We start from the raw sequence: 288,358 nt of genomic DNA on the forward strand, positions 1-288,358 counted from the left end.
TTGGAGTAGCCGGGATAATCTCATAAAGGACATTATCATCATCAATCAAGGAATTTTCTTTCACAGGAACAAGGGTCGGGGAAGTAATGAGGATAGAATGAGGGGAGCAACCCTCATTCCCTAGAGGATCCAACGAATTGTTCTGCACTAATGTCAGGTCAAATGGATTATCCCAACCTTGGGATTGACTAGTTGTAACAACATGTTGAGGATCGTGGGGGGGGGGGGGGGGTTGCGGCCTTACTCCTATTAACATCACCCCCACAATCAATTCCTTCAAAAGTCCTAACTATTGACTTGACATGAGAGTCCTTGCCAGAGTCTCCAGAGGGGTTCTAGACCCTTCTACCTCGAATCCTAGTTTGGCAGAATGAGAATTCTGGTGTCCTCTGGCCCTAATTTTTTCCAGGGCCAGTTGTTAGGCATTCTTCTTTTTAGACCTCTTATTTTTCCTTGAGACCACCTGAAAGCCAGAGTCTTCGATTCCATCCATCTTGGAGACGACTACAGAAACCGCCAAGTGGGGGGGGGGGTTCTGCATTAAAGGGGCTGAAGTCAGTATTATTTTCAAAGTTAGGGGGATCAACAGATTGAACCTTTGGGAAAATAGCCACTGCATTATTGATGGCCTTGTTGAGAAAGTCCAATTTATCTCTAATAGACGGTTCTTCTGAAGGTTTAGATGATGGATTAGGTGGAGCAGGGCCACCTTTATTCGTGTCGGTCCCATGCAGGTTAACATTGGGCTTAGACCTATACGAGAGAATAGGGCAAGATCGCCTGACGCGTCCTTCCCTTCTACATAGGAAGCACAAGTTCAAACCACCCAGGGTTTTCAAAATGCAGGTGAAGGATTCTTCCTGTAGTTTGATATCGAGAAATATGGGTATGTCAACTCTCAGATTGATAGAAATCAAGACTCTGGCATCCAGGTTGGGGAGAAGATTTGTAGAGTGATCAACTCCAACCACTTTTCCTATCGGATCAAGAACTTGCGGAATGAAATTCCAAAAAATGGGAGGTAAATTTTTAATTAGAAGCCACCGAGGGCAAGATATAGCCAAAATTTCTTCATTAATCACATCAAAGGACCATTTGAGGGCCCTGAAGGTGGTTTGGCCAACGACCCAGAATTTCTTATGCAGAACCTCTAAGTGAGATTTATTATCTAAAAAAAACAAACAAATAAACCTTTCTGAATCATTCTACAGAAAGAGAAATTGAACCCTAGCCTTCTAACCCATACATTTTTCATCCAATCATCAGTAAATTTCCCATCCGAACACTTATCCATATTAGTTACTACAAAGGAGTCTTTTATTTTCAAGCTCAAGGGCTTCGGTCATGGTATCGTTAGGAGAGATAGAGACAGTACAAGGAGCCAAGGCAGGGTCCTTACCTCGTCTTCCATGTCCACCATTGAGGCCTGCAAATGAAGCACTTACCAGACAAAATTTGGCCTCTCGCGAGACCTGCACGACGTCACCAACAATGGCGTCTCAGAATGATTTACCAAGAATTTCTTCCTCCACGACTTTAGAGAAGGGCACATGGGTCGCGTCTGACCCATTAACCTCCGCCTCCATTGAGCATTAAGTGCTCCTGCCTCCACTCGTGCCTGCAATAACTACAACCGCAAGGCACCGAGAGCCTCCAAATAATATTATTTTGGTTATCCTCATGCAATTTAACAATATAAAAGTTTGATAATGAAATAATGTTATTGATAATATAGTACCAATATTTATAATAATAAATTAATAAATAACAACATAATAATAATAAATATATAAAAAATTATACAATAATATTATACTATAATTAGAATATAGTAATAATAATATGATAATTAAAATACAATAATTTAAGAATCATAATATTTATCTATATGACTCTAACACTTAATCTTAAATCTAATCACATCTCTAATTGAATCTTAATAGATTTAACCTAAGTCTAACCTAACACCAACAACTTAATTTGGATTGTATTTATTATATCATATATTTATTAGTATATAATTATAAGCATTCTATGTGAAATTAACCCCAATTTAATCTTAAATCCAATCATATCTCTAATTGAACCTTAACATATATAACCTAAGCCTAACCTAACATGAACTTTAAACATAACCTTAACTTAACCATAATCATAACCTATTACAAGGAGAATACCACTCTCCTCACTTGTACCCTAATCTTGCGCTCATATTTTATTGGGAATTTTATTTGCAGTCCTAAGGTTAAAATTGTTAAATATGCAATAATAAATTAGAACAATTCAACAATTATATTTATTAATTTAAAAAGAATGATCAATTTTTTTTGGAAAAAGGGGTAAAAAATTATTAATTTAGACAAAGCTATACAAAGGATAGGGCACCAGGCCCAGAGAAGAGAGTAAGAATAGAGAGATCAACAGGAAGCCCCCAAAAGAGCCATAACTAATCCACCATTTCTTCCTTGATCAAACCCTCAAGATCATGAACATACTCAAGGGGTAGATAAGCCCAATCATCAACTATCCACCCCCTCCAAGTGACTCGAAGCCCACTTTTCCAGACAAACCATAGTTCTATTCCACTCACGGGGAACATAACAGAAAGAGACTGCCTCCAAAGAGGCACTCAAAGAAAGAATCTGTCTACCCACCACCACCAAATTCTAATCCATATCCTCCATCTTCTGTCGGTTCAAAATATCCACCTCAACTTGGGAGTCAACCTCACAGATAACCTTACTCCACCCTAGAGCACAACCTCTTTCAAGGGCCACGAGGATAACCAGAGCTTCCATATAGTTATTAGTATGTAAACCCTTATATTTAGAAAAGAAAAACACAACCTTACCATAACTATCCTTACCAACCCCTCCAACCCCTACATGCCCGAGATTTCCCCAAGAGGACCCATCAGTGTTGCAGAGGAGGGGGGGACCACTTACCATCCCGACATGCCTTCCTTTTAGCATTTCTGTTCCTGACCTGACGTCTCTTACATAATGCATCACTAAAGCCCATTAAAAAAATGTTCAAGCTTTGAACCACTTGCATGTCACTAGGATAAATATCCACAACAAGGTCACATTTTACTACCAATGTCTCTTGAATTATATTTAAAACCCTCAGCCACACTTGTTGCACCGTCTTCTTCTTATCCTAAAAAATCTCGTAGTTTCTTTCTAACCACACCTACCAAATAATAAAACCCGGACCAATATTCTAGGCCGTATCTAGGAAGGCCGTCTTGGTAGGAGGTCTACCGAGACTATTCCAAAACTCCACCAAAGTACTAGCGTGGACACAAGCATGCTTCCAAACTCCCCACCACCAATGCCAAATATGTTTGGTAAAGAAATAATGGAAAAAAAAGGTGTGAGCTATTCCCCTCACTATTGTTACATAAAACACAGATAGAAAGCCCATGAAAGCCTCGCTTTTGAAGATTATCCTAGGTTAGATGTTTGTTCTGCACCACAAGCCACAAGAAAAAATGCACTTGGGCCAATCTGACTTGTTCCAAACTTGCTTACACCAGGAGCAGTCCACCTTGTCAAAAGTCATCTTTCAAGCTCTTGATAACCAGAAGCCACTGTAAACTTGCCATTTGGATTGGGGCCCTAAGCAAGAATATTTGCTCCTCTAAGAGAATTACACAATCTACCATTTGAAATCCTAGCAATAGCTTCCCTCTCTCCCAAAGAACCCCCAGGAGGCCATTCCTGAGGTTCATTCCATCTAGCTACCTCACCACTACCCACCCTTAAAATCACCTTAAAGTCTTCAACTTTACTCTAGCCAGCTGCAAGAAAACTATCACAAAAGGGTTGGAGGTAAGGAAACCGAGATAAAATAAGAGGGAATCCATCCAAACAAAGCTTCAGAGCCCCTATTACAAATCCAAAAAAGACCCTTCTTTACTAAATGTGCTCCTCTCTTCAAGGTATTCCATATCACAGAGCCCCTACTTGTCAGGTTGTATCGAGGAACATCTTTACCTTCCACTTCTTCGAGATACTTAACCTTGAGGATTTTAACCCATCCTTGATCCTAATTAATGCACCATCTCCAGAAGAGCTTAGCAACAAGAGCACTACCAATCAAGATTGTTTTCCGCAGACCAAGGCCACCCTCCTGTTTTGATCTGCAAACACAATCCCATTTGACCAAACTCCACTTAGAAGAGAGCAAATTACCCGTCCATAAGAATTGCCTGGAAAGAGCATCAAATTCCTTAATAAAGCTTGCAGAGGCTGTCAGCATACAACATCTATAAATAGGAAGCTCCTAGATCACCAACTTCAAAAGGGTAACTCTACCAACAATTGAGAGCCATCTATTAGTCCAATGAATCACCTTGCTTTGAAACTTGTCCAAGATCTCTTGCCAGAGGCCTCCAAGTAGTCTATGATTTGAGAGAGGAATTCCAAGGTAGACAAAATGAAGGATTCCAATTTGGAACCTCAAAATTTGTGCAATCCTTGCTTGAATGGGAGTAGAGTGTTAAAGTAGAAGATATGAGATTTTTCTTCATTAATCTTTTGTCAAGATCCTTTCGCATAAACATCCAATGCTCTTATGAAATTAGCCACCTCATTGATTCTAGTAGCACTCAGTAACATAGTGTCATCCACAAATTGAAGATGAGAAGTAGGAGGAATGACATGGCCCCACTTCCAGCCCTGAATCAAGCCTTGCTTGAATTGAGACTTGAGAAATCTCCCCAAACCTTCTGCCATCAAAATAAATAAATAGGGAGAAAGAGGGTCTCCTTGCCTAAGGCCTCTAGATTCACCAAATAAGTCTGTGGGCTCACCATTAATAAGAAGAACAAAAGAGGGTGAGGTAATACAACTCATAACCCAACTAATCCATTCACTTCCAAAGCCAAAAGCCAAGAGAACTTTTTGCAAGAAACTCCATCTAACCCTATCATAGGCTTTGGCCATGTCAAGCTTTATGAATATAGCCTTCTCCTTAGAGATAGCCATGGAATCCATTGCTTCAGTTGCTATAATGACCCCATCCAAAATCTGTCTTCGAGAAAAAAATTGCCCTTGCTCGTTGGAGATTAATCTATTGAGCCAAGGCTTTAACCTTTCAACAATCAATTTTGTGATAATTTTATAGATTACACTGCACAAAGCAATAGGTCTAAAGGAAGTAAGAATGAACAAAAAATTATATTATATTAAATTAAACAATTATTATGTTAAAACTTTGTTGAAGATTATTTGAATTTTAAGTCTAATTTTTTACATTAAATATATTTAAATTTTTATTTATTTTTATGTTTATTAAATATCATTTCTCAAAACGAAATTTTGTCAAACATATTTCTCAAAACTTTGCAAAATTTTAATTCGTTTATATTATTTTACATCAACATAAATTATTACTAAATGGATAATAAATTTCCTTATTTCGATTCTAATACACTTGACATATTTTAATTAATCTCTTACATAGATATTTGTTTGCAATATAATATTACTTTCATTTATTATGTTATACAACTATTTACAATGTATTATTAATTTATAATACTTGATAATTGTTTACAAAAAGACACAATATTTAATTTTTTCTACTTGATAATTGTTTGCAAAATACAATATTCAATTACTATTACAAAATTATTTACAAAATACAATATTCAATTATTATTACAAATCTTAAACCACAAATACATACTTAAGGAGCACATGTTTTCTATACAAAACATTTTTTATCTTCCCCAAAACATGGTCCTTCGCCGGTAAAGGCCTTATATATGCAAGTTCTTCGTAGTGTCAAAAAGATTATACATAATTCCGTGATAGGTAGTGTTTCTAATTTGGCCAGTATTTATTGAATTATTTGATACTTTCTTTTTCGTAAGATTTTGTAGGGGCGGCAACCATGGGCAATGTTGAGGTAATGATTCAAAATTTTCATTTTTCATATTTCATATTTCATCATGTTCTATTAGTATTGATATACGAATTTATGAGTCAGGCTGCTCAATTACGACAAAGATTAAAAAAAGATTTGGTTGTAAGATGATTCTGGAGTTTTGCAATTCAAAACTGGGGTTTTGTGAATGCAATAATGTAGAATGAAATGTGGATAGCTTTGTGCGTACCTTTTTGTGACGTTTCAGTGAGATTATGCCTTTCGAAGCCGTGACCAATCTGCTTTTGAATGAAAACAGTCGGGTTTGTGCCTAAGATAATTCGGTATCAATAATATCCAGCTTTTATAACGGTATAAATCATTTGAAACTTAGGGAAGGGACGGAAAAACTGCTCTTAAATTCCCATCTTTAGAATAGTGGATGTACAGTTCCAATAAGGTATCATGTACGCGAAGATTTGTTACAGTGAGATTTTGAATTGACTATTGTTTTCTCGCAGTAATTGTTTCCATTGGTATAAGCAATGCATTAGATTCAAAGGAGTAACCTTTGACTGTTCGGAGCTGATGGATTCAGGGTAATATTAGTTTAAATTATCCGAGGCTCAGTGAAGACATTTTCGTTTTGGCTTGAAACATTTCATCAATTGGAATAATTATTGTCAGATTTGTATAATCCATTCATTGGATTCAAAGTTTTGATCCACCTATTTGGGGTTTTAATTACATAGCTTGTGATTTTGGGTGTTCTGTGCCAATGAATCCAGGTTCTGTAATAGTATAAATAAACTGAGGTTCATGGAAGGCAAATGGCTAAATTTGGACCCAAAATTCAGAACAATATAGAAGGCAAAGTCTACAAACAGTTCCCATTCAGGTTTTCCGGTTGTAAACGGCACATTCTATCCTTGTATTTCCTTTTCACCTTCCATGAATTGCTGTTATAACTGGGAGTCAAGTGTACATCCTTCAGTAATCTTATACATGACACGGGAACTGTGTGGAGAGAGGATTTGTATTATTAATTCGTATATGTGATCCAAGATTCATAAAATTTGAATCTTTCTTCTTCTAATAGGTTCTCGATCCCCTCACAATAAACTCCAAAGCTACCATATGTTAGTCTAAGCAGCTTTTGATCAAGCCCAACAAAATTGTAGTTGTATGATGTATTTAATTTAAAAAATAAAATATAGACGACATGAAGTAGTTTAATTTTTCATAAACTGTAAAATCTGCATGAGTGTAGCATGCAGTACACGTAAGGAATAAATTCTTTAGGATGTTTGTGTGATATTGTTTTTGGAGCTCTTCAAATGAAAGTCAAAGTAGGAAAAATTAAGAGCAGTTGTTGTGGTCCTTTTCTCTAAGTTGGCCCTCGAGAGAAACGTTTAATACATGTCTATTCGCATGTAATTGATTGTGATTGCTTGACATGTTGTTAATGAAGTAATGTGGTTGTCTTGGTACTTACAATGACATTGCTCTTTCAATTGTTTGTGAAATCGTAATTGTGTAGAAGACTGTAAATATTTGTGCCTATGGACCATTCTTGTTTGCTTCTATTATAAATAATCATAACCACTGTTTTTAAACTATGACAATCTTTGCAAAAGTCAGAGTCATCTGCTGAACCAGCAGTGGCAAGCTTTGCGATTCCAACTCATTTAAATGCTCTTAGAGAAACTATAAGAAAGTTTTATATATGTGTTAGTAAACAGAAACTTAACTTTGTTAGCGTTTTAATTTGCATCTTTCAGTGTGACACAACACAAAATAGATTTGCAATAAGACTGCTATTCACATTAGAAGGGGAAACGTCTTGCAAATTAAAAACTAACCTAGAATAGGACATTGTGTACTTGAGGGGTGATTTCATGTTCATGTTGAATTTTAATGTATGTATTTTTGGATTTACCTAATGCAAAAAGGCTAATATGCCCTTTCACTTAAGGCAAACAATTTTTTATATTTATTGATTGGAAAGAAATCCTACAACTAGATGCTCGCCTTGTTCAGTTGAGATTGGACAATTCAAGAACACAAGGATTTAATAGGTTTTAAACTTTTACATGACAACATAAATGCTTTGGTACGTTTAATTGAAGGAATTGGTTCAAAGGCATGATTTCCAACTTCAAATAGGTCTGCAGTACAAAGCTTGCAAATTTGGTAGAAGTAATTTAATCTACTTTAGCACATATGAGAAAATCATTTAATAGTAATTAAGAGCAAGATAGGCTTAATGAATTCTTTTGAATGAATAACAAATTCTAGATTGATAATAATGCTAAATAGCAATTTCAGCAATATATAGGCATGAGGATCACTATTCCCTTGATTTATTTCTCTGAGTGCAAGAAGACACTTATTTATATTGTTTACAAACAATTGCATGTGCAAGTTTTACTACGACTGCTTGCATCATGTGCAAGTTTTACTACAAATTATCTCATCCGCTAATTCTAAAATTAGAATCATGTGATTTTTAGTTGAACTGGCAATTAGAATATTATAGTTATCCCTTTAAAGCTATTCTCTCTTGCACGATGAGGTAGATGATCTAAAACTAGCCGGTTTTGAGCTATAATAGCATGGGTACTTGTGCTAAAAATGGAGACTGCTAAACCAAAAATAGCATATCCTGAATTTGTTCATCTCTTTGAAAATGGTGGTGGCTATAAATAGTGTGAGCTAAAAATAGATGTCATGCCCCCGAGTTGATACCCAAAATCAACAACCTACATTCCTTGATCAGCAGTCCCAATCGAAGAAATTGTCTTACTACAGTAAGACTTCACAACTTCTTGTTCCTAACTTTGACCTGAGCAAGAGCGGCAGATTGTGATTATCATGGGTGAGCAGATTGTATGGAATGAAGACTTCTGTTTATCAAATCACAAATGCTTATACGGGTCATTCCTCTACCTTTTTGGACAGCAGTCACATACTTAGTAAGAACGATTTGTTAATGCCCAATTAATATTAATAAGGAATTGTTGGTTGGCATAAGACAAAAACAATGGGTCATGAAGGTTAAGGCAACCGATAGATGAACGATTAGCTATGAAGGGCAGCAGTTAATCAAGGAAGGGTCGTGTCTCCTACAAAAAGATTGGAACACAAGGAAGAGGCATGATTTCTCATCACCAAGGGAGATATACAAATAACCTTTCCAGCATCCAAGAAGATTATCGAATAGATTCAGACTGATATTTTATAAGATATCAATATTCAGCAAGTTTGATTGGCTATAACAGTTTGGTGTGAGTTCTCTATGTATAACAGGATAAGTGCTGTGACAATATACTTATATTTTTGCATATTTACTAATAATAATAATGTACTGCTGTTATGATTGCTCATACATACCACAGTAAATATTAAACTGATTAATGATTATCTGCAGTAAATTGATTATGTGTAGAATGTATTCCCTGAATGTTTCCAGCCATGACAAAGGGAGTGAGGATTGCAAGAGGGGTACGGTGATGGGGCACTCTCCTAGGTACGCCACCTCAAGGTGGGGATTAGATAGTCCCATGAGGCCAAGGAGGTACAAAGGGTACTCCCTTTGGGCTTTAGGAGAGATGGGCTTCCGGGGCACCCTGTTGTAATCTCACCCCTCTATCATGGCGAACCAGCACAAGAAGTCCAATCATAGGGAGGGAAATGGTTGGCAAGATGATGGGGAATAGAAAGTGGACACCTCATTGGGTATATGGATGGCATGGGCCACATGAGGCCAAGAGGGATGGTATATCTGCTCTTGAGCCTAGGGTAGAGGATCCGAGACACCCCATTGAAATCACTTTCTTCCATGCTCCCCTATGGTTGAGCCTTCCAAATATATTTAGATGCTTAATAATTGAAATAATGATTCAGCCATGGGTTTAATAATGTTTAATTATGATGATCTGCTTACTGATATTATTGTTGTAAACGATTTCTAATCTGTTTGCATTATTTCAATTAGGTGAAAGGTATTTTCTAACCCCACTTGTTTATTTGGAAATTGAGAATTAAGGCAAATTTAGGGCATTTCCAATTAGGGGACATTACGATTGGTATTAGAGCATGATTCGGCTAGCCTGAGGGATAAAACAGTTAATGCTTAGCCAAAGAGCTTTGAGAGCCCTAGAGAGAGAGAAAAAGAAGATTGTCATAAACAATAACAACAACAAAGATCACCCAAGGAGTGAGCAAATGGAACAAGAATTCAGAGCCTTCATGGAACAAGCATCCCAAGCCTTACAAAATCTGAGTGCCACCATGAATTCTCTTAGATCACACCAAGGAAATGGGAGGGAAACTACCCCAAGCCAATCTGAAAATGACAGCACATCAAGATCTACCCCTAGGATAACTCGACCTCCCTTCTTAACAAGGCAAAGGGTCGACAAGAGGAAGAGGAAATGGATGCACAAAATCCTGATCGAGTTCATCTTGCTGAAGCATATGCAAGATTTGATTCAGAAGTTAAGAGAAGTATCCCTTTTACAGCATATTGTGAGGCTAGAACTAGGAATACACAAAGAAGACAAAGAAACCAAACCAATAGGGTCTTGCAGCACAAGGTAGGCAAATCAACTCCCCAATTTTGATGGATCAAGCAAGATCATAGCCGAAGCATGGATCCAAAAGCTTGATACATACCTATCTCTTAACCCAATGGTAGAAGAGAATGCCATTAAGTTTGCCATACTACACTTAGAGGGAGTTGCCCATGAATGGTGGTACTATGGATTAGTCACCCAAAACCACCAAAACATAAAAACCTATGATGCCTTTACTGAAAAACTAATTGAGAGATTCGATCATAAGCACCCTGAGGAATACTTCAAAGAGTTAACAAAGATTAAGCAAGAAGGGTCCATTGAAGATTACGTGGCTGAGTTTCAAAGACTATCTGTCATGGTAATCGAAATAACGGAAAGAAGGCTCATTCTTAAAGCCACTAGACTTGACTCCATCCAAGCAAAGGAAAAGGATCACTCCAAGACTATCTGTCATGGTAATCGAAATAACGGAAAGAAGGCTCATTCTTAAAGCCACTAGACTTGACTCCATCCAAGCGAAGGAAAAGGATCACCCCAAGAGGATGAAATAAAAAGATAAGCACTTCTATGGGAAGGAGGGATGCAAGAGACCATACCTTTCTTACAATGATGAAGATGATCTAACGAAGAAGGGTCTTTGCTTTGATTGCAAGAAAAAATGGGAAATGACACTTGTAGACAAGATGAAAGCCAAGAAGAAAAGTTGTGTTTTAAATGCAAAAATGAATGGAAAACGGGACATTTGTGTAGCCGAAATGACCTTATGAGAAAAAACTTGTGTTTTAACTGTGTTATCCCTAATTTTAAACTTTCATTTTGCCCTCATTGAAAGGCTGACTCTCGATTTCCCCCTTTGTTAGCTGAGTTGCATGTTTTTGAGCCTGGCCACCATGGTTCTAAAGTTCTAACAACCGTCGACTTCCCAAGCGTCTAAGATAGACAAGTGTCGTCGGTCGTAAACAACATTGATATCTGCATAGTCGGACGGTCAAAGCATTTCCGAACCTTGGCACAAGTTCTTTTAGTTCTAAGTATTTCCGATCGCCCGACCATCCTTGAATGCCCGCCTCTTTATGTTAGTTGCCTTGAGATGTTTTCGAAATTTGCTTCTCACTTGACTGCATTAAATGCGTCTCGCCACCCAAGTTGATGTCGTCTGGCTTGGTAATTCTTTGGGTCTCGTGCAAAGGTTTAAGAGCTTTTGCAGCCTTTCGACTACATGAAAATTTTCCATTTTCCAAGATGTAATCTGCTCGAAGATATGGGAGGTACATCTCCTTAATGACAAATTAGGTGGCTAAAGCATGCAAAGCTATTGACGTGATTTTTGAAGGAAGGTGGTATTATTTTTCGTAGCCGGAAATTAATGAGCTGATGGTCTTGTACATAAGTGAAAGATGGCAAATTTCCAAATTCATTCTTTCTTTAGGGATTAGCCAGAAAGACGACAAGTTGGCACGCTAGCGTATTTATTGGGGAAGTGGAAATTTTAGAATTTCAATCATTTCCATCTCAGAATCTCTCAAGCCGACATTCAATATGGATTATTCCCCTGTCTTAAAACAATATGGTACTTCCTCATGAAGATCAACTTCCCATAGCCCAACCTGATTTGAATTGGATCCAAAGAGAGCAGGAAGACATTGTTGCTCAATTGAACAGAGGGCCAATTATGCTAAATACAGAAAAATAACTTCCTTTTTGGATTGAGAAGAAAGATGAGCCGAAGTCCAAAATCAGCTTTTCAGAGAGAAATTGTTGCAGCTAGAGTTTTTGCACCCGAGGCAAATTAAACCAGTGCTTAGCCAAGTCGATGTGGTCCATAATGGTCCTTCCAGGTGAAGGTTTTGCTCCCGTACTTCATCCCGACCCGATATTGATTGAAGACCCCACAGGAAGATATCCTTTTTGGATTGACTTTCCTAGCTTGGAAATGCAAAGGGAGCTATGCAAAATACATGAGGATTATCTTTGTGTTCAAGGAAGAGAAGGCAAAGGCCAAAATGCATGAGGCCCAGCTCCAATTGTCAATCTTGGTAGATTGGAAACCTACACCTCCCATTAATTGATGAGTCTCAACCTTTAGACTTATAATTAGGTGGCATAGGTTGGGCTCTTAGGGGCCGCTTTTTTTTTTAATGTTTGGGTAACTTTTTAGCTCTCTTATTGGAACGGTCGTTTTCAAAGACCATTATTTTTAAAGAAACAATTATGAACTGTGGTTTATTTATGTCCGTTAGTATGCCGAGAAAAAGGAGGAGAATTTTGTTTTGTTTTGCTAAAAAAAAGACTCCTTGACAGTTTTTCTTTTGAATGGATGCAAAGTTGGAATGTGAATGCAATTTCATGAATGATAAACGCTGAGTTACGATTGGTGAAGTGTGTTATTCTTCTTATGTTGAAACACTATGCATCTGGATTTCCTTTCATGTAATCTGTTGGATAAAAGCTAGAATTTGTATGAACACATTACTGTGAAATGTAGCTTTGAATGAATCGAATGGTAATGTTTTGGTTCTATAAATCTTAATAGGGTAGAATCTTTGTATTCTATTCGATTATGTACTTGCTAAAAAAAATCTTTTCCCTTTTCCTTTTAAGAGTTTTCTGGTTAAAAAGCTTTGCCTTTCCCACTTTCCGGTAAAAAGCATACCCAATTTAGAGAAAATCAAATTACATCTTATGAGGGAGCTGTACCTCCAAAATTTAGAGGAAAATTGCTAATTTTAATACTAATTTCTCCAACTTTTAGTTTTCGATTTGTCTTTCCTTTGGGCACAGTGAGTCATTTCCAGAATTATTTTCTAAGGACAAACCCGTTAACCAATAAAGTGTAAGGAAGATTAGGAACTGGACATATATGTAGAAGAAAGAGGAGCCAAACCCTCAACATTGAAGCAACATCTAATCAAGTGACAAGAAATGATGATGAAGGCAGGCCAAAAAAATAATAAAATAGGAGGGGGGGACTTTGGCTCCCATCTCAAGGGAATAATAAAATCACACCTTTAGGATCCAAGGTGTGATTAAGGGCAAAAAAGTAACAGCCCTTGTAGATAGTGGGGCTACCCAAAATTTTATAGATGAGCACTTAGCTGCAAGATTGAAGTTAGTAACGGAAGGCTTTAAGGAATTTAAGGTGGCTTTAGTGGATGGATTCACTACAATGCACAAAGAATATCTCCCAACTTAACATCACTTTGGGAAAACATCTAGTCAAGGACAAGTTCTACATTTTAATAGCCATCCTTGCTGCCCCCTAATAAATTGCATATAACAAATTTGCACTAGAAACACATTCCCTGTCTCATATTGTTCTTGTAGATGTGTTTTTTGTGACATTTCAAACACATAATAGAATAAAGGTGGTTGAACAACCCACCCAGATTTAGTGTAAGATGTTAGTGGAGTTGTTATAAGAGTTATATAACTCATATATTTGTAATAAGTATCATTGAAAAAGGTATGGAATAAAATATAATATCATTATGTGTGCAGAATTTTTTATGTAGATTCAATAATTTTTGCTCATTTTTCTCACATGGTATCAGGGTTGGGCGTCCAAAAATTTATTTCACTATTTGTTTAGTAAAATTGCAATATCTTGCTCAATATTGAATGAAAATTATAAATTCTAAATTTTCTGGAAAGCTAATGAACAATAGAACAAAACCCATAATTTTTTTGATTATATATGTAGTATTTAGTGAGCAGTTTGCTGTAGAAGAAGAGCAACAAAATGATGGACTTGATTTTCTTCTCAGTGGATAATTCGTTTGAAAACTCTGTAAGTTTTATGTGTTTTCTTTGGCAGTGAAAGATTATTACTTTGCTATGAGTAAAAAAAAAATCATTTTAGAGTTGAGGAATAAGGGGAAATAAGAAATATTTGAGAACATTTGAATTTTAAATCTTTTATTTTTGGTTGACTTTTTGAAAATTTTATTGTAAAGGATGCATTCTCGGTTGAATTTGACATCCTATTATCTCATGAGTTTTACAAGTATGTTTGAAAGTCTTGTTTTTTTGAGCCCATCCATTTGGACTTTCAAAAGATTGGGTGAATAAAGTGTAGCATATCATAATGGAGGACGGAGGCATTGGAAGTTGGTGGTCAATCAATGACCTCTTGTCAGTCATCAACGACTGTGCCACACACATGATATGGTGACAAATGTACAATATGCAGTGTTTTTTTTTTCAGCTTTTTAGTATGGTGTGTGAATACTGAAAAATGATTGTATTGGACAGTAGATGACTGTAGAGGTCATCTGACTGCGGTGATCCTCTAACTGTCGTACTTCCTTGGAAGATGATCATTCAATGGATACATTCATTGGCAATGGTGATCATGTGCAACAAGATCTAGACATCAAGATCGAGACTGTAGTATGCAGCCTGATATGATTTGCTTTTCAGTGTTCTTGGTTGTGTGAATAAGTGGAAATTTCACATTGTGGGGGGAAATAATAACGAATGTTCCATTCCCATTTCGTGCCAAAATGACTAAAGTCAAGGGCAACTTCCAGTGGCAATGGCGGTTGTCTATGCTGTTTGAGATCAAGTGGCAGTGATCGAGAACAGTGACTACAATTAAGAACATTGTGTTCTTATGGAATGTAATGTGAAACCTTTTTTAGTATAGGTTTCTCAGATTTGTGATATGTATGTTGATTTCTATATAACTTCCCTGATGTACAAGCATAGTGGCGAACAAAAGCACTAGAGTAAGTTAGTTCATGGATCTTGAGAGGGTTTGTGGGAGGATCTATAAAACCACACGAGGTGAACAGCTGATGGGTTCTTGTTCACGTCATGGTTTGCGATAAGCCTGTTTAAAATCATTGAAGGAGAGAGACTTTCTTTTGTATCAAGGTCATGAGCCACGAGAATGGGCATGCCACAGGGGGTGAGCATACTATAGAGGAGTGTGTGAATATTTTTCTACCTTGTTCGCACTAAGGGGGGGAATATTAGGAAATATGAGTTAGTGCTCCATGTATGTGGGTGAATAATAATTATGTGAGTAATTATTATCATGTAAATGTTAGTATTTAGTAATATTATTGTTATATTAACAATAATATATATTACGGTTTGGAGTTGTTTTAACAACTCATATGATTTGAGTTGTGTATTATTACGTGAGTAACAATCACAACTAAATAGGCATTTGTGGAGATAATCTCCTTGAATATAGGAGTAGACTCTTCTATATATGTAAATAAATCATATTATATGGAGTGTGAATAACATATTATATTATTGCAAGCATAATAATGTAAGTGAGTTGGTTATACAACTCATGTAGAGATTTAGGAGTGAGAATAGGAGGGAGAGAATAAAGGTGGTTGAACAACCCACCTAGATTTAGTGTGAGATATTAGTGTTGTTATAGGAGTTATATAACTCATATTATATATTTGTAATTTGTAACATTGAAAAAGGCATGGAATAAAAGATAATATTATTATGTGTGTAGAAATTTTTATTTAGCTTCAATAATTTTTGCCCATTTTTATCACAATAATAAAGTATTGAATACTTTATCCTCTCTCGAACAAAATCTTCCCAAATGCTAAGCTAAGTGATCACTTGAGATGACTCCAAGGCTTATACTGTTGGGTCTTGACGTGTGGATAGTGTCAATGGTTGATGTGATTGCTGGTAATCCAAGGGGACTTACGTAGTTGTTCTTAGGAGATGATCACAAAAGCAAGAAAGTGCCCTATGAGTCTAATTCCGAATGATTTTCAATTATGTGCTTTGCTTACTACTACTAATGACTTATGGAAATTTTTTGAAAAGGGATAGGGTTTGAGTGGAATCCTAATTTAATCTTAAAATGTAAAAGACAATGGATGATTTTAGTGAAACTCAACCATACTTTGTTTCGCAATGCAAATGAACAACTAGGCAAAGCTGGTGCGATCTTCCAAGGAAAGCGAATAATGTTCAAATCACCACCAACAATCATTAATACCATCAAAGGAATGCGTATCAATGAGTGAGTAGCAATTGAAGTTAAGCTTATTTTTAGAGTTTAGACTAACCATACACTACAACTTATAATCAACACATTGTAAATGGTATGAACATAAGAGTTTCACAACAAATCATATACAATGACTTCCATTTAGCTAAAATACTTAAGCAAATTTATGAGATTTGATAAGATAGAAAACCATGCAAATACTCCAAGATAGTATATAAAATCACCAAGCTTCAATGTCTTATATTAATCTGGCAGCACTAAAGCAACAATTCTCCAAAATCTCTCATGAGGTACAAATGAAATGAGATAGCTTATATAGAGCTCTTATTACAAATGAAGGGCCAACATTGATCCAAAATCAATGGCCAAGATCAAACCACCTATTGACGTGTTTTTTTGACAGCGTTGAACACAGAAGAAAGTCACCAACGGTCACCTTACCCTCTCTTGATCAAAATTAGTCGGTATGCTAAGATTGCACAATGTTCAAATGGCTAATTCCAAGGTTCGTCCAGTGCGTGGATGTGACTCGGTTGGCTGATGTGATTGCTGGTAATCCAAGGGGCCTTACGTTTGCATCATTTTTTCACTTCTTAGTTGTGGCTGGAACTCCTCCATCGGATATGGCAATTCTGCGATGTTGTTGCTTCGAACAGACTAAAATGAACTGAAAGTAAAGGGGACAGGGTTAGAAGGATCTAAATCTACTCCAAAGGGCAGTGATACCAACAGCTAATGCTTCGGTGGACAAATTCCAAATAAACCAAGCTCTGCTCGCCAAATTTAACTACAACTCTGCAAGAACCGGTGCAATCTTCTGGGGATGCTAGAGGATTTTCAAATTGAGAAAGTGCATTTGAATACCCAAAAACGGCGCAATCCAAATAACCATCCACAATCGAACTTAGCACAAATTTAGGGGGTTCAGGCTAACTTTACACTGCAACTTACAATCAGCAAGATGCAAAAAGTATGAATCATCGAAATTCATCAAACACCATTACATTCTCCATTGAAATCAAAGCACTATACTACTTCTACCTCTAAGTGAGGAAGGTGAAACCATGCAAGCTTTGATAAAATAACTTAAGTGGACACCATCAAAGAACAATTAATTCAAAAGTACCCAAAATAGCATCCATTGGACATTAAATGAACCACTTCTTTCAAATTTGCCCAACATGCGTTGAATATTTATCCATGCAAAAATCACCCCATTATGTCATAAATGCTCCATCATTTCCACATGCGGCGGTTGCATGCAAAAAGAATCTGCCATAAATTCAACATGTAATGACCGGGTCGCCATTTGGTCAAATATTCTGGCAATGAGTGCGCCACCATACTGCCATGCGTTCAATAGATCCTCGCCCTGCAAGTGGACCCTGTCGTCGTATATCCGCTCCTGCACATCTCGAATTGTTGGAGAGAGAAAATTTGATTTAGGAAGAATTTTCTTGAAGTCTCTTCAACTTTCCTTGCTTGAAGAAGGTTTTTCATCAATTCTGCACATTTCCTATTTTTTAGGAAAATTTCCAAATTAGGGTTCCACGGTCCAGGAGAGAGAAAATTCTCCTACGAATCCAAATCTGTAAATTTTTTGAAATTTGGATGTGATTTGATGCCCGAGAATGGATTTTTAAAAACTTTTCCTGGGGGGAATTTCTTGTTTAGTTCATCCCTGACTCCTTCCTTGTCAAGAAATTGTTTTTCCACCTTCAATTCATCCCGGCGTGGAATTCATGTTGTGAAGGAATTCTCCTTTGAAAAGAAATTTGTTCCTTACCCTTGAGGAAGGAAATTCTTCATGCCTTAGACAAATTTTCAATTTTCAAGCTTAAGCATGGAATTCACCATGTTTTGGAATTTGATCATTTTCCATGCCTCCAAGCACCCCTCCATTTGGCGCTTTCCATTAGTCTAGGGCGCTATTTCCATGTGCAGAGGAATTCACACTTTGTTTGGAATCTTCCATCACTTCCTTGTTTTGGCACCTTCACCATGCCTTGGGTGGAATTTCACCGTGGAGGAGGAATTTCATCAAATGCTGAATCCTCCATGACCCCTCTATTTTGGTGCCCTCCATAGGATTTGGGCAGAATTTTGCACTGCAGGAGGAATTTCATCAAATGCTGAATCCTCCATGACCCCTCCATTTTGGCGCCCTGCTGAGTGTTTGGGCGGAATTTCATTGTGGAGGAGGAATTTCATCAAATGCTGAATCCTCCATGACCCCTCCATAGGATTTGGGCGGAATTTTGCACTACAGGAGGAATTTCATGCTTTCTACCAATTCAGGACATGTATATATATGAAATATAACATTTAAGTTATATTTCATATATATTGTCAGGATGTTTGAGAGTGGTTTCAGATCCCCAGGAATTATAATGCAAATTCTGGATTTTGGAATATCTTTCAAATTTTCAGACAGTGAAATTTCAGGCCATTTTTCGGATCAGGATGACATTGGTGGATTGATGTGAATTTCCGAACTCGGATGATTTTGCATGCTTTCTTCTTCTGGAATAGGAGTTCCAAACTTAACCATTTTTTTGATCCAACTTGTCTGCCTTCTGACTCTTCCGGATTTAGAAATGATCTTCAGGAACGTTTAGTCTTCATCGTCTTCAGGGATGAATCTGCCAAAATAGATTTTCCCAAATAGTAAGTGTTTCAAAATGTTAGGGTTTGGACAAAATAGGTCAAGAAAGCACTTACTAAAAATAGTAAGTTTTATTTTTGGCAAAATTAGACCAATTCGGGAGGCAGTGAAACTTACTAAAAATAGTAAGTGCTCAATATTCGCTCAAATTTTACTGGGAGGTTCCTTGAAGGGTCCTGATTCCAGTTCTAAGTTCAGTTTTTTTCAAAACCCTAAAAGAAACCCCTAAAATCTAGGACTAAAGGCAGAAACCCTAAAATTGACAAAACGAGCCCTAGACTTGTCCAAAATCACTCAAACGAAAGGCAGACTTGATCAATTTGACCCCTGAACACTTGCAAAGCAAAAAGACTAGAGATATCGTTGCGAAAAGACCCAAAAAAAACAAAGCCAAAAGACTGAAGGGGCCTAAAAAGAAGGGGGTCCCCATTTGCAATGGGGCGATTTGTGAAAAGGTCACAACACCACCTAAGCTCTAATTAGGGTTTACAGAAAAACCATTTAATATTATGCAATGAAATAGAATATTCCCTTCATCACAAATCACAAAGAGCGAGAGCCAATAAGAAAATTAGATGACACCTAATCATCTAACAAACTATCTTCTAGAATCTGGTTTCCCTTATCTCTTTTGTTGGTTCGATATGCAATGAACTTAGTCATGATGAATTTGAGCTCTTCTGTGGCGACACTTGGCAAGGCATCAAGCTACAAGTCTATCACATCCAACTCATTGGTGCATGCTTCGAAAGTCTTCTCCCACTTCACCTGCCTCCTTTGAAGATGATTCATGAAGATCATGAACAAAAGGATCTTATTCAACTAGCTTTCCTGGATACTCCAACCTCTGAAAATAGATGGCTTTCACTTTATATTTCAATTCTTCCAAATTCAAACCATCATCTTCACTTTTTTCTTGATCCATTAGTTCCTCTAAAGATGCAAGGATCTTGGATTGTATCCCCTTGATGGATCCTTCTATCTTTTCGCATTCTCCTTTCACTTTGTCAAGTGTTGCCTTTGCCATCATTAAGGAACTATACCAACGGTGGAAATCATAGATATTTCCTTCCTCAATTACACCTTCTTGTATCAATGTTTGCGCAAGAATCCCTTTCAATATCCTGAGACGAGGAATTGTCATGTCTTGTGCCATCAAAAAATCTTCCCATTGGTTTTCCATACTTTGGATTCTTTGTTTGAACAATGCTATCTCATCATACATCCGTACCAACCCTTGTAGAAACTCTTCTGCTTGCCTTGAGATGTTTTCTATCCACTTTGTCATTTATTGATTTGAATTTCTCATGGCCTCAAGGCTTTCAAATGACTCCTATGGAATGGAAGGAGGTGGGACAAATGTTTCATCCTCTTGTCTCACCGGTTTTGTTAACCCTTGTATGGACTCTTTCAATCTCATATTTTTTGCTTCCAAATTATCTTTCTTTTCTTTTGTCCTATTAAGTCTTTTTTGAATTGTCGTGATGGTGTCATTCAACTCTTGGAATTCTTGCTCCTTCGTTTTTGGTCCAAGATCAAGTGTTCTAATCTCATAATCCATTGGAGTGATTTCCTCTCGTGGTTTATCAACCTTGGGAACTGCCACTTGTAAAGTGTGTGATCCTGAGTTGTCTCTTGAGAGAATTTCTTTGCCTTCTTTTGTTCTTTAGCTTTATCAGTTCTTGCAAATAAATCGTCTATGTCTTCGATGGGTTGAACTTCCTAAACTACCTTCTTACTCATTCTCTCCTTTAACCAATCAGGAACTGTATACAACTCCATTCCATCTTCTAATCGGCTATCCTCATCGATTCCTTTCAAGGTCGAAATGATGACTTCACCTTGTTCTTCATTTGTATTTAGGCTAGTATTTCCCAAATCTTGTATCATAACTGTTTCGTCTACCTCAGGATGATTCCCAATTGGTGATGTCCGTGTAGAACACTTACTACTAAGAGGGGGGGGGGGAGGTGAATCAGTAGTAGACTTAGAGCTTTAATACCTTTAATTCAAAACTTGTATAAATTTTAAACTGAAAGATATAGCAAACTGAAACTGAAAGAGATGCAATCATAGAAACACTCAACACAAGGTTTTTACGGGGAAACCCAGTGTGGGAAAACCACGGTGAGAAATGCTGCTAGGATCTACCGTCCTAACCCAGCCTCACAATTTAAATGCTTTACAATATTTAAGGGCTCCAACCCTAAGGAGTCACCAAACCCATCTTTCTTTGAGCACCAACTCAATCCAACTAAGGGCACCAACTCTCAGTTCTTATCTGAGCACCAACTCTACAATCTGAATGACAACTCAAATATGATCTCAGGTCAATTACAAATTGAACAATAACTAAAGTTCTTATACTGTATTCAAAATATTCCTAGTGTTATTGTTTCAATCTGAACATTAAGCATTAAAACCTCTCTGCATTGAACTACACAGAAAATAAATGTTGATCAAGAATATCTCTGTATTTTAAATAAATCTGCACAAAGAGTATATTGACTCTGGATATAATCTGTACTGAATGATATTCTGTGTTCAATCTGTCACAAATCTGAATGCTGTAAACAAAAATCTTCAACGCACCAACACTTTGTTAAACCAAACAACTATATCAGTTTCACATTGAGAAATATCAGAATGATACAATAATTTCAGATGCCTGAAAAAAAATGAACCTGTTATACCATTGGTTTTAACAGAACTCTCCTCAATCTGCCGTCATGTTTTGCTCTTTAATCTGAGTGCCAAGTTCCAATACTCATTGCTGTTGTCAGAGTGTTTTCACTGTATTTTTCTTGTCATAGAAGTGTCAAACTGTATCTATCTTGTGATCAGAATGTCTTTGCTTTTTCTCTTTGGCTCACACAAAAATAATACCCTTCATCGAACCCAAAAGTCACTTATTTATGTTTCCACACAACACATATAAGTATCGGTTCAAGCTGTTATCTGTTCTGGTATAGTTATAACTGATTTGTAATTAGTTGACAACTGTCAACTAACTGGTATAGTTATAACTAATTTGTGATTAGTTGACAACTGTCAACTGACAATTAAGAATTGATTTCTTCCAAAACAATTTCCTTTTTAACTTCTATTGAACAAAAGAGAAGGCTTATAATAAAACAATTAAGTTACTGTGATAACCACCATCAAATTGTTTGTTCACAAACATAATCGGGTTAATCAACCTTTAACTAAAACCTGATAGGAACAATATGGTTATAAAGCCTCTCTTTATAATCTCTGTCAATGACGGCTTGAGAGAATTTTAACATAAAAATAATATCACTGCAAACTGGAAATATAACTGGGAACATCAAAACCAAATAGCAGATCGAACGTGCTGTGCAGATCCAATCACGATACAATGCCCAGGTATGAAAGCGTATACTATGCATATCCAAAAACAAGACAACCATTATGAATACCTGTATTTCAATCTTCATTCTGTTTCAGAATTATGACAGTATATCAGAATATACTTACTAATCTGGTTTTTTGTGTATTTGTGACATTGATGACAACAAACTGTAACAGTCCGATCTTGAGTGGGTGTTTGTTGCCCTATTCCATGTTCTCCTCGCAAGTTGTTCTCTTCTACGGAGGATTGATTCATTTTCACTCCCTAACCGAGGAAGTACTTGTAACTGGTTGGGTAGTGCTTGTTCTTGATTTCTTTTGTCAAGATGCCACACTAGCAACTTCTTTTCCCTCATTTCTCCCATCTTGAGGACTCTAGGTTATATACTTTCTTTTCCTGGAGACTTGAACCTCTCCCTTGCTATTTATTTCTTCATTGCTTTTCATTGCCTCATCTTCTTCATCCATCTTGCTATAAGTAAGCGATACCCCTTGATTTCTTAACTTGTTGATATGCTGATCAATCCACCACCTTGAATTATCTAGCACATCCTTCATCAATGTGTTTATATCCATAAGCTCAGGTTGTGACCAGCTTGGTGCTAAGATAGGTTTGTCCTTTTCTCGCTCATATTGGGGCAATACATGTTCTCCATTATCCTTTACTTGAGCAGGAACTGGAAAAATATTGCATCTTTTGATGAAGTCAACTGATATCTTGGACCACATCTTCCTCCTAACTGTGAATTCATCTGTGAGGGTTGCCCAATATTTCTCTATGTCAATTCTATGTTTGTCTCTCTTCCCTTCAATGGTATGCAACATATGATGAGGATCAAAGCACGATCCTTGCTTGTATATGGCAGGTTGATAGAATTCCAATTCCATATTAGCTGTCTCGGCTACTTGAGCTGAATAATATGTTTCCACCATCTTGCCTATTGAAATAGGAAATGATACCCTAGGCCTATGCTCCTTTCTTTGAATGAAATCAAACTCAAATAGTTGCCTTACCACCTCAAGTAGCACCATCTTATCGGTTGGGTATCGTGGAAGCGTGTATGAATGGTATGAACACCCTTGGATTCTTATGTATGAGAAAGTGGGAAACTAGATGAACCATGAACCATACTTCTCCACTAATGCCATAGCTCCTTTTGACAATCTTTTGTGTGTTCCTCCTTGTAGTAGATGGGTGAGATGCATTTAAAATGCATTGTTGACTGTTCTATAGTGCTGTTTCTCATGCAATTGTAATTGGGGATAGCAATCATATACTTTGAGTTGACCTTTCTTAATTCCTACTTCACCCTTGCATATCAATCCCTTATACCTTGTGTGCCTGGCCAATGCGTATACACATAAGAACTCATGTAGAATGTTCTTGTTCTTTCCGATTCTCTCAACTGCATGTCTAGGTTGTTGCTAATCAGCTTAGCCCAATTTATCATCTTCAAACCTAGAGAAATCTCTTCTACATAGCAAAACATCCATGTTTCAAACATTGCTCCTTGTGGACTCCCCATGATTCTGTTTAGCATGACACTATATCACTGTACTCCTCCTTGAAATCAGTGCACACGAGTTTCATTGGTAGCTTGGATTGTGGCCTCTTCGGTCCTCTCATCCAATCCGAAGTAATGAGGCCATAACATCTTCTAGATGCCTTCTCAAAAAATGCTGATGATTCTTGCTTAGTCATGTTCACCATCCCATCATAACGAGGAATACCAAATGTCTCTCTAATTGTTTCTTCCAAGAGGAATGCAAGAACCATTCTGTTAGGTGCCACTATTGTCCTTGCTTGGGGATTATCATGCCTTGCGCATTCTACCATTAACTCACTGCAGTGAACTGCTGGTGGGAAATTGGCAGCTTGGTAAATTCCGTTCTTGACCATATTGTTTGCTAAGGTGGAGGGCATTTGATCTCGGGTACCAAACATCCTTCTTTTGAGTTTGACTAGATCCAATTGCTCCAAGTTGGTATCTCCAACTTTCCTCCATCTTGATGAAATTTGAGACTCCGAGAAGAAACCTCTAAGCGTGGTCTTCATTTAATCATTCCTTGCACCTCCTTTTGACATGTTCCTGTACGAAACTTGAAGTCAAAATATTGATTTGGAAATGAATAATGCTTAAGAAAATATTTCTAAGTTATCTATTCCAAAATTGTTTAAGTTCTGATTTGTTTTTTGCTCACAAATTTTAGATTTAACTCTTAAAATTCAGAATGAACATTTTGAATGACAATCCTAGGAATAAAATATGCATTATAATCTTGTAAAATTTGCAAAAAACTCCTCACGAATTAAGCATCCCATACTCAACAAAGTTCTGATCCTGAATTAGAATTCTGGAATTATGCCTCCTATACTTAGATTGTTCTTTTTCAACAAAAAAAGACGATTAGGCTTTTGATCTATGATCAACCTTCTTTAATTCCTTCCTTCCACTTATTTCTTTCCAACTTTGCCTATCAATTTGATCTTCAAATGCTTGAAAGTCTGATTAAATTTTCGATTTTGGTTGCTGGCTGAGTGCGATTTTGTTGTGTTCTTCCTTGGTGCAATTCTGATTGAGAGTTTGAATTTGTTTTGCAATGAGTAGCACACTTCCTTTGTCTTATAGGTATCGAATCGAGGAGTCGCACCCTTTGACTTCCAACAAGGCAGACTTTTGCCTTACAAAAAATGTTTTTTTGTTCGTAATTAAATTCGTGTTCCTTCACTCTTCAAGTTGACATTGTCAAAATTGTTTTTCTTTTGTTCTTTCAATAAAAATCGCCTTCCTTGTTATGCTTGCTAAGCCGGCCACTTCTACATTTGTGAAGGCATTTGATTCCTTATTCAAAGGGAGCGCTTAACTAAGAATTTCATTTTCTTTTACCTCTTGCGTTGTGTTTCCATGCTTGTGAAGGTTAACTTGCACCCTCTTCCTTGTTTGTGAAGGTAAATTCACACCCCCCTTTGACATTCGTCGAGGTTTAATTTAGCACAAGGCGATCTCCCACTTTAAAATTTGAAATTCGCTTCCTTGTTTAGGGAGCTTGATCCGCACCCTCTTTTTGCCTTGCTAAGTCAACTTATGTGATTAGGCATTAAGTGAGTGATCAACAGGTAAAGCTTGAATATGTTTCTCTTAAGGATCAGCTTGCAAATGTTTCTACTAAGCCCTTGCCCAAAGATACTTTTAAAAGGTTAAGACAACAGTTAGGAGTGGTTTCACTCTATCATTGAAGGGTTGTATTATTTAGGGGGATTATTCATTGTATTATTTTATGCCCCTGTTTAGTGTTTATAGATATGATTATGAATTTGTTTCAGTCTTTGGTTGATTGTAGATTGATATCAGTCATTGATGTCAAAGGGGGAGAAGTTATGGTTTTAGGAGGTTGCAGTTGGAGATAGTGTTGCCATCAATGACAAAGGGGGAGTTTGCTGGATTATTTGTCATTGATGTCAAAGGCTGTTTTTTTTTTGATGTTGGTTGAGCAGCTTGAGCTGTTTGAGTGCTTGGTTGAGCTAGCTGGTTGTGTGCTTGGTTGAGCTAGCTGGTTGTGTGCTAGCTTGTTTCAGCTACCTAGTTGCCTATTTGCTTGAGGTGTATGGGTGTCTATTAGCTTGAGCTAAGTGTTCCTACTTCAGCCACCTGTATGCTTACTTGTCACTTTTGTCTGCTTCCAAATTAGATTTTATGCCATGTCAACTTTGAATAGTCAAGTCAAATTTTTTAGTGGAATCAAATTTCTTTTTGGCATATTGTGGGCAAGCTCATTTATTTTAAGGCTGCCGTTTTATTTGGGAATACTATGTGGTGGTCTTAAGTCGTGGTTTCCAAATTTTTTTAAAAAGAAGGCCTTGCATTTTTATTCGTTGTGAGTGTTGTGGTGCCACTTTGGAGGTATTGACTTTATGAAGTCCAAGGTATGGTTCAAATTTATTATCACAACTGCAATCTTTGAATTGTGTAGTGGTTTGAATATTTTTCATCGACAACAAACTGGACGTGGTTGGGGTGCCATCGTGGACTCTTATTGTGTAGAGTCGTGTTTAGAGTTAGAGTGATGCAGGAGCATCCGGTGGTGTAAGGGCAATCCTGCATCACCTACTTTTTTTTTTTCCTTTTGTTTTCTTTAATGCTTTTTCTTTTCTGGATACCCATTTAGGCGAATAAGAATTTCCAATTGTCAAAATTGTCTAGCTGCTTTTTCTAGCCAACTTGCTATTTTTAGAAAGTTTCAATTTGAAGGCAGATGGAGACAAAAATTTGCAGGAAGCTTCAGAATGAAAAAATAAGCACTTTGGCGAAAGAATCAGGTCAAAATTATTCACTAAAAATTTGCTAAAAATCCTTCCGAGTCAGATTTGAGGCACTAAATGGCCCCAAACGGCCCCCAAAACGGCAGGAATCAACAAAGTAGATTTTTAGCATATTCTTCACTCAAAGAGATTTTTGACGGTTCAAACGGTGCGTCAATCCGATTGCCGGATCAAAACTTATGGTTGTCGGAAGTTGGACAAAAAGTTTCCAGTTTTCGAATTTGTCTCAATTTCAGAATTTCCAATTTCATGTTTTGGTGCTAGACTGCCAAATTTTAAATTTCAAATTGTAATTTTGGCTCCAAATCGTAGGGAGGCTATTTAGGACCCATTTAGGGCCCTCTAGAGACAAATTGACGTGTTGCAAGAGGAGTTGAGAAGAGGGTTTAATCTGAGAAGAGGAGAGAGTGAAGATGAAGAAGAGATTGAAGATACATCTGAGGAAGAAGTAGAAGAAGCAGTAATCAAAATCAAGCTTCACTATTAACGGCCATTTCCTAGATCGGGAAGAGACCTAGAATTGAAGTTTCCAATTATTCTGGAAATCTGAACCTGGAAGAGCTGATTGATTGGATTAATGAGATGGAGGAATATTTTGAGTACGAGGACATAGAGGACCTAGAACGGGTCGAGTTTTCAAAAACAAAATTGAAGGGTCATGCCAATATTTGGTGGAAGGAGGTCTAGCTTGAAAGAAACAGGAGAGGAAAGGGAAAGATCACCAGATGGGATCGAATGGTTGAGAAGCTGAAGAAGCAAATTCATTCCAATGGACTACGAGTTGGACCTGTTGAAGAAATTGCAAGGGTTAAAGCAAGGTAGCAAGTTTGTTAAGGAGTATATAGAAGAATTTTACAAAATGATTATCATAAGTTCATAACAGACCATGCAAAGGCCAACAAGGAGAAAGTCGCCCGTTACCTTAATGGGTTGAGGCCAAGTATTCAAGAAGAGCTGAGCTTGGTCAGAATGGCCAATATTGAGGATACATATCAATTTGCATTGAAAGTGGAAGAGAAGTTGAATAAGAGATTTGAAGGCAAGCAAAAAGGGAAAGGTCAAGGTGGAAGGGGTGGTGGAAGATCCTTTGGGTTTCGAAATGAGGATCAGAAGAAAAATGAAGATGTGGGTACCGGCCAAAATCAAAGGAGTGATAATTTCTATCGCCCCCATGATCAAAACAATGGTGAACAAAGAGGAGGAAGAGGAAGATTTGGACAAGGATTCAGGAGAGGTGGTTTAAGAGGAACCTATTTTTAGTGTGGTGAAGAAGAGCATCAAGCTTATGAATGTCCACAACACCAAGGAAGGACAAACAAAAGGAATGAAGGTCATGCACGAGTTGCACATGTAGACGAAGAAGCTCAGTCTAAGCAATCCGGTGACGTTGAAAGGGGAGAGGCCCTAGTTGTTAGGAGAACCCTGTTAAATGAGGAGAAAGAACCAGATTAGACGAAGATTCTATTTTGCACCAGATGCAAATGTGAGGATAAGTGTTGTGATGTGATTATAGACAATGGGCGCACTGATAATCTGGTGTCCGAAGAGATGGTCACAAAGTTGAAGCTGAAGAGGGAAAGACATCCACATCCATATTGGATAGCGTGGTTGTAGAATGACCACAAAGTTTTGGTCAATGAGCAGTGCTTGGTAAAATTGAAGATTGGCAGTTATCTTGATGAAGTACTATGCGACATCATACACATGGATGCATGTCATATGCTGTTAGAGAGGCCAAGGTAGTTTGATAGGCGTACTGTACATGATGGTTGTGCTAATACCTATACCCTAACAAAGGATGGAGTTCGCCATAAGCTGAAGCCCCTGAAGGAAGTGGAAGAAAAGGTATGTATTAGTGCTAGAATGTGTTTTGTTGATGGGAGAATTTTTTTTGAAGACGTGAAACACGAATGTATAATTCCTAGATTGGATAGAGAAGAGAGGAAAGAGTTGCCTGTAGAAGTTTCAGGACATTGTGTTTGATAATGTGCCTGAGGGTTTACTAAGCGGAAGGTCTAATGGAGTTGCAGATGCCTTAAGTAGGAGGCAGATTTTGTTGGCAGAGATGCAGTTTGAAGTGTTTGGGTCCAATGAACTCAAGACCTTATATCTTGAGGACCCTGATTTTGCAAAGGCTTGGAAAGCTTGCAAGGAGCCTGCTACTTTGGATAGGACAAGATGGCTGGATTTTATAATCCAAGATGGCATGTTGTTTAAGGGAAGCTAGTTGTGTATTCCGAGGAGCTCCATGAGAGAGAATTTGATCAAGGAGAAGCACAGTGGAGGAATGGCAGGACATTTTGGTGGAGATAAGACCGTTTCCATTATTAGTGAGCATTATTATTGGCCTCAGTTGTCATGGGATGTGAAGGAATTTGTGCAAAGTTGCAGAGTATGTCAGATGGCTAAAGGAGTAAGCCAGAATATAGGGCTATATCACCCATTACTTGTACTAGAGAGGCCATGGGAGGACATAAGTATGGACTTTGTTCTTGGTTTACCAAGGACACAGAGAGGAAATGATTTAGTATTTGTGGTGGTTGACAGGTTTTCAAAGATGGCACATTAAATCTTATGCCAGAAGACCCATGACGCTGTCCACATTGCTGACTTGTTCTTCAAAGAGGTGGTAAGACTACATGGTCTACCAAAAAGTATAGTTTCAGATCGTGACAAGAAGTTCGTTGGATACTTTTGGAGGACCTTGTGGAAGAAATTGAAAATGGAGTTGAAGTTTAGTTCTCCACACCATCTGTAGACCGTTGGGCAGACTGAAGTAGTAAACAGGAGTCTGGGTAATTGTTGATGTGTCTTTTATATACGATCAAACATAGAATAAAATACCCATAGGCATCTTATCCTCTCTTGAACAAAGTTTCCTTGAATGCTGAAGATTTCGCCTAAGGATCAATCGAGGTAACTCCAAGGTTCTGGTATGTAGGTTCTCTACGTGTGGATAAGCACTAGTGTTCGTTGTGTTTGCTGTTTCATCAAGGGGCCTTACGTACTTTGTATGAAAGCTGGTTCTTGCAACTACTTGACCAATGAGGAACAAGATTTTCCCAATACTAACCGATGTTTCAAAAAAAGGACAAAAGATAAGGGATTAGGGAGGACTATGCTAAACTAGGCCTATGAATAACTAAATGGAGGGCAATCTTAGTGAAACTCTACCAATTTCAGTATTGCCATAGAACAACAAGTCTACTGGAATTGGTGCGATCTTCTAAGGGAATTCAAAGATTTTTCAAATCATTCATGAACATAGATACCATCAATAGGATGCATATCAACACTCAAGTAATGATTGAACTTTAAACAATTTCAATATCTCCAATTGACCACACAAGGCGCAATTAATATCAGTAAGAGGCTAGTGGTTTGTGTTGGTTGAAAATTTTGTACACTTGGGGAAATATACAAAATTGTGGTTTCAACCACGACGTGTGAGTAAAACTCTCCTAATTAAGGGAAGGCTCCCCCTATCTAATTACAACTTTGAAAATAAAATAGGATGGGACAGCAATCTTTCTTCTTCTTTCAAGAAAGACAATATCCTTTTCTCTTCACAGAAAAGGATAGCGATTGAATATAAACAACAGTAACCACTTTCAAATGAACTGAGAGAAAGGAAATGAAGTTTCCTGAAAGCGCAAAGACTTCCGTCACTTCTTTCGGGACAAGACAACAATATCAAGCTCAAAGACTTGATTATATGAAGTCCTATCTACCCTTTTCTATACTAATGCTATAAAGGACAATTTATGACAGCTCAAAGGCTGGAATATCTTATTCTTTTCTACTTAAAACAATGGGAGGTAGTATAAGCTCAAAGACTCACAACTATTTCTCACAAAATATGCTCCTAAATTCTCTTAAGAACAAGTGAAAGCACAAAGACTTACAACTTCTCTCAACTGAATATTTATTTTAATCTATATTAACCTCAAATACTTGCAGCACAAAGACTGGAAATCAAATGTGATTAAGCTCTTTAAGAAACACTTGCAAGAAAGATAATATATAACACAAACTCAAGTATGTAGCACAAAGACTCAAAGCTTGAGCAATTTCCTTCTATTCCTTTCAATTCTTGAATTTACACATGAAAGCTCAAAGACTTCTTTGTTGTAAATTTGGCAGAGTTTTTGCTTGCTTTCCAAAAGATAAAAATTACAATAGACCCCCTCAAGTATTTATAGGAGAGGAGTCATGAGAAAAAGGTGGGAGGATCCCAACTAACTTGAGAAATTCTCTCAACCACCAAGACTTATTCAATAACTAACTAAGACTTCAATAACTAACAAAGACTTATTCCAACTACAGTCCTAACTGAAAACAACTTGTAGTTGCCTTACATGTAATTACAAAAGTGCAAGTAATGAGTTAACTTGCATTTTACAAAAAAATACTTTTACATGTAACTTGTCAAAACAAAATTACAACTAAAGATTACAAAAGTGGAAAAATACAACTAAGTGTTGAAAAACACTTAAGTTGTAGCACGTGAAGACACGAATCCTTTAAACTTCTGGATGCTCATTTGTAGTTCCTCGGGATTCGGTTCATGGGTGTTCTTGGCAACAACCATGGTCTTCACAATAGTGTCATGACACCGGAGGAGTGCAGAGTTGTTTTTATCCAGGATGGACTGGATTTCATGCAAATAGACTTGGTGTTTCATCAACATTTGAATTGAAGCGGCCGAGAATTGTTCGCTCCTCCATTCATTATGAATCCTCATCTGTAAATCAGCAAGAACTTCTTCTGGAATCAGCTCTCCATCCTGACTTAATATGTTGCAAGAGGCCCTTTCACAATGTGAGACGATATCTCGAAAAACTTCACCCCGGAATCTCTTTGCATCACCGATCTCCTCAATGAGGGATTTAAGAACAAGGGCCTTGTTTTCCAGAAGCTCTTCAAATTTCAAGTACATGACCCTGGAAGAGATGATGGCATGCTTCTGTAAAACACTCAGCTATTGTTGGAGCATGGTACGCCAGATCGTCAAACTTTCTTCAACACTTTCTAGATTCTTTTTGAAAGTATCAGAAGTCTGATCCAGTTTATCCTCAATGGTTTCCAACTTAGACACCATCTGAAAAATGTCTTTCATTACCTGTGTACATAGATCATGAAGTTGATCAACCCAGAAATCCAGTGCTTGTACCTTCTGAACAACCCTTTCCACTCCATGAATTGATTCTTGGGAACCAAAAGAACCTATGGAGTTACTCCCTTCAGCAGCAGGTTTTGTGATTTTATGAATGGCTGCCATAAGTCGTCGGTTTTCCTCTTCTAGCTTGTCTTTCTTTGCTAGAAGTTCATCACACCTTTGTACCAGCGAAGCTACAGAAAAGTGAGCATCATGTTTAATGACCTCACATGTTTGTTTGCCCAACTCTATCCTTGTAACCTTATAATCAGCAGCTGACATTTCTTCAAGTGGCTTGTCTGCAATGGGTTCTACAATTTCAGCTACCTTCATCTTGTTGCTGTCGACAGTTACTCTAGAGATAGTCTTGGCCTTCTTAGCAACCTTGGATCTAGACTGTTTTAGTTGCTGATAATCAAAGGCATCAGGTGAGATTAATTGCTTCTTCCTTTTTGGAGTAAAAGAGCTGAGCCATGGAGGTAAAGTCATTAACCCCCCTTTAGTAACGGCTGTAGGCAAAGGAGAAGTAGTTTCTATTTGAATCACCGTGGTCATCCTGGGAGGAATATCTGTTTGGATAGCGACCGTAGTTTGCTCAGTTACCAATGGGCAAGTAGATTGCCTCATAAACTCTTCAACATCAGAAGTGGAAGTATCAATTTCTGACAGTTGGATGCAAGTAGGAATATCCTCAGGAACTTCCAACACACTCTCTTGTTGATGATCAGGGGGTGGCTCATATGCTGAAATGGGAATGACATTCTGAGGAGATTCATCCACAAGCAAATCAGGAGGAGAAAGAGGCCTCTCAATGGAAACTGGGGGAATGATCTCATGAGGCGAGTCTGAAACTGGAGACTTAGGAGCATCATTAGATTGCTGCCCTTCTTCTAGATTATCTAGATCAACCACCTAAACATGAAATCGTGATTTTTCCTTCCCACGAACTGTTGTTTCCTCAGGAGGAAGCACTACTGCCCGACTAACTCGCAACTTGATCCTTGCGCTTGAAGACGATGCACCTTCCTTGTTGTTGACATGAATTTCAGACTTACGTCCAAGAGGCACCGTAGAATCATCTTCTTTTCCAACCTTGATTTTTATAAGTCTAACAACATTATTTTTCAGCCATGCGTTGGTGTTAGCCAAAATAGGCTGAAATCTTTCAAGGATGGATATGCACTCTTTGTGTGACCATTGGATCAAAGGAAGTGGAGCTTCCTCAACCCTCCACGAAATGTATTCAGGTTCAAGTACGTGCCCATCATCAATCATCCCTTGTGGGATATCCACCAAGTTCAAATCAACAATTTGCTCAACAGTGAGCCTGCAGTAATCCATCTTTAGAACCTCGACCTCTGTGCGGAGATCAACCCAGATGTCTTCAATGCGATGCACGTGCACAAAGGATTTCTTGATCTTCTCTTTCATACCCCTGTAATCAAAATCAGCTCTAGGTTTAAACCTTTTGAGCTTAATCTCCTGCGTTTTAGTCTCCATGGCCTTAGCTTTCACAGATGTGACAAGGGAATACCGACCAATTTTCAATGGGTTTGTGGTAGAGATCCCCATTCCAACCTTGTGTCTAGCAGACTGATGAGTGTGGACAACCATGATCTGTCTTCCCAACTCCATAAGAATGATCCTATCAGTTGGGTATCTAGGAAGCATATATGGTTGACCACTATAGCATCCGATCCTCATATAGGTGAAGGTGGGGAACTGTGGAAACAAACATCCATATTCGCATACCCTTTCCCATACCTCATCTGATACTCTTTGTTCCTCAGAGTTCTGTCAAACTGACACATGAAATATCCGAAGAATGCATCTTGGACTCCTCTGAAATGCAGTCTGCTGGGTCTCAAAGGCAACTGATCGTAATATTCCCAAACTGGTATAAGTGAGCGATCACCCTTGGTAGAAAGACCTGGAAAGTGTCTAAGTGATGCTGCCAAGCATACCAAATATGAGTTCATGTAGAAAGTCATGGTGGAAGGGACTGCTGCAAGTTGTTCACACAAGGCATTGCTGATGACTTCTCCTCATGATATATATGATGCGACTGCCTTATGAACATGATGAACTGGTACATCCAGGGATCGAAAACATTAGAATGTTCAAGACCCATCATCCTGCTGAGAAGGGTTATGGTGTCTCCTATCTCCCATTTGAAATCGCAGTAGTACAACTTAGCCCACCTTGAGAAGGAGGCTCGTGGCTCTTGGATCCACCTGTTGATATGTCGTTTACAATCTTTTTCTCTCTTCATGTAATACTCAGCTGCACTTTCTTTGGAGATTTCCATGTAAACAGGTGAAGGAGGTATTCTATAGACCTTCTCGATTGTATGTGCATCAAGACGAATTATTGCTTCACCATCATCATTTTTGATGACTCTTGTCTCTTTGTCAAAATGATGGGTGCAGGCGAGAACAAATTCAGGTTCTATGGCAGCCACCGGGAAGGAAGATGCATGATGGATATGCCTGTCCAACAACTGTTGCATGTTGGTGGATCTTCCACCCTTTTGACAAACTCTAACATATCCACGTGCCCTATTTCTGTGTCTCTGATACAATCCAAAGGGGAAGAAACTTGAGAAGGTGCAACCTCGTTCTGATACTTGTGATATTTGTACTTCATCTTTTTTGGAATTGGAGATGACGGCAAATCTGACATTGATTGGGAACCTGGAATACTGTGATGAAGACTTAAAAGCGTTAAGGCAACATCATAGTCAGTTGCAAATAACATTCTTCCTTCTTCAAATGGGAAAAACTTCGATTCTTGAACTTCACGATTTTGTGAGAGGAAGAGGGGAAATGTATGGAAATGGGAAAATTTTGACTTTGACCAATTTCGGATCTTGGGGAAATTTTTGCAAGTATACAAGTTGGAAAGAACATACATGCAATCGGATTTTTAAAACCCGAATGCAAGTACACTTGTAAATTTGCAAATGGAGAAATAGATGGAAAATGAAAATTTGACTAGCGGAAAATGACGAAAATGGAAAGTACAGATATGGGAAACATGAATGGATAGAAATGGGAAAATCTGGGAATGTCATTTTCATGAAAATAGGAAGAACTTTTCAACATTTTTAAAACCCGATTTTAAAAGGGGGGGGTATTTCACATCTTTTCAACTTGGAATTTTAACCAAAAAGGGTTAAATTCTTTAACCGTAAGGGAAGAACAAAAATTTCCAGCCAACTTGTAATCGGGGTTTAAAATCCCGAATACAAGTAAAGAGAGAAAATGGGGAAGAACAATGCAATTCAAAAATTGCATATCAAGGGGAAAATCTCTCTCACAAAAACCGATTTTTTGGGGAAGAACAACATATTTACAAAATTACAATTAGAAAGGAAAACTAAGAAAACAAGAAAATAAGGAAAAGAAAGAAAGAAAGAAAGGAAAAGATACCTTGCATAAAACTGAAATGCTTCACCAAAAATGCAATCAATCTTGGAATGAAGAAGACAAACCAATGAATAGAGAGAATCCAAAATGCCAAACCCTAGCCACGTTTTTGCAAAAACGCCTTATGTAGAAAAACGTGGCAGCAAATGCAAAGGAAATGGCATGAAAGATGTTTGAATCTCCTTCAACCTTCAACGACTTATCATTCCAAGCAAAAACGATTCATAACATTGCTGATTCGTGGCATTCCAAATGGCAAAAAAGTAGTTTTTGAAAAAACGTGGTTGCTGTTATAAAGCTAAAAACCAGCAATCACAATCTCCATGTGGTGTGAAAGGTGTCTAACAATGCATAAAAATAGGAAGGAATCCTAAACGCCTTCTTCCTCCAACAAATTCTCCACAAAAATTTGCTAAAAATCCTAAAAAAAAACGTTTTTCCTTGCAAATCTGGTTTTTTTGGAACAAATAACAGATTCGAAATGCATGAAACAATGAAAATCGGGTTTTTTGGAAGATATAACAAGTTTAAAATTTCACTTTTTCAACATGTTAGGCAAAAAATCGAGATTTTTTAACCAAATAGCAAGTTTAAAATGTCAAAAATGCACTTTATGAGCAAAATTGGGTTTTTGAAGACAAAGTGCAAGTTTAAAATGTGAAAAATGCACTTTATGAGCAAAATCGGGTTTTTGGAGACAAAGTGCAAGTTTAAAATTGTCACTTTTTCATTTACAAGGCAAAATCAGGTTTTTTGGAGAGAGCTGCAAGTTTAAAATCACTTGCAAAGGGGAAATAAAATCCCCACAACAAGTTTTAAATCACTTGCACACATGTAATAGGGGTTTAAAATCCCTATTACATGTAAAAACCATTAAAGTAGGGGTTTTTGGCGAGAATTACAAGTTTACTTGTAACTTAACAAAAAAATCCCTATTTTAACTAAAAAAGCCAAAAAACAATAAAAACAATAAAGGGGAAATTTAAAACAAATTACAAGTTTTCATTTTTTTAATAAAGTGCACATGTAATAAGCTAAAAATTTCCCTACAAAGACCAAAACAATGGAAATCATTAAAACTTGCAGTTCAAGGAAAATTCTCCTCCTGCAGTCAAGAAGAAAAAACCCGAAATTGAAGGAAAGACATAGCAAACGAACCTAGAATGCGACGAAATTCGAAACGTAGTTTGAGGATGGACTGAGGATCAAGCCAGTACAAGGATTAGTCGAAATTATGCCTCGGGAAGCATGCCATAGAGTAATTTTTTTCATTTTTTCACAAAATTTTTATGTAATGGTTCTTCATTTTTGAAAACAAAAATGAGGACAACAGTTTGGACTATGAGCTTCACAATAGTTCATACCCAACATTTCGTTATTCAATCTAACTTTAACATCTAAATACTATCTTCAATATAGTGATTCAAGAAGATGAACAACCATGCAAGAAGCCACAAAGATTGCAATAAAACACCATAACTTCAATGTTTTATTAATCTCATAGCAAAATATAACAACAATTGCTCAACTTTCTCTCTTCACCAAATTTGCACTACTACTACTCTCTTCTTTTATACTAACTTTCACCTATTTGCTCTTATTATTCTCCTTGTTAACCCCATAAATGAAATGAGTGAGAGCTTATATAGCATTCTCAAAATACAATGAATGGCCCAGATTTAAAGAAGATCAAGGGCTGAGATTTTGAGACCTAAACCCTAATTAGGGTTTGTTACAAAAATAACCCTATTTAGATAAGTATTATCATAACATAGCCAATAGAAATTGGCACGAATAATGAGGAAGCATCCTCCAATAGGGATCGAATTGCCACATCATTTCATAACAACTTTTCATCTAGAATTTTGTTCGCTTTTCCTTGTTCCTTTCTGGCATATTCAATGAATCTGGACGTAATCCCTTCAATCTCTGCAATGGGAATCTCAGGCAGGTTCTTCATTTGTTCTTCCAAGTGAAGGACCTCATCAAAGGCCGCAAGAAGAGTCATCTCCCATCCGTGCTCCATCTCTTTTGTTCAATCAATCAGGAACATAGTAGCATACATCTGATCTCACTGTTCTTCTGTGATCATGCTGTCCTCTCTACAAAAGATGACCTTGATTCTGTCCTCCAACTCTTGGATATCCACATCTGTCTCAATCTCTATCCTCCTATCAAGGATCACACATAGTACATCAAACTCCTTGTCTTGAATAGGATGGATAGTGTCCTCGACTTGGCTGCCCCTGTTATTGATGTCCTTGAATAGAACCTCCTTCATTTGGAGCAAAGTTGACCATTGTAGGAAATTATGAGTTACACCATCAACTATTCTTTCTCGTGCCAAAACCTGTCTTGATGTCCCTCTTACTACTTGTAATACTGGGATAGTGACGTCCCTAGTATGAGTGAATGCATCGATTGTTACACCAAGACCATGAACTATCTCAAGAACTCGAATGGCTTTGTGTAGTATCTTCATCATATCTCCTACAAATTCCTTGGCTATCGTGTAGGATCTATCAATCCATGTATCCATGAGTTGGGCTGAGTTCTTCATCTTTTACACCCGATTCACTGACTCAAGAGGGAGTACCTCCAGAGGTAAGACTATCGGATTCTGTCGCCTCAATGGCTCATTAAGCTGGCTAAAATAATTACTCCAAGCATTAATATCCCTTTCCAACCTTTTATTCTTTTCTATTTCTTCTTTTAGCTTATCATTGACTGTCCTCACTGAATTAGTCGCATCTTCCATGTCTTGCTCGGAGGTAAGTGGACCAAGATCAAAAGTCTCCAAATCATATTCTTCTTCCATGATCTCATCATCATACTTGTCCACCGTTGGTGTAGCTATCTGTATCTTCCTGGTGCCTGTATCATCCCTTATCACCTTAGATATCTTTGTAGCTTTCCTCTTTTCAATCTCCTCTTGAGACTGGCTTAGAAGACTTTCCAAATCAAATACTTGCTCCTCTTCATCAACTACAACTTCTCTTGTAAGTCTTTCTCTGAGCCAATCTGGAATGGAAGATTTTCCTTCTTTTACTTGCATTTCCTCGAGCAATGGCCACTCGCCACTAAAAGGAGATGTCGCTTCATCATCATTTCTTTCTTCTTGCTATTCATTATCATAAACTTGGACAAGAAGAGACTGACTTGATGATTGTTGAGGTGTCTTCCTTTTGTCCCGTCTATCATTCTGCACTGTGGACTCCATGGACTCATCTATCTCATGTACCTTCTCCCTTTGATCCTCTCCTTGACCTATCTCTTTTTCATGTCTGGAAGAAGCACTAGGAGGATGATCCAGATTTACTCTTTGCTTCTTCTTGGATGACTCTCTCTTTTCAGGTCCCTCCTTTCTCTTCGACCCCTTGGAATGAGAAGTGTTCTCACTTGCACTCGCCTCTCCTTCTTCCGTTCTTGTTTCCAAGCTGAATGTCATAGCTATGTTTTGTTTCTTCAACTTTTGATGCTGGACATCCACCCATTTGTGAGTACAACTCAAAATTGGATCCATCAATGCTCTCAAGTCCATGACCTCTTGTTCATCCCAATCGATCTTCACTTCTTTGTCTTCTTTTTCATAGGAAGATTGAATATATCTGCCACTGTCTTGTGCTTGATCTACCACTCTATAGATCTTACATTTCCTGATGAGATCGAGGGATAATTGAGAGTGCATCTTTTTCTTTACCTCTACATCATCCCAAACATTCATCCAAAAGTCTTCTACTTGAAATACATGCTTGTACTTTTTCTCGACAGTTTCCTCCACATAACCATAAGGATCAAAATTATCTCTCGAAGCAAAAGATGTGATTGAATAGAGAGATAGCTCCTTTTTTGCATCTTCAGTTGCTTGAAAGTTAGGACAAACTTCAATTGAATTTCCAAGTGAAATAGGTATAGGGATACCATTCCCATGCTTATGCCTCGATGCCTTAGCACACCCTGCCAACTGTCGAGTCACCTCAAGTAGTACTATCCTATCCATAGGATACCTTGGCAACATATAGGGAGGTGAAGGGAAGGACATCCATGAATTCTGATGTAGGTGAATTTAGGAAAGTGAATGAACCACGCACCGTGTTTCTTCACAAGCTCTTGTGCTTCTAGAGACAGTCGTTGATGAATTCCTCCTTGTAGTGCCCTGGTGATATGCATTGTGAAAGTATCGTTGACTATCTTGTAGTACTTCTTAGGTGGATGATGTAATTGGGCATAGGAATCACACACTCTTATCTCTCTGGGCCCTCTCCCAACAATGCCTTTGTGTGGTAGTCCCGCATACTCATATCATCTGGTTAAAGAATAAATAACATATGAGCTCATGTGGAATGACTTAGTAGGGACTAACCTCCTCAACTGCACATCTAGGTTGTTATTGATAATTCTGGCCCAGTTGAACATACATTTCCCTTGTATGATCACATGTATAAAGAAAAACATCCACTTTGTTGAAAAAGAAGGCTTGAGAGGCACCTACAACTCAATTAAGCATGGTTATCAAGCAAAGAAACGAGACTCGGACTCGGCTCGGACTCGGCAAGGCCGACTCGGACTCGGACTCGGGACTCGGCTCCAGACTCGGCTAGACTCGGGAAAGTGAAAAACTCAAGAAATTTAGAGATTTTTAAAGATTTAAAACTTGTTTCAGACACCCTTTATTGAATACACCTTAAAGACACAAAAACATCATTAAACTCGGCTCATTTGATTACATACACAAGTATACATCAATCACATAAGCATAAACGCAAATTGTAGCTAAAGAAAATAAGAAACATAGATATATAAATATTGTCAAATGTATACAATATTACAAAACTCATGGAATAAAAAATCCATGTCATCATATGATCATCATCAAATGTTTCATACAAATACCAAAGGTAAATAGTAAATACTAAATACAACTACAAGTGTACAAGCCTATGGCTGAGAGGGCCGTGCACCCTCTCACCCTGGTCCCCTGCGAAGGCGTTTAAAGTAGGTCCTGGATGATTCAACAGCCATAGTTGCTCCCCGTGACACCATGCCATGCTCACCAACATCAGGAACGGCTGTGTCATGCTCACCAACGTCAGGAACAGCTGTGTCACTTTGAGTCTCAGTATTTCCTGTCTCTGCTTGTGCTCTCTGCTCCTCCTCTGCCATGGCTACAGCCTCAGCCTCTATATCTACCTGGTCGATCCAATCAATGTCATCATCACTAAATACAGCTGTAGGAGTCCTAGGAGCTGTCTGATTCTCATTGGCCCACTCTGCTTCAAGATCAACCTCATCTAGAATGATAGGAGACATGTCAACTGTTGCATTCTTTCTCATTCTCAGGCGAAGGTTGTAGTGAACAAAGACGAGATCATTCATCTTCTCCACAGATAATCTATTGCGCCTCTTGGAGTGTATGTGCTCAAACATACTCCAATTGCGCTCACAACTTGATGCGCTGCATGGTTGGCTCAAGATACGAATGGCCAACTTCTGAACATTTGGTGTTTCTGGGCCAAAAAAGTTCCACCAATGATCTGAGTTTGAAATGAGAAAAATAAATAAAATCAGTCTCACTCATGAACTCATTTAACAAGTTACAATATAGTATTGAATAAAACTAAAATTAAGCCTAACAATTTATTTTTACTTGGCATCATAGTTGTCCTATCGTCTTTGGCGACAGGACGAGAGAAGGTCTCCCCTTGTGCATCTGAGAACATCTGTAGCTCTCGAAAAAGGTCTATCTGAGAAGTACCAGCAGGTCCCATCTTCTCCATGATTGCATATAGCCCATTAAGGACCTCCGCATCAGCCTTGAAAGAAGGGATAAAACGGAATGCCGGATTCAGATAATATGTTGCCGCATGGATGGGCCTATGTAGCTGATGATGCCATCTCCTATCAATGATCTCCCAAATGGGACCATACTTGCTCTCATCTGCTCCATAGTCGAATCTGATGGCCTCCTTCGCCCTATCCATGCCCTCATATATATAGCCCATTGCGGGCTTATCTCCATCCGCAACTCGCAACAAAACCACCACGGGCTTAACAAACTGCAAAATTGAAAATATTGTGTAATTTAGAAAAATGAGCAAATAAGAGAATACATATAATAAGTTATAAAAGATGAAGCTAAATTGTAGAATTTATAAAAAAATTACCTTCACTATCTCATCACAAGGGACCCAAAAGCCTTGCTCATCAAAAATGCAGTCTCCCATCTCTATCCCTGCAGGGGTGGTAGCATAGGATGAGGAAGACCACTCCTCACCAACAATCATACGTCTCAAGGCAGGCTTAGACCTAAGCATGGACTGCAATGTGAGGAAGTTTGGGGCAAATCTTGTGATTCCTAGACGATGCAACTCCTTCTGCTCTGTGTATTGTCTCATAAGAGCCAACACCCATGAATGATTATATACAAATTTGCAGACATTTCTTGCCCTTTCTACACATCTCTTGACCCATGGGATTTTTCCAATATCCTCCAACATGAGGTCAATGCAATGAGCAGCACATGGAGTCCAAACTATAGATGGGTGCCTCTCCATCAATAGTCTACCTGCAACAACATAATTTGTTGCATTGTAAATTGTAATTAATGGAGGTACAAACTACAAGATAGTAATTAATTTGCAAACAAAATTAGTTTGTAATCAAAAGTTTACCCGCAACAACATAATTTGCTGCATTGTCGGTCACCACCTGTACCACGTTCTCCTCACCCACATCTTCAATCACCTCCTCTATCTGCTCACATAGGTAGGTGGCATTCTTGCAATGGGCGGAGGCATCAATGGACTTGATGAAAACGGTGCCCCCTGAAATAAAAAAATAAAGCTAGGTCAATGATCATTCAATAAACCATTAGATAAAAAATAAAAAATTAAAGACTATATGAAACTAAAATTAATCAATCGCCTGCGGAAGAAACAAGAAAATTAAGGAGAGTTCTATTTCTCCTATCCGTCCAACCATCAGTCATGATGGTGCAACCTTTAGTGCTCCATATGTGGCGTTGTTCATCTAAATCCTTTTTCACATCATCCACCATTTGAGACAAAATGGGTCCCCTCAAATCACCCTCACTAGGGGCTTTGAACCCCGCCCCGCATATGGTAATGGCATCAACCATTTGTTGCCAATAAGGAGACCTGTCGCAAAGAAACTCAATGAGATAAGTTAAGTATAAAAATTCAATGAGATAAGTTAAGTATAAAAATTAAAACAATCAAAGTTATCAAACATAAAAGTTAGTAAAACATTCACCTGGCTACAAAGAATGGAATACAGCTGTAGCTCCAAAACCTGCCAATTGCCATTTTAGCAGCATCATGGACCTCCTTGTTCCAACCCATGCCCTCAAGCGACTGTTGGGACCCAGGAATAGTGCGAGGCACAAAGAAGGAATCCAACCTAGATTTACGAATCCTAGGTCCAATGGTAACATTCCCACTACAACTACTAGTGGTAGGAACATGAGAAGTGGCGGTGGCACTACCACTTATAGAAGCAGAAGCAGAAACGGAAGCACTAGCAGTAGCAAACTGAGTGGGACGATATGGAGGTAAGGAAGAAAGGCCTCCAACACAACCTAACTGTGTCCCTCTTCCTGAAACTGTCTCTCTCCCAATGGCCGCTCGATCCTCCTTTTGTTTCTTTTTTCTTTCAATCTCCTCAACCATTACATAACAATCACGTATGGCCTCAGAGACTGCTTTTAGGCATGGTTCGGCATCATGTCCACACACACCAGCAATATGGTATTTCAGCCTATATATACCTCCATGGAATATTGTTTTGCAAAACATACATTTTGTTTGCCCTTTTCCTTGCCCTGGAAAATCTTCATGATATTTCCAAGTAGGGTCCTTTCTCATGGGGGGTCTAGAAGCTGAAGTAGACATTTTAGGATAGTTTTGTGAAAGTTGAAGTTGAGGCAAATAATAAAGTGAAGTTTGCTGCAATAAAACATTACAAATACAAAATAAAATTAATACATACATTCAAAAAAACTAAAGTAGGGTTTGTAAATTTTTTTTTAAGAAAATTGTAGGGTTTGTCAAACCCTACAATTTAAAAAAAATAAAATTTACAAACCCTACATACAACCCTACATAGTACAACTACATACTACATGTTACATACAAATTACAAACATACAAAAGATCTTGCATACAAGAAAATGTAAAACTTTCAAAATAAATGAATAGAAAATGGAATTTTTGCATATAAGAAACAAAATAATGTTAAAAAAAACAATCTTACCTCTTACAACAAGCTTGAAATGAGCTGCAAACTCTTCCTATCCAACTCTTGATGCACCAAATCGAAACACAATGCAGCTCCAATGTGACAAATTGAAGAAAACTTGAGCTTCCTCCTTGCTGGTTTTTCTTCTATGCACCCTTGTTTTTCTTCCCAACTCACTTTACTCTTCTTTTTTTTGCAAGTGAATGAAATGAAAGTCACTTTTAGGGCTAGAAGACAATTAACATTAAAAAACGGATTTAAAAAAACTTTCCAAACTATTTTTTTTTTGACTTATTAGTTGTGCCAACGCCGGCCGAGTCCAGGGCTCGGGACTCGCCGAGTTTGGCGATTTTGGGCCAAAATTGCCAACTCGGCGAGTCTGGCGAGTTTACTCTCCAGACTCGGCCGAGTCCGAGTCCGAGTCCGAGCCCCTGGGACTTGTTTGGCTTGACTCGGACTCGGACTCGCCGAGTTTGGGCGATTTCGGGCGAGTCTCGTTTCTCTGTTATCAAGTCTTTGAATTCTTCTTGGAAATCAATTCTGTGAGGTACATTGGGTATCTTATTCAAGCGAGGCCTACTCTTGAGCAACCAATTCTTATTGATGAAATTCAGACAAGTATCAGGATCATCTTCGTAGATAGACTTGGCTCCTTCTAGGCTCTTGTAGATCATATCCCTCTGCTCAGGGAGATGAAAAGCTTCACTTATAGCTCCCTCCGAGAGATAGGCGAGGACAGTCCCATCCTTGGCCACAATTGTCCTTGAATGCAAATCATAGTGCTTGGCACATTCGATCATTAGCTCATGACACTTGACTGCGGGAGGGAAACCTGCTGCTTTGATGATTCTACTTTCAATTATCCTCTTGGCTATGGGTGATGGCTTGCCGATGTAGGGTACTTCACAAAACTTCTTCACATCGAAGTTTCCTAGCTTGGTGTCTCGAACGTTGCTCCACTTGGACGTGATCTTCGTCTCCAAGTCTTCACTCCTTTGATCTTCTTTGATTAGGGCTTGTCGAGTAGTGGATCCGCTTGCCTTGGGGGCCGCCATTTGTCACCTATGGGAGGGTTTAAGTTAGGGTTTTAGGTATAGTCACAAAGATAGGTGATTCAAGACCTTAAAGAGAACAATTAAACTCCAATTTTGAAAATAAATGAATTACAAATTTTCAAATTGAAATCACAAATGAATCAATCGAAATAAGAAGACCTATCTTTACAAAAATAATCTTTATTGAACTAAATCAGATCTTCATCAAAATTTAGACATTGCACATACCTCAAATTTGATCTTGATCTTTGAAAGAAATGAACCTGAAAAGAGGGGTAAATAATGTCTTGCTATTGAATTTACTTCCTTCCTAAATGATGTTCTAAGAAGTTCGCTCCCCTAAAAGATTCAGGTCCGCACCAAATTCACCTTTGGAGGATTGCTGTTCTGCAAGCTTGCATTTTAAATCTAAAGTTTGCCTCCTCAATCATCAGTTATATTCATTGCTCCTTAAATTCACACTTTGGAGAATCAGGTCTAGGCTTGAAGATTGTTGAATTTGTCTTGACCTGCCTTATTAAGTTTTGAAATTTGCCTTCAAATCAGCTGCTGCAGTTTAAATCTAAATTTTGCCTCCTCAATCATCAGTTATATTCATTGCTCCTTAAATTCACACTTTGGAGAATCAGGTCTAGGCTTGAAGATTGTTGAATTTGTCTTGACCTGCCTTATTAAGTTTTGAAATTCGCCTTCAAATCAGCTGCTGCAGTTTGCTCTTTCCAGTTTGTTCTTTTTTGAATTTGGCTCATGAAGATTATTAACCTTCCTTCTTAAGATCTGAAATTGGCTTCTTTAATACTTGATGAAATCTGCTGATGAAATTTGCTTCCTAAGTCTGCTTCTTAAATTCGCTCTAGAGAAGAATGTGTTTGAATGAATGATGAATGACTAAGATGTGTTCTTTCTTATATAGGCGCCTTCACCTCTCTCTTGAAAAGACGACTTTGTTTGAATAAATAAAATTAATTGTATCTTCCCCAATCTGGCTGACTTCTTCATTGGAAATTCAAATTTGCTCTTGGCGCCAAAAGTGAGATTGGTTTATTAATGCATCAAACCGCCTTGTTTGCTTCTAGGCCGATTTGCATCTAGCCTCCTCTCCATTTGGTTTTTACCACAATGCAATACACTTTCGCCCTTGTACCTTCGAGAGGTACATGCCTTTAACATCAAAATCGCTTGTGTATCCTTGGAAGGTACATACCCCTCTAGTGAAATTCGCTCCTGTACCTTTGGAAGGGTCAGGAGTGAATTTAGCATTTTTGCTCAAATTCCACTCAATTTCTCATAATCATTCACTCTTCAAGGCTTTAAACTTCATAATTATTCTTCCTCAAAGCATAAACAAGTCATTTGCCTTCAAAATTGCTTAGGAATGGGTTTGTTCAAGGGTTTAAGCAAGATACAAGGTCCTTTGAAGAAGTTCGCTCCTGTGCCTTTGGAAGGGTTAGGAGTGAATTTCTTCCTCTAGGCTCAATTCATACTTCTTTTCACTTAACTTTGTCCTCGACTTGACCTTTTAAATCTTTCCTCCACTACAATCAAGTCAATTTGCTTCCATTATTGCTCCAAATGAGATTAGTTTGATGGCTTAGGTGATGAGTGAAGTCTTTTCAAGAATCTCGCTCCTGTACCTTTGGAAGGGTCAGGAGCGAATTTGGTGCATGAAGCTTAGATGCCTACCAAATGCTCATTCCTCTCTCTTATCCACGTTGCTATGGTCTCGAGGCATGCTAAAAGGTCACCTTCAAGGCTTACTTGCTCAAAATGTTGGATCAAACATGTCTTAACTTTTTCGCTTGTGTACTTTAGAGAGGTACCGGACCCTTAGGAAAATTCGCTCCTGTACCTTTGGAAGGGTCAGGAGCGAATTTGACAATATTGCCCAAATTCTTATTATTTCTTCATTCAAATTCATTTGAATTCACTTCAAGGGCATGCATGAATCAATTCCCCTTCACTCAAGGCGTAGAATCATGAATTTGATCCAAATAAAGGGCAAGAAGGTGTTTTTAGAGAAATTTGCCCCTGTACCTTTGGAAGGGTCAGGAGCGAATTTGGGTTTTGAGTCAAATTCCTCACTTCTTGTGGTCAAAGGGTCATTCAAACGTTGTGTCTAAGCTATTTCCACCTTAATCAATCCTTTGGAGCATAGGTCTAACGCAAATTAGAGGCACAAAGGAGACTTCAAGAAAATTCGCTCCTGTACCTTTGGAAGGGTCAGGAGCGAATTTGGCTTCATGGCTCAATTTCATCATACAATCTTGTTGCAACTTCCATCAAAGGCATGGATAGATCATCTTTCTTTCAATCACGCCATGGGACCAAGGATTTTGATGCGAGTTAGGAGCAAGAGGGGAGGTCTAGGGAAATTCGCTCCTGTACCTTTGGAAGGGTCAGGAGCGAATTAGGCTCTTAAGCTCAATTTCTCAACTTTTTCAAATTTCTAAGTTCAATCTTGTTTAAATTCATCTTTAAGGGTAAGTTCAAGCTAATTTTCTTCCAATCCATGCCTTAGAGTGAGGGTTTTGTCCAAAATCAAAGCCAAGAGGGAGCCTTAGAAGAATTCGCTCCTGTACCTTTGGAAGGGTCAGGAGCGAATTTGGCTTCTCACTCAATTTCTCCATTTCCTTTTCAGTTTTCACGTCTAAACCTCATAGCCTTGGTCCTCCAAAGGGAAAATCAGTTAAGTTTGCATCAAACATGGTCTTGAAGTGCAATAATTCATTCAAATTAAGGCAATAATCTCCTTCTTGAGGAATTCGCTCCTGTACCTTTGGAAGGGTCAGGAGCGAATTTGGTGTTTGCATCCAAATTCTTATTACTCATGACCAAAATTCATTCAAATTCAATCTCTAAGTGCACGTCTAGGTCAACTTCACCTTGGATGGGGGTTCAAAACAAGAGTTTGACTTGATTTAAGAGCAATAGAGAGGCTCCTAAGGATTTCGCTCCTGTACCTTTGAAGGGATATGAGCGAACTTGGTCTTTTCAATCGAATTTCCTTCATTTGTCTTCATCCTTCGTGAATGTACTCAATCTTGGCTTTATCTTATCAACTAAAACTCTAAAGGAGGTCCTTGACAACACTTGTTCTAACAACTCATCCCTTGATACACATTCTTGACTAACTCTAAAACTTCTCAGGTTTCAAAGGCAAAGCCACACTAAGATTTACACTTAGACTCCTGGCATGGTGCAAAGACTTTCTCATTCTCAATCAAGGATTCACCCTAAAACAATCCCTAGGAGTGACTCAAAAGGAGGCTTTCCAGAGGAGACCCTAATTTACCCGACCTGGGCTATCACTGACTCACTCAAATCATCTGACAAGCACAGAGAAGCAGGACAAAGAGAAAGCAAGACCCGAAAAAAAGTGGGGGGGGGTCCCCATTTTGATGGGGCAATGTTGCGAAATGGTCACAACAGTAACCTACTGAGATGCTTGGTAGGAGATAAACCCAAGGGATGGGACTTGATCTTACCATAGGCAGAATTTGCTTACAACAATTCTGTCAACAGGAGCACTGGTAGATCACCATTCCAAATTGTTTATGGAGGGAGTCCAAGGACCACTTCAAAATTAAGGAAGATGGACTGGGAGAAGCATACAAGTGCCGAAGCCAAAGACTTTGCAGAGGACATCAAGAATCTACATGAAGAGGTGAGGAAGCACATTAACAAGATAAACTTATAGTATAAGGCAAAGGTAGATCAGAAGAGGAGGTATAAGGAGTTCCAGGTTGGTGACGAGGTGATGGTCCACTTGAGGAAAGAAAGGTTTCCTATGGGAACGTACAATAAGCTGAAGATGAAGAATTTTGGTCCCTATAATTTTGAAGAAGCATGACTCAGGGAACACATATGAGGTAGAGTTGCCAGATAAAATAAACATTTCCCTTGTCTTCAACATTGTAGATTTAATAGAATATCATGAAGGTGACACAGAGGAGGGGCAAGTAATAGAACAATATAAAATCCTTGCACCTACTTCAAAAAAGGAGGAGATTGAAGCAATCTTGGATAGCTGCGTGGGAAGGAGCACCAGAAATAGGCAATATGAGGAAAATCTGTAAAGTGGAAAGGAAGACCTGTGGAAGATTCATCATGGCTGTCTAAGGCAGAGGTTAACCGTTTGGGTTTTCCTCAACCAGCTGAGATGTGACGGGGTCACTTCTCAAACTACCTTGGGTGTCTGATGCAGGAGCATCTGGTGGTGTAAGGGCAATCTTGCATCACCCAATTTTTTTTTCCTTTTGTTGAGTTTTCTTTAATGTTTTTGCATTTCTTGATACCCATTTGGGTGAGTAGCGATTTCCAACTGTCAGAATTGTCTAGCTGCTTTTTCTAGCCAACTTGCTATTTTTAGAAAGTTTCAATTTGAAGGAAGATGGAGCCAAAAATTTGCGGGAAGCTTCATAATGGAAAATTAAGAACTTTGGCAAAAGAATCAGGTCAAAATCATTCGTGGTTTGAAAGTTATTCAAGTTTTAGTTTCCCGCTAATACCAATGTTGTATCATCCGATGTCCCACAACAATCTCCAAATTTTGTAGGCATGATGCAGATGTCGGTTGAAAACCAAGGAAGCATCACACCAGAAGAAGTCCTCATGGACGCAAACATATTCCAGGAAGAAATTCTGGCAAAGGAATTTGCACAGAGCTCACACAGTGGAGATTCTCCCTTCAAAGAACAGGAAGAGAAACCAGAAAAGAACCAAGTAGTTTTCTACCAAGGAAAAGATGAACCTGCTCCATTCCTGTTGTCGGTAAGAATATTTGGTAAAATGTTGCATAATTGCCTAGTAGACTTCGGGGCCTCCAGCAATGTAATGCCACTGGCCGTTTGTCAAAAATTAGGACTTGTTCCGGCAAGGACTAATAAGAAAGTCACACAGCTAGATAAGACTGAGGTACCTGTGATGGGAGAGCTCAACAATATTCACATGCAATTGGCAGCAGATCCGAGAGTGCAAAGTTGCATTGATATCTCTGTCGTAGACATTCCAGATGGATATGGCATGTTGCTGAGTAGGGATTCGTCCAGAACACTGAATGGATACATTTCCATTGACTTCTCTCACATGTGGTTGCCATGGAAAGGGGTTCCAAATCAAATCAAAATTGATAGTTCCCCAAGGCTCAGACTAATGATTACAGAATATGGAGAGAATAACGAGATACTGTTCCTTGAAACAGACCTAGGATCCTATACACCTAGGGCGAATGAAGTTCTGACACTACAAGCCTCCTCCTTAGGGGAAGCCAATGGAAACGGAGCCAACTTCATAGTGATTGACGATCCTGATAAAGAGAAAAGATTGTTCGAGAGTTTCAAGGAATTCATATGGACGAATGTATGTCAAAGGGCCGAGATGAGGAGTAAGATTCATGAGCTATTGCTGACCAATTGGTGTCGGGTTCACGACACATCTCATTTAGAATTCACTTGTAAATAATGCCACAAAGCGATCATAGAGGTTCGCCGGATGCTACAACAGTTTGCAGATCCCGGAAGTGACACCAAGAGTAGACAAGTCCGTCAGAGGCATGAGCCTCAACAGAATATAGAGGTAAATATGGAAGAAGATCAACTGCAAGATCGTTCGAGGCGCACCTTTGAAATACAAGCCTCACCATCCTATCGTATAATCGAACAAGAGGTTGAAGGTGAGATTAGCCAAATATTAGAAGAATTTAACGGAAATACCATGGAAATCCAAACTCCACCACCCCCACAGGAGGAAAGGGAAGAGCTAGTTTCAGTATGGTCTCAATATGAAGAGCTGGCATGGATCCTAAGATTTGACGGATCCTATTCCAAGAAAGGGGCAGGAATTGGTTTCAAGTTAACCAGTCCTGATGGAGAGATGTTTCTCATAGCTTGTCGACTCCAATTCCCCTGCACGAACAATGTAGCTGAGTATGAGTCGCTAGTTCACAGACTATTGTTCGCCATAAGGGAGCTAAAACGGTACAAGCCTACAGTGATTCAGAGATAGTAGTCAAGCAAGTGAGAAAGCAATATGTTTGCCATGATAAGAGGCTGTCCCATTACCGTAATAGGGTTTGGGACCTTCTGGAAAGCTTTGATGCCTTCAACATCCGGCCAGTGGGGCGAGCAGATAACCAGATTGCGAACACATTAGCTCAAGCAGCCAGTTCACTGGAACCTCTTACCATAGGAAACATGGATCATCTATCCATAGAACTCAATCCCAGATAACATCACAAATTTTCAAGTGTTCGAAGACGATGGTCAAATCCAAGAATTTCTAACAAGCTTAGACATATTTACAGCCCAAATGATTGATGATGAGGAAACGGAAGAAGCAGAATTGGATGATGATGACATTTTGAACTTGAAAACAAATTTTATCCCTAAAGGAATGATACAGTTGGAAAGAATGTATGATCAAGACCAAATCAATGAGATAAAAGGTCAAAAGACTAATGGTGATCAATTCGAAAAAATCAATATGGGGACTGAGGACAATGCCAAAAATGTGTACGTAGGTAAAATTTGTACACCAAAAGAAAGGGTCGGAATAATTCAAGCCTTAAAAGAATATTCCGATATCATAGCATGGAGTTATGAGGACCTAAGGACCTATGATACTTCTATCATTACCCACACGATTCCTCTCAAACAGGACAGTAAACCTTTCCGGCAACGCCAGAGACCAGTCAACCCATTATTGGAACCTCTTATACACCAAGAAGTTAAAAAGTTGCTAACAGCAGGGATCATATTTCCAGTACGCCATTCAACGTGGGTCGCCAACTTGGTCCTAGTCACGAAAAAGAGTGGAGAAATTAGACTGTGCATTGATTTCCGAAATTTGAACAAAGCCTCTGAAAAAGACAATTACCCCTTGCCGTCCCTCGACGAAGTGTTACAAATTGTGAACGGTTCACAGATGATGTCCTTTCTAGATGGATACTCAAGTTATAATCAGGTACTTGTGGAATATGAAGATAGATTGAAAACTGCATTCACCACAAAATGGGGAACATTTGCTTACAAAAGAATGCCTTGCTGATCAACGCTGGAGCTACATTCCAAAGAGCTATGGACATCGCCTTCAGAGAGCTGATTGGGAGGAGTATAATCATCTACATGGATGATCTTACTGTATTCTCAAAGGAAAGAGAGAGTCACGTTAAAGACCTAAGGAAGATATTCCAGAGATGCCGAAGGTATGGGATTTCCCTAAACCCGAAGAAATGCATATTTGGGGTCACCGAAGGCAAGCTGTTAGGACACCTGATCACAGAGAAGGGTATATTGATTGACCCTGAGCGTATTGATGCTATTTCAAGGATCAATTTGCCATCCAGCCAAAAGGAGCTGAGGTCTTTCTTCGGAAAGATTAATTTCGTTAGAAAATTTATCACCGGTTTTGCCGAGATAGTAAAACCTTTAAATGAGATGTTGAAAAAGGGTGCAAAGATGGAATGGACACTGTCATCAAAGAAAGCATTTGAAGAAATCAAGTTGGCTATAGTCGACACGCCAGTTTTGGTGAGTCTAGACTACACTAAGCCATTCTACCTGTACTCCTTCGCATCTGAACATTCGTGTGCCACGATACTCACGCAGTGGACAGAGGAAAAGGAAGAGCATCCTATAGCCTTTATGAGCTTGCCTCTCAAAGATGCAGAGTTGAGATATCCAAGTATTGAAAAGTAGGCTTATGCCTTAGTGAAGGCTGTCAAGAAATTTAGGCACTATATATTAAGGAGTAAGATCTTCGCCATTGTACCTGATGCTGCAATTAAAACACTCCTGATGCAGAACGAGCTAGGGGAAAGGCGAGGAAAGTGGGTCGCCACCATCCAAGAATATGATGTATAGTTACAACCAATGAAATTAGTCCGAGGGCAAGCTCTAACGCAGGCTATGGTAGTCGAAGGACCTGGACTAATACAACAAACATATGTCTTGACTGATGTCTCTCAGAAAGAATGGTACTATGATATCATGTCATATTTAACAGACCACAGATACCCCGCTCCCATGAATTTCGCATAGAAACGAGCCTTCAGACTCAAGCGCTAGCGATATATGCTCCAAGGATCAGTGCTCTATAGAAAGAATCATGAAGGTATATACCTTCGATGTGTTGGGTACGATGAAGCCAAGAGAATAATAGAACATTTCCACTCTAAGTTTGGAACAGGGCACGGAGGGAGCCAAGCCACTGCCTTTCAGATCTTAAGGGCAGGATATTATTGGCTTACCGTTTTTAAGGATGCCTATGAACAGGTAAAGACATGCCACATTTGTTAGGTTGCCGCTATTAGAGAAAAGAACCCTGTAATGCCATTGCAACCAATCATAGAGGTAAGACCATTCGCCATGTGGGGGTTAGATTTTATTGGAGCAATAAACCCACCGTCATCAGTGCAACACAAATACATCCTGACAGCAACCGATTACTGCACCCCGTGGTCTAAAGCCCAGGCATTAAAGAACTGTACGACAGATACAGTAATCAAGTTCCTTGAAGAGAACATTATCACCAGATTTGGATGCCCTCATGCTCTAGTGTGCGATAATGGCTCCGCCTTCACTTCTCTAAAGTTTTCCAACTGGGCATTCGATTATGGCATCACTTTGAAATTCTCTTCGAATTACTACCCCTAGGGTAATGGACTGGCAGAGTCAACCAACAAAAATTTGCTTAATGTGATCAAGAAGTTGCTTGATAAGAACCCGAAGGATTGGCATACACAATTAAGATTCGCTCTATGGGCAGACAGAACAAGAGCTAAGAAATCTTTGGGCACTTCCCCATACCATCTGGTCTACGGACAAGACCCGATTTTCCCTATCCAACTAAGAATCCCGACTCTAAAGTTCATGCAAGGATTTCTGGATCCAGAAGAGAGTCCAAATTCGTCTCTCCCAACTACTTTTTCTAGAGGAACAAAGAGATCAAGCCCTAGAGAAGTTTGCCAAGTACCAAGGGACAGTCAAAAGATGGTTTGATAGACGAGCCACTACGAAAGCTTTCAGAATCTCGGATTTGGTCCTACATTGGGATAAACCCCATGAACGAAACGGACAAGTTCGATTTGCTTATGGAAGGGACCCTACCAAATTGCCAAGATACTAGGAGAAAATGCTTTCAGGTTAAAGACTTTGACAGGTGATGACATTCCTTTGCTCGTTAATGGGCAATTCCTGAAACATTATTTCATGCCTTGAGTTCCGTGGTGGAATTCGTTGTACATAGCTAGGGTAGTTTTGCTTTGGTTGTGTGTTTAGTTTAGTCGTTTTTATTTCCTTAGTTTAGTTTGCTTTTGTTAGCTTAGTTGTTTTGCTTTCGCTTGTTTCCACATGCTTTAGTTTAGTAATAAAAGAGGATTCCCTTTGGCAAGAAGGTGATGTTGCTTAACATGCACACATTGGTTTGACCCCGCTAAGCTATGTCTAGGGTATTCCTTAAATGAATATTTGTGAAGAGCTTTTAAATTTTAGATTAATTGTTTCTAAAGTATCTCAAAGTTAGGACGAGCATTCGACTAGAAAGGGAATCATCAGTTGTATCTTGACACTGAGTCTTTTAGTCATTATATCTTGTACACTTTAAGAATCCTCTTAGTCATTTTTGGTCTCCCACAGTGAAGTTATGGCAAGAAAACATAAAGAAATTTGTCAAAAGTCTTACTTTAGTGCCACTATAATACTCAAGCCCATGGTAAGCTGCATTGCCTACACGCCAAAGTGTGGAAATATGTGAAAAGAAAAGAAAAGAATATCAAGAAAGAATAAAAGAAAGAAAAAAAATAAAAATCAAAACACTTGGCTTTTGGGGTGTGTGGAAATCTCTATGGGTGTATCCTTCAAATCAAAGTATAAATTGCCGGAAGTAGAGCAATCTCTGTGAGATTATAGAGATAACCTCGCCGGGGCTATGGACGCCTGTTGGCAGCGAGGCTCTATCCAAGGATGCTTTTGGAGTTAAGGCAAAGCACTTAAAATTATGCAACTTGCCATGATGGAACCAAAGAGTCATAATGATCTTAAGAGACGGGAATGAATGCATTTTGCACACACTTATAATTGAAGGATGAAAGATCTTGATACAACTTACAATTCCTCTTTCCCTTTTGAATGCCCTTCCAAGCCGGCAGGTAAGTTAGTTATAATTAATTTTTGATTCTAAAAGGTTCAGAATGGGTTTTATCGTACAAATATTCAGGAACATTCCTCTCGTGGAGTCGCCAGATGTTGTGACCTTTTTCACACATCGCCCCATTGCAAATGGGGACCCTCTCTTTTCCTGCTTTCTAGGATTTTGTTAGTGTCCTGTGACCTTTTGCTGCAGTTTCACCAAGCCTTGTCCAATTCAGAGCATTTCAGGCCCTGACGATTGAAAGTTGGTTTTTGCAAGTTATGTGATTTCCGAAATGCGAACACCACCAGAGTTCTTAGAGAGGCCAAAGGACGAAGATCGCAATTGATTTGGACGAATTTGGACAACTTTCTATTTTTAGAAAGTTTGCTTTTTTGCTTTTTCCTATTTTTTAGGAAGTTTCTTTTTTGGCATTTTTAGCCCAATCCCCGGTATGGCTATTTTTAGAAAGTTTTCCCTATTTTTTAGGGATGTTTGCTTTTTGCTTTTTCGGAATGGGAACCTAGGGTTTGCACTTGCACCACTGACCGACTTCGACCGGAACTCAAAAATTCCAAGTTTTGACCTAAAAAGCCAAATCCCTAGATTTTAGGGATCATACTGCTTTTTGCTTTTTCAGGATGCAAACCTAGGGTTTACACTTGCACCACTGACCAGCTTCGACCGAAACTCGAAAACTCCAAGTTTCGACCTAAAAAGCTAAATCCCTAGATTTTAGGCTTTTTGCTGCTTCAGATGATCCACCTAGGTATGGATTTCAAATTTCAAGTTAATCCGGTTAAATTTGATTAAGCTGTGAAATTTTGAAATTTCTCTGAAAATTCTTCCAAGTCTGGCTAACAAGGGTTTTGAAGTATTGCAGGTTCAAACTCCACCAATGATGTGGGAGACCATGTGTTGAAGATCATCCAAAGTCCGCCATAACTGGGGAGGCTATGTGGGAGCACTCTCCAAAGTCCGCCATAGATTGGGAGGCCATGTGGGAGCACTCTCCAAAGTCCGCCATAGCTTGAGAGGGCCATGAGGAGAGCTGTCTGAAGTCCGCCCAAGCTAGAGGACCCTCCAAAGTCCGCCCAAGGTCTCTAAAGTCCGCCTAGGCCCAGAGGAGGGATGCCTAAAGTTTGCCACTGTCTTGTAGGTCATGTGGGCAACACCTCCAAAGTCTGCCCAAGGTTAGAGAGCCATGAGGAGAGGTGCTAGAAGTCCGCCCAAGGTGGGAGCATCCACCAAAGTCCGCCCAAGAGCACCATCAAAACTCCGCCATAGGTTGGGAGGTCATGAAGAAGGAGTCTCCAAAGTCCGCCCAAGGGGTGCAGTCAAAAGTCCGCCCAAGGGGTGCAGTCAAAAGTCCGCCCAAGTATGTCAAGTGATGAGAACCTTGCTAGAAGTCCGCCCAAGATGCTAAGTCATGGAAGAAGAGCCTTGCTAGAAGTCCGCTCTAGGGGATGTTGCTTGAAGTTCGCCCTAGGAGGTGTCTCTAAACTCCGCCCATAGAGATATTTCTTGAAGTCTGCCACGATTTGGAAGAGGCCATGATAACCAACACACCAAAGTCCGCCTAGGCCATGAAGGAACCTTGCCTGAAGTCCGCCCTATGCCTTAGCCTTCAAAGTTCGCCATGATGGAGTCCTTCCTAAAGTCCGCCCAAGATGAAAACAACTCATTAAAGGTCCGCCTACACATGGAAGGTCAAACAAAGTCAACATGATGTCACAAAAATCCACTGAGATTTCAAAATTAAATCTAAAATGAAGAAAATATCCAAGGATTATTAAATATCTTCAAAATAAATCCAAAATGGAAAGTTTTTTTTTGAAGAGAATATTGAAAGAATATTGAAAGATTATTGAGATATTAAATCAAAATGGAAAGTTTTTTTTAAAGAGAATATTGGAGAATTGATAAATATCTTCAAACTCAAATCAAAATGGAAAGTTTTTTTTTGAGATATTGTCTTAAAACTGGGAAACATGAAGTTAAAATTAGAAGTATGAGTTGGATGATTTTAAGGGTTTTACTTGAAGATTTAACCTTGTCTACAAATACTTCATTATCAACTTCATTATTACACCAAGAAGTTCGAAGTTACTAAGGAGAGCTTAGTAAAGTATGTCAGTTTGAAGATCATCTGGAGAAAATTTCGGATATTGCTGGAAGTTGGATAATATTTTTGGGTAAAAGTTTTACAGATTTCTGGAGAAAGGCAACTAGTACAAGGAAGAATTATCTAAACTTTTCTGAATTTTTCTGAAAAAACTTCTAGCCTTACTTCTATCCAAGTCAAAGGTGAAATTAAAATTATGAATATTTTCTGAATATTTTTCAGAATTTAAATGATTTTTTCAAAAATTTTGGAGAAAGATTTTTTCTTTTTTTTGGCTAAGTATGTTTTTTTTTGAAAGTTTTGACACTTGGTGGTAACCACAACTAGCCTTAAGACTGAGGGTTTTAAGGTGAAAGTTCGATTTTTATGGCTAAGTATGAGAATAAGAATGGAAAATTTTCCAACACCAAGCCATTTCACAACCCCGTTATTTTCAAAACTTTGCAAATTATTTTCTAACTTTAAAAATTCATTGTTTGCCTGCAGGCCCTAGACATTATGAAATTCTAGGTAGACAAAGATGCTCCTCCAGAGTCGAGGATGATTTCAAAGTGGAAAAACATCAGCGACACCAACCTTAGACACATCAATCTGAAGGAATTTAAGAAGCGAATGTTTGGTCTGGACAACCTTGTGCCTACCACCATTGCGCGTAAAATGATGAAGAGTGGTATCGTGCGTGCCGCTGGCTTCCTCCCCACCATGCAGTGCAATGAACTAGAAGTTGAATGTGCCAAACACTACAACCCCATCAGTAAGGACATTATTGCACCTGATGGAAGGGTGTTAGTAAATGCCAGCGATGAGGCCATCAGAGAGGCCTTCAGGATCCCAGAGTACCACAACACAGTGTATATGACAAAGGACGAAGCTGACAGCCTGTACCAGGATCACCTAGAGGAATATGATGCCATAGTTAACCATTCCTAGCTAGACAAGCCGAGGAAGGGCACCTCCAAACTCTAGAGAAAGAGCCTAGTGCGAGCATACTTCAAGGACATTGGGGACATGATTGTCCTGCTCAATAGAATAATAGGAAATCCTCAGGGAGCTCCATTCGAACCCTGGATGTATTATTTCATTAATGAAATAATCAATGGAGTAAAAATGATAGACTGGGCCCGGATGATCAGCGACAACCTAGACAGCCAGCTGAGGAACCTGGAGACGAATAAGACTTTCTTCATGAGTTCTTACTTGTTTTGTTCCCTGGCCAGGACCTACAGGTACAAAGGTCTCACTTGCAGAGGAGAAGTTGGGAACAAGGAGAACCAGTTTCCAGTGTACGATTGCTATCCCCAGCTCCACATGGAGGAGAAATTCCATTTCAAAAGAGTGAATGACACCTTCCTGATGCACGTTACCCGGACACTTCAAGGTGGCTTGCACCAAAGACTCTCTCAGGAGTCTATGGACTTCATTGGTCGGTTCGGGTGTTGGTACATCCAATATCCAAAATTCACTTACCTCCGAATTCAGGGATTCTCCGGGCCTCCATACAAGCTTCCGGCTTACCCTACCAACCGAGTGGTGTTGCTCAAGGTTGTGAGACAATTGGAGGAGTATATAGTGATTCAAAGGGATAAGCAGAAGAAGGCAAAAATGTCCTCACTCACAATTGGTAATGGGCTGGAAACATGTCCATCATCACAAGCTGCTGCAACCCCGAAGAAGGAGCTGGCCTGGTATCCCTTCTATGAATACAAGGCAAGAAAAGATTTCGATCCATTCCATAGGATAAAGAAGATCGAAGGAACAACGTTCGAGCACAGATTGGATCTAGAAGACTACTGGGCTAATGCAGCCGATAGCTTCGAGATCAGGAAGAGATTCTGGTCAAGAATTCCTTTGAGTATGGTGAGAGCAACAAAAGTATTCAGAGTTGCCGATCAGGTAGAAGAAAGCCTAGAACTTCAGCAGCCGGGCTTCGAAACGATGAAAAGTGAACCCTTAGTCTTAATAGATTGGATGGAGGGAGAGAAATCAGATCTAGCAGACCTCATGAGGTCGGTGGTTGAGTATTCAAGGTGGTGGGCGTCTGAAAAGACAAAACAGTTGAAGGCCAAAAGTCTGACCTTGACTTATGAATTAATGGGAGTAGATGATACTCTATCCGTCAATCCTTGTACCTCCGTTGGTGATGTTCGAAATCCAGAAAGTGTTGGGTCTCGAAAGAGGAAGGAGTTGGTTGGAAGCTCCCCAAAGGTCATAGGAAAAAGGGTTGTAGGTGAGAGAAGAGAATCCAGCGAGAGCCACTCCATCCTAAGTGCTTCTTTCATTGCGCCCGATCAGAGTGCAACTGGGGAGCAAGAGCTGAACATCTGTGGGATTGATGATGAGGTAAGAGTGCTTTCCTAGCCAGTTGAGGAAGTAGTGGAAGAGGTCTTCCAAAGTCCAGGCAGAGAGCAAATGGAAGCACCTACAATCTTCTTGGATGGCATACCAGCAAACCCAGGAGAGGCGGATGATGAGTTTGATCGGAACACCGTAGAGCTATCAACCATTCCAGATTGGCTGAGAGCAAGAATAAAGGCCAAGGTTCCCAAGGAGGCCCACTCAACCGAGGAGGTCACCGCAGCGTTCCTAGAGAAGGTAAATGAACCCGCTATAGCTAAACCACCCAAACCCGCCAGGAAGTTTTCCCTAATTCAGAGAGACAATGCCGGATTCAGGACAGTCCAGATAGCGGTGCCCAAAGAAGGGAAGACCAGAGACAATGTCACCGCGGATGATTACAAGGTTACCACCATAGAGCTGGGTAAGCCCACCCAGGACCAAGAGGTCCAATATTTTGATGACTCCTGCAACGTTCTAAAGGCTAGGCTAGCTCATGAAAAGGAGAAGAGGAAGAAGGTTGAAGAAGAGAACCAACAGCGGAAGAAGTATGTTCTCCATCTTACCAGCCCACTCAACCGTGAAGTCCCGGCCACTCCGCCACAGCCTCTTCAGCAGGGATCAATGAAAGACTATGATGATATGAAGGGCTCGTACACTCAAGAAAAGGAATGGATTTCAGATGCTTCGGTGCGTGCTGATACCTTGGTGGAAAACTTAGTATCGGCACATGAGGCAACTTCTTTGTTGATTGATCGTATCCAGGATCTAGCCTCCAATTGGGAAGAGGTGGATGAAATTCAGAATGAAATACTCCCTCATCTGAAGGTTATCCGAGGCATGTCAAAGAGAAGCTTAGTGGATGCAGGCATCATACAGACAGGAGACAGGTACGACTTCGGCACATGGTACTTTACTCTGGTCACTCGGATTGAGGTTCTGAAGAAATCCGAGACCAAGTGTTTTGAGACAGAGGCAAGTGTTAGAGAGATCTTGGGCAAGGTATTCTGTGTGGCGTCAGAAATTTGGAAGAAGGAAAGCCTAAGGGAGAAGCATTTACAAGCAGAGAACCTGAGAGCCAGGATTCAAGCGAGCTTCTTCAGGGATTCAGGGATGATTGACAAAGGCGATCTTTCAAAGATTGCAAACTTACTCTCCATCGATGATAATTTCCTCACCCAAGCAGTTGAGTGGGAAGGCATCCTTGCCACATGTACCGATGATGTAGACCTCATCGACTTCTAGATTGGCGGTTTGCCAAGTGTCACCATGGAGGAAGTCAAGCTCATTGTGTCCAGATACGTTGAATCTCTGAAAGAAGAAAGTGGCCACTCACCTCAGCGAAATTAGCAGCTGCGCCACGTGTCTCTTTTTCATTTGTTTAAAGTGATAGTACTTCGGGAAACCCTAATTAGGGTTTAGGACTTTCAAACTTGGCCCTTTATCGCTGTTTGATCTCGACCATTCATTTATTTCTGAGAACTATATAAGGTTGCCTCCTCTCATTTGAAGAGGGTGAGGTTTTTGATGTATTGTTGCTTAAGGTCATTTCCAGATAATATATTGCATGTGCGCTGCTTTGTAATCTCTATTATTTGAATGATTTGCATGGTTTCAATTGCCTCAACACTTAGTTAGAATTAATTTAGATTTGCTTTCATTGTTGTTAATTTGAATGAAGGATTTGATAAGCATCAATTGATGGTGTATCTCCGCTCACACTTTTGGTAAACGGATGATTTCCATCTTACCGTGCAAAGTTAGTCTGAGCCCATCCCCTGTGCATCCCAACATCTCGATCATAATCACAACGCATTGAAGATTGCACCGACCTTGTGTAGTTGTCCCTAGTGTGGCGAAGCAAGGTTTGGTTTCTCGAGAACACCCAGTTGATACCATCTCCAGAGTTCGTAGGATTAGATTAGCCTTCCTAAACCCTATCTCTTTTCCCCTTTCTTTTGAAAGTCTAAATCCTAGAAAATCCCCAAAAAAGAAGAAGATCCTAAAATTGCTAAATCCATCTAAGTCCAGCAATTCAAGATACTTGTCAAACGTAAGCCCCCCTTGAAATTTCAGCATACACTACCCAAGAAGCTATTCCACTTCGCACATATAGACCTTGGAATCAGTAGTGATTTTTCAGGAGAGGATAGAATACCTTCGGGTATCCTATTCTAATGTTTGGTAGATGATAAAACAGACACCAACAGGTTCCCACAAGAAGAATCGTCCGTGTTGAGTTTCAAAACTCCCTAAGGAGGGGGAGACCAACGCCCCTCCCTATTTATCTTCCGAAGAGGATGTCGACATCAATTTCTCATGACTTGGCCTTGCTGACGAGTAGATAAAGACGATTGGAACAATCAACGTCATGAGGATCCATTGTTTTAGACAAATCACATTTTGCCAAAATAGTTTCTCCCAAAGAATGAAGAATTTTCCACCACAATCGAGGAGCCACCAACATCACATCTTGAAAATTCCGACAGTTCCTCTCCAACCAAATATTCCAGATAATAAAGGAGGGGCCAAGAGCCCAAGCAACTTGAAGAAATGTCAAATTGTAATTTTGGCTCTAAATTGTAGGGAGGCTATTTAGGACCCATTTTAGGGAAACTTGTAAGAGTTTTTGGGGTTGGAAAATTTTAGATTGTGGGAAAGGGTATTCTCCAGAAAATTCTGTAAGCTGTAATGTGTTGCAGCCTATGAGGATTTAGTCCTCTTGTTTGTAATTGCATGTAATGAAAATATATTTCAATCAGTAATAAAATAATCTTTTGTTGTCTATTGTTGTGTTTTTCTGTGTCTTGGGTTTTGCCCTCATCACAAAGTAAAATATGTTTGATAGGGTAGCTATGAGTGGTGAAAAATTCATGCAAAAGATACGTTCCTTTTTTGTGAAGGACTTGGTTTAGCGCTGAAGTTGTGGTATGCGACTTTATGGGATATGATTTGTGAAGGAAGTTGAGTTAATTTTTTTAGTAATTGCTTCTACAGATTGGGGGATAAAAATTCTTTGTTTGGCTCAACGTTGTGGAGTGAATTTAATGTCTATGTTTTTGTTTTGCTGAACGAAGATAGAAGAAATACGTTTTTCTGTATAGTGCGTAAGAGCGGTAGTTTCGTGTTGAATTTTTTTTTTCAATTTCGAATTTAATTGAGAAGTGGAAACGATTTGTTGAGGTTTTTAGAAATCTGGGTGGAAAAATGGAATTATTGAAGTGTGCTGCGTGGGCCGGAGGGCCGGAAGAATCCTTTTTAGTCGATATCCCTTGTTTTGACAACAATATAATGTAATGAGGATGTCGAATTTTTAATTCTTTTTAATAATGGTAGTCATGGTGCAAAATTCTAAAGTTTTGACTACATAATAATTTCTATGTATATGTTGATGAATTAGGAGACGTTTTTGATGTTCTTTCAAGAAGCAAGCAGGCAAAAATATTTTTGTGGAGCTGAATTTTTGAAATATTTAAAAAAAAAATGGTGTAGTAGTTACTGTGTGTGGGGTCGGCTTCTATTTTGTTATTGGGTCTCAATGCATTGATAGAGTTTTTTGAGATTTTCAAGCATATTAAAAAAATGGATTTGTGTTGAGAAGAAATGATGTAACAAATGCAGTGCAGATCGAAAATTCTTTTCTCTATATATGTGACGGGTTCTTGAGAAATCTTTGAGTGACCAGTATTATTAAATTTAGATTGTTGAGTGTTTACGGCATGCTGAGTTAATAAGGCGTTTCTGAGTGAAAAGGGTGAGTTGGCGCTCTCTCTAGAATAGGGGTTGGAGTCTTTGCTGTTCACAGCTGGTGTTGTGAGGAGAGTTGGAGCTCTCCATTGTTTATTGCCTAGTAATCTAGGTTGGTGCCCACTTTTGAAGTTTAATAAGAGCTTGATATGTCGTGTTTTTTTACCTGAAAGGGTTTTCCATGAGAAACTTTGGTGTCTAGCCTTCATTGATTTATTTTTTGTATTTTGTGTTTGTCTTTGGAGTTTCAAGTTTTAAGCTTTCTGCAATATTGATTCACCCACCCCCCCCCCCCCCCCCCCCCCCCCACCCCCTTTCGATATTGGTTGTAAGCTTCTCACTCGGAAACAAAGATAGGTGGAGATTGCTAGCACCCAACAAAAAGTTTCATGACCTTGAGGCCAGACACCAAAAACCTATGATCCCTGCATTCATCATGAAATAGTTGTTGCCACAAACAGAAAGCCTTAGCGAACATTGGCATCACAATGCTCCAAAAAATTAGCCAAATAACTAGAAAGCTATAAGGATGATATTTGCACAATAGGAACATGCATATAAAGTCATTGGTGCCAAAAATCCAGGAGCTAAACAAAGCTCAACAAACACCCTAGTTGCTAACTACAAGGGCCTTAGCTCCCCCCAATCTGTCATTTCCTTAACCAAATTGTCTGCAAGCTTAGTTGTAGGGTTTAGTGTTGAGAAGTAGACACCATGAAAGATCTTTGCTTGCCTTTGGGCCCTACGTACAAATTTGCCAGAAAATATTGGAATCGTTTGGTCATTGGTCACTTCCATTCATCACCATTAATCCCAACATGACTTTTCCCATATCTGAGTAGTATGTCTGGAGCACTTGGACCTCTTTTTGTAACTCAATACTAATCACATTAATACCTTGAGCCCGTGTTGCCTTGTTGGCCTTAACATAGTTTTTCACTCGAGTTGACATGGGGGGAGTACAGGGGTAACTTCATAGCGATATGGTAGAACATCTTTAAAATCCAAACCCTAATGGAAGCATCAGACACCCCTTACTCCAGCCTAGCAACAAATTAATACCTCACCATAGCTTTTGACCTAAGGGGACCTTGTGCTTACAATCCTAACTCTGTTAGCACAATTTCGCTAGACCTAAAGCTGATAGAGAGTGGCACTGGGAAATTGATGCCAAACTACTCTTTGAAGCAATGCTTTATGGTGGCGATCCTCTGCATTCTTCCCATTTTTGTGACGTGCCTTGACAAACCACAAACAGTGTGAAACAGGCTTTGTTAATACAACATATCTAGCCCACAAGAATAGTCAACCACATTAATGCTATCCAACTAAGCTTACCTTCTCTTCAGATAAGCAGTTGGAACATTGTAATGTCCCCTTTCTAGCACACATTGTATGATGTTGTCGTTAGCCTATTTCTCCATAGTTTTGTAGGCTAACTAGGACATTTGAGGAATCTTGATGTATTTGGCCTAGGCAGTTTCAGTTGCAAGTGTTTTTGAGGTGTTTTGGGATACTTACTATTTATAGTAAGTGAGTTGGGCTAGGGTTGGATCATCAGTGATAGTATCATGTCAATGGAAAATGTTCAATATCGACTAGGGAATTTATTATCATTGATTTGATTTATTTATGCATTGATTGTAATATCCCAGTTATTTTTTTTTGTTTTTTAGGCCAACAATAATCATTTTTCAAACAGATAACCCGTTAAGGTTAGAAAGCATAAACTGAAACTTGCTGAAAAAAACAACCCTTCCACTTTTTGATCACCAAGTGCCCAATATGGGAAGGTGAGAGCATACGGTGAAGAGGGGATAGTTAGATCTCAAATTTGTTGAAAGAAGAAGTGGAATACAATATTGGCCGGCAAGCCAGCTCCTTCCGCTTATCCAGCAGGAAAACAAGAGACTTGGCGGTGAACCAGCCAAAAGGAACACACAAAGGCACAAATCACTCGACCGCGATATTTCAGCGGGAGGACTTAAATTACAAAACAATCTCAACTCAACCGCTTATGCAGCGGGAGGACCATTACAATTAGACATCACTCGACCACTTATGCAATGGGAGGACTGAATTACAGTTTACTTGAAAATAGGTGGCAAGCTAGCCTTTTCCACTTGTTAGCGGGGTGAGAGTTACAAGCCAGAATTGGTTAGTAGTACTACTACTTAACCTTACAATAATCAAAATAATGTGAGAAGAGAGTAACGCTGAACATCCAAATAAGAAACATGAAATTTCTGCTAACATCAAAAATCTGCAGGCTGGAATTACAAAACCAGCAGCCTATGGATTCACTAAAACGCTCATAACTCTCTCATTACTCACCCAATTCACCCCAAATCTGTTCTAAACATTTTCTATACCAGCTACAATGAAAACAAACCCAAAGAAAGCCATCAAAACCCCCATATTTATTTTGCATGCTTCCCAATGCATTCACTAAACCCCACGCCTAACTTGGGAAGTTCGATTTCCATTATAAAATTCCACACACAAAATAAGATGCTAAAAACTTACAAGATGCATTGCCAGTGGTAGGAAGGAAGGATGAGCCGGTACCCAGAATGATGGAATCGCATGGCCAAGAGGTATGAGCAAAATACACTTTCAGCAGCTCTGCGACCAGCAACCCAAAAACACTCCAATCTCACACAAAATACTCCACAATCTGCAACTCACTCACCAACAACACTAGAAATACATAGACATAGCTAGGTACTATCTTGCAAGTACGAAACTGAGACTTAGCTAGGAAGCCACACTTAGAAGCTCAGATTTTTCAATCGCCAATTCGGCAGCATAACGATGCAAATTCATAAGATGTCACAAAATGGAGCCCAAGGCTCTTATTTATAACTTCTAACTCCCCAAAACCAAATGCAAATGCTCACAAATTCGCCCAAATTCAACTTTTCCATTTGCATTTCCTTTACCCAAGGATGGCGCCATACTCAGACAAAGATCACGCCAAGTCAAGGACCACGACTTGACTTAGCAAACATGTGTGGTGAATAAAATAATATATCCATTATAAATTTGGCGTCCCTTTTCTAGACATAAAATTCACCTTGCACTTAGGAGATATTATGCTCCATTTCCAAAGCCAATAAATCAGTAGTAAAAATAATCAAATTAATTAAATATTAAACCTTAGGATAAGGAAATAATATTTAATTATATCACTTATGACTCCAATACTGATTATTGTCGAAACTAGGGTGAAGCTGAGCAAGGAAGACCACTGAACTGCTGCAGGATTAGGACCCTGCCCACTGCCAAAAATAGAAATATGCCATTCTGCCACTTACTAAAATTAGTAAGTCATGAACTACTGCTCCGAAAAGCAGGATCTTTGCAGCCAGTGACAGAGCATGGACAGCTCAGTAGGACAGTATCACCAAAATAGCCAACCCTTGACTTACTAAAAATAGTAAGCTATCGCCTCATCAAAGATTGAAACCCTATGTCTGCATTCCACATAGCTTACGGGTCTCAGGAATAGGCCATTGGACCACTGAAAGTACATCAATGAGAAGGGGACATTACATTGATAAAGTTAGATATGTTTTGGGATACTTACTATTATAGTAAGCCAGTTGGGCCAAGGTTGGATCATCAGTGATAGTATCATGTCAATGAAAATGTTCAATATCAATTGGGGAATTTATTATCATATTACAAACATTGCAAATAAATAAGGATGCACTTTTTGCACACTGGACTGACTCAAATCCAAAACATAAATAAGAAAATTAATGGTGATATTTTACACGGTACTTAACTCTGTACAACCCTATAACACCCACAAGCCCATATGTGCTCTGTATGGTCTAAGGGTAATTGTTATATATTGCTGCATATACCAAATTCTAATACAATCCTACTTATCTGCCAGGAATAAGTGCATTCGACAAACTTTCCATACTTATTAACCTTCTGTCCAATTTCTGTCCACTTAGTAACTGTTCTAAGAAGCCATCGTCATTTATTTGCACCATGTTTAGTTGATTAGATTACTGATATGGTATGCATATATCGACAATATTTTCAAGTAACTGAGTTTTTAGTTAGATTTTGTTAACGCACTAGCAGTAGAAATCTTCAAACTGCAATCTCTTCTTGGTGTACTTTTTCATTCCTGCCTGCAATATTTGCAACTCTATATTGATGGATCGAGGAAAATACACCTTCACTTGTTTGCTAAATGTCAAACCTTTACTAATTTGCAAAAATCACAAGCCTTTATGTATAGGTATTCCCTCAAATTCCTGTAAAAATCTTGATGAGATATTGAGGACACTGATTCATTCTTTTATTGTTCTTTGTCCTTGTATATCGTTTTCAAGCAATAAATTTGCTTAGTAATTTCAGATGATTTAGCATGGGAACAATTTACATTCAAGATCAATTTAAACTATACAAGCTATTTCTGTGATGCAGAAGTCCTGCCCAGTGGTTAAAAACATTTTGCTTCTGGATTCAGAAGGCAAACGAGTAGCAGTGAAGTATTATACTGATGACTGGGACATCCTTGCTAGCAAACTAGCATTTGAGAAGTCAATTTTTACAAAAACTCAACGATCTAATGCTCTTGCAGAAGGTTACATTCCTTTAAATTTTAATGTGCTTGCTAGTTCTGTTTTCTGATTGATGGTGTTTTCCTACCTTGTTTAGCTTAAGAATTAGTGTCTAATTTATGTTTTTTATGGCAATTGTTCAGTTCTACAACATGCAAATTGAAGGCATCAGACTGGGTTTATAATAGTCAACTGTTACAATGAAAGTCTTGATTTTCTTATCCTGAAACTAATTGATCAACTTCTCTTCGAAACAGAAAGTATTTATAATGAAAAGTCATTGAAGTTTTTGTTTGATCCCTGAATCAAGTTAAATATTTTTGTTTTGTAGTCTTGACTCTTAAGTATGTCTCAAGAAAAAAATGTAATCAATTGTTCTCTATCAACTTAATGTGTCTCACGAAATATTTTGCTTGAGCTTATCTATATAGGAAGCAAGACAGACAGGCACTTGGTAGGTTTTTATTTTACTTCTTTCTTATGAAATATGAGTGGATGTGATTGACCTGTCTGAGGTCCCTCCTAATAAATCATTTCTATTAAATGTAATTCTCCAAGGCTCCAAGGGCAATCAGTTCCCTTTTAACAAGATTGAATGGTTGTCATTATGATCCTTAGTTAAAATTATTTGCAAAGGGTAGATTCCTTTGCCAAATGATCCTCAGGTTGACAGGGACAGTCTATGACAAGTGATGACTCATGAAGGTTAAGAATGCCCAAGGATGAAGAAACTTGGAGTGTTCTCTGGATGATTGCTTGGGATTTTTCAGAATTGGTTATGAATATTATTTATGGAAATATATTTTACTTGTGATCTTCTACACTAGCTTCCTAAAATGTTCTTGCACACATGGCAAATATCATGATTGATCAAATTTGTCATTTTATATTGGCAGTTGTCATTTTGTCTGCCTTTGTTAGTTTTTAGGACTTGATGTCTTAAACGTTTTTCCCTTATTTTTGGGGTGTTGGTTCTAAGTGATATAGCTTCTATATCTTTGATAGGTTTTTGTTCAAGGAATTTTCAAAATCTCTGATTTGTTCCTACCTCGTTATGTTCAGTTGGGCAGTTTCTTCTCATATATATTGCTCATAACTGATTCTGCAAGATTACGTACCTCACTTGTATTAAGATACTTAGAACATTTCTTTAATCGGTTAACTTCATCTTGAATACTTCTATTGTTTATAATCTTTAGATGGCTTGAGTGTTTTGTTATATTCAGTTTCTTCTTCCTTCATGGAGCTTGTGGCATCAAGTCAATGTTGTCGGGAAATATGTATATCTTATGTTTTGATAGTAATGTTATTTGTTAGTCGTTAGTTAGCCGACGGGTAGGTAGTTGGAGTCGCGACGGTTGTGTCGCACCCCTTCGGCTGTTATATATTGTACTACCTGCGGGTATTGAAGGGTGGGATGTTTACGACAGATAATACTATGAACATTGGATACACTCTGAGTTATTAATCTTGTACTTGCATTGTTTGTTTCTGCATTACTTCTGTATTCCTTCTATTTACCCAGTGAGGCAAACATTTGGCGCCGTTGCCTAGACGTACTCGAGAAAGGAAGGAGCGGATGGCGCACGGACACGATGGGCCTACCCGTTGGTGAGATAAACCCAGAGGCCGACGACGCGCAAACAAAGCTCTATAACGGGGAAGACACTGTGACGAGGGAATTTTCAATCCTGCTCTAGGTAGCCATTGAGACCTACGTTCGAAGAGAGGCCACGGACGCTGAAATCCCACCAAGTGCCATGTGGACAGCACTAGAAGTTAGCCCGACAGTAAATCGATTGATGAACCACCTCCCTCGGTTGCTTGCACAGGCATCACTGGCACAACGAACTCGCCTGGAGGAGATTGCCCGGGAAGAGCGACGCCAACAAATCCTCCAACAGTACGAAGAAAGCAGCCGTCGAGAAGCGGAGCGGGATGGCACGAGGCCAAGCAGGAATTGAACCCTGAATCCCATAGGGATAAATGAACAGTCTATATTCAAATAAAGGTGTCATAATATTGATACAAGTTGTATCTGATGAAATGAATTAATAAAGGAGTGTTCTGGTTTTATGTGTTGTTATTTATGGAAATGTACGGGAATTGATGCCCAACCTATTAAACAAAGATAGAAATAAGAAAGCAGAAACAGACGAGTGGGAGGCCACGTAGAGGGCCTTGATATCGGTACAATGAGTAGAATGTAGACGGAGGCTGAGGCAACTTGCCAAAGGATGACCTGCCGAGGGGTTGCCTGAAGGGAACCAAGGAGGTGTCACGGAGGGTGCAGAAGCCGAGGGAAATTTCTACGCGTCGCCAGAACACCGTAGGGTGAGAAGCCACGAAGAGTTTCTGGAGGAAACAAGGTTACCGAGGAATCTAGTCGAAGAGACCCGGGATCAGTTTAGAAACTTATCCCTTACGCCACGAAGTGAGGATCACCAAAGGGAGATAGGAGTGGGCTCGGGTGAGAACGAAGGGGAGGACAACCGTACGGTTGTAGGTTGGACACACCGTACCCCCAGTCACCCACGTAGGATACACCATTGGCGCCAGAGGAAGCGGCGCAGGGGCACAAACACAGCCACAGCCACCTCCGGGGAGACGACCCCCATGGATGGCGGGCAAACAGAAGTTGCCCAAATTCAAGGGAGATGGCAAAGATGACCCCGTACGGTACTGCCGTACGTGTGAGACAATATGGTCAGCCAACGGGGTAGTTGACAAAGCGGATTGGGTGGTGTAGTTCCCTGCCACCCTGAGAGGGTTAGCCATTGATTGGTACTCTGATGTGGATAAAGCAAAGGTGGGAACATGGGATGACCTATAGAAAGATTTCGAGATGGAGTTTTGACTCCTTCGAGATGATAATGAGATCGTGGCGGAGATATTAAGCACAAAGCAGGGAAAGCACGAGACAGTGCGAACATACAACCGACAGTTAAAGGAGTTACTGGGGAAGATGGAGAACCAGCCGGCTGACGGAATAAAGAGATGGTTCGTGGAAGGGTTGCGGTCATCCGTGCGGAGAAAGATGAAAATTGTACCGCCCACTTCATACGATGTCGCATACAACCGTGCTATGGATTTGGAAAGTGAAGACAAAACATCGCGGAAGAAAAAGGACAAGTCCTCTGTAGAGGAGTCGTCCTCGGGAGAAAGTAGCAATGATGAATCATCAAGTAGGAAGGTGCAAGCTCTTCAAAAGGATATGCACCGTATGATGAAGGAATTTAAGAACATGAAAGGAAGCATGAGTAAAAACGAAGACGTGTGGTGCACGGAATGTAAGGAAGAAGGCCACACAAAAGGCACCTGCCCAAAAAAGGCATTCTGCAAAATTTGCCAAATGTTGGGACACGTCGTCAAAGAGTGTCCCTACAACATGAAAACAAAAGGGAACCAAGTATTCTTCATGCAAGAGCAACCCTCACTGTCCGCAGCAGCAGGCTTCGCCCAGCCACAAGCCGACGCCACTGCATCATCCGGTGGTTATAGAGGTAACCGAAGAGGAGGGAGAGGCAACAACAACAACAACAATCGGAGCAGAGTGCAGTATGATGCTAAGGGGCGGCCAATAATCCAATTTCGGGCTTGCAACCAATGGGGGCACTTCGCTTGGGAGTGCTAGAATACTGAAACCCCTCAGAGCCTGTGTAGATGGTGCGGCCCCGGTGATCACGATGACACACACTGTCCTAAGCAGGGGGTGAATCTGCTCAATATTGAGAAGAGGGACGAAGACAAAGAAGTGTTGGCAATCACTCGCGCGCAGGCGAAGAAGGCAACGTATCCTGACCCCCGCATAGAGAAGGAGAGACTGCGGGAGGCGAAGGCCGACATTGAACGGGAGATGGCGGCAGAAGGACGAAAGAACATGGAGATGATGAGTCCCTCAACCTGCCTGAAAGCAGAAAAGAATATCATTGGGCAAATCTTGCAGATGGAGGTGCCGATAAAGGTAAAAGACCTTCTAGACTCCATGCCACATTTGAGGACTGCCATCCTCAGCAATGTGCAAAGAACCGCACACACACCTTCGAGTGCACCACAGGTGGAGGTTCCCGTCAACCCTTCGACAAGTGCACCACAGGTGGAGGTTCTCGTCAGCCCTTTGACTGACCCGATGTTACTAGCCTTGAACAGTGGTAGACACCCAGCTGTGGTAGAAATGGGTATCCTTGGGACCATTCTGAAGGACACCATTGTGGATGGGGGTTCTGGGGTGAATGTACTACCAGAGGAGACATGGAAGAGGTTGGGGAAGCCCACCCTGTGGCCACCCACATTCAATCTGGTGGGAGCCGACCAACACGGCATCAAGCCACTTGGCCTATTGATGGCCCAGCAAGTGACAATTGGTACGCAACCATTCCTGTTAGATTTTGTGGTTATTCCCTTGAAAAAGAAAGGCTATGACGCCATCCTGGGGAGAGTGTGGTTGATCACCGCGAGGGTGAACCATAACTGGAAGAAAAATACACTCTCCGTGGAGAAGGGAGGGCGGAAATATATCATTGACCTACGAACCCAAGATGTTGGTGAAGAGCTCACCTCTTCCGACTCGGACTCAGAGGACTCTAATAAATGGAAATGGGGTTCCGACGAAAGCAAAGGCAAGAACGCGATGGAGCCAAACAGTGAAGGGGTACTCGAATTGGAGGAATGTTTTGAAGACGAGGTGTGCTCACTCAACGGGCTCTTCCATTGGCAAATGGAGGATTACGAACTTTTTCAATGCAACATGTTGTAGATAGAGGAGCCCGCCGATAAGGAGGTCTTCCCTTCGGAATACAGGGAATATAAGGAGGGGGAAGCCCAAGTGGACGAGGCACCCGCACATTAGTTCGAGAAAGACAAGCCAATTCAATTTGAAGAGTCCAAGCTGAAGGCAACAAACTTGGGAAAGGAGGAGGACCCACGAAATATATTAGTCGGGGATGACTGGGATCCCGTGCTGAAGGCAGTGGCCTTCAAAATATTCTTGGAGTTTAAAGACGTCTCCGCATGGACCTATAAATCCCTGAAGGGGGTACCTCTCGAACTGTGCGTGCATTGCATCCCGTTGGTACCTGAAGCCCAGCCTATACGAAAAAGACCGTACCAGATGAACTGCAACTACGCAGTGCGGGTGAACGAAGAGATAGAAAAAATGTTGGAGGCCGGTATCATTTTCAAAGTACAAACAAGCGAATTGGTGTCGCCCATAGTTATTTCATTAAAGGAGGAGGCTAACCAAATCCCGGATTTGTGTGGACTTCCAATGTCTCAATGCAGTTACGATTAAAAACCCTTTCCCAATCCCATTTACGGACAACATATTGGAGGAGGTGGCTGGCCATGAGATGTACTCGTTTATGGATGGATTCTCCGGATATAACCAGATCTCAATTGCCGAGGAAGATAAATTGAAGACCACCTTTGTGGTCGAAGATGGTGTCTATGCATACAACCGGATGCCATTTGGCCTATGCAATGCACCTGCAACATTCCAGTGAATTATACTACACATATTCGACAAGATGTCGGTAGGGAATTTTAAAGCCTTCCTCGATGACTGGTCCATCCATAGCGGGCAAGATACGCATTTGGTAGTGTTGTGACGTTTTCACACATCGCCCCATTGCAAATGGGGACCCCCTTTTTTTTAGGCCCTCCCGATTTTTTTGGCTTGCGTTTTTGTGGTCTTTTTGCAGCAGTTTCGTCAGTCTATCTGCTTTGCAAGTGTTTGGGGGTCATATTGATTAAATCTACTTTTTGTTTGAGCGAATTCGGCTAAGTCTAGGACTCGTTTTGTGAATTTTAGGGTTTTTGCCTTCTGTCCTAGATTTTAGAGGTTTTTGTTAGGGTTTCGGGAAAACTAAGCATACGACTGGAATCAGGACCCTTCAAGGGACCTCCCAGTAAAATTTGAGCCAAAACGGAGCAACTTTCTATTTTTAGAAAGTCCCTATTTTTTAGGGATTTTTTCGAGTCCTGGGATGTCGCCATTTTGCCAAAAATCAAACTTACTATTTTTAGTAATTTCTATTTTTAGTAAGTTTCTATTTATAGTAAGTCATTCCTGCGTCCTGTTTTAGGCTCCAACTCTGACATTTTGGAAAGTTTCTATTTCGGGAAAGTCTGTTTGTGGCAAGATCAAGCTAGCAGACAGCAAAGAATCAACATGCACAATCACTTCTAAATCTGGAAAGTTGAAAGCAGACAGGCACGGGTCTAAAATGGCTAAGTATGAGAATCATCCCTGAAGTGGAAGGCACAAAATTGTTCTGAGTCTGGAAAATCCACCTTCAAAATCCCAAAGTGGCATCTCAGCACAGACAGTGGTCAAAATTTGGCTAAGTTTGGATCTCCTATTCCAGAAGAGGAAAGCAAGCATGATCATCCAAGTCCAGAAATTCACATCAATCCACCAATGTCATCCTGATCCGAAAATGGCGTGAAATTTGACTAAGTCTGGAAATTTGGAAGATCTTCCAAAATCCAGAATTTGCATTATATATATCTTGACGAAGAGCCTGAAATAGTGGAAAAATCCACCTCTCCATGGACATCTCCAAAATGCGCCCAGGTATGGGCTAGGGCGCTGAAACCAAGACGTAATTCACAAGTGCAATTTTCCGCCTCTCCATGGACATCTCCAAAATGCGCCCAGGTATGGGCTAGGGCGCTAAAACCAAGAAGTAATTCACAAGTGCAATTTTCCGCCTCTCCATGGACATCTCCAAAATGCGCCCAGGTATGGGCTAGGGCGCTAAAACCAAGAAGTAATTCACAAGTGCAATAATCCACCTCTCCATGGACAAAGCCAAAATGCGCCCAGGTCTGGGCTGGAGCACTGAATCCAAGAAGTCATTCACAGAGAGAAAATTCATGAATCCTTGGCGTGGTAAAAAACATTTCGTCCAAGCAAAGAATTCAAAATTCTGCCTAAGGCACGAAATCCAAGGAGTCAAGGAGGAATAAAAAGAAGAATTCCCCTCGGGCGAATTTTTAGTTATGCTATTTTTAGACATCAAATCCCGGCCAAATATGGAAATTTTTATAGATTCAAAATCGGGGTGAAATTCTTCATCCAATGAACCTGGCTCCTAAATTTTAGGAGGATCCCCAAAAATAGGGATGTTGAAAAGGAGACATGTGAAAATTTGGCTAAGTGATGGAAATTCCTTCCTTCAGGACATAATTCCAGGAAAGGTAAAAAATTGACTAAGTGTTGGAAATTCCTTCCTTCGGGACAAAATTCCAAGCAAGGAAGAAATACACCCAAGGATGAATTGAACGTAAAATTTCTAAGGCAAGGAAGGAATCAGGGATGAATTGAACAAGAAATTTCCCCTCCAGGGAAAAAATTGAAAAATCCATTCTCGGGCATCAAATCACATCCAAATTTCAAAAGTTTTACAGATTTGGATTCGTAGGAGAATTTTCTCGCTCCTGGATCGTGGAACCCCAATTTGGAAATTTTCCTAAAAAATAGGAAATGTGCAGAATTGATAAAAAAAACCTTCTTCAAGCAAGGAAAGTTGAGGAGACTTCAAGAAAATTCTTCCTGAATCGAATTTTCCCTCCAACAATTCCAGATGTGCAGGAGCGGATATACGACGGCAGAGTCCATTTGCATGGCGAGGATCTATTGAACGCATGGCAGTATGGTGGCACATTCATTGCCGGAATATTTGACCAAATGGCAACCTGGTCATTGCATGTTGAATTTATGGCAGATTCCTTTTGCATGCAGCCGCCGCATGTGGAAATGATGGAGCATTTATGACATAATGGGGTGATTTTTGCATGGATGAATATTCAACGCATGTTGGGCGAATTTGAAGGAGGTGGTGCATTTAATGCGCAGTGGATGCTATTTTGGGTACTTTTGAATTTATTGTATATGGGCATGATGGGTTATTAATTGGAGATTCCCACCTTGTTGCATCATGTGTGGAGAATCTTTTAGGGAAAACCCTAATTAGGGTTTGCATGTAATCATGGCCCGAGGCCTATATAGAGGGGTGACCCCCTCATTTGTAAAGGAGGGAGCTTTGTATGAAATTGTTGCGATAAGTTTTTGAGAAAATAATAGTGAAACATTGTTCTCTGATGGTGTCCACTTAAATTATTTTTTCAAAGCTTGCATGGTTTCACCTTCCTCGCTTAGATTAGAAATAGTAAAGTGCTTTGATTTCAATGGAGAATGTAATGGTGTTTGATGAATTTCCATGGTTCATACTTTTTGCATCTTGCTGATTGTAAGTTGCAGTGTAAAGTTAGTTTGAGCCCCCTAAATTCGTGCTAAGTTCGATTGTGGATAGTCATTTGGATTGCACCGTGTTGGGTATTCAAATGTACTGTCTCGATATGAAAATCCTCCAACATCCTCAGAAGATTGCACCGGTTCTTGCGGAGTTGTAGTTTATCTTGGCGAAGCAGAGCTTGGTTTATTTGGAATTTGTCCACCAGAGCACTATTCATTGTTATCACTGCCCTTAGGAATAGATTTAGATCCTTCTGAACCCTTTCCCTTTTACTTTCAATTCATTCGAAGCAGCAGTATCGCAGAATTGCCATATCCGATGATGGAGTTCCAGCCACAACAAAGAAGTGAAAGAACGATGCACACGTAAGGCCCCTTGGATTACCAGCAATCACATCAACCAACTGAGTCACGTCCACGCATCGAAGGAACCTTGGAGTCGATTGTTTGAACTTCTTGCAATCTTAGCATGCAATCGTACTTTGATCAAGAGAGAGTGAAGTGACCGTTAGGCAACTTTATTCTGTGTTCGACGCTGTCATAAAAAACACGTCAACAGGTAGCCCTCAGAGAGTCCCTGGAGAGATGCCGAAGGGCAAGGTTGGCCCTTAATCCAAAAAATGTCGATTTATGGTACCACAAGGCAAATTGCTTGGGCACATTGTATGCAAAGCAGGTCTGAAGACGGACCTAGACAAAATACGGGTGATCGTGGAGATGGAGCCTCCTACGGATGTCACCGGGGTAAAGTCCTTCCTGGGCCATATCGGCTACTGTAGAAGGTTCATAAAAAACTTTGCACAAATATCCCACCCCTTGGACAAGCTTACTCACAAGGGTGAGCCGTACACCTGGGGGACCCTGGAGAGTGAAGCATTTGAGGAATTGAAGACGAGGCTGGTAGTTGCCCCCATCCTCGTGTACCCCAACTGGGACAGGGAGTTCCATGTCCATGTGGACGCTTCAAACTTTGCGATCGGTGCCAGACTGGCCCAAGTGGGAGATCACGGGTTGGATCATCCCGTCTATTTTGCCAGTAGACTGTTATCCAAAGCAGAGAAAAATTACAGCACAACAGAACGGGAGGCATTGGGGATGATCTATGCGTTACAAAAATTCAGACACTATCTGTTGGCAACACCGTTCACATTCTACGTAGACCATCAAGCCCTCATGTACTTGGTCAACAAGCTGATAATTCAGGGAAGGATTAGTCGATGGCTACTCTTGCTGCAAGAGTTTACGTTCACCATTATCGTGCGGCTTGGGAAAAGCCATGTGATAGCGGACCAATTATCACGCATAAAGTTAGGAGAACCAGCGGAAGGAGTGGACAATGATTTTCCAGATGCCCGCTGATTCCAAATTGCTGCATTGCCACCATGGTACACCGCCATCGGGGAGTATCTTTCTACTTCAGTCTTTCCGCCAGGCATGCTACCAGGAGAACGAAGGAAACTGGTTTTACAAAGTCGAACATTCCAACTGATCAATGGGCTGTTATATAAGATGGGACCGGATCAAATACTCAGAAGATGTGTGATGGAGGAGGAGGTGCCAGGAGTTCTCCGAGAGGCGCATGAAGAACCGGCGGGGGGACACATGGGACCGGATACTACTGCACGGAAGGTGCTACTCGCGGGCTTATGGTGGCCCACGCTATATAATGATGCCCGAGAATGGGTTGTTGGTTGCGACACGTGCCAAAGGGCTGGAAAACCATTGAAGCGGGACTTTATGCCGCTCAACCCCTCGCACGCGCAGGAATTATTTGAACAATGGGGGTTGGACTTTGTCGGACCACTCAAAGTCAGTCGTGCTAGGCGGTGCAGATACATCGTGGTAGCCACGAAATATTTGACTAAGTGGGTGGAAGTACAGGCCCTATCGGATAACTCGGCGGTGAGTACAACCAGATTTATTTATGAGCAAATCATCACTCGTTATGGCATCCCCATGCAGCTGACAAGTGACCGAGGGGGCCATTTTGTCAACCATGTTATTAAGTTGCTCACAACAGAATTTAAGATCTTCCAATCTCTGTCGAGCCCTTACTACCCTCGAGCCAACTGGCAGGCAGAGGCCACAGACAAGATCCTTGTAGGAGTCATTTATAAGTCGTGCGGGGTCGAAGGGGAAGATTGGGAAGAGAATTTACCCCCCGTGTTATGGGCTTACCGCATGACGTACAAAGTGACTACGGGACAAACGCCCTTCCAACTTATGTATGGGCATGAAGCAGTGGTGCCCGCCGAATTCATGGTACCGAGTCTTCGTATTGCAATAGAAAATAGACTCGGTGATATGGAGAGCCTGAGGGAACGACTTTATGCTCTGAATAAACTTGATCAGAAGCGGATGATGGCTCAGTGGGCAACCGAGACAACGCAGTAGAGGAGGAAGTTGTGGCATGATAAGCACCTAAAGCGAATGAAGTTCACCCCAGGACAACTCGTGTTGAAATATAATGGGCGAAACGAAATTAAACCTGGAAAATTTAAAGTGAGGTGGCTAGGACCTTACAAAGTTCGCGAAGTCGCAGCAAATGGATCGGCTCGGTTGTGGACATTGGACGACTGCGAAGTGACCGAAGCTGTGAATGGGTCCAAATTGAAGGTTTACCACGAATGGAGGGAACCTGGACCCTCCAATCAGGGTGTTTGATAGTATTATCAAAATTAAAAAAAAAAAAAAAACCGTACGATCCGTACGGCAAAAAAAGAAAAAAAGAAAAAAAAAAGAACGATGGTGGACCACCGTGCGGTAGCGACACCGACGGTGGGACCACCGTGCGGTAGCAACATCGACGGTGGGACCACCGTGCGGTGGAACCACCATGCGGTGGCACCATCGTGGGGTGGGACCACCATGCGGTGGATACCACCGCCCACGCATGCAATAAAACACGTAGCAGCCCCAAACGCAAACATAAAACGCACACACAACGCCCGACAACGCAGCGCGCAAGCACAGGGAAGGCATACACAGCCATCCAGGAGGTAGTTAAGGTGGTTACGCAACCGTACGGCTGTAACCAAGAAATCAGTTACAAGGGAAATTAATAGAGTCGGCTGGGAAACGGAGTTGGAAGAAGCAGTTGCAGGCTTCCTCCAGTAGCAGCCAGATGGATAGAAATACCAGGGTCTTGTCGTCAGGCGTGCGTGTTGTAGGCAGCACAATGGATGCCAACGCAAGTTAGAAGAAAAAGCAGAAAGCACCACAACCTGTCATAAGTGGGAAAAATACATTAACATCTCAGAATATCACCTTCGAGGGCCTGAATGGGTCGGAATGCCGGAAATGGTGGCAGGACACTCCCGACGATGATTTGGTGAAGCAGAACCTTCGTAAGGCAGAAGTGGAGTGGGCTATTCGAATGCCCGTGTTTCCTATCCGCGAGTATGAGGGTGCCCTACGGTTCATGGTGGACACCTTTGACAGACACACGCACAAGTACTTTTGAGTACCTCGGGAGGGATGTCACCATATCCTTCAGAGCAGTGGACTTTACCAGAGTATTTGGCATCCCAGGTAGACAGGGCAGGAAAATTGAGTTGAAGGCTAAGAAGATGAAGCGTGAGGAGAAGGAGTATTGGATTAAATTAGTATCCAAAAACTTGACGACAGCAAAGCTGGACAGCGTGGCTAATACCACGAAGGGATGAGGAATCCGTAAGACCTTTGTTGCAGAGGGCCACTGGCGATGCATAATGGATGTCATTAAGAGCAGGTTGATGGGATCTGGTAGGGCATCGGACATCGCCCTCCCTCAGATTATGCTCATGAACGGGCTTATGAACGGCATTGTGTACGATTGGGCTGTGTTGCTAGCAGAGCGAATGTATGAGTTCTTGACGATGCAGCATCGCACCTTCTATATGCCCCACTATGCCATAGGACTGTTCTTGGAGGCCACGCGGGAGGCAGTGCCGAAGGCAGAGTTGGAGGTACGGCCGCAGGGATCGTTGGCAGCAGGTGAGCCTCCTATCATGTATTGGAGACACCTTAACATTGGGCACTCTTCTGCGAAGCGGAAACGGATCGTAGATACGGCCTCCGGGGAACCTGATAGTGGGAGGAAGACTTCCAGTAGTACAGAGGATTCAGAAGCGAAGGATGAGGAGGATGATAGCAGCAGGGCGACGAAGGAGAGGATCCTTTTTGCCCCACCTTTGCTACCAATGGGCACACCTGTGATGTCATCTGGAGTGGGAGGCACCTTTATTCTGGCATTTGGGCAGCGCCGCACGCCATTTGCACTTGGCCTTATCTAGCAGCAGGTAGCATCACCCCCGCAGGATCAAGCACCACCTTCGGGACCGGCCCCGACCATCGAAGACATGGCGGAGTCATGTACAGATGGGTCGCCGCATCGAGTAGTAGTAGATGAGGAGCAGGGACTTTGAGATGTGGTTGATACAGAGCCTCAGGTGCGGTTGGATGTTGTTGGAGCTGAGGCAGTGGTGACCGTTTTTGCCTCCTTGTTGGAGCCCATGGCTATGGCAACACACACTCCGGTCGTAGAGATGCAGAGAGTCCAGTGGATCCCTAGTACAGACCCGTCGGTAGTGGCTATGGAGAGCTGGCTAACTCAGCGATTTCAGATGACAGTGGTACCACCCGTGGGAGCTGCTGTATTCTCACCTTGTCGAGAGACTCCAGCCGAGGTAGTAGACTTGGACGATTCATCAGGCGAGGCACATGTACTAGCAGTTGGGAACGAGGCAGGAGAGGTCGTCTTTGCAGTACAGGAATAGGGGGATGCTACACCTCTAGTGGTGGAGGAGGTACCTTCATACTAGTAGGATGCGACAGTATCGGTTCCGCCAGAGCCTTCTGAGTTACCCCTTGGTGCTCTTACACAGATGCCACTTCCATCACGGTCACAACCTTCGGAGCAGGAGGGGGAGGACATTAAGACCTATTTAGTTGACATGGTGACAAGGGGTAGACGAGTGGTGGCCACGGCCCAGATGCAAGCATTACATCAGGTCGTGGTGGAGTTAGAGCAAGTCCTACAGTTTATGCGGGTGGGCTGCCCGACAGCCTTTGCTACATGCTTTGAGTCTCAGGGATGGCCGACTACTCATACGGATGAGATGCTACAGGCTTGGAGTGTACGTGAGCCCATTGTGGAGAGTCGAGTGATGGCAGTCGTCCGAGAGATTGAGCAGGTCTACCGAGACGCCTACTATGCATTGAGGCGTACGCAGCATGAGTCTGCGGTTCGCGAGGTTGCTCGGGTCGAGTTGGAGAGGGATGTGGCCAGTCAGCAGGCCTCGTGGGCAGCAGAGAGGGCACAGTTGTTGGCGCAGCTTGAGATGGCCCGAACAGAGAAGGCTAAGGTGGAGACCCGCCTTTCGGCGAAGTAGAGTGTGAGGAGCCTCGTGTAGCAGGAGTTGGATGCAGTCACTACTGAGAGGAGCCTGTTGCAGATTCGATTGGTCTGTATGATGGAGACAATGGATACCAAAGAGGAGTTGCTGGAAGCCGCACATATGGTGAAGACGGCTTTGGAGAAAATGTTGGTGGCGGAGCGTGATGTGACTGCACGTACTCAGCAGGTTTATGAGCTCCGCGCTCGCTTGGCGGCCCAGACACCGGCATCTCAGCCTTCTACTTCAGGGACGCTTCCTCAACTCCCTCCTTAGTTTTGTCTTGGATGTATATTATGTATGGGTTGCATTGTCTCCATTTTTGTTGTTAGTCGACGGAGACGACTTCTTTTTGGGGGGGGAGGATGTTGTTGGGAAATATGTATATCTTATGTTTTGATAGTAATGCTATTTGTTAGTCGTTAGTTAGCCAACGGGTAGGTAGTTGGAGTTGCGACGGTTGTGTCGCACCCCTCCGGCTGTTATATATTGTAATACCTGCGGGTATTGAAGGGTGGGATGTTTACGACAGATAATACTATGAACATTGGATACACTCTGAGTTATTAATGGAAATCCTATTCTCGTATTTATCTTGTACTTGCATTGTTTATTTCTGCATTACTTTTGTATTCCTTCTGTTTACCCAGTGAGGCAAACAGTCAGCAAGGTGACATTTTTTTTAGTTCAAAGCCATATACTTATGAACTCCTCTTTTAGATATTGGGGGTGTGGGTGGCAAGGGATCTGGGATCAAGGTCAGAGAGTTCAAGACAGCCTAGATTTATCTGTAAGATCTCTTACTAAAACCATGCACTGTAAAAAGCTAGTCTTTAAATACAAAAAAAAATAAAAATTATAAGTACTGCAGAAAATTATACATGATGAGCATGGCCAATTACAAGTATGTGCAATATCTGCATGCATCAAAGTACATTATTTGAGATGCAAAAAGATAACATTGTCAATTCATTGTTTTCTATGATATTGAACTGAAATGAAAATACAACGATACAACTGTGATTCACAATGGATTAAAATTTGGGAAGTATGACTCTGTAACAAGGAGATGGTGAAATGATGAACGAGTCAATAAAAAATCATGACACAATGACAACGACATAAATGATAAAGCAGGATCCAATGGCTTGTGATTGGTCCAAGATTTTGTACACTTCAACAAGGAGTTAGGATTAGCATATACTGAAAATTGTCTTTAAATGTAGAAAAAGGTAGAAAGCATAAAGAGCTACAGAATTTTTAACACAATAACTATGTTCAATTACATGTAAGCCAATTATGTATTGTAGTACACATTTTGAGATATAAAAATATGATATTGATGATTCATTTTTGTTGGTAAATAGATTTGTCACTGCGGTATTGACCCTGTTTGCCCGATGAGCAGTGACAAACGTTCCAACAGTTGGAGAGATCGTTCTGTGAAACACGATCTTCCTCTGCGTCTGAGAGGGGCAACTCCCTTGTATGATAGGGGTGTTCAGGATTTTCGTGTACTTTTAACCTGGAAGTACATAAAGGAGAAAACATAGAACTTAAACAAGAAATAAAGATAGAAACCCCAACAATAGACATACGACCATCAACTGAGATTTCTTAACATTGCAACAAATTACAAAGGGGAGTTTATAACGTAATATGCTTAGCCATGAGATGACGATAAAGAAGAATGACAAATCTCAACATACGCAGAGATAAGATACTTTGACACATTCAAACTGAGATACCAAAGGTTGCCTGTGCATCATCACATCAATTATACATATCACATATGCATAAAAAGACTACCAATTTGACATACGAGAAATCGGCAATGATAACACATGAATACATTTAGAACATACGAACTAAGATGTATTCTTCATTATCCTGTTGGAAATATACAAGTCCAAAATCCTTTCTATACATAGTGCAAATCAAAATGTCATTACAAGTTTCTCCTAGAATTCCAGCAGAGTTTTCCCCTCTGTAAAAAGTCTCCCTCCCACATTACAAATAGCCTTGTATTGATAGGCTTCCCAGAATAACCACCTTAGTAACTAACTTTATTCCTGGGTTAATAACTAACTCTTTTCTGCGTGAATTTCAATGTGTTAGTAACCTACACTTTTTTGCGCAGAAGAAGTCAACTTTCTAACCTTGGGTTACAATAAGCGACATAAGTCACTTTTTACAAAAATAATATCAAACCCATTACATTGAAGAAATAATTCGTTTGTTGATTTTGTCGAGGTGGCCTCCATCTTCATTCGCTTCATTTGATCTCGTAATCATCTCACCATTTGAATGCATGTCTACAAGTTCTCGAACATCCTTATCTATCATGAACATAATGTTTCTTTGAACAATAAGAAGACTTATATAATGAGGACATTATCATGTTCATGACATTATTTTCGTGGTCTCCTAGCTTTTGTGTGCCATTCCACTATGGTTGGAGAATGTTGGTTGCGGTTCGTGAAATTAGTGTTGCAACTTGCCAGACCCTCGAAGTTCTTTGACTATGGTTCCACAAGCTCTGCACTTAGATCTTCCCAACAAATATATTTGTCTATTCCTTGCGATCAATGTGATCCATGAGTCATGCCATTACATTTGTTTGAAATCACCGCAAGCCGTGAGATGAATTCAAGGCATTATGTAAAATGAATGGCACGTCTTGTCTTATGCTTCACATTCTTCATGTATGACGACCATGGCTTTATATCTGCCAATTGCATTCACTTTAAAGTTTCTATCACTTTTCCAATAAGTGCATGTGTGTATCGCTGCCATCATTTCATTATATTCATGAGATGGAATCTCTTCGAGGCACTTTAACAAACAATTTGTGTGCTTGGTCTATGTTTCCATATTTCGCCTTTCGCATCTTGTCAAATGGTTCACTTGTTGTGCATATCAACTTGATCATTTCTAACTATAATATCCGATAGAGATCTGCCTTTAATCATGCTTTGATGGATATCTCTTCACTGCTCAAAAACTCACATTTTGACACGGGCTAGAAAGATGCTGAAAAAGGTCGTGGAATTTTGATGAATGTCTTTTTAGGCTGATTGCATTTGCTTGAACATCTTTGAGGCCTTTCAGCAAACCCATTCTGTCAAGCTAAATGCACCTTCCACAAAGCTCAATTCCTTTCCTTCGTTGGTATTCTCATATGCATATAATGACATGATTGCATGCCATCCTTTGTTGGTTGGATGCCTGTTATCCCAAAAGAAGCTATTATTTGGATCTTCACACATCTCAAACAGTGCATCTCCTCTATCATTCACTTGTGCGCACCCTGATACTTTTCTGTCAATGGCAAAACATGGCTGGAACCAATCCTCAAAACCTTAATCTAGAGCATTGGAAAACATGTGTTTGTTTGCAGAAGACAAATCTGGAATTATAATACTGGAGCCTTTCAGATCAAATCTTAGTTTTGTCACACTTTCAGTCAATAACATGCTATGATGTTGAAGGAAATCCTCATATGAAGATTCACATGATATTTTGTTCTTCTGGCATGCATCCCAAAGCTGCCACATTTCTCACCACAAAATTTCTAAATCCACATTCATATAACTGCTTGACAACATCCACCATGCCGCTTATAACAGTTGACACCAAACTCACCAGTCCCATAATATTTTTTCCATTGCTATCTATATAAGAGAGGTAGTCGTTGCTTGCATTGGAGATAAGCACTACTGATCGACCCAATTCCTCTGAACCAAATACACCTGTTTCACTCATGAGCTTCTTGAACTGCTTCACCTGATCAGAAATAGTTATGCAGCCATGATCTTCCAATATTCCACTCCCTCCGAAGGCAAAGTTTACCCCTTGAACAATCTTCTTTGGGATCTCTTCACACTGGTGAGTTCTCAGCATCTCGTAAGCTATTGGAGTGGGAAGTCCTAAGATCTCACCCAACGATCAGTTTGCACTTTCCCAGATGAGTATCTCCCTGCAGGGTAACCAGGCCAGTTGAATCCATATGACCTTCTCCAAGGTTCATTATCAGTTGCGTTGTAGGGATCATGGTTCCCTGTATCAGCATAAGAGTCTTCAAACACAAATAATGCTTTCGCCTTCTTTGCATTTCCTTCGCAAGCAAAACATAGCAGAACAACTGCTAAGTACGCCACGATTATTAGGCCCATGTTTCCTATTGTGAGATTGATGTCTCCAAGCAGACGCTCTCTTGACTTGTATAACAAGTCTCTTCAGAATGGGTTGCATCGGGCTACTTGGCAAATCGTATCATTCACTGTAAACTGTTTATTGCCCTGCATTTCGCATTAAGTTGGTCATTTTGTCAAACAAGCCATATCTTTCCTTGGCCCCCACGATCTGCAACATCATTTACTGGAGCAGCTGTAACTACAACATCTAACGCAATTCCTCTATCATCTACGTTTTGCTGAGTGTTCATACCGCTATCCAAACTTTTCTGATCTGCACTGCGACATGTATACTCTTCTCTCCACGTTTGGCAAAAAGCAAAACAGTTCGCGTGTTATCTATGCTTCACGGCTTATGTGTCATGTCCCCACCTTGATATATAACCTAAATGAAACAATTACTATTATTAATTAATATATTTATCAACGAATGATTATTTGGAATTACTAATTATTTATTTATTTATTAATATTTATTTAAATAATAATAATATTTTTGAAATATTCAGATCAAATAAAATTATATTTTATTATAATTATTTCGGAATATTATAAAAGAATATTACATATTAATGATATTATTAATAAAACAATCATTAATCGCTACTTTTAAATATTAATCCACTAAATTAATTTGGTGTCTAAATATTGCATTTGATTACCCATCAAAGGGCTGTCAAGAATAGACTCACGAATACCAAGTCAGTGTTCAAACTAATTACCATGGGAAGGTGTTTACCGAATATATATTAATAAAGGAATCAATGCATGGCAGCGATTACCATTAGTTTGTTTTTATAAACAATTAAATCAAGCAGCAAACACTATACAACGATTCATCATTTCCCTAAGATAGTGACTTCATCATATATTTTTAATAATGCGATTCATTACAATACAATAGGAAGCTATGAACCAATTAGTAGAAGGTGGCGATCTGTTTGGTGATCTAAAGCAACAATTAAGTAATCATTAATAGGCTAATAGCAGCAATCTGAAAGCAGTAAATTATGTTAATTAACATTATTAATGAGCAGCAACTGCAGATATGAAAGGGAGCGATTAAGGAAAAGGTAAAAATAATTATTAAAGGCTATGACCATTCGAAAGGGATGCCTTTCAACATGAAGGCATAAAGATATAAATGATATCTAAAAATCATAGAAAGGGGACAGAAAAAAAAGAGAAAAAAAGGAGAAGGAGGATATATCAAATAGATTGGAAATGATTATATATAGTTTGTGCCATCGATCAGACCATATCAGAACTGTTATTAGATTACAAGCAGTAACATCCTTGTTCCTGGTGGTATGCATGGGGATGGCTTAATACGTATGCTTAATATATAAAGTCCGATAATGTTTTCATGCAGAATATAACACTAATATTAATATTGACTACAATACGTGTGACAATCATCCTCAATTTCATATGCAGTGGCAGACCAGATCTGACGCATGTCAGATCTGTCTGCCCTCACAGTCATTATATATAGTTAGTGCTTATATATATATATATATACACTTGACATAATATCAATAAGATTATGTTTATATATTTATAAAAACATAAATTATAAATATACATATTATTATGAATATAATGGATGGTTTTCAATAATTTAAATAATACAACTGAATATGATATAAGAAGGGAATTATACGTAGACAGTGGAATAAATCAGATAATTTAAATATAAAATTTATACATCAGACTGAAGACTAACCTATAAGATCATATGTAGCGACAACTTATAACATTGAGACATATATGTCAAGATTACAAATCAAGGGAAGTTATCAAGATAGGTTCTATCTTCCAAACTAGTCTTAGAATCTTAAATGAATAGTACTCAATTTTGATAAAATTATATTTATAACTCTCACATTAAGTTAGAATTGTTATCCCAAGACTGAATTAGGTAAATCCCAAATAGGGGACATTACATTATGCTCCACGTGTATTTTCCACACTCCACATTTTGCCTGGGTTTTCTGTAGACAAATCAGGTACGTTGCCTATGCATTCACTTTCTGGTGGTGAACATTCCATTTTATCGTTGGCAGGGAGGATGCTGGCAAAGGTTATATGCTTCACGATACATGCCTCTCTACAAAAACAAATGCAACTACAACATCTGACAAAAATACTCTCTCTCTTATGCTTAAATGGTTTTCACCTTGGTTTGTTGGCAAGAGTATAATATGTTAATGCATTTTGTCAGATAGTTTGCAGCCTATCTCTGTCTTCCACATTCTACATACATGTTTACATTTGATGACACATATATGCTTCCTTATTTGTGTTTTATCAGCATGCCAATGCGTTATTTATTCTTATTCATTCTGCAAACATAGCGGCCAAAAATGTTCCCATAACACTTTGGTGGATGTCGGTACTTATTCCAGAGCTTCCATTTCAGCACAGGCAGGGACGATGCTAGCGTGAGTTAGAGAGTTTACCAATGCAATGCGTGATGGAATCTTGATTCCACATTGGCATGTGTATTTCTTGTGCAATTGCAACTTCAACCTATGAAACCATTTCCTCTCTCCAATACATTTGATGAACATTCATAACCTGGTATTTGAAGCTTTTTTTTTTATTCTTTCCTTCTGATGAAATTTATAAGAGGTTAAGAATGCTCAAAAAGTGAGCATTTCTAACCTTCTTGACAAAGTGGGGTCCGCGAGGTTAAGAAATGAGGTTAGGAATGCTCAATTTTTGAGCATTCTTAACCTAATTTTTTTGTTTGTGTTGTGAGAGGTTAGAAGTATGGGTTAGGAATGCTCAAAAAGTGAGCATTTCTAACCTTCTTGACAAAAGGTTAAGAAATGAGGTTAAGAATGCTCAAAAAGTGAGCATTTCTAACCTTCTGCTTCACGAACTATCCTTTAGACCTTAGAAACCATTGATGACAGAGAGGAAACAAGGAAGAGTGCAACCGATGCTTTTGAACAACTTTTTAATCGCAAACGACTAGACATATTAAAATAATTTAAAATATTAAATTATTATTTGAAAAATAATTTAAATATTTTAAATTTATTGCTTTGGCTGGTGAAAAATGACATAACTTTCAAATGGTAGGGAGTTAGGTCCTGAAATTTGAAACACGCGTCAATGGTAGGGAAATAGGTCCACACAATTATTTACACCTCATGATGAATCCTAGGATGAGATATTTTAATCATTTTGGGGCAACGGACACCAAAAATTGAATGTTTAAAATATGACAAAGTATGAACTGGGTTCAGGTGAAAGTTGGACATGTGATACAAAATGATGTTTAGATCCTGACTGTCAACTGGTTTCCCTCAATTTGTGGTAATTCTCAAAATTCTTCCATTTTTCAGATTTTGACTAGTAAGGACCTGTTGTGACCGTTTTCACACATCGCCCCATTGCAAATGGGGACCCCTGCTTTTTGCTTTTTAGGGTTTGTTTTTTTAGGTTTTTTTAGGGTTTTGTCAGTTGGCCTTTGCATTTTGAGTGTCGCCAAGGGGATCACCTAGATAACAGGTCCTGCTTGAGTGAAGTCCTGATCTTGAAAATTGGCTAAGTCTGGAATGTCCCGATCCTGAAATTTGGCTAAGTCTGAAACTCCTGATCCTGAAAATTGGCTAAGTCTGAAAGTCCTAATCCTGAAATTTGACTAAGTCTGAAAACTGAAAAAACCTCCAAAAACTAGATTTTGCAATATAGCTCCTGGAGGTCTGAAACCACTCTCAGACTTCTTGAAAGTATATATGGAATATAACTTAAAGTATAAGTTCTGTCTTATACTTAAATGTTATATTCCATAAAAATTATCCTGATAGAGAGCTTAAAAGTCAAATTTCGCTCCTGTCCTTCACTGAGGACCTAGAGTGAATTTCGCTCCTGACCCTCTCAGGAGGTCCAAGGCGAATCGCTCCTGTCCCTCACCAAGGGTCCAGGGCGAAAAAGCTTATTTGAGTCATTCCTGACCTTGTTTGGTCAAATTGGAACATCAAAGGCATGGTGGAGGACGAAATGAACGTGATAGAGCATCTAGATTTGATTAAAGACAATGAAATGATGGAGTTTTGCCTAGAAGGGTAATTTCGCTCCTGTCCCTCACTGAAGGACCAGAGCGATTTTCTTTATATACACATTTTTAGACCTTTCTTGGACTTGAACTCTTATTCATGGCGTGTAACAAGATGAAATCTTCCCTAGCCAAGACATTTCATGGTGAAAAGTGAAGCATTTTGGCCTAGAAGGCAAAATTTGCTCCTGTCCCTCATTGAAGGACTGGAGCTTGAATTTTAAATTTGCACTATTTTTGCAAGATCAAAATGATTTTATGATTTGAAGAGATCAAGGAAAACATGATTTGTGCGTTGAATATAATTTGAGTGGTCCACAAGCAAGGAAATATACCAAGATGACAAAAGGCGCTCCTGTCCCTTGCTGAAGGTCCAGAGCAATTTTCCAAAAGTGCAATTTTTTTGCAAGGACAAAACAAGTTTTGTGATTGAAACGAATGAAAGAAGGCATGTTTAGCCTGTTGAAGATAGTTTGGAAGGCTAACAAGGGACGGATAAGCTTAAAAATGAAAAATCGCTCCTGTCCCTCTCCAAGGGACCAGGGCGAAAAACCTAATATCCACCCTTTCTCTTCAAGTTTGGACAAATCTAAGCCAATGCGCAAGTTTGAAAGGATGTTTAAAATGCCTTGAGGTGGAATTGAGATGCAAAGATTACAAATTTTAATGACAATTTGCAAAATCGCTCCTGTCCCTCTCCTAGGGTCCAGGGCGAAATTTCTAAGTGTGCCCATTTACCTTGCATTTCAAGATAACTTTTTTGTTTCCAAGACTCAAAAGGGAATGGGGAATGATGTTCTATGCTTTGGAGTAATTTGAAGATTGAAGTGATCAAGAATTTATGCAAAGAACTCAAGAGCGCTCCTGTCCCTCTCCAAGGGACCAGGGCGAAGTTAGTGGCATTCATTATTTTTTACCATATTTGAGCGCTAATATCCTCCAAAATAGCATTAGATGCCAAATTGCTAACTTCGAAATATTTGAAAAAATTAAATCACATTGGCATTTAATAAATTAATTTTGAGCCTCAAAAAATCGAATTTTTATTATAAAGGCATTTAAAATTAATTTTTGTGAAATTAAAATTAAAAATGGAGTGCTTGAGGGCTTATTTTTATTATTTTATCAAGTCGGCCTCTCCTTTTTGCAATTTTATTTATTTTCTTAGCCTTTTGTTGGCAAGTCGGCCTTGGAGGGAAGAGGGGTGAGCGCTCTATATATTGGAGGTGTTTTTTTTCACAATCCAAATCATTCACTCATCCTTTGAAGTGCGAATTTAGAGAGCTAATTGAAGGTGCGAAATCTAGCTGGAGTGGAGCGAATTTCTACTAAGTGTGGAGACTAAGGAGGGCGAAATTCATCTTGAAGGCTATTGGAGAGGCGTATTTCTTGCTAGATTGGAGGATAATTTCCAGATGTTTTGAAGGTATTTGAAGGCGAATTTCCAGATTTTTGAAGAGGCTAGTGGAGTTTATTCTTTTCCAAGCTAAGAGGAGGCGCAATTTGTTCAAGAGAAGGCTTTGATCTACATTTTGCCTAGCGAATTTCATCTATTTTTGCATCATTTCTTAGAGTTTAATACTCAAGGAGAGGTATGGCGAAATCATCTTGACACCATTATTGAAGATTTGAATTTTGAACTTTTATTTTGAAAATTCTAAGTTTGGCATAGTTAATTAGGAAATGATAACTCAAGATTTATCATGAGGTTTCCTAATTAAAATCTTAAATCTTCCTTTTGAATCCTAATTTCTACACTTCAAGATATATTATTAATTGTGAAATGTTGTGTAGGTATCAAGATGGCGACTCCCAAGCTCGAAGGATCTACAAGTCGGCAGGTTCCCGTCAAAGACGATCAAGCAAGGAGAAGGGCGACCTCCTCCTGTCTAGCATCGACAAGGACGACCTTCTTCAATCCAGCATCATCAGGATAAGGGCGACCTCTTCCAGTCCATTATTCCAAGGCGAGGTACATCATCATCCTGCCAATCAAGGACACAAGAAGTCAGAGCAAAGGGTTCGTTGAAGAAGCAGATAGTTCCAGAAGAATTAATTAAGGCTAACTTCTCAACGATACCAAATTGAGTATCAACCAAGTGTCAAATAAGGTGGCATCCCAGTCATCACTCCAGTCGGATTGATCCACCTCAACAATGTCCAGATTCAATGTACCTAACTCATGGGAGGTGGCACAAACTTCTATGTACCTACCCCAGCTATCTATTGGTCGAATTTTCCAGAGAAGACATGTGTCCTAAAGATATAATTTTATCATTGGTCAAGCATTAAATGTTATGTAATGGTTGTAACAAACCTTAATTAGGGTTTTCATTGTTGAATCTTGGCCATTGATCTCGAATTGATCTAAGCCATCGAATTGTATTGAGGGCACTATATAAGCCTTGGCATTTCATTTGTAAAGAGAGTTAGAAGCAGTTAATAGAAGACAGATAGAGAGTAGTTAGAAGGTGATTAGCTAGTTGATAGAATAGCAATTAGAGTAGAGTAGAGAGAGAAGGCAAAGATTGTTGCCAAGATGTTGTAAGAGACTTGTAAAACTTCATTGAAGAAATGGTGAAATTTGTGGGTTGATTCGACAATTTGCATGGTCTCTATACTTCTCATATTTGATTTCATATTATTAGACGAGTGGAAGAAATGTGCTTGATTGATGGTGAAATTCGTATATCCATACTACTAGCAGTTTGTTGATTGCAGACTTGCCTTGTGTAGTCAACTGGAATCATTCAGCTTAAGCGTAACTTCAATTGTCGCTTCTTCATTGATATGCATCAACCTGATGGTGTCTATGCCTGCAGTGATGATTTGAACATCATAAAGCTTTCCTTCGAAGATCGCACTAACCTTGTGGAGATGGTCCTGAGATGTCAAAACAAGACTTAGTTAGAATTTCATCAAAGATCATTCATTGCTCTTACATTCTTAGTATTAGGATTAGATCCTTTCCTCGCCCTCATCTTTTTTCCTTTTTTTCAAATCAAAGTTAGTAAGACTTGTGATTCCAGCAAATCAGACGTTCAGTCAGCAAGTGTAAGTCCCCTTGTGATTCCAGCAAATCAGACGTTCAGTCAGCAAGTGTAAGTCCCCTTGTGATTCCAGCAAATCACATCATACCATAGAGAGCTTATCCACACGTAGAGATCCTACAACAAAGAACCTTGAAGTCACCCTGATTGATCCTTTTCGCGATATCTTCAGCATTCAGAGGCTTTACTCAAGAGAGGATAAGGTACCCTTGGGTATTTTATTCTGTGTTTGATAGTGTACAAAATACACGTCAACAGGACCTTGGATAACGCACTCATTACCTACCTGTAAACACTCATTGTACCTTTACTCGACATTGAGATCGATTTGAAATTTAAATTTTAGGTATGCCAAATGTGGGGGCAACAATTTTTTATGTGATGGCAAACTTAAACGAAAACACAATGGTACATCTGTTATACATGATAGATTAAGGTATGAGTTTCAAACAAGGTAATGAGAAAACAATGAATGAATCAATGATGAATCACAACACAAAGATATTCACACAAATGATAAAACGTGTTCAAAGAGCTTGTTCGTAGTCTAAGATTAAGTGCGCTTAAACAAGGAATCAGTATTTCCATCACTGCCGTTGCCTGGAATAACCATGGTATTCAGCCTAAGTCTTAAAACACTTCAAACCTGTGATATAAGGCTTCTACAACTGAGTCAAGGCCTCTATTGCCAAAACTGCCTTCTCAAGTTCAATTTCTGTTATATAATCACATTGCCCTGTTTTTGTTCTCCTATTATTTGCAGGTGTCAAAAATCCACTCTTAATGAGCTGCTTTAGGTTTATAAAGTTGTTTTATCTTTGTTTGTTTTAATAAATTTAATATTTGCTATGCCAAATGTGTTATAGTGCCCACAGGTATGCTTATCTCTTGTAAATACTTGGGAAACATCCTCAAGATGGACTTTCCCACTAGGGGATGCCCTGGGAAAGTGTTCCCATGTCTCATGATATTAGATATGACTGAAAATATCCCAACCCGCTTTCCTGGTCTCCAAAATGGGCCCGGGGTCAAGGTGATATGTACATTAGCCCCAAGTTACTTTCAAATAGACATTGTGCAGTCTTCTGGAAATTTCATGGTTTGCTCCAAAAAAAGTAGAAGATTTTGAATTTTCCTTTCTTTATAAAAATATGGAGACTTTGCTAGCATAAACAAACAAATAGTCAGTCTTGCAATAACTACATGTCTCAGAAAAAAGAGAAAAACTGATATACATAGTAATAATTCATGTTTTCAATCGTAAAAGGAACCATGCAAAATGTGCTTTAGTTTTGTTGAATCTGGTATTCTGTTGATTGGCTATGCCAAATTTGTGAAATTAAAAGTATATTTATTAAAGGCAGTATTTTAACTGTATCTGCTAGGGCCTAGGGGTACTTTCAGCCCCATTGACCTTATTGATCATTCATGGCATTAATGTAATGTAACTTCAAATCATCAGTTGTTCTTTTGTTTACTGTTTACTCAAATTTCTGAAATTTATTACCCAGATATGTAAACTAGTATTAACCTACTTTTCGTAAGAGGCTTAATATATTTGAAGGCATTTGGTTCTTTGGAATTTGACACCTTTTAATATTGTCTATGGGATGGCACACAAGCATGATATGTTAATATGCATTTAGTTCTTTCTGTAAAATGTGTTCATTAGTCCATTATTATTATGCAGTGGAAATTGGAATGTTTGATGGCTACATTGTTGTATACAAGTTCATATCAGATCTGCACTTCTTTGTCACTGGGGGTGAAAATGAGAATGACCTCATTTTGGCAACTGTTTTGCAAGGTTTTTTTGATGGAGTTTCTACTTTGCTCAGGTATGTTGCAGGGAGATTTTCTTATATACTTCTTTTGGGCTAATAACAAAAAATATATAGTTTGATCCTCTTCTTTATAAGATTCAGTTTTCCATTGTTGCTTGTATAAAAATGTATTTTGTGAATAGCAAAGTAGGTTAGAACTCTATTAACTTTATCCAGAAGAATAGGGCTACTGTGTCCAAGGGTTTTTATTCTGTTTAGTGTCTCCAGGTTCAAGTTAGATATGCTTGAGGTTTATTGCATTTCCATGGTTTGTATTATCATCATTCATTACCATTGGTTTTCTGTGATCTTCCTCCTGTAGTAATGAAGAAAGTTATATGCATCTTTAATAATTTTGCTGTAGTTCTAACAAGTTTCTCTGTTTTTTCAATAATCTATATCCTAGGCTGGATGGGTTTTTGTCTTACAAGTTTATGACCATCATCCTTGTTTGTGTTTGATTGTGTGCTAGGCAAAATCATTATTTTTTCAAAATCACCATTTTAAATTGGGTAAACCATAAAACTCATTTATGATCATTAATGTCATTATTCACATGGATTCTTTCAAGGTCCTATTGCAGACACTTAACCTTAGATAAATTATAAGGATCTCATGTAATCAACAACTTGGTGAAGACCACTGTATGAATAAAACCTATAATATATATAGTGGCTGGACAAATTTTAAGTTGACATTACTAGTTCTTTTTTTTCTTAGTTGATCGGTAACAGGTTTAATATTTATATTGCTTGAAAGGAAAAACACATGCCTTTAGCTGCTCTGCAGCGTTCCACTATCTTTAGACTATATGGGGTAACGCCCCTACAGAATCAAAATGAAACCCGAGACAGAAACCACCCAGCTATGCCTACCAATAAGGTTACATTCCTTACAACAGGGAAAAACCACCCAAAAAACTGACGGCCAACTCAGGAAACCAACCTACTGGAACCAGCCAAGGGCCTCCTCCCTGGAGAAGTTGGGGATGGCATGACTGGGTCCTGCATTGGGCTGCGCCATCCCAACACTTGTCATGGTTCCCGGCCGTCCTCCTCGCAACTCACTGCGTTCCATGATCTTCGCACTCTTCCGCAGGATTTGGTGACGCACCAACGGCCGCCCATCTTCACCAATCGGAACCTGCGACTTCACCGGGGTCTGCTTGCCGGGCAATTTTGCCCGCTCCGTCGGTCCCATCTTCCGCACAAAGTCCAACAGTTCCCGCCACCCTTTCCTTGCATCCTCCAACTGGGTTTCAATCGGGCGAGAGGCCGACCACACCACCAGAGGCTGCATTGCATCATTTCGCCCGCCTAAGCGCCTCCACGGCCCTTGCTCCATTCTCAAACCCACACCAATCTCCGCATGTTCCATCACCTTCGCCAAACCACCCGACCATTTTGGTATTAGCATTAGAGACGCCACCCACGACACCTCCTCCCTTGAACTTCCCACCATCAGCGCCAGAGCCACAAACAGGGACGATACGTCCAAATTAGTTCGCGGACGATAGTCAGTGTCCAAGAATTCGTCCCCAAACATCAAACGAACAACCCTCCAAAATTCTTCCTCATCCACCCTAAAAACATTCTTCAGACGATGGCTTGAAATAGTGCCTCAAAAGGCAGGCATTTGGCCCAGTGTGAGCAGTGAGAAATTTGCTTCCATCGTTCCCTTGCCACACAGCCAAAACACAGCGCAACTATGGATTGAATTTTATCCAAGAGAGCGACAACTCTCCCATATACCTGAACCCATTCTTCCATAAATCCATTTGCTCTATCCGAAACACTTCCAATTCATTCTTTTGCTGCTTGAGTTGTTGACTTCATTCCCTCCAAGTCCTCAATTGATTCTTTTGGAAGTGCTACAGGAAGTACAAATGTTCATTCAGCTTGTTGGATTGGATTCATCAAATGTTGTATGTACTATGTAGCTTCTCAATTCCCTATTTTTTGCCTTCAATTGATTCTTTTTTTCTTCCTCTTTTCTCAATCTTTCTTTAATGGTCATTACAAAATCCTCCAATTCCTCAACTTCCCGTTCATTTGTTGTTGGCCCAAAATCAATTGTCATAACATCATATTCCTTTGGAGCGATATCTTCCTTTGCCTTATCAACCTTTGGAACCGCAACTTGGATTTAGTGAGACCCAAAACTTTCCTTCATAATCTTGGAGTATTTCTTTGCTTTCTTTTTTTTCACAGTCTTACCTATCCGGCTTAGAAAATCCTCCAATTCATCTGCTGAATCACTTTCTATTATAGATTTCTTCTTCATTCGCTCCCTCAACCATTCAAAAACTGTTGACTATTCCTCATCCTCATCTGGCTCTTCTTGTCCATGAACTCCTCGCAATGTTGAGATCATCCCTTCATTGAAATCTTCATCCAAAAATCCCATATCTGGATTTCCAATGATTTCTTCGATTGGCACTGCTTCTTGATCCTTTGGATGATTGTTAAAAGGAACCTCCACGCCTTGAGAAGAATTTCTTTCTCGACTCTTGTTGAATGGACTCCAAGGACTCATTTACACTTCGTCTATCTTGCACACTTGGAGTCAATCCAATTTCCCTTTGTAGCTCATTCTCCGCACATAGATGTTGCATTCTTGTCCATGAAAAGATCGACCTCCTACACCGAAGAAATATTGGCTGATGAATGGGTTATTCCTGACATATTTATTTTGGTTGTTCACTTGGAGCTTCTTTCCTTTTCATCTTCTTGGATTGTGAATTCTCAGCTATGTTTTTCCCTTTCTCATGACCTCTATCCTCCTATCCATTTCTATCTTCTTCAATTCTGACCTCTTGTGATTCTTTAGTCATTTCATCATCAGAGGATCATGACTTCAAGTCCTCCATCAAATCATAGGTTAAATGAACATCTTGCTCTTTCAACTTGTTAACCTGTTAACTTATCCATCTCCTTGTATTCACCATAACTGGTCCCATCAATACATCAAGATTTGTTAGTTCTTGCTCAGTCCAATTAAGTGTGGGAAGAGGCTTATCATTTTCTTCTTCCAAATAATGTTTGTAATGTCCCCATTTTCATGAGGATCAGTCCGCAGAGAAGTTTGGCCTATTACTTGATCCTCGTAGGCCAAAAGGTTGATGAGAGGGTTGACTAGGCAGTTGCTTGTGGCTTCACATTCCATTTTAATATGATTTTCAGCGAGATAGTGTGTTCTCACGTATGATGTCACGTGTGTTGCACTTTATGTTCATAAAGATAATCTTAATTATCTAAAGTGCAATTAAATAATATTATTATTATTATTTAAGGGGAATCTTCTAGAAAGAATCAATTAAATATTATTTTATGGTAAAGGGATCTTCTAGAAGGAGGCTGACCTATGTGAGGAAAAGAATAAATAGAGGAGGCAGCCTCATTGTTGGGCATTGGTTGTTTGATATTTGTATTGATTGGTTTTGGTGGAGCCAAGGGTTTCTGCAGATCTTTGTCTTTGCGAACAAAAATTCCCATTGATGGCATAAATAAAGGAGTGAAAGACCTTCGGAGGGGTTTCAGCTGAGAGTGGAGGATAAGACAGTCCTTCACATTGTGCTCATTGAGTTTTTTGTGCATCTCATGTTAGACGATTTGTGGTATCTTTCAGTTCATCCATATCTATCATACATGTGCATCGATTTTGTTGGGAAGGATAGGCGAATTTCCTAGAAGCCGTTTGAAGAAGAAATTGAAAGATTGCAGGTTGTGTAGCAGGTCTGAAACATATCAAGTTCCATCATCCATTTCCACGACTTTTCTATTATCACCTTGTGGAAGCAACAAGACCTTCATTTGAGGACAGCACAAACATTCGGGACATAAAGCGACTCATTTAGACGCTTTTGGAAAAAGGATTAAGAAGGTTGCAAGAGCCAAATCAGATCTGAGAACAAGTTCGTACCAGACCATCATTACCCATGATTTTGCTTCTGTATACCTATTTTAGCATCGAACTTGGCAATTGGTGACAGCGCTGTATTTGGAGGAGGTCAGCAAACATTTCCAGGGGTTGATGGAGGACTTAAGAGCTGATAATTGATTAATCTCAGACCTTCATGCTTGCTGCAGGGGCGATTTTGAAGATAAATTGATTTAGCATTCTAAGGGCTCCAAAGCAAAGGATATTACTTGCTTCTACAATCCCAGGCCTAGGCGATTTATACCAGGTTTGTTTGGCATCAGTATTTTCAAGTATTTCTCAGTTATATGCATTGTACCAATGGATGCCATATGTCTTCAGACATTCTAAAATTCACTGTTAATAGTCAAGTGTTTTGGTACAAGTTTGGTCAATGTAATGAGCCTATAGTTTCTAATAAAGTAGTGATAAGATTGTTTTTTCAGTTACATATGATTGTATGTTGTCTGGGGTTCCTTGCCAACTATTTGATATAATTACAGTCAGCTGTGGGTTCATGGTTTGCATCCAAATTTGGTATGATGACACTATAAACTTGTGGCACAATCATCCTAGGGAAGTATTCCATCATTAAGAAGCAATTTGCTAGTCATTCATTGGTGCGTATGTATGGTCAATGACTCCTAACAAGTCTGGAAATTTCTGAGACTTTGTGAATGATTGTTTGACAAAATTCCTTGAGCCATGAACAGCATAACACACAAGTTATCCTGCAGTCCAGAAACCGCATAACGTGCAGGTTATACAGACTGAGACTTCGAACAGCAGGTTGTCTGCCAGTTGTTTGACAATATTCCTTGCAATCTTAGTCCTATATAAGCAGGGGATATTACAATGTTGAACATGATTTCCATCATCCTCAACGTTATCCGGAACGAGAAGTACTTGGCAAGCTCTAACCATCTCCAATGATAGCCTAGAACAGGTTTTTTTCCTAATTTCAAAATCATCAACTGCATTTTCCTGTTGGGAATTAGTGTTCACATCTAGGTATTAGGAATATTAGAAAGCATAAAATAATTTGGTGTCATAATATTAAGTTGTTAAGAAACAACTTAATATTATTAATAGTCACAAGGTTTATTCAATAAGTTATTTTATTAGTGGTACGTATTGAGTTGTTCAAACAACTCAATATAATTAGGAGTTGGTTTTGGGAGTTTCGTATTATTTAGGAGATTAAACTCCTATATATATGTAGTGTATTTGAAGGAAAAATAAGGGAGAAGCACAACATTATCTTGTATTTGTTCATTTGCACTTTGACCATATTTCTATTATGGTATCAGAGCGGGTTGGGTGAAATTTATTTTTTCTTTTGTTTTTGTTATTGCTATTATTCAGGCAATCCTCATGTCCACTTCGTGATCTCTAGTATGGCATTTTGAGTGCTCATAATATCTTGTGATGAAAGTGATATTATTGTTGGCATTATGCGCCTGCGCATTAGGAGCCGGCTTTAGAACATTGCGTATTGACAGGCAGAATTTTGTGCCTGTCTAGTGGTATCGTATGCCTTGCTACTTTGATGAGATCAAGGCAAGCTTCATTCTATGATCTTCCCATGTCATGATTCTGCTTCGCCAGACTGCGTGGACAGCATTTAGCTCACATATGCTCGATTTGCATCCACTGATGCTTGGGGGCGTTTCATCTTCATCAAGAATCACTCTTTCTATCCAATGAGAACATGTCATTTCATTGGCCATAGAAGTTCCAATTTTTTATGGTCTGGCACTATGATCGGTTTGCATTTCTATTGATCAACATTGCTTGATTTGAGATCAGGCCTCTTCTGATGTCTCAATCTTTGGCATGCAAGAAAGAATGTTCTTTACAATCGAGACCTGAAAATATTTCCATGTATTTGGCTTGCCTGGGGACATATCTATCAAGGGTTTCATCATGGTGAGTATTCTTTCTCAACGAGGAAAAACTTCTACTGCCGCTGTTTGCTCATATTGGGATTTGCTGTTTTTTTTTGGTGGCTTTTTGCTTAGATGGGATAGTAATTGGTAGGGGCTGATTTTGTTTCTGGAGGTCTGACTTATATCCATTGGGCCTTGTTGTACTTCATGCTTTAGTTTCATTGCCAGACTACACAATCTTTGGCCCGACCAGTTCTCTTGCTCGACAACTTGTCTCTTTGCCAAGATTGGCCCTTATCACTGGTGAATTTTGAAATGTTTTCTGCTTCTTCAAATTCCTTTGGCGTCAGGTGATAGAGAAATCATCGTGCAGCTTCGTCGGGTCAAAGAAATCAAGCACCACCTGGAGAAGACCGAAGAAGATGAGATTTAGAGGATTCGATATATTTGGTATTGAAATCATCACGAAGGTCCTATGCTTTTGTGTTGAGTAATGCTGTGCATCATGCATAATAGAGTCGTTTAGTTTGTTGCTATATCTAAGAATTAATAATATCTAGATTTGTAAGGATTATACCTTGGGCCATAGATTTTCCATATGGTAAAGGATCCTCTATTTAGTGTCTTTAGTTAAAAACCTTGACAATTATGGCTTCCTTTAGTTGGATATATTGTCATAAAAATCAAGTTTTGACAGTTTTTAGAATCGAGTCTACCTTAATGAGTCTTCAATATAAAAGTGTCAAAAATAAAAATAAAAATTGTTTTAATTGTAACTGGATGCATTATCGCTTGTATGCGACATCCATTTTGTGGGGCGGGGGGGGGGAATATACTCTTTCCTCACCATTGACAAAATTGAGCATTAAAGTTAAATTAAGTAGCAAATATAATTGGAGGTTGGAGGCACATGTGGTTGGAGGAAATTTAGCGACCTCTCGTCAGTCACTAGTGATGGGGTCGTGAAACTGCATTAGTGACAAAACAACTTGTACCAAAATGACTAAAGCCAAGATCGGTTTCCAGGTGGCAGCGGCAATCGTCTCATATCATTTGTGATTAGAGTGGCAATTATCTTAAATGGTGGCTCCATACGCAACAACAAAGACTTGGTTCTCAAGCTTTGTAAGTCGTGGATGGATGTGTTTGTCCCCATTCACAAGATGATGTAAGTGGTTGGATGTGTTTGTCCCCATTCACAAAATGACTTGGATGTGTTTGTCCCCAGTCACAAGAGTTGGTAATTATGATTGGATGTGTTTGTCCCCAATCATAATAGTTGTGAGCAGATGTGTGTGTCCCTGTTAATGACTGATGTTGGATAGATGTGTTTGTCCCTATCCAAAATTGATGTAAGACCTTGGATAGATGTGTTAGTCCCTATCCTTGGATCCATGGATAGATGTGTTTGTCCCTATCCTTGGATGAAAGTACTAAGCATAGTGAGGCTAGTTCCACTATTGCTTCTCATGAGTAGATGTGTTTGTCCCTACTCTTATCTTATAGTGTTTGGTGAGCTACTATGTGTGGTCATCAAGTATTGTGATGTACTTTCACCTCATGTTCACACTAAGGGGGGATGTTGGGAATTAGTGTTCACATCTAGGTATTAGGAATATTAGAAGGCATAAAATAATTTGGTGTCATAATATAAACAACTTAATATTATTAATAGTCACAAGGTTTGTTCAATAAGTTATTTTATTAGTGGTACGTATTGAGTTGTTCAAACAACTCAATGTAATTAGGAGAGTTGGTTTTGGGAGTTTCCCTTTATTTAGGAGATTAAACTCCTATATATATGTAGTGTATTTGAAGGAAAAATAAGTGGGAAGCATGACATTATCTCGTATTTGTTCATTTGTACTCTGAATATATTTCTATTATTTCCCAATGATCTTCAAGATGTACCTTGTGTCTATATTTTCTTCCACTAACCATCCTGATATTATGAAAGGGATCAAAGTTTGCTCTTGATGTATGAGTCACAAGGTTGTAGAATTGTAATTTCTCTTATGATTTCTCTACTGGTTGCATTGATGGACACACTTCGATTCATTTTTCCATTAAGATTGGGAAGGTTATCCTATCCCTGCGCTTCTTGTTTTGGATCTTGTCATATGCGGACAATTGCCTTGTCACCTCTAGCAATATCATCTTATCGGTTTGATATCTTGGAAGCTGATAGGGGTAAGATGAGAATCCTTGCAATCTGATATAGGTGAATTTAGGAAATTGAATATACCATAAGCCATACTTCTTCACCAAATTCATAGCTTCTCGTGACAGTCTCTTATGAGTACCTCCTTGTAGTGTTCTAACATTATGCATTGAGAAGGCATCATTAACCCTTTTGAAATGAGAAATATTGTGCAAGTGCAAGTGAAGGTAGCATTCATTTACTTTGACTTGTAATCCTTCACCATTTCCAATTGGTCCCCTGCATGTCAATCCTTTGTATCTACAACTTCTTGCCAACATGTAGACAACATATGAACTCATATAGAATGATCAAGTTTTGCTCCAAATTCTCAATTGATCATCTAGATTGTCTCTAATCAACTTGGCCCAATTAATCATCTTAACTTCTGTTGTATTTCTTTAGTGTTATAAAACATCCATATTTTATGCCTTGATCCCATTTAAAAGTAGGGTATGTAGGTAGTCTAGGAAATGAAGTAACTTGCCAATACTTAGGTGTTCGGGGATGGGGCTTAGGGAGTGTCCATTAAAGATCAAGATAGCTATAATCAAGAAAGATGAATCCAAGAAATCTATTTGAATCATGCGAAAGAAAATGTAAATTCTCAAGTTAATACATATTCAAGCTATACTCGAAAGGATCCTGGATAGAGCGCTTGACTCCTCAAAGCTTTAGGCCAAATTTTGAGGAGGGTTTTAAGCCTTTTTATGCTAAGTTTCATACTTCTCATGATGATGACTTGAGTGCACTCCCAATGGGGAAGTCTAGTCTTCAAGGAAGCAATTCAAGGTCTGGATGGTCCCGATGAGTCTAAGATTCTAGCCAAAGCACATATCTATATCTACCTATCATATGATTGATGCTTACCCCGTTTGGGTGGATGCTTGTCTCGAATAGATAGATGGCTAACCCATATGGTTGGATGTTGTCTTGAATTGGACTAACACCTATTTCGTATGGATAGAAGTACTCGAGTATTCCTATGAATGAACACTTATTAAATTAAAGAGAAAAATTAAAAAAAAAAGGAAAACATTTAGTGACATTTACAAGAAAAATATCTAATGGGATATTACAAACCCTCTTCAATATTACTAGTTTTGATGGTGGAAAAACCACCCTAGCTGGTCTGATATTTTTCACTTAAATACAGTGTTTTCCCATGAAGATTTTAGACTAGAGGTTTATAAAAAATGAAAATCTTTAAGGTATTTTGAACGTAAGTTATTATCTTTCAGTTTTGGAGTGTTTGCAGAGCTTTTTGGAGGTTTGGGTGTGGTTTTCAAGATGGTTGCAAGATTTTCTAGACTGAGCTGTGCGCTTCACAATGCTAGGCTATACCTCACTTTTTGGATGCTGTGTTTGATGGTGGAAAGCAATGGATATGGGTACTTTTTTTGAGTGTTTCTAACACCTAGGTGACCCTTTGGCAAGTGGAATTTGATGGTTATCAGCTTGCTACATTTTTGTAGATCGAATCACCCCGATCTGGAGGCCACCCATTCTCTGGAAACCCACATGTGGCTCATCTGATGGTTATACTGTGCTTTGGAGGTGTTCTCACCCTTTCATTGAGGTTGATTAGATGCTATAGACTGTTGCAGACTTTCTTGAGGATTTTTGCCTTGCTGCCCTTGTTTTGGTTCTAGGACAGAGCTGGGATGTGTTGATGTGTTTTTCATGCACATGCGAACACAGAATAAAATACCTAAAGGTACCTTATCCTCTCCTGAATAAAGCTTCCCCGAATGCTGAAGATCTCGCAGAAGGATCAATCGGAGTAGCTCCAAGGTTCTGATATTTAGGGTCTCTACGTGTGGATAAGCTCTTGTGGTATGATGTGATTTTGCTAGGATCACAAGGGGACTTACATTCGATGACCTGAGCGTCTGATTTACTTTGGATATCACTGGAACGTGGGTCTTTACTGATCCTTGATTTTTTTAAAAAGGGAAAAGGATAAGGGTTGGATAAGGATCTAATTCTAACACTAAGAATGTAGGAGCAATGGATGACCTTTGATGAAACTTTAACTAAGTCTTGCTTTGACATGCTAGGATCATCTCCACAAGGTTAGTGCGATCTTCTAAGGAAAGCTTTATGATGTTCAGATCACCGCTGCAAGCATAGACACTGTCAGGTTGATGCATATCAATGAAGAAGCGATAATTGAAGTTAAACTTAAGCCGAATGATTCCAGTTGACTACGCAAGGCAAGTTTGCAATCAACAAATAACTAGTAGTATGGATATACAAATTTCACCATTGATCATACAAATTTCTTCCATTCATCTAATAACATGAAATTAAATTTGAGAAGTATAGAGACCATGCAAATTGTAGAATCGACACATAGAATTTACCATTCCTTCAATGAAGTTTACATGTCTTTTGCAACAATCTCTTGGCAACAATCTTTGCCTTCTCTTTCTACTCTACCCTAAAATGCTATCTACTATTGAACTACTAATTATTGACTATCTCTCTTTTGCTAACTCCTAACTATTCTTTGACTATTAACCCTTACAAATGAAGAGCTAGGGCTTTAAATAGAGAGCCCTTTACAAATTGATGGCTCTGCTTGACTTAGAATCAATGGCTAGGATTACAAGATAGAAACCCTAATTAGGGTTTGTTATAACAAACTTCCTTAGCCAATGAGAAAATTACATTCAACGAGTGTGGACTAATAGGAAGCAGGGGTAGTGTTGACGTGTTTGGAATCGCATTGCTGCAAACTCCATACGGCCAACGCAGAATAGAATAGCCAACTGATTATCCTATCCTCTCTTGAGATAAGGAAGTCTCTAATGCTGTTTTCTAAGTTTGATCAGAGGAGACAACCTCAAGGTTTCTTTCGTCAGGTCTTGACTGCGGGATCTCTCAGTGGCTTGATGTGTTTTTGCTGGAAACACAAGGGGGACTTACATTTAACAGGGAATTTATGGATAAGTTCCCTGGAACTTTCAGGATCTTTCTATCAGATGGTATCGGTTAATTTCATACTATTTTGATAGGACTGCAGATCTTCTGAAATAAAAAAAAAGGGAAAAAAGGAGGGAAGGATAGAGAGGGAGAGAAAGACATGAACTGTAAATTCTAACTAAAGCAGCAAATTCAGTCAAGCAGACAAACACCTCCAGGGAACTAGATTAAACATCACCAGCTATTTAGGCACAATGTTTGCATAAATCCAGTGCAATCTTTAGAGGAGAAACTAGATTTTCATATTATCAAGTACGATATTAGAACTTCTACATTCACAGTATGTATTTGATAATCGAACTAAGCATGAAAAGGGTCCAAATTAACCATGCAGAAAGAAAAGCAATCAGCCGTTCTCTAATGGTATGGACTGTAAGGATTCTATCAGATGCTTGATTTGAAAAACGCTATGTAAAATAAATAGACATAACTGAAAGCTTTCTAAATTAAGTGAAGAAGGAGACCATGCGCTCACAAGGAAACTTGAAAACAGTCGTAATTCATTGCATTAATTCCTGTAAATTTCTCCAGAGCTTTCGCAACAATCCAAGAACTTCTTACAAAAAAGAGGGAAAACCAATCCCTTAAATAGGCTTCAAAAAGGATGAATGGCCTAGATTTAATCTAAACAAGTGGCCCAGATTCATCCATAAAGCATGGCTGCCCATACCCATAAATGGGAGGCAAATATCAACAACTACCCCAAAATGGGCAATAACTACCCAAAAAGGGATAATTACAACAATTTGGAACAATCCAAAAAGGTGCATCAAAAAAAGTTTTACATTTGTTGACCAAAAGTCAACTGTCACCTTTTTGTGCAAAAGTGCACTTTTAAAATTTGGAGGGAAGAAAGCACTTTTGAGAAATTACTTTTTCTATTTCGGTCTCACACTCTTTCTCTAGAAACTGATCCTCGCCATGCAGGTTTTCTATTTCGGTCTCACACTCTTTCTCTAGAAACTGATCCTCGCCATGCAGGTATTCTTGCCATAAATCACGACCTGCTGCTCGTTCCTTGCGAACGTATTCCTGAAATTTGATACACAACTGGAAGAGTAGACTGAATGGAGGCATGGGAGGGTGGCGAATTTTATACTGCATGCCCTCGAGATACTGGTCCACGTGCTTTAAACCGTCCTTCCAGCTGGAGCGATTACACTCAAAGCATAATATATCTGAATGGAACTGACCAACAAAACTCAAGTCCTTAGCGGAATAGGAAATCTTATCCATCCCCAACCTTTCTTCCCAGTCCGGCTGGATTGCACTGTCGGACAGGTCATTTATCCATCCTGAAACCATCGATCGGAGGATGGTCTTACCTAGTTCTTGCATGTTCCCCAGAATTACCTCACATGCGTCACTGCTTGGGCGATGCCACTTTCCACCATCTGCCTAGGCCTGCCATATGCGTTGGGTGAGAAGACCCGATTCCTGAAGTCCTGAATATCGATATGGCCAAGGTCAGTATCACCAATGTTGTCCCAGACGCTCTGAACCTTCGTCTCCCGCAATCCTCCTCTCTGATATTGATACTTCATCTTTTCAACCTTACGCGGGATATCTGATTTGGATGCTTGTGAGGTTTCGGCTGCTGCGGGCGTTTTTGATGATTCTACCGCCGATTTAGGCATTTATCCTGCACAGCCGGATGCGGATTACGAGGTGATACAAGAAAGGTAATGCGGGTTCGATAACAAAATGCTCCAGCATGCCGGGATTAATTTAAAGTTTAGTTTGGAGATGGAGCAATATTTCTAGCTAACAGCTTGATCAATCTTGAAACCAGAATATTCATGAAGATTCCTGACTACGCATTTATATTTATCATTTCTGGATTTTGGATTAATTTTCAACAGAGACAAAGCATGAAAATTTTCCTAAGTTTGAAAAGAGATGCAATTTTTAGCGAAGCCTTAAGAGTGGATTTCTAAATTTCGAGTGCTTTGAATTACGCTTATGAGCAAAAGAGATGCAAATTTCAAGAATTTAAGCAGTGCGATCAAATTTCACGCATTCGTCCATTCGATTTAAGCATTTTTCAAATGATCATACGCAACAAAGCGTACTTACCTGATGGGAGCGGATGGCGAGAGATTTACCCCACCTTGCCGCGTGAAATAAACGGACGATCCTGCAAAGTTTGAATTCCAACGGTTATCTCTTTGTTTTAAATTTTCGCGGTTGCTGGACAAAAGAGAACTTATCATTTTAAATGGTTTTCTTCTTGCCCTGGGTGATTGGCAATCTGAGTTTAAATGATCAGGAGGAGTTAATGCAACACTTTACCTTCTTGTTTTCAGACCTCGGAGGGTTTTCAAATTTTGAACTGCGTTTTCCTCCTTGCAAGTTTTGCAAATTTCGTGTCTTCTACTTCGCGATTTGCACACCTCTGGCGAATTTCGGAGCTTGGAGCCTGAGGAAAACTTTGGACCTAACACTTCCTCTTTTGCAACTTGGAAAGTTCGCGATTTTCACCTGCTGGGGTTTCGGGCGTTTGAAGGTTTTCGGAGCACTGGCGCTGTCTGCAAGTAACTTTCGGACTTAGAAGATGATCCTGCAAATTTCGGAGCTGGGATGCTCTCGCTACTTTGGAGATATTTTCGGACTTCAATGGTTTCGCCAAAACTTCGGATCCTTAACTCACTATTGGTGGCTTCAGACTAACCTCGGACCCCAACGCGCTTCTATATTTCAGAGCTTGGAGCCTGAGGTATACTTTGTGATTTTAACCTTCTGCGGCTTCAGGCGCTTTGGAGAGTATTTTGCGATGACTTCGGAGGATTTGAATGAATTTGCAAGCTGCGCGAACCTTTTAAACTATGCCATCCTTCGCGATTTTTGCGACTTCAAGAGCCATGACACCCTTATTCGCGAATAAAACTTCGGAGCTGGAGGTGTTTTCGATCCTAAATGATTTTCGGAGCTGGGGGAAACTTTCACGATTTTAGCTTTCTACAGCTTCGGGCGTTTGGAATGCACTTCGCGATGACTTCGCGCCTTTCACGTTTCGCACCAACTTCGAACTTAAAAGGTGATTCGGCAAGTTTGATATGCTTGAAATTTCGGGGCTAGGGTTCGAAGATTGGCATCTAAATCGGATTTCGGACTTGGAGGAGGCTTTTACAACTTCCGACGTTCTTTTAAATTTTTTCAAAATCGCCCCAGGGTCCGAAAATGAGGCACTTGAAGGTTTTCGGAGCCTAAAGCACTTTAGGCATACTTTGCGATTTTGCCGTTTTATCCTAGGGTCTGAAAATAGACGCCCAAGTGATTTTTCGGGGATTGAAGCGCTTTTGGTGAATTTCGAACCTCAAACGCTTCTTTTTTTTTTTAAACTCGACGCACTTTCCACTTTTCTAATTTTTCACTCCCAGGTCCGAATTTGAGCGCTTTAAGTGATTTCGGACCTCGAGGCCCCTTTTGGAACATTTCGCGTTTTATACTTTTTAATCCCAAGGGTCCGAAAAAGAAAAAACTTAAGTGATTTCGGGGCTTTTAGCGTCTTCAGAATACTTCGCACTTTATCTTCATTTTTTTAAAAAATGCGCTCCAAGGTCCGAAAAAGGGCGAGTTAAAGGTTTTTGGACTTAGAAGATGATCCCTTGCGACATTTCGCATCTACACATTTGCCCTGGGGTTCGAAAATGTAACGCCCAAGTGCTTTTTCGGAGTTGGAAACACATCTGGCGAACTTCGGACCTGAACGCCCATATGCGTGTGCTCTTTACGTTAGCCATTTTTTAAATTTCGGAGCTGGGGTCCGAAAATAGGGGGTTTTGAGGCGTTTTCGGGGCCTGAGGAAAACTTTGTATTTTGCGCCCTCCATCCTTCGTCCCAGGGTCTGAATTTGGACATTTTTAGCGATTATCGGACCTGGAACCATCTTTTGCAATACTTAAAGGCTTTCGCATTATTTTCAGACCAAATGGAAAGCATCAGATTTTGAAATTTTCGCCCCAGGGTCCGAAATTCGATCCCCTGGGCGATTTTGGCAAGATTAACTTAGTGAAATTCTGACTCCTTTGGGCCTCTGGGTCCGAAATCTGCCCCTTAGGCAATTTTGAAAACTTGCGCGAAACGTTCGGACTTCAGACTAGCCTTTTGCCGGATTTCACAAATTTGGTTTTAGGAGGCTTCAGAATCCCAAGGCATGGCCAGGCAATTCGATCGTTCATTAGCAGGCGAAAATCATCTTTTCTTCAAATCTTATAAACATCGCGGTGACAATCCTTATGCAGTCTGCTTCACAGCTATTGCGCGAAAAATGGCGACTTGGGTCTTCGTGCGACCTTTAGGCGCACTGTCCTTGCTTGGTGGGCTCCACCAATTCCTACTACCTTACACCTACCTAAGGCGATTTTCAAAACTTCGAACAAAACTCTTGGCGTTCACGCCCGAGAGCTAGACTAGCCGGGAAGATTCATCAGCTCATTACCCTTACATCAATCACTTCACGAACCAGCCGCGAACTCGCTCGAAGATCCGCGCGAAACTCAGCAGGGCAACGACGGAAAGCTCAAAACAGGAAGGGGGACCCTGTCGGCGACAAGGAGCGTGTGCAACGCACAACAGGTAGGTACATCGAAGTTTGTGCCATCACTGTTGAGTTAGGTACACTGAATCTGGTCATGTTGAGGTGGACCAATCCGACTGGAGGAATGATGACTAGGATGCCACCCTATCTAACGCTTGTGACTTGGTTGACCCTCCTCTGTTTCTGATGTGATGAATGATGTAGTTCCTTGACTCCGTTGTGCTTTGATGAGGCTTCCTTATGGTCAGGTCTTCTTCCTCCGGTAGCATATCTCGCCTTGAAGTGCTGGCAAAGCCTTTCTTTGTCATCTTGTGGTTCATTAGTGTGGCGAAGCGAAGGTTTTGGAGATAGCTTGCAATTCCTTGAACACTTGAAATCTCCCAATGCTTTTCTCGAACACTTGAAGTATTGCAGGAGCAACCCTTCAAGTTGATCAATCAGGCTTAGAGGAGGAAGGATAAGGCATCAAACATGTCTTAGGATGTTTTACATGTGTTTCAATCATGCATTGTGTGTATGTAATAAAAGACCCCATCTTGTGAGCCAAACTCCTATTTTGGCATCTTGATAAGCCAATTAGGACTTTTGGACAAAAGGGGATCAAGTGTGTGTAGGACATAGTTATCCTAGTGGTTTTGGTGGTTCTAGGTTGTTTTAGGAGGGGTTAGTCCTAACCCAAGGCATTAGGAGGCGAGGAATGACATTTTGACAACTTTGTCAAATAAGCAACTTTTATGCAATTTTTGAATTTTGTTTGTTTGAACTCCTCCAATGGCTCTAACCTCTTGTTTTCGGTTGAGAGAAGTTGTGGAGAGGTATATACACCTTGAGGATCCAATTCCCAAGGAGAGACTGTACGGAGGAAGGTTTTGATGACTGCAAACTAATGAAATTCTGAGTTTTTCCTGCATTTTTGGAGTTTTGGCACGGGGTATGACATTGTACGGATTGGGATCAATCTCCAATGATGTGATTTTGTCAGAGTAGTGAATCAGCTTTGATTTGGATTTGGTTTGAGGTCAGACTGTGTGTTTTGCTCCTGTTATTCCAATTTTGCTGTAGGTACCCGGAAAACCAGGGTTTACCTAGGGTTTTGCTTCTCCATGGCCATAACTTGCAATTTATCTATCTGAAACTCATGGGATTGGGTGAAATGCAAGTTTGGCCTATGTATTCTAAGATTCCAAAAGCATTTTGTAGGAGGAGCAAGGGAGGTGTGTGTTTGATCCGACCCTAGGTAGACATCTCTATGTGGCTACCTAGTCCTTAAACAACAAAGCTACCCTAGAAGACAAATGGTGATGATTCCAAGCGTGTAATCCTGGAATCCATGATAGTTTATGGTTCACCACATGCTCATGGGGTTGTGCTTGTATGGTTTGTTCATTTGGATATAGTTGCTTCACAAATGGAGGCCTAATTAGCCCTTTAGGACAGTTGACCTTCACCGGGTTCAACCCTTTCTTTGTCAAACTGTAATGTCCCCTACCTGATCTATTTCAACATATTAAAATTGATTGATATTCTTCAATTTGTTATTAACAAGTGCTTATCTATTTTCCTCATTAGATGATTAATGTCATTATTAATATAGATATCAGACCCTGTTACTACTTTATTTTTAAGGGAGAAGGGTTTACGTATGTTACCAAAGCGCTTAGAGACCAACTACAATAGGTTCCCTCAAAGTTTACAGATCCAAGCCCTTACCTATCTTGGGTCTATACCCTCAAGGCTTATGGCTCGCTGACCGCCACCATATCTTGGGACTTAACCTATTGCTTGGATTTAGACTGCCCCTCTTTGGAACATCTCATCCCCATCTTCTTCAATACTGATAGTAATAACATGATTTAGACTATAAGTACACTAACTTCTCATGTATTATAAATATATATGAAATTAAGTATGACTGTCATACATATTGCAGTTTATAACAATATTATTACTAGATTCTGCATAACAACTTTATCAAGCTTCATATACTAAACATACATATTAAGCAGATCCCCATGCATACCACCAAGAACTCAAATGTTACTGCCTGTAACTTGATAACAATTCTGATCTGATCTGATCAATGGTGATGTCACTAGATGCTTTTGATTCCTTCCCTTTATATCTCTCAATTTGAGGGAGAGGTCACACCTCTTCATCATGTATGCCCTTTGGCAAGAGACATACCCTTTCACCATTAGCACCCTTTGAAAGAGTGCAACTCTTCATTATTTCTACCCTTTGAAAGGGACACAACCTTTCATAATCAGATCTGCACTTATTATTTAAATCAGATGTGCACTTCTCATTTCCAAATTATCCCCCCTCTCAAATGAGGTTTTCTTCTCCCTTTTATATCTCATTGTTGAGGGAGTCACAACTTTTCCTTTCATGTCTTTTGACTTTTCATTAACTTAATTAATATTTAATTAATCATATTTAATTATTATTTTATATTTTAATTTAATGTTTTAATTTATTATTAAATTCTATTTCAAAGTGGGGACATCACACAGACCTTGACCTTTCCTTTTGGGGAATTGTGTAAGACCTAAAAGGGTATTTGAATTTGTGAATTGTTTGCTAGGGTGTTTGGACTTAAGGTCCCTTTACCCGTTTCAAAGGGCTACTAGCAAATAGGCTTAATTGTGAAGGTGCTATAGGATATGGTGTTGAATCCTTAAAACCAGTGTTTGATCTGGTCCATATGAGTCATGTTTGACCCAAAACAGGTGTGATAATGGTCAGGAACCCTTGGAGGCTTCATGGTGCATGATGGAGCAAATTACCCAATTTGAGTAAGTATGAGTCTTGGAGATTGTGAGATGTTGAACTAATGTTGTAGAGCCTTGCCTTGATAGGATCCTATTGAAGTCTTGAGGGGTTAGTGTCATACATCTTGGAGTGTTTGGCAGGATACAAGGAGGACTCTGCATCATGAAGTCTTCCTCCATGCATTTGGAGTGTCCTTGATGATGATGGGCTTAGAATAGGTCGTCCGTGTCCTGGCTTGATTTTCTTTCACCTGCAACACAAACCAAAAGATGATCAAGTACACATGATACATTTATCCTGTCCATAGCATTTCTTACCTTAAATTATTAACAAGAAGGCATCGAGATAGAATTTGCCTTAGAATCCTTCCCAGGGACAGGCCCTATAAGAATTTCGCTCAAGACCCTTTGGAAGGGTCAGGAGCAAGTTTTGACAAAGTTGCTCAATCAGACCTCATTCTCAACATTACTTCACCAAGATCATGTCATTAACCTCCAAAATTGCCAAGGAATAGGTTTTGCTCAAGGACCTAAGCAAAATATTAGACCACTTAGGAATTTCGCTCTGGACCCTTTGGAAGGGTCAAGAGCGAAATTTGCATTCTTGGCTCAAATTCTTCTCACTTTATGACAATACTCGTTCAGATGCATGTCTAAGGATGCCCTCAATCTCAACCAATACCAATATTGATGCAAAATTGGAGCAAAATGGAGTTTTTAAGGATTTCGATCTGGACCCTTTGGAAGGGTCAGGAGCGAAATTCTTGAATTAGGCTCAAATTCTATCATTTCTTCACTCCAAAATGCCTCCAAGACAAGCATATGCTTGCCTTCTCTCCACCAAAGCCTAGGAATCCACCACTTGACCTTCATTAGGAGCAAATTAGGTGAAATTGAGAATGTCGCTATGGACCTAGGCCAAGGACAGGACGTATAGGAAATTCCCTATACGTCCTGTCCTTGGCCTAGGTCCATAGCGACATTCTCAATTTCACGTCAGGAGCGACATTCTCAATTTCACGTCAGGAGCGAAATTCTAGTTTTGGGTTGATTTCTACCACTTCATCGCCTCAAACCTCTTCTCAAAGGCAAATATGCATCAAAGCCTCCTCAACCATGCCTCAAAAATCCAAAACTTGGCCATATCAAAGAGCAAAATAGAGGAAAAGTGAATTTCGCTTTGGACCCTTTGGAAGGGTTAGGAGTGAAATTCTCATTTTAGGCTCATTTTCACCTTTTTCCTTCCTTCTTTGGCTTGGATATAACTTATTAGGCCTCTCCTGATCATCCTCCAGTCCAAGTTAGCATTCACTTCAAGGTTTTGTGAAGAAAAAAGGGTCTCATATGAATTTCGCTATGTGTAATATCCCAATTATTTTTTTTTGTTTAGGCCAATAATAATCATCCACAAACAGATAACCCGTTAAGGTTAGAAAGCATAAACTGAAAACTTGCTGGCAAATGCAACCCTTCCACTTTCTAATCACCAAGTGTGCAATGTGGGAAGGTGAGAGCATACGGTGTTGAGGGGATCGTTAGCTTCAAATAACTGGAAATAATACAATGCTTGGGCGGCAAGCCAGCCCCTTCCACTTATCCAGCGGGAATGCAAGAAACTTGGCGGTGAACCAGCCAAGAGAAACATACAAAGGCACAAATCACTCAACCACGATATTTCAGCGAGAGGACTGAAATTACAAAACAATCTCAACTCACCCACTTATGCAGCGGGAGGACCATTACAATTAGACATCACTCGACCACTTATGCAGTGGGAGGACTGAATTACAGTTTACTTGAAAATAGGTGGCAAGCCAGCCTCTTCCACTTTTCAGCGGGCTGAGAGTTACAAGCCAGAATTGGTTAGTAGTACTACTACTTAACCTTACAATAATCAAGATAATGTGAGAAGAGAGTAATGCTGAACATCCAAATAAGAAACATGAAATTTCTGCTAACATCAAAAATCTGCAGGCTGGAATTACAAAACCAACAGCCTATGGATTCACTAAAACGCTCATAACTCTCTCATTACTCACCCAATTCACCCCAAATCTGTTCTAAACAATTGCTATACCAGCTACAATGAAAAAAAACCCAAAGAAAGCCATCGAAACCCCCATATTTATTTTGCAGGCTTCCCAATGCATTCACTAAACCCAGCGCCTAACCTAGGAAGTTCGATTTACAATATAAAAATACACACTCAAAATAAGATGCTAAAAACTTAGAAGATGCATCGCCAGTGGTAGGAAGGATGGATGAGCAGGTACCCAGAATGATGGAATCGCCTGGCCAAGAGGTATGAGCAAAACACACTTTTAGCAGTCCCACGACTAGCAACCAGAAAACACTCCAATCTCAAACAAAACACTCCACAATCTGCAACTCACTCACCAATAGGACTGGGAATACATGGACACAGCTAGGTACTATCTTGCAAGTACGAAACTGAGACTTAGCTACGAAGCTGCACTTCGAAGCTCAGATTTTCAATCGCCAATTCCATAGCATAACGATGGAAATTCATTTGATAACCAAAATGGGAGCCCAAGGCTCTTATTTATTACTTATAACTCCCCAAAACCAAATGCAAATGCTTACAAATTCGCCCAAATTCAACTTCTTCATTTGCATTTGCTTTATCACGTGGACCCAAGGATGGCGCCCAAACCATAAGTCAAGGAATTACGCCAAAAAGCACAAAACCACGATTTTGACTTAGCAACATTTGAGGTGAATAAAATAATATCTCCATTATAAATTTGGCGTCCATTTCTAGACATAAAATTCGCCTAGCACTTAGGAGATATTATGCACCATTTCCAAAGCCATAAATCAGTAGTAAAAATAATCAAATTAATTAAATATTAAACCTTAGGATAAGGAAATAATATTTAATTATATCACTTATGACTCTAATACTGATTATTGTCAAAACCAGGATGAAGCTGAGCCAGGAAGACCACTGAACTACTGCAGGATCAGGACCCTGTCCACTGCCAAAAATAGAAATATGCCATGCTGCCACTTACTAAAAATAGTAAGTCATGAACTATTGCTCCGAAAAGCGTGATCTTCGCACCCAGTGACAGAGCATGGAGATCTTAGTAGTACAGTATCACCAAAACGGCCAATCCCTGACTTACTAAAAATAGTAAGTTCTCGCCTCATCAATGCTTGACCCTCATTCTTCATTCCACCTATCCTACGGGTCTCTGGAATAGGCTAATGGACCACTGGAAGGACATCAACGAGAAGGGGACATTACAGTCCGCCCTTCCCAAAATTGCTTTTCTTCAAGCAACTGTAAGGCTGGATGCAGTAAAATCTTCTCATTTACCCACGTAGCATCCTCTGCTAGTAAATTTTTCCATTTGGTCAAGTATTTCTTGATCACTCTTCTCCTCAAAGATCATTCCGTGAAATCAAGGATAGCTTCAGGAACCAAAACCAACTCTCCCTCCTCATCAAGCAGAGGTAACTCAGCTGAAGCAACAACGTTATTTCCCAGGGCCTTCTTAAGGCGAGATACGTGAAATACATTATGGATCCTGTTGCTTGCTGATAATTCCAACTCATATGTGTTGACGTGTCTGAAATCGCATTGCTGCAAACTCCCTACGGCCAACGCAGAATAGAATAAACTTGCTGATTATCCTATCCTCTCTTGAGATAAGGAAATCCCTAGTGCTATTTTCTACGTTTGATCAAAGGGGACAACCTCAAGGTTTCGTTTGTGAGGTCTTGAATGCGGGATTGCTCAGTGGTTCGATGTGTTTTTGCTAGAAACACAAAGGGACTTACGATAGGATAGGTAATTGTTGGATGAGTTCCCTGGAATTTTAATGGTCTTTCTTATCGAATGATTTCAATCAGGTCGATACTGTTTTCAATAGGACTGCAGATTTTCTTGGTAAAAAAAGGGGGAAAAGGAGGGATAGGGAGCGAGAGAGATATAGAAAATAAATTTTAACTAAGATAGCAGGTTCAGTAAATAGACGGATACCTCCAAATAACTAAATTAAGCATTACTAGCCATTTAAGCACGATACTTGCATCAATCTAGTGCGATCTTCAAGGGAAAATTAAATTTTCATGCTATCAAATACAACATCAGAACTTCTACATTCATTCAGTGAGCATTCAATAACCGAACTAAGCATATGAAAGGTTCAGATTAACCATGTAGAAGGAAATACAATCAGCCATTCCCTAATGGTGTGAACAACGAGGATTCTATCAAACATTTATCTGAAAATGCTATATAAAGGAAAGAAACATGACTGAAAAATTCTAAATTAATGAAGAAGGAAACCATGCACTCACAAGGAAACTTGGAAACAGTCTTAACTTTGCATTAAATCCTGTAAATTTCGCCAAAGCTTTTGCAACAATCCAAGAACTTCTTACAAAAATAAGGGAAAACCAGTCCCTTAAATAGGCTTCAAAAATGGATGAATGGCCAAGATCTAATCTAAACAAGTGGCCCAGATTCATCCATAAAACATGGCTGCCCATACTCATAAATGGGAGGCAAATATCAACAACCACCCCAAAGGGAGTAATAACTACCCAAAAGGTAATTAGAACATATCCAGAAATAATCCAAAAAGGTGCATACATAAAGTTTTACATTTTAGTTGACTTGGGAGTCAAACATGACCTTTTGGGCCAAGAGTGCACTTTTCAAAATTTTAAAAGGAAAAAAGCACTTTCTAGGAAAGTACTTTCTCTTTTTCAACTTCACACTCCTTTTCTAGAAATTCATCTTCACCATGCAAATATTCTTGCCAAAGATCACGACCTGCCGCACGTTCCCCACAGACATACTCCTGGAACCTGATGCATAATTGGAATAGCAGACTGAATGGAGGCATAGGAGGATGACAAATTTTATATTGCATGCCTTCGAGGTACTGGTCCACATGCTTCAAACCATCCTTCTAGCTGGAACGGTTACGTTCGAAGCACAACATGCCCGAATGGAACTGACCAGCAAAACTCAAGTCCTTAGCGGAATAGGTAATCCTATTCGTTCCCAATCTTTCCTCCCAATCTGGTCGTATTACATCATCAGACAAGTCATTTTTCCATCTTGAAACCATTGATCGGAGGATTGTCTTACCGAGTTCTTGCATGCCTCTCAGAATCATCTCGCATGCGTCGTTTTCTTTATCAATGATTTCCCTCGTGTCATTCTTCATGGTGATAGTCCAGTACCATTCCTTAAGAGTGCTGATGTTATATGGATCCAGGATGGTGGACAATGTAGGAATCTGTGCGTGGGTCTAGAAAAGAGCCCTCATGAGGGGGAGAGTTGTGGCAGCCACTTCGTGCATTCTGAGGGATTCCCTTTTTACCTCTAATAGCTTGACCAGAGTGAGCTCTCGATGGTGGGCCATCTCTTTTACTTCCTCAAGGATTTGCTCTCCCCTTTGATGCCTTGTATCCATTCCCTGATGGCCCTTGCAGTGTCCAGTACTCCTTCAAATTTTGTTGCGGTGTCCAGGACTCCTTCAAATTCTGTTGTGGTCCTTTGTGCAATGGTTTCAGGAGTTGATCAATGTATCCCTCGGCCTGCTCAGCGCGAGCTCGATACATATCCTTCTCAGCTGTTATCTCTTCAAGTTGCTTGAGTATGTTCTGCACTGAGTCCTTGAATTCATCTTTTTCTTGCTCCTTAGTGGCTCGTCCGATAGGGACAGTTGTGATGCTATAATCCGCCAGTGTAATCTGATCTGCTGGCTTGTCTACAGGCGGGGTGGCAATGTGAAGAGTGCGGTTCCTTTGCTCATCCTTGGTCATTCTAGAATATGCCCTGTGCTTTTTCTTCCCCTTAGCTTTAGCTTGGTCCATACGTGAGAAAATGTCCTCCAAATCAATAGGTGGTTTGGTGGCGGCCTTGCGCTAGGCTCTGACAATTAACCATTCTTGAGGTACAGCCTGAGCTGATGATATGGCTAAATTTGCACTTTGTTCTTTGATGTTTTCAGCCGACTCATCACAAATTCGCAACTGTTCTATTACCGGAGGGGTGGAGGAGGTGTCAAGTTCCTTGCTTGCAGCTGAATTTTCTCCCACTTCACTGAACAATTGTCTGGTGCCTTTGCGTGATGGTTGCTTTTCAGTCCTTTCGAGCTCGCGGGGTCTCCTCTGTCCTTTGCTCTCCTTCAACGGTAGAGTCATCTTTGGCTGTATTATGGAGCAGCGATTCATGGCGGCTCTGTTGGGTATGTTCACGCACTTCAATCCCTTGAATGGATGGAATTTCTCCTTCCTCAATTTGGTTACCTGGCTCAGCTAATTCAATAGCTCTTAGCTCGGCATCTAGCATGTCGGATGGGGGAGGATCATCAACTCCAAATGCATCAATGTCACTCTGGGAAGGCGGAGCGGGTATATAGTCTAGTTCTACTACATCGTCGGATGAACTGGGGTCCTTTGACAATGAAGTGACCTCTGGTCTCCTAATGGGAATCTTTTCCCTTCTTGTTCTCTTGGACATCTGAGTCCCTCTGCAAGCCTTAGCCTTCTTTCTCTTCTTGGGTTTTTCAATTTCTTCCCTGGGTGCATTGGACGTTCCCTCATCTTCGGAGGACTGAGAATCGAGGCTGCCCATTAAGTGGTAGGTGAACTGGACTCCCTCATGAATTAGTCGCTCAATCTGTTGATGCAACCATTGGTCTGTATATCTCGCTGGGGCTGCCATGATTGCCTCAAAATTAGTGATCGGGTCTTGCGACCAATCAACGCCTGGCAAAAGATGCCTTACTGCCTCAAATTCTCGGACCTGCAAGCAATTCCCCGAATCTGTGAGTTGGTCTGGGCCCCGGCGATATTCATAGAGTCGCAGCTGCTGCACACTCAGCCTAGAATATTCACGCCTTCGGACCTCATAGTCATTAGAGCAGTTTTCCAATAATCTTCAACTGATTCCTTTGCTCTGTATCGCCTGCCATGGGCTCTCTTTGCCAGATTATCGTGATCAAAGCATTTCCTCGGAAAATGCTCTTGCAGGCCATATGAGGCTAGTTCTACGAAGGATTCCTTCGCCTGGGATGGGCTTTTTAGATGGACATCTTGATTGCCTAAAATCATGGGGAATGCAAATCCAGCTAGCTTCTTGTCTCTGAGTAAGCTGCCCGCTGGACGCGATTGCCTTGCGACCTCCATAAGAACTATCTTGTCGGTTGGGTACCATGGAAGCCGGAGAGGGGCACCATCAAAGCCAACTATTCGGATGTAGGAGAACCTTGGGAACTGGATGAACCAGGCTCCGTATCTCTGTACCACAACAATAGCTTGCTCTGAGAGCCTTATATGCAATCCTCCCTGCATTAGCCTAACTAGGCGCATTGTGAAGGCATCATTGACGTGCTCATATTGACCAACCGTATAGGCCGGGCTGTTCTTTTCTCTTTGAGCTATATCTTGATAATGCAACTGTGGGTAGCAATCATACTCCTTTACCTGACCAGGCCCATTCCCAATTTGACCTTTCATTATTAAACCTGGCAGTGGCTGGTTCTTGGCGAACATGTAGACCAACTAGGAGGTCATAGTGAAGTATTTCTTTGTTTCAAGTTCTATCAGCTGAGTGTGGATGTTGTCGCTTATGATCTGGGCCCAGTCAAACTTGGATTTCCCAACGAAGACCTGCTCTATGAAGTAAAACATCCACTCTTCAAAGTAGTTGGATTGGGGAAGTCCCATAATCCTGCTGAGTAGTGTGACCATGTCCCCATGCTCATTGTGAAAGTCGCTTCTAGGGGTCTTTTTCCCAATTCTGACGCTTGGAGGTCTTCTCTCCTTGTACCACTCTTCATTCATTAGTGTTCTACACCTGGCGGGATTCATATCATACACCCCTTGTGCTTCATCCATAGTTGTTGTTGTAGGGTTGTTTGGAAAGGGAATGTCAAAATGCATCACCAATGGCCTCAGGAGTGAAGTTGGCCAGGGTCATGTTCTCGAGGAGCACCAATCTGGAACCTGGCTGGTAATGTCAGGCAGCTTCCACCACTAACTCATAGTTTTGTACTGCTAGAGTAAATCCCGCCGCTTGGGCGATGCCACTTTCCACCATTTGTCTGGGCCTGCCATAGGCGTTAGGGGAGAAGACTTGATTCCTGAAATCCTGGATATCAATATGGCCTAGGTTGGTATCACCGACACTATCCCAGACACTCTGAACTTTTGACTCCCTCAATCGCCCTCTTTGATATTGATATTTCATCCTTTCAACTTTGCGTGGGATATCTGATTTGGATGCTCGCGATGTCTCAGCTGTAGCGGGCGTCTTTGATGATTCCATCGCCGATTTAGGCATTTATCCTGCACAGTCGGACGCGGATTACGAGGCGATATAAAAGAAGTAAGGCGGGTTAGATAGAGAACATGCCAGCATTCAAGAATTAATTCAAAAATTAGATTGGAAACAACGTGATCTAGCTAAAAGCTTGATTGATTTAAACCAAAGTATTTATGAAGCTTTTGATCGTGAATTTATACTTAAGTATTTCCAGGATTAATTTTCAAAATGGACAAAGCTGGAGAAACCTACCTAAGTTTGAAAATGCATTTTCTAGCTGATCCTTAGGAGTAAGCTTTGATTTCAACTGCTTTGCGTGACGCCTTACAAGCGGAAAAAAATATGTGAATTTCGAAGATTTAAGCATTTTAATCAATTTTGCACAGACATGCATCCAATTTGTAAATATTTCAGACGATCAAGAGAGACAAAGCGTACTTACCTGGTGAAAATGGACGGCGAGTTATTGCCTGATTTGCCGTGCAAGAACGTATGGACAGTTCTGCAAATTTTAAATGGGAGGGTCTGCAATTTTGAATTCCAACAGTTAACTCTCTAATTCAAATTTTCACGGCTGCGGTTTGAAAAGAATTTGCAATTTTGAGTTTTAGACTAAGCGATTTTTCACCTTAGACGAAATGGCAATCTGAACTTGAATGTTTGGAATGGTTTATGTCAGCGTTTTTACTTTGATGCCAATCGTCCAAAATTGGCTCCACCTTTTAAACCCTTACGCGATCCCCTTTCTCACACGGTTTTACCCTAACTTCGGCGGAATGAGGGAACTTTAAAACTTCAAATTCCACGCAGCTTCATCCTCCAGATCACGAACTTCGACGATATAGGGGTTTTTGCAGACTTTTAAACTTCACACTTCGTCTCCCAAATCGCGAACTTATGATGCTTTCGTGTTATGAGGTTTACTGCACTTTCTACGCTGTGATCTTCGGAGGAATGGAGGATTTTACCAATTTCGAATTCCTTATATTTGCCCTATGCATCGCGATTTTGATATTGATGGCGAATTTCAGACCATTTGGTGATTTCGCCAAAATTCACCCTTGCTTCTTTGCGTCTTTCCTCTAGCTCGCGACTTTTGGGAATATGGAGGCCCTTTAAAACTTAAACTTTGTTTTTTTAACCCTAAGTGTGAACTTCGGATGCCTTTGTCTTTTTCGGACTTTTGAACGTTTTGGCAATTTTAAACAAACTTCAGACCATTTGGCACTTTTGCCAATTTTAAACAAACTTCGGACCATTTAGAGTTTTTGTCAACTTAAGGCATTTTCGGACCTTTTGGAGTTTTTGCCAACTTAAGTGAATTTTGGACCTTTTGGCATTTTTGCCAACTTAAGTGAATTTCGGACCTTTTGGCATTTTTGCCAACTTAAAGCATTTTCGGACCTTTTGGAGTTTTTGTCAACTTAAGGCATTTTCAGACCTTTTGGAGTTTTCGCCAACTTAAGTGAATTTCGGACCTTTTGGCATTTTTGTCAACTTAAAGCATTTTCGGACCTTTTGGAGTTTTCGCCAACTTAAGTGAATTTCGGACCTTTTGGCACTTTTGCCAACTTAAGCATTTTTCTCATTTTGGCCTGAAAGTCCGAAATTTGCCCTTCCTGGGCATTTTGGCGATTTTTAACTTTTCTCTCAAGAAGTGCGAGCCTGGGTACTTGGGTGAGTTTGTCAACCTTGGCATTTTGCAAAGAAATTCGCTCCTTCTCCAACTGGCGAAAATCGTCATTCATTCAAATCTTCTAAACTCCGTAAAAACAAAACCTCATGTAATCTATCTCATTGCTCTTACGTGAAAAATGGCAACCTTGGGTCCTCATGCGACCTTCAGACGCGCTGTCCTTTGCTTGGCGGGCTTCGGCAACCTCTATCATCTTATGCCTATTCAAGGCGATTTCACAATTTTGAACAATCTCTTGGAATTCGTGCCCGAGGGCTCGACTGACCTAATGGAATCATTGGCTTCTTTTGCTAACAATGTTGTCTCACGGATTGAACGCGGGCTCGCTCGAAAGGACGCGAGAGGCTCTGTGCGAAACTCAATAGGGCGAAGACGAAAAGGCTCAAAAACGGTAAGGGGGACCCTATCGGCGATAGGGAGCGTGTGCAACGCACAACAATTCGCCACTTCTCCAATCCTCCTGTTGACTCTGAAAGGCCCATAGAATTGTGGCTTCAATTTCTCAACCCCACTCTTCTTCAGAGTAGACTGTCTGTAGGGTTGGAGCCTCAAGTAAACCATGTCGCTCACCTCAAAGGTGCGCTCAATTCGCTGCTGGTCCGCATACAACTTCTGCTGATTTTGTGCATGTTGGAGATTGTCCCTTAGAATCCTCAAAATATCTTGACTTTGTTGCATCATATCCTTTGCCTGAGGGGTCCTGCTATCACCAAAAACCAAGTCCGCGAAGCTAGGAGCTTCATAACCATATAGTGCCATGAATGGTGACATCCAGATCGACATGTGATAGGAGGAGTTGTAGCCATACTCTCCTAGGTTAAGTCATCTCACCCATGTATTCTGGTGCTCCGAGACATAGTTTCTAAGATAACCTTCCAGCCACTTATTCACTATCTTGGTCTGCCCATCCGTTTGGGGATGATAACTGGTGCTTGTAGTGAGCACAGTACCACATAATCTGAAAATGTCCTGCCAGAAAGTACTTAGGAACTTGCTGGCCCTATCACTCACAATGTTCTTCGGTAACCCATGTAATCTGAACACCTCCCGAAAGAACACTTCAGCAACTTGAGCTGCTGTAAAAGAACTGGTGATGGCAAAGAAATGAGCAAACTTTGTGAGTTTGTCCACTACCACAGAGATACTGTCCTTCCCTTGAGCCCGAGGCAACCCAGTGATGAAGTCCATGGAAATACTTTCCCATTTTTGACCGGGAATAGGCAAGGGTTGTAACAAACTAGCTAGCAGAGTGTGCTCATCTTTGTTTCTCTGACATGTATGACACTCCTTAATGTACTTCAAAACATTATTTTTAAGTCCCTTCCAAGAAAATCTCTCTTGGATCTGCCTGTAAGTTTTGAAGTAACCTTGGTGACCAGCGAGGGGGATGTCATGGAAAGTCTTCAAAATCGTCTCTTTTAGCCTAGATTCAGCCACTATGAAGATCCTTCCTTTGTACAGTATCAACCCCTCAACCAATTTGTACCTTTCATCATGAAAAGTACCTTCTATAATGTTGGTTGCAAACTGATTTTTGGCATAATCAGCTAGCAACAACTCCCTCCAATCAGCAGTAAGCTCGCATAGTGAGCTTAAATGGGGCCTTCTGGATAAGGCAACAACTACAACATTGTTTTTTCCCTTAACATACTCAATATCAAAATCATAAGCCTGCAGCTTACTCACCCACTTCTGCTGTCTTTCATTCAAATCATTCTGATGCATGAAATGTTTAAGACTATTATGATCAGTCTTAACAATGAACTTACTCCCCACCAGATACTGCTTGAACTTTGCAAGGGCATGCATTATGGCAAGCATTTGCTTGTCATAAATCGAATACAGTCTTTCGGGTCCTCTCAACTTTCTGCTCTCAAAGACTATAGGATGCTTATCCTGCATGAGGACTGCACCAACACCTTCTCCAGATGCATCACACTGTAGCTCAAAAGGTTTGGTGAAATTAGGCAAAGCCAAAACAGGGCAGGAACTCATGATCCCCTTAAACCGCTCAAACACTGTCTGTGCCTTTTCGGACCATTCAAAAGCTCCTTTCTTCGTAAAATCTGTGAGAGGGGCAGCCAACTGAGAATATCCCTTCACAAACCTCCAATAAAACCCACACAAACCCAAAAATCCCTTCAAATGTGTTGTTGTCAGGAATAATTATTATGTTATGTTGTCATATTATGTTTATGTTTTCGTCGGTAATAATGAGTTATGGCAGTCAGTTAGTTAGTCGTCCCAAAGGGCAGTTGGACGCGACGGTTGGTCGCACCCCTTCGGGTATTATATATTGCATACCTTCCCTTCGTAGTGGCATCATCATAGTCGTATCTGGGTGTAATGTTATAAGCACTTGATGTACATGGACTGTTGAATTTATACAGAAACTGGTTCTTTAATATATTTGCATTATGTTCTGTGAATTTACTTTCTGTATTTAATCGTTTACCTGTATGTGGCAAACATTTGGTGTCGTTGCCTCGACATACTCGGGAAAGGAAGGAGCAGATGGCACACGAACACGATGGGATTAGGTCCCATCCTCCTTTCTCACCAAAACAACAGCAGAAGCAAAGGGGCTTTTTCTAGGCCGTATGTAACCAATGTCAAGCAATTCCTGGATTGCTTTCTCGATCTCATCCTTCTGCTTTTTAGGATACCGGTAAGGAGTAGTCATAACTGGCTTAGCTCCTTCTTCAAGCTCAATGATGTGTTCGACACCTCTCTCAAGGGGTCTGCCAGGAGGTGGGTTTTCAAACACCTTACTTCTCTTAGTTATCAAGGCTTGAATGTCTTCAGGATAATTCCAATTTTCTTTTTGTGGTTCTGAGGGCATGACCATGACCTTACTTCTATCCGTGATCATTGCTTGAATGTCTGTGGAATAGCTGCCCTTGTCTACCAATGGATTTGAAGGCATTATCAAACACTCTGGTGCCCACTCCACCTGATTATGGCGGATCAACCTTTCCATTCTTTTCAAATATACAACTTAAGTCCACCATGCGACATTCCTCTCAACACTACCTTCTTTCCTTCAGACATGAATTTCTGCTCCATGGTTTGCAAGATCAGTGTGATCTCACCAAGAGATCTCAGCCATTGAATTCTGAGGATTGCATCATCAGTCCCACCAATGCTAACCACAAAGAAATCATCTCTGATTTCATGATTTCCCAACTTCAGAGACATGTTGGAAATCATCCGGTTGCAGGATATAGTGGAGCCATCTGCTACCATAACTTTGAAGCCCTCAACTTCCTCTGCCACTAGTCCCCTCTTAACAACAATCCTTTCATCAATGAAGTTGTGTGTCGCTCTTGTGTCAATGAGAGCAATGAGACGATGCTCTCCAATCACACCCCTAACTCTAAAGGATTCATTTTTGTGAATGCTCAAGAGTTGAGCAACTACTCCTCTATCTTCTGACCCAAATTCAGGCCCTTCGGGAGCCTTTTCATACTCGTTGTTCTCAACTTCAATTTGCTGTTCTGAAATTTCAGAATCTGATCCATCCGCTGAATAGCACTCCATTTGATGCAAATTGCCCTTTCCATGGCACTTATGTCCTGGGGCCCAAGGTTCTTTGCAAGAATAACAAAGATTCTTCCTCCGGAGCTCTTGACGGAGCTCATCATCCATACGCGGAGGGAACCTCTTGGTTTGATTTGTGAACTTCTTCTTATCCTTTCTGAAAGGAAAAGGCTTGGACTGAATTTTATTCCTTGGGGCAGCCAACTCCATGCTTCGAGATTTCTTAATAGCTTCTGCCAAGGTGGGCGGATCAAATGCTTTAACCCAACCTTTCAAAGGTTCATCAAGTCCTTCAGTGAAAAGGACAACTAACCGCTTCTTAGAGATGCTACTTACCATAACTGACAGATTTTGGAATTCAGTTACGCAAGTGTCCAACGAACCTTGCTGCTTGAGTTGTGCAAGTTCTCTAAATTTCACCTCTGGATCCTTGGTATCGAATCTCTCAATCAGCTTGTTGGTGAAATCAGCATAGGTGGTGATCAAGTTATGACCAAGGGTGACCAACCCATGGTACCACCATTCATGGGCCCCAAGTGCAAGGTAGCAAACTTGATGGCATCTTCTTCTGGCATAGGCCTCAAGGACAAGTAATTGTCCAACTTCTGCACCCATGCTCTAGCTGTGCTCTTAGTGCTTCCATCAAAGTGTGCTAAGGTCACTCTTCCAAGAGCTTGCTGGTAATCTCTTGGGGCGGCAAACTTATAGTCATTCCTCCTTCCTCTCTTCATTTTCTGATTCATAAACTGATCCAGAGTTAGGATATCTCGGATCTCACCAGTGAGAGAAGCATACTCCATATAGCTATTTCTTGTTTCATTAGCTGTAGGTATTTTTGTTTCAGCTTGTTGTACTTCTCTTGGCAGAAATACATGTTGTAAAGGTCTTGGGGTTGAACCTCCATTGTTGCTCCCGTTGTTACTCCCATTTCCATTGCCTACAGGAGCATTATAAGTGTTGGCTTCCGGTCTATTGTTGGGTTGGTTAGGGGTCCCAACAACGTTTTGGTTAAATTTGGCCAGCAGTAGAGACATCATGTCCATCATGGCATTGAATTGTCTCTCAGCCTTCTTATCAGATGCCTCATTATGTTCTGTAGTCTTGTTTGCCATTGAATCAACTGCGTCTGAAGAATCTAAATCCTTCCCTCTGTTCCTAAGTACTTCTGAAAATGTGTCCTCTTCCAACAGTATCAAAATCTGAAACTGTTGTCTCTTCTGTTCTCAGTTGTAGTATCTGACGTCTCTGTCACTCATGGAGACTTCTGAACCCACTGAAACTGACAGGTTGGCAGGAAAACCAACTCTGATACCACTATAATATCCCAGCTATTTTTTTTTGTTTAGGCCAATAATCATCATCGACAAACAGATAACCCGTTAAGGTTAGAAAGCATAAATTGAAAACTTGCTGGAAAATGCAACCCTTCCACTTTCTGATCACCAAGTGCCCAATGTGGGAAGGTGAGAGCATACGGTGTTGAGGGGATCATTAGCTTCATATAACTGGAACTAATACAATGCTTGGGCGGCAAGCCAGCCCCTTCCGGTTATCCAGTGGGAATGCAAGAAACTTAGCGGTGAACCAACCAAGAGAAACATGCAAGGGCACAAATCACTCAACCGCGATATTTCAACGGAAGGACTGAAATTACAAAACAATCTCAACTCAACCGCTTATGCAGCGGGAGGACCATTACAACCAGACATCACTCGACCACTTATGCAGTGGGAGGACTGAATTACAATTTACTTGAAAATAGGTGGCAAGCTAGCCTCTTTCACTTTTTAGCGGGGTGAGAGTTACAAGCCAAAATTGGTTAGTAGTACTACTACTTAACCTTACAATAATCAAAATAATGTGAGAAGAGAGTAATGCTGAACATCCAAATAAGAAACATGAAATTTCTGCTAACATCAAAAATTTGCATGCTGGAATTACAAAACCAACAACCTATGGATTCACTAAAACGCTCATAACTCTCTCATTACTCACCCAATTCACCCCAAATCTGTTCCAAACATTTTCTATACCAGCTACAATGAAAACAAACCCAAAGAAAGCCATCGAAACCCCCATATTTATTTTGCATGCTTCCCAATGCATTCACTAAACCCACCGCCTAACCTGGGAAGTTCGATTTACAATATAAAAATCCACACTCAAAATAAGATGCTAAAAACTTAGAAGATGCATCGCTAGTGGTAGGAAGGATGGATGAGCCGGTACCCAGAATGATGGAATCGCCTGGCCAAGAGGTATGAGCAAAACACACTTTCAGCAGTCTCGCGACCAGCAACCAGAAAACACTCCACAATCTGCAACTCACTCACCAATAGCACTGGAAATACATGGACACAGCTAGGTACTATCTTGCAAGTACGAAACTGAGACTTAGCTAGGAAGCCACACTTTGAAGCTCAGATTTTTCAATCGCCAATTCGGGAGCATAACGATGGAAATTCATTTGATAACCAAAATGGGAGCCCAAGGCTCTTATTTATTACTTCTAACTTCTTAAAACCAAATGCAAATGCTTACAAATTCGCCCAAATTCAACTTCTTCATTCGCATTTTCTTTATCACGTGGACCTAAGGATGGTGCCCAAACCATAATTCAAGGAATTACGCTAAAAAGCACAAAACCACGATTTTGACTTAGCAACATTTGAGGTGAATAAAATAATATCTCCATCATAAATTTGGCGTCCATTTCTAGACATAAAATTCGCCTAGCACTTAGGAGATATTATGCGCCATTTCCAAAGCCAATAAATCAGTATTAAAAATAATCAAATTAATTAAATATTAAACCTTAGGATAAGGAAATAATATTTAATTATATCACTTATGACTCCAATACTGATTATTGTCAAAACCAGGATGAAGCTGAGCCAGGAAGACCACTGAACTACTGCAGGATCAGGACCCTGTCCACTGCCAAAAATAGAAATATGCCATACTGTCACTTACTAAAAATAGTAAGTCATGAATTACTGCTCGGAAAAGCATGATCTTCGCACCCAGTGACAGAGCATGGAGATCTCAGTAGGACAGTATCACTAAAACGACCAACCCTTGACTTACTAATAATAGTAAGTTCTTGCCTCATTAATGCTTGACCCTCATTCTTCATTCCACCTAGCCTATGGGTCTCAGGAATAGGCTAATGGACCACTGGAACGACATCAACAAGAAGGGGACATTACACTCTGGACCCTTTGGAAGGGTTAGGAGCGAAATTCTCATTTTATTCTCAAATCCTGACTTCATTTTCATATTTCTTCACTCAGAATAAGTGTTTTGCCCTCAATAATGCTTGGGAATGAGTTAGTTCTAAGTTTGGATCAAGGTAGAATGTCCTATAGAGGAATTCGCTCTGGACCCTTTGGAAGGGTGAGGAGCGAAATTGAAATTCGCTTTGGACCCTTTGGAAGGGTCAGGAGCAAAATTTGACATTTTGGTGGAAATGTCACTTATACTTTAAGTTATATTCCATATGTACTATCAGGATGTTTGAGAGTGGTTTCGGACCTCCAGGAGTTATAATGCAAAATCTAGTTTTTGGAGGATTCTTCAATTTTCCAGACTTAGTCAAATTTCAGGATCAGGATGACATTCCAAATTTAGCCAAATTTCAGGACATTTGAAGATCAGGATGACATTGCAGACTTCATCACTCACCAATTTGACCAAACTCAGATCTTAAAGATGATATTCACTCACCAAGCTTCATTGACCTCCTGAAACTCAAACAAGACACTATTAGCAACAAGAGCAAAACTAGGCCTAAGGGAGACTTTCAAAGAAATCCTAACCTGGAGCACCTTCTGACTCCCCCTGGCTCAAGCAGAGCTTGCCATCCTAGTGATCCCCCTAGCGACACTCAAAATGCAAAGGCTAACGGACAAAATCCTAAAAACCTAGAAAGCCAAAAAAGGAGGGGTCCCCATTTGCAATGGGGCGATGTGTGAATACGTCACAACAGGATGTTGTTGTTGGTGATTACAAACCTACATTAATCCTCATTTCAGACTTTCCTGGAAGTGTTTAGTCAGTTGGAGGCAAATTTCCTATGTTGTTGATTCATGGTGAATGCCGTGGTGGGGTTTGGAGTTTAGTAATGGAGTTTCAAGCTGTAGCTGATTGTGTTCATGCAATTTTTCAGATCGCGACTTCCATTTTGTGGTTTCAGACCTTAATGAGTTGCATAAGGTTCCATGTTTGAGGTGTTTCATATCTTTGATTATGACTCTATCAATGTTATGTAATAATTGTATGCTTGAATATGAATTCATCAAGGGATTGATGTAATCAGCTAATTTGCATGTTTAAATGACATATCAGTTTGTAACAGCAGTGATCTATCGATTGAATGTTTATTGTTGTTAAGTTGTTTGGAAAAAATATTTCAAAAGAATAAATAATATAAGGGGGTTTTCTTACAATGAGGGAGAGTATGCAACAAAACATTGGTGGGTATCCTTAGTGCCCCTCTTATAGGAGCTGAAGATTCATGATTTCCAATGTGGTTTGTGGGAGGGGAACCCAAATAGTTGTGGTTCAGTGAGGAAACTATCCATTTGATATGATTGCATGTATGGGCATAATTGTGAGTAGTCTTTTTACACATGGGACCTATCTTTGGTTCTCCCAATTAGTGACAGTGTGAAAAGCACGGAGAAAATACTGAGAGGGGGAGGTGGAGGGGGACATGGTGAATCAGTATTTTGAACTTTTAAACACATGAAACCACAAACAAAGAGATAGAATATAGAGAGCAAACATCAACAAGGAGTAAAAAACCACAGCAGATCACTAGCTTCCATTCATGAAATGAGCACCAACCCAGATTACACAAGTGAGCACCAACTCTCCTGGAAGCACCAACTTCGTTCAGCTGAAGCACCAATTCAGTTTTCTCACAAACTCGAATGTACTGAAATTTATTAACACTTTTGATTAGACACTGAGCACTTCAATCACCTTACAAAAATTACAAACATCCTCCTGAAATAGTTCTTGACTTCTTATCTGCAGGAAGTTGAAAAGACAACCAAAATACATCCTGCACCAAAAATGAAGACATCGATTAACAACAACAAAAAAAATCTTGAAAAGCTTTATATGTAGCATACATGCTTGTCTCCTTAAAACTTAAACAAGGAAGGATTGGCTGAGGTATTTAACAATTACTATAGAATTCAAAATGATTCCTTTTTTAATATTGACGTTACACAGTTGCCGTAAAAAATAAGCCACACCCACTCATAGTCAAACGAAGACTCTGTCGTCGCTCATAAAGGATAAATAAATTAATGTGCTGCCAAGAATCAAAGTTTGAAATTGTCAGCGTTTACAAACACTTGCAGCCGTCACACACCAAGAATTATACCATATCGCTTCACTAAATTACCATGTCCAACAGATGATATTTATTTCACCAACTAATAGCACAAAAAAAATAATTGCCACTAATTAAGAAAATCGTTGACTAGCTTTGACATCAATGACAAAATATTCAACAATCTCCCCCTTTGTCATTGATGACAACTCCATCTGAAACCAAATTGTAACCAAAATTGCTTTGAAAAAAATGTTGCTCCCCCTGACTCACTACATCCCGTTTGACATCAATGACTGAAACCAACTTGCATAACTAAAATGGTGTAACATGCTAAAAATTTAAAAGAGATATCAATTCAAATAATCTAACTGTTGCAAAAATAGCCGTTAACAAGTAACATAAAAGAAGGGAATATTTTTTTAAAACAGGAAACAAGAAAAACAATAACTGAAAGATTAATTACATTGAACTAAAATTAAGTATACATATAAGATAAAGAAATAAATAACTTTGCATGAAATTTAAGAGAGAAAGGGTTTAGAGAGTACTTTTCAACTGATGCTAAATTCTGAACTTCGAACTGTGTCATGATACTAGTGAGGAGGGAAAGTATCATTAGGATGCTTTTCCGCTCAACCATGGACTGTCTAGTCCCCTGTGCCATATCCTTTTGGATTGGCCCGACCTTTCGCAGGGAGATAAAGGAAAAAGAGAACTCAATGCCATCTGAGACTTGGTGTTAGGAGCTACACTCTTAGTCGGTCATACACTAAGGGTAACCCCCTACTAGTATGATGTTCTGACTAGAGGTGTATCTGGTACTAAAGATCAGACGAGTGCATTCATTACGCAGCACCACCTTGGCCAAGGTTTTACACTGTAAGCACGAATTAATGTGCTATCAATGATCTCACCCTTCTCAGCAATAAGTCTAGGTTCAACGAGTTCAACTAAACTCAAGAGGGAGCTAAGGTCCAACTTTTGTGTTAGCATTCAATAGACACAATTTTAGTACTCTAAAGTGTTATCGTTAATTTCTTCTCATTTAAGACATTTAATACTGCAATGTTTTATGATGTATCAACTGAATCCCTGGCTTGGGAAGTTAGGGGGCATAAGAGCCGCCAATTGTACGTACAATTCCTAAGTATGGAATATAACTTGTCGGACATGTCTCTGTTGTCTAGCCTCTTGAGAGTAACCTCCCAATGGCGATGCTAACTACATCATGTACAATAGTGCTCTTCCACCCACTGCCTTCCTAGGCTAGGGTATAGGTAAATCTCTTATTCTAGAGAGGTTAATCTCAATAAAATAAATTTATCTAAGAGCTGACTTGTCATCTCAGTCTAAGAAATTCTGAAATCTTGGATAAGAGGTCAAAATCTTCATTAAGTTGTCTTGGAAATGAACACGCTTCCCTGGAATGGTACAAGTTTGCACCACTATGCCGAAATATGTTTACCAGTGCATGTTAAGATACGCATACACAGACACATGAGTACAATTACCTTTGCGTGTACGTTAAGTATTACCAGTTATAATCACACTGGTACATACTTGCCGGTATATGCCCAAGTATGTGTACATATGTGCACTTGTACTCGCACCTTCACATGCACAATGAGTATTCTCGGTGTCTAAGGTTTACGACTTGATTTACTTTAGACAAACTTAACAATGGCCTTAACCTTTGTATCACAATAACTTAAATTTCATGAAGGGCAGAGATTCTGTGGATAAGATTTATTCTAGTCTGTAGTTTAACTGCGGAAAGCATGTGAATCTATCTCATAGACCTGCAATTTTTTGTTTGGTTTCAGTTATACTAACGAGGCTGCTGAAAAATTAACTTCCTTGTTTAGAAAGATAACAACAGTATTATCATAATAGACATGTCTTGCCTTTTCAAAATAAATTGCCCTCACAAGGTTATACTTCTACATATAAATATATATATATAAGTATGCACTTCATAGTTATACAGGTAAGAAGTAATGACATTCACTCATACCATCCTTAATATTCCAAACTGTGAATAAATATGTTTTAAATATAAAAATACTGTAGAATATAGATATGTATTTTCTTTTTACACAAGTTTAACCCTCATCAAACAAAGGTATAAGTTCTTAATTTCTTTTCTCTCTTCTTAAACATGTTTAAAAGGAATAAAATAGTAATCTCAGACCTGCAGGCATCTTTACATACATATTTGTGTATATATTCTCATTTATATATACAAATATATATGTATGTATACCTCCTTTCTTATTTCATTTACAAACTACCCCAAACCCTACACAAAAATTCAAGGAATAACATCAAGCTAGATATTATTTGCTAAGAACTGAAATAATAGCATTATTGTAAATGATATTCAAATTTATGTTCAAGTCTGAAGTTATATAAATTATTATTATTCTTTTACTGATATTTTTTGTTCCTTCTTATGTCACAGGTTGCTGAAGATAACATTAATTATTTCGATACATCTACAACACTTCATTGACATATACTTATAGGCCATGCCCACCGATCAAGGCATGCCTTGACCGGTCATGTCTTTTGACATGCCCGATCAAGACATGTCTTGATCGGTGCATAGCCACCGCTTCACTTAAGATTACCATATTAACATGTGTTATACCGATAACTATCGGTCACGTCATTTAACATGTTAAACCGATTAACAATCGGGGCACGTGAAGTAATATAATCATCCGATAAATGATCGGGTTATGTCAAATATAATCATCAGATAGCCGATCGGTATTAATGTGCAATTAAGATGATAACTATTATAGTTTTCATATGATAGCATCAATCGATGCTATCATATGATAGCTATGATAGTTATAAGTCTGGTCTGATCACAACATGAGTAATATGATTATAGTATGATCGATTATGCATATAAGATGATTATAACAAGTTCATTTATTTAATCATGAGGTCTACATTTAAATTGTAGTTATAGTGTTATGTCCCCTTTTTAGCGCAACATGATATGGGGTGTCGTTAGCCTATTCTGACACGGTCCCGAAGGCTAACAAGGACATTGGTGGGATCCTGAAGTGTTTTGGCCTAGGTGTTTTCAGTTTCAGGCCAATCGGTGTTGCTTTGACAGGGTTTCTAGACACTTACTATTTATAGTAAGTTAGTCTCCAAGCAGTGACTTGAAATTTTTAGTGTTTCCCTGGTTGGCATAATTATCAGTAAAAAATATTTGAAGGCGACAAAGATTTAAAGGGATTATCAACAATGTTTTAATATTTAACGATAAAGTGTAAAGTTAAATTAAATATTTAACTTTATTGTTATATTATAAGGTTGGGAATATAAAGTAATGTTTAAAATATTAAAAGTTCCCTTTAATGTGTACATTGTGGGAAATAATATTTTATTCTAAAATGTATTATCCCACATTTAGGAAATGAAGTGTTTGCATCCAGGAAGAAGATATAAATGGAGGTTGAGAGCTCTCTTTTGGGGTATGCTGGGATGAGATTAATGTTATGTTGTTGGATTTCGTAGAGATCTGATTATTGGGCTTGGAGGACGGAATCCCTCTTTGCTAGCATTCTCTTCGCTGTTGAAAGACACAGTCAGGAGGATTAATGGTGTTTTCATTCAGGAAACACATTGGGCTTCATCTGGTGCTCTCACATGAAGTTTTTACAGGGGTTTGAAAGTGCAGATTTGAAGAGAGTGATTTTGCTACAGTACCGCGTGAATAGTGTTTTGCTACAGTGCCACGTGAATAGTAAAAATGCTACAGTGCCGTGAATAGTGCAGCTACAGTGTGTGAACAGTGTTTCAGCAGGTTCTATACTTGTGGAGTTCAGGTTTGAATTTGTTTATTATCATATGGTCTGTAATGTTCTTCAGATCTGATTTTTATGCTTGAAGTTGGAATTAAATAAATACCATCAGCATTAATCTTCTTGTTTTTGGTATTTGATATGTCTGGTTGTTTTTATATTGAATAAACTTTGAAAGCTTTACAATAATATATCAGTTTATCCAATTTATCCTATTGCAAATCAAGAACCAAAAAATCCAGTAGTCAGCTTGCAAGCCAACTGTTTGACAAAATTACACTAAGTAAAAAGGACATAAATTTAGTGCCGAACAGGGGGTGTCCATTACAGTGGTATCAGAGCTAAAGTCCTGCCATCCTGTGGAGGTCTTACAGAGACTTTGGAACAACTGGATAGAGGGAAAAGTGTTTGACAAAATATCAAAACACTAAAATCAGAAATTAATGAATTAAAAAACATGCTAAGCATGTATGTTTAAGCATGCAACAGGGGCCTTATAACTTCCGCCATACCAAAGCAAGACAAAACAGAAATTTGAACTCACAGAGCGAGCAGTCTAGTTCATCCGTGCAAGTGGACATAGAATCCAGTCATACAGACATAGAGGAGATATTCCTTGATCAGGACAGCAGTATGGGTGACCGAGATGATAGGAATACCGGTCCAGATCAGGGAGAGGTAATGTTCAGACAGTTACTGGGTACATTAGAGCAAGGGCAGCATATGCAGCAGGAGCAGAATAGGCGAATGGACATGATGTTGCAGCTTATGGCTAGACAGATGGGCGTCAATATTAATCCAGGTGATGCCAACAATGGAAACAATAACAATGGGGGAAATGATAACAATAGGGGCGATGATAATAATGGAGGCCGAGGCAACAACAATGGCCCTGAGAATAACATTAATGGTAATAATGGACATGGCAACAATGGGAATGAGGCGGATAACTTTAGACACGTTGCACGCCCAGCTCAAACAGTGAGCTCGAGACCTCTTCTACCCACCTTTCCACCTAGGGATCCGGTTCAACCAGTGAACGAACCACAGATTACTGAGTTACAGGGTCAATTCAGGAGGGATTGGGAGGCCAGTGGACCCGAGTTTCAGGCAGATATTTCCCTCAGAGATTATATGGACTTGAGGATGAGACATATGCCTAGAGTAGGAGGGAGGAATCAGAATTTTGAGCTGAGAAAGAAAGATGGAAAACTTTCCTTGCCTTATTATGATGCTTCAGGGAAGATGACCGCACGAGCTTGGGTGCAAAAGGTAGATACATACTTGCAGCTAAATCCTATGCCTGAGGAAGAGGCTATCAAGTATGCGGCTATGAATTTGGACGGCGTTGCGCATGAATGGTGGCATCATGGCATGGTGACTTTGGGGCATAATCAGATTACATCCTATGAGGAATTCATAGAAAGATTGATTGAGAGATTTGACACTAGGGATCCCAAGTTACATTTCAAGGAGCTAGCACAGTTAAAACAGTCAGGTTCTGTGGATGCTTACATCGCCGAGTTTCAGCGTTTGTCTGTACTTGTTACTGATATCTCTCCTAGGAGATTGGTGGTGTTATTTTGTGATGGGCTTGCCGATCCATTACGTGGTTGGGTGAAGGGACATGATCCACTCACCTTAGCAGAAGCAACTAAAAAGGCACGAGATTTAGCCCCTTCGGTATACAAAGGAAAATACCATTCAACAGATTCTTCCTACCGCAAGGACAAAGACAAAAAACCATTTCAGAAAGAGTATAACAAACCCAAAGAAGGATCAAAAGGACTAGACAGTGAAACCTTGAATGAACTTCGAAAGAAGAAACTGTGCTTCCAATGTAGAGAGCCTTGGGACTTATCTCATAAATGCCCTCTCAAGGCTAAGGCAAATCAAATGGAGTATTTTTCAGCAGAGGAGTCAGAGTCAGAGGGGGAGGATCAGCACTCCGACTCAGATGAGGGTAACACGATAGAGGAGAGCAGCATTCCTAAGGAGGATAGATCGTTGGCACGCTTGACAGGGGCCCAAAAGGCAATCACATTTAAGGTTAGGGGGACTATTTAGGGGCAGAAAGTGATATCTCTCATTGACACTGGTGCTACACATAACTTTATAGATACACAGTTGGTAGCCAGGAGAGGCTTACAGACAGAGGAGCATGATGGTTTTAGAGTCATGGTGGCTAATGGCCAAAAGCTATTATGTACTCAGAAGGTTTCAAATCTTCACATTAGATTTGGAGATGGCTATGAGTTGGAGGATGATTTCTATGTTGTGGACATGGGAGATTACGACGTCATCCTCGGTATGACATGGATGGCATCGCTGGTTGAGTTCACTTTCAACCTAGCGAAGTTGGAAATGAGGTTTCAGCATGAGGGTAGGACTGTTGTACTCAGGGGACTTTCAGATGGGAGTTGCAGGGTAGTCTCTTTGAGGAGAATGGAGAGACTTTTTCGGCATAATGACATAGAGTGGGCAACAGAGTGCTTAGTTATGTCATCTTCACCGGAGCCTCGAGTGAAGAGTCATCCACCAGATATACAGGAGATTCTTGACAGACATGCCAAGGTATTCAGTGATATTCCTCATGGGGTTCCTCCTGACAGGGGTGCAGAGCATGTTATTGAGCTCGAGGAGGGATCCAAACTAGTGATGATCACTCTTTATCGTCATCCTAAGAAACACAAAGATGAGATAGAGAAGGCAATTAAGGAGTTGTTGGAGATGGGGCACATTAGGCCTAGCAAAAGCCCATTTGCTTCAGCAGTAGTACTGGTGAAGAAGAAGGATGGGACGATGCGCATGTGCATCGATTACAGGGCACTGAATAAGAAAACAATTAAAAACAGGTATCCCATTCCTAGGATTGATGAGCTGATTGATGAGTTGCATGGGGCATGCTTCTTCACCAAAATTGATTTGCGATCCGGATACCATTAGATCAGGATGAGAGCAGAGGACATTGAGAAAACAACCTTCCGATGTCACTATGGCCACTTTGAGTTTATGGTTATGCCATTTGGACGAACCAATGCACCCGCTACATTTCAGAGTTGTATGAACCATGTATTCAGGGAGCAGTTGAGGAGATTTGTCTTGATCTTCTTTGATGACATCTTGGTCTTCAGTAAGACCTGGGAGGAACATTCACAGCATTTGGAGGAGGTATTATCTATCCTAGAGAGAGAGTCTTTATATGCCAAGGAGTCTAAGTCTGAGTTTGGTATGACAGAATTACTATACCTTGGGCATATTATTAGTGCAGATGGAGTTCGAGTAGACCCTGAAAAGATTAGAGCTATAGTTGATTGGCCTACTCCTACGAACCTCACATAGCTTAAGGGATTCTTTGGTCTTTGCGGATTCTACAGAAGGTTTGTTAAGGGTTTTTCACAGACGGCAGCGCCTTTGACGGATCTCACCAAGAAGGGGGCCTTCGTGTGGACAGGGGCAGCACAGAGGTGTTTTGAGCATTTCAAGAAGGAGAAGCATCCCATTGCATTCGAGAGTAGGAAGCTTCGGGGAGTTGAGAGGAGTTATTCTGTCTATGACCGGGAGATGTTGGCCATAATGCATGCATTGGCCAAATTCCGATCATATTTGGTAGGTGGGCGTTTTGTGATCAAAACTGATCACAACAGTATTAAATACTTCATGAACCAGCGTGATCTTAATGACCGGCAACAGAAATGGGTTACTAAATTGCAAGCTTATGACTTTGACATAGAGTTTGTCAAAGGTAAGAAAAACGTAGTGGCTGATGCCTTATCTCGGAGACCTCACTTATGTGCTCTGGCAGAGATTTCAGGAAATTGGAGAGATCAGATTATAGCAGAGTATGTCGGAGATGCTTGGGCTTCTGGATTGATTTCAGGTACTATACAGGATGATCACTATGAGGTGATAGATGGATTGATCAGAGTTCAGGACAGGGTTTATTTGATTCCGTCATCACATTTGAGAGAGGTGATACTGAAGGCATTTCATGATGCACCCACAGCTGGGCATCCGGGGATCTTCAAGACCTACAGGCAGATCCGAGAGCGGTTCTCATGGAGAGGGCTCAAGGATGATGTTCAGAGGTATGTCAGGGAGTGTGCGGTTTGTCAACAGAATAAGGGAGAGCACACATTTCCTGCAGGTTTATTACAGCCCTTGCCCATTCTTGATAGGAAATGGGAAAGTATTTCGATGGACTTCATCACTGGTTTACCACGAATGCAAGGAAGGGATTGCATCTATGTGGTGGTGGACCGCTTGACGAAGTTCGCTCACTTCTTTGCTATTCCGTCCATTTACACAGCAGCACAGGTGGCAGATCTTTTCTTTAGAGAGATATTCAGGTTACATGGGTTGCCCAGATTCATTGTCAGTGATCGGGATAGTAAGTTTATGAGTGTTTTTTGGCAGGAGTTGTTTAGGTTGTGTGGTACGGATCTTACACCTAGCACTAGTTATCATCCGCAGACAGATGGGCAAACAAAGATTGTGAATAAATGGGTGGAAGGATATTTGAGGAACTATGTAACTGCACAACAAAAGGCTTGGGTCAGATGGTTGCATATGGGAGAGTATTGTTATAACACCACTTATCATATGTCCATCAGGATGACTCCTTTCATGGCACTCTATGGTTATGATGCACCTAGCTTCATGGATTTAGTTTTGGGGGACAGCAAAGTGCCCAAAGCCAAAAACTTATTGCAGGATAGTCAGGACATCCTGAAAGTGCTCAAGGAGAATATACAGCAGGCCCAGAATCAACAGAAATTGTACGCTGATCAGCACTGAATAGAGTGCAGTTTCGAGGTAGGGGATATGGTTTACTTGAGGCTACAACCATATAGACAGTCATCACTCAAGAAGAGTGGAGCTGAAAAGTTGAAGCCTAGATTTTATGGTCCCTACAGGGTGATTCGCAGAGTGGGCGAAGTCGCCTATGAGCTTGAGCTTCCAGAGGGCAGTCGGGTGCACAATGTGTTTCATGTGTCTAGGCTTAAGAAAGCCATTGGTCAGAGTGTAGTGCCTTCTGCAGATTTACCCCCTTTGGATGAGGAGGGGAAGCTTGTGTTAGTACCCGAAGCTATTCTGGATGTCAGGGAAAGGACACTCAGGAACAGAATCGTTAAGGAATACTTGGTGAAATGGAGAGACTTGCTAGATGAGGATGCTACATGGGAGAATGAGCAGGTATTGCAACATTCAGGACCGAATTTGCTTGAGGACAAGCAATTTCAAGGGGGGCGGACTGTAATGTCCCCTTTTTAGCGCAACATGATATGGGGTGTCGTTAGCCTATTCTGACATGGTCCCGAAGGCTAACAAGGACATTGGTGGGATCCTGAGGTGTTTTGGCCTAGGTGTTTTCAGTTTCAGGCCAATCGGTGCTGCTCTGACAGGGTTTCTAGACACTTACTATTTATAGTAAGTTAGTCTCCAAGCAGTGACTTGAAATTTTTAGTGTTTCCCTGGTTGGCATAATTATCAGTAAAAAATATTTGAAGGCGACAAAGATTTAAAGGGATTATCAACAATGTTTTAATATTTAACGATAAAGTGTAAAGTTAAATTAAATATTTAACTTTATCGTTATATTATAAGGTTGGGAATATAAAGTAATGTTTAAAATATTAAAAGTCCCTTTAATGTGTACATTGTGGGAAATAATATTTTATTCTAAAATGTATTATCCCACATTTAGGAAATGAAGTGTTTGCATCCAGGAAGAAGATATAAATGGAGGTTGAGAGCTCTCTTTTGGGGTATGCTGGGATGAGATTAATGTTATGCTGTTGGATTTCGTAGAGATCTGATTATTGGGCTTGGAGGACGGAATCCCTCTTTGCTAGCATTCTCTTTGCTGTTGAAAGACACAGTCAGGAGGATTAATGATGTTTTCATTCAGGAAACACATTGGGCTTCATCTGGTGCTCTCGCATGAAGTTTTTACAGGGGTTTGAAAGTGCAGATTTGAAGATAGTGATTTTGCTACAGTACCACGTGAATAGTGTTTTGTTACAGTACCGCGTGAATAGTGTTTTGCTACAGTGCCGCGTGAATAGTGTTTTGCTACAGTGCCGCGTGAATAGTAAAAATGCTACAGTGCCGTGAATAGTGCAGCTACAGTGTGTGAACAGTGTTTCAGCAGGTTCTATACTTGTGGAGTTCAGGTTTGAATTTGTTTATTATCATATGGTCTGTAATGTTCTTTAGATCTGATTTGTATGCTTGAAGTTGGAATTAAATAAATACCATCAGCATTAATCTTCTTGTTTTTGGTATTTGATATGTCTGGTTGTTTTTATATTGAATAAACTTTGAAAGCTTTACAATAATATATCAGTTTATCCAATTTATCCTATTGCAAATCAAGAACCAAAAAATCCAGTAGTCAGCTTGCAAGCCAACTATTTGACAAAATTACACTAAGTAAAAAGGACATAAATTTAGTGCCGAACAGGGGGTGTCCATTACATATATCGATAAGGGAGATGATTAATGAGAGATAAATGAAGTCTCTCATTCAATCATTTATCTTACCGAAGCTACTAAGTTTCAACAATTATGTTTCATAAAAATGCAGAAGGGTTTCAAACCCATAAGGAATTCCATGAAATTTTCTAGACTTTCAGTAATTTACAAACCACAAACACATTTATGCATTTCTTCCTTTTAATTTTCAAATGAGAAAATAATGGTAAGAAGAAGAGAAAATTGCAAGTCTGGGAGATAATGACCTGTAAAATGAAGTATCACGTCTGCGAATCCTTTGAAATATGAAATAGCAGAGCTGAAAATGATAGAAAATGCACAACAAAACCCTTGTTCCTCGCCATTTTCCAAAAGCCAGTCGTAAAAAATGAATCACTCTTTTCCCATTTCGTGCTTAAGTATGCCAAAAACGTTTTACTCCAAGCTAAAATGCCCTAATACCAGGCGATATTACAACCCTCCAGGAGACACGTTTATCCCGTGCCCCGTTTTCACGCCTTCAACGTTTTCATGCAGCAAAATATCATTTTCCTTCTCGTTCAAATATGCTTGCTCTTTCACATTTTAGTTTTTCTTCTTTGAAATGCCCAATAAAATCATTTATTTAGCATGGCGACATAATAGTTTTAATTTCCTTTATTTAATTTTTATAAACCTCCTTTGTGCCCAATAAAAATCATAAGGCAAGTGAAGCGATGAAATATGGTTTAATTAAAAAACTATATCCCTCTCACATAACCTTCACTTGAATATATGAGTTGCCAAATAAAGTTGGCAAAAATATTAATTTATTTAATTATAATAACCCTTGTCAAGCAAATTATTCATTAATTAAATAAACATATTTATATAATAAAAATAACATTAGTCCCAGGCTCCCAGCTAACCTGATTAATAATTAATGAAATAATTAATTAAATATTAATAATAATAAAGAATAATAATAACTTCCAGACGCGACAAACCCTAGGGTTATTGATGAGGAGGTATAGAAGAAGTTGGTCTTCTTTGAGGTTGGTGGGCTTTTGTTCTCAATGTGCTTCCCAAATCAATCCCTAGGCACAAATGGGATTCTTCTAATCCTTTCTCCTATCTCCTCCTCTCTATTCAACACTGCTTGCACCCTATTGTATTGGACATCACTCCTCCTTACCTTCCATGCTAAGGCATTCAAGTCTGAAATGAGGTCCTCTTGTGTGTCACCAAAAATGAACAAGTTTGGTTGTCCAATTGGCTGAATCTCCTCTCTTCCAGGAATGGGCAACTGTTGGAGAACCATGGTTTACCTAACCTTGTTTGTACCTTTTAGGATTTCAATCACATTAATGTGTTGACTGAGCATCTGGACAGGTCTGCAAAGTCTGATGACTGTCCTTCACCTTTCAATAGTGAAAATATCCAAATTGGATGCAAAGAACGTTGGTTTACTCAAGGCAACTTCTAGGTTCAAATGGTCATTTTGATCAAATGACTTAATGCAATGCTGTAGAGCTAGTAGTAGGGTGTCTCAGGTCTTGACTGATCAGTTTTGATGGTTTGAAACAATCATTTGCTTCTCCTTCCTTACCGATTTCATGAAATTGTCAAATTTGACCCCAAAAAGGCTACTAGAATTAGCCCTAGTTTTTAGTGAAATTTGTTCACCCTGCTCAATCTGCTAAACTTCATGGAAAACCCTTAGAGATGTGGTCTATTGATGATGAAGACTCAAGGATTTTTGCTATGGCAAGTACTGTACAGACTGTTTGAGGACTGTCCCACAAAAGAGGCATTTTTCAAGGGTTTTTGAAGGTTTTAGTGAGGGTTTGCAAATTGAAGATCTTCTCCATGATGATAGACCCAATTCAAATGTTCAAACCTTGCTATGACATCTATCAAACACTCCCAAGGATCCAAAAGCCAACTTAGAATATTGTCATTATGTCAAACAAATGCCATACTGCTGCCCTTACACAGAAATAACAGTCTGGAGGACTGGGACAGCGATGTTTTTAATGTTTTACACACATTTTCAACATTGATAAACCAAATACAATGAAAGTATATCAAATATGGATGCAACAAAGACTTGACATAAGTTGGAACACCCTGCAAAGCAAATAGGAAAGGATTTCTTATGACTCTTTGCTCATACACCCGCCATCACTGCACTTTAACAGTCTTAAAACTGTTTACACTTTCTTTCTTTGTTTTATTTCACTTCTTCACTCTGTCCCTGGCCTGCAAAAAGGTGTTAATGGCAAGGTAAAATAATACATATATCCTCTTCAAGGACCTTATAAGTTTGAACACTCAAAGATGTCACAAAACATGACAGCATTCTAAGACTGTGACAGAGGATACACTTTTCTAGGATCCTTATTTAGGTCCTTTACAACCAAATTGTGTATCTTGTCTTCTTAACATTGAAAACACTGTTAAATACATTCCATGATACATAAAAAAAGGAATCCATCATTCCATACTGTCCTTGAGGGAGGTTGGCACTGAGATTTCAACAATGAAACAGTGACACACTGTTTTACAATCTGATTACACCTTTGCTTCTTGCATCCAACCAAGTCATGAGAGAGACAAGGATGATAAAATGCAATTATGACTCTTGCCAACTTGATTCTTCTTCAACATTTCAAAGTACAGTGCTATGAACAGCAAAGTACCATTCACACAACATTAAGAATACCCAAGCCAAGTTGATCACTTCACAGACTTGCCATGGGTTTACAAACACTTGTGCATTGCTAGAAAAGGAAAATAGGTGTATGATACAGTATGTACAGAGGATCCAACAAATTTCCTCAAAGCCATGGATGAAGAGACTTTGAAGAAATCAGTTGGACCATGAGTGATCTTCCATTGGAACCACAAAACAATGCCTTTCTCAAGAGCACTTCAAACAAAACTTGTTCCAAACCACTACTCAAACATCAAATGAGATCACACCAACTAAAAATAGGAGTAGTACGGACTTATGAAGCCATGGTACGGACTGTACTCTCAAAAGTGCAGGAAACTAGTTAAAACTCACAAAAAACAAGAGCAAAACAAGTATTTTTCTTACTTTTCCAACATGAACTACACATACAATGATGGGAACATGGTTTTTATACATGTGCCAACTTATTGAAGCCTTTGTACGGACAGGTACAGGCTGAAACTAACCAAAACCACCAAAAGTCACTTTTTTGCACTTTTTGACAGCTTTTTGACAACTTTTGTTGCTCAAAAAGTTGCATTTTGACTCCCGGTGACTTGGCACTCAAACCAATGACTCAAAATCATTAGAAACACTAAATAAACATGCTCCAATGCCTTTCATGGCTTTACAACATCAAAAATTCAAAAATGCTCATTTGGACCCAAAATTGACAGTTTTTGGCCCACTGAGAAAAAAACAAAAATCTTGGAAACTCTTAAACACAAATGAGTTCCAAACCTTATTACACCACAAAACTAACCTATTAAACCTACTAGAAGCATAAAATAAACACACATGCTTAATTTGCAACAAAATGCTATACCTGCTAGGATTTGAGCATTCAGGTGCTCAGGTGCTCCTGCACCAGTTATGAACCCTAAAATTTCTACACTGACCCTCTAGGTTATCTAGTGCACTGGCTAACAAGGTCTGACAAGGTCAACATAGGTTTACCTTGCTAGGTTAGGGTTTTCAAAGGGCATTGAGTCCTTTCCTTCCTTTCACCTCCCAACCTGATGATACTTTCCCTCCTTTCGTGGAGGATGGCGGTCTCCTGCACACACTTGGCCCACGGAAATCGGTTAGATCCAAATCTTGCCTAGTTTTGACAATTAATAATTCATAACAAAAGTGAAACATGATATCGTATTGTTAATTGCAATTTCATCAATTTAATCCATCAAAGTACATCAAATCATCACAGAAAGCATAATTATCATCATTCACATATGCGTAATCATCTGAACAAATCCATCATTCAAAGCATAAAACTAGGCACATTATACATCTTACAAGTATATCAAAATGCACTAGGGTTAACATGTATCAGGGTGTAAATACCGCACATAAACAACTAGGGCACAAGTGGGATGTAACAAATGGGGTTGAAAGAATATGACAATGTGTAATATCCCTTGTTGTTTTATGACTGATATGTGTAAGGAATATTAATAAACAATTGTCTGATAACCTACTTGTTGTGCGTTGCACACGCTCCCCGTCACCGACAGGGTCCCCCTCTTCTTTTTTGGTCTTTTCGCCTTCGCCCTGTTGAGCTCTGTGTAGGGTGTCTCGCGTCCTTTTGAGCGTGCCCGTAATCAGTCCATGAGATGATGATGTCATGTGCAAAGGCCTGTGAATTCGCAGGGTCAGTTGAACCTTCGGGCATTGAAATTCCAAGAGATCGTTTAAACTTGTGAAATCGCTTGAGATAGGCTTGGAATGATAGAAACTGGCAAAATCCCCTAGTAAAAGATAGAGCACCTGAAATTCGCACCGAGGGGGAGAGATTACATGAGTTTCTGAAAATTGGCAAAATGGGTCAAAACCCCGAAAATCGCATTCTAAGGAAAAAGTGCGTGAAAAATGAAAGGTTTGCAAAGGGCACATAATAGCCAAAATTCGCCATGCAAGTTAAAATCGCGATTTTTAGAAACTTGCAAAAGCTCTCTAAATGCTGAAGTTTGAAAGGTGCACTAAAGTGCCGAACTTGGCAAAACACCTGAAAATTACATAAGGGGGGAATAGTGCGAAAAAGATGAAAATTGGCAAAATGGGTCAAAACCCCGAAAATCGCATTCTAAGGAAAAAGTGCATGAAAAATGACAAGTTTGCAAATGATTCAAAAGTGCCGAAGTTTGCAAAAACCTCCCATTTGCCGAAAATCGGGATTTGGAGGATAAGTGAAAGAAAATTAAAAAGTTTGAAAAGTGCACTAAAACTCCGAAGTTTTCAAAACATCCCAAAACGCCGAAATTCGCATATGAAGGTAAAGTGCGAAAAGTATCAACTTGCAAAAGCGGCCCCAATGCCGAAAATCGCGATTTGAGAGATAAGAGAAAGTTAAAAGTTTGAAATCTCCTCCCATTCCCCGAAAATCGCATTCTGAAGGGTAATTGCAAGAGATAACGTTAAAGTTTTCAAATCATGTCGAAATGCCAAAGTTAGGGTAAAGTGCGAAAACTTACAAGCTTGCAAAACCCTTCCTATCGCCGAAAATCTTGAATGCCGCTAAGTATTAGAAGTTTTAAAATTTCCAAAACCTCCAGAAATGCCTAAGTTCAGCAACTAGGGCGAAGTCGTGAGTCTTTCTTAGTTCGCAAAAGGCGTGGAATTGCCGAAGTTTGTGAGCTGGGCAAAGTCATTAGTTTTCCATGGTTTGCAAAAGACATAGATCTGTCGAAATTCGCGTAAGGTTCGAAAATTGCAGTATAAGGTAAAGTTGCGCCACGAGTTTTCAATCCTTGCAACGCCATAAACCCCCTTTCTCCGAAAATCGCCCAAGATAAAATCGCTTTTAACCTTGAAGAAAAGCACGCAAGAAGTAAAATCGCCATTCCAACCTAGGTAATAAATTGCTAAGTCTAAGTGTTAAAACTGCATTTCTTCTCCAATCTTAGGTGTGAAATTGGGAATAGGAGAGTTAACCGTTAAAGTTTGAAATTGCAGAACTCTCTCATCCCAAATTTGCAGGTTGTGAATTTATCTTTTCAAAGCGTAGGGCATAAGAGGCATCATTTTTCAAATCCAAGGGAAATCGTTTGTGCAAGACAAGTTGTGCGGATTCACGCCATTCATTTCGCTAGGTAAGTTTGTTTCATCTCTCTTAAAATTGCTTAAAATATATGCAAAATCGGATAGATTTGTTTGTATGAAATTGATTAAAACGATTAAATCTTAAAACCGCATCTTTTCCCGTTTATAAGGCGTCAAGCGAAGCAATTGAAATTAGGAGTCTATTACCAGAAGTTAACGAGGAAACGCATTTTTCAAACTTAGGGAAAATTTTAGACTTCGTCCATTTTAATCGATCCTGAAATGTCTAAGTGTAAATTCAGCAGTCGAAATCGCCCAAGTCCTTGAGCCACAGCCGAGTAAATAAATTTGCAATCGAAAAGCTTCATAAATGTTCATGTCTAAATCAATCAAGCTCTTTAGCTGAAGTAATTAGGCTTTTCTTTAAATCGGTTTTCAAATTGATCTTGGTGTGCTGGCATATCCCTTTTAACTAACCCGCTTTGTTTCCTTTATATCGTCTCATAATCCACGTCCGGTTGTGCAGGTAAATGCCTAAATCGGCGGTAGAATCATCAAAGACACCTGCTGCAACCGAGACATCCTGAGCATCCAAGTCAGACATTCCTAGCAAAGTCGAAAAGATGAAGTATCAATATCAGAGAGGAGGAGTGAGGGAATCAAAAGTTCAAAGTGTGTGGGAAAATGTAGGTGATACTGACCTGGGGCATATCGATATTCAAGATTTCAGAGATCGAGTTTTCTCCCCTAATGCCTATGGCAGGCCTAGGCGGATGATGGAAAGTGGCATCGCTCAGGCAGCAGGATTTCCCCAGTCAGTGTAAAACTATGAACTAGTAGTAGAGGCTGCTCGACATTACTAACCAAACACCAGATTGGTGCTCCTCGAGAATATGGTCCTCGCTGACTCCACTCTTGAAGCCATTGGCGACGCATTTGATATTCCCTTTCCGAACAATCCCATAACAACAACTATAGATGAAGCGCAGGTGGCGTATGATATGAACCCTGCCAAATGCAGAACACTAATAAATGAGGAGTGGTACAAGGAGAGAAGACCTCCAAGCATCAGGATTGGGAAAAAGACCCCCAGGAGTGACTTTCACAACGAGCATGGAGACATGGTCACATTGCTCAGTAGGATTATGGGACTTCCCCAATCCAACTACTTTGAAGAGTGGATGTTCTACTTCACACAACAGGTCTTCGCTGGGAAATCCAAGTTCGACTGGGCCCAAATCATAAGTGACAACATCCATACCCAATTGATCGAACTTGAGGTGAAAAGGTACTTTACTATGACATCCTATTTGGTCTACATGTTCGCCAGAAACAAGCCACTGCCAAGTTTAATCATGAAAGGTGAAATTGGGAATGGACCCAATCAGGTGAAGGTATATGACTGTTATCCACGGCTACACTATCAAGACATAGCTCAAAGGGAAAAGAATAGCCCTACCTATGCAATTGGTCAGTATGAGCGCGTCAATGACGCTTCACAATGCGCTTGGTCAGGCTGATGCAAGGAGGACTACACATAAGGCTCTCAGAGCAAGCTACCATTCTGATACAGAGGTATGGCGCCTGGTTCATCCAGTTCCCAAGGTTCTCCTACATCCGAATAGCTGACTTTGATGACGCTCCTTTCCGACTTCCGTGATACCCAACCGACAAAATAGTTCTCCTAGAAGTTGCAAGGTAGTCACGTCCGGCGAACAGTTTACTCAGAGACAAAAAGCAATCTGGATTCGTCTTCCCTATGATCATAGGTAATCTTGATGTCCATCTGAAGAACCCAGCTCATGCAGAGGAATCCCTTGCAGAACTAGCCTCCTATGGCCTACAGGAACATTTCCCAAGGAAATGCTTTGATCACGACAATCTGGCAAAGAGAGCCTATGGTAGGCGATACAGAGCAAAGGAGTCAGTTGAAGATTATTGGAAGAACTGCTCTGATGACTATGAAGTCCGAAGGTGTGAATATTCAAGGCTGAGTGTGCAGCAAATGCGACTCTATGAATATCGTCGGGTCCCAGATCAGCTAACAGATTCAAGAAATTGCCTACAAGTCCGGGAATTTGAGGCGGTGCGACATCTCTTGCCAGGCATCAATTGGTCACGAGATCCAATCACTGATTTTGGGGTGGTTATGGCAGCCCCAGGAAGATACACTGACCAGTGGTTGCACCAGCAAATTGAGCGACTGATTCATGAAGGAGTCCAGTTCACCTACCAAATGATGGGTAGCCTTGATTCTTAGTCCTCCGAAGATGAGGGAACCTCTAGTGCACCTAAGGAAGAGGTTGAAAAGCCCGACAAAAGGAAGAAGGCTAAACCCAGCAGAGAGACTCAGACATCTAAAAGAACAAGAAGGGAAAAGATCCCTATTAGGAGACCAGAGGTCACTTCATCATCAAAAGACCCCAGTTCATCTGATGATGTAGTTGAACTAGATTATATACCTGCTCTGCCTTCCCAGAGCGATATTGACACGTTCGGAGCTGATGATCCTCCTGAACAAGACAGGCTAGATACAGAGGTAAGAGCTAGTGAATCTGCCGAACCTGAGAATCAAGTAGAGGAAGGAGAGATTCCATCCATTCAAGGGTTGGAGATGCATGAACCCACCCAGCAGAGCCGCCATGAATTGCAGCTGCGTAGTACTGCCAAGGATGACTCCATTGTTGAAGGAGAGCAAAGGATAGATGAGACCCGCGAGCCTGAAAAGACCGAAGAACAACCATCACATGAAGATACCAGATAGTTGTTCAGTGAAGTGGGAGAGAATTCGGCTGCGAGCAAAGAACTTGACACTTCCTCCACTCCTGTAACAGAGCAGCTGCAAATATGCAATGAGCCGACTGAAAACATTAAAGAGCAGAGTGCAAATTTAACTATAGCATCAGCCCAGACCATACCTCAAGACTGGGTAGTTGCTCGAGCTCAGCGCAAGGCAACCACCAAGACACCCATCGACTTGGAAGACATCTTCTCGCGCATAGACCAAGCCAAGGCCAAGGGGAAGAAAAAGCCTAAGACATATTCCCAAATAACCCATGATGAGCAAAGGAACCGTACCCTTCATATCGCCACCCTGCCTGTCGATAAGTCAGCAGATCAAGTTACACTAGCTGATTATAGCATCACAACTATCCCCATCGGATGAGCCACCAAGGAGCAGGAAAGGGAGGAATTCAAAGACTCCGTGCAAAATATGCTCAGACAACTCGAAGAGATAACAACTGAAAAGAACATGTATCGAGTTCGTGCTGAGTAGGCCGAGGGGTACATTGATCAACTCCTGAGACCATTGCATAATGCTTCCGAATCCCACATTCCCCCGACAGCATTGGCGCAGAGGACCACCACAAAATTTGAAGGAGTACAAGATATTGCCAAGGCCGTCAAGGAATGGATGCGAGGCATTAAAGAAAGAGGTGAGCAAATCTTCAAGGATCTGTGCGAAATGGCCCTCCATAGGGAAACCACTATTATCAAAATGTGTAAGCTAAAGAAGGAATGCTATAACACTCATGAGGCGATTGCCAGGGCATTGCCCCTCATTAGGGCTCTATTTTGGACCTGCTCTCAAATCCCTGCTATTGATACTATCCTAAATCCTTATAGTGTCAATACCTTCAAAGAATGGTATTGGACCCTCAGCATGAAGGACGACATGAGGGATAATATCAATAAAATGCATGATAAGTGCAATGACACTTTATCAAATGTGAAGGATCTTGGTGAAAGGATCCTCAAATCCATGGTTCCCGGTTGGAAAAATAGTATGGAGGATAGTGAGGTACAACCACAGTGGGAAGACAGGCTTAATCCCAGGGTCACTTACTCTGTGGAGGATCTAGATTTTGCTGCTGGGCTTCAAGCAGACATATCATCTTTTGAAAATCACAAGTCATATTGGAGAGACGAGCTAGAGAATTTGGATAGCCTCCTACAGGGTATTCATTACAAAATGTTTAATCCTCCTATGCTGCCGACGATCGAACTATTCAAGTTATGTCTGAGATTTCAAGACTACGTTCAGGTAGAGCGTGCAGCCGATCGGGATATCTGGGGAGAGTACCTGCACAACGAGGTCGAATTCATCACCAAGGAATATGAAGCTGGAAAAGAAAAAGTGCTTTCTTAAAAGTGCATTTTTCTTTCAAATCTGAAAAAGCACCTTTTTGGCCAAAGTCCATATTTGACTGCCAAGTCAACTGTAAACTTCAAAACTTTGTGCATGTGCACTTTTTGAATTGTTATGGATAATTTTATTTAGGTAGTTATTGTTCCCTTTTGGGTGGTTGTTGATATTTACCCTCCATTTATGGGTATGGGTACCTTTTGTAAAGATGAATCTGGGCCACTTGTTTAGTTTAGATCGTGGCCATTCATCTATTTTTGGAAACCTATTTAAAAGGACTGGTTTTCCCTCATTTTTGTAAGAAGTTCATGGATTGTTGCTGAAGCTCTGGCGAAATTTACACAGGATTAATGCAAAGTTAAGGCTGTTTCTATTTCATTGTGAGTGCATGGTCTCCTTCTTCACCATTTGAATTATTCTGTTATGTTTCTTTCATTTTTCTATAGCATTTTCTAGATAAACATCTGATAGAATTCTCATTGTTCATACCATTAAGGACTGACTGACTGTCATTCTCTTTGCATAGTTAATCTGAACCTTCTCATATGCTTAGTTCGGTTATTAAACAATTAGTGAATGAATTTAAAAATTCTGAATCTATGTTTAATAGCATGAAAATCTTATTTTCCCTTGAAGATTGCACTAGATTCTTACAAACATTGTGCTTAAATAGTTGATAGTGTTTAATCTGGTTATTTGGAGGTGTCTGACTGTTTTTCTTGAATATGCTATCTTGGTTAATTAGTTAGATTTTTTGTATCTCTTTTCCCTTTCCCTCCTTTTTTTCCTTTTTTTAACCAAGAAGAATCCGCAGTCCTGCTAAGTTAGTATCAATCCAATTGAAACCAACCGATAACGAGACTGTTAGAATTTTAGGGAACTCATCCAACAATTGCCTATCTCACCGTAAGTCCCCTTTGTGTTTCCAGCAAAACACATCAAACCACTGAGTAATCCCGCAGTCAAGACCTGACAATCAAAACCTTGAGGTCGTCCCCTTTGATCAAACACAAAAAAACAGCATTAGGGATTTCCTTATCTCAAGAGAGGATAGGATACTCAGCGAGTACATTCTATTCTATGTTGGCCGGATGGAGTTTGCAGCGATGCGACTTTAGACACGTCAACACTACTGTTCTAGTTTTCAGATGTATAACCTGCGTGTTATGCAGTTTTGGACAGCTGTATAATCTTGCGTGTTATGCAGTTTTGACTGATATTAAACTTCAGACTTTACTTTAGGAGTATTAATTTCAATTGGCAATGATATTATGGCTTGCAAAAGCTACGAAATTTTCAAGACAACCTCCTAGGATGAATATGCAACTGTTTTTGTGTTTTCTGATGCAAATACATGAATCTAATGTGAGAAATGCACACCTACAACAGATTGATATTTTAGCAAACAATTGGCATGCAACTAGAAGATTTGAAGCAACAACATAAGAACTATATGCAACCTTATTCCTTCCTTTATTTCAAGACAATAGACTGATTACAAAATATCAAAATAATGGCCAAGACTCTTGGCTTACAAATGAAATATGACTCAGAATTTCTGAGTACTAATGGCAGCCATTAACTCTTGCATACATAACTGAAAACTTAATGAAAACAATGTCAAGAGAACCTGGAATGAATCGCCTAGGTATGCGAATGAAGAAGCAAGCAATATCTCCCCACTTTGAGCTCTCTCCTTGTCAAATCGACCACTTTTGCAAAATCGCCCTTGTTTTGAGTTTGATGGCAATAATAAATAAATAACAGCTCCAACGCCTCCTTTCAAGCATCAAATATCAACAATGTCTTCCTCCAAGGTGGGCGCTTCAATCTAGGAGTGATTTGATGCAACCAAAGTGAAGATATGAGCAAAATCGTGGGATATGGGGGACTGGTTCGAACTTGCTTCAGACCTGATATATAACCTATAATTGCCTTATTTCACCTCCAAATGCTCCTAGAGAAATCGCCTTGCCTTCCTTATTATATCGATGCACATAGAAGTCAAATATAGCAATGAGCTGAAGCACTCTCCAAAACGTCTACCAGGATGTTGGCATGAAATCTCAATAAGCTCAAGTATGAAGGACTGAGGTATCCTTCACTCTCAGCTGCAACCCTTCAGAGGTTTTCTCACCACCTCAGTTATGCGAATCAAAGGGAGGTATTGTTCCCAATGACCAAAATCTGTAGAAACCCTTGGCTCCACAATTCTTAACATGAGAAGATGTCAAATAACCGATGATCAATCCATGAGGCTTCTCCCCTATTTATTCTTTTTCATACAAGAATCGACCTCCTTCTAGAAGATTCCTTGGTCCCGAGGGCTAACCAGGACTTTACAGGGATCGGTGGGGATTAGGCCTCGGCGATTTCAGTTTCAGGCCAATCGGAGGTGTTTTGATAGGGTTCCCAGATACTTACTATTTATAGTAAGTCAGTTGTGGCTTAGTGGCAGAAAATATTTGATGCATTTTATAATGCCAGTATTTAAGGTGATCAATAATTGTCACCATGTTTGCAAATTTAAAGAGCCATTTACTAATTGGGCAATTTAATTAAAAACTTCTAAAGTTAAATTTAAATATTTAACTTAAGTGATTATTAAATGCTGGGACTAATGTTTAAAGGGAAAATATTAAAAGTCCCTTTTAAATGGGAGACATAAGGAGTTAATGTTATTTTATTATAACATTCTTTTATCCCACATTTGTGGTGAATTGAGAAATGTGCCCAAAAGAAGTTATAAAAGAGAGTTTGAAGAGCATTAATGGCATCTTGGAAATGGGTTTTCTTGGAATTGGTGATTTCTGGAGAAATTTAGGAGTCTTTTGGCATTTGGGGACGAAATCCCTCAAGTGTGTCATTTCTCTTGCCCGTGAACGACCGGGTTTGGGAAATCTTTAAAGAACAAATTGGCATTGAATGAGTAGAAGGGCATAAAGTTTCAGATCGAGTTGTGCTAGAGAAAAAAACAAAAATAAGATAGGTATTTATTCATGTTCCCAACACTACTGGATGCCATTTCAATTTGGATAATGTCTTAGAAGGAGGGGACGATTGAAATCTTAGTGGTGTAGCTGTTCCAGTTTAATATGACAGCCTTAGGAGAGAATCGAAGTCTTATGAAGGTGCAAGCTTTCAATGTTCACACCGCTGAAATCAGAGACTTCAGTAAGCACGTGTTTGTGGAAGTAAGACGCCATTCAGCAAACAGTTGTAAACGTAGTATAAGACTGGCATGGAAAACATGGGATTGAGCCAAGACATAGCCGCAGAGGTTACAGTAGGTCGAAGGACATTGTTGAGCTGTCCAGACTGTTGGCGGACTCTCTTGCTGGGCGCCAAAACCGAATACTGGATACATTTATTATTGTTGGGTGTGAACGGCAAGTGGGGAGTTAATTATTAGCAGCCGCAATGTCTAAATAGGACGTAGCTGAAGAACAGTGAAGGTGGGGTAGTTGGAAGGAAGTTCGTAGCTTCTGGCAGTCAATATAGATGTCAACAAAAATAAAGATTGTATGAACCGGGTTCATGAGTTGATTGTGCTTGGAATAATGTTTATATTTAGAAGAGCTGTTTTGTATGGAATTAACTGGAAATATACTTGTGTTTGAACTGAAATATATTGGTGATTTGAAGATTTGTGAAAATCTAAGTTAGTTGGTTGTAATTACTTAAGAACTGAATCTGCATGTATTTGTTGTTACATATATAATTGTTGAGATGTAAATGAATGCTTGTCAAACTGTTAAGTCACAAAATGCACCAGGAATCAGCTAAACCACATACATAACCAAGAAAGGGAAAAAACAGTCCTCTATCGATAACCTGCCAACTATTTGAAGAAATACCAATAACAAGTTGGATAAGGGAAATTATAGCTAATAGGGCAGCCTATTACATATAACATATAACATTGTAGTTCCTCGAAGGAGCAAAAGAGTTACTACTCACAAGTTTGAAATCATTTCTTGCAAACACTCTACAATTGATTCTTGTGTCCAAAATAATTGCAAGAGAACAATAACCATAAAAGAAAGAATTATTAAACCTGCTCATAAATGCTTGCCTTGAGATAGGAGACCTTTTGAAAGCATTGTTTCTGATTTTTGATGGTGAATCCTTTGTGTTATCAACGTTGGTCTTCTGTTGTTCTTCTTTTCTAGACTTAGAACTTTGACCTTCTTCAAGACCAACTCCACTTTTATCAGTAAATGATCTCTGTGAACCAATGACCTTGTCCAAGGACATGAAATTTTTCTGATGTATCTTCTCATGATTTAGACGTGTCAAAGATTTATCTAATTTGCTAAGTGAAACAATTTCAGCTTCAAGTCTTTCACAATTTTCTTCCTTGAGCTTAAGCTGATTTCTAATTTTTTCTTCTATTTTTTTGCTTCTTCAACTTGAACCTTCAAATCAACTATCAGTTTTTCTGCTTTTTCAAGAGCTTGAGATGTCTTGGTTTTCGCCTTATTCCCTTCTTATAGCAACAACTTCAAGTTCTGATTTTTCTTTCTAAGTTTCTTGATTTCACTTAGAGCACTTATTAGCTCTTCTTCAAAATCCACTTATCCTTCTTCATCAATAAGATCTTCAACTTCTTGATTTTCGGAGTGTACTTCTTCTATAGCCATAAACAATATTTCTTCATTTAAAGACTCTTCATCACTAACATCAGATGAAGAATTAATAGAGACTCTTTTTAAATTTCTGAGACTTCTTCTCTTTTCCTTTATACTTCTTCTTGTTGAATTTAGGCTTCTTTTCATAGGTGTTGTCCTCACTTTTTGCATATGGACATTTAGCTGCGACATGACCTACCTTACCACAATTAAAGCACTTGAAAGGCAACTTGCCTTTATATTTATCAGAGCCTTTCTTCAACTTTGTCATGAAATGTGCCTCTTCCGAATCATATTCTTCATCAAAACTTTCACTAGATACACACTCCTTGTCTTTTCCTTTCTTTGAAGTTTTGAAGGCTACCTCCCTTTTTGACGAAGAATTAGAGTTTGTTCTCATTTCATAGGCTGTTAGAATGCCATGAAGCTTATCAATAGTCAACTTATCAATTTCCTTCATCTCTTCAATTGCTAAAACCTTTGCATCAAATTGCGCAGGAGGAGACCTAAAAAATTTCTGAACTACAATGGTCTCCTCAACTTTTTCTCCTAAACCCCAAATAGAGTTAACAACTTCATCTACTCGCAGAAAATAAGCGGCAATGTTTTCCTTTTCTTGCATCCTGATACTTTCGAAAATTCTTCTATAACCTTGTCATCTCCTTCATATGCTTTCTGAAGTTACTCCCAAATGTCATGAGTTGTATCACAGTGCATAACTTTAACAAAGTCTTAGACAAACCACATAAAATTGTATTCATGGCTTTTGCATTGTTTTCAAAATCCTTCTTCCCATCAACATCCATTGGAGGAATTGTGTAACTAGACACCGCACTTTTCTAAACATCGAAACCAAAAGACATTAGATAAGTACGCATTCGAACACTCCAGAATGCATAGTTGGAATTATGAAATAAAGGTGCTTTATTCGTAGCAAGACCTTCAAGAGAACCCATGTGTGCAATCAAGAGCAACCTCTAAGCGTTTAAGCTCTATTTCCGAAGGAACCTTGCTCTGATACCAATTGAAAAGCACACAAAAAATATTGAGGTGGGGGGGGAGGGGGTGAATTAGTATTTTGAACTTTTAAACACATGAAACCACATAAACAAAGAGATGGAATAGAGAGAGCAAACATCAACAAGGAGGACACCAAATTCCATTTGGAAAACCCTTTTGGGTAAAAAACCATGGCAAATCAATAGCTTTCATTCATGAAATGGGCACCAACCTAGATTACATAAGTGAGTACCAACTCTCCTTGAAGCACCAATTTCGTTCAGCTGAAGCACCAACTTCAGTTTTCACACAAATTCGAATGCACTGAAACTTATTAACACTTTTCATTATACATTGAGCACTTCAATCACCATACAAAAATTACACACATCCCGCTGAAATAGTTCTTGACTTCTTATCTCCAGCAAGTTGAAAAGACAACCAAAATATATCCCACACTGAAAATGAAGACAGTGATTAACAGCACAAAAAATAATCTTGAAAAGCTTAACATGCAATATACATGTTTGTCTCCATAAAATCTAAACAAGGAAGGTATGATTGAGGTGTTTATCAGTTACTTAAGAATTCAAGATGATTCCTTTTTTAATGTTGACATTACACAGCCGTCGTTAGGAATAAGCCGCCCCACTCGCAGTCAGATGAAGAATTTACTGTCTCTCAAAAAGGATAAATAAATTAATGCGTCGCCAAGAATCAAAGTCTGAAACTGTCAGAGTATATAGACACCTGCAGCCGTCATACACCAAGAATAATACCATATTGCCTCACTAAATTACCATGTCCAGCAAATGATATTTATTTCACCAAACAATAGCACAGATAAAATATAATTGCCACTAATTAAGAAAATCGCTGTCTAGCTTTGATGTCAATGACAAAATATTCAGCACAGAGGACATGTAATATACTAGTGAGCTCTAGTCTCAACTTGTTGGTCCCATATTTTGCACATTCAAGCCACCTCAAAGACGACAAATGAAAGGCATAGAAGTTTGGGAGCTGGTAGCGTCTAGCCAAGTGAAGAGGTCCCCAATGTGTGGATCCTCCTTGGTGATAGGTATGGAGTGACTGATTGAGCATTCTATTACCTCCTATTTGGTGTATGCAACCATAGGAAAATTAGAGGAGGAAGAATTTAGTAATAATAAGAGTTTGGAACATAAGGCTTTGTCTTTGGTTTTCAAAATAAACTATAGTTGTCTCTCTACTATATGCTATATTATCAGGATCTCACTGAGGATCCAGCACATTCAATGCATCTGTATGTAACAATTGAAGAGCTCCCTTGAAATGTAAAGTGTATAACATACCTATTCGGAAGTGCATTGTTTTCTTATCACATTTACAACAAGTATATGTGAAATGTAGTAATAATCATTTGTCTTGTATTTTAATTTTTAACATACTGTTTCTTTTGTAGAAAAAACAGGTTACTGAGATCAATATAGAACCAATGCTTTCTAAGAGTAACCTTGATTCATCCATAGTAAAACAGAGGGCTTAATACTTAGTTTGCCATGATTTGTAACCTTGACCTATCATTTAATATGAAAAACAATGAATACGTATTTGGTAATGATTTTTTTATTTCAGTGATATAAACCTTGTCATGTACCAGTTCTAGCAGCTGTCTATTCTACTGTGCATTGTCAATTTTGTTCTTGACTGAGTTTCATGAAAATAAATATATATAATATTTTGGATGTATACATACCCTCATAATTCTTGCCAGACAAAGAATGGAAATTATGAAGATATTTGTTTACTATTAGAATAGTAACTATTCAATCTTTGTGAAGATAAGTGCTTGATTTTTTACTTTTTTTTTAACTTCGATTTACGAATATTCCACTCATACAAGTAGCAATGTGAGACCAATGCAAGCCCTTACAAGGATATATTATAGACTAATACTAGCTCCTTATGAGAAAACACACTAGAAATCACCTAATAGAAGCTTTTGCGAGCACTTAATATGGAATAATACATGTTTCTTGTGAGCAAACACACTAGAAATCACCTTTGGAATACCAAGAGTCACTACTTAGAAATCCACATATTTAGAAACCACATCCACATTAAAAGCCAACTATGAAATACCAAGAGTCATAACTTTACAATTCCACATTAGATGTTCCTATGGGGATTTGAACTTGGGTTTCCACAATACCCAATGTTTTAACCAATAAGGTCAACCCCTTGAACTGCCTCAAATTTTTGGTTCTTTTCTTATTCATTAATACTTCTGCAGCCATCAAACTCAGTGTAGGCATTCTACAAAATATCTCAAGATAGCTTTGGTGTGCTCCTGCACCGTAGGAGGATTAATATTAGCTAACTTTATATGTGTCATACGTGTACGTTATATTTTGATGTGCATTATTGATCAATTACGGTCATCAGTGTTTCTCATGTGCATGAAGTTGCAACAGTGAATTTGTTTCTAACTCTTACTGGGATATGGATATTTGTGGACAGAAACAATGTTGAAAAGAGGACAGCTTTGGAGAATTTGGATCTCATTCTTCTCTGTATAGATGAGATGGTGGATGGAGGGTATGATGACTGACAACACTCCTCTCATCCTAGATACATTGATATTTATCTCCGCTTTCAAAAACATCTCTAGACTTTGGTTATATTCGTTAATGATTGTACTGTCCATTAATGTAAAGCAGAATTGTCTTGGAAACTGAACCAAGCTTAATTACTGGGAGGGTTTCAATGAGGGGTTCAGATATAGAACCACTGGGAGAGCAAGTAATCACCTTTCTTGTCTTGCAATTGAATAGAGACGATACATTACCAATGCATAAAAGTTTGTAGTTGTGGAAGAGCTAAAATATGCAAGAGAACTTATTATCTGCTTTTATAGTTTGGGTTTTGATCACTATGTTCTGAATGCAGACCATATCTCAAGCATTTGCCATGGCAAGGGAGCATTTAGCAAGATCACTTCTGAACTAGAAAGCTGCAGAGCTGTTTAGTAATTGAAGAAATTTCTGTCTTTTGCTTTCTTGAGAATTGTTTAACAATCTGGATCGTGCATGTATTATTATGATAAATGTTCCATTTTGGTAGATACTTTGAGAAGAATTTTGAGGAACAAGATCATGTGATTATTGTAAGAAAACCATGCAATTATAACTTCCTGATTTAGCAGTTGAGGTTGATTCTATTGATTTTATGAGTCTCTGGGTAAACATTTATAGAAGAATGGAAATCATTTTAGTTGATGAGTCAAATTGAACATATTGATGACCAAATCTTGATTGTAAGGAGACGCACTTGGTAGATGATTGGAGACGGTATTGTGAGAATATAGTGGATAATGTTTTTCGATAGGGAACTCTGGAACATCAGAATTGTTGCTGAGGTCTATAATAGTTGCCAGGATATAAATAAATATATTTATTCAGTGATTTCTTTGTTGTGGTCCCGATGCCAGATAAAATGGTTTCTTATTGCAGACACAGGCTTCTAACTTTTGTTTATCAATCTTCTAAGAATAAACTAATTTCTGCAACTGTAAGCACCTACTTTCATGAGAAATTTGACACAATAATTTCTTAGATGGAGATTAAGGAACAAGTGCCATAGTATATTCCATGGCGAAATTACTTATAGATTTAAGACATTTCCTTGACAAAGGGACTTGTATTAAGATAAAAGTTTAGGTGGCTAAACATTCAATTGTTGGTGCACAAAAATTCACCTTTATGAAAAGTCTCAACTTGGAGGATCCCTATGATATGTTGATGCATAGAAAGGACTTATTCTACCTTACCTGACACATTTCATACAATGATTTGTTATATTCAATAACTAGGTGCATCCTAGTTCATCCTAGGCATATTGCTTTTAGGCCTTGGTAAGTACATGTGATTCAAACCCAATCCAAAACTTAGATTCTTGGCCTGATTATGACCTCTCACGATGCATTATGATGGCATATAAATCATCATTACATCAAACAACTCAAACAATGCATTATTTTGTCATTACCAGTATACTTGTTAAAAGGAAAATGAAGTTATTTAGGAACTCCCTACACTTGCACAAATCAAAGACTTGGGAACTCCCCTTTGGAGGGATTGAAAATGACATGAAAACATAACTTTTCACCAATTTTCATGGATTTCCAACAGTGGAAAGTCAAGTTATAAATTATTTGCACTTGTTGGAAACCCTAGTTTCTGAACAGGGCTATTAGAAAGATTGACATATTAGACCAATCAAACAATCTTTTATTTAGGACTGGTAAGAACGAAAAACATCCGCCATACAATTATATTTCCATCCATATAAGTTTCAGACCCGTACCATTCCGTACTAGGCCGTACCAAACAAAATACAGAATGTTTACATAGAAAAACAAGGTAAAAATGTGCCAAAATGATGTCTCTTTTCATTCAATCCTTCTCCAACCTCTTCATTCAATTTTATATTACATATTTATGCATCTAAAACCATTCCCTACTATCTAAATGAGCACCAATTGCCCATAACAAAAAATGCAACTTTTTGACAATTTTTGACATGACAACTTTTGCAACTCCTACATTTTTTGACAACTTGTCATGAACATTCTACAATGAATCAAAATGACTTCAAATGGTCTCAAATGACCTTATTGGACCCAAACACACTCAAAACAATCGAAAAACCAAAAGTAACCCATATGCATACTATTGATGCCCCTGCATCATGTGTTTTATTCTTCTTACTTCAAAACCTACATGATGTAAAATTCAAGTTTGTTTTCTTTTGTTCATGTTTTGAAACTGTTTTGGGTAAGTTTGTGATGATTTATTTGGATGGTATTTTGGTGTTTAATTAGACTAGGAGGAGTTGTTGGCAAATGCACACTCCAATGAGAAATTGTAGGTGATTGAAGGTATTGTCATTGATGGCAACCTTACAATCTTATAGCACCGGCATCGGCAGACACCGGTACAGGCACAGACACCGGCACCGGCAGCGACAAAGACAAACATAGACACCCTAGCTGACAGGATGTTATTTATTGTATTTTGTAATTAATTGTAATATCTTTTTGTAAGCCGACAAGGCGAGTTGTAATATGACTCATATAAGTATGAGTTCTTGTAAATCATTTTATAGATGCGGATATGGTTAGATTATTGATGTGAATATTAAGGCGGAGTTTGGAATAAGGTTTTGGAAGTTGCAGAGCTTAAACCGGTACTGAACCTGGCATAGCGGATGTTGATCCGAAGCAGTACATGACATTGAATTTTCATGATCCACTTTTGTAAGTCAGTGAGACTTCTTTTTTGTATTTAAGCAATGAGCTTTAGGTAGTTGGCCTTCCTGCATGTGCAGGCCCCTATTGTAACAATAATATTCTCTTATTGGCCAGTAAGCGAATATTGTGGGTCACAAATCCCACCGAGGTTTTTCCCTCACCGGGTTTCCTCGTTAAAATATTGTGTTATGGTGTGCTTTCTATGTTGTGGTTGTTGTTCTTATTTACTGCATTAATTCTGGTTTACCAGTACACTGTTTTGACATGCAATTCATTTAATAAGTTAAAAAAATCCACTAACCGGCAAGATATTGATTCACCCCCCCTCTCGGTATCTTTGGGAATCCTAACAAGAGCATATATTGCACCTCTAATGCATCTTTGCACAACTCAGAAACGATAGGTTGCTCTTGGTTGAAAATTTTGTACATTTGGAAAATGTGCAAAATTGTGAATTCAGCCACAGTGTGTGAGTATGATACTCTCCTAATTTAGGGAAGGCTCCCCCTATCTACAAACTAAGCTAATCTAATATGGATAAGACAACGGTCTTTCTTCTTCTTTCAAGAAAAGATATAATATTTTCTTTTCACAGAAAAGTAATAGCAATTGGAAATAAATAACAACAAATACAGAAATGAGATTTTTTTTGTAGGATTTTTGGAACATAAAGGGAAACAAAGTTTCCATTAAGCCACAAAGACCTCTGTCACTTCCCTGGGACGAGAAAACAGAAAGAAAGTTCAAAGTCTTCAACTATCTATTCTCCTATCAACCTTTTTAGATGATTTTCTAGTAACCAAGCACATTATGTAGCAACTCAAAGTCCAACTACATGATGCACTTCACCTTACATGCACAAGTCTTAAAAATAAAAGCAACACAAAGTCTACAAGTTATCTTCCCTCTTGAGCTTTCCACACTAGCTTCAAATATGATAAGCAGCTCAAAGTCTGTAAGACCAAATCTAAAAACCAAACATATAACTCTAAATACAATTAGTAGCTCAAAGTCTGCAAGATTGAATTTAAATCTCTCTTGAACAATAGAACAAAAATCACAATCAACTCCAGAAAATGTCGTCACATAACAACTTGAATTGACACAAAGTCTCAACACAGCTTGCCTCTTTTATTGAAAGCAATCTGATTTACATCTAAGCTCAAAATCTTAGAGTGCACATACAAACTGACAGAATTTTGTTGCATTGCCAAAAGATATCAATTACAATAGACCCCCTCAAGTATTTATAGGAGAGGAGCCTTGAGAAAAAGGTGGGATGATTCTAACTGACTTGAAAATTTCTCTCAACCACCATGACTTATTCCAACTACAGTCCTAATTGAAATCAACTTGTAGTTGTTTTACATGAAATTACAAAAGTGCAAGTAAAGTGACACTTGCAATTACAATTTTTGGAATTACATGTAACTTGTCAAAACAAAATTACAAATGCATAATTAATCTAAGTGTCCAAAGACATGACTCCAACTGCATCATCCTTTGTCTGTAATGATCTTCATGTTGTTTCAAGATGGTAGAACTTAAAGTATTCTAGATTGGTGAAGACATCTTGAACCGGAATGAGAATTTGAATCCTTAATGATCTGTGTCCTTGGCCAACTAACTTCAACCTTATCTTCTTGCTTGGGGTAGTACTAGCTTTTCAGCAAGGAAAGGGATGCCTTCCTCTTTTCATGTCATGATCATCTCTGTTTTGAAAATATTCTATGCTTTCAACCATGAATTGCTATTGTATCTCTTCTTTGTATCATGCACCAATCTTGAAATCCGCTTGCAAAATAAGGTCTATGCCTTAATCCATTGATTTGATAGATCGTGTCTGGAAACAAGACTGACATGGGAAGGGATAAATTGATGCAAAAATGGGCTCATAGGTGAATTTCAGGTTCTGGAAGTTGCATTACAAGTGTGGGGAAAACAAGAGCATTAACTTGCAATTGTGGAGAACAAACATGCAACTTCATATGCGTAATGGGTAACTACAAGTTTGCACTTGTAATTGGACCTTTAAAACTCATTTTCAAGTGTTTTTTTAGTGCATTTTGGACCAATTTCGGTTCTTGGGGAACGTTTTACAAGTATAAAAGTGGGGAAGAACAAATGTACAATCGAGCTTTTGAAACCCGAATACCAGTATACTTGTTAAAAGGAAAATGAAGTAGTGAGTGAAAAATGAGATTTTGACATGTAAGAAATGGTGGGAATGGTATGTACGGATGATGGCAATGAATATGAGTGAAAATGGAAAGATTTTGGGAAGATCATCTTTATGAAAATGGGAAGATCTTTCAGCATTTTTCCAATTTTGAAACTTGAAATTTCAACAAAAGATGGTTAAGATTTTCAACCAAAGGGGTGGACCGACTATTTTCATCTTACTTGCAATCGGGTTTTAAAATCCCGAATACAAGTAAAGAAGGGAAATGGAGAAAAACAATGCAATTCACAAATTGCTTTACAAACTTGGAACAAAGGGGAAGATCTCTCACAAAACCGATTTTAGGCAAGAACTAACAAAACTAACATATATACAAATTGATTAAGGAAACGAAAGCAAACTAAAACAAGAAAAAGAGAAGAGAACATACCTTGATCAATCAAAACGAGCTCCCAAGAATAAGAAACAATCCTTGAAAGAAGAGATAAAATCTCTTAAATAGACAACAAACCACACTCCAAACCCTAGCCACGTTTTTGGAAAAATGCCATATGGATCAAAACGCACATCCAAAGCATGAAAAATTTGTCAAGTAAATCATCCGACCTCCATGCCTAGGCAAGACAAGCCACAACAATTTAGGAGAGGTAAGATTCGTGGCATTCCAAGAAGAAAATCTTGGCATTCAAGAAACAAATGTTTTTATGTTTGAAGACAATAAAACCAACAATAACGTCTTCCAAATGGCATGAAAGGAGTTGAAAGATGCATGGAAATAGCAAGGAAACCAAAACACCTTCTCCCTCAAGTCTCTCCACAAAAATCGGTGGAAATCTTCAACAAAATCCTCCAATATTGCTGGTCGGGTTCTTGAGGAGGAATGACAAGTTTAAAATGCAAAGAACAAAATAAATCAGGTTTCTTTCACCTATTTGCAAGTTAAAAAATGTTCACTTTTTCATGCATAAGGCAAAATTGGGTTTGTGAGAGAAAACACCAAGTTTAAAATGCATGTAAAAGGGAAATAAAACTCCCTTTACAATTTTTAAACAGCTCAACAAAATACTAGTAAAGGGAAAATAAAATTCCTTTTACAAGTCACAAAAATAACTTAAAAATAAAACTTGTAATAGGGAAATAAAATCCCTATTACAACTTAAGGTGACTTTATAAAACTTGTAATGGAGGAGAAAAACCCCTACCATAACTTAAAATCACTTAAGTGAAACTTTTTAAATGAATTACAAGTTTTATTTAAACTTTATAATTTAAAGTTCCCCTACAACACTAAAACAAAGGAAAACATAAAACTTGCAACTTAAGGAAAATTTCCCACTTGGAGTCAGGGAGAAAAAACCCGAAATTGAAGAAAAAACATAGCAAACGAACTCAGAATGCGATGAAATTCAAAACGTGGTTCGAGGATGGACTGAGGATTAAGGTAGTCCAAGGACAAAGCAAAATTTTGCCTTGAGAAGCCTGCCTTAAAGTTTTTTTTTTATTTTTTGACAAAAATTTCTATGTAATAGTCCATTTTTTTAAAACAAAAATGAGGACAACACTCTTCAATATGAATAAATGCATGTTATTGACAATAGTTTATACACATGGTATTTTTAATATCTCAAGAGGGCTTGACGATGGACCAGAAAAGATCCAAACAATAGATGAGTGATTGGAGCCAAGAAGTGCAAAAAGGGCTTGAAGATGGACAATGAAAAGATCCACACAATTATTGAGTGGCTAGAACCAAGAAGTGCAAAAAAGTTGGGAGCTTCCATGGGTTGGTGAATTTCTATAGAAAGTTCAGTGGAATTTTCATATCTTAACTCACTATATGAGGAAATGTGAATTAGTTGGATGTTCTTATTCCCAAGCGCTTTGCACCCTTAAAGAAAGTGATAGAGGTTGTTTTGGTGCTCATTCATTTTGAAAAAAAAATTCAGGTGATTTATGATGCCAATGGTAGTGCAATTAGTGTCGTGTTGAGTTAGGAGGCTAGACTTTTTTCAGGAATTTCAGCTAAAAGTTGAATGAAGTTAGGCATAAATATATTGTTTATGAAAGTGGAGGCTTTATGTATTGAACAAATAGTTAGTGTTGTATGAACATAGATCATTAGATGTTGAAATTTATTAGCCAAGCAATGTTGAATCAGAGGCACATGAGTTGAGTAGAATATCTACAAAATTACTCATTTTTTTGAAGCAATATGTTGGTAGAGCCAATAAGGTGGTAGACACCTTGAGTAGAAGGCATTGTTGTTCATTGTGATGATAGTGCAGTCCTCTTTGTAGCCCAAAATTATTTTGTCATACCGATTTCACACACTTCATAAGGAGGCTTTATGTATTGACCAAATAGCTAGTGTTGTACATAGATCATTAGATGTTGAAATTTATTAGCCAGGCAATGTTGAATCAGAGGCATATGCGCTGAGTAGAAATCTTCAAAATTACTCATTTTTTTTGAAGCAATATGTTGGCAGAGCCAATAAGGTCATAGGCACCTTGAGTAGAAGGCATTGTTGTTCACTATTACTATTGAGTTGGTGGGCATGGGGATGACGAAGGATTTGTATATTGTAGATCTTGATTTTGTGTGCTCATGGATCGCATGCATGGAGTCTTGGGGTGGAGTAAGGAGCCCATTTAAGTCACTTTGCATAGGAAGTGTATTTGTTTCCAACACAACAATTATGTATTCCACATAGTTCAATGAAGGATAAGCTCATTCACAAGCTGCATGGTGGAAAACTTAGAGGCCACTTTGGTATATACAAGACACAAGCCTTGTTGGAGGATAAATTTAATGATTGAGTTTGTGCGAAGGTGTAAGAAGATTTGTAGAGCATTTCAAAACATAAGGTGATAAAGGGATTGTTGCAAAGTACATGATTGAATAAGCTATTGTGCACTCTAGATGAACAAAGGAAGGAGTTGTCCATAGACTTTATCCTTGTGTTGTCGCATACACATAAAGGTACTTGTTGCTGTGTTTTTAGGACACTTCGAACACAAAATAAAATACCAAGTATTTTATCCTCTCTTGAGAAAAGAAACCTCATATGTTAAAAAATATGATCAAATGAGACAACTCCAAGGTTTACAATGCGAACAATTGACTTTAAGTTTTGGATAGACTCAATGTGTTTGATGTGTTCTTGCTGGTAATCACAAAAGGACTTATGCTTTGAACATAGAGGGAATGTGGAATCTTACTCAACTTGGAAAAATAAAGATAAAAGAGATGAAAGGGTTAAAGGAATCTAATCTAATCCTAAGAACAATGATGATAAAGGATGATGCTTTGATGGATGGATTCCATAATCAAGCCTTGTTTCGCCATGCAAAAACAGTTACCCAAAACTGATGCAATCTCCAAAGAATACGAAGGATTTTCATATCTTGAATACTCATTCAAACACCCAATAGTACAGTCCAAGTGAATATCTGCAATCGAACTAGTGCTTAATGAGTTTCAAACTAACCATACATTATAACTTACAATCAACAAATTACAAATGGTATGAACCAGAATTCCATCAAATATCAAGACACTTCTCCATTATAATCAATGAACTTTATCTAAATTTTAGAAGTATCAAGAAACCATGCAACATGTAGAAACAAAACATAGAAATCCACCATGCTTCAATGAAAATCATGTATTAACTCCAACAAGTCTTAGCAACAACTTTGAACTTCCTCCTACTTCTTTTCAATGACTATTCTCTATTGATCAACTATTAACCTTTACAAATGAGAGGTTTGAGCCTTATTTAGAGATCTCATTACAATTAAATGGATCTAATTCTAGATCAGGGGCCAAGATTACAAGATGAAACCCTAATTATGGTTGGTTATAACTAGCTTCCTTCAACCAATGAGAAAGTTACATAGTTTGGGACGCATGTCCTTCCTTAGATTATAATGAATGAGAAAATAGGTTAGGTATGTTGAATAATATTTGATGTAGTGTGATGTGCCACAAGTGTAGTTGTGTTCTTCATAGGATGAGTCAAGTTCATTGAACTTGGACACTTTGACTTGGAATAACTTGATTGGTTGGTGAGGACTAGGCACCACATCAACATGTTCATCTTGTAGATCATCACAAAGAAGTGTTTATGTTGGGGCAATATCCCTTGAGATTCAACATTTCCAAGCCTAGTGTAATGATGATGGTATTGGATATTGCTGAGAAGTTTGCTGGAATGATGTGTTGTCATTGATGTCAACACATTATTCTGTGTATTCCAGTATTGCATTTAGATTGGATGAGTAGGTTTGGCCAGTATGTTGTAGTTGATTTGTTGTGGTTTAATGGGTTTAGAGATACTCATCTCTAGTTGATTCAACTAAAGTTTCAATGGTCTGTAAGGTGATTTGATCGTATTGTGTGATCCTGTATTATGATTGATATTTAGTTATTTGTCTTATTCAGTATTTTGGTTTCTGCTCTGCATTGCTATGGAATTTCATTATCTTGGTTTGCGGATTTGGTAGTGTTTGGGACGTTCATATGTGTCCTCAATTTAGATGGTTCGTGATTTGGAAGTCCGCAAGTGAATCTTTCAGTTTGTCTGTCAGTTTAGCATGTGTTCTTGAGGTTCGGTATATTGATGATGGAGATTTTAGTAAGTGGTGATATTGCAGTTGTTTCTATGGTGATTCACATTGCTTGTGGATGTTTCTAGATCGGGTCCTATCCGTTTTGATGGTCTGTATTGATCGTTGTGCACATTATTGATCATTTACTTGATCTGGCGGTGTTCTTCGTGTTATGCAACATTCTTGGTGATTGTAGCATGTTGCAGATGTTCGAGGCATAATTATTGGCGGTATTTCTTGGTTGTGGTATTGGTTTAGGTCCAAACTATGTCTTAGTCGACATTGTTTTGGTCCGCATGTGTTGTTGTAGCATGTGAGGTTATTGTTTTGTAATTTATGTTGAGGGTTTAGCTGACCTTGAAATATAGGTTGATGATTTGTATAAATATATGTAATATTCATTTGTGAGATGTATCTGCATGTGCGAACATTGATTTGATCTTTTAGTAGCAGAGGAGAAGTGTGAAGAAGTGTGAAAGAGAAGAATTTGAGTATATGTGCTTAACCGGAATTGTAATCAGGCATGAGAAGATGCTATTTCATCAGTTCATGATCCTTCAGATGTAATCTGAATGTTTTTGTAAGGCAGTGAGCCTTCCCTAGGGTTGTAGCCCTTCTTGTTTTGTGATTTGACTAGTGAGCTCTAGGTAGTGTGCTTGAATGCATGTGCATTCCCCATTTTAATATTTCACTTACTCCTAACGGGGTATTATCTCATTGTGGGTAGGTTCCCACTGTGGTTTTTCCCTTAACCGGGTTTTCCACATCAAAATTTTGGTGTTATGTGTGTTATTGATGTGGTGTTGATTTATGCTTTTACTATTTATTATTAGATATGAATTTAAGTTTGAGTTGTGTTGAGTTTGAGAGAAAACTGATTCAACCCCCCCTCCCCCCTCCCTCGCTCTCAGTTTGATGCATTGTTGCCAACAAATGAGACATATTCCCAAATTGTGTCATCTTAAATGATCAAATTTCTAACTTTGCTTAACTCTTATATTCATTCCTTGATCATATTCACTCTTCATCTTCTTGCTTGGGGAATTTTTTGTTCTCTCCTTGATTATGTTTGATCCTACATCTTAGATATCTTGAATTTGTCTTCCTTGAAGTTGTGATGATGCTAACCCACCTTGGAATGTAGAAAATTTCCTTGTCTAGAATGTGTGGAACATGTCCTTGTTTTTCCTCACAATGTGATTGAACTCCTTGTACTGACCTTGATTTCCTTGACGCAAGTCCTCAAGTTGAACTCAGAATCTTGGATTTCCGAAGGACATTCAAGATAATTGTGGTAACTTCCATCTGCAATGTTAAATTTTTTAAGTGTATATGTTGATTTCCTCCACGCCCTAGTAAACTTGATATTAAAATGTTCTCCATAATAATCTCTTCATGAATGTCTTGATGTATCTTTGAACGGTTATCCTTCTTGCCTTCCACCTTTGCATAAAACCTGAAAAGAGAACACAATGAATCAAGCATAGTGCAAAAATGATATAATAATAAGGCAATACTTAGTCCTTCCATCCCTTTATAACATTAATCATGCCTTCAAAAATATCATTTCAAATGTGAAAATGTCAAGCCACTTGATGGAATCTGTGAGCAATCAGGTTTGCACCTCCTCTCTTAGGCAGGATTTCATGATGCTTAAGGATTAAGTGTTGGGTTCCATTTTATAGTGCACAAGGACAAGAGTGAGTGTGATTTACATGTAGTTTGGGACTCATGCAAGGGCGACTTTGCAAGGTTGTTATGGACAAGTGAAGGCGGAAATGAGATGCATGTAGGGACTATGAACAAGGGTGCATATGAGACATATGGAGGTACATATCCAAAACAGGGTGCATTTGAGATGTGTAGAGGGAGAACAAGGTGAAGGTGGGATTAGCTAGTGTGCATGGACAAGATTACAAGCTAAGTGCATATTAGACAGGTCCCAGGACAAGTTTGGACGATGATGAAGTGTGGACAAGGACAAGGATCTAGGTGTATTTCCATAGCATGCATAGATCACACACAAGGGCAGGTTTGAGATAGTCCTGAGGACAAAGGTTAGGCGGGTTCGAGAGGTACTCAAGGACAAAGACAAATGTGCAAGGCAGGTTTGAGAGGTGCTCAGGGACAAGGATAAATGTGCAAGGCAAGTTTGAAAGGTACTCGGGGACAAGGACATGTGTAAGGCGGGGCACATTTTCTCCTAATTTAGGTCCTGTAAGGGAACGACGCAAATCCATGGTAGGCAAGGACAATGCAATAATACAATTCGATGCTAAGGCAAGCAAACCTAGGTACAAATCAGGTGACATGGAGGACAAGGAACAAATGCCACTTACACAGGCTCAAGGACCTCAAGCCAAGAAAAATGAAATGATGATGAGCACATTTGAGGCCATGATAAGGATTAAGCATCATTACATTTCTAGATGAAGTAAAATGCTAGGAACAATTTAGACATGTCCACGAACAAAAACACCAAAGCATGGGCACAAATGAGATATGTTTAGGGACAAAACATCAAATCTTGGGTGCAAATGAGACATGTCCAAGGACAAAATACCAAATCTTGAGCTCAAATGAGACATGTCCAGGGACAAAACATCAAATCCTGGGCGCAAATGAGACATGTCTAGGGACAAAACATCAAATCTTGGGGGCAAATGAGACATGTCTAGGGACAAAACATCAAAATGCACACTTTGCCTAAGGAAATTTCTAAATGTCCTAAAAATTAAATCCATAAGTTTAGCATTTTTATAATTGATCCTTTAAGTTTTCAATTTTGAATTTCCTCAATTAGATAAGGACTTAAAAAACTTCACTATTCCATGGTCTGATGCAGGGGCATCGAGTTGTTTTCTTTAATTGTCACATTCAGTTTTATTGTTACGATTCAATTTGGGTAAAGGTAGTTCCTATCGCCACATGGGCATGGAGTTGGACAAGATGAGTTAGTTGCTTGTGTTAGAAGAAGATAAACGAATAAGGATTAATGAGTACTTAGAAGAATTAGTTAAGAGTGGTAGTGAAACAGTTAGGAAAGATCAGGGAGTTTGGGGAGGATGACAAATGGAGAAACAAAAAGCGGGGGTATGAAGGGAAGGTGGAATCATGGTTGACGGTTGGAAGGAATGACCGGTAAGTAACAAAAGAGGCCAGAAAGGCCAAACAAACGGATGGTCTCAGAGGGGAAAGAAGCCCTGATTTGAATGTAGAGAAGGTCGATTAGTTTTGGGAATAGAGAAAACCCATTATAGAATGGTGATGAACTTATAAGGCACTGAGATGGGGGGGTGAATCAGTGATAGTAAAAATAATACAAATCTGAATATCAACTTCACCAACTTAAAACTCTATAGACATGTAAGAAATAACACCAAGTATGTAATTACCACATAAAGCATAAACCACATGACACAAGAGTTTATACGTGGAAAACCCAAATGGGAAAAACCACAGTGGAAGTTAGTACCCACAAGATCCACTAACTACAGTATAGAGATCTGACCGGTTAAGGTCTACAACACCCGATTAGGGGCACACCCTGTTAGAAGTGTCTAAGCTCAGTTAAGAGCATTACAAAAAGGCCTATAAGGACCAACCCTGTTAGGAGCTACCCAAGTAACTGGGATTTGCAAACACAAGCTAATGTGTCACCTAGCTAGAGGATTTAATGATAAGAACTGTTAGTATCTGATTGCACCCTGTTAGGAGTGACCTTGTAAGAGGATTTTCTTGTTGCAACTGTTAGGAAGATAACAAGTACAAATGATCTCAATATAACACCTTCTGTGTCTAATAATATCTGCTCCAAAACATCACAACATCATGAAGACTTCATCTCTCAACTCCTCTGATCTTTGCACTATTAGAAATACAGAATTCGCTCATCGCATATCACACTATCAAGCTCATGTATATATATCCTTTCATACGTTGTCACACAATTAAAATTATCATAAGGTCAACTAGAACCTTATTACAATTACCTAGGTTCAATGCATCTAGACAATCTTGCATTATACGCTTTAGTTATGTCGGCCATTGACATAACAAATCCAATTCTGTGCCATTTTACCGATCTGAGTGATTTTCATCACTATCGATTGACTGTGTTTCTTGATCTCTGCCTTGTTGATCAAATCTCATTCATCTGATCAAATATGCATGTGCAGTCATGAAGTTATCTTCATATAATAGTCATCAACGTTGTTGCAACACCGCATTCCTTCATCCTTCATGGATTTCATGTACCGGTTGTCAGTGTGAGACACTGTTAGTCATTTTATTGGTTCTGATAAAACTGTCTCTGCTTTACCAGTTAAGTCTAGTTGGTTGAACTAAAGGACTTAGATGACTCAAAGAAACATAGTTGCCATCAATGACAACACACAAAATAGTCATCATACATAAATCTAATCTCTATGCACAACATAAATATACCAGTTGCATCAAGACATTAGATTACATTATATTACCGGTTGACCAAATGATCAAATGCCAACAATCTCCCCCTTTGGCATTAATGTCAACATTTAGGAAACAATTTGTCAACTAAGTGTGCAAAACAAAAATTGACTTCATGACATACACTCACTTCATGACAAGCACTCCCCCTTAGCAATTGCATGCCAAAATGTAATCATTACTCCCCCTTAACAGTACATACAAAATTTTGATTCACTTAAACTAATTCTACTCCCCCTTTGACAACAATGCCAAATAAAGAAGTAAAATACATACATTGCATCAAAATTTGTCATAAAAAACAGCATGTATATAGAGATAAAAGTTTTAAGGTCTTTATAATACAATTCTTAAGAAAACATCACTGAAATGAAACTTAAACTGCTTAAGATCATTGTCCCATGTTTCTAATAGTGTCTCAGTGATTTCAACATGTGTCAAAATTTGTGCAGCAAATTCTTCCATAGCATCAACAATGCTCATCTCTGGGGTAGCCAAAATTGCTTCAGACTCCTTGTATGCTCTCTATAAGATTTCAACTTTCGGAATTAACTGATTCTTCAGCTCCTTCAAGGATCTTATCCGCTTCACTTGTTCAAAATCATAAACTTCTAATATGTATTGTAAGGTGTATGCGGGAAAAGCGAGTCGATAGAACTCAAAATGCGAAAAATGGAGCTCTATGTAGCCTTGCTCACACACCCACAGGACTTCTTGGTGCAAGCTATGGAGTGATGAAGCATCACTCAGCTTCCCAAGGTGGGTCCCATGGTTCTCTATCTTACACGGTCCCTCAAACCAATGTTTTTGCTCTCAGATCACTGAGCAAAATGGTTTAGGGATGGCAAATGCAAGAATGAGGGATGCTTTGGTAGGTTTTAGAATGAAATGCATCCTAAGCTATGCATGATTCTAGAAATGCAATAAACTAACTATAAGATGACAAGGTTAGTAAACAAACTATCCTAGCATACTATATTAGTTAATGATTTAAGCTAATGATAAAGAAAGTACTCTAAACATGCATATTTAGATTAATTTCTATCTAAAAGAGAGGCTAAAATGATGAGCATAAAATGGTATGAAAGCTTGAATGTATTTGAGCATAAGTATGATACTACAAACTTGGATTCATTTTTCAAAATGGAGGAATGAGAGCTCTATTTATAGCAAAAACAGGGCAATGGATGGTCAGGATTGAAAGAGTTAATCAAGGGTTGAGTTTGAAAGTTGGGAATCCATGTTTGCAATTTACACCAATAAAATGGTGACAAGTGTCAACATAGGGTTGGGTTGAGAAAAGGGGTTGGAGGCATTAAATGCCTGAGAAGACCTTATGGTTATCTAGAGATAAGGGTTGAGCTTAAGTTAGGCTTACCCATTGGATTAAGAGTTAATCCAAGGATAAACCCTTGTGCAAATGATTAAGAGATAATCATGGTCAAAGCATTAAAGGCTTGATGAGACCCTTGGGTTGGATGAAGGTTAAGTTAGGCAAAAAGTTTCTAACCATGTAAGAGGGTTGAGTTAACCATTAATGGTTTGGGAGACTTTGGGGATATTAAGTGGTTGAAGACTTGAAGCCTTTAATGGTTATCAAAGACTTTAAGGTTTTGAGAAGTGACCTCCCCTTGCTTAGGGATGTGACAAAGTTTAGAAGATGGGTTAGGCTAATTAGAAGCGATTAGAAGAGTCTAGAAGAAATTAGGAAGGGGTTTAGGAAGGCAAGTGGGAGATGTAGGAAAATGCAAGTGGATGGAGGGATAATAGGATTTAATTGAAATAAAGTTAATTTAATTCAATTTGGTTTCAATTTGGGGAGATTAAATAAATTAGATTTATTCAATTTAGGATAACTATTTAATTAAATTTGAATTTAATTAAAAGTGGATAGGGGGGATTTAATTGAATAAAATGATTTATTCATTAAATGGGTATAGTGAATTTAATTGAGTAATTTACCTAATTAAATAGAGGAATGCGGGTAATTTAATTAAATTGGATTTAATTAAATAGAGAAATGAACATAAAATATTCATTTAGGAATATGATCATTTTTATACGTCTACATAAGGCATCAACAAATTTACCAAAATTCAAAGAGGAATCATGTACTGGTATGTATTCTTCACTGATCTTTTCTAGTTCCTTCTCTATATCTTCTCTCTTTTTCTTTAAGTTGAAACAGAATAATTTTACCTCCAGTTTCTATTCCGATTTTGAAAAGATCTTTGGTCACTGTTAAAGCAACCTTACCTTTGTCAATTTTTGAAAATAATTGTTCTCATTTTCTCTTCCTGCAATCTTTTTCTGCTAAAGCATGAGATGCCTCTTCAAGTGATTTTACTTGTTCACTGGCATCAACAACTAACTGTCCAAGCTTCGCAATAGGGGTGGATAGATTATCTGTATCAGTCTCCGGTAGGAGACTTGACAAAATGTCAACAATAGTTTGAATGGTCTCTGCTTCTCGTTTCTGCTCTTTCAACCTCTTCTTTTGTGCACAAGATTGCATAGCAATAGCAATCTCCATTAATTCAGAGGAACTCATATTATCCATATCTATAGGACTTTTAATACTCACAGAGTCCTCATCATCATCATCATCGATCAAGGTTTTCTTCTTCTCCTTTGTTTTCTTCTCTTCATCCTGTTTCTCTTCTGACTTCTTCTCTGGTTTCTCTTTCCCTGTCTTTGTCTGTTCCTTCAATGTTGTTGTAGTGACCGGTGGCAGATGACTTTCAACATGATGTTCCTTTACCGGTGGTGGTTGCATTTCCACACTTTGTTCAGTAGCTAATGCTTCCTCTGCTTTCTGTTCCTCAACCATATCCTTTTGGTTGTCATTGATAGCATCATTTATATTTGTATCAATGGTTGCATTTACCGATGGAGTATGTGTTCTTGCGGATTGAGAATTCAATGGTTGCTCACTTGAGCTCTTATCAGTTTCCTTCTCACCTTCATTAATTACATCTTGTTGTTGGTCTTGGAGATCATCCATTTGTACATCAATATCTACTACATTTACATCATCTCTGGTATTGTCAACATTATATGTGTCATCATTAACTGTATTACCGGTGTCATCATCATCTGATATATCTATATGCTTAGTATCAACAAGGTCTGACTCAAAATATATAGGCTTAACATCCTCAGGAAAATCTTCCCCCTTTAACTTAACAGGTGTATCATCCTTATCTTCTTCATCTTTTTCTTCTTCTTCAAGGATGAGACCTAAAGATTTCTTTATCATAATTTTTGTCTCCTTTTGGACTGATTCAGTATCACCTATTAACATTCTAGTCAGTCTTTTCTTGGATCTAAGAAAAGATTTTGCATTTACTCATGCATCTTCTATTTCTTCCTCACTGGCTTTCGATTGTAGGTGTTTAAGAGTGTAATAAATAAATTATTTATCTTGTCTAATGGTGGCTTGCCATCTTGCATCAATAATATTATACAAAGTGTCTGGAATTTCCCCTTGTAGCTCAATGAGGGCTCTACTAAACTTGTTCATACTGAAGATGAATGCATCTTCAATCTCCCTTCGTTGACTTTCAGACAAATGAGTAAACAATATGTTTAAACCTTTGTAAATACCATACTTCTTAATAATCTTAATCATTTTAGTGAGAGAATCTTCAAGTGTCAATATTTTTGTAGTTGCTTTACCTTTTCAAGTAGTGTGCTGCTTCTTAGCACTTTCCCTTAGTGCTCTCTTATCTTCTTTTGATTATGTTTCATCTATATCTGTCATCGGTTTGTGATATTTCTCCTTCTTTCTTTTTTCGGTTTGGGAAGGCACAACAGGAGGTTCAACAGTTTTACCTTTCCTTCAGAATTGTATTTTAGAGGGTTTCCCTCTTTGGGATTCAACAGGCTTCACCATAGTTTCTTCTGCTTACTTCTTCTCAGCTGCTTTGGTTGCTCTGGTCTTACCGATGGGGGTACTGGTTGGTACACTAGAAGTTCCACCTTGTTGAGCCTCATATTTGGCTCTTGTTGCAACTATCTATTCTGTTGTGAATCTGGCCTGCTCAGCAAAGGCCTGTACCTCTTTTCTTACTTTCTTCGCAATCACCGGTTTCTATAGTTCAGAGTGCACTTTCAGTAGTTTCTCCTTGTAGGTTCCAAACCTCTCAGTGATGGTATCGATTGGTTGAGCTAACAAATGATCAGCATAAGCAATAAGTAGATCTTTATCTACTTCATAACCCATGGGCATTACCCATGTGGTCCTGGGAATAACAACTTCCATCAAGCATGTATTTGTGTCAACCATAAAATAGATAGAATCCTCATACCAATTGACTACCTCTGCTGGTACGCGTTCCCTAGCATGCATTTCCTTTTGAAATTTCTTAAAATATCCCCATGAAATATCATTGAACTTGTTTTTCAACATCCTAATGATGTTCTTCATCTGCAATAGGGCAGGTGTCTCGATTATCCATTGTACATCACCAATACCAGGGAAAAAGTTTTGAAAATAAAAGAATAAGCTCATAATAAGTTGACCAAATTTAAATCTCGGTTTCTTGTCCTTCCTGACAGCTTCCAAGTTTGCCATTAATTGGCTTCTCATTGCTTCACAAAGATCATAATCAACATCCTCCTTAATCATCTGGTAGGCAGTGTGAATAGTTGTTGCCGGTATACTATTTATTCTGCTTGAACAAAAAATTCTATAGCCAATCACCATAGATGCAAATTTAACAACATGATCACTAATTTCATTCACGGTCATGGCTCTTTTATCCCATCTAGATCCAGTTAACTTCACAACATCATCCTTAGGTATAGACCTAAGCAACGACACTTCACTGGTTGAGCAGAAGCCGGTTACAACATGGATTGCTTCCTTAGTGATTTTGTGAGGTCTGTCCAACCACATGAACTGATAATGAATATGGCTCAAAACAAATCTCACCAACTCATCATCAAAATTATCAATGAAATTGATTGCATGATGAAAACCTTTATCGGCTACACTTCTGAACTATTCTTTCAATCTTCCATGTTCATTACATAGAGATCTTTATTGCTCATAAATAACTAAAACTCCCAAATCTTCAAGTTTGCAGTGATAAAAGGATCTTACATCCTCTACATGCAAGACACCATTCGATACACCGGATAGGGTACCGACATGGTCAGTTTCCTCCAACTTGTATGGATGCCATTTGTATTCAGTTCTTGCTCTCTCGGTCACATCAACTAGATGTGGAGCATCCATACTACAATACGCAAATCACCAAGCAAAGAGTAGAATTTCTCAGATAAATACCTCTTATGCCTCGAGGCTAGGGTTTCCAACCGTAAAAAAATTTCAATACTCGATCAACGAATCAAACTTTACTTCGATCGCTTAGATGTTAGTAAATGATCTGAATGCTACTAGCACAAACTTATCTCTTCTTTTCTCGCTTTGCCAAGAGTTCTCAAGATGCAAAATGATAAATGAAATTCAAAAGTTCTATTTATTTGCACTTTAACTACTGCAATAAATGCATTTACCGATAAAACCCTAAAACACCTTAACAAACTCTAAAGCATATTACCAGTAGCAAAAAATCAATGATATTTTACCAGTTATGATCCAAAAACACATCAAAACATCAAAATGCATTAGAATATGTAGATTTAACTTACAATACATCATCTAGGGGTTCAACTCAAGATTTGACAATAAGCTCACCCCAAGTTGTAGAAAGAACTTAGTTTGGCAAAGATGGATTCTCCACATTAGGTAAAGAATCTGATTCCTCATATGGTTTGTCATCACTCTTCTTCTTCCACGTCTTATTCATCTCAGCTCTGGTTTCTTCAATATCAACCTTCTGCTTTCCTTTCCGGTCTATAGGATGATTCACTGGTTGGTTCTTCTTTGTTATGCAAAAATCGACAATGTGTCACAGTTTGTTGCAATGATAGTATGCCATTCTGGATTCTCTCCAAGGTCCTGAGTTGCCTCTACATGTTCTTCTTCTGCAATTCATTGCCACATGTCCAAAATTGTTGCAAATTGAACAAGTCGTATTGACTCTCTTTTCCATCTCACAAGGACTAGACCGGTTAACATAGGGTCTTTGCCAATTTGTGTTTCTCTGGTTAGTGAAATTCCTTCTCCAATCACCAATAGGTCTTGGATTCATGTGAGGTGCAGGATTGTTTGCTCCATATCTGCATTCAACTGATCTATGCCCATACATGTTGCATGTATAACAATAACCTTCAAATATTCTAGGCACATACCTAGTATTAGGTCTATAACCAATATTAGCATTAGATGTGCTTCTACAAACATTAGCAGTATGTCCTGGTTTATGACAGTTAAAGCAAACAGGTTTGTAAGCTTTCTTACCAATAGGCTTATGAGCCTTAGGAGCAGTTTTACCTTCATGCATGTTGCTCTTGGTACCAGAAGTTTCACCCTTCTCAAATGTATTGTATCCTAACCCAAAGGAGCTCTTGTTGGATTTATCAAGCTTCTCACTGGCCTCAACAAGTTCCTTTGTAAGATCTTCATTTTTCTTCATAAGAGTCTCTCTAAGAGACATTGCCATTTCAAGATCTGACTGTAATTCTTCTTTTTCTTCTTTCTCCTCATGTCAATGTTCATACAAAGTTGCATTCTCCTACTTGATCTTAAAGATCTCATGATCTTTCTCTTTGATTTGGACTGCAGCTGCCCTCTTAGCTTCAAGTTCTTGACTCATACGGATTGTAAGGGCTTCAAGTTCTCTCCTTAGGTTAAGTTTCTCACCATTTAGTTTCTCCACTTCCTGAACCAATGCATCTATATTTTCTTCATCAAAAGAACTGGATTCATTGATCTCCAACAATTGTTCGGTCAATTTATTCCTTTTCGCTAGTGATGTCTTATACTTGCCTCTTAGGGTTTCTAGCTCATCCTTGGTTTCAGCAAGTTCTCTAGCCATCTCTCTATAGGTCATTCCTTCACCCATTTTTTCCTTAGGATTAGAGATCCCTTCCAAGCAGTTAAGCCTTAAGGAAGTTAGGCTCTGATACCAATTGATGAACTTATAAGGCACTAAGAGGGGGGGTGGGGGGGGGCGGTGAATCAGTGATAGTAAAAACAATACAAATCTGAATATCATTTTCACCATCTTAAAACTCAATAGACATGTAAGAAATAACACCAAGTATGCAATCACTACATAAATCATAAACCACATGACACAAGAGTTTATATGTGAAAAAACCAAATGGGAAAAACCACGGTGGGACTTAGTACCCACAAGATCCACTAACTGTAGTATAGAGATTTGACCGGTTAAGGTCTACACCACTCGGTTAGGGGCACACCCTATTAGAAGTGTCTAAGCTTGGTTAAGAGCATTAAAAAAGGCATGTAAAGACCAGCCCTGTTAGGAGCTACCCAAGTAACTGAGATTTGCAAATGCAAGCTAATGTGTCACCTAGTTAGAGGATTTAATGACAAGAACTGTTAGGATCTTACTGCACCCTGTTAGGAGTGACGTTGTAAGAGGATTTTCTTGTTGCAATTGTTAGGAAGACAACAAGTACAAATGATCTCAATATAACACCTTTTGTGTCTGATAAGATCCACTTCAGAACATTACAACATCACGAAGACTTCATCTCTCAACTCCTCTGATCTTCGCACAATTAGAAATACGAAAAATTCACTCATCACATATCACACTATCAAGCTCATGTATATATATCTTTTCATAACTCATCACACAATTAAAATTATCACTAGGTCGACTAGAACCTTATTACAATTACCTATGTTCAATGCATCTAGACAATCTTGTATTGTACGCTTTAGTTATGTCGGCCACCGACATAACAAATCCAATTCTGTACCATTTTACCGATCTGAGTGATTTTCATCACTACTGGTTGACTGTGTTTCTTGATCTCTGCCTTGTTGATCAAATCTCATTCATCTCATCAAATTTGCTCGTGTTGTCATGAAGTTATCTTCATCTGATAGTCATCAACGTTGCTGCAACACCTCATTCCTTCATCCTTCATGGATTTCATGTATTGGTTGTCGGTGTGAGACTTTGTCAGTCATTTTACCGGTTCTAATAAAACTATCTCTGCTTTACCGATTAAGTCTAGCCGGTTGAACTAAAGGACTTAGATGACTCAAAGAAACATAGTTGCCATCAATGACAACATACAAAATAGTCATTTAAGGTTGAGGGTGCCTGGCAAAACCCCTAGTTGCTGGTTTTGGGTTCCATTTTAAAACCCAATTTGAAGGTTGAGGGAGCCTTTCAAAACCCCTACTGGCCAGATTCTAATTGTATGAATATATGTTGTAATCTGGTGTTGTTATTGAAGGTTGGGGATACCTTTCAAAACCCTGAAAGTTGGCTGAGGGTGCTTGTTATACCCTCAATTATTACTCTTGTGTGCTATAGTTTGGAGTTGTAGCTTTGTTTGGTGTGGTGTGACTATGTTGGATGTTGGTGGTATTAGTCATCTTTGCTAGATTTTGGCTGCGGTTTTTCATTATTTATTTCTTTTAGCAACCTGCTTTGTTGGGTTCTAGAACCCAATAAAATCTATTGGGTTTCGGGTCCCTCCAAAACCTATTGTATGGGGTTTTGGGTCCCCTCAAAACCTATTTTTCCCCTAATAAAAAACATACAAAATAGTCATCATACATAAATCTAATCTCTATGCACAACATACATATACCGGTTGCATCAAGACATTACATTACATTATATTACCGATTGACCAAATGATCAAATGCCAACAAATGGTTGCAACATAGAAGGCAAGAGGCCGTAAGAAAAGAGGAACACGATGGGTGAATACAAGGTAGATATGACCTACAAATAAACGAGTAGAAGGATCATCGCAGGAAGGATGTAGTGACTGGAATAAAAGAGGATACTCGGGCACATAAAAGATAGAACAACAACATACAATGTAAGAAGGAAATAAGCTGACAAAAGGATAGCAATCAAAGGCATGAGGGTGAAGAGTAGAAGAGGGGGTGTGTAGAGACAAAAAAGTAGTACAAGATCATTGGCGAGTTGGAGAGGCATAGCGGAATGCAGAGAGAAGTCGATTGAACAGGTATATGACCAAAATGTTTGAATGTAGACATCTATCATTGAATGTAATCATCATCATATGATGTACAATAATAAAGTTAAGGTTTTGGTGTTCAATATATGTATTGTTGAATGATAATGTTGTCTCCTAGTCTTCATGCAAACATAGTGCTATTCGACAATTTAGTTATTTGTCGTTCATGTTTCCAATATATTTATGTTATAGGTTTAGTTTATTCTCTATTTTGTTCCTATCACAGTTCTGATAGGAAGCTTGTAGAAATAATTTAATTTCCTTAACTTCCTATCATTATTTCCTTATGGTTTGATTGCAAGTTCCTAAAGTTCTTTATGTTTGGACATCAGCTAGGCGTCTCTATCATGATCCTATCAAGGTTGGAAAATTTGACATTGACAAGGAATTTCCCTTGTCTTGGCATGACAAGCCTGAAGTTGACCAAAACATCAATCCTTGTGACAACCATTCATTGAAAAATTTACAACATGCTTTGTAATTTTGACAACAATGACAACTTTTTAACAATAATTACACAATTTTGCAACTTTAGCAGTTTGACATCAATCCTCAGTCCTGACGGCCAATTATGAATATCAAACCTGAAACACAACTCCTTGACCTGATTGCACACCAAGGACATGAGATTGCACATTGAACACTCACGTTGTTCTAGACTGAAAAAACATATCCCACTCACAAGCAAAAGGCTAAAGTTGCAACTAGTGCCAAGCTAAAGATGATTAAGCAAAATTCCTAAGCTAGGAATCAAAAAGAGGGGGTCCCCATTTGCAATGGGGTGATGTGTGAAAATTTAACAACATTATTGACTCCATCTTTATTGTAGTTGATATGTTTTAAAAAATGATGCTTATCAATCCTTGGTAGAAGTCTAATGATGACTCTAGGGTTGGAAATTTATTTTTTATTGCAGTTGTGTGGATGCATCAATTGTTATGGAATATTGTTTTAGAATAGAGATACCAAGTTCTATAGCTATTTTTTGTGCATTTTTTAGAAGAAATTTGGCATGAAATTGATCATACTTTTGTATACTATCACCAAGCAAACCAAAACAGAAGTTTCACTAGGAGTTTTTACAACTTAGATGTTTAGTGGGAGAAAAGCCTACACAATGGGACTTCCCTTTATGGAATGCCTCCTAGGAGTGGCACAAATCTATTGAGGATTGAAGGTGATTTAGGTATTTGCATAGAAGTGAAGGACGTCAAATGACACATGTAATATGTTGATGTGCAAGTCAAGAAGTAGTTGGAAAAAAATAGCACCACATACAATACATACATATGAGTGTTGAAGATAAAATATTTCCTTAGAGGGTAGGTGTCAGGGCATATTTGAGAAAGGTGTGGCTTATTAGAGGAACTTATAGTACACTAAAACTCAATAAGATTAACCTTCATAAAATCCTACACAATGTGTTGTCATTACATGAAGATTGCATTGATGAAGTATATTGTTGTTATTGATGTCAATAGCAACCGGTAATGAAGTTGTATTGTAACCAGTAGTGATGCAGTAAAGCAATCGGTAGTGATGGAAACCAGTATTACTATTGAAGCAGAGTGATCAACTGGTAACCCTAACCCATTGATGAGCAAAACCCTAACTGATGGAGCTTGGAGAATCAGTTGTGTCGATCTATGACCAAATGATGATTGGAGATGATGATGCCACACATCCATGATGCACGTGATGAGTTTCAAAGTGGATTTGGTGTGTAGAGATAACCATTTATCTTGGGAATGATCAATTTCTTAGTATGGAGTGACAAACACATGATGAGCTACAAGATTCAATGTGAGGTGATCCAGGAGCGGTCGAAGTTGTCTTTAACGATGTGTAGTTGATTGCTATGTAATCTAACAGTCTAGATTGAACTGATATGTGAGATCTTAGGTTTTGTGTTGTGTTGTCGACCTAGTGTATTTTCTTATAAGGTCGATGAGTTGTTTGTAAATTGTGTTGGAAAATTTGGTTAAGTGTGAGTTGTTGTTGCCGAACTAGAAGGTGTATCTGCAAAATGTTGTGAAGGTAGATAGGAGCATAAAAGGATCTGATTAAGCAAAGCACTGCTATTACCAAATCAACAAAGTACCTGTTGTTCTCTAACCATTACAATAATTAAATCCCCTAACTGAGTAAGCTTTAACATGATTCTTGTTCAAATCCTCTAACCTGGTGATCCATTAGCTTGGATTTTAAATCCTCTACCGAGGTTACCTCTAACAAGGTGTTGCCTTTAACAAGGTATTGTAGTCAATCCCTTAGCCGAGTGGTCCTTAACCAGATCTGTTCTTAACAAGATATTTTTATAATGCTTCTAACAAGGCTTGGCTCCTAACAGGGCGAACTTCAGAAGAGTTCAAAATACTTGTGGGTATTCATCCCCACCGTGGTTTTTCCCATTTGGGTTTCCATGTGAAAAATCATTGTGTCAAGTGGTGAATGATTTTGTGAGTGTATCTATGGTTGATATGAATGACTGATAAAACCACTTAGACATGTTTGAATGACCGGAAGTGATCTGAAAAGAGCTATTATTGATGTTAGTAAAATGGTTTGATGTTTTGGTTAAATGGTATTTGAGTTTCAGATCTGTTACACTGTATCATTGATATTTTGGTCAACCGGTAAAGCTTGACAATGCAGTTGCAGTTTTTGATACAGAGAATAAACCGGTTAGTTAAGTAAGTTGTTTTCTGAGTTTGAATTAAGTTTGGTGAAAGTTTAATATATTTTCTATCTACTGATTCACCCCCCCTCTTAGTAGTTGACCAGATCATTATAGTTTCATCATATTATCACAATGTTCTATAAATTGCATGAGATCGAGTTCTTGAGAAAAATTAATAGAGTGCAAAGAATATATGATTTAATAGAAGGGTAAAGGACTTGAAGAAGACTTGTATAATTGCAAATCATAAGTAAAGCTAACTTGGGTTATAAAATTGGTCTTCTATGTTTTCATGGTTCCTTTCTTGCGATGTTTGATGCATGAGCATACCAAGACTCAAACGATCTTGTATCACCTAAATTTTTGTGTTGTGTATACTTATTTTTTACTTGCATGCATAATTTTTTTTTATTTGCACACATTGTTTAGTTTGTGAAAATTCTTGTTTGTATTGTTTTTCAGTGTTTGGGTAGGTCTTGTATTCATGTAGCATTGTTTCTTGTGTTGTTTTCTTGTACCTTTTGTAGTTGATTCAAGTGTAACTTGTTGAATGTGTTTTGTGCAAGTATTGTCATGTAGTAGTTGTCTATGCATCATTGCATTAGCCTATACAACCTAGGCATTCCTTGGAGTTACCACACATTTAGTTGGACTTGGATGAAGTCTAAGCTCTAAAGCTGAGTAATATCTTTTGCACTGCTATGCACCATGTTATTTATTTATGCACATAACATCTTTGTTCTACATTCTTTGATCTTTATGCTCTAGTTCTAAATCTTTTGAAGATAACTTATATACCTGGTAGTTTAATCCATTGGGGTTGATTTGGTTTGTTATGTTTTGGTTTCATGTAAGTGACTAGGTAATTGAAGATGCGACTTGAGATTAGTACACAACTTCTTGAATCATAGGTTCTCCAGTAGATCTAGACACTTGGTAAAGTTGGGTTGTGGTTTTAGTTACGTGTAAACCCAAGAGTATTCATGATTGGTTACAAAAGGTGGTTCTTTGTGAGGTTGGCAATTAATTGGAATGTGAGATTGAGAATCTTGGTTAGATTATATGTAGGGTTTCTACTTAGTTTAATTGTTTCTTGGGTTGGGTATTCATGTTGCTAGGTTCCATTTGTAATTAATAGCCCATTTGTGTGTAACAATGACACTTTTTGTTGGTACAAATAGATTTAAAATCCAACGAATAGGTCTATAGTGAAGGTATTGTCCAAGTTGTGTATGGAGTGTCTCCTAGGAGTAACACCATTCTATTGAGGATTGAAGATGATCCACACGTTAGCATAAAAGCTAAGAACTTCACATAACACATGAAAGACATTCATGTGCAGGTAAAGAAGTGGTTGGAAGAAAATATCACCAAGTATAATACACATAGATTAGTGTAGAAGATAAAAAAATTCCACGGAGAGTGAGTGAGTCGGGGCACATTTGAGAAAGGAGCAACTCCTTAGAGGAACTTATAATACATTGAACTTCAAGAAGATTAGCCTTTATAAAGTCTCATACATTTTTTTTTTAAATGTATAGGAGATTGAGTTATTGAGAAAAAATGAGTACAAAGAACATGATTTGTTGGAAGGGTAAAGGACCCAAAGAAGACTTGTGGAATTTTGACACATAAGTAAAGCTAACTTAGTTTGTGCAATCAATATACTATGTTATAATTTCTTTTTGTTTTTGGGATGTTTGTTACGTGAGTGTCTTGAGAGTTTAACAATCATGCATCACCTAAATTTTGTGTTGTGTGCATTATTTTTTCCTTACATGCCTTGTTTATTTTGCACATATTTGTTTCCTTTGTGCATGTTGTTGCTTGTGTTGTTTTTTTTGTGTTTGGGTAGGTCTTGTACTCATATATAATTGTGCTTGTGTTGTTTCCTTGTACCTTGTGTAGTTGATTCAAGTGCAAATTGTTGAATGTGTTTTATGCAAGTCTTGTCTTGCAGTAGTTGCCTATGCATTACTACATTAGTGTATGCAAATTTGGCATTCATTTGGGTCAGCACACACTTGGTTGGACTTTTGTTGATTGGTGTCCAAGCTCCAAAATTGAATTCTATCTTTCACTTTTCTATGTGCCATGTTCTTTGTTTATGCACATGTCATATATGTGTAGATTCTTTGATCCTTATGATCTAGTTCTAGAGTTTTTGAGGACGCTTGTACACTTGGCAGTTGACCCTTTGGGGTTAATTTGAACTTTATGTTGATATTTTCAAGGTAATTGAAGATGCGACTTGAGCTTAATTCAAATCCTTGAATCATAGGTTGATAGGTAGATTTGGACACTTATCAAAGTTGGTCTGAGGTTTTAGTTATATACAAGCCCAAGAGTCTATTGGTTACAAAAGTATGTGCTTTGAGAGGTAGATAAATAATTGGAATGTAGGATTGGGAATCTTGGTTAGAATGTATGTAGGGTCTCTACTTAGGTTCATTGGATCAAATTTTATGGAGAAATCACTTTACTTGATTTGCATTATGGAGAATATTTGTACATGAAAGAAAGTAACCGTACATACACAATTTTAACAAAATAACAAATAAACTTTATGTTACTAATAAATAGTAACAAACTAAAACAAATTATAATAAATCAATTATATGAGTGCACAATGATGAATATGCCAACATTCCCCCCTTATTGCATAATTGTTTTAAAGTACTAATAAGAGAATCCTGATTTTTTTTCAAGTTTGACACGTGCAAGGGGCTTTATGAAGATATTTGCACATTGTTCCTGAGTAGAGCAGAATTGAAGTTGAATGTTGTTTTGTTGAACATGTTCTCGTATGAAGTGGTTGTCAACTTTAATATGCTTGGTCCATTCATGAAACACTAGGTTAAGAACAAGCTTGAGAACAGTTTGATTGTCACAATAGAGGATGATAGGCTGGTTTTGTAGTACCCCAAATCTTTCTAATATGCGACATAGCTGAACTGCTTCACAAATTGTTGTGCGATATTCTACTTCTATTGAGGAACAAGCAATTGTAGCTTGATTCTTACTATTTACTTTTAGCACACAAGAGATCATAGTTTTTATTCATTCATACAAACCACTCAACACAAACCATTTATATAGAAAGATGTCTTACTCAAATTCCTCCATATAGCTCTACCTAACTCTACAATTAGCGAGTTGTTTAAAACAACTCATAACCATTACAACAAGATTCACACTAAATATATTTCCTAACATTCCCTCGCTTAGTGTGAACATGGTAAGAACTCACACCCTTCATTTGCAATAAGCCAAACTCTTGTGGCTCATGATCTTGATTCAAAACAAAAAGTGCCTCACATCAACCTTTCATGGTTTTCACAGAGGTTTACCACAAACCTAGACATGAACATGAATCTACTCATCTGTTCACCTCATATGGTTTTTTGGATTACCACTAACCTATTCAAGATTCATGAACTGCGTTACACTAGTGTTTTGTTCATTACAATATTTTACACTAGGGGGTTACATAAGGAAATAACTGACACATAGCAATTTGTTGATGATCGTACCACTTGATCTCCAACAACAAAGGAAATTTTTATTACAACTGGAGATGGAATATTTGTTAGACACAATGCACCACTGAGAGGGGGAGGGGGTGAATCAGTGGTTCCCAAACTTTTCCCTTTAGCAATCCTATGTGAGCATATCGGTTATTAGATCTAACTAGGAACAGACTTACTGGTTAGAGAGAAGACTAAAGCAAATGCAAACACACACAAAGGGACATCTCATAACACCAGGATGCACGAGGAAAACCTCAGTGAGCAATGCTGCTGGAGTCTACTTCTCCAATCCAGCCTCACAATTAAAAATCTGTTACAATGTTTAGGGCACCAACCCAAGGAGCACCAACCCCTGACTTTATGGGCTACAACCCAAATGAGCACCAACCCCTGACTTTATGGGCTACAACCCAAAGGAGCTACAACCCCTGCACCGAGCTACAACTCAGTGTCCTTAAAGTAAAATTCAAATACAAAAGTAGTTATCTTGTTACAAGTGAATCTTGTAACCATGTAATATACCTTACTCCGCCAGTGAGATACCTTCTCTATAACATCGACTCACTTCTCTTTCTTCTCTTCACCTATTGCTTCTGTGCCGGTAAACTCTACCGGTACACCTCTCCTCTTCTTCTTATCTACTGGATCTCCACCTTGTTTCTCTGCACTTTACTGGTACTACACTCAGCTGGTTCTGAGTCTGCCTACTCAGCAGCTTCCTTCACCTCTTCTCTGTCGGTATGGACGCTACCGGTTCTTCTCTCCTACCGGTTGAACACTTCAACCAGGTTCTCCCTTTCTCTCACTCTCTTCTCAGGTGCTCATTTGGCACTTGGCTGATTCGCTCTTGCTTGCAAAAGTAACACACTTCACCACAACATAAATGATCTGTTGTTTAGCAACAACCAATCTCTTGGGCTTGCATATTTATAGCCCAGACTTCCCGCCAAAATCCAATTTTAAACTTGGCGCCTTAGGGTTTTCTTCACTCAACACGAGGCACATTGAATCCACTCAAATCTGATCGAATCGCAACACAGAGATGTCAATTTGTACATATCTGCCATTTTTCATGCCTTCCATAACACGCCTTTCTATTCCAGCAATCTGCAATCAATATGTCAGCATACTTCTTGGTCAATTGCCATTAATGGCATGATGGATTGCTTCAACTACTTTGAACTGCTCGATCAGTCTATCCTCGATCCTCTCTTGTCTATTTAATCTCGAGTTGCGCACTTCTGCAACTCCACCTCAAACTTTGCAGTCATTAATAATGTCGGACCAATCACAACTACCTCACCGACCTCACTTCACCGACCTGTGCATGTTTCATCCGCCACTTCATGCAATTTTTCCACTTCATCTTCATGTGGCATCACTGTCGATATCCACATCAACCAACTGTTAACTTGGCTCTTTAGGTCGGTCCAGATAGGATCGTCGATCAAACACTCTACCGATTATTCTTTCCTGCCTGTATACTAACCCTGCCGGTATCACACACTGTACCGGTTAACTCCTCATCATGTCTTCCCTTTGCTATACTACTGGTGGAACACCTAAACCGGTCTTCAGACATGACTAACCTAAGCATGCACATTCCCATCAAGTGGGAATTCTTTTGCATCTGCACCTTGTCCATATTATCGATGGACATACATACCGATAAGCACTCTTGATGACACAAGTCATCAACCTTCACTAGAATCCTTCTTCAGTCAGGCCATCCTTCCTCTATCTGCATCTACTGCTATGCCTTCTCCCTGATCAGCTCAGACCATATCTCAGCTAGTTTGTCAAAGTGACAAACACTTCACACTTTGTCTGTATCAGCATCTCAAGATGCCTTCTCAGTCAGTCTAGTGCATAGCTCTGACTTCATTCACTTGAGGCATTCCTTTTGTTTCACCAGTGGATCCGGTTTGAACCTTCAAGTACTTGCCTTTACCTCTTCACTCTTATGCACACAATGCATAATAAGAGATAAGCTTCACTTACCGGTGGAGTGTCACCTTGTCTTCTGCATCCTGCAATGCACTTCATGTGACTTCCCTGTTTGTGCAACATCTCTTCAAACAAGCACATGTGATCTGATGTGAGCACATTCACTGTCAGTCATTGCTTCTCATGTTGACTGTATCTTCATCTGGTGGGAGTCATGTTGTTCTGCAACCTTAGAACATACCTGTTCATTCTTCTCTTCCAGTGTTGATATGATTTAGGTAACATTCTGCCTCTTCATCACAAACAACTGCTCAAACACCTCTATCTCATCACACAAGTCAGGCACTAACTCATGTACTCGTGACTCTTGAGGTCATCTTCCTTACCTTACCGATGTACTGCAACACAAGGTGATATCCAAGATATCACATCCTGCACTCCTCCATAGCAGTGTTGCACATACATCTCTTCTACCAGTAGTCATCCCATACTTGTTGACGTCAATGACAACACAATGCCAACAATATTGACCCCCCCCCATGATGTGAAACTTCCAATTTTTTAAAAACATAGAAAATAGAAGCACACGTTACAATAGAAAATGAAATACCACCAGAGCTAATAAGTTGCCCCGTCATTGGTGACTAATGAGAGGACGTTGATTGTCCTCCTTCCTCCAATCTTGAATTATTTAAAGCACATATTCCTTATCACTAGGACATGACAACTCTTCATTATCAACATATTCTTTCCAATATGTTTCTTCAGCCAAGGAGGCACGATGATCAAGTTTATCATCTAGTAGATCTTGTGCCCTCTTCTTGCAATTCAAAATTATATGTCATATTTCATTATAATAGAAACATTTGATTATATCTTTTGAAAGAATATTCTTAGATTTGTACTTTCCTTTTCTTGCTTTTTTATGTCAAATAAGACCTCATTGAGTCTTCATTATGATCAAGTAGAGTAGATATTACTCCTTCAAGACTAATGGTCACCTTGCTTAATGTAAACACCATTCCAAACATATTTTAGGAAAACTATTCAAAAGTATTGCTTCGGCATCATCATCTTTTACTTTCTCATTAATTCTAGTTAGCTGATTTAGGAGAAAGTGAAACTTTATATGTGTAATGCCCCGCCAGGAAACCCCGAAGGGATTAAGCCATATCACCAGAATAGAGTGCAATAATTTTTTTTTTTAAAGTTACACCACATTAAGATACAACAAGATATCAAAGATTCAAATTACAAAGCGGAAGACATCAACTAACACCTAAAGAGTTTCCCAACGAGATTACTTAAATATCACAATTCACTTAACTCACACAATTAATCCAATAAGCTGATTATCTTAATAATGAGATAATTCTTAATCAGGATAATTTCTTTCAAAAGGTGGAAATATAAATCACAAGCAAAGATTCATCCATTAAGATCTATTCATAAACTTCATTCAAGCTTTTCATTTAAAATTACAAGCCATACATCTAAGATTCTAACACACTAGAATTTCATCATAAACATAAGAGATCCCTTTCAAGCATATTAAATTTCCTTAACAACAACTGAATATATTGCATTACTCTAAGTTACATTCCTTCATATTCCAACTTATTGCATTTTAAAAGACGATTGCATACTAGCATCTACGATAAATCTCATCTAAACCACTTACGCATTCGATCAACATGGCATTCAAGAAGGGACTGAATATAAGCATTTAAAGTTAATTCCATTTATCCACTTAACCATTCTAACATAAGTTAATCATACATGATAAAGCTGAATAAAGGAAACATAAGAGAATACATCACATAACACCATAATGATCTCGGAGTTCACCCCTAAAGGGCTACATCTCTGGGTCTGCTCAACTGCAAGACCCCTCTGATAATTAATAAAGTTAAGAATACAAGAGGTTACACTATTACAATCCGGCCATCAAGGCGATACATAAACAATATACAAACGACCATATCGGTCAATAAATACATAAACGATCCTTGAAAAGAACAGGATCCAACTGAACATAATCGAAGCTAAAACAAAGGTCCAGAAGAGCATCCATAAAACTGAGTCATCACCACCCAAGGTCTAACATGAAACCAAAACTCACAAGGGTAGAGACAAAGGACGACCCACAAAGGTACTCTTAATAGGACAAAACGACCACACACTAGCGAACGTAGGGACAAGTGTCATCACACAACCTGGTATGGTTACCATGGCAAGTCTTCATAGGTCCCGGCCCCATACACTGGGTTACCCTGGCAACCTAATCCGAGCTTCCGGCCCATCCAAGTCTCATGTGGACCCACACATCCTCTCGTGAAGACAAGGATGATGGTTTGCCATTTCAGGCCTTCTCACGGCATGTCGAGTCTATGATAGCACTCGTCCCATGTGTGAGGCACATTATCTTACTTAGAGATTACATTCTAATCTACTATAGGTTATCACTTATTAGACTCACTTTCGACGGGTTACCCAACAGCCACTTTGGGCGCGGCCCCCAATCGAAAGCCACTTTCCCATACGACACTAGACCAAACTCAAACGAACTCAAAACCCAAGGAATACACATGGTCAGACGAACGGAGTTCAAGAAGAGAGAAACAACCATCTGGTTAAACACGACTCAAAGATGATCACTTACTAACGGTACTCTAACTAGAGACCTGACCAACAACGGTCAACCACAAATCAACATTCGACTCACACAAAGAGGATATGATCAAAACGACACTACCACAATACAACAGTCAACTCAAAATCGAGGACTGAAACAGGTACCTCAAATCATTCATACGACAGGGTCCTATCAAACAAAGTACTCTTGCCATTTCATAATAAAAAGTGAATACAGAAATTAAACTCGCAAAGGCAATAAACAGAAAAGACAATATTCAACAGATGCAATCTTTCCGAATTGATCTAATCATTAAAAGTCGATCAAGTTTTCTACAAGATCTAAATCAGATTACAGTTATCTACCTCAACTAGGGATGAGTTGTTCTTGGTTTTCTAACTCTCTAAGGTTCAAAGCATCGAACAGACATATAAAGTCATAATGAGTTCTTAAACCAAATTCATATTAATCAAATTCAGACAACCATTAAACAATTAAATAAGATATTAAATCTCCAATCAAAACGTCATAGACATACTGGTTCAAAACCAACCTCTACAGTTTCATATATTTTTCAATCGCAGATGTACTATACGGATCACGGAAATATAATTATAAAAAGGGAATCCAAATGAAGATAGTCATTTCCAAAAGCATATCGTTAAATTTCTAATGCCCAATGGTTAACTATTCATTTCTAACCTTTCCAGATGACTTATACCCTTAAAATCTTCAAACAATATAAATATAGGAATAAAGTACGTTTTAACTCCAAAAAGGTTATCCAACATAAAAATATTTATCTTCCCAAACTACACACAATTAAAATTATGTCTTGCATAATAAACTACTAAAAAAAAACTTCATCAACATATATGTTCATGCCACATTTCTCATCATCAAGAACTTAATTAAAAATCTTCATTAAATCATATTAAAACATTATATATTTTTTTTTGAGTTAAAAAAAATACATATAAAAAAAAAAACTTTTTTTTAAAAAAACTAATTTAAAACAAGCATATTATATAGGGGGGTGGCGAAAGCCGGACCCACCTCCCAATGTGGGGGTTGGGCGAGCCGAAACCCCAGCCGCTGGGACCACACGGCGGCGCCACTGTGGTGCCCGCAGGTCCGCGGCGCCCTGCGGCCACCACAGTGAGCGGCGGCCACTGGTGAGCGGCGAGTAGAGAAGGGGAAAACGCACGGGGGATGAGCGGGGTAGGGGAGGAGGAGCGGGTGGAGCTCCGCTCCCCGCCCTCCAAACCCCAAACCACAGTCTTAATAACATACGCACAGGTCAAAATTTTTATTATTATTTTTTTTAAAACACAGTTCGAAATAAACTAAAAACGCCACACCCAAAATGATTTTATAAATTTCGATTCACAGTATGGCAGGTTCAAAAGAAATATGTTTGGATATTCACCTCTCCAGCACAAATGGGTTTCAACACCCAAGTAGATTGAGGAATGACAAGACTCCAATTAGATTCATTTTTATTAAACAAAGAGAAAACCAGTCATGGCAAGATAATCCATTTTAACACAATGATACAGCCATGAATTTTCTTGAAGAACACAAGCTAAAAGCATGGATTTAAACCCACAAATCCAAATTTACATCTGATAACAATATTTTAAAAGATTGGATTTTGCCAACAATCAATTTCACCCAACAGACCATTTCAAAACAACAAGGAAGAACAGTTAAGGTAAATCCTACCTCCATACGCATTCCTGGAATAGCTGAAGGAGAGCCCAATCCTGCCAGATCCAGAAGAACTTCTTCATCCCCAAAACCCCCAATTTTATCCAAAATTATTTTCCAACCCAAAAATTCTCCAAAAATGTCCATCCCCAAAATTTTCCCCAAATTTTAGGTTATATGGAAGAGTTGACCAAAATTCCATTTTTGGAATTAAAATTTTTATTTACAAATAATTCTCAAATTTAATTCTTAAAATTAATTCCTTTCTAGCTATAGCAACAAATTAACTTGCTTTTCAATTCAAAATCGATTTTCTCATTTAATCCAATTTAGCCTTTCTAATTTCAGAAGCCAACAGAATACAATTAAATCTATTGCGATAAAATACAAAACTTTCCTTTCAACAGCATATACAAAATGCATTCAATATTCAAAATCAGTCATTTAATCGAACTTACTCCCAATTTAAAACGAGCAATCCAATATCAACGAAAATCGCATAATGAATCCCGATTAATTTAGCCCATTAATCTCTAATGCACAAATACATATTTAATCAAAATAATTACTAAGGACTAATTAATCAATTTAACCATGCACACCAAGCATGCAAACCGAGAAGGTCAACCAAACAGACGACTCGCAAACCCAAACAAGAAGGGAACACCGGCGATGGCTGACGATGCTCACTTGAGCACGACTAAGGTCAACTAGGGTCTTACGACCACCTAATCCAACTCAAAGGATTAAAGAGGTACACTCAAACCTGCAAATCCAGGTGAAGACGAACCTCGCACTCATGCGGCGTTGTACCTGAAATTTCCTGCAACCAAGAGTCATACATGCATACATATATAAAATTTAATGAAAGCGTTAGCCCGATATTAATACCACAAAATAGGTACACTAAACAGCTAGCATACAACTAGTGTGAACACCACATCAACAGCTATGCGTTAAATCAACATCTGACTAAACATTATATTAAGATAAACTAACCAAGATTACACCAAGATTAGAATTAGATTAGGGTAGGGGTACTACATTCTCCCCCCCTAGGTTCCGACTTACTCCTGGAAGTCGTAAGGCTAGATGGAGAACATGTCGTACGCATCAGCCCTGAAACTCATTCAACCAAGATCAAATTGCACATAGAAATCTTTCCATAAATAAATGAAATATTATTGCAAAATCCTTTACAAACGCCATTATCCATTGGCAAGATACATCTAAATCCATACATTCCTTAAAATATCCTAGGAATTATCCACAATCATAGCAGAGAAACAAGAATTTTCTCCCTTTCATTACACCAAATTAAAGCATCACAAAGAGGTAAGCAAAAATTACCATAATCATCGACCAAAAAGGACAAGAAAACATGCCATCATGATCAATTTCCTTTACCAATCCATCTTTATCATAAAATTTTATTGAATAGAGCTAGCTTAAATATCAATTTCTACAACCAAATTAACTTTCAATAAATAAGAGCATCATAAATAACTCAATTGATTACACTTGCCAGGTATAAGAAAACCTTTCCAATGACTATGTCCCATAACATAGTGACAAGTTAACACAATTTACTCCATGATACAAATAATAACCATCCACATAACTGGAATGCATAACAGAAAAGGCCACATGTGAGCATGTCTAATGCTCGGTCAAAGGTAACATGCACGATCAGCATCTCTATGCCTGATCTCAGAACAACAATATGATCATAAATATCCAATATCTCACTCAAGGGCTCGATGGTGCTAGGCACACCATAGCGGTGCTACCTTCCATACAAGACCTCTGTGAATATCCCTTGTTGAGCAAGGTGGTTAGCCTCCAAGAGATAGTCACCACACATAGGTAGGTAGTGGGTACTAGCTGCAACACAGCCTCACATACCCCCATCCTCAAGGTTCCCTACAACAACTTCCTCGCACACACTCTACCAAATCCGTATCATACGTCCTTGGAGAGGAATTTCACATCTCGACACAAGACCAGCATCCGAAAACAATAAGGATAAACAGTTTAGCCACCAAAGTACAGAAGAATAAAGATAATAAATCCTCAATTCCAACAGTAAGACAAGAAAATAATCTGGAATTGCAACACCAAATCAAAAGTGCAAAAGATCACAAGATCATGGCTAAACCTTCAAAGTCAAAGTAAAATAAATTGCTGATCCCCAAAGAAATATAAAGAATATCACAACTGCACATAACATCACTATGTGACTAACATCTAGCCACCAACAAGGAAAGGAGGAACAACTGACTAGCTATTGCAGTAGCTCATCATGTGGTGCGACATAGTCACACTACCCACATGGCATGGCGGTGTGCCCCTCGACATCACCCCGCATCACGTCGTCACGTGGCATGGCAATACCCCAAGTGGAGAAACACACAATGGGCGTATCCCGCATGGTAGTGCACCTCGCGGAACAAGCACGTGCAGGTCACATCCCACATAGCGACGTATCTCGAAGGATACTCGCCGTAAGTCAGAGGTATACATGACTATGGTCCACCCACATGCCCACCAACACATACTAACTGGTAGCACATGTGAATAAACCTACCTTTCATGAAGACAAGGCAAAGGATCCTCCAAATCACACCATCACTAGACACAAGAATCACCATCCATATGCTCAAATAAAGGAGAGGAAAGGCTGACACACATAAACCTATAAATAGATTCATCAAAGGGAAAGTATTGAGTACACCTTGATACAGTTTAATAGTACAACTATATCATTCCTCGAAGTAGAGAAGCTAAAGTCGCTTCGCGCCGACATTACTCGTACGCCAATCCATACTATTCAAGGAACGGTTACTTCGAATACTACCCCTTAACATACTGAGTTACCCACAACCCGAGGTTTGGTACTCAGCAGGGAAACAAATAAGCAACATCACATAAACAATATGGTTTCCCATACTCATAAGCAACATATCCTCCATGGCTGATTACTTCACCAATCCATGGGCACACAAGATAAGCACTGGTTTCTTACAATACACACAAATACACCAGTACTGGTTTAGTCACATTTACGGGGAGTACTTTTCAGTACGCTAACATCTATACAAAGAAGCTTTTAATTATGCTTTCTACATAAATAATTGAATCAAGTTTACTCTAGATTCAAGTACTGAAATTATTAACAATTCACAATTATATAAGGAAATAACATCATTCCTATGTCTTTCTTAAATTTCACTAAGCATTCGCAATTAAATTACTAGCTACGCAAATTCATTTCTAAAGCTTAAGACTTTCATCTATCACTATGAAGCCAAAATGCAATAGTACAATTTCACATGTTTTATAAGCATTCTATTTAAATCAATGCACTCTTTAATATCATTTCTAAAAATCTTATGATTAGGCAAAGAGAAGGGGAAAGAGAGTTTGATAATCAAACTGTTTCTTACGAAGACACAAGATCAAACAAGATCACACTATAATATAAAATTTCTCACTATAAGCCTATCATTTTAATTACACGGTTTTCATTTCGCTACCGTTGGAAGGATGACAATCGGCCTAACAAAAACATTTCCAATAATTATGGTTGCAACAGGAGGTTCTAGTTTTCCAAACAAAACAGAGATCAAGAGAAGCAATCTTTTCGATAATGCAAGACCTCTTAAGAACACTCACTTATAATAATACAATACAGACACATGTCATAATTTGCAACCTATTAGAGAAGATCACATTACGATCAAAGATAAGCAAAGCGCTATTACCCAAGTAAACATATTAATGCAAGCACATCAACCAAGCTTTTCATTCGCACTTTCTAACACATTAAGGTAATTACATATACCCAAAAGCGAGTTCAATGAAGCATTTGCTAAAATAAATCTTCAATCAAATTGGTTTAATGAAACAAATAAGACAATCTTTCGAAAAACACATAAAACAATCTTTCAGGGAACACATTAATACTCTCTCGAAGCTACAATAACATGCTCCTTTTAACACTTCTACAAACCAAGCAATTTCACATAATTCAACTATTCGCATATTAATGCACCTTACTAAGGTAGAATTTAATCATGCTACTCCTACAGCATACACATGGAGAATTCTTTAAACATACACATACAGTTTTCTCCAATAGCCATTATTAACTTTAAAACCCATAGCCCTTTTAATAATCTAAAAACATAAGCGTCATAAGGCTCACACAAGGGTTCAAGAAGTCACACCCTTTTCTCTTGCAACAAGAAACTCAAATCAAAGATAATTACACATATCCTAATCACTTTAATTTCCAGAAAGAGAGAGAGAGAGAGAGAGGAATGGTGACGATCATTTAATTTTCTACAAAATAAGCATTCAATAATTGCCATACTAGTCCTTCAAGTGGACAACACTAAGCTAAATCATAAACTTAAACAAGCACGATACGCACTTTTAGATTCAAGACAAGCACGGACCAACCCAAATGGATTAGTCTAAAGAGTACAACACTCAATAAAGGAAGGTACATACGACTCTCTTTCAGAATAAGAGTAATCGTAGACCAAGACATCAATAAGCACACAATGCACATATAAACACTCAAAAACACCAACATCAAGAAGGCGAAAACAAGGTGTGAACACACACACGTTACACACAAGCTAAGGTCTGCTCAATCACTCACATGCAAAAGGAGGACAAGCATACACATAAGGTCGACACACCTTAAAACTAATAGAGGGCACACGCGACACCAGAGATCCCAATGTTTGCAACATGGGCTCTGATAATATGGTTTGCCATTTTTGCACCTTTATCCATCTTCAATCCATACAATCTCTACAAAGACCAATAGTTCCCAAAACATTTTGATTTTTGATATTCCACTTCACAAGTTCATTTGCATCAGTTGGTATACTTGATTTTGGTTTGACAACATCCTAAAGAACTTTTTCTATGAGATGTAACTACATCTGTATTTTCCATGTATGAAAATGCCGACCTTCAAATTTCTCTATAAAACTTATTTTATCCATGACAATCTGCTACAAGCACCAATATTCTAATTTTGCAACAAAATCCTCTCAGGATTCAATCCAAGGCAGGACATTAATAAGTGTCTACGCAAGCATATGGAAAGAGAGACAAACTTATGTCTCTTGTCTCTAATTTGAACTTGATTGTTGTGCATTGATGGCATAGATGGGAGTGGCTTGATTAGTAGTGGGCCAAACAACTAGAATAAAATTGATGACAAAAAATGCTTTGCCAATGTTTATTGTAGACCATGATGCCAAATAAAATTATGATCCCTCCAAAATCATCTTCTATGATGCAGTCATCACGTCCTTGGAAGGAAACAACAACTCCAGTATGCCTCTCAAAACACCAGCCAACGGACCTTGATGGAAACAAAAAAACTTGCAGATCAGAAGGAATAGAGGGCTGATCAAAGACAATGTGCTTGAAAAAACAATGAGCTTGGGAAAATTTGTCGGCATGGCAAATCTATGCCGCCAAAGATAAAAAATTGGAATGGTACCCTTGCATAAAATATGCTACCTCACCAACAAATAAGATCTCGATATTGTGGTATAGAACCCTAGGAAATAAATTAGGCCAAACAAAGGATGACTATGTTGCGAGTGACAATCCCTCTTGTCTTAGTTTTCAATAGACAAATGTGCGGGTCCAAGGGCATTGGAACAAACCAGGAGTGAGTATTGCTTTGATACCATATTGACTTTCAACACACAAGAGATCATAGTTTTTATTCATTCATACAAACCATTTATATAGGAAGATGTCTTCCTCAAATTTCTCCATCCAGTTCTATTGAACTCTACAATTAGTGAATTGTTTAAAATAACTCGTAACCATTACAACAAGATTCACACTAAATATATTTCCTAACACTTCTCCAAGAAACAAGTCCAAAACTAGGAAGAAAACAAATCCAAATGTGGTTTTCCTATCATCAATAGAATCTACATAATCTGCATCTGTATAACCTGTCAAGAAGAATTGATCATGTTCCTTTCATATTCCAAACCATGATTTATTGTACCTTGGATATACCTTAGTACCTATTTTTACTCTTTCCAATGACACATTTTTTGTTCTTGCATGAATCTTGATAGATAATTAACAACAAAACTAATATATGGTCTAGTGTAAGTCAAGTAAATCAAACCTCCAATCATTTGCTGATAGAGAGATGCATTCACTTGAGGAGATGTATTAGATGTAGATAACTACAATCTTGATTCCATAGGTGTAGACATGGGTTTGAAATCCATCATTTTGAATTTCTTAAATAGTTTCTTGGCATATTTCCTTGAGATACAAAGATATGGTGATTAGTTTTCCATACCTCTAAGCTTAGATAATAGTGTAGTAGTCCAAGATCTGTCATATCAAAAGCATTCTTCAGATAATTCTTGGTTATCTCAACCATTTCTTTTGAGCTTGCTATGATAACTAAGTTATCAATATAAAAATTAATGATTATAATACCCCCCCCACCCTTGATCCTTGAAGTAGAGATTTGGATCATACAGATGCCTAGTGAAACCATGTTGTAGCAGATGTTCATCAATTTTAATATACCAATCTCTAGGAGCCTATAGGGATTTGACAAGTTTGCGTACCTTTTCTTCTTTACCATGTTGGCATTTTGTATATAGATTGCATTAATGATATGTTGTCATTGATGTCAATTGAACCGGTAATGGTATTTATGTTATTGTTGATATTGTTGTTTTTGATATTGGCTAGTAACCGGTAGGAAGAGCTTTGTGAAAGATGTTGTAAACCGATATGTTAAGTTTGTGAGTTGAACCGATAAACCGGTGTAAAGGGTTAAACCTTTCTATGCAATGTAACTGGTAAACCCTATCAGTTGTTAAACCCTAACCGATCAAGTTTTTTGGTTTATTATCTGATGAGCAGTAATGATGGAGACACATATGATCATTGTATGAGGATAAGTTCATATTGTTTTGGTGCATTTGTTTGTTGTCTAGGGAAGGAGCAAAGTGGATTGCATCTAATGCATAGCGCGTGATGAGTTACAAAGTCCGATGAAGCGGTGATCATGGAGAGGTTGGAATTTTCTTGAAGAATGTGAAGAGATTGTTATGATTTCTAACGGTCAATGTTGTACCAACTTGTTTGTAATCTCGATGATGAGAATTAGGTTTTTGTTGTGTTATCGACCTAATTGATTTGTATTTAAGGTCGATGAAGTTGTTTGTAAAAGTTGTTGGCAAGATTGGCAGAAACCTGTTGAGTGTGTAGTTGCCTAACCGGTGAATGGATTTGTACTTTGAGTAAAGGCAGATTGAAGCTTAAAAGGATCTGATCAAGCAAATGTAGTGCTATTCAAACAGATCAATAAAATCTGTTGTTTTCTAACAATTACAACATAAGTTAAATCCATTAACCGGGTAAGATCTAACAAGCTTGGTTACTTATTAAATCCTCTAACAAGGTGGTCCATTAGCTTGGAATCTTAAATCATCCAACGAGGTTACTCCTAACAGGGTATTGTGCTTTTCATCAAGGCATATTTGTAAATCCCTTAACCGGGTGATTCCTAACCGGAATTAGTTCTTATCAGGACTTATTGTAAAACTTTAACAGGCTTGGCTCCTAACAGGGTGAACTTCAGAAGAGTTCAGATAGCTATCCTTGTGAGTCTCAACTCACCGTGGTTTTTACCTATTTGGGTTTTCCATGTATAAACATTTGTGTCAAGTGGTGAATGTTTTTGTGGTTATGATATTATTTGTTGATTTGATTAACTTCTAATAAGGCATGATAACTAGAAGCATTGAGAGATGAATATGTTGAGATATGATTAAGCATTGTTGATGTTTACAAGATTGGAGTTGTTTACTGTTAAGTTGTCATAACAGTCAAACCGGTTGATGTCAAGTATTCTTATGAATATTGATCTTGACTGTGATATGTTTACTTTGTGTGATTGAATTTGAGTTTGGGAACTTTGTATCAGTTTTTCAGTATACTGATTCACCCCCACCCCCCTCCCCCTCTTAGTATTCTACCAGATACTTATTATTTCATCATACCAAGCACAATGTATCCCTCCAGCTGGGTCATATAGGCCTCTTTCCTTAAGGTCTCCATTGAGAAATGCACTTTTTACATCCATTTGATACAATTTCCATCCAAATTGCACAATTAAAGAAAAAATCATTCTAATGGTTTTTATCTTTGTTGTGGGACCAAATGTTTTTTCATAGCCTATCCCTTCTTTCAGGGCATAACCCTTGGCTACAAGTCTAGCCTTATATTTTCCTATACTACCATCTGCCTTATACTTAGTTTTGAATATCCATTTACATGCAATTGCTTTCTTACCAAGTGGTAGATCAACAAGCTCCCAAGTGTTGTTTTTCATCAGAAATTGATACTTTGTATCCATAGCCTCTTTCCAAGGCTTTGATTCTAGTGCTTCCTTAACATTAGATGGCTCAAAATTATCAATGACTAAAGTCATTAGTGCTAAATTTACCTCATTGCGAGCCATACTTCGAGTCCTTGGACCTAAAGTTGAAGTGTCTAGAACTCCATCTAGCTTTGCATCACGAATGGTACTATCTAAAGTAGGTGATAACGTGGGAGGATAACTTACATCATTCTTCTCATAAAGATTTACATCTATAGTAATGTAAATCTTATTTATGTTAGGATCCATAAGGTGATATACCTTAGATTCATTACCATATTTAAGTAGAATGCATTGCATTGATTTTTCATCAAGCTTCTTCCTTTTTTGTTTAGGAATGAGCATATAGGTAGTACATCCAAATACACGAAGATGAGAGATGGAAGACTTTACCCCTAACCATGCTCCTTTTGGTGTGATGCCATCAAGTGCTTTGGTTGGTGCACAATTCAAAAGATTCCAATAGTTCTCCATTCTTCATCTTCAGGCCATGTAATTGACTCTGCAAATTTAGGATCTGATTCTAATTATTCGCCTCATATACTATGTTGAGCTTGTCCCATGCATCTGTGGCTATGGACGAGTCTCAGATGAAAGGATGAACTTCATCAGACACACTAAACAAAATGATCAATTTTGCCTTTCTATCGGCTTGGTCAAATTTTTTATGCTCATCAACATACGTCTTATGGCGTGTTTTGGTTCCACTCACCACATTTCAAACTTCTTCAAACTCAAGTTGAGTTTTAAGTTTGGTATTGCATTCAGATTAAGTGTTTCCACATAATAGTTGAGAATCTGGCAGAGGAAATTTTGGAGAACTTCCTACCGTTATGTTAATGAGAGAAATATGTTATGTTCTTCTATTTCAGGTCAGTAATATGTTGCACAAGAGAGAATAATAGAGGAATTACATAATACCCACATTGAAGAGTTGAAAGTTAACAATTTGTTTCAAAAACATAGTTTTATAATTTGAAGTTTGTATTTTTAGATTATCTAACAAAATTTCATAATAGAAATGGAAAACGATCAAGCACAATTTGCCTAATTAGATGCAAGCTTGCCTATACAGATAAAACTGGTCTGCTTGATTTCACAACCACGCTGTAATTTTATACAACTGGTAGTTTTAGTTATTGATGTTGTTACATGAAAGAGAGTTATCCAAAACCAAATATCTCTAGAAACTTCTTAAAATTATTATTATTTTTTTTATTTTTTTAGATAAAATAAGATTATAAAGGTTTGCAAGAACTTTGGCTCCAAAAAAAAAATTGATTCGGTAAGAAGCACGACCTTTGCACCACCTGTGCAACTAGAAACACAAAACTCTCGCATATGCAAAAATCCACAATCTACTATGCAATGACATAAATGCCTAGACCAGATTTGGAATGCCCCTCCCTTGACCAGACTCAATTTAACCTAGTTTGACTCTGGACAACCCTTGTTGTAGTTTAAGTGGCTATTTATGATTTATACTTTATGGATTGTTGGATGATGATTTATATGAATATGATCATGGTGTTTTTATATGATGATTAGCTATGATTAGTTAGTCAGTTCATTAATGAGATGGATAATATATATATATATATATATATATATATATATATATATATATATATATATATATATGCTTGTTATAATTTAATGTTTGTGCTTTATCTTGATATTCTTGGGTGAAAGGGAAAAGTGTGCACTACTATTCACGAGAAAGCTACATTGATTGCATTCCCTTTTCACGATATGATATTATATGGTTTTTATGTACATGTTCGACAATTTGTTTATGCAGCTGCAGGTCCCGAGCATCAACTTGACCTGAACCTTCAGGTGTCAGCGTGTGATGAGCCAAAATAATGGCTCCATTTTGTCAAATCTTGTCAAAAAAATATTGCTTTGATTATATGTTTGGGTAATGTATGGGTCATAGGACTTTCCTTGTTGATTTCTTTTTCTAGTATTTCTGGACCCGATTTATCCTAGACCTAAGGTTGTTGTCTAATGATCTTTATATAGTTAATCTATGAAAATTATCTAAATTAATATGGTTTAATTTATGCTATGTTAACATCAATGGATACACATGTTTTTGTGCACATTAACACCATGATGCAAGGTCAGATAAGATGAAAATATGACTAAGCTTGAGGTTTAAAGACACATCAATATACCGCTGGATGCAGAACCAGTCAAAGTGGACCAGTATTGAAGAAGGTCATAACCAATTGACTGCTTCCTCAACAGAGAGATCTGTGAAGCATTCATGATTATTCCTAATGGAACATAAATCCAGGAAGGAGGTTATGCTATATTTTCTCAACAATAGGACATTTGTTGTTGTTGTTCTACATTTATGTGTTGACTTCTTCTTCTAGTGTAATAAATCATGTTCACCTATTCCTCTGAGACGTGGGTTGATTAGTTATGAGTTTTTTATAAGTTTTCTTATAAATAAAGGTCTCTATCTCCTCACGGGAGTAAGAGAGAACAACCATAGAGTTAGTAGTATTCAGTTTTCAGACTTATGTATGTCCAGTCAATCTGAAGTAAATAAAAATAATGGTATTATGATTTTATCAATTATTATCTAAGTTCTGGATATACTCATTCAAAGGGGCCCACTTGGTGAGTAGTTCTTGTGTGTTCTTTAGTTAATTTCTATTTTTTTATAGTTGTTGTTTTGGTATTTGAATGTTCCTGTAGCCACTGGAAATAGTTCTTGTGTCTGTTCCTGCAGCCAAAGAAGGCAGAGTAGCTCATGTCCATCATCCAGAACGTAGTCATTAGTAGTATTTTATTAAGTTATTTTCAATTGTGACTTTTAATAAAGTATTAAGTCATCATGTTTTTGCATATTTGTTTAAGAGAATTTCCTTTTCCAGCAATGGCTGCAATTTGAGCTTAAGGGCACATATAGTGCCAGCCTATTTCAAGTTTACGTTCCTGGTCGATAAAGTAAATGAACCTTTTCTACAGGAAAGGTAACTGCTCAGTAAGGATGTTTAATCTCTGAGCTGAGTCTTTAGAACCTAGTTGCTATTCCAATCGCAAGGAGTGACATTTTTGGGGCAGTTGTTGAGGATGGTGCCAAACTAAGAACCTGTTGTAGCCATTAGTTTTAAATCTTTCAGTTTGTTTTAGATTTAGTTCTTAGCATTCATTTATAAAAATTGCATGCATAAAAGAAGAAGAGATGCATTAGGAATATTTCTTCCCTCGCATCTTGCTCTTTAAATAAACTCAAATCAGGCCCCAACTATAAATCCTTTTGTTGAATCTTTTGTGTGAGCTAGAAATCAAGGTATTTTTTATTTTTCAGAAGGAGACCTTGATTTCTTGAACGAATCCCCTGAACAAAATATTTTACCTTTTGTTCTTTATCAAGGACCAACGTCAAGAAATCCTTCAAGAGGCAGAGGAGGAGGGCCTCCACTTCCGCCTGTGAACCCAGTATTTGAATTCCCTATTCCAGACCTGCATGATAATGCAAATTTAAAGAATATACTAGCCTCCTCCCTTCCAAAGTTCTATTGCTTGGTCATAGAAGATCCAGATACCTTTCTGTTCGAATTTGATATTCTCTACAGATGTTATGATTATACCACAAATGCCTATAAACTCAAGCTATTTCTTGCTAGCTACTCTGAAAGAAGCTGCTCTTAGGTGGTTTATGAGTTTAGGTAGAGATGTAACAACTACCTGGGATGAAATGAAGGAAAAGTTCTTGGAAAAGTATAAAGATTACTGCAGAGGAATTGATCAACATGGTGATGATATCTTTTGGATGACACAAAAAGAAGATGAAAATCTAGAAGATTATCTTGAGAGGTTTTTGTTCAGTGTCAAGAAATCTAAGCACAATACCTTGAGTGAAGAATCCTTGAATTTGATTTTTCTAAGGGGAATCAATGAGGAATGTGTTGAATCATTAGATGTCATGGGAGGAGGAGACATTACTAAAACTCAATGAGATGACATTAGGAAGATCTGTCAAAAATACTTCAGGGCTTCTGCCAATAAAGGTAGATATTATAGGCCTGGATCTTCAGTAGAAAAATCATCTACAACTATTTCAAGAATGGAGATAACTCATTTGCTAAAGGATTTTAAGGAAGATATTATTAATAACATGGCTACTCAATTGGATACACTTCAAGAAAAGAAGAAGCATGAAGAAGTAGTGGCAATGCTTTCTGAATTTTGTCCTCATTGTAGGCAAAGGAAGAAGGACTGCAAATGTAAGCTTCTTGCCAAAATTGACAATCAACTGACTCCTCCAGATTTCAAGCTAGTTTATGGATATGGTGAATAAATTTCTATATTGTGCAATGAAGGCCATGGCCCCCAAGATAAGGTATGCCACAAGATTCATTATCTTTTTTTGGTTCTTATGGGAAGGCACAAAACAATCAATGGCAACCTCCATATTCCCAAAATTTTGGGAATTATACTCCTCAGTCTTGGAATAACTCCCAAAATCCTTGGCCCAATTATCAAAGTCCTTCCTTTCAGTGTCAACAACCACAAGGGAATTGATCGCAACCTCGGGGTAAATGGCAGTAGTCACCTCAATGAAGGGGAGGTCAACATTGGTCAAACCAATCCTCTGGTTTCCTGCAGCCACCACAACAGTTCCAATAGCCAACTTTAATGCCACCAGCTACTAATACTACTCCGCCCAAGTCAACTCAACTGCCAAAATAGCCTTTGCCAAATCCTAATAATATAATTCAGCAACAACATCAAGTTTATTCAATTTGATCCTAATCAATATCTTGTTCACTCTCTCGGTATAAGTGATATTCACTTATGGTTAGGAACAACCTTACCTGCCCCATCTCCTCCATTTATAACTGAATTACCATCTGAGGAGTTTGCACAAGATACTACACTTGACCAACCTACAAATCCTAAACAGATAACTCAATCTAAAACTTCAGACACTGTCAGAACACCACCATTTCCACAAAGATTGCAGGTAGAAGTGACTAGGCAGTAGGATGATATAACTTTTGATCTTATTGATCAATTAAAACATATATGTGTAATGATTCCACTATTCCAAGCTATTAAGGATATTCCCATATATGGTAAAGCTATTAAAGAGACATGTTTAAAGAAACTTGGATGGAACTAAAAAGACCCACAAACAGTCCATGTAATTTGACAACTGGCAGATATTATGTTAGGAAAAGTTACAGTCCCTAAGTATTCTGACCCAGGCAGTTCTGTTGTGAAAGTAGTCATCAATGGAACTCAAACTAGGAATGCCTTGATAGATTTAGGAGTAGCTATAAATTTTATGACCAAGGATGTCATGCAGAAACTCAGTATTACTAGTCTTTAGTCTACTCCAACAATCTGATAGCTTGCAGATAGCTCCACTATTCGACCTGATGGGATAGTTGAGGATGTTGTTACATTAGATTCTTGGGAATATCCAACTGATTTTATGATACTCTCTCCTAAAACAACATTGGAGGGATATCCAATCATTTTGGGAAGACCTTGGCTTGCTATAACCGATGCATATATAAGGTGTAGAACAGGGGATATGACCATTCCAGATGGTACCAAAACTAAAACACTTGCACTTTATTCTCCTACACAATCGCAACTTGATCAAGAGCAAGGAGTATGGCCAGATGTAGGAGAAGAAGTAGAGGAACTTAATTATGTTCAACAACTTATGATGTTGGCTAGAGAACCATTCATGGAACTCCAGGAAGATGATAAGGTACTCTCTAATATAATAGAAAATCATTATGATACAAGTCAACAGTTACATGATTTGCCAACATGTCCTTTGTATACTCTCCTTCCATCTACCAGTTCTTTGGATTCTCCTACAACCACAAAAATATTTCATAACTTCCTGTCACAGGAAATCCAAACCCCTTATTTACCTGAAGTATCTCAAAATGAGTCAACTACTCAAGTAGAGGTTGCTTCTAGAAAATATTTGAATATCAATAGTCATCTTACAAGAGACCAAAGATTGTCCTTGACAAAACTACTCAAGACCTATAAACAAGCCTTTGCATGGGATTATCATGATATGAAGGGATTAGATCCTAAATTGTGTACTCATGGGATTCATATCAAAGAAGATTGTAAGCCAGTTAGACAACCTCAACAAAGGATTAATCCTGCATCAAGGGAAACAGTCAAGGAAGAATTAAAAAAATTTCTTAATGCAGGGTTTATTTACCCTATATCAGACAGTTTATGGGTATCTCCTTTGGTTAGAGTACCTAAAAAAGGAGGTAAATGGAGAGTTTGTGTGGACTAGAGGGAGCTCAACACATCTATTAAGAAAGATCATTTCCCACTTCCTTTCATTGATCAGGTATTGGATTCTTTAGCAGGAAAATAATACTTTTCATTTTTAGATGGGTTTAGCGGTTACAATCAAATTAGAATTACTCCAGAAGACTAGGAAAAGACAACCTTCACCTGCCCTTGGGGAGCATATGCCTATTCAGTTCTTCCATTTGTTCTGTGCAATGCTCCTGCAACCTTTTAGAGAGCTTTCCTTAGTATGTTCTCATATATTTCTCATGATTGCATGGAACTCTATATGGATGATTTCACTGCTTATGGGGTTAATTTTGAGGAAGCATTGCAAAATATTGGCGAAGTGTTGCAGCGACATGAGGATCATAATTTGTCCCTAAATAGGGAAAAATGCTTCATGATGATGCAAGAAGGAATAGTATTGGGACATCATATTTCTCAGGAGGGTATTCAAGTTGACCCTAGAAATTTTGAGGTAATAATTAACCTCCCTATCCCTGCAAAACAAAAGGATGTGAGAAGTTTCTTAGGCCATGCAGGGTACTATAGAAGATTTATAAAGGACTTTAGTAAGATGGCAGGACCTCTATATTCTCTCTTGACAAAATATGTTGAGTTTGAATGGACACCAGCATGTGAAGAGGCATTTTACAAACTCAAGGGAGCTCTAACTCAAGCTCCTATACTCAAAGGAACTGATTGGTCTTTCTCTTTTCATATTCACACAGATGCATCAAATCTTGCAATTAGAGCAGTCTTGGGACATAAACAAGGAGTTTTAGAGAATGCAATTTATTATATCAGCAAAAATCTGCAGGGACCTGAACTAAATTATACTGTCATAGAAAAGGAAATGTTAGCTATTATTTACGCCCTCAACAAGTTCAGACACTACATCACTAGCTATCATATATTTGTGCATATTGATCATGCAGCCCTCAAATACCTTATGAATAAAAGTTCTATTTCTGGCAGATTGGCACGATGGTTATTGTTGATGCAGGTATTTGACATCACAATCATCGACAAGCCAAGTAAGGCAAATGTTGTAGCAAACTTTCTATCCAGAATTCAAACAAAGGATGATCCTGCAGCCATTGATGATTCCTTTCCAGATGAGCATTTATTTTCAATTAATGTGCACACGCCATGGTATGCTGACATAGCTAATTACATAGCAGCTAACAAAATTCCTCCCCATTTCTTACCCAAAGAAAGAAGGTTACTCGTAGAAAAGAGTTTCAATTTTTCATGGATAGGAGATTGCTTATTCTATATAGGGTCAGATCAAGTTATGCGGCGGTGTGTTCAAGAAGATGAAACTTATGATATCCTTCATGCCTGTCATCACGAGCCTTGTGGAGGACACTTTGCTGCCAAGAGAACAACTATAAATATCCCAAATACAGGTTATTATTGGAAAAATTTGCATAGAGATGTAGTCAAGTATACCAGAAAGTGTGATAGATGTCAAAGGATGGGCAAACCTACTCGGTCTGATGAGATGCCTTTGCATCCACAGGTAGTTGTTACACCATTTGACAAATGGGGGTTAGATTTTGTTGGGCCAATTGATCCACCTTCAAACGGTAGATCATACATTCTAGTGTGTACTAACTATGATACCAAATGGGTCGAGGCGAAAGAATTCAAGCATGCCAAAGATAACAAGGTCGCAGAATTTTTGTATGAAGAAATCTTTACAAGATATGGAGTTCTGCAGGAGATAGTGACTGATCAAGGGGCACAATTTACTTCTACTTTGATTACAACCTTGGTCAGTGAATATAATATAAGGCATATAAAGTCAACCCCCTACCATCCTCAAGCAAATGGACAAGTTGAAATCACCAATAAGGATATTGAATCTATACTGACCAAAACAATAGCCCCTCATTGAAAGGATTGGTCTAGTAGGTTGCTTGAACTAGTTTGGGCATATAGGACCACATGGAAAACAACAATAGGTTTTACACCCTTTGAAATGGTGTATGGGAAATTAGCTATGATGCCTGTTGAATTTGAGCATAAAACACTTAGAATAGCCATAGCCTTGGATATGACTCTCTCTGTAGCTGAACAAGATAGGATCCTGCAACTTAATACCTTAGATGAAATCAGGAAGTCCTCCCTGCAACACACAGAAATAATTCAGAATCAATGCATGAAATGACATAATAAATATATCAAAGACAAAGCATTCAAACTAGGAGATTGGGCCCTTCTGTATGACTCCAGGTATAAGGATAATTTGGGCAAACTGCAGACGTGCTGGTTAGGGCCTTATGAGGTGATCGAAACATTTCCAAATGGTGCAGTACAATTGGCCACTATTGATCCTGTAAAATTTAAATTGTTGGTTAGTGGTCATCGTTTGCGTCTCTATCATAAGTCACTTTCCAAAGAGGAGTTCCTGCAGCAATTCACTATTCCAGAAGGTACCAGGATTCCTGCAACAAAAGAAGGTGGCCTTGCCGTCCCACATTCTTCCTAATTTTATTTTTTTGCTGCACTATCATAATAAATACTTTTGTATCCTATGGAATTACCCTTCTTCGCAATCAATATTCCATTTTTTGTACTCGCCAATCACTCTTTCGTATCATTCCATGTCATTCATTTCTCCATTTCTCTTACCGTATTTAGCATATCGACTTCATGCATGATGGATTTTGCCAACTGATGTCATTATGGCATGATAACAGGTATGCTCGTGTGTATTTATTTTTTGTTGCATACATTTATTAAACCATATTTTGTATCATAATGATATTTGCATAGTATTCTTTTTACTCGTTCTCCGCATGTGTGGATACCTGTTACACCTAAGGTTGGGGGGAAAGTATGATGGTGAATTATTCTCATGGATAATTGTTATGTCATTTCAAATAAAGTTTAAATTTCAAATTATTTTGCTTTGATGTGACATTATGTACTCTGTTCTTATTGCTATACCTTCCGCCCCCGCCATTTTTCTTCTCTTGCCTTTTGTTATTTTGAATTGTGGCTGGGTTATTTGCAAGCAAAGCATATTTTCTTGAGAGAATTTGCAGAGTTTAGACTTGGGTATATTTTTGCAAGTGGTGAGTTTTGAGTACCTGTGTTGCAATGGGTGGTCCGCCAGTTCGCCCCGAACCTACAGTGCATGATGTCCTCTTGCAAGATCAAGTTTGTGAATTTGAATTCCAAAATAGTGGCTGGCTAGATTATTTGTTGAAGCTAACTGAGTTCAATAAGGATATTGCAAGAGAATTCAACCATACATTTTCTGATGGGGAAGCTCAGGTGAAAGGGTTGAGAGTTATTGCTACAGAAGAGCAGATTGCAGAGGTAGCAGGGTTGCCAATAGACGGGGAAAAATACCCTGAAACAAAGGATGCATGAAGTGCAAGGGCAGAATTTACGCAACTAGTTGACCCACCTTTGGTAAAAGATAAGCAGGGGACCAGACGAGAATCCCTTCCCCCCAAATGGAGAGCAATAACATTATATATCATGAAATATTTGACTTGCGAATGGAGATTCTCATGCCTGCATTCTCACCATTTTAAGCTCCCGAGTCATCTGTGACATGGGAGGAGAATGAATGTTCCTAATGTATTGTATAATCTTATTTCCATTAATGCAACATAGATACAAAAAGGTAGGCCTCACTCTGTTACTCATTATTGTTTGATCAAATTATTGGTTGAAAGGTCTTTGAGAGATGTTTCTCACATGACCTGGGATGGATTTGTAAAAGTTAAAAGGTTTAGGGTAAATAATATGGGTCCAGCAGAATAGCCCCCGACTCAAGAAGGGGAAAATTTAGAAGGACTTGGTCTTGCCCTTGAACCCTCATCCTCCAAGATGTCACCAGTTGAGGATGTTCCTTCAATAGAGGAACCCTTGCCGAAAGAAACCTAGTCAGAAGCAGCAGAAATCTCGATCAGGGATTCCATCACAAACCCCAATAAGAACTAGGGTTACTGCACGAAAGGAAAAAGGTAAAGAGAAACAAGTTGACACTGAGAAGAAGGAGAAAGGAAAAAGTGTGGATTCAACCCAAATTGTCACAAAGAAAAGAAAAATTGCAAAAGAAGATTCTCCTACAGCCACTAAAGAAATGCCTTTGAGAAGAAGCGACAGGCTCCGAAGAAACCTAAAAATAAAAAATAGTTAGAGCAACCGAGTGCTAGCATTCTTATTGATTTCCTAGAGCAAGAATTGAGCAGTCCTTATCAAGACATTATTTCTCCAACATAGCCTGTGGATCCACTAGAGGCTCAGGAACCAAAGGAACCTAGTAAAGAAGGAGATAAAGAGGAAGAAAGCCCTCATGAACAACCATAGGAAGGTATGGGATTGGATGGGCTTGACAACTTGGCCTTTGTTGCATGGCAAATTGTTGAAGTAGCAGGTGGAGCTGGGAAGTCAAAACCTAGAGCACCAGTTCACATACCACCCTCTTTTCTTACGAGTCATGCTGCTGCTCTTGCCTTCTATAGAGAATGTGAGCTAAGCAAAGATGTATAAACTTATTGATCAACAAAATAAATTGATTGAACAAAAAGATGAGGAAATTGCTGAGCTAAAAAATAAGGTGGATATGGTAGTCACTATGATACCACAACTAATGCAGTGCAGAACACAACCTCAAGTCTACTCCCTATATTTGAAAGTGTAGTGTCATAAATTGTAAACCCTTGCTAGGGTGGTACAATTTCACACTTAGGTTAGCACTCACCTTAGTGTGTCTTGCATCTTGCATTTCTAATTTTCCTTTAAGCATTTAATTAATTGATTTATTTAAATCTCAGGTCATGTTTCATCACTTTACATGTTATAAAGTTGGGCCCTTTACCCCAAGCGTGCCCCTTTTCATTTTATTCCTCCAATGAATCATTTAATCATAAACCCTAATTATATCTTATTTTGACCTTTAAGGCCCAATTTCGCATATCAAAACATCTCGAAATCAGTTGTAACTTTGGGATGTGCTCTAATATCATCATATCTAACGGCCCCAAAAATTTGGTGAAAAGTTGGTTAGACCATGGTGGGAATGCACATGGTCCTCGACTTTTTTCCCAAAATTTTGGGAGAATAATCCTATGATATAATAATGCTTAACCCCAAAAGATTAGTGGGGAATTCAAATCCTAGGTTGGCTTAAACACGAAATTAAGATCTAGGGTTTCATACTTAAGATCTCTCTTTCTTCATTTGAAGGGGTCTTCTTCTAAGAATCTAAGGGAAGGTTTTTGGAGCATAAAGAGCCTTCTTTGAAGTGAAAGATTAGATCTTTGAGGTCATTAACAACATTCAACATTCATTTATCAACCATCATTTCATCAATTGGGGGCTTTTGAAGATGTAGGAGAACAATAGGAGATCACCGACTGAAGATTGGCTTGTACCTCTCCCTTAGGGTTGGGTATGGTTTCATATTGTTTCCATGTCTTTGCATAAGATTCATTTTGATTCATATTCATGCTTTATATCACTTTGCATCATGGATTTGGAGCATTTACTTTGTCAATTATAAGTCATTAGGGTTTACTCTTTAGGGTTGCTCTAGATTGTTTGCTTTCATTTTAGGATCTTGCATGCACACAAGGTTCTTGCACACACATTTTCAGTACATTATCAGCTATTTGTGGAGGTGGAAATCACCAACATAGAGGTTTGACTAAGGTAAAACCCCATATAGCTATCCAAAACCCTATTTTGTAGCTTCAGGTACAGGTTCGGATCCGAGCGTCGCTGGAAGTTTTGGGACCAAAAGAGCACATAGAGACAATTTTTTGGTGTAGATCTCATCAAAAAACCTAAGGAAAGGGGCGTGGTGCCCTGGTCCTACCCTCTATTAGTAGGATTTGGCAGAACAGTGTCTGGCAGGCCTCAGAACTCACCCTGTCAGTTGCAGCTCAAGACTTGCAGAATCAGGATAGTGGCATGGCACCTTGGTCCCAGATATTTTTGCTCAGATTTCAGACACAGGTGCACCTATTTCCTCCTAATTTGTACTTTTCAGTAGTATATCAGTTATCCTTTGATTTGTATTTCTATATTAGGTTGTACTTGCTTACTTGCATCCTAGGTTAGATTGCATTTTGAATCTTTCCTCTCTCTCATTTACAAGAAGGGAATAGAAAACCTAAGAGATGATCCTCGGCTCTTTCTTAGGCTCTTTTGTATTTCGTGAGTGTGTATGAGAGTGGCATTAGGGTTTCCATACTTAGTCTCATTTTTTCCCCTACACATCTTTGGTGAACCCGACGTGGAATCCAATTTCATTTTCATTGCATTGCATTGTTAGATCTAGATTTAGTATATTTCATTTTCTTTCAAAACATAAAGGCAAAAAAAAGAGAGACTTCTTTCATTTTCCTTGCATTTGTGTGTTTAAATTTTATGTAATTTTTCATTTCAAAATGTCAGATTTCTATTTACAAGATGTTCATGCTTTTGATGATGTATGCAATTATGTTGATTATGAGTATAGTAAGGATGAATTAGATGAAGCTATAGAAGATTTTTTGAACCCTAAGCCTTCTAAACCCTCATTTAGCCAGAAACTAATCACTCTTATTACTATGTCATTTCGTGGTGATGAGAAAGGTAAGCTGAATGATTCCTCTCATAGGTACATTCCTATCAACTCCTCCACTAAATCTAGTAACATGGTTGACTCCCATAATTCCCTCTATGATGTTATGTCTCATTTTGAGTCCAAAGATAAACCTTTCAATCACTATGACCATGCCTTATTGGATGATGCCTTTGATGACTTTATGTCTTTCCCTAAACCTTCAAACAAGAATAATTCATCTAAAAGGTTAATCAATATGATCAATGTGAATGAACATAGAAAACCTCTTTTTGTAGTCTGAGGTGCTTGTTCTTCTCCCGCTTCACCTCTTCTTAATCAACCTCTTTTCATGGTTCAAGGTGGATATATTCATGATTCCTTTAGTACTCCCAACAAACCTATCATTACGGTTCAAGGAAGGAATCCCACTAAGAGTCCTTATAGCTATGCTAAACAACTAACTAAGGAGAGTTATAATGCAGTTGCCCATACCTGTAATACAAGAAATAATAGGCAACCTATTCCTCCTCTGCTTATTCCAACTTCTTTTCCTGATCCTCAACATGTGCTTCCTCAAGCACCTCATATTTCACAAACCCTAGGTAAGGAATATGATCTTGTTGAGAAATTTAAAGCTATTCTTGCCAAGATATGCCTTTGGGGTTTGATTTAAACTTCCTTGACTCATCATGGAATGCTACAAGAATATTTGAAAATATTGAATGTCCCATCCACAGTGACATCCAATAATATGGCTTCCTTGATTAACTCCATCACAACTCCTAAGGCTCAGATTGTGTTTACACAAGATGAGCTACCATCTAGTGAAATTCAACAACAATATGATCCCTTAATGATAGTGGTTATTATAAATGATAGCGCAATAAGATGAACACTAGTGGACAATGGTTCTGGCCTTAATGTTTGCAGCATTAACTTGTTGCATAAGATCAATGTTGATACATCTCTTATTAAGCCCGATTGTCTCACTATTTGTGGCTTCGATAATGTTGCTAAATCTTCATTAGGTATCATCACCTTTCTTGTTAAGGTAGGTCCTGTTACTTTACCCACACCTATCCAAGTCATGTTTGGAGAGTTGACATACAACTTGCTGCTAGGGAGACCTTGGATTCATAGCATGCAAGTTGTTCCCTCTACATTACATGGGCAAATTAAATTCATTTATAACAATACATCATATACCTTGCTAGGTGACACAAGACTCCAAGCTTGTTTACAAACATCAAGTTCTAAATCCTCTTCAACTATCTTTTCCCCAACTATGTTAGATAATCCCTCTAAGGCTTCCACTCCCACTAATGTGACAACTTCATCCGAATCGATTCCCAATATTTCCTCAAGTGAACCCAAGGTTCTTGAGGAAGAGTCTTCTCAGCCCGAGTCTATGATTGAGAATGCTTTCTCTCCTGAAAAGGTTCTTGTAGAAGATGATTGGGGATCCCTTTATTTTAATCCTACCTTCATAGGGGAATACATAATCCCCTTTAGAGAACCTAAGGTCGAAAAGAAGAAAGAAGAAGAAGAACCTAAAAAGTAATCCACTTTGTCTGGCCATTGAGTAATAACTTTGTGACAACTTTCCAGACTCCATCTCCCTTAGTTTCTGATCTATAGGATTTTGACTCTTCACTTTATGAAAATCTCCTTCTCCCTTAGAAATGGCTAACCTTTATGGTCTTGGTTTTCACATCCTAGCTAGGTGCGGATATAATGGAAATGGATGTGGTGCTCAAGAGAAAGGGATTAAGGTTCCCTTGGAAAACAACTTTTGAGATATGACATTTGGGCTTGGTTTTGATCCTTTCAAGCATACTAAAACCTCTAAGAGACAATCTATTAGTGTTAATTTGATTTCTACTTCTCTCTCACTAAAATATCTAGAGTATATTGACTATGACTCTTCTAGTGTCTTTGCTTTGGATGTTTTTTCTACCGATGATTCCTTAGTTGAATTATTAGGAGCATATGACAACCTTCCTTCTTATCACCATAATCATGGCTTTCCTTATTGTCTAATTGCGGAAGCTTACTTTGGGAAAGAAAGAAATAACGATGATATAGTTAAAGAATTTCCTCAGTTAAAAGATGCTCCTCAACAAAGAAATCTCTTAATAAGTGACACTATTGATATCAAGATAGATCCTTGTGTTGAAGATAAAATCATCAAGACCGGGAAATGTCTTGACGAAGAAGAGCAAAAGCAATATGCCAAGTTATTGCATGAATTCCCTGAGATCTTTGCTTGGATATACTCTAACATACCTGGCATAGATCCTAAGATTGTCACTCATAACATTGTCCTAACTCCTGATGCTAACCTGTGAAGCAAAAGATTCACCCTAAAGTGGCATTACTTGTTAAAGCTGAGATTGAAAGTTTTTTGGATGCTGGATTCATCCGTCCTATCGATTATTCTCCATGGATTTCAAACATTGTGGCTGTAGCTAAGACTGATAATAAGATTAGGATGTGTACAGATTTTCCTGATCTAAACAAAGCTTCTTTAAAGGATGATTTTCCCCTCCCAAATATCAATATGATCGTGGATTCTATAGCAGTTCATGCTTTATTATCCTTCATGGATGGTTTCTCATGATATAATCAAATCTTCATTAATCCTCAAGGTCAATACAAAGTTGCTTTCACCACCCCTTGGAGCACTTTTTGTTGGGTTATGATGCCTTTTGGATTGAAAAATGCAGGCGCAACCTATCAATGTACTATGACTCTCATCTTCCATGACTATATGCATAAGACATTAGAATATTACATTGATGACATCTTAGCTAAATCCGTTCTTCATATAGACCATGTTAAGATCCTTCGTCGGATCTTTGAGAGAATTCATAAGTATAATATGCGCTTGAACCCCCGAAAATGTATTTTTGGTGTGGATAGTGGAAAACTATTAGGGTTCATACTTTCACATCGCGATATTGAGGTGGACACGAAGAAGATAGATGCCATTGGTAACATGCCACCTCCTAAGAATGTCTCCCAACTAAAAATCTTGCAAGGATAGATCCAAGCTATTTGTAGGTTCGTTTCTCAACTTGCGGATCGTACCTTTCCCTTCACCCAATTGCTTAAAAATAATATCACCTTCCAATGGAATGAGGATTGTTGTCAAGCATTCGAAGATCTAAAAACCTATTTGGCCAATCCTCCTATTCTTCAACCTGTTGATCCTACTAAGCCTTTCCTTTTGTACACAATTGCTTCCTCTCATGATCTCACAACCTTATTAGCACAACGCGATAAGGATGGTAGAGAATGTCCAGTTTATTACATATGTCGCACTCTACTCGATTACGAAGTCCGATATTCTATAATAGAAAAATAGTGCCTTGCTTTAGTCTTTGCAGCCCAAAAGTTGAGGCATTATCTCTTGAATGTTGAGGTCCATGTTATCATTAAATTCGATCCTCAATAATCTTTTCTCCAAAACTGACCTTTTCGGATGCTTAGCTAAGTGGGTTATGATGTTGACCGAGTTTGACATTAAGTTCATCTCGTAGAAGGAAATAAAGGGTCAAGTATTGACTGACCACTTAGTTGATGTTCCTTCACCCTTCTCCCTACCTAATCCAAAGTCCTTTCTCGATGAATACATCTTCTCCACTAAGGTTGATGAGACTTGGGCATTGTATTTGACGACTAGGTGTCGTACAAGATCAGGGGCAGGGGTGGTCCTAATTTTGCCTAAAAAGAAGCCTATCCCTTTATCATATCGTCTTAATTTCCTATGTACCAACAACATTGCTGAATACGAGGCTCTTATAGTTGGACTTAAAGCAGCCTTAGAATTGAATGTGAAACATCTGCATATTCATGGATATTCTCAACTAATCATTAGACAAGTGATAGGAGTTTATCAAGCTAAGCATGATAAACTATCCCAATATAGAGATCTAGCTATATCCTTGTTACAAAAATTTGATTCTTATACCATGGAGCCAGTCCCTCAAAAAGATAATCGACCCATTGATGCGATGACATGTGTAGCCTCTCTAGTGTCTTTAGAGGACCCCTTGGTAGATCTTAAATTCACTATTCACAACCTCACTACCCCGGCTATTGCTGATAATCCTAGTGATGTAGTGTATTGTTGCATTATAGATTATGATGAATGGTACTTGCATATTGTAAGATATTTGAGTGACGATACCTTTCCTAACTCTACGAATAAGAATGCTAGGGCTAGGATTTGCAAATTGGCCACTAGATACATTATCCTTTCTAATGTTATTTATAGGAGGGGGTATAATGGTCTTCTCCTTCGGTGTCTTAACAAAGCTGAAATCCCTATTGCTCTTGAGGAGGCACATTTAGGTGCTTGCGGGGGGCATTTTGGGGGTAGATCCTTGCTTCAAAGATTGCTCCAAATGGGATATTATTGGCAGACCATGGAGAAGGATTCATTTGCGTTTGTTAAAAAATGTCATCAATGTCAGCAAAATAGCATTTTGTTCCATGCCCCTGCCCAAGAGCTTTGATCTCAAGTAGCGTCTTGGCCATTTTCTACATGGGGTTTGGATATCATTGGTAAAGTATCCCCTCCGTCTCAGGGACATAGTTTCATCATAACTGCAATCGATTACTTTACAAAGTGAGTGGAAGTTGTTCCGCTTCGATCCACTACCGCTGAAGTAATTTTTCAATTCATTTTGGAAAACATTATTTCCCAATTCAGAATACCTTCTGCCTTAGTTTCAGATAATAGAATGTCATTTAAAAATAAGGATGTGAAGAAGTTTCTCGAGAAATATCATATTCAACATAAATTTTCTACACCTTACTATGCTCAGTCAAATGGTCAAGCTGAGTTTTCTAATAGGACAATTGAACAAATTCTTCGAAAGACTGTAAATAAGCATGGTAAGGATTGGCATACTCAATTAACCTACACTCTTTGGGCCTATCAAACAAGTGTGCATGTTGCTATGGGTTTTACTCCTTATAATCTTGTTTGGTGTTGATGCCATTATGCCTTTGGAGTTAGAAATTCCTTCTTTGATAGTTTCTCTTAGGGGTATAATGGATGGCGATTCCTATAGAGAACAAAGACTTCAACAACTTCAAATGCTTGATGAATGGCATATAAACGCTCTCGAGCATATTCAAGCATATCATACAACTTTACAAAGGAGCTACAATAATAAAGTTATTCAACGTTCCTTCTCAGTAGGTGATTTAGTACTTTATGAGAATCAATGTAACATGAATGCTTTCCCTGAGGAGAAGGGAAAATTCAGCCCTAATTGGCTTGGACCATACATCATTGTCAAAGTCTATGGATCAGGTGCTTACAAGATAGTAGATGTGGAAGGTACGCCTCTCAAGGAACCTATAAATGCTATGCACCTTCGTAGATACTATGCCTAGCCTCTCTCTCTCTCTCTCTCTCTCTCTCTCTCTCTCTCTCTCTCTCTCTCTCTCTCTCTCCCTCTCTCTCTCTCTCCCTTTCGAGTCTATTTCTCTCTCTCTCTTTGTACCTTTTCTTTCTTCAAAATTGGATAACGTGTTAGCATATCTTTATTGAAGTATGTAGGATTAAATGATATTGTATTGTTTAGTCTACATTATTTCATTATCGACAAGCATGTTTCTTTACTTTATTGTTTGTCTTGGATTCATTTATGTAAATTTTAATAAATTTACATTTTATATGTGCTAGCATGTTATACAATTTCTCATGTGTTAAGCAGGATTATATCATGTTGTGTTTAATTAGAGTTAATTAAATCACATTAGTCATATAGTTCTTAATCTTAATACATTTTTCTTCTACATCGTCCAATTAGCATTTAATTAAATACTTAGTTATTTAATTAAATCACACATGTATCAATTTAATCATGTAGCATTGAGAAATCAATCATATGGAAGTTAAATTAGACATACATGTTCATCACCAAATATGTTACTTCTAATCTAAGCAGTGCATACATTGTTTAAGCATTAAAATAACATGTTTGAGATATAACATAAGCATAAATAAATACATGTCCATGGGTATCATATACATCAATAAAAGTGTCTCATAGTAGAGAAAGGTCATCTCCTATCCCTAGGACTAGTGGCTAGAGGATGGTGGCTAGATTCCACCTCCTGATCTGGCCGTGGGGGTGGGTATCACGATATGGATTGTGAGTGACTCCGCGAGGAGCTCCTGTGATCCCTCTCCATCATAATCCTAGAGTATGTGGCTAACTTTGTCTGTGACGCTACTAGATCGCATTTTGTCTGCTATAATCTCTCTTGCAGGACCCCCATCTCCATCCGAATAGGGGTGAATAGGTCCTTGTGTCACCCTACATTCCCCTGTGGTCTATGTGCTATCTGTGAGGACCTAGGGATGTGTGTGGTCACGATGAGGCCTGTCACTGCATTCTGAATAAGAGAGCGCCACTCCTGGACAGTAGCTACAAGGAAAGAAAGAAATTTTCATCAATAACATTCTATATCATCAAATCTAAATAGGTAGGATATATAAATTAAAAAACACTAAAACACCTTACTTGGATCTCCCTCTTTCCAGTAGGGGTTGTAGAAAGAAACCGCCTGAGACTGGGACCCACTAGGCTCTCTGCGCTTGTACTGTCTTTGCACAGTAGGCATGGGTTGATGGGGACTAGAATAAGGACCCCTTATAAGGTTGTTCTCCACCTATGAGGGGAGGCTCGATGGATCTAATGCTATGGTGTCCTCCCCAAAGTGATGAGGAATTGAATCTAGCTCATCCTCCTCAACCTCCTCCTCAATCTCCTCGTCCTCCTTGTCCTCATCCTCATCCTCGTCTCCGTCCTCCTTGTCCTTGTCCTCGTCCTCATCCTCATCCTCATCCTCGTCCTCATCCTCATCCTCTCCATCCTCCTCATCATCTCCATCCTGGTCTTCCTCTCCTATATCAGGATCATATCCATCATCACCCCCTCCTGTTGTCCTGCATCATCGATCTGATCATCTATGCTCTCCTTGGATGTATTAGGTCCCTTATTGCCTATTTGTCTCCATGGTCCGAGATTCCCTCTACGGAATTCAACTAGAAAGATGGATCCAAGGTATGTCCTCTCCCACCATGTGATGTACCGATGGTGCGCGCCCACATCATCTTTGTAGTTTGTCGCAATGTCCTGATCTGACCCGTCTGAATCTGTGATGTCGATCTCATCACTAGTAGGTCTAGGAATCGCTCCTAGCCTCGGCATCACACGTGAGTGTTAGATATACACAGACACATCGGTAGGAATGCACTGCTCAAACTTGAACTGCCGCCATACCCGGTCGAAGTAGAAGGGAACGACTATGTGGCTATACCGTCCCTCCAGTAGATGGTTTCGCTGCATGCAAAACAACTGCCTGTGTATCTGTACCCACATGTACATCCTAAGGTAGGGTCTCCATAGGACTATGCTTGCTGTCAATCTATCAAAGCTCAACCTCCAATGCAGGAGATCACCAAATCGCCACTCATGGGTAAGTGGATAAGAAAATACCCTAGGCTGCTCTGGGACTAAGTCTATAGGGACTCCAGTAGGCCTAGTGCAAGTAATATGCTAGAACATCCACACCTGTAGTAGCGTGCATGTCATCAGGCTGCATCCCTGTCCAAATATATACTACCCAAGGTCATGATAGAGATGCACAAACATGCCCAAACCCCAATACTATACCCTCATGTGTCTCTCCATCACTCAGATAGTGTAGATGAAGCCTCCATGCATGTGTGTGTCGCGCCCATTAGGGCACACGACTAATGAAAGGTTCGCAATCATGAGTCACCTCACTAATGGAACCTCATTAGTGGGGTGTAGGAGCCAACTGACCATGATGTGGCCCTGCGTCTCACTAAGCATCATTCTCCCCACAACATACACCTACTCTCTCCTATAGTCTTCCTTAGTGTGGTCGGATTGATATCTCACAGTCTCCCCCTAATGGGAAGACGCAAGATGCGGTATACATCCTCAAGGGTGATCGCCATCTCCCCTACAGGTAACAAGAACGTTGAGGTGTCTGCATCCCATCTCTCCATCAATGTCATCAGCATGTCATCAGCATCGTAGAATGGAATCTGATGGCTGACGTAGTCATCACATACCACAAACCCACTATATGCAGCAACTCCCTCTCCCCTGGTGTTAGCCTTGGGATCTGATCCCGAAGGCTCTGGAAGGTGAGCTCTACAGTATGCTCAGGGATGTATGACAATGTTTGCAAAAGAGAAACATTCTATCATCAGTGATCATCATCATCATCATCATCTAATCAAAGCATTCATTCTATCTATTCTGACATTCAATCACCTGATCTCGTGTCACCGCCGGTCGCCCCAGACAGGGACCAAGGCGCCCTAAGTGGACCAGGGCGCCCTACTGGGACCAGGGTGCCCAGGTGGGACCAAGGCACCCTAGGAGGACCAGGGCGCCCTAAGACCTCAAGGTGCCCAAACATGGGGCATAGACCCGGTCTTGGTGATGACATCACAATCTTGAAATCAGTGAAAACATGAAAAAGTCAAAAGAGAGTCAATGGTAGGTCAACTCACCTCGTCGAGTGGTCAGCCGTCGAGTACGGACCGACACATGATCTCCATCCGCGTAGGTCGTTCAGGTTGACGTCGAGGCATTTTGACTAATAAATGGGCTCCATTGCAATGAATAGTGTCAAAAAGTGACAAATGAAAGTGTCACTTTCATATTTATGAGTTATGCACTTTTTCGATTTATGTTTTTAAGTTAAAACCCTAATTTTTGTACTTTTTCCTTTAATCTCTCATATCTTGAGCTAGAGAGCTCCGATTCTCGCACTGTCCGTTGTGTTAGAATCGTGAATTAGCTCTCTTTCTCTGCATTAGTTCCATAAAGTGCTTGGAGGAACAATCAAGCCTTTTTGTGAACTTACTTCATCAAAATCTTTATCACAATTTGCTGTGGTAAACATGATACCCTGTTTCATCTCACCAATTAGCAAGCCGAAATAGGGGGCATATAGCTACTTACAGATTTCATCACCTTCCTTAGTAAGCATTAGGTGATTTTGTGATCTAACATGCAGTTTTGTAGGGTGCGGGTCCTAACTGTGTACTGCAGATACCATTGGGGGCTTCGTTCGATAACTTATGGATATATCCTTTTTCAAATGATGTTTACTTTTTTGTACTTTAGCTTGCATATGTACGTAGTGTAATATGACTGCTAAAGTGGGGGTTAAATGTAGTATCATAAATTGTACACCCTTGCTAGGGTGGTACAATTTCACACTTAGGTTAGCATTTAATTAATTGATTTAATTAAATCTAAGGTCATGTTTCATCACTTTACATGTTATAAAGATGGGCCCTTTACCCTAAGCGTGCCCTTTTAATTGTATTCCTCCAATGAATCATTTAATCATAAACCCTAATTATGTCTTATTTCGACCTTTAAGGCCTGATTTCACATATTAAAACATCTCGAAATTAGCTGTAACTTTGGGATGCGCTCTAATATTATCATATCTAACGACCCCGAAAATTTGGTGAAAAGTTGGTTGAGACCGTGGTGGGAATGCACATGGTCCTTGACCTTTTTCTCAAAATTTTAGGAGCATAATCCTATGATATAATAATGCTTAACCCCAAAATATTGGCGGGGAATTCAAATCCTAGGACGGCCTAAACATGAAATTAAAATCTAGGGTTTCATACTTAAGAGCTCTCTTTCTTCATTTGAAGGGGTCTTCTTCTAAGAATCTAAGGACAATTTTTTGGAGCATAAAGAGCCTTCTTTGCAATGAAAGAGTAGATCTTTGAGGTCCTCAACAACATTCAATATTCATTCATCAACCATCATTTCATCAATTGGGGGCTTTTGAAGATGTAGGAGAACAATAGGAGATCACTGACTGAAGACGAGCTTGTACCTCTCCCTTGGGGTTGGGTATGGTTTCATTTTGTTTCCATGTCTTTGCATAAGCTTCATTTTGTTTCATATTCATGCTTTATATCACTTTTCATCATGGATTTGGAGCATTTACTTTATCAATTATAAGAAATTAGGGTTTACTCTTTAGGGTTGCTCTAGATTGTTTGCTTTCATTTTAGGATCTTGCATGCACACAAAGTTCTTGCACACACATTTTTATGCAAGAGCATCCCCGGTTTACAACAATCTTGCATCAACCCAAAACATTTCTTTTTCTGTTTGTTTTCTATTTGCAGTTTCAGTTTCCTTTCTATGTGTCCCGGTTTTGGCTCACCAGTTCCTGTGGAGTTGGATTCTACTTGAAGACTTGATCACCCTGCTTGCTTTCTAACCGCATCTCATTTGGATCACTTTCCGACAAGATATCGTTACCGGTTTCCTTGATAGTTTCTTGTTACCGGTTGTTCCTTTGTTATCGATCGCCTGAGACCTATTCTTGTGATCTACTGGAACCCATTTCGAAGCTTGTGGAGCCTTGGGCGTTGATCTCGATGTTGCTTGGCGTGCGGTCGACCTTCTGCGTTTCATCCTTTGGATTTTAAGAGGAATCTCTTGGTGGAGGCCGATCTTGTTCATTTTGCATGTTAGGTCTTGTTCTTTGGGTTTTGATCCTTTTTGGGCCGACCAGATCCTTTGGATTTATATATATATATATATTTGTAATCATGCTTTAGAATATAATCAAGCAGAGAATCAAGGAGTATCAAATAGATAGACTGTGCCTAGAAGATAGATCTTTCAATTCAAGGTCCCGGTGTGACCTATTCTACCAGGCTTGTGTGCTGGTATGTTGTAACCCGGTTGTTACTAGTTGGATGTAATTAACTTTCATGCAATAAAACTATTTGTTATGCATTGCCTCCATCATGTATGCACATTTCCGTTGTGTTTACTCTTGCTGACGGGTTTGGACTGATCTCCTCGAGGTCCCTCCTCATCGGTGGCTGCACCAAGTGGTATCAGAGCGAAGTTCGTTCCTAAGGTTGCGTGTCCTGAACCTTGTTGTAGGGTGGTGGATTGTGGATCTGACCTACAATTGCAGAGGACTAGCATGGATCAATGGCGCGAAGAGGAACTAGGAATGGTGGAGCGCGTGGGAATTCAAACCCTGCTATAATGGAGATGTTGCGAGGAATAGAAGCCCGATTAGAAGCCGTGGAGACAACCCAGAGAAGAGGCTGACATGTTAAGGATGTGAGCGAGGACGAAGGAGAAGAAGCCCCTATAGAACAAGTGAACCTACCGGTAGTTTGTCCAGAGGAGGATGGGTTTTGAAGGGTTTTGAGTAGGGCGAACACTAAACCTCATTTTACCCCACCGGAATATGATGGGAAGTTAGATTCAGATGAATTGATGGATTGGATCTCGGAGATGGAGAAGTATTTTGACTTTGAAAACACTGCAGAAGAGAGGAAGGTGAAGTATGCTTGTACTCGGTTGAAGGGTCATGCATCTCTTTGGTGGGAGCACTTGCAAGTTGATAGGCAAAGAAGGGGTAAAGAAAAGATTAAGACATGAGATAGGATGATTACTAAGTTAAAACCAAAGTTTGTCCCGACAAATTATCAAGTAGATTTGTTCTGAAAGTTGCACAATCTGAGACAAAAGGAATCTAGTGTGAAGGAGTACACCGAAGCATTTTACAAGTTGAACATCAAATCCAGACATGTTGATGATGAAATTGAACAAATTGCAAGATATTTGAATGGATTGTATATGTCTATACAAGATTAACTCAGTATGATCAAATTAGAGAGTGTTGAAGAGGCTTACCAGTATGCAATAAAGGTTGAAGATAAATTGAAATAAAAGGCATGAGCAGAGACAAAGAGGTAGAGGTGGAAGGTTTATCAGAGGAAGATTTCAAGGAGGAAGAGGATACACCGGAGGAAGAGGAACCAATATAGATCAGAACAAGGACAAGGAAGTGAGCAAGGAAGGTAATTCATACCAGAAGGAGCAATTTCAGCAAATGGACAATCAAGTGCTCTTGAGCAAGTTTCATGACAGAATCAATGCTGAATTAGCAGGTGTGCAAGTTTCAGATGCATATAGAATGAAGAGACTGAGTGTTATTTCAGTTGCCTTAGATGCTTGTGACATGCCTTCATATTATCATGATTTGATTGAAATTCAGGGTGGCCAAGCTACTGCCAAATTGAAAATGAACAATGTGATCATTCCCAGGTACAAGTTTATGGTAGATGCTCTCAAAGCATACATGTTGTTCAAGACTAAAACACTAGTTCAGCAGGATCAAGTAATCAGCCAACACGCTTCTCCATGATATCGAGAATTAATATCATGCTTTTATCTTTGTATATTCTCTTTTGTTGTGTTTTGATTAGTTAGTCTCAAGTTTTATTTTTGGTTTTATTGTATAAATTGAGATTTTCTATTTCATGTAGTCAAAGGTTAGAAGGTTGACTTTTTCTACGCATAAATGTTCAAGTTATTAACTCATTGTAATTTACGCAGAAAAGAGTTAGTTATTAACTCAGGATTAAAACTGGTTATGCGGTAGTTACTTATGAGAGGTTATAAATGTTGGAAAGATAGATGGTAGAAGGACCTTTTGGACTTTGTGTGTTTTTGGGACAACTAAAATTTTGGATTGTATAACTCCATGTTTTGAATACAAGAAACTTGGAAGTGTTTCCAGGATTGTCAAGTGTTCATTTGCTCAATGTTATGTAATTATCGTGTGATAGTGAAATAACAAGTCGCAGATTAGTTTCCCAGTTTCATAAGACAATGGTCATATGACATTATAAACTTCTTTGGTATCTTTGGAGTATATATGTGTCATGCAAAATTGATGTTTCATCATAATACTTTCTTATGCATAGTCTAGAGTTGGTAAAGGTGAAACCATAAATTAATGAAATCTTGATAGTACTCGTATGTTTGTTGTGTTGATTTCTTCAGAGCTTCTATAGTTAGTTTCTCCCTTTTTTGTTTAAGTAAAGTTTATTCAAAAATACAAATACCCCTATCATATGAGGGATCTGCCCCTCTCAAATGCAGAGGAAGATCGTTTCCAAAGAACGATCTATCCAACTGTTGGGAACCTTTTGTCACTCCTCCATTGGGCACATAGTAGAACATTTCAAAGTGATGGATTTGTTTACCAACACACACACACACACACACACATACACAAATACACACACACACACACACACACACACATATGTATATATGTATATAGACATATATATATATGTATATATGTATATAGACATATATATATGTATATATGTATATATACATATATATGTCTATATGTATATACATATATATGTATGTATGTATATATGTGTGTATGTATGTATATATGTGTGTATGTATGTATATATGTGTATATATACACATATGTGTGTGTATACATATATATGTATACACACACATATGTGTATATATACACATATATACATACATACATATACATACATACATACATACATATATATGTATATGTATGTGTGTGTGTGTGTGCGTGTGCACCCACCCACACACACACACATATATCTACATATACATACATACATACATATATCTACATATATATGTAAGTATGTATATATGTGTGTGTGTGTGTGTGTGTGTGTGTGTGTGTGTGTGTGTGTGTGTGTGTGTGTGTGTGTGTGTACATCCACAGACACACATACATATATCTACATATATCTACATAGATATATATCTATAGATATATATCTACATACAGACATACATACATACATACATACATATATCTACATATATCTACATATACATACATATATCTACATACATATATATATCTATAGATATATATCTACATACATACATACACACATATATATGTGTGCGTGTGTGCGCACACACACACACACGTATATACATACACACACACACGCGCGCGCCTTTAAAATAACCTTTATCTCATGTGTATACACTCCCCCTTACGACTCTTCCTTCTATCAAATGATAATAATTCTTCATACAAATTCATTTTGAATGTATATACATTTCTCATCAATTCTTCTTGATTATACACACAACACACACACACACACACCCACACACACACACACAGAGGAGACTAAGGGGGTGTGTCACTCCCCCTTACAACTCTTCCTTCTAGAAAAATTTATGAGAAAGGTATATATACATTCAAGATGAATCCGTATGAAGAATTATTATCATTTTATAGAAGGAAGATTTGTAATGGGGAGTGTATACACATGAGATTAAGATTCTTTTAAAGAAGATTCAATTGTCCATAATCTGTTGTAGAAGCAACATTCATAAGGTGGAGGTTTGTTTGGAGGTTGTGCTTCATATCACGAGATTGGTTTCTGTTATTGAGTTAGTGCTCAATTAGTGGGGTTGGTGCCTACGAATTGAGGGGATAGGTGTCTCCTATGGGTTGGTTCCTCTAAGTTTGTAAAGTGGTTTTCTCTCATAAGGATTTCTACATAAATTGTGTATTTTACTTGTATTGCTTAATTGTTGCATCTTATGTTGTTGTTATTGTGCAATTGATATTAAATTTGAAAAAGTAAATATTGATGTTATTCTAATTCACCCCCCTTTTGGTATAATCATGTGATCATCACCTTTGATATAATAATATCATACTTTTCTACCACGAGGATGCAACAACCACTTAAAAATATTGTACAAGGACTTATAGGTATTGAAAAATCACAATTCATTAACTTTCTATTTTCCCTTTCTAGAAAGGTACATGACATATCCCCATTGTTGTTGCTTGCACCTATTGGTATGATATCTTTCAACACAAATGTATCCACCATGGATTCAAGCCTTCTGCTCCCAATAAAAGAGATGAATCCTCTAAAGGAGAATACACTATCAACATTCTAAGATAGCAAATACTTCATTTTCTATCTTCTAACCAAAAGACAAGCTTCATCAAGCTAAGGTTACTATAACATATATTGATAGTATGGTGTATGAAGAAATTTTCAATCATAATCAAATTACATTTAATGCTTTCTCCATCATCAACTTTGGTGATTTTGGTGAACTAACAACGTTGAAAGACATTCCAAAATACACTAGTGTATATTATGGGATAACGATTTGGTTCAACTTTCATACAATAATTACACTAAACATGACCTTCTACTAGCATGGAGAAGAACCAACACAATTTGCTTTCATAGACTAATTTCAAATATAGGAAATCTAGAGGCAACATTACTGGATTGGGAGCTTCCAATGTCATGTTCTTATTCTTCCCTTAACTCTAACAACAAAGCACCACTTTGTTCCTTAATACATTTATTTGCAACAAATGAATTAGTTTTACTGCATAATAAATATATGCTAAAATCATTAGGAATGTATTGCAAGATGCAATACATAACAACGAAGGGGAACATCATACTTAAATTCAAAGGAAAAACAACTTGATTTAAAGGTTCTCTTATGCATTGGCAACAAGTTATGCTAAGTTTAAATTTGTGAGTAGGAGTAGGTCTTGTCAATGGTGCCTTAGGAAGATTACAAACAATTGTATACAAAGCTAACAACCACCCATCAATTATTCCCTTTTATTGTGGTAAAATTCAAATATTATATAGGACCACCTTGGGACCCCATTGAACGAAAACTTGCATTGGATTCATCCCAATTTTGAGGTGGGTGATGCCCACTTCACCTTATAATGACATAGGCCTTAACAATCCATAAATAATAACAACTAACAATTGAAAGAACAAAAATCAACATTGAGAACATTGATCACCAAGGGCTCACATTCATATCTATATTAAGGGCATGTTGCCTTGTAGATCTTTATGTATGTCCCATCTTCACATACCAAAGGTATGCACACATGGAGGATAGTCCATATGTTGCACCATAAAAACAAGAAGAGGACTACTTCCAAGCATTGTCAAATGAAAATAATTCATCAATCCAACCATATAATCAACAAGATTATACTTCTTTTGATTTATAATAAATAAATTGTAATTATATTGAATGCAAATGTTACACTCTAAAGTGTGACTATTCTTTTGAATCACATATCAATAACCATATCTAAAATTATTTTCCATTATCCTCGAAGTGCATTTCAAGCCATTTACTTTATTTCAAATGTGCTAGTTATGTTTAAACATATGCAACCTTGTAAAGTTAGGAGTTGAATCCAATAAAGTTCATACACAAGGTACACTAAAAACATGGTATTCAATGTATATCTATATCTAGCTTTTGTGCATGATATCGTGGTGCAAATCACACAAACTCATATCTAAACAATTTCTCATGACTATATATCACTAATTCTATGCTTGGAATGTGTGGAAACTTTAGAGATGCACACCATGGAAGTAGTTGATCACAACAATATAGATACACAAAGATAAAATTGCACTTGACAAGATAGTTATTTTGTATTTATTAATTAATTTAAAAATCAAAACACAATTGTATTCTGACTTTTAATTTAATTAATAAATATAAGATAATTGTCTTATCAGGTGCAAATTGATCTCTGGATAAACTATTCCGTTGAACACTCCTATAGTAGGGAGATGAACCAATAGGTGATAGTGGTACCAATACATGCTATGGTAGTTGGACAAAATGAGACCAATAGTGATGCCTTAAAAATATCATGTTAATGCTTATCCGTAAAAAAACACCTCTAAAATTCAAAAAATAACCAATCATGTGATGCCACATTAGCGCACAAGTAAACATGACTTAGTGCACACCTATTGGTCTTATTGCAATTTGACACCATTTTGGACACCTTCACAAAAATGCACGCTGATGTGGCATCATATTTGATCATGTGAACTTGAAAACTATTTTTTTAAGAAAGAGACTTGACAAATCAACCCTTTACAAAATTGAAAGAGATTTGAAATATCTACATAAAAAATTGAAAAGCACAAAATTAAGGTATACACTTATGAAATCCTCTCCCGTACTAATTTAAACAATAATTGCTTACCTTACCAATGCACTATCCATAACTACTACTTTAGAAATAAATATCACAATAACTAATACACTTGTAATAATAAATGAATGAATAAATTATATAAAAATATGAATCCCCACACAAAGGACGGGATGTTGACCAAACACAGACTCTTTAGTCCCATGGCGAATATTGGGCCTACCTAACCATAGGCACGACGTTTCATCAGGTGAGTTAAAATGAAAGAGATTGGGTGTCACGAGTCACGAGGAACTTGAATGTGGGGGAATTTGGGATTGTTAAAAAGACGAACAAGTCTGTCCAAACAATCTTTAGCTTAAAGCACGAACTTAGTTGTCTGCTGTAATAACAAATTAATAATAAATGCTTTTCAGTAGTAAGTAAACGAACATAGTGTACTGTTTGCACGCGCCGACTATTTTACAGCCGTACTGTTACGTTCTGGCGTGGCAGTCTCATGTCCCCGGGATCTGCTGCAGATTTATCCCATCCGTCAGATTCGGAAGTGCTAGGATTACACTTAACTACGATTCAATTTAGCTCCGTACAAATCGATCGACCGTTCTCCTAACATATAGGAGTTAAATCTACACCGTTCAGATTCCCTGCTTGACTAATTACTTCAGATCTACTTCATGTGAAGGAAGCTTATAGTAGAAAAAAGTGGAGGTTGGCATGTTATGTTTTATTCTGAATATGATGTTGATGGGTAATCAGATGCTGGGCATATGTATAGTGACAATGAGAAATGAGACAGGAGCAGGAGCAGGAACAGGAATAGAACTAGAGACAGAAAGAAAGTTAGGACGCCATGGAAAGGAGATGGGTGATATCATTTGCCATTGCATCTGTTATCCTCATTTTCCTCTTGTTTATCACAACACTGGTTGTTAGCGTATCCTCTTCTGAGAGAGCAATGTACAACAACTCTGTTGTGCAGCCGCTAGACCTACTAGGCCTAAATGAGGCTCAAAATGTGTTTGTGGAGTCTAAGATCATTGGCTCAAATTCCCCATCTAAAATTAATAATTCCTCTCCCCCTCCTGCAAGAATTGCCTATCTCATTTCTGGATCCAAAGGAGATGGAGAAAGGCTGAAGAGAGTTCTGCTGGCTCTCTATCATCCTCTGAATCAGTATGTTGTGCATTTAGACCTGGAGTCATCTCCAAGAGAAAGAGTTAATGTCTCTGAGTATGTAAAGAGCCACCCCATTTTTGCAAAGGTAGGCAATGTTCACATGATCAGGAAGGCTAATCTGGTTACATATAGAGGACCTACTATGGTTTCCAATACACTTCATGCTGCAGCGATTCATTTAAGAAGAAACAAAGATTGGGACTGGTTTATCAATCTCAGTGCTTCAGATTATCCACTTGTCACTCAAGACGGTGTGTTGGTACTGAATTAAAATGTTAATTTTAGTTTTTCTTGCATCAATTTGGTTTTATCATTACTAAAATGCAGATTGCAGTATTTGTTACGTAATTTTTTTTTTTTCAAAATTAAGCCTTTTGAATGTCGACAGATCTGCTTCACACATTTTCCTACTTACCTAGGGACCTTAACTTTGTTGGATACACCAGCAACTTGGCCTGGAAAGAGTAAGTAGAGAAATGCTCTTTCTCTATTCCTTAGGATCTGTTATACGGTTGTTGGATAGTGAATACATGCTGTGAAAAAATATCTATGAGGAATATAATTGATCCATAACTCATTCTGGCAGGCAGAAAAGAATTAAACCCATCATCATAGATCCTGGTCTTTACAGATTAAAAAAGTCTGATGTTTTTTGGGTCACAGAAAAGAGAAGCATGCCAACTGCATTCAAGTTGTTTACAGGTATATTTCTAGCACCAATTGCTCTCAAATAATGAATGCATTTTCTTCTAAAATTGTTTTTAATTTTTTAAATGGTGGATGCATTTTTTTAGGTTTCTGGGATTTCTGTATCCCCTACACTGAACAAGACTAACAAAATTCTCATAAGTTTGGACAAATATTATTAGATGGAAATCAGATACTGTCTGTAGCCCCTCTTCCTCCCAAATAAATTTCTTCTAGTTTTTTGGGATTTTTATTAAATGTATATTCAGTCTAGATTCTCCCCTCCCCCAAATGCAGAATACTTTCTTTGGTACTGGTTCAATGTGCTCTGTCAAGATCTACTTTGCAGATCATGGAGACAAATATTTAGCAGTTAAATACACCCCTTTTCAAGTTCAGTTTTGCATTCCAATCTTCCGGATTACTTGACAAGAAAAACTGACAATCATTATTTGTTTTGTTATAAACTCAGTAAAGAGTCTCCCAAAGAGAAGCTTTTAATGCTGATTCTCAAGTCTTGTTATAATCCAAGATGTGGTGATTATAACTGCATAGAGATTAGTTTTAAGTGATGGTTCATTTATAAATAATCTGTTCAGCGGATGATAGGTGTTGTTTGTTAGGCTGTCTAAATTTTTTCGTTCGAACTCTCTTGTGTTTTAGCCTGAAACTGTTCTAACAATTAATGCTTGGTACACCGTGGTAGTACTAAGTTACTAACTGATGCTATAATCAACTCTTTCTTTACAACATCTTGATATTGTTTATTCTCTTCCTATAACTTTTAATTTCAGATTTGAATGTGTAGATTCTTGGCCTCTGCCTTGACCTCTTTGTATGTGTGCTCATTTTCTGGATCTCTATCCATCACCCACAATGTATCAAGCTAAGAGTAATTTTTAATCTGCGTTTTTCACGTAGTTTTCTAAACCTTTGCTTGGACCTATTCACCCTTCTATTTCAAGCCATGACAAGACCATGCTTACAAGATGTGATGATTATCAGGACTTGAAATAGAAATTGTAGAAAGAGCCTACATAGAACTAAGACTATATATTCAACTTTGCAGGGATAGAAAGCATTTAATATGATATATCTCATATGTTCCCATTCTAGGGATGCAGGGACACCTTCAAAACCTCCCTAAGCCATCCTCTATTTTCCAAATCTACCCTAGTCATCCCAGAAACATTCACAAGATTTTGGGATGCCACGAGGACAATTAGATGTCTCCTATCCCTTGACTATATCAACGATGACTGACCATCCTCATGGCTATTCAACCATGTTTTTTAAGAAAAGTCCAAAATGAAAAATAATTATTCATACTTATTTTTTTGTCGGCCCCCACATGACACTTAGCCCTAAATGAACAAAAAGAACTCTCCCTATCTCATTCTAACTCAGTTTTACATACCAAAAAAAGTTGCTTCCAAGTCAAGTCAGAGGAAATAAAATATTGAGTAGTGTTTGAAGGTGCAGGTAGAGAAACCAGCATTAGTGGGTAGTGAGGAGTGACCTAGCAAGAGAAGTGGAAGAGGTGAGTGATGCTTCTTTTTTTTTTTTTTTTTTTTCTATTTTTAGTTTGCACTTCCATTATTGTTTCACAGAATAGCATGAGCAGTAGGAGTGAGGATAGTGAACATGAGATGGAAGAAAGAAACGTGAGAGTTTTAACCTTGGTGTTCATTAAGGTGTGAAAGTGCTGTGTGTGAAGGAGAATAAAGATTTTGGGATGCCACGAGGACAATTAGATGTCTCCTATCCCTTGACTATATCAACGATGACTGACCATCCTCATGGCTATTCAACCATGTTTTTTAAGAAAAGTCCAAAATGAAAAATAATTATTCATACTTATTTTTTTGTCGGCCCCCACACGACACTTAGCCCTAAATGAACAAAAAGAACTCTCCCTATCTCATTCTAACTCAGTTTTACATGCCAAAAAAAGTTGCTTCCAAGTCAGAGGAAATAAAATATTGAGTAGTGTTTGAAGGTGCAGGTAGAGAAACTAGCATTAGTGGGTAGTGAGGAGTGACCTAGCAAGAGAAGTGGAAGAGGTGAGTGATGCTTCTTTTTTTTTTTTTTTTTCTATTTTTAGTTTGCACTTCCATTAGTGTTTCATAGAATAGCATGAGCAGTAGGAGTGAGGATAGTGAACATGAGATGGAAGAAAGAAACGTGAGAGTTTTAACCTTGGTGTTCATTAAGGTGTGAAAGTGCTGTGTGTGAAGGAGAATAAAGATTTTGGGATGCCACGAGGACAATTAGATGTCTCCTATCCCTTGACTATATCAACGATGACTGACCATCCTCATGGCTATTCAACCATGTTTTTTAAGAAAAGTCCAAAATGAAAAATAATTATTCATACTTATTTTTTTGTTGGCCCCCACACGACACTTAGCCCTAAATGAACAAAAAGAACTCTCCCTATCTCATTCTAACTCAGTTTTACATGCCAAAAAAAGTTGCTTCTAAGTCAGAGGAAATAAAATATTGAGTAGTGTTTGAAGGTGTAGGTAGAGAAACTATCATTAGTGGGTAGTGAGGAGTAACATTGCAAGAGAAGTGGAAGAGGTGAGTGATGCTTCTTTTTTTTTTTTTTTCTATTTTGAGTTTGCACTTCCATTATTGTTTCACAGAATAGCATGAGCAGTAGGAGTGAGGATAGTGAACATGAGATGGAAGAAAGAAACGTGAGAGTTTTAACCTTGGTGTTCATTAAGGTGTGAAAGTGCTGTGTGTGAAGGAGAATAATTATAAATAATAATCAAAAAATCTTTTGAGTGCCCTTACATCATTATGAAACATTATGCAAAGGGCTTTTTTAATAAATTTTAGAGGGAGCCACATGAAAGAACATTCTTATCTCTTGGGCTTTACAAGTCACGGTTAAGGAGTGTCCAGATATAGAGGAGGATGAGAAGGTAAAGGGTCATAGATTGCATATGGAAGCAGAAGCAAAGTCTAAGGGTGTGCCAATGTTAAAATGATCTACACAATCAGCTGTGCCTATGCCCTCCATGGTTGCTCGTGGTAGTGGTGATGTTTTTACAAAAGGAACGAGAAAGACTAGCACTAGTGAGAAAGCAGGGATAGTTATAGGTATGTTCAATATGCAAGTACAAGATGTGGAAAAGTCTTCCATTGCCATATATTTCTATGTCCATGCCATCCCATTCCATGTAGCATGTTCTCCTTATTTAAAAAAAATGTTCAAAGACGTAGCTTATGTTGGTCCCTCATTCACCCCCCTTGGAGAACATAAACTATGCACTATCCTCCTTGACAAAGAATATTCTAAGGTGAGTTTGGTGATGGAGGACATAAGGCAAAGTTGGATTAAGACAACTTGCTCCATTGCCTTGGATGGGTGGACCAATATTATACATTGGCCACTCATCAACATCATAGTTGTTGATATTAATTAGGGAAGGGCAGATTCATATTGCCTTGGGCAACATTGGAATCCGCCCAAAAAGGGGCTGGCCCCTTTTCCCTCCAACGTGGCCCTATCCCTCACGCTACATCAACCAAACATTCAACGTGCTGTCCAATAGGGCCGACCCTATTAATAAAGGCAGTTAAAAAGGAAATAATTAAAAGATTAATTATTTGTGAAGCCGACCTAACCTAGCTAAGGGGTTTGCTCCATATAAATAAAGACTAAGATTCATTGTTATTCAATCAAGCAAACATAAGCTCTCTCATCCTATGCGAAAATTCTTATGTCTACATAGTGCGAACTTCAGTCAACTTCAAGCAACAACCTCATTCACCATTTGAAGATGCGAAATTCACCTTAGGGTACTTGGCGACATTCAGGGTATGCACATCAAACTGATTGGAGGTCTACCAGCCATCCTTATCCAGCGAAGTACTAATTGAAGGACTGTCAACTTAAGGTCATACACAGCATAATTCTTAGAAGCCTGCAATCTGGAGAAGGAAGCAGCAGTATCTATTCTTCATATGACAGCAAGTGAATGTTGAAGGCACCTCCTGGACAGCAACATCTGAATCTGCAAATACAAGAGATAAGTGTTGTAATGATTACATAACTATAATCCATAATCAGATCTAAGGATCTTTTCTGGCTGGGTTTTTCCTCCTAGGAGGTTTTCCCAGGGTAATTGTGTCTTGCTCTCAATTTGTTCATTTCTATATTGTCATTTTCTTTTAGTTAAACTAACTAATTAGAAACTAAGTCTAAATTTTAAGTTATATCAATCTGAAAGTGTTAAAATTAACAATAGTCACATGTTCAACTGGTTCTTATTTCCCTAGAGATATTAATTGTTTAGGGAAGCACAAGAATGTTGACTTCCAATTTCATTTTTTGAGAGAGATCACAGAGGTTGGGGCCTCCAATGTTGTATAGGTGGTCATTGATTCAACATGCGTGCCAATTAGTTGGCATGATGGTGGAGTGTTTTTACAATCACATCTTTTGGACCATATGTTGTGTTCATGCACTAAAAAATACATTGAAAGACATAGGGAAAACATATTGGGTTCAGCAATTGATGGTAGAGGCTAGAGATATTCAGATGTGCATCTGCAACCACCATGCTTCACTTGCTCTCTTCAAGAATTTTTTGAAGAAGGAATTCCTCAAACCTATGGAGAATAAGTATCCGAGTTATTTCATTTTGTTAGAGAGAATGTTGGAGGTTTAGGAGGCTTTATAGTTGATGATGGTTAATTTAGAGTGGATTGGATGGCCCATTGCAAAGCTGAAGGAAAAACTATTAAACAAGAGATCTTGATTATGATTGTTGGTGCACTATGAAGTAAGAAATAGTTGATTTTATTTAATAATTTTGATTACTTAATTACTAAATTTATGATTTTATTGTTTCTAATTTTCTAATTTGTCTTTTTGAAATTTTTGTTAGCTAATATGTTTTTTCTATCTCATTTGTTGTAGATGTCATTGGATATGCCAATATGTGTTGATGTTTGTAGCTTGAGTCGAATGATCATTTAGAATACATATAATATATGTTGATTAATAATAATATATTATTATATTATTATTAATCATATAAAATTTAATATTCAATATTAATCTATTATATTATTCTAAATTAGTAATTGATTGATGAAACATTATAATATTGATTAAATTATTATAATTAAAGGAGAGACATGTCCGTTCAAGGACATGCCTCTCCAAAGGAATATATATAGTATAATGTTATTCAATTTGAGAACACAAAGAATTCCAAGAATGCAAGTATCATATTGAATTAGATATATACATTAAAATACATCCCAATAAAACTTGGGAAAATTCAACATGGTATCAGAGCTCAGGCCTGTGAAGTTTAATTTGGAGGTTGGAGAGGGTTGGAGAATTCAGTTTTTTTAGAATTTTCAGTCTGAAATATGCCATTGCACGGCCCTTGGTTGGCCTCAAAATGAGAACTATAATATATGGATGGAAAGATCTGTGTTTCTAGTTTTCAAATATATTTATCTCATCAAATTTGATTCAGTTTTGTGCAAGATATGACGACTTTGGTGCAGGTCACTTGAAACCCTACCTAGGGTTAGCAGTTTTGGGAAAAATGTCATAACTTCTGTTTTAACTGTTGCATCTGGCTATAACTTGGAGGAAATGTTTGTAATTAGATTTTCTAACATCTGACCGAAGAGATTGGATAAATTTGGTAAATTGCAAAAGTTATTAATGACTGTGTGTGGCAGATAATAATGAAAGTGTTGATCAAAATTATGAAAATGTTCTACATCATTCAAAGGGAATTATGATGAGAGATGATTCATGCGTGATATTTCTTATATGGGCTCACCTTATGAAAGGAAATGTTTTAAACTTAAGATAAGTATTCCATGTTTTATTAAGGCACATGAATTATTGAGTTTGTAATTTATGCTATAATATTGGCTAGTAAAATCTTGTATGCTTCCATCATTGGTATTTCTGTTCGAGATAATTTAGTTTATGAGCTATTTGTAATCTCTCTGACATACCTTCAGGACGAAAGCACAATAAAATTGAATTAAAGGGAGAAATAAATTGATGCTTATAAATTAATTGATGATTGAGACCAGATTCAGAGGGAGTCTAACATTTCATCAAAAGCAACCTTAGACAAGGAGGTCAGATGGTTGATATCAGATTTAGAGGGAGTCTAATATTTCATCAGAAGTAACCTTAGACAATGAGGTCAGATGGTTGATATCACATTCAGAGGGAGTCTAACATTTCATCAGAAGCAACCTTAGACAAGGAGGTCAGAAGGTTGATATCAGAGGGAGCCACACCATCATGAAAATATGCTTAATGCATTCTTCTCTGTGAGAGATAAGTTTGAGGAGCAAGCCCTTGTTAATACACTCTTCTCTGTGAGGGAGAAGTTTGAGGTGAAGGCCCTTGTTCCACCCTTTGGGAGTAGTCATGGTGAACGTCATGATGAGATGAAAACATCACGTTGAGCAACTCTGTGATGGGCACTTGTGTTCATACTTCATATGCATTCTCATACATTGGAGTAGCTATGATGGATATCATCATGTTGAGTACCGTGATGAATCGTGTTCCACTCTCTAGGAGTAGCCATGGTGGATGTCATTTCATGACTATATTATTAACAAGGATTCCTCCCTAGCTAAGAGGGAGTGTTGATGTTGTAGTGGTCACCCTTGTGAAGAGACAAATGGTGTCATTAAGGACCGACCCCTTGTGAAAGGGTGCCTCCCTCATATATATAGAAGATGAAAACTCATTCTCTGATCCATTCAATTTATGTGAAGAGCAGTTTATATATTAGTTAGAGAAGATCGATCCTCTGAAGAAGGCCAATTAGATTTTCTCTTGAGAAATTTGCTTCAAGGAGTGAAGCAACATATATTGGGCCCGTATCTTGCATTATTGCTAGACATATTTGATATATAAAGAAGACATTTTATGCTGGGTGCTTCTCCCTCGAGTAGGGGGGTTTTCCCTTGGAGATCAAACTACAGATATTCTGACAAAAAAAAAAAACCTCTTTCAGAGTGAAGGTTGATCACTTCAGAAAAGGTTTAGGTATGATAGAAAGGTAATTTTCTTTGCAATTTGTATTTGCATGTTTAATGTGTAAACTTCTTTGTCATGACATGACATTTTTGGATTTTATCCCCTGGGTTCATAGCTGAGAGGTGACGATCTCTCAAGATAATGAACACTTGTATGGAGACATTATAAGGTGACGATCTTATAATGTCCAAACCAGTTATCATGGTGGATCTCTGGTGAATCATGGATGAAGCCATGATTGTGTTGTGGTAAAACATTCATATGAAATGTTAATGCACATACCACAACTTGGATAAGATGAGAATTTAAATCTTTCTCATATGATTATCCTTAAGTATTGCGTGTTTAGGCAATACTGATATCACGTGCTTAGGTGATATCCTGTCATCACAAGATTGACGTGATGGACATTTGTATCATGTGTCTAGGTGATACTTCATATCATGTATTTAGGTGATATAATGTTAGTGCACTCATCACAACTAGGATAAGGTGAGAAATTAAGATTTCACATATGATTATCCTTAAGTATTGCGTGTAGGCAATACTGATATCACATGCTTAGGTGATATCCTATCAATCGCAAGATTGATGTGATGAACTTCAGGATCATGTGTTTAGGTGATACTACATACCAAATGATTAGATGGTATGATTCTCATGAATGACTAACATGATCACTATCTATTAAATTATGATGCTTGAATATATTGTCTACATTCATCTTACCTAGCTAAGAGGGAGTGTTAATGCATAATAGCTTCGGTAAGATAAATGATTGAATGAGAGATAAATGAAGTCTCTCATTCAATCATTTATCATATTGATAACTATGATAAAACCATCAAGCAATTGAATCATCCTTGATAGTCATTCTATATTTGCATATGACCAAACTATTGATTAAATCATACTATGCATCTTTCTCATGTTCATCTATCTAATGAATCTTGTATCTAGATGAATATCGATCTAACATAATGATGACTCCGATTAATATATATTATCGGCTTTTTTTTTTCTATTCCATAATTAATCTAGACTTAATGCATTTGCATTGATTTTATCTTCCCTAGCTAAGAGGGAGTGTTAATTATGTTTTGTGTATCTATGGCGAGGGCCATAAGTGTTGACATGGGAGATCACTACACATTTTGTCTGATCATCCTCCCTAGCTAAGAGGGAGTGTTGATGTTTGTAGCTTGAGTCGAATGATCATTTAGAATACATATAATATATGTTGATTAATAATAATATATTATTATGTTATATTATTATATTATTATTAATCATATAAAATTTAATATTCAATATTAATCTATTATATTATTCTAAATTAGTAATTGATTGATGAAACATTATAATATTGATTAAATTATTATAATTAAAGGAGAGACATGTCCGTTCAAGGACATGCCTCTCCAAAGGAATATATATAGTATAATGTTATTCAATTTGAGAACACATAGAATTCCAAGAATGCAAGTATCAGATTGAATTAGATATATACATTAAAATACATCCAATAAAACCTGGGAAAATTCAACAATATGGACTCTCTTAGTCTTGGAGAGACTTATGAGACATTTGACAACATGCTTGGGTAGATGAAGCAAGCAATTTGTAACAAAGATTCTAATTTGGGATTATATAACCAACATATTGAGCCTATTGTGATGTGGTGGAACACTGTGAACACTCTACTTCATATGGAAGCCTTTGTTCTAGATCCCAAATGGTGTGTACGAAAAGGAGGTTGCCTACTTGCAATGATGAAAAGGTGAAAGAAGTGTTAGTGAAGGCCCTTCAAAAGATGTATTCAAGTGAGGAGTCGACTATACTTCACACATGATGGCTTGCCTTTATTAATCTTCATGGTCCAACATTTAGCAAACCAGAGGTGAAGATAGATAGAGCTACATTAGCTCAAGCAGATCCTACTGGATGGTGGACATGGCATGGCAAGGATACACCAAAGTTGAGGATGCTTGCCATTCACCTCCTTCATATGTTGTTGTTTCATCTATTGTACAGATAAATTGGTCCACATATAGCTTCATCCACTCTATCAAGAGGAATATGCTTACCTTTAGACAATAAGAGAAGTTGATGGTCAAGCATAGTGCTTTGCAACTTTAGGATTATCAAACTTTAGAGTATTGGCAAACTCCAACTCTACAATAGGATGTTGATTTTGAAGACACTACCAAATTGATGAGGAGGCATAGGATAGACTGGTTGAAGTTCTATTGGGTGAGGCAGTCCCTCATAGTGGTAGTGGCTTAGAGTTAGATTTAGATTTTGATTTACTATTTGGTAGATGCCGATCAGGGGCAGCATTATTCTTTCTATGTTTTTGTCATTTTGTAATTCAAACTTGCAGCCTTTGGGAATTTTGTTGTATTTTATAATTTTATATCATATGCACATTGACAATGATTTTGACATTTGTTAGTTTGTTCAACTCTCATGTGAACTCACAATTCAACTCTAATGTTGTGTACGAAGGATCTATAATGTATATGATGAATAGCTTATCAATGTTATCATATGAATATTTGAAAATTCCCTATGTTTAAATTTTTTTTTTTTTTATATAGTCATTCCTTAAAATGGTGTCAAAAAAAATCTGTCTTGGAGATTTGTTCCCCCATCCCTTGTCATCCTCTTTTTGGAAACTTGGTGGAACATAGCATCTCTAATTGAAGCCTCTTGGAATAGCTTCTATATGATAACTTCTAAGCACAAAGTAGCACCATCACTTATAATTTAATACCACATCACTTCTCTCAAGGGTGTTGATGTTTTTCCCTTCCAACATAATAGCAATTCACATTAGTCACAAAACTTTTAAAGTTTCTTATCAAAGTAGGAATGTCTTTCAAATAGCCTTTGAATTGGCCTAGCAGCCAGCATTGGATGCCTATTGAAGACGGGGCTAGAATAACTGAATCACAAAATCTCAAGTACGAAGAATATATGACATACAATATATATGAAGAAGTGTGATGCAAAACAAGACATGCAATACAGTGTAGCAGAAAATACTATAATAGATAAGATAATGTTTACATTCCCCACCTTTGAATACTGGTTTCCTTTGCTTGCAAATGTAATTTGTCAAGTTTCTTGGTTTTGCCTCCTTTATTTTCCAAACTTCTACTACCAAACAAGATCCTTATCCAATTCTAATCAACCATTAGGAGCTCGGGCTTCAATGAAAAGCAATAAACGAACTTCTTCATTATCTAGCATGGAAAGCACAATAAGTTTTCCACATTCACAATAGACTACTTCATATGATGGTCCAGTTATAATATCAAAGCATTAGTGTTGAACTGTTCAAGAATCTCAAGTAAACAATGCTTAAAAGGTTTATGCTTCTTTTCTTTACCTCAAAGTCTTTATTTTCTGAAATATACCCATACCTTGCCTTCATCTTGGAATTTTTGATGTGAAAATATTGGCTTTGCATGTTTGAAACCACTTTCTTGCTTCCTTTGAGGGTGTACCATCACTATCTCAACTCTTATTAGAGGAATGAACTGCCATTTTATGAGAATGTTAGATACATCATTCAAAGTCATAGGATGCTTTTTAGTATATGTAGGAACCCTTACCAGTTCTGCTCCAAAAAAACTCAGTTTTGACCTTTTGACATTTCGTCAAATGGTTGGCATGCAATGCTTAAGTTCTGATTTCTGAGTGTATATGTGTTTGTTTCGTTTGTATTTCAATGACTTGCAATTCCAAACATATACCAATACATAGAAATGATAACCGATAACTTGCACAAACAAACAAATGAATTTTTATTACCATTATATCAGATCTGATACACTTTGTTTCAGATTACATTAACATGCAATATTTCAATATATTTACTTCAGCTCTGCAAACAAAGATTGAAATTTTTTTAATCTTCATACCCAGATGACTGAATTCAAAAACCTCTGGAAGCAACTATAGAACCCCACGTGCTGAAGAAGAATGACACACATCCAACACTCAAATATTCTTCAACAATAATCTACAAATAAGTATTCTTTGAAACCCTTGCCAAGAGGAAGGTACTGTAGCAATTACTGTTCACGGGTACTGTAGCGTCACTATTCACGGGTACAGTGGCAACAAATAAAGCTTGGAATCTGATTTATAATGGCTGCCATTGATAAAAACATAGGTCTGCAATAGATATACCTTCAAATTGCTTCCAAACCCTATGTTGATTCTTCACCTGTAAGCTCCAAATGGACTCCTGATGTGAAGCCCTTCTGTAGACCAAATTCAGAAGATATTTCACTCCCTCAAATGGTCACACACTGAAGATTGTCCGTTCTCCAATGGCTAATCAAGCTGAAACGCAAAAACCCTCTTCTCAATGCTCTCAAAAGAAGTTTATCAAAATGCCAAAGAGTGAATCGTTTTCTCTCCATGAAGCCCTTTTAGATCTTCTTCATCAAGTTCAAATTTCCCCATAAAAGCATTTAATAACATTAAAATTGATATAACTTTTCAATTAATAATAATGGCCTCCCAACTTTGGAAAATGAGCTCTCACATTAATTAATATTTGGTCCCCTTCTTCATGATGCCAAGATTCTCACTCAAGTGATTTATTATAAAGTTAATTTATAACTTTATTATTAATCATTTAATGATTTAATATTATTCTGGCCACAAAAATATTGATATCTCCCTAAATACACAACATTTTATCGTGCCGTCTGAAATAGGAGTCTCTCCTCATAATTCCCCATGTAACCAGATACACTTTCTAAAAATAGAAAGGGTCCATCTCTATTACTTCTGACTTTCTATAAATAGTAAATATGGCAAACGAAGTCCAAATGATATCGAACGAAGGCCAAATCCATAAATCTTTGAATGTTGGAGATGAAACAATCCTCAGAGGACCCTCTAACCATCCTCATTAGCCTACGAGGGTCAGGAATGATAGTCTAATCATCCAGAATTCCATGTCTGCTAAAAAGGGGACATCACAGTATACCCCATAAATAGCTGTGCTAGTGTTCTAGTGCCTACTTTGGTTTGACCATTTGCTTATGGAGGAAAGGAAATGAATCTTTTTAACGTTGTATTCATTTTCTTCCATAACAAGGTCTAAAATTTGCCCATAAGCATGGTATCCCTATAAAAAATAATGGACTGTGGAAAGATCTTATTTAATGGTATCCTTATCTAAAATTATAGAGCTAGTCACATCATAGTGAATCCAAACTTTAGTGAAAAATAACTCTTTTGTTTCTTAGCCCTTAAGAGTCTTTTTTTCAGCATTACTAGGAGACCCGTCTCCTACCCTTGGAGACGCGTACCAGTACCGGAGACGTCTTCGGAAACTTCTTGATGCATAAGGTTCTTTTGACTGCCGTTTCCTGCCGTCTCCAAAGTCTCCTGACCAAAAAATGAAGTCTCCTCCTAAAAAACTTGGGGCAAAATGCAGTAAAAAGGCAAAAAAATATATAAAAAATAAATAAGAGAAGCTTACAGCAAAGCGAAGCCGTAGGGAAATAACTAATAAGGAAATTGTTTCACAGAAAGACAAAAATCCATGCAAATCCATGCAAAATTATAGTGATCGGATCTATTGATAGCATAGACTTTTTGTGAGGACTGATTTCTTATCATTGTAATAGTCTAAATAGAAATTGCCTTCACTATTTAGCAGACAATATTGAGTGTGCTCAACATCTATATTACCTTACTTTCACTAAACAATTTAGACCGGCTATTAACAGTATAAACAATTTTAATTTCAATTTTTGTTCAATTTTTAAGTTAATGTTAAACTTTACCATTGTTCTTGTTTCAAAGTTCTCTGTCATGATATGTTTTAGAAATTATTAAATTATATTTAAAAAAAAATCGGCATCTCCAAGTACCCCCGTCTCCTATTTTTGAAAATTAGCCGTACCAGTACCGGTACCAGTCTCCGAAGTCTCCAAGTACCCCTGTCTCTTGGTAACCTTGCTTTTTTTACATGGAATGTGAATGCACATTTTACCAAACAGGCCTACAATAACAAACAGGTTGTCATAAACTTCCTTTGACTAGGGAAACCCTGCTACAAGATCCACAAAGATAAACTCCCGTGATCTAGAAAGAACCTAAGTTACCGGTTCTGGTTCGGATTTGGGTTCGGATTCGGGTACGGATTCGTGGATTCGGCAATTTTTTTTTTCTTGGGTACGGGTACGGGTTCGTCCGTACATATATACATATATTAATTATAAATTTTTATATATATACACATATATTATATATATGTTCAATATATACAATCCATACAAAAATAAAATATACAATGTGACTTTCCATACATAAATCATAAATGATAAATCCATAATTGCCAATGCCAATAAATATTCATATATCGCAAATGTTATCAGTAAAGTAATAACTAATATATGTTTTTTGACCCGTGGGCCCTGTTTTTGGGAACCCACGGGCCTGGCTTCACCCGGGTCCTCCTGGGTTCGACCTGGGTTCCACCCGGGTCCTTCCCAGGTGGCCGGGTTCCTTGTGGGTCCTGTGACGAACTAGGACCCGGACCCAAGCCAAAAGGACAAGAACCGGTAAATATACAAATCCACCATTTGTTGCTTGACTTTGCTATATAAAATATACCCCCTTATGATTTTTGCATCAATAACTCTCATGTTTGGCCAATGCATACCTTTGCCAATGCATGAGATGTAATTTCACTTAATTTCAAGTAGAAATTGCGAATCAAAAAATTAAAACTACTGTGCTACCTGGTTTTACCGAATGACAATATGTATGGAGGAATTAAAATGCTGTTGTAAGTAAAAGTATTACAAAATGACAATATGAATGGAGAGATTAAAATGCTGTTGTAAATAAAAATGAAGGACTGGAATGAAGAAAAGATGCTATGTAAACACAATACCTATCTTAGGAAACCCAAAGAAGGAAAAAATTCAGGTGTTAGTGGCAAATGCTTTCCTACCAGAATGCATTGCTCAAATAAACAAGTATAGATTAAAATATCAGTTCTACCAAGTTTATTTTCCCTCCAATTTTTTCTTCACCTTATTTCTGCTATAACAACTTTTATTCTAGTTCTCCCCTTGTCTTGGGATACAGTGTATTCTTATAGAGTGCTAGAAGATTCCAAATGTGTGTTTGGGAGTCCTCTTGCATGGAATTCAAAGGGATTGGGTCAATGAAAATGTTTCACATTCTTGTTTCTTGCATTGAGATGAAACTACATCTTCCAACAAACTAATGGTTTTATTTTTGTTTTATCATTTATGCTCATTGATTACAGAACCTTTGGGGTGGTTATGAAACTGCCCCCAAGTTAAACTTGACAGTTTCAAATTTTTTGTCTAATCAAAATTAGTAGTTTCATATTGCTATATTTTGTGGGTGGTTTCGGTGCTTCACTTAGTGAAAATGTAATATCATCCCCTAAATTTTTTATTTTTATTCTGTTACGAAACTGCAATATCACATCAAATGATGAGCATGGAAAGTCACTTATTGCAGTCATAAATTACTGTTATTGTGTTTCATTGGTCTCTTCATCCGATTTCACGTATCATGGAATTTAAAGACCAAAAGGATACTTATTACATACACATAACATCATATGAAACTCATCATAAAATACCTTAAACAGTGGGCATGAATGTTAGCATACAAGCGTGGTATACGAAGATTCTAGAGGTACTCTTTGATTGTAATTAAATGTCTAGCCAACTGCCGTTCACCTATTTTGCAACATACAATCATGTATTTGACACCCTAATACAAGAGGTTGATAAACAAGTGTTTAATAACATAACTACCTTAGAAAATGGCATTAAAGAGAGCTTCCAAGTCTGGAAATCAGGTCTGTCCAGATCTGTTTTGACATGGAAAACTCAGTCGCAGGCAGCTGCAACTGTTGCAGAGGTAAAGCAGTCTTTAAACTTCATAAATTAACACTACCAATCAATGGGCCTGCTTCCTATCAACCAGATCACTCCTTTAACTTGCTCAGGTTTGTCTAAACTGTCATTTACCCTCACGCAAACCCAGGCTAGAGGTCTGAGGATTGTTTCTGAGCACTTGATAGATCTGTCAATGAACTGTAATGGTCATAACAGCATGATGAAACTCTGTAAATTCACCCTTTCTTTAAGCATACATAATCACTGTTTTCATTACCTCCAACCACCAAACATAAACCCAGCACTAAGTTTGCCTTGAATGATGGAAAAGGAAGAGTTTTTAGGCCCGCAATCAAATTCAGACTTACCCAACTAGTATTGGCACCAGAATGACAGAGGCGACTGCCTTTAAAAAATCATAATAAATTCATTTATCACTCTTTTGCCCTACAAACTTAAGCAAATGGTTTTAAGGTAAGGGCGTCCAGCATGGTAAGGAAAAAATGGCAAAAGACCTAGTGAAATCCCTTCAAAATCACTTTTCATGGCCTTCCTTATCTGTATGACCTGCAAGTACGGTTCAAACTGTTTAGGAAAATAAGCCTCAGCAGCTAAGCTCCATTCAATAACTTAAATCTGATTGGCCATCAGTGGAAAATGCTATGGAAAAGTATTTAGAACCGTTTGCTTCACCCTTTCTGCTTGGTGCCCCAAAATGAGGTGTATGGCCAGACCAAAGAAAACTCTACAAATCTCTTAGAAACAACACAGAAAAGGACCGAAAATCAATGCCATCATTCACCAAAGAACTCACAATCGATTTACTTTGGAACCCATCATTTTCTTGAAACCCCTATCTACAATGCTGAAAGCAATGGTGTTTCCTGAGGTAGAAACACACCCAAACCAGTTAGGGAGGATCTTTCACCACCGAAACTAGTGCTTTGAGGAGGGTTTTTGTCTTCAATCAAACTGGAAGAACTTCTCTGTTCATTCCAGCAACATCTGTTATGTGTGCAAACTTTGTCATGGCCCCGCCTTAATAACATTTTTCACACTGTCCTTAGGATGAATTCCGATATATATGCTCAGAAAATTGTCTTATTTATAAGACTTCACAATTTTCTGTGACTTAGATTAAAGGAATGAATGTATTAGGTAGCAATTTGTCTTCATAACAGCAGAGGTGAGAGGACAATGGTTCTATCACATTGAAGGAAAGCATTCCAAGCCATCAGCAATACATAAATTTATGTATACACAGTGATCCCTACACAAAAAACAATACAACACAAAAGACTAAGGCATACGTCAACGATTTGTATTCCAACTTGTGCTTAGTCTAATACAAGTAGTATTAATCATTAATGAGGTGCTATTGCACCTACACTACAGCAATTTATTTGTGAAAGGGCAAAGGACAAGTTATGAAGGGATGCTTCTTGTAAGAGGGTTGTGACCTTGGAAATCACATGATTATCCACTTTTGGTTGAGAGAGATATATACAGCAGATTGGCCACTCCAAGAGGGGCATCAGAAAAGGATGAGGATCAATATATATGACCTGCAATCTGCATTCATCAAGGATATCGATCAGGATCAGATCAGATTGGATATAAGATATCAACATTCAGGCAAACAGTAGACTTGTGAATTAACAAGTATTTGGTATGCAATGTGGATAAATGTTATTAAACATCTATACTCTTTAATACATCTTTGACCAAGATATAATAAACTTTCTCAATCTATTATGTTTCTTTAATGAGTAAATTTATCCATTTTTTGTCCCCACAAGCAACCATATGTGGAATAGAAGGAAATATGTTAAGGAGAGGTAGTAGACTGGTTACCTCAAATTAAGTAGGCCACCCCAAGTGGATGAAATTGTCTTAGTTGGATGTTCCTGCCATTTGGCCAAGGGGTATAATGTCCCTACTTTGGAATATAATTTAATAATAAATAATAATAAAATTATAATACAAAAGAATAAATATAAAAAAATTAATATTAAAATATAAAAGAATATAATTAAATATAATTAAAATTTGATTAAAGTTAATGAAAGGTCAAAAGGCATGAAATGATAAGTTGTGACTTCCTCAAACATGAGATATAAAAGGGAGAAGAGAAACTCATTTGAGGGGGAGAGAATTTGAAAAATGAGAAGTGCAGATCTGATTATGAAAGGTTATGTCCCTTTCAAAGGGCAGAAATAATGAAGAGTTGCACTCTTTCAAAAGGTGCTAATGGTGAAAGGGTGTGTCTCTTGCCAAAGAGCCACACCTCTTCATCCCTCACATTGAGAGATATAAAGGAAAGGAATCAAAGCATCCAATAACATCAGAATGGATTGATAAGATCAGAACTGTTATTAAGTTACAAGCAGTCACATCTTTGTTCTTGGTGGTATGCATGGGGATGAGCTGAGTATGTATGCTTAATATATGAAACCTGATAATGTTATTATGCAGAATTAATAGTAATATTAATATAGACTGCAATATGTATGACAGTCATACTTAATTTCATATATATTCATAATACATAAGAAATTAGTATACTTATAGTCTAAATCATGTTATTACTGTCAGTATTTAAGAAGATGGGAATGAGATGTTCCAAAGAGGGGCAGTCTAAATCCAAGCAATAGGTTAAGTCCCAAGATAGGGTGGGGATTAGTGACCCATAAGCCTTGAAGGTATAGACCCAAGATAGGTAAGGGCTTGGATCTGTAAACTTTGAGGGAACCTATTGTATTTGGTCTCCAAGCACTTTGGTAACATACATAGACCCTTCTCCCTTAAAACTGAAGTAGTGGCAGGGTCTGATATCTATATTAAAAACTATGAATAATGAAATTAATCATTTAATGACGAAAATAAATAAGAACTTGTTAATAACTAATTGAAGAATATCAATCAATTTTAGTATATTGAAATAGATCAAGTAGGGGACATTACAAGGTGCAAGTTGTCTTAGTTGGATGCTCTGGGCTCTTGGGCTTAATTGGGCCGAACAGTCTTTGGGCGCCCTTTCGTGGTTTTCCTCTCCAAACTCTACTATGGCTGGTTATGAGGAATAAGTTAGGGTTTAGGTTCTAATAGCAAACTTATCATTTCATATGATGATTGTTCATTAACTCTCAAGCTCAATAACTTTTAAATGAGTTAACTTTAGAATGCTATTGGTAAAATGAATTATATTGTTGGAATTGTTAATTTTGGGCAAAAGTAGGTATACTCCAATTAAGGGACATTACAAACTTCCATAATAAAAACAAGAGCCAAAATCCCTTTATATAGAGTTGGAGGGAATCAGGGCAATTCAAATTTCAAATTATTTCTTTTTTCCCTAAAAAAGGCCCTTTAACATTTTAAAACAAGTTAATTCCCCTTTTTTTGCATTTCCTTAGGTGTCCGACTTGAGGACATAACTTTATAACATTTAACACAAAAGTGGATATTAAAATGTTACTTTATAACTTTAGTGCAAATATTAAAATAATCCAAATCACTTTGCAGAAAGCACTACTATGACATTGAAAATTGAAACTGAACACGTCAAGAAGGAACTTATGTTGAAGAATGATGCCAAGTGCTAGATGTTAGGAAGCAATGCTCCAATACCTAGTTCATTTAATCTACTTCCTACATAACCCATGAGAGAAAAGCATGCATACAAGCTTACAAAATAACCATTATGCATAGATCAAATAGAGTCACAAGATAACTCAAGATATACCTTGGGAAAACCCTCATAAGGGAAAAACCCAACCTCCAAATGCATCCATACTCTATCTAATACTTAACAAATAAACAATACATGCACATACATAGTTACAATGAATACTCTTGAAACATCAAGCCTCTACCATGCATTCCCCATGCCATGCTTCACATATGCACTCTTCAGAAAGAATCAATAATGACAACCCACTCATCCAACCAACCTTAACCACTAAACATGTGCTTTCTTATATAGTCATAAGCTTACACAAATACAACCAAATGGTAAAGTTAAACCATGTGCTACAAAACCATTGATCCCTAATTCAATATTGGGTACTAAGTTTTCACCTTTTTTAATATCCCCAACATTAAATTAAATACATTTTTTCAACATGAGACCCCACATTAAATATATTTTCCAATGTTACATATAACACATAAAGTGGCCCCAAGAACTTTAACTCCTAGTGAATGTTGTCCATCTAGTTGCCCCTAGGTGCACCACACACAACAATAAAATAAACATTATAAACATTATGCAAGGTGTACAACACCTTATGCCAACATTAGAATGGGCACTTACTAAAAATCACAATGTTCTCCAAGAACTGTGGAGAACCCAGAAGGCCTAAAATGCTACAAAGAGCATCACCACAAATCTGAAAGCCATCTCAACAACAAATCACCACCAGAGGCCAAGAAAATTCTGAACTAAGCTCTCCAAGAATGTTGGAACTTTCCCAACTCACCTAGAAACCTTTGGAAAACCCTGAAAACTAGCCAATGCTCACAATATAGTATGGCATAAAAATGGGGACATTATGGAAGAAACTTCATTTGATAATGAGCTTTCCTCCTAGATCCCATACAAATCAATGTGCCAATGTCTTTGACAGACCGAAGTCACTTGTAACTTTTGAGGGGAGCTTCTTTCATCAGATGAATTCTTCCTTCTATATGTAGGTAAAGATTTCCCCACTTTCAAACATGTAAATCAAACCTCCTTGGAGAGGGTAGTCTTTCTTATGCTTAGAATTTGTACTTCTTGTCCCACACAAACACTAAAATACATCTCTAAAATCTACACAATACTCATACCTTTCATCTTGAAACTAAAGGTGGACTAGACAACATACCAGATGACTTGTATACCAGATGATGTACTTGTAATACAGATTGTCTTACAAATTTTGAAATTGATAATGATCCATGTAGACAATGGTTTCTTCTCCCATTACATAGTGCTTCTATTTCTTAACCTTTCAGAGAAGAGCATACATTTTGCTATCATATGTGTAATATTTCAAAGTCGCTCCTTTGAACAACTCAAAATAATTATAAACAACCTACCTCCTTACAATAAAAGCCCCACTTATATCCATTTCCTCCTCAAATGCAAGATGAAAACTAGATAATGCCAAGAATAGTTTTTTGTTAATGTCATTATTCAATTGAAACCATGTATTTTACTAATTTAAAGACCAAGCAAATGACTTATCCCTTGTTTTTACATAATGCAAAGATGTTATATTGCAGAAAAGGATTTGATATGCTTCCTCAAGTACTAACTTGCCTCTAAAAAATTCCTTGTTTTGGTCATATTGGAAATCTTGGGACGTCTCAAGATGGCTTCCACTTTTGTGGAATTAATTCTAAGTTCTCATCTTCTACCATGTGCCAAATAGGCAAGTGATTATTGTGCAAACTTACCTTCTTCTCATTAAGCAACAACTTATTCTTCTTCAAAATGCATAAAATGTGTTTCAAATGCATAAGATCGTTAAAAATATTGCAAGAAGCTAATATATCATCTAAGTTGTAGATAAAAATAGAGTATGTGTGAATATTTAAGTATTGTCTGGTTCATTCACTTATCTATGATGTATTTATTTAAACTAAGTCAATCTGATTTCCTTTTACAGGCTACAAAATAACAGTAATTTCAGATTAAAACTAAGTTAACCCCTATACTGTTGATGTTTTATAGCTTTGGTCAGAGAAGTCTCATATGTATAAGTAATGCATATTATTGTTGATATGAATATATATATATATATATATATATATATATATATATATATATATTAATATATGTAATAATAATAAGTGTCATTAATATTATATATACGAATATCTATATATACATAATGAATATTTATTACCGTCTATACAAATCAGAATATGAGCACCGTATTCATAAGTATCGATTAGATTGATCATTTCATTTGATCAATATGAATCAATGTTTCTCATGAAATAAATCCGATATATATTTATCGTTGTGCATATCAACTTAAGTCGATCTCTTTCAAGACGATTATGGAAATCGTTATTGCACATAACAATAATGATTAACGATTTGAAGAATCGTTAAATACTAAACGATAAGAGAAATCGTGTTTGAATATCAACCGAATAAATAATGATTAAGATATCATGGTCTTGCACAAACCTTAGGTGTAGAGACATCGCAATGAAGAGGCATGTCTCCACGTACGTGGAGGCATGTCTATTCATCGACATGTCTCCACGTACGTAGAGGCATGTCTATCCATTGACATGCCTATACCGTAAGGTATATAATATGGTGCAGTTCGAGTTTAATAAGGTAAGTACGGTAATTATAAGTGCAAGCCTTTTAGATATCGATCTGCCTCATACAACAGACTCTCATATAAATTATGCATTAAGTTGTGTTCCCTTCATATGTGCAGCAACCTGCATTCAAGAATTCATTGACATATAGTTTAGTAAGAACTAAGTAAAAAAAACAAAACTGTTTACATATCTAATCTGATCCAAACTTTAACATGGTATCAAAGCTAGTTTGAAGAAAAGATCCGGTCAGATTTATAAAAGGGAAACAACCAAACTTCATTAAAATCTCTAGATTTCTATATTCGTCAAAATGGTGAGTGGAGTTAGGCTAGAGGACCGACTTGAACGAGCTGCAAATTTTGTATCTTGGAATTTTAGAATGATGCTCACATTAAAGGAACATGAATTAAACACTCTTGTGGAAAAGGCCTTACCCATGCCCGATGAAGAAGACGAAGAAAAACTCCTATGGACAAGAAATAATAATAAAGCTATGAAACTATTGGTGGATGGAGTAAAAGATCACATTGTCCCAATTATCTCAAAATTAGATACTGCTTATCTAATGTTTTCAACACTAGAGAACATGTTTGAGATAAATAATACTAGCAAAGTTCTTGCTCTAAAACAGCAACTACACCACATCAAAATGAACCAAAGTGAAACTATCACTTCATATTTCATGAGGATAACGGAACTACGAAACCAATTATCTACTATTGGTCACACATTCGATAGCAAGGAGCTGGCTATGCTGGCACTCAATGGACTTCCCACTTCTTGGGAATCTTTTATTCAAGTAATTAGTGCTCGATCCAAACTCCCCAAATTTGATCGATTAAAGACTGATTGTATACAAGAAGAATCCAGATTGATTACTAGAGGGACTGGAATTAACTCCCAAAATGAAGAAATGCAAGCCCTAAACTCTCAGTCTCACAAAAGAGGAAAGAGGAATAACTTCAAGAAGAGGAGAGGTAAAGACTCAACCAGGAAGCAATCCTTCAAAAGGAAGAGGGACCTATCTAAAGTACAATGCTTTAGATGTGATAAATATGGTCACATTGCTGTAAAGTGTCTTGACAGACCTAAGCCTCAAGCCTCAATTGCTGAAGTCGGTGAGCCTAACACAGACTTTGAAAGACTTGTATTCTACTCTGCTCTATCAAGTCAAGTATTAACCAGCCTCAACATTTGGGTAATAGACAGTGGGGCATCTTGGCATATAACAGGGTTCAGAGAGCACTTACACACTATGATAGAAAAATCTGATGAGGCAGTCACAATTGGGGATGATTCAAACTACCCAATGAATGGGATTCGAACTTGTACTATTCAACTAAAAATCAGGCATTGCCCTTCAATTAACAGGTGTACTATTCGTACCAGGCATCAAACGCAACCTAATCTCAATATTAGCTTTTGAAGACAAAGGATATAGAATCACCTTCATGGATGGAAAAGTCTTAGCTTGGCCTAAGAACTCAACCATCAAGAAGGCTCACACCATTGGAGTTCGACATGGTTGCCTATACAAACTTTGCATCTCTCCTTCACAAGCACTTATTCATGAATCTTCTAACACTTGTGAATTGTGGCATAGAAGATTAGGGCATCTTCATTTTCGTGCTTTACCTTCTATAGAGAAAATAGTGTCAGGGATACCTAAGCTGACTCAAGAACATGAAGGAATCTACAAAGGGTGTGCCTTAGGAAAAAATACCAAGGGCACATTTCATAATAGTGAAAGTAAATCCAAAAATATATTAGAAATTGTTCATTCTGATTTATGTGGACCCATGTCAGTACCCTCCTTAGGAGGATTTTTGTATTATGTCATTTTTGTAGATGATTACTCTAGGAAGACGTGGATATATTTTCTAAAGTCTAAAGAGTCTGATGAAGTCCTTAAAAGGTTTAAGGAATTCAAAGCTTTAGTAGAAAACACCTCAAGTAGAAGTATAAAGACTCTTAGATCAGATAATGGGGGGGGAATACATCTCTGAAAACTTTAATTTTTTTTTGTAATAATGTTGGGATTAAGAGGGAGTTCACTGTTCCTTACAACCCTCAACAAAATGGGGTTGCAGAAAGGAAAAACATAACTATAGTAGAAGCAGCCAAAGCCATGATGCATGACCAAAACCTTCACACCTCTTTCTGGGTTGAAGCCTCTAGTGCTGCTGTATATATCCAAAATAGATGTTCACATTCCTTTCTTGATAACAAAACTCCTGAAGAAGCATTCATAGGAATAAAACCTGACATAGGTCACTTAGAATTTTTGGCTGTCCTGTTTACATTCACATCCCTAAAGAGAAAAGATCTAAATTAGAACCCTCTGGGAGAAAGGGAATCTTTGTTGGGTATAGTGAAACTTCTAAAGCTTATAGGGTCTATATTCTAGGTCAAAAACAAATTGAACTAAGCAGGGATGTAATATTTGAAGAGGATGTTGCATTCAAAAGATCTAAGGATGTTAATGAAACAAAAGATGAATTCCCTCAATACAGCGAAAAGGATCACTCCTCTGAGTTTCAGAATGAGACTTACAAACCAATTGAAGGCAACTCTCACATTGAACCTATGGACTGTACGGTTGAACCTAGGGACACTAATGTGACAAAGAAAAGACCACTGTGTGATTGAGGAGGCTGGAAATTATGTAGCTTCAGAAGGAACTTTCAGGGAAAGTAAAAGACCTAATAGATTCTCTAGCTACATTGCTCCAATGAGTGAAACCATTAATTCAGAACCTTCTACTATTGAGGAAGCCTTCCAACATCAATCCTGGAAAGAAGCCATGACGGAAGACTATAAGTCTATTCTCAAGAATGATGTCTGGGACATTGTGCCTAGGCCTAAGAACAAATCAGTAGTGTCTTCTAAATGACTTTTCAAAATCAAACATACTGTGGATGGAAGTATTAAAAAATACAAAGCAAGGTTTGTCGCCAGAGGTTTCTCTCAGAAAGAGGGAATTGATTATGAAGAAACTTTTGCTCCTGCTGCCCGATATACTTCTGTCAGAGCTGTGATTGCTATTGCTGCATCTAAATGATGGAAAATCCATCAAATGGATGTAAAGACCGCATTTCTTAATGGTGTGATAGAAGAGGAAGTCTATTTGGAACAACCTGAAGGATTTGTAGTACATGAACAACCTTCTCATGTTTGCAAATTGAAGAAAGCCTTATATGGGCTCAAACAGGCTCCTCGAGCGTGGTATGAAAGGATAGATCACTATCTATCAGGACTTGGCTTCTCAAAGAATGATGCAGATCCGAATCTTTATTTTAAGGTAATCAATGGAGATATGTTAATTCTTATCCTTTATGTTGATGACTTGTTAATAATAGGCGAAGAGTATCTCATCATCAAATGTAAACAAGAACTTGCAGTTGAATTTGATATGAAGGACTTAGGGCCTCTACACTATTTCTTCGGTTTAGAAGTGTGGCAGCAAACTGATGAGATCATTCTAAATCAAGGGAAATACACTATTGACATTCTAAAAAGGTTTGGAATGATGGATTGTAAGCCTATGTCCACTCCCATGGAAACAAACTTACACAAATTAAGAGAAGCAGCTACAAGTTCTGAACCAGCAGATTCCACCCTCTACCGGTAGATGATTGGATCATTGATGTACTTGGTCAATACTAGACCAGATATTTGTTATGTTGTGAATGCACTTAGTCAGTTCATGTGTGAGCCAAAGCAGTTACATATAGTTGCAGCAAAACGCATCTTGAGATATCTTCATGGAACAATTGGATATGGCTTAAAATATAAAAATATAGATCTAAATTTATATGGATATACAGACTCAGATTGGGCTAGAAGTGTGGTAGATCGAAAAAGCACATCAGGGTGTAGCTTCAGTTTAGGATCAACCATGATATCCTGGTTTAGCAGAAAGCAATCCTCAGTTGCTCAAAGCTCCAAAAGCAGAGTACATTGCAGCATCTATGGGAGCACGAGAAGCAGTATGGTTGAGAAAAATCCTTGTAGGATTGTTTGGACAATCCTTAAGTCCTACTATTATCCACTATGACAACCAGAGTTGTATAAAGCTTTCAGTAAACCCAGTATTTCATGACAGGTCCAAACATATTGAAATACCTTATCACTATGTTAGAGACATGGTGGAAAGAAAGGTAATTCAGCTGAGATATATTAGTACTGAAGATCAAACAACAGACATTCTCACCAAGCCTCTAGCCAAAACAAAGGTAGAACACTTCAGAGGTAAGCTTGGTATGGTTGAAATATAAAATTCCGAGTTTTGAGTCTCAGCATTGTTATTGTACTAATATATTCTAAAAGATGTTTAATATAAACTCTTTCTGTCATTTTGGGCACCTGTGTACATCATTAAGAAGTGACGACTTCTGAATGATAATCACTTGTAATTTTAGTAGTTATTGGAAGGTGACAACTTTACAATAACTCTACAATCTATCATGATAGATGTCATATGGTTGATATCTGTGAACATGTCATGATAGTGCATATTTCTTATAACAATTTTATCGTAAGGTTGATATCCTGAAATTGTTGAGATATATCATGGTGGATATTAAGTCCTTAATATCTGTGAGTATGCCATGATTTCCATACATCCCTATGGTAGGCATCATATGGTTGATGCTAGTGCACATACCATATTGGGCATGTGAGTTTTGGTAAGTATCATAAGTGTTGATACTTGTAGACCATTGCTCCTGATCTCATATAATGATTTCTACTACACTATGTGTAGTTTCCTATATATATAAAACTTATAATCCTCCTCCCTAGCTAAGAGGGAGTGTTGATGTTTTATAGCTTCAGTCGGAGAAGTCTCATATGTATCAGTAATGCATATTATCGTTGATATGACTATATATATATATATATTAATATATGTAATAATAATAAGTGTCATTATTATTATATATACAAATATCTATATATACATAATGAATATTTATTACTGTCTATACAAATCAGAATATGAGCACCGGATCCATAAGTATCGATTATATTGATCATTTCATTTCATCAATATGAATCAACGTTTCTCATGAAATAAATCCGATATATATTTATCGTTGTGCATATCGACTTAAGTCGATCTCTTTCAAGACGATTATGGAAATCGTTATTGCATGTAACAATAATGATTAACGATTTGAAGAATCGTTAAATACTAAACGATAAGAGAAATCATGTTTGAATATTAACCGACTAAATAACGATTAAGATATCGTTGTCTTGCACAAACCTTAGGTGTAGAGACATCGCAATGAAGAGGCATGTCTCCATGGAGGCATGTCAATTCATTGACATGTATGTCCATTGACATGCCTATACCGTAAGGTATATAATATGGTGCAGTTCGATTTTAATAAGGTAAGTACAGTAATTATAAGTGCAAGCCTTTTAGATATTGATCTGCCTCATACAGTAGACTCTCATATAAATTACGCATTAAGTCGTGTTCCCTTCATATGTGCAGCAACCTGCATTCAAGAGTTCATTGACATATAGTTTAGTAAGAACTAAGTAAAAAAACAAAAATGTTTACATATCTAATCTGATCCAAACTTTAACATATACAAGAGCTAGAAATTGAAAGGCTATTGGAATTGAGTTAGGAGACAGGAATGTGTCCTTGTTTTCAAAGTTTGGTGCCATTGGAGCTATGCATATTAAGGAGAGCAACTCCTGTGATAGTTAGAGTGATCCTTTTCTTGCTGTCCCTACTAGGTTCTACCCATAGTATTGGTCGCAAAAATGCATTGATTTCAGAGTTTAGTTTCTAAAGAGCAATTTTGAAAGTTTTATTAGTAGCTTGGATAAGAAGGAAACAAAGATGGAAATAGTGTAGTTGATAGAAAGTAACTAGATGGCTAGTGTTTAGACTTTCGTTCTTATCTCTTGACTGGGTTCAGTTAAACTGTGGTTGGAACTCTTTAAGCTTCTATATGGTTCCTTGTTAATGATGCTATTGGTAATACCATAGTTTGCAAATTTGTAGAGTACTAGTAGAAAATTTCTCATGCCAAGATTTTGCAAGGTCCTTTCACTACATATCGAAATGCAAGAAAGTTAAATTAAAAAACCCCTAAAACCACTACAAAACTAGTATATTCATTGTCTCTATACACTATGCCTATATACTCAAATTTATGCCCTATAAATGCCTATATACTAAAAAATATGCCCAAAAATTGCCTGTATACAAAAAATTGCTCCCTAAAATGCAATTATAGATTAAAAAACGTGATTGTAGAGGGAAAAACTTCCATTTTTTTGCCCTGAGTACATTTTTAAGTTGCCATGTTTTACCCAAGTTTTGTCGAGTTTTTGAATTTAGAGTTTTTTGAGTCTGAGTCATGGGTAATGCTGTTGATATTATTATATATGTGGAACATATATTCTACTTGTGATGGTTGATGACATGGCAATCCTAACATATACTAGATACACAATTCTTGTTTATATGGACATCTAATGTTGGGTGGAGTAATTGGTATATTGCTCTATCATATGGGATATTTACTTTGTGATGGTGTTGACTGATGATTTGTTGATGCTTGTGTGCATGTTTTGCTAGTGCTCACTTGGTGGATCTTTTGATCATATATTTTTGCTATTATATTAATTGGTCGGGTGTGATGTTTTTTTCTTGCTATTGTATTGGCTTCGATAGCAAGGGACTTTGTTAGCAACTTCAAGGGACTTCATCAACATCAATTGGTTGGCTACGATATTCTTCTTTTTGCCAAATGTAGCATTTTGATCTAGGTAGGTTCTTGTTATTGGTTCCCCTTTGTTTTATGGGGCTTGACCTTGGTTATGATTTGCTAGTTGGTTCTCACATGTGCTATATTTGTAGATTATTTCTATAATTATAAAAAATTATGCTTCGTTTGATTTGTACTCACAAGCAAATCCAATTTCTCATGAATTGGTTTAAAGAGATCGGTTTGAAAGTGACATACCACATATGCCCTTCTTCTTTGGGATGGATGAGGGATGATGTGAAGGTAAAATTTATCAAGCAATGCAAGTTGAGGTTTGGATTTTGTAGAGATCTTATTGACGAGTTTTTCTTTTGATGTGCTTTCCTTGGATATATGTGGAGTAATCCTTGGGAGTCCATATCCATGTAAGATAGATGTGGTCTATTTCTAGAGAAAGAACCAATGTAGATTGGTTTTAAAAGGAAAGAATATTTCTTGAACTCACATGATGGTAAATCCAAGCTAGCACCTCAAAGGGAAAGCAGTTATTTGATGCAAATGGAAGACTTTGGAGAAGAAGGGCATAACTAAAGGAGCTGATATAGCTTCATGTGTGCAAGGAGCAATAGATCATCAAGAATTAAAGGAGCATTGGAACTTGGATGTTTGTTCTATGGTATTGAGTCATTGAGCAACAAGGTAATTTGGTGGAGTGAAAGGTTCCTTGATCCTTCTTCACAAATTTGGATGCTTTGGGGACAACAACTCCTTGAGGGAGCCCTAATTTCAAATTGATTAAGTTTAGGGTTTAGGGTTGGTTTGGATCGGGAAGATTCTAAAGTTAGGAATATGGTTGAGCTTCATTTATAGATCATTGTGGTAGTGTTATATAGTAGTTGTAGGTTGCTATATGCAGTCATTATTGGAGCAATTACCATTGTTTTCCATAGGGAGTCATTATTGGAGCGATTATCATTGTTTGCTATAGGTAAGCTAGAGGCTGCTACAAAGAGTTGTTTTTGGAAGCAATTTCCATTTTTTTTTAGCAATATAGTGAAATTCAAAATGAATATACAATTTCATGGTTGAAGGAAATTTCTATAGGAATCATGGCAGCAGTGTAGGATATTGTTACGACACTTATGGAGGCAAATAATCTTTTCATCACTTGTTGTATAGAAGTTTTGATATTAGAAATGTGTTGGATTCCATCAGGATAGGATAATAACAATATAAGGATGTTTTCTTCCTTGATGGTCATTGACTTGGAAAGAGGTCATGCTTGTTTTCTTTCATGTGCAGTGATAGGAAGCACACACCATATGATGCAAGTAATTGTTCATTTGCAACCAGTATCATTAGTTTCCAAGGAGCCATGGCCATAGATACATTCATGGTAGGCAATCAACTATTGATATCCTCTATTAGAGGCTGTTAGGGCTGCTATGTAAAGTGATTAGGATTCCATGGGAATGATTAGGTAGTGGAGCGGTTATAAGACCAATTGTTTGTTCATATACCCAGAAAAAGAGAGCCACTATAACCCAACTGCTCTAAATTATCCCTAATCACAAAACCGACACTGGGAGAGCTATAATTACCCATAGCTGCCCAAATTAGAAAATCCCTCTGGAGGCAGGGTTAAACATCTTTTTGAGGTACTGCTTCCTCTGGGGCTTTATGAACAGGATTGTCCACCGACTCCACTTAACCTTTAACAGGGTAGGGACGTTTTTTTAATTATATTAATTTTTTTAACTTAAGATTTTTAGGCTCTCCACATACACAAGATATTGTAAGGAGCTATGTATTTTAGCCTATTATAGAACAATAAAATATGTGGGTTATTGGAAAAATATACTGATTGAAAATAAGAGATTTGTGTAGAAAGCTAGATGCCTAATTTACTAATATTGTAAGCGGGCTTAATTTCACTAAACAAGTAAGGAAGCATGATACATCTGGGGAATGTCAATGTCAAATGGTTGTCCACAGCTTACACGTGATATTTAGAAGGAAACAATATGCTTACCTATGCCTTGTTAAGAAAACTCATTTTACCTATGCGATGAAATAGTGGATACAACACGAATTGAGATGACGATCTGATGGCAGATATATTTCATAGAACTAAATTTTGAACTCCACGCTTGAGACACCAATAATCTCTTTCAGGTAGAGGCATTCTTTGTACTATAGCACTGCTGTTAAATTTTCTATAATATCTGGGCTGATGCTAGTATTTATTGAAATCCTGTCTCCGCTTATGGATTGATATAATTAAATTTGTTTCAACCATTCTACCATACTTGTTATCACCATGCCTTGTGAACAGACTACATGACATGTGATCATACATCCATTCCCCTGACATTGAGAACAACTTTATTAAGTTATTAACCACCTTTCTCGGTAGTATAAATGCATTCAAAATCAGTGGATTTTGATTTATAATTTAATGAATGAAACATATGGATATGCATCTCTATCAATGTGAGAACATATGCATCTAGAGGAACTTGATCTATTAAATTGTGTACACGCATATTTTCTTCATATAAATTTAATATCAATACTTTGGTGTATAAAAATATACATTTTCAATGAACATGTCCACTGACAGAGATACCATGATGCAGGATCTGCTTGGATGGCACTATCTAGAACATTTGTAGAGTTCATGATATGGGGATGGGACAATCTTCCTCGAACACTTCTCATGTATCATGCAAATGTGATTTCTTCTCCAGAGTTTTACTTCCACACACTTCTTTGTAACTCTCCAGGATTTTCAAACACAGCAGTTAACAGTGATCTGCATTATATATCATGGGACAATCCCCCAAAGCAACATCCGCGATCTCTTGGACTCAAAGACTTCAGAAGAATGGTTCTTAGCAATGCTCCATTTGCAAGAAAGTTCAAGAGAGCTGATCCAGTACTTGACAAGATAGACAGAGAGCTTCTGGGTCGCAACATGAGCAACATTACACCTGGTGGGTGGTGCATAGCAACGGGGAGCGATCCATGCTCTATAATGGGTGGCGAAACTCTACTTAGGCCTGGACCCGGTTCAAAGAGGGTCAAGCGTTTGCTTATTAAGCTCTTGTCTAGGAAGAATTTTCGTGGCAGGCAATGTAAGTAGTGAGATTTGATCGAAGGCCACATGAAAAATTGAATTCATTGGTTTGACAAGTGTGAGTGGTAAATCATTGCGGCTTACATGACAGAGCACCAGATTAATATTCCGGGGAAACATGGTGAAGTGTAGAATTGAGTAACATTCTGATTCCAATGTGTGCCCTAGACTGCCAGAACACAAAAAATATATTATGTATTTCGTTCTTTAACTTTTTACCTTACCATGATCGAGAGTTGGGGATCTTGCTGTTAGATAGTTCTTCTGGATCTGAAATCTGCATATGTCAGAAGTGAATTCACTTCAGCCCGTACATAGAAAGCTTTTGTCAATGATTGTTTCTACATAACCATGCAATCCATTGTTTGTAGTGGGCCTCCTGGTTTCTCAAATAACTTGAAAATGTTGAATCTCTAGCTTTCCAAGAGATGTTAATAAGCAAGCATGTAATTTAACAAGCTTCTTACTGCTACCATTTTGCCAATTCATGGCTTTTGTGTTCTCAAAGTTGTCAACTGTAATTTTTCACGAACCCCTAGTGTCGCTCCGGACCCCTTCCTGTTTCGTCCCGTTACCAGTTTGCGAGGAATTTGCAATATAGACGTGAGATGGGTTAAAAAAATAATTTATTTATTTTATGTTTTCTAATAATATATATATCTGCATTTTATTCAAAGGACGAATTTTCACTTCAAACATTAACAGCAATCTAGACAATGAAATTATAAGAGGTATTGAAATCTGAAAGGAGTATGGTCGCTCTTTTCCTCTGCTCCTATGTCTAAGATAAAGTTAAAAAGATTTCAAATTAGAAGAGCATGTAATATGCTGATTTTGTCCATCTTTCTTTTTCTTTTTTTAAAAATGTTTGTAATAGTTTTGAAATGATAAATAAATTGCAGATAAGAAAATATTTGTAGCTAATTAATAATTTAGAAAAGTGATAATATTAAAAAATATAAATAGTCGAAATCACTAAGATAGACTCTTCTAATCTTAGTTGATGAAGTCATTGGAAACTCAACGGCTAGCATAAAGCAAGATAATACTAGTTCTAACTCTCCTCGTTTTCTTCAATTTACAAACTGAAAATAAGCTTCCAAAATTTTGCAACTATAAACTGAAAAGATGCATAGAATGAATCACCATTTTCAAAATGAAAACATCAAGTAATCTTCAGATTGTATCTTTCAACAATGTGGAGAATGTTGCATGCAATATTAAATATCCAACATCCACATAAGAGAAATGAGCTCCAACATCCTTTTTTATATTTTCCCCAAAAGAGGTTGGACTCTTGAGATAAAAAAATTATTAAAATAAAATTGAAGGCTTCATAATGTGCATTTAAGTCACCAAAAGACGCCCTTTCCTAAATATTTGCATTGCATTTTAATCTTGACACCCAAATAGTCTTTATTTTAAATATATTAAATAATGATAAAGTTAAATATTTAATTTAACTTCATAAAATATTAACTTGTTATTTAAAATAAAATCACCAAACTACAAATATTGAGCCAATGGTATTCATTGCTTCTACCAATATATATATAAATAAGAATGCTGACAACTTGTCTAATCGATGCCTAAAACTAACTAAAAATATTATGGAGAAACTCATTCAAAATACTCTAGAAAAGGGCATCATGCTTATCTTAATAGTCAAAACCCAAATTATCATTTGATACTCCCATCCCATTGGATGGATTGCCTCCAAAGTCCTCTAACCCTAACTCATTAGCATACGGGAACACAACTAAATAGGCTAATGGAAGGGGATATTATAGTCCCTCTTTTCCAAAATTGTTTGTCTTCAAGCAATCTCAACTCTGGATGTTGCAAAATCCACTCATTCTCTCAAGTTGCATTCTCTACTAGCAAGTTCTTCCATTTGACCATTATTTTTTGATGATCCTCCTCTGAAAAGTTTTCTCTTTGGTGTCTATGGTGGCCTCTAGAATCAATAACAACTACCCCTCCTCATCTAATGGTGGCAACTCATATGAGGCAACTACATTGTGCTCGAGGGCTTTCTTGAGCCTAGATACATAAAACACATTATGAACTCTACTGCTAGCTGGTAACTCAAGCTCATAGGCAACCTCTCCAACCCATTGAGAAATACTAAATGGACCATAGAACCTAAGTTTAAGCTTCTTCGGTCCGCTCCACTCTTTTTGAGATTAGATTGTCTATATGGCTGTAATTTCAAATAAACCATGGTCCCAACCTCAAAATTGTGTTCTACCTAAAGTTGATCAACATACAACTTTTGTTGATTTTGTGCCTACTATAAATTCTCCTTCAATGACTTCATGATGTCTTGACTCTCTTGTAGTAAATCCTTTGCCTTAAGTACTCTATTATACCCAAAAAGTAAATCCATGAAGTTAGGTGCCTTGTGTCTGTAAAGATCACCCCTAGTTTGCAACCAATTTTAATCTTTCCTATGAGGAATTTTGTCAAACAGTTGGCACCCAAGTTGTGATACCACTGTAATAGTCAACCACTATTTGCAAACCAATTATTTTCAACACACATACAGATTACTGATTTCTACCATGCAGACATTTTGTCAATCAGTTTGCATTTTGTTGGTTTTTATGTTTTTTTTCAATGTATTTCTAGTAGAATTTGTTATAGAACAATGCTATATGCAAATATAAAGTATGGCCTATAATTTTGCATCAAAACATCAAAGAAATAGAGAGGTATTTTTTCAAACATATAACATACACACAAACTATAAATAAATTGTATAATCTAACCTCACTCTGAAAATTCCACAATATCTAGTGTCATTTCATAATAATGTTGCTCATATAATGTAGATATTAAACAACTTTGAGGATTGCTACTATCAAATATAACTACATTGTTGTAGCTTAACAATGACTGGTTGTAGGTGCACCTTTGGTTTTAAATTATAAATCTGCTCTCAAAACTATACCCAACAGGTCTGAAATTGTTTATAACAACTGCACTTGTAACATAGAGTCAACGAAACACCCCCACTATAGTGCCTTGTTCTTAAACAACCATGCCCAACCTTCAATTGGAATATGCAGTCCCTTGTTTCTTGTGGCAACATTCATCAATAAAGTTCTGATTACTGAGACAACTTCTTAATACCCTAGCCATCCTTTGTATCCTCTCATACTTGCTAATATTCACTAAAGATAAATCAAACTAAAACAACCATTGTAGCTGGGACATTGTTCACGACCACTGTAGCCGCGTCACTGTAGAAGTACATATTATTGTAGCATGCATCCAAAAATCATTAATTCTTCAAATAAATCTCCAAGAAGCTCACAAATTTACATTTGCTTGCAAATCTTCATGAATTTTGTAAATGAAAAACTTCAGCATAATTTAGTTATCTCCTCCAATGCCAACCTGTAGAATTAAACTCTTTGAAGCCCAAGTAACTCCTCAAACTGATCATTGAAGCACAATGTGAATTCTGAAATAAATCCACCGATAGATGGGATTGGGTTTTCGTCCAATGCAAAAGAACCTAAGGGTTTCTGTCCTAGGGCACAAAGCTAGAAGCTTCCAAATTCTCCAAGAGAAAATAATAAACCAAGCATGTCCATGTGGGATAAAAGATATACTTTTTCCCTTTAACATTCATGCCCTCCTTTCTCAAGATTCGGGGTTTTCTGCCCCCTCTTGATTTGGATTGGGTGTTGATGGTTTGACAGGTTGGTTAGGCTGGTCCGACTTTGTCCTTTTGGGGTTTGCACCCCTGCTTGGTCTTTAAATTTTGATAGCCTTTGGCTTTGTAAAGGGTCAACGCCCTTCTTAACGCTGCTTTGTTTTAAAAACAATTAGCAATAGTTATCACTAATTGTAGAGGGATTATGGTCTCTTTGTTAAGGGTCAGTGCCCTAGTTAACGTTGCTTTTTTAATCAAAAACATTGATGTCTCCACATACTTTAATAAAGGGAACTTTTAATATTTAAATTACTTTCCCTTTTAACTCAAGTTCCCACATCAATACAGTTAAATATTTTAATTTAGATTTATAGCTTAACTTTATCGATAAATTAATTAATAATCACAAATGATTATTAAATTATCAACTCAATATCATCAATAACCATTGACAGAATATTATTCATGAACCACTGATGATCCTAACCTGGCCCAACTAACTTACTATAAATAGTAAGTATCCCAAAAACACATCAAAACACCTTAGAATCACCTGTAACTGAACCTGCCTAGGCCAAAAATCATCAGTACCCCTTAAAATTCCTAGTTAGCCTATGAGACCATGGAGAAATAGGCTAATGACAACATCATGCAACACGTGCTATAAAAGGGGACATTACAGTATCTATACAAAGCCATGAATGACATCATCCCGATGGATATATGATAGGTAGTATTATAGCAATAATCACCTAGGTGCAACCATTTAATCCAAGCTCATTGTTGTCCAAAAACATAGTTTGTAAGATACCCTTCCACCCATTTGTTTACAATCTTCATCTGTCCATATATATGTGGGTGATAGCTCATACTAGCAGTGAGCTCAATAACACTCAGTTTGAAGAGCTCCAACCAAAAGATACTTATGAACTTGCTATCCATATCACTTACAATGCTCTTGGGCATCCCATGCAATATAAATGTCTCCTTGAAGATTAAATCAACTACTTGTGCATTTGTATGTCACTGAAATGGCAAAGAATGTGTAAATTTGGTCAACCTATCAACCAACACATAATGCAATCTTTTCCTTATGCCCTAGGTAGCCTTGTAATGAAATCCATGGTGGTACTTTTCCCATTTTTTATTAGGAATGGGCAAGGGCCAAAGTAGACCAGCCGGATAAGTGTGCTTGTTCTTATTCTATTGGCAAGTGGGACGCTCTTTGACATACTTAAGGAGTTCATTTTTAAGTCCTTTCCAAGAAACCTCTCCTGAATCGGCCCGTAGATCTTGAAGAAACTTGGGTGATCAACCATAGGTTCATCGTGCAAAGTCCTCATTATCTTCACCTTAAGCCGTGAAAAAGGCACCAAATAAAGTCTATCCTTATATATGATCAACTCATTAGTCACCTTGTACCTATTGGCATATTTTGTTGCAATTAATTCTCTCTAATCCGCAAAAAAACTCCACCAAAGAACATATGTGAGGCCTCTTAGAAAGTGCATCAACAACTATATTATTCTTCCCCTTGACATACACAATGTCAAAAGCATATGCTTGCAATTTGTTGACCCATTTATGTTGCCTATCATTGAGATCCTTTTGGTTCATGAAGTACTTGATGCTGTTATAGTCCATTTTTCTGATAAACTTACCCCCAACTAGGTATAGTCTAAATTTTACCAAGGCATGCATAATGGCCAACATATATTGATCATAAATAAAGTACCTCCTCTTTGCACCTCCTAACTTATTTCTCTCAAAAGCGATGGAGTGTTTCTTTTGCATCAAAATTGCTCCTATGGAGAAGCAACACACTCCAACTCAAAAGTTTTGTTAAAATCTAGTATTTCCAATATTGGGCATGTAGACATTAACTATTTGAAGTGTTCAAAATAATTATGTTCTCAACCAAACCACTCAAAGCATTTCTTAGTGAAATTTGTGGTTGCAGTTTGTGAAAAAGCTCTAATAAACCTCTTGTAGAAACTATATAGATCAAAGAATCCCTTGAGTTGTATGAGATTCGTAGGAGTAGACCACTTGATAATGACCTTGATCTTCTCAAGATTAACTCTCACTCCCTCTGTATTGATGATTTGATTGAGATAAAGAAGCTCTGTCATCCCAAAGTCACATTTAAACTCGTTAGCATATAGATACTCATTTTTTAAGATGCTCAATATCTCCTCAAGATGCTACACATGCTCTTCCCAAGTCTTACTGAAGATCTAGATGTCATAAAATGTTGGAGATTGTTGGTCATTGTTGTTGCTAGGATATGTTGTTGTCATTGATGTCAACATATTCCCATGATTTTCTTTGGTATGTTTGGGAAGATCTTATGATCCGGTTTTGCAATTTTGTTTTGCTAATCACTGTTTTGCAGAGTTCAGTCTTTTCTCCAGTATATTTCGGTGTGATCAGTTTTTGTGTTGAGATTTTGGGATATTTCTTGGGATGGTCTTATATATCTTCACTTCAGATGGATAGTGATTTGGTGCTTCGCAAGTTATCTTTCTTTGTGATAGTTGTTGATTGGTTGTGTTCTTGAGCTTTCAGACGTTGACAGATGAAGATTTTATAAGTGGTGTTGGCGCAGCTGTTCCTGATGATTGTAATGTGGTTGCTGGTGCTTCCTAGTCGTGTCCTATTTTTTTTGGTGATCCACATTGATCGTTGTGCGAGTTTTTGGTGGTTTTAATGAACCGGTGATAATTTTTGTGTTATGCGGTTTTTTTTGGTGGAGTAGCGTGTTGCAGTTGATCTTGGCGTGATTTCCGATGGAGTTGAGTGTTTGGGAACTTGAATTAGGTCCATGTTTTTTTATAAAAAAAGCAGCGATAACAAGGGCGTTGACCCAATACAAAGCTGAATGGAAAACTGAAAAAGAGGAACCAAGAAAGGGTGAAAACCCCAAACAAACAAGGTTAGACAGGGCAAACAAACCCACTGTCAAACCATCGACAAACCAACCTAGCTCAAGAGTGGGGAGGGTCCACACCTTGACGAAGGGGGGAAGATTTTCCTTTCCGCCTGCGACACACAACCGTCCAGGTGACACTATCATTAGGAATATTCAAAGACAAATCAGGCGGGGGAGACCCTGCAGATACATTGTCAGACTGCTGCAACAAAACACTGGCAGCCTGATGCTGCAGAGACACAGTAGACTGCTGCTGAAGAAGGACATAATTGCCAGTGGACGAGCGAAGCTGAGGATCAAGAGCAACAGGTGTAGGAGCCAAGGGGATGGAAGAGTCTACCACAGTAGTAGCCTCAGTAAAGGCATCATCAACAGTAAGGGGCACCTCATCTCGAGAGGAATTAGGTCCATGTTATGTCATGTAAATCATTGTATTGATCCGGTAGTTGATCTTTGTATCATGTGATGTAATTTGGTAATTGAGAGTTAAGGGTTTAGCCGACCTTGTTATCAAGGTTGATGATTTGTATATATAGGTGATATATTCATGTAATATGGGTGTCGTTGTAGTGTCTGCATTATTGGAGAGAGGTTTATGTGTGAACACGTGATTTATCCTTTGGTGTTATGATTGTGGAGAGATTAGTGTTGTAGAGCAGACAACTGTGCTTAACTAGAACTGTAATCATGCATTTGGAGATGCTATTCCTTCAGTTCATTTCTTCCAGAATGTAGTTCGAATCTTATTGTAAGTTAGTGATACTTCCCTGAGGGTTGTCTAGCCTTCCAGGCCATTATCTTTTGAGTAGTGAGCTCTAGGAAGTGTGCCTGAATGCATGTGCATTCCCCATTGTAATATTTTCACATACTACTGCAAAGTATCATCTTACTGTGGGTAGGTTCCCACCATGGTTTTTCTCTTAACCAGGCTTTCCACGTCAAAATCTTGGTGTTGTGTGTTGTGCTTCCAATTTGCTTATCTTTGTTGTTACTGCATATATGTTTTTGTGATTAAGTTTGTTGATCCGGTGAAGACTGGCCCCCCTCCCAGTCTTCCTTCTTTGTTGCTGCTAACATAAAAAATATCAAAACAAATTTCCTTAACCATTGCTTGATCACTCGATTCATACAACTTTGAAAAAGTGGTTGGAGCATTCATCAATCCAAAGGACATTACCAAAATCTCAAAATGCCCAATATGACACATGAAAGCAATCTTCTCAGTATCCCCTTTACTCATTCAAATCTGATAACACCCTAACCTCAAATATATCTTAGAAAAGTATTGAGCCCCATGCAACTCATCTATCCCACAAATTAGATATATATTCTTGATTGTCTTTTTATTCACATATCTACATTGTTCCATCTTTTTTCTTTACAAAACTATTGTTGATGCGAATGGGCTCTTGTTGAGTTTTATGTGTCCCATCTCCAGTAACTCCTTAATTTCCTTTTATATATTTCATTTATGCCTCTTAGGCTGCCAATAAGGAGTAGTGATTACTGGTTTGGCTCCTTTCTCTTTCTCAATGACATTCTCTATTCCCCTCTTAGGAGGAACTCCATGAGGGATACTCGTGAACACCTTGCTATGCTTAGATATAGGAACCTCTAAAAATTTGGATGATAACTACTCTTTTGTTGATTTAAAATTTCAGGAACTATTGGCATGATGAGACACTCTATTGCCTACTCTACTAGATCATGTCTAATCAATTGCTCCATCCTCTTAAGTGATATCACTCTAGGCCCTTTATCTGAAAGTTCCTTGAGTACCACTTTCCTCCCTTAGTGTTTAAATATCATTTCTTGCTTCTGTAAAATAAGAGAGAACTCTACAAGTTAAAACATCCATGTCATGCAAAGATAACATCATTCTACCCCATATCAACCACAAAGAATTCATCGTTTAGCTCATAATCACCCAATTGTATACTTAGATTATAAATCTTAGGAGTATGAGGAAGTGTATATTTGTTAGCTACCATCACCATAAATCCATTATGTTCTGCAGTCTACAATCCCCTCTTAGCTACAAATTTCTCATTAATAAAAATGTGTAGCTCCTATATCTATTAAAGCAACTACTTGCTAGCCTTGTAGCTCCTATATCTAGTCTTTGAAAATCTGTAATATATCTATTAAAGCAACTACTTGCTAGCTTTAGATGTGCCAATTATTTGAAGCGAAGTTCTAGTTCCTTCTTATCAAATTTATCAATCAACCTTTCTGTAAAATTTGAATAGGAAGTAATCCTATGATTTCCCATGGTGATCATCCCATGATGCCACTACTCATGTGCAATTCCATCAAGACGTATTGTTGCATACTTAATGACTTCTTCTTCCAGCATAGGATTGAACTAGAAATAGGTGTCTACCTTCTGAACCCAAGCTCTAGCCAAAGTCTTCACTGAACCATCGTAATAAGGAAGAGTCAATTTTCCCACCTTCTTTTGTAGATCATAGTTGTGTGTTCTATCACTAGTGCATGGTTTATTCTTCATTCTAACATCAAAGTAGTCCCTCAATGATATAGCAGTTTGGAACTTAGGATCTCCACTTTCCCATTCATGTTTGAATTGATCCTACAAATTTGTTATTTGAAGGTCATTGTCAACTGGTGCTGCTTCCCTAGATGGAAAAGTAAGCATAAGAGGCCTCAAATTGATGGTTCTAGTTTGTTGATTTGGAACTCCACCATGTATCAAGTTCTCTCTTTGGCCATTATTGCCTCCATTATTATTTGCACCAATATTTATCTGCATTTGTCTAGCCATCATTTCTATTAATAGTTCCAAACATTGATTTTGTTGTTGTGCTCTTTATTGTGCAACTTATTGCCTTTTAACCAAGGCATTTGACAAATTAAAAATCCTCTCTTCCCTTACAAATCCCTTACATTTCGGTCACCCATATTTTGTTTATCTAAAGCTATTTTTTCTTTTACAACTAAATTTGGAGCAGACCTGTTCTTGTGATAATGTAGTGCAAAAGCTGTTTGCAGACTAGACATATCACTTCTATGTCATGTTGTACCCTCTAGGATGGCAAGATACACTACTTTGATACCATTGTAATATGATGCCATGTGTTTACTTTTGTTTTTGTTTTCTTTTTTGAAATTGTTTGTAATAGTTTTGAAATGACAAATAAAGTGTAGATAACAAAAATGTTAGCAATTGTCTATCATAATCAACTCTATCTAATAACTGAGAAAAGTGACAATATTTAGAAATACAAAGAGATGAAAATTTCATATGTATATTATGAGTTAAATATACAACATTTCTCAAAACTATGAGCAACTTAGAGCATTAAATGACATTACACATCTAATTCAAACATACCCACAAAATACAACAATAAAACATATGGTGTTTTTCATAAAATATGCAATCTTTCTCATTAAAAATCAACATCACACCCTAGGTTCACCTTCTCTTGCTAAACTAAATTTATCATTGTGCTCTCTAGACTTGGGCAACCCAAAACAACAAGATAAACTCTCCAAACCCTAGTTGATGAAGTCACTAGAAACCCATTGTCCCTCTACACATGTACAACCAACATAAAGCAAGATAATAACACCTCCAATCCTCCTCACACTCCTCAATGTGCAAACAAAAAATAAGCCTCCAAAATTCTGCAACTATAAACTAAGAAGATGCATAGAATGAAGCACCATGAAATCTCCAGTGTGCATCTTGAATGAAAACAACAAGTAATCATCTAGATTGTGTCTTTCAACAATGTGAAGAATGTTGTCTGTAATGCCTGCAAAGGTTTTCATCCTCACAAACCTGAGAAGAATAATCTCCTATAGAAGAACAAACAATATCAAATATCCAACATTAACATAAGAGAAATGAGTTCCAACTTCCAAGTTGTGTGTAACCTATTGATATTCTCCATTCTTGAGAATCAATCTAGAGATTTGTATTGTTCTTACACTTTGCCTCTGTATTATTATATTTCTCTATCCATGTTTATTGGTTTATTTTTGTTAGAGTGAATATATTGTCCTAATAAGGTATTGTACCTTGATTCCTACTGAAGGGGACATTTATCGTGCACGTTAAGTTTACTTAGGTATAGTAGATAATTAATTGTCATAGTTAGATATAGTCATAGAGTTACTTTATGTAACTTGTTATTTAATATAATTCTTAGGATCATGTTAGTTATCATAGGTGGCATTCTAGAAGATAACTTATAAAGGGGCCATGTCTGATTATTTACTTTTAGAAGTTAGGAATTTATTCTTATGCATTGGACATTTAATGTTTGTATCAAGGGTAGTTGTCATCCTACCTCATCACCTATATAAGCAAGGCCTATTGTGGAACTCAATTTCATTGTTCAAACATTCTCTTCTGAAAGACATCTTTCTTGGTTAATCTTTGAAGTTTACAACTTCATTATGGGTTCATTACCATTTCAATAGTTTTATTATGCCCATAGACGTTCTACAATATCAGTAGAGTTTAAAGGAGGTCAACATAATCCGTGTAAGAAAAACAAAAAGCAAACTCACCTAAAAAAGCAAGCATTAGATTTGATTTATTTTAAAAAAGCAGAATTTGGATTTAATTTATTTATTTAAAAAAAAAACCCAAGGTATAAAGTAGAAATTGGATTTGATTTGTTTTTTAATTGCCTTAATAATGTTATCTAGTTGCATTTTTAACATAAATTTTTCTAAATATAAGAATATTAGTTTGATAGCCCTTAACTAGACTTCTAAAATTTGTACTATATCACTTTTGTAGTGGTTTAGGTTATGCAATTGAAATGAGATAACACCTCTATCAAGTTTGATGTTATATTAGTGTTGTATACAATCCAAATTCTCTCTTAAAAAAAAGACATATAATAATAATAATAAATAGAAATATAAACATAATAATTTTAAATAATTTTTTTATAAAAATAATAATAATTTTTATGTGGCAACATATAACATCATGATGATTCCAAAAATCATTAATATAACCTTCTTATAAATACTTACACATATTCACATACCAATTTATTACATAATAACAAATTACCAAAATTTAAATAATTTAAGTGCCATGTGCAATTTCTTATTAAGTAATCGGATGAAGTCACTCCCAACTTTAATTAGTGAAAAAAACACCACCATATATTTATTTTTCAAGGAAAAAGAGTAAATTTCCTTGGTTTTCTTGCAACTTCGCTGATCTGACATAAACGTCATTGATTGATACTAGAAGACTAGAAGTGCACAATGAAATTTTTTGGTAAGATATTCATGGTGGGACGGTCCAATCATGGGGTGGGTAAGTGATGTTTCTTGCTTTTTACCTAAAATAATTCAAGAACCCTTCATTTTTTACGTGCAATGTAGGGCAAGGGGGAATGAATGCTACGTAGATTCTTATCTTCACACGAGATTTTATACCTTTTTTCAAAGATTATGGTAGATGTTTGCTTTTATATAGAGTCGGTAGCAATCGTGCATTCAAAGCTCCTTTTTCTGTAAAGAGAGCAATATTACTCGTCTACGGCACTTCAATTCAACCACTTTATCATATCAAAGGACAAAGGACAAAGAGGAAGAAGAAGAGGAAATCCCAAATCCAAATTGCAGGATATGATAATGGGTACTACACAAATCATGGTTCTGGTGGTCCTCATGTTGGTGGGATGTTGCATGTGTTATTGTATTCAGTCCCAATTCCAGAGGAGTATAGACAGCATAGATTTGACAGACCTCTGATCATCTTCAAATCACAAGACCTAATTAAGGTCATGTTATACTTGTATGTATATTTATCAGACGATGCCCTAGACTGAGTTCAGATTGTTCTGATATACTGTTACTGAATGATATTGTACTTCTTTGTATTTGATAGAAATTTCTGAAATGAGATTGTTCGAATACACAGTCATGATACTGTGTTCTTTATTTGAGGTTAATTGATAAATTGAGACTGTTTTGATAAAGAGTCATTATTTGATATGAACTTGTAAGGTGAGAGTTTTGATATAATTCTGAATGGTAATGTTTTCTGGATGGTATTGTTTTCTTTATTTGATAATTTTTTTGTGGATTGACATTTGTTTTGGTATACAGTCACCGAATGATGCTGTGTTTTTTATTTGATGTAAATTGGAAAATTGAGATTGTTTTGAAATAGTCATTAAATAATAGTCTGTTTTTTATTCATAGAAATTTGTGAATTGATATGATTTTGATATAGCAAGAAAGAAAGAAAGATTGCTTATGGTAAAATGGTAAAATGGGACTATTCCATACTTCTTGCATTACAAACATGGTGTACAAACCTTACCTCTGTGAAATTTGAACTTGTGATCCTTCTATCAAGAATATAAATTATCCACCATATAGAATCATTGAAACAAACAGAAACAAAAAACAAACCATAAAATTAAAGCTGTTAGAGGGGAGAGCAGAATGATACTGTGTTCTATATTGGATATAAATTGGCCAATCAAAACTTCTGATATAAAATTAAAGCTGTTAGAGGGGAGAGCAGAATGATACTGTGTTCTATATTGGATATAAATTGGCCAATCAAAACTTCTGATATATATTTACTGAATGATATTGTGTTTTCTATTTGATAGACATTTGTGAATGAGATGTTTTTGATATACATCCAAACAGTTATTGAATGATACTGTTGTTTTTATTTGATAGAAATTTGTGTTTTGAGATTGTTTTTATATACAGTCACTAAATGGTATCCTGTTCTTTATTTGATAGAAATTTGTGTTTTGAGATTGTTTTCATATATAGTCACTCAATGATACTGTGTTGGTTATTTGATGTAAATTGGTTATTTGAGATTGTTTTGATATACAGTTATTAAGCGCACTGTTGATATACAATCATCAAATGATACTATGAATATCGTTTTTTCTTTTGATAAAAAACTTGTGGATTGTGATTGTTTTGATATACAACCATTAAATAATATAGTGTTCTTTATTTGATATAAACTGTTAAATTAAGATTGTTGTGATATACAGTAATTGAATGGTATTGTGCTGTCTATTGAATAGATACTTGTGAACATTTGTTTTTTGAGATATAGTTTCTGAATGATGATGTATTTTTTATTTAATACAAACTGACAGATGAAGATTGTTTTTATATACAATTATTAAATGATATTGAATTCTTTATTTGATAAAAAATTAAATTTATATAGGTTACAAATGATCAGAACTTTATTTTTATAAATTTCTTTGTATTTTTTTATCTACTCATAATCTGCATATCAATAAATATGATAGTGAAGAAAATCTGGAGGAGTTTTAACATATTAGAACATGGTTTTAGAGTGGACGTACCTCTGGCCAAAGGTATACAATCTCTAGTTATAAGATTTAGTTTCTGCTGGTAATGCATGTTTATGAATGAAACATAAATTTGCGATCATAGGTAGCCTTGGCAATGCCTATTTCTCTAAAATAGATTTATATTTTAGATGTTATTTATCTTGGAAAAAAGTAACGTATTTTGGAAAAATATATAAATGAAAAAATTAGGAATTAGAATATCATATATTTTAAAAAGGAAATAATGACAATTATGTGTCTACAAAAATGAAATTTTTATTCACAATAATTATATATTTATGTTAATGATAAAAAAAATATTAAGTAGACTGCATTAGGAATACTATATGAAATACTATTATGATGAAATAATTTATCTTGTCTTTTGGGAGAGGTCCATTGGTGCTATTAAGAGGACAATGATAAATTGTAAGTGTTGACTAATTCTAATTTCTTAAACTAGCCATAAGGTCAATTAGTTGAAGGCAAGGAAGACCATACTTGGTGGCTCTATGAGCAAAATTAAAGTGGCAATGTCGTGGGTCTTGTTGCAAATACAATATTATGTTGTCATTGATGTCAAACTTGTTGATCCAAAAGTGGTGTGGTAGGTTCGGGTTTGGTCCAGTGCAGTGAAGTACTATAGCGAATGTTAGAAATGTGAAGGTGGATTCTTTCCTGGTGAAGGTTCTAGTTGTAAGTGACACGATTTTGTGGTTTAGTTGCCGGATTTGTTGGTCTGAAAAGAGATACTTAGTTGTTTTGTGTGTCTGGAAGCTGTGCAATTGATATATGCACAATTGATACATGTTGATGCAGATGTCATGTGGTTGTATGGAGTATATGTGTTGATGTCTAAGATTGCAAATAATGATGTTGTATAAGGTTTTTTGTACTCTATTAAGTGACATATATATTGAAGTGGTGTTTTAGAGAAATGTGACTATTTCAGTGAATAGTCTACCTATTTGGTTTTTGTTCAGGATTGTGTCAGTTGTGTATCAGATGTTTAGGTGGCTGAAGTATGACAATGCTCATTTTCTTCAAATTTAGATGTTCATGTGAAGGTATGTCGGTTTGTGTTCTGGATAATGTAACAATAGTTAAGTTTGTGCAAAAGGCTCTAATTCAATTTGTGATGGATCTATGTAGTCATAGTATAATGCTTATGGTCGTAATATCTTATTATTTCTCAAGCTTTTTCTCAAGCTTTTGGTGCTCAGAGTATCTATAGTCAAAGTTATGTATGTTCAAGTTCTGGTAAGTTTTGTACAGAGAAGTGGTATAATGGAAAGTACTGCATTCCTTATTGTGACTAATGATATGGTGTTGCAGATGGTAGTTTCAAGTTTTCTAATGCTTTATGTTACTCTCTTGGTTGTTTGCAAGCTTTTTTGTTTGTTCGGATTGACGGTTGTATCAATTGCATCAGTCCAAAATTATTTGCTTTATCTTTTGTGGTTGACTTGTGTTTTTGGTTTATGCCATAATGTGTGGTTGCATATGTTGCTATGTTGGATGCATCTCGGAGGTGTGTTGACATGGTGTGACTTCTCACACATCTCATTTGCCTTCTAGATTTACCTTGGAGATTGTTTTGAGGCTGATGGTTACACATGCACATGTTACATCTTTATAGGCCAACTTGATGAATTCTTTCAAGGTTGTGATTGATATATAAAAAATAGAATCATTGTGAATTAAGTGAGTGGATGTGCAAAGCAATAGTGATGCAATACAAAGTTTCAAATTTGTAGGAGGACATAGTTGAAGGTTGTTTTTAGATGTAATCAGTACTTCGGATTGACACATTACTCTTGTAGTCCAATGCTTTGTTATCTCAAAGTTTATGTATCTTGCTTCGAAGAAGTGATCTTCAGTTGTGCAAGTCCTCATTGTATCTTTCTCTAAGGAAATGTGCCTAACTTGCATAACCTCTCTTAGGGGCAGTGAGCTCCTTGGCCCATGGCCTAAATTTTTTAAATAGTTATACATATATTGTGAGTTTGATTCTCACAATGATTTTTCTTGGTTTGGATTTTTCATGTAAAAATATTGGTGTTCTTTTGTGGTTGCCTTATTATTTCTACTATTCACTTTTCATGCTTATGATGAATGAGATATAGAGTGGTAAAGGTTTAATATGATCAGTTTTTTATGTATGCTGATTCACCCCCCTTTTAGCATCTGGTAGTGTTCAAAAATTGGTATCAGAGAAAGGTTCTTAAAGAAATAGTTTAACCATTGAGGTAGATCTAGATTTGAACACTACGTCTGAGAAAGAAAGCATGCACCCTAATGCTTGGGATGTTGATGCTAATGTGGATATGGAAGGAGAATTAAGAGAAACAATGATGGATATAGATGAATGCAGAGATAAACTAAAGAATCCAATGGAAAAGATTACCTACCTAAAAGGTCTATTTGATGAAGGCAAGAAGTTCATAGATGATTTTGAGACAAAGCTTGATGAGAGAACCGAAGAATGCACCAAACTTGAAGAGGAAGTGGCTAAGTTGAAGAAAGAATTAAAAATCACAAAAGAACAGATTGATAAAGGACTAAAGCTCAAAGGAGGTAGTGAAATTCTTGATGTAATGCTAAATGCTCAAAAATTGAATAGAGACAAAAGGTGGACTTGGTCTTGAGAAAAATGAAATATTTATGACCTTTAGCAAGCAGAATAAGTGTAAAGAAAAGGTGAAGGATGAATTGATTAACTCCATCAAAGATCAACAAGGTTACATTCCAATCCAAAATGGGAACAATGTCAAAAGTACCCCTCCTGCTAAAACCAGGTATTTAACCTTCTATGGAAATTGTTTTTATATGTAATCAGTTTGGACATAGAGCTAGTGAATTTAGAAGTCAAATCATATCACAATCATTTAGTGGACAATGTTACAGTTGCAATAAGTTTGGGCACAAGGAAAATGCATGCAGAAGTAGGATAAAATGGAATAGATATGGAAATAGTAGCTATGGTAAAAATGTCCAATCTTTCAATGGGTATTGTAATGCTCACAACAAATTTGGGCACAAGGCTATTGAGTGTAGATCTAATGTAAGAAGGAATGGAAGTATCAGAGGGAATGAAAACAATAGGATGAGTAAAAATGAATCACAATAAAGTCCAACATGCTACAACTGCAACAAATTAGGACATATTGCCAGATTATATAGTGGAAAGTATGAGAAGACTAGTCCGACAAAGAAGACTAATCTAAATGAAGAAAACTAGAAGATGAAGATAACCTGGGTAAATAAGGTAGATGAGATCAACATTGAGAATAGATCTACACCCTCTATTGGTGTTGATTCCTCTTCTCCTAGAAACTAATAAGTTGAGCACTATCTAAGGGGGAGAATTGAATATAGATCTTATGTGCCTCCCCCTTCATATCTTGATATTGAAGCCCCCTTCAGCATGATAGAGGATAAGAGTGTTTTTCCGAAAGTTACTGGATGATTTTGTTGGTCTAGAATGTCATTTGTAGCTGGTGGGAAAATAGAGTAATAAATTTTGTGCTATAATGGGAAAATGCATTTAAGACAAAACCATAAGTAGGTAGGAACAATGAATACACACACACACACACACACATATATATTGCCTTTTTGAGTTCATTATGGTCACTTGTGAATTTGTGGAGCCCTTGGAAGCGAAATCTATTAGACCTAAGGAATATTCTTGCAACAGATGAACTGAGGTATTTCTTTGTGACTTGGTTTCCAATGACAAATTCTCAATTTGTGAGTATTGGGGATGAACCACAACCAACTTTTAAGAAGTGTCTATTCAAAACCTCGAAGGAAGATCTAGGTGGTGCTTTCTCTCTCGTTCCTAACAAGATCATTCATAAAGAGAATATTTACAACTACATTCATGTTCCTTTGGAAGAATACGACCATGGCAAGATAGGTAGTTTTAGAAGAACTCATCTGATTGATAGCATACAAAGGCTTAAACCCGGATATGCTAGTCTAGGGTTTATGAAGTTAGATGCTTGGAATTATTTCTCTGTTTTCTTGAAGAAAATATGTTAACAGTTTCTTTGATCATAATTTATGAGGATTCCATATGGCCAAATCATCCATACTCGATTACGAAGGAAGCCCTAATTGATGTTACTGGTCTATGGTCCATCGAAGAAGTTTCACTTCTAAAATTGGTAAAGAATGAAGTTGTCAAAAGGTTAACTAGGGTGATTTTTGACAAAAGAGCTCTTACAATTGACAACATTATTTATCTTGGTGTGAGATACACAACGATGGGTATTTCGTACAAGATTTATTTCAAGAATAGAGAAGGATCTTCATCCTTTATAACTATATATGTTGCTCATCAAATGGTGAAGGAAAAAAGGAATTAAGTGAGTTGTGTGAACTGTTGAGACTTCAATTGATGGACAATCTTCGACAAACAAAGGAAAAAATGTACCTTTTTCGATATGGGTCTCTTATTGTTTGCCTAATATTTTTTCTTGAATAGATTGTCTGGTAAAAATAATAATGTATGGAGCAAAGATATATCCGCTGGTGCTCAGATCATAAATTACTTAGATAATGCGAAGGATATTAAGACAACCTATTATAAACTTCTGATAGATCTCTGGAAGGAGATGACAGTTAGAAATAGGGTTCCATAGAGGGTTTACATAGAGATTTATAAAAATGACATTACCTTCATGGTAGATAAGGATAATTGCTTCATGTAAGCAATATAACTTTAGACTTTGTGGTTTAAAAAACTTCCCCATTAAATCAATGAACATGATTGCATGAATATTGCATTTCTTAAATTACCTAAGGATCAAAGTGGAGGAAGGTTCAAGACCTTTGATGAAATAATGGGTATTGAAGAGACAGGGCTAGAAGGAGAGATGGGCATGTCCTCATAAGAAAATTTAAATATCAAGAGAGCTAGAAGGTTATCTATTGCATCTACAAAGGCTTCTTCTTCCTACATGTGGCCTACTTCCAAATTGGTGAAATTTGAACATTCTTCTGTTAGGCCCAATATGGAAAGCTAATGTACTCAGAGGGGAGGGGTGAATCAGTACTTCAAAACTTTTCTTCAACAATAACTTTACTGTTAAGCATAAATTGAATAGTGCAGTAACATAATATAATGCTAAAACAAATAAATAACAGTCATACATGATTCACTCTATAACACATATATTTTGGTTACGTAGAAACTCTTGGTTAGAGAGAAAAATTGCGGTGGGGATGACACCCACAACTTCACTACTGCAATAATAAAGGTTGCTTGGTTAGAGCTACATGTTTAGCTATTTCTGATAGCTTACCTTGTTAGGAGTATCAAGATCAGTTAGATCTACCTCGCTAAAGGATTTTACAACACTTATTCTAAATGTTGCACCTGGTTAGAGGCTTTACAATTTATAGACTTAGTTAGAGTCCTTTACCTTGTTAGAGGTTTTTCTTACAACTCAAAATATTACAATCAGATCTTTACAAATTTTCTGCAACTTTACATCTGAAATGTTATAGCAGATACTATGTGCTCAAAATGATATTACCTTGCTTATAACATACCTCGGTAATCCATATATTAACTCGGTAAACCCTTCTGTTTACTTTGTTCATTGACTGTTCTCTGAAATGCTTCACGGTGACCTCTGTGTTTCTCTGTCAACTGTAATAGTCATAACACTCTGTGATATCTCATGATTTTCCTTTTTGTATATGTCTTGCTTCACACACACATGCACATATATACTTGCACACATCTAATCCTGAATTCATGCTATATAAATAGATCTTTTATGTCGGTGATCTGGTCCATGCTTCGATCTTACAAATATGATTTCTCGAATGAATAACCATGCAAAATATTTCATTTGTTAGATGACCTCAAAATCATACACAATCTTTAAGTGCAATTTCCAATGTGATAACGGTTACTTGTTCCTCAATCTTTGTAACACGTTTCCCATATATGTCCAGGTTCAGTGAATCTAGTAACACGTTTCACTTGGTGTGTGTTCACTTGGTATATCATTCTTGCTGCTCGGTAGACATAGAGTGTTACTCGGTAGAGTGTTCGGTGTATACTACGCTCTGAGACTACTTTCTTCTATAACCGACTGCACTGTACTTACCGGTTGAAAGATTCGATAGAAGTAACCGACTAGAATATATAGAATAACTTTGAACATAAGACTAATGGAAATCTTAGTAAGTAGTAACAATCTCCCCTTTTGATACTAGTTGAGATGTTTGACAAAAACTACTGTCAAAGTTATAACTCAAAAATCTATAACTTGCAAAATTTGACTAAACTGACAATATATACATTTGTCAATGAAATAGTATATTCAGATATACTCCCCTTATCAATATACTGTACATAACTCTGATTTTGCATGTTCGATGATCAATGTTCTATGTGCTGCTCTTGTTCTTTGCTTACTGCTCTGTTCACTGCTCAGTATACTCCCCCTATATACTACACTCCCCCTATATACTTTGATACTATACTCCCCCTTTTTGACAAACATCAAAATTTAGTTACCATTTGGTGGAGGCAACTGGTCAAAAATGGATTTATACTTTGTCCTTGCTTCGGTGAGGGCGACAGAGAGTGCATCCCTGACACTGTCCATTAAAGAATTATGTGCTTGAATGTCAGCCAATAGAGAAATTAAGCCATCTAATGTGCTTCCCTCTTGTGTAGTAGATAGGTAACTGGCTCGGTTGATCTGTTCTTGCATGAAGGACAAGTGTGGAATGAATAAGGTTTGAAGAGTCATAATGTCCATCCTTATTTTGTGCTCTTCATTCCTGAGTTCTAATTGTTGAGCCATGAGCTGTTGTAACTTTGTATAAAAATTCTGAACAGAATTGGGCTCAGTGGTCAACTTATTTGAGAGATCGGTGATCTCTTTCTCAATAGCTTCTGTTTTATTTTTGATATCTTTAATGAATAAAGAGAATGTACAGAGTTTCTGAAATAAATAAAGAATGTGCTTGAGTTGAGGGGACAACTCAACAATAAATTTGACAAGTTTAACTTTGCCAAGAGCAATAGCTTTTTGTAACTCTTCAATCATTTTTGTAGTGAGCTCTTTGTCCTTTAACTTGCTCAAATATTCAGATGCATCTACTACAGATGTCTCTATTTGATTGAGGAGTTCATCCAGTTGAATATGGATGGCTGCATCTGTTGACACTGTAGCTGCGGGTAGCATATCTGATAATAGTGTCTTTACCTTCTAAAGTACTTTATTTTTCTTTTGTATGGCCATTTGTTTTTCCTATTCGGCCTTTGCTTTGCATAGTTCACCAAATTCAATGAGTGCTTGCCCTTTTAATTTCGATATGTCTACATTGGGCAACACTATTGGTTTCGATATATCTACCTTGAAACTATGCTTTTTCATCTTCTTTTCTGTAGATTTGGCCGGTTGAACCAATACAATAGCTTGGGAGGCTTGTGGATCCTCGGTAGGTTGCTCGGTGGAGGCAACACTTTTGTCGGTTTATTTAGCCTTTGTTGATTCCTTT

At 38.0% G+C, this 288,358-nt stretch overlaps 2 protein-coding genes across 4 annotated transcripts; both read left to right on the plus strand.

Annotated features, from left to right (window-relative positions):
- The first annotated feature begins 5,756 nt into the window (after window positions 1–5,756).
- Window positions 5,757–160,875, plus strand: LOC131045312 (coatomer subunit zeta-1). 3 transcript variants are annotated; one of them, XM_057978880.2, is made up of 7 exons: window positions 5,762–5,916; window positions 14,155–14,241; window positions 67,485–67,644; window positions 94,259–94,406; window positions 159,930–160,007; window positions 160,130–160,211; window positions 160,359–160,875. In XM_057978880.2, the coding sequence occupies exons 2-7, from the start codon at window positions 14,194–14,196 to the stop codon at window positions 160,416–160,418; spliced, it is 576 nt and encodes a 191-aa protein (XP_057834863.1). In that variant the 5' UTR covers window positions 5,762–5,916; window positions 14,155–14,193; the 3' UTR covers window positions 160,419–160,875. The 3 variants fall into 3 exon arrangements, with proteins under 3 accessions (XP_057834864.1, XP_057834866.1, XP_057834863.1); XM_057978881.2 differs by lacking the exon at window positions 14,155–14,241 and having other exon boundaries at window positions 5,757–5,916; XM_057978883.2 differs by lacking the exon at window positions 160,130–160,211 and having other exon boundaries at window positions 5,758–5,916.
- Window positions 160,876–234,526: 73,651 nt separating this feature from the next.
- Window positions 234,527–267,364, plus strand: LOC131045311 (beta-glucuronosyltransferase GlcAT14B). The gene is made up of 4 exons (XM_057978879.2): window positions 234,527–235,283; window positions 235,421–235,496; window positions 235,619–235,734; window positions 266,393–267,364. Exons 1-4 carry the CDS (start codon window positions 234,707–234,709, stop codon window positions 266,896–266,898), a joined length of 1,275 nt encoding a protein of 424 aa, XP_057834862.2. The 5' UTR covers window positions 234,527–234,706; the 3' UTR covers window positions 266,899–267,364.
- Window positions 267,365–288,358: the final 20,994 nt, after the last annotated feature.

The sequence above is a fragment of the Cryptomeria japonica genome, chromosome 3 (genome assembly GCF_030272615.1).
Source record: "Cryptomeria japonica chromosome 3, Sugi_1.0, whole genome shotgun sequence".
Taxonomy (NCBI): Eukaryota; Viridiplantae; Streptophyta; class Pinopsida; order Cupressales; family Cupressaceae; genus Cryptomeria; species Cryptomeria japonica.

Bases quoted from the DNA above. Each gene is read 5' to 3' on its own strand.
- LOC131045312 (XM_057978880.2), top strand. From the start codon at position 14,194: ATGATGGACTTGATTTTCTTCTCAGTGGATAATTCGTTTGAAAACTCT. The intron at 14,242-67,484 runs GTAAGTTTTATG...TCTGTGATGCAG, and splicing joins ATAATTCGTTTGAAAACTCT to AAGTCCTGCCCAGTGGTTAA. The intron at 94,407-159,929 runs GTATGTTGCAGG...ATTTGTGGACAG, and splicing joins GGAGTTTCTACTTTGCTCAG to AAACAATGTTGAAAAGAGGA.
- LOC131045311 (XM_057978879.2), top strand. From the start codon at position 234,707: ATGGAAAGGAGATGGGTGATATCATTTGCCATTGCATCTGTTATCCTC. The intron at 235,497-235,618 runs GTAAGTAGAGAA...TCATTCTGGCAG, and splicing joins AGCAACTTGGCCTGGAAAGA to GCAGAAAAGAATTAAACCCA. The intron at 235,735-266,392 runs GTATATTTCTAG...ACCATGATGCAG, and splicing joins TGCATTCAAGTTGTTTACAG to GATCTGCTTGGATGGCACTA.